This window comes from Chiloscyllium plagiosum, unplaced genomic scaffold (assembly GCF_037043375.1).
Source record: "Chiloscyllium plagiosum isolate Xiang-an unplaced genomic scaffold, Cpla_swu_hap1 HiC_scaffold_28, whole genome shotgun sequence".
In the NCBI taxonomy this organism is placed as follows: Eukaryota; Metazoa; Chordata; class Chondrichthyes; order Orectolobiformes; family Hemiscylliidae; genus Chiloscyllium; species Chiloscyllium plagiosum.
Genome location: NW_028270166.1, coordinates 3,788,539 through 4,038,536, shown reverse-complemented (window position 1 = coordinate 4,038,536; position 249,998 = coordinate 3,788,539). Strand labels below are relative to the sequence as shown.

Below are 249,998 nucleotides of genomic sequence, written 5' to 3'. Positions count from 1 at the left end.
TACCAAGCTCACAGGATGTGACCCTCATTGGTCGGGCCAGCCTTTTCTGCCTGCCCCTAATTGCCCTGGAGAAAGTGGTGGTGATTTGCCTTCTTGAACTGTTGCAGGTCATATGATGTGCACCCATAGTGCTGTTTGGGAAGGGAGTTCCAGGATTTTATCCTGTAACACTGAAGGAACAACGACATATTTCTAAGCCGGAACCATATGAGACTCAGTGGTAGTGGTTTGTGTATCATTTGCTCTCTCCCTCTAAGTGGAAGTGCTCATGGGTTTGTACAGTGCTAATAAATTTTGGTGAATTTCTGCAGAACATCTTGTGTGTTGCTGTAGAAGGAAGTGAAATTGAAAGTGATGGATGGGGTGCTAATCAAATGGCCTTGTGCCTTATCGATGATGGACAGGCTTTGGGGATTCAGGAGTTGAAGGAATAACTGCAGGATTCCTCGCTGTTGAGCCTTTGTTGTAGCCAAAGTCTTATATGACTAGTCCAGTTCAATTCCTGGTCAATTGACAGTGGGGAATTCAGTGATAGCAATGCCATTGAATGTCAAGAGGTGGTGTTTAGTTGGATATGATCACTGCCTTGCATTTGTGTGGTACAAATGTTGGTTGAAAGTTGTCACCCCAGCCTAGATATTGACCAGGATTTTCTGCATTTGAACACTGACTGCTTCAGTACCTGAGGAGTCGTGAATGGTGCTGAACATTGTGTAATCATCAGCGAATATCCCCACTTCTGACCTTATGATGGAGGGAAGGTCATTGATGAAGCAGCTGAAGATGGTTGATCCGCGGACACTGCTCTGAGGGACTCCTGCAGAGATGTTCTGGAGCTGAGAGATGACTGACTTTCACAACCACAGCCCTCTTCCTACAGACTGGAAATGACTCCAACTATTAGAGAATGTTCTCCAATTTCATTGACTCCAGTTTTGTTAGGGCTCCTTGATGTCCCAATTGGTTGAATGTGGACTCAATGCCAAAGGCTGTCCCTCTCCCCTCCCCTCTGGAATTCAGCTCCTTTGTCCATGTTTGAACCAAGGCTGTAATGAGGTCAGGAGCTGAGTGGTCCTGGCGGAACCCAAACTGGTCATAATTGGGCGGGTAGTGACTGAGAAAGATTTGTCTATATGAAGATAAACTGAATAAAATCAGCCAATCCAAATGGTTGTCCTGTAGCAGGCCATTCTCTGTAATTATAAACTGTGATGACTGGTCTGGGACGAGAGTATTCAGATCGTTGAGGGGGTTCAGAGCAGTGGTTGCTTGATTTATATAATCATCATTGGGCGAATGATAAGATTCTTGGTAGTATAAATGAGCAGAGAGATCTTGGTGTCCATGTACGTAGATCCTTCAAAGTTGCCACCCAGGTTGATAGGGCTGTTAAGAAGGCATACAGTGTGTTAGCTTTTATTGGTAGAGGAATTGGAACCATGAGGTCATGATGCAGTTATACAAAACTCTGGTGCGGCCGCACATGGAGTATTGCGTACAGTTCTGGTCACCGCATTATAGGAAGGATGTGGAAGCTTTGGAAAGGGTTCGAGGCAATTTATTAGGATGTTGCCTGGTATGGAGGAAAGATCTTAGGAGGAAAGGTTGAGGGACTTGAGGCTGTTTACGTTAGAGAGAAGGAGGTTGGGGGTGACTTAATTGAGACATAAAACATAATCAGAGGGTTAGATAGGGTGGACAGGGAGAGCCTTTTCCCTCAGATGATGATGGCTAACACGAGGGGACATAGCTTTATATTGAGGGGTGATAAATATAGGACAGATGTCAGAGGTAGGTTCTTTACTCGGAGAGTAGTAGGGACATGGAATGCCCTGCCTGCAACAGTAGTAGACTCGCCAACTTTAAGGGCATTTAAATGGTCATTGGATAAATATATGGAAGATAATGGAACAGTATGGTTTAGATGGGCTTCAGATTGATTCCATGGGTCACGCAACATCGAGGGCCGAAAAGCTTGTACTGCGCTGTAATGTTCTATGTCCCTATCGCATTTCTGGTTAATTGTTGGAGTTTGGTGATCTGTCTGTGTCAGCTGTTCATTAATTACATGCTGAGCAATGATAATCCTGCACATTTACATTTGTTTGCTTTCATAATTGAAAGCAGTTAAATCAAAGGTAAAACTAACCCCAAACTGGAACTAAAGGAACCAGCATCTGGTTCTGACACCTCCAGAACACCAAGCTCCCTAACTCCTGTTCCACTCTTCAATATCCTTACAGCATCAGACTCTAGTCAGCCACTGTTGGTGTCAAGTTTTGTTTTAAGAGCAATTTGGAAATAAAATCCTGACAACCTCATCAATCAAATCATGAACGGAAAAGCCCAGGAACACACTTTCCCCTCCACTGGGACATTAATAAACAAAACAAAAGAGGTGGCGATTAATTTCAAGAATCTGTGCAACTGAGAGTCTTACACTGACGGTCAGTGTGACAGAGAGAGAGTGAGAGAGAGAGAGAGAGAGAGAGAGAGGGTGTTATAATGGAGAGTCTCACACTGACGGTCAGTGAGACAGAGAGAGAGTGTGAGAGAGAGAGAGAGAGAGAGTGAGAGTGAGAGTGAGAGAGAGAGAGAGAGAGTGTTATAATGGAGAGTCTCATACTGACGGTCAGTGTGACAGAGAGAGAGTGAGAGAGAGAGAGAGAGAGAGTGTTATAATGGAGAGTCTCATACTGACGGTCAGTGTGACAGAGAGAGAGTGAGAGAGAGAGAGTGTTACAACTGAGAGTCTCACTAATGTCCTTCAGGGAAGAAAATCTGCCATCCTTACCCAGTCTGGTCTACATGTGACTCCAGACCCACAGCAATGTGATTGACTCTCAACTGCTCTCTGAAATGGCCTGGCAAGGGACTCAGTTGTATCAATTGTTATGACGTCTCAAGAAAGAAATGAAACGGGTGGATCGCATTGCATCAACAAAAGACAATGACAGAAACAGCCTTGTCGACCCTGCAAAGTCCTCCTTCCTAACATCTAGGGGTTAGTGCCAAAATTGGGAGAGCTGTCTGACAGACTAGTCAAGCAGCAGCCTGGCACAATCATGCTCACATACCTTACTGATAATGTCCCAGACACCACCATCATATCTCTGGATATCTTCTGTCCCACCAGCAGGACAGACCCAGCAGAGGTGGTGAAGCAATGGGATACAGTCAGGAGGGAGTTGCCCTGAGAGACCTCATGATGTCTCATGGCTTCAGGGTTAAATATGACCAATGAAACCTCCTGCTGATTACCATGTGCCATCCATGTTGACCAACACTTGGAGGAAACACTGAGGGTCAAGGGCACAGAATGTACTCTGGGTGGGGGATTTCACTGTCCACCACCAACAGTACCTCGGCAGCAGTACTACTGATCGAGCTGGTTGGGTCCGAAAGGACATAGGTCATGAGGGAACCAACAAGAGGGAAAAACATACTTAACCTCACCCTCACCAATCTGTTGGCAGCAGATGTATCTATCCATGACAGTATCGGAAAGAGTGACCACCACACAGTCCCTGTGGAGACAAAGTCCCACCTTCACATTGAGAATACTCTCCATTGTGTTGTGTAGCACCATCATTATGTTAAATGGGACAGATATCAAACAGATCTAACAGCTCAAGACTGGGCATCCATGAGGTGCTGTGGGCCATAACAGCAGCCGAATCGCTGCACAAATATCCCCATCCTCAATGATGGAAATGTCAGTGCAAAAGATAAGGCTGAAATTTCACAGCAATCTTCAGCCAGAAGCACCAAGTGGATGATCCACCTTTGCCTCCTCCACTGATCCTCAGCCTCACAGACACCAGCCTTCAGCCAATTTGATTTACTCCAAGTGATATCAAGAAATGGTTGGAGACCCTTGATGCTGCAAATGCTATGGGCCCTGACAATATTCCAGCAATTGTACTGAAGAGTTGTGCTCCAGAACTTGCTGCTCCCCCAACCAAGGTCTTCCAGTACAACATTGGCATCTACCCGACAATGTGGACAATTGCCCAGGTATGTCCTGTGAATAAAAAGCAGGACAAATCCAATCTAGTCAATTACCACAACATTAGTCTATTCACGATCCTCAGTAAAATGTTGGAAGGGGTCATCGACAGTGCTATCAAGCAACACCTGCTCAGCAATAACCTGCACTGTGACGCCCCGTTGGGTTTTGCCAGGGTCACTCAGATCCTGATCTCATTCCAGCCTTGGTTCAAACATGAACAAAAGAGCTGAATTCCAGAGGGGAGGGGAGAGTGACAGCTTTTGACGTCAAGGCAGCATTTGATCAATGCCGTGACATTAAGAAGCCCAAGAAAAACTGGAACCAAAGGGTATTGAGGCAAACTCTCCACTGGTTGGAGTCATACCTGACACACATCGGAAGATGGCTGTGGTTGTGGAGGGTCAGTCATCTCAGCTCCAGGACATCTCTGCAGGAATTCCTCACAGTAGTGTCCTTGGCCCAACAATCTTCAACTGCTTCATCAATGACCTTCCCTCCATCGTAAGGTCAGAAGTGGGGATGCTCATTGATGCTCACGGATGATTGGACAATGTTCAGCACCATTCACAACTCCTCAGATACTGAAGCAGTCCATGTTCAAATGCAACAAATGTATAATATCCAGCCTTGGGATGCAAGCCACATAAATGCCAGGCTATGACCATCATCAATAAGAGACAACTTAACCACTGCCGCTTGATATTCAATGGTGTTACCATCACTGAATTCCCCACTATCAACATCCAAGGGATTATTATTGACCAGAAACTCAACTGGACTCTCCACAGAAACACAGTGACCACAAGAGCAGATCAGAGGCTAGAAATACTGCAGCGAGTAACTCACCACCTGACTCCCCAAAGCCTGTCTACCATCTACTAGGCATAAGTCAGGAGTGGGATGGAATTCTCCCCACTTCTCTGGATGGGTTCAGCTCCAACAACACTCAAGAAGCTTGATACCGTCCAGGGCAAAGCAGCTGCTTGATTGATACCATATCCACAAGCATCCACTCCCTCCACCAGCAGTGCTCAGTAGCAGCAATGTGTACTATCTACAAGGTTCACTGCAGAAATTTACCAAACACCTTCCAAACCCACAACCACTTCTATCTAGAAGGACAAGGGCAGCAGATACATGGGAACACCACCCCACCTTCAAGTTCCCCTCCAAGCCACTCACTATCCGGAAAAATATCACCATTCCTTCACTGTCACTGGGTCAAAATCCTGGAATTTCCACCCTGGGGCATTGTGGGTCTACCACCCACAGCGCATGGACTGCAACGGTTCAAAAAGGCAGCTCACCCCCACCTTCTCAAGGGTCAACTAGGGACAGGCAGTAAATGCTGGCCCAGCCAGTGATGCCCATGTCCCACAAATGAATTTTAAACATCTATCACACTGAGGATCAGTGTGACAGAGGGAGTGGGCTTTTCTTTTTGTGTGGCATCTTGCTCTGCTCAAAATGGCTGGCCCATTTCCTGTATCACAACAGTGATTACACTTGAAGATATTTTTTGCAAGCTATCCCAGCTCTATTATAATGTATTGTAGGGTGTAATATCCAGAATTTGGATTGGTGGTGCTGCAAGAGCACAGCAGTTCAGGCAGCATCCGAGGAGCAGCAAAATCGATGTTTCGGGCAAAAGCCCTTCATCAGGCTTTATCTAATATCCAGAAGACCTGCACTGGGCTGGGTTATCAACACATTATCCCTCCGTCCCCAGTGATTACACTGCCCTCCTCTCTGTCTCAGGCTGCACCTCAGTGTCTCCTTTGTCCCTGACTTCTGACCCCATAACCTCCTTCGTACATCCATGAACATATACATCCACCTCCATAATATTGCCTCTCCGTCTCACTTCCTCAGCTTATCCACTGCAGAAACCCTCACCCTTACATTCCTGACCTTAGAATGTGACTGTGGCCTCTCATCCTCCACACTCTGCAGATGTGGGCTCATCTGAAATTCTGTTTCCCATTTCCTCAAGCACACCAGCCCATTCACCAGTGTCCACTCCACCCCTACACCACTCACCCCCTGCCCCAGCCACAGCCCTGCTCACTAACCTACAGTCACTCCCCCACTCCAGCACTGCTTCCATTTTTAAATTCTTATTATTGTTTTTAACCCTTCATGGCCTCACCCCTCCCTGTCTCTGTTACCTCCTCCAGCCCCTACACTCCCTCCCTATCTCTGTCACCTCCTCTACCCCCTCCCCATCTCTGTAACTCCCTCCAGCCCCTACACTTCCTCCCTATCTCTGTCACCTCCTCCAGCCTCCTATACCCCCTCTCTATCTCTGTCACCTCCTCCAGCCCCTACACCCCCTCTCTATCTCTGTCACCTCCTCCAGCCCCTACACCCCCTCCCTATCTCTGTCACCTCCTCCAGCACCTACACCCCCTCCCTATCTCTGTCCCCTCCTCCAGCCCCTACACCCTCTCCCTATCTCTATAACCCTCTCCAGCTCCCTACACCTCCTCCCTATCTCTGTCACCTCCTCCAGCACCTACAACCTCCTCCCTATCTCTGTAACCCCCTCCAGCCCCCTACACCTCCTCCCTATCTCTGTCACCTCCTCCAGCCCCTATATCTCTCCCTATGCTGTGGTTCTGTTCGCCGAGCTGGAAGTTTTTGTTGCAAACGTTTCGTCCCCTGTCTAGGTGACATCCTCAGTGCTTGGGAGCCTCCGTGAAGCGCTTCTGTGGTGTTTCCTCCGGCATTTATAGTGGTCTGTCCCTGCTGCTTCCGGTTGTCAGTTTCAGCTGTCCGCTGTAGTGGCCGGTATATTGGGTCCAGGTCGATGTGTTTGTTGATGGAGTTTGTGGATGAGTGCCATGCTTCTAGGAATTCCCTGGCTGTTCTTTGTTTGGCTTGCCCTATAATGGTAGTGTTGTCCCAGTCAAATTCATGTTGCTTGTCGTCTGCGTGTGTGTCTCTCCCTATCTCTGTCACCTCCTCCAGCCTCAATAACCCTCTGAGATTTCTCCCTCCTGTAGTTTGCCTGAAGCATCACCATTTCAATGACTGTACTCTGGGTGGCTGTAGCTGCCTGAAGTCTGACCTTGGGAATTCCCTTGGGAAGTCTGACCTTGGGAATTCCCTCCCTTTGACTCTGTTCCTCACTCATTTTTTAAGATGCTGCTGAAACCTGACCTCTGAGCCACTGGGAGATGGTGGCAACATTTGTCTGGGTCTTGCTGGGAAACCCCTGCCTGATAGCTCAGTGTGAATGGCCTGGCTGCATTAAAGGCACTACATAAATGCAAACTTAAGTCCATAACTTGTGCTTTATCAGTGTGTTGGTGGCTAGTGGATTGCTCAGCAGAAGGGACCATAAGAGAACTAACTCAGAGTTTAAACTGATCAATAACAGAATATCGATAACTTGGCCAACGCCATTCCACCACCAGAGTGACAGGTACTAAACCTGCTGGGCACCAACTTCCCCTTTATCAGGCGAGTGACAAATGTAGAATGCTCCCTGGACGGGGGCAGAATCTTCAAAGAAAGTCTCCAATTTACCGAAAGATTAAAGGCCCCAAATCCTCAGGCCACAATCCTCAGTCAAGGAGATAGAGTCACAGCTCGGCTCTGTGATACAGACGGATCTCAGTCACAGAAAGAAATGCAATGATACAGGGTGAGGGGTTGATGGGAGGGGGCAGTGAGGGGGAGGGGGCAGGATAGGAAGGGGGCAGTGAAAGGGAGGGGGTGTGAGATGGAGGGGCGGAGATGGGGAGGGGGCAGTGAGAGGGAGGGGGTGTGAGATGGAGGGGCGGAGATGGGGAGGGGGCAGTGAGAGGGAGGGGGCAGGATGGGGAGGGGGTGTGATGGAGAGGGGTCAGTGAGAGGGAGGGGGTGTGATGGGGAGGGTGCAGTGAGAGGGAGGGGGTGTGATGGGGGAGGGGTCAGTGAGAGGGAGGGGGCAGTGAGTGGGTGGGGGCGGTGATGGGGAGGGTGCAGTGAGTGAGTGGGGGCGGTGATGGGGAGGGTGCAGTGAGTGGGTGGGGGCGGTGATAGGGAGGGGATGTGAGACGGAGGGGGCGGTGAGACGGAGGGGGCGGTGTGAGAGTGGAGGGTGATGGGGAGGGGGCAGTGAGAGGGAGGGGTAGTGAGTGGGAGGGGGCAGTGAGAGGGAGGGGGCAATGCGTGGGAGGGGGCGATGATCGGGAGGGGGCAGTGCATGAGAGGGGGTGTGAGGGGGAGGGGGCAGTGAGAGGGAGAGGTCGGTGATGGTGTGGGGTCAGTGAGGGGGAGAGGGCAGTGAGTGGGAGGGGGCAGTGAGAGAGAGAGGGCGGTGATGGGGTGTGGTCAGTGAGGGGGAGGGGCAGTGAGTAGGAGGGGGCAGTGAGAGGGAGAGGGCGGTGATGGGGTGGGATCAGGGAGGGGGAGGGGGCAGTGAGTGGGAGGGGGCAGTGAGAGGGAGAGGGCGGTGATGGGGAGGGGACAGTGAGTGGGAGGGGGCAGTGAGAGGAAGAGGGCGGTGATGGGGAGGGGGCAGTGAGTGGGAGGGGGCAGTGATGGAGAGGGGGCAGTGAGAGGGTGGGAGTAGTGATGGGGAGGGGGCAGTGAGGGGGAGTGGGCAGTGATGGGGAGGGGGCAGTGATGGGGAGGGGACGGTGATTGGGAGGAGGTGTGAGAGGGAGGGGACAGTGATGGGGAGGGGCGGTCATGGGGAGGGGGCAGTGAGAGGGAGGGGACAGTGATGGGGAGGGGGCAGTGAGGGGGAGGGGCAGTGAGGGGGAGGGGGCAGTGAGGGGGAGGGGGTCTGAAAGGGAGGGGTGGAGATGGGAAGGGGGCAATGAGAGGGAGGGGGCAGTGAGTGGGAGGAGGCAATGAGGGGGAGGGGGCAGTGAGCCGGAGAGGGCAGTGAGTGGGAGGGGGCAGTGAGTGGGACGGGGCAGTGAGTGGGAGGGGGTGGTGATGGGGAGGGGGCAGTGAGTGGGTGGGGGCAGTGATGGGGAGGGGGCAGTGAGAGGGAGGGGATGTGAGACAGAGGGGGCGGTGAGACGGAGGGGGCGGTGTGAGAGTGGAGGGTGATGGTGAGGGGGCAGTGAGAGAGAGGGGACATTGAGTGGGAGGGTGTGTGAGAGGGAGGGGACAGTGATGGGGAGGGGGCAGTGAGAGGGAGGGGGCAGTGAGGGGGAGGAGGCAGTGAGGGGGAGGGGGTCTGAAAGGGAGGGGTGGAGATGGGGAGGGGGCAATGAGAGGGAGGGGGCAGTAGGTGGGAGGAGGCAATGAGGGGGAGGGGGCAGTGAGCCGGAGAGGGTAGTGAGTGGGAGAGGGCAGTGAGTGGGAGGAGGCAGTGAGTGGGTGGGGGCGGTGATGGGGAGGGGGCAGTGCATGGGAGGGGGTGTGAGAGGGAGGGGGCAGTGAGAGGGAGAGGGCGGTGATGGTGTGGGATAGGTGAGGATGAGGGGGCAGTGAGTGGGAGGGGGCAGTGAGTGGGAGGGGGCAGTGAGGGGGAGGGGGCAGTGAGTGGGAGGTGGTGGTGATGGGAAGGGGGCAGTGAGGGGGAGGGGGCGGTAATGGGGAGGGGGTGGTGATGGGGAGGGGGAAGTGAGAGGGAGGGGGCGGTCATGGGGAGGGGGCCGTGAGTGGGAGGGGGCGGAAATGGGGACGGGGGCAGTGAGGGGGAGGAGACTGTGAGTGGGAGGGGGCAGTGTGAGGGAGGGGGCAGTAATGGGGAGGGGGCATTGAGTGGGAGGGGTTAGTGATTGGGACGGGGCAGTGATTGGGACGGGGCAGTGAGAGGGAGGGGGCAGTGATGGCAAGAGGGCAATGAGTGGGCGGGGGCAGTGTGAGTGGGCAGTGAGAGGGAGGGTGCAGTGAGGGGGTGGGAGCAGTGATGGGGAGGGAGCGGTGATGGGGAGGGGGCAGTGAGGGGGGGCATTGAGGGGGGGCAGTGAGGGGTAAGGGGCAGTGATTGGGAGGTGGCAGAGATGGGGAGGGGCAGTGAGTGGGAGGGGGCGGTGATGGGGAGGGGGCAGTGAGAGGGAGGGAGTAGTGATGGGGAAGGGGCAGTGAGGGGGTGTGGGCAGTGAGAGGGAGGGGGCAGTGAGGGGGAGGGGTCGGTGATTGGGACGGGGCAGTGAGTGGGAGGGGGCAGTGTGAGGGAGATGACGGTGATGGGGAGAGGGCAGTGAGTGAGGGGGCAGTGACTGGGTGGGGGCAGTGAGAAGGAGAGAGCGGTGATGGGGAGGGGGCAGTGAGAGGAAGAGGGCAGTGAGAGGGAGGGTACAGTGAGGGGGAGAAGCAGTGAGGGGGAGTGTCAGTGAGGGGGAGGGACAATGAGAGGGAGGGGTCAGTGAGGGTGAGGGGTCAGTGAGGGGGTGAGGGTAGTGAGGGGGAGGGAGCAGTGATGGGAGGGAGCAGTGAGTGGGAGGGGGCAGTGAGAGAGAGGGGGCAGTGAGAGAGAGGGGGCAGTGAGAGAGAGGGGGCAGTGAGGGGGAGGGGGCAGTGAGAGAGAGGGGGCAGTGAGAGAGAGGGGGCAGTGAGAGAGAGGGGGCAGTGAGGGGGAGGGGGCAGTGAGAGAGAGGGGGCAGTGAGAGAGAGGGGGCAGTGAGAGAGAGGGGGCAGTGAGGGGGAGGGGGCAGTGAGAGAGAGGGGGCAGTGAGAGAGAGGGGGCAGTGAGAGAGAGGGGGCAGTGAGGGGGAGGGGGCAGTGAGAGAGAGGGGGCAGTGAGAGAGAGGGGGCAGTGAGGGGGAGGGGGCAGTGAGGGGGAGGGGGCAGTGAGAGAGAGGGGGCAGTGAGGGGGAGGGGGCAGTGAGAGGGAGGGGGCAGTGAGAGGGAGGGGGCAGTGAGAGGGAGGGGGCAGTGAGAGAGGGGGCAGTGAGAGGGAGGGGGCAGTGAGGGGGAGGGGGCAGTGAGAGGGAGGGGGCAGTGAGAGAGAGGGGGCAGTGAGAGAGAGGGGGCAGTGAGGGGGAGGGGGCAGTGAGAGGGAGGGGGCAGTGAGAGAGAGGGGGCAGTGAGAGAGAGGGGGCAGTGAGGGGGAGGGGGCAATGAGGGGGGGGCAGTGAGAGAGAGGGGGCAGTGAGGGGGAGGGGGCAGTGATGGGGAGGGGGTGGTGATGGGGAGGGGGCGGTGATGGGGAGGGGGCAGTGATGGGGAGGGGGCGGTGATGGGGAGGGGGCAGTGATGGGGAGGGAGCGGTGATGGGGAGGGGGTAGTGAGAGGGAGGGGCAGTGAGTGGGAGGGGCAGTGAGTGGGAGGGGGCAGTGAGGGGTGGAGTGAGTGGGATGGGGCAGTGAGAGGGAGGGGGCAGTGAGGGGGAGGGGGCAGTGAGTGGGAGGGGGCAGTGAGTGGGAGGGGGCGGTGAGTGGGAGGGGGCAGTGAGTGGGAGGTGGCGGTGACAGGGAGGGGGCAGTGAGAGGGAGGGGGTGCGAGGGGGAGCGAGTTCAAAGACGCTGAGGGAAATTGCTGATGGAGGAGAGGGTTGTACGTAGAGAGAGCTAACATCTAGGGACAGGGTGAGGAAATTTGTTAAAATGGCATCACTAACTATTTCCTGAGATTGAATGGAGTTGGAGTGACTGTCCAACAGCCCCATTCCCTCACACAATCCTCATCACTCCTTTTGTATTCCTCCATTCCTGTCGTTTTTAATTCCTCTGTGTTTCTTCTGCCATCACCTGATCACTTTTTCTGATTCACCTTTTCTGGTTTTACTCCTCTCCCTTTTCCCCCTTTCTCCAGCTATATTTCTTCAACTCCATATCCCTCACTCATTCTATTCCGATCTCTGCTTCCTTCCGTTTCTCTGTATTCCTTTCTCTGCCTCCTACTTTGCCAATCATTTTTTCAAATCTCCTTCTCTACATTTTTCTCTTCCTCTCAGGTTAGTTTACAACTAATGATTCTTAGCTCTTTCTGATTTATATCTTTATATCATGCATAATTTCCTCTCTCCATTACTCGAGCTGCTATCTCACCTCCCATCGCTTCAGCTTCTCTTTGCAATGGCTTAACGGTGTGTTTCTGCTCTCTCCTTCAGGCCTGTAAATTGACACCTCAGCACATTCAATCATTCCAGCTTTTGTCAAGGTGACTCCTTCAGTTTGTACCAAACAGCTTATAGTGCCAGCTATGCCTCTCCTCCCACATCACCCCAGCACTGTCTGTGCCATCATTAGTTAGTGCACACTGCCCTCTGGTGAGCACTACAGAGATGCCTGCCACATAATCCTAGGGCAACCCGCACTGAAGGGAGTGCAGCACTGTTGGAGGAGCCAATACGCATGGTTGAGATTTTAAACTGGGGCCATGCATGCCCTCTGATGTGACAGGGAAATATACCACAGCCACTATTTCAAAGAATAATCAGCGATTTCTCCACAATATCCTGGGCTAGTATTGATAGAGACTAGGAGAAAGTGAGGACTGCAGATGCTGGAGATCAGAGTCAAAATGTGTGGTGCTGGAAAAGCACAACAAGTCAGGCAGCATCCGAGGAGCAGGAGAATTGATGTTTCAGGCATAAGCCCTTCATCAGGAGTGCGGGGATGGGAGGGGGAAGGGGGCTGAGAGATAAATAGGAGGCGGGTGGGACTGGGGGGAAGGTAGCTGGGAAGACGATAGATAGATGCAGGTGGGGGGTGATGGGCCAGAGCAGAGGGTGGAGTGGATAGATGGGAAGGAAGATGAGTGGAAGGATATGTGGGTAGGACAGTTCGAGAGTGCAGTGCTGAGTTGGAGGATTGGGAAAAGGTGGGGGAAGGGGAGATGAGGAAACTGGTGAAACCGACATTGATTCCATGTGGTCAGAGTGTCTCAAGGCAGAAAATGAGGCATTCTTCCTGCAGGTGTTTGATGGCAGAGGAGGCCCAGGGCCTGCAGGTCCTTGGTGGAGTGGGAGGGGGAGTTGAAGCAGTTGACCACAGGACAGTGGGGTTGTCTAATGTGTCCCAGAGATGTTCCCGGAAACGTTCCGCAAGTTGGCATCCTATCTCCCCAAATGTAGAGGAGACCATATCGAGAGGTACAGATAGTGTAGATGAGGTGTTTGGATATGCAGGAAAATCTCTGCCGGATGTGGAAGGATTCTTTGGGGTCTTAGATGGAGGTGACAGGGGAATCGTGGGTGCAGGTTTTACACCTCTTGTGGTTATGAAGGGCTATGCCCGAAATGTCAACTCTGTTGTGGTTCTGTTCGCCGAGCTGGGAATTTGTGTTGCAGACGTTGCATCCTCAGTGCTTGGGAGCCTCCTGTGAAGCGCTTCTGTGTTGTTTCCTCCGGCATTTATATTCCTCCGGCATTTATAGTGGTTTGAATCTGCCGCTTCCGGTTGTCAGTTCCAGCTGTCCGCTGCAGTGGTCGGTATATTGGGTCCAGGTCGATGTGTTTGTTGATTGAATCTGTGTATGAGTGCCATGCCTCTAGGAATTCCCTGGCTGTTCTCTGATTGGCTTGTCCTATAATAGTAGTGTTGTCCCAGTCCAATTCATGTTGCTTCTCACAAACTTTGATGTCAACTCTCCTACTTCTCAGATGCTGCCTGACCTGCTGTGCTTTTCCAGCACCACATTTTTCAACACTAGTATTTATAGAGTCATAGAGATATACAGCATGGAAACAGCCCTTTTGGTCCAACTTATCCATGTCGATCAGATATCCTAAATTAATCTTGTCCTATTTGCCGGCATTTGGCCCATATCCTCAATCAATGTCATTGGGAGAGAAAAGATGACCTGGTAATGTCATATTGTTGTATTCCCTTCTTTACAACAATAGATGATGCAGTGAGAGAGTCTTTCACAGGATGTAACATACTCTGGAATGTTCTGAGGTGGAAATCAGGAATGCAAGTGCTTCTTTCCAGTTGTTGCTATTGTATTTATCTGTCATTGACCGATTTGTAAACCGTTTCTGATGGAATATCAGCCAAACACGTAGCAGCAAAATCACTATTATTTCACACCCTCTACATAAATACAAGTCTGAAAATTGCTAGTTTATTTTACTGGACTAATATTGCAGTTCAAGTTCCATCAACTGTTTCTCCTTTATCACTCAATAATTAGTTAGAAGCCAACCGACTGTTAATCAAGACATTGGAGTCAGTTTGTAATTATGCTAGCAAAGAGCTAGCACCAACAAAGGGGCTGAGGGGCCTCTTTTGGCAATGTCAATTTTATAGTTCTCTAACTCAGGGTTGCCCAATAAAGTTTTGACACTTGCCAAACCCAGGTCGCTATATTCACCACTGGGTATAAAATGTCTGGGATTTGAATAAACCAAAAGCACAATTTTTTGGTTGAATTTTAAGTTGTCAGCAATCAGGCTTCATTCTCATTTCCAGATCCAGGAAAACAACATCAATAGGGTTTTTACTATTGAACAGCTCTTGCTCTGCACCCTTTCTGGGTGGTGACAAACTACCTGAACTGCTTGATTTCCAACAGGTTAGGTATTTTCTAATCAACCTGCTGAGTTATCACACACTATGGGGGAGGTGAGACTTGAACGTAGACAGTGATGGGAAATAAAGGGCAACTGCATTGGGATAGCTCCCTGACATCAAAGGATTAGTACAAGGGGCATGTGGGACAGAGCTCCAGTTGGCCACATAACAGTGGCCAGGAACCAGTTACCATCAATGTGACTCCAAACAGAGGCTGTTTCACAGCTTCCTGGCATTTTATTCCACCCATCCCAGCTTAATGGAGCCAGGTTCCCGACAATAGTCTTGAGGGCACTTGTGTGTAGTGTCCCTACCTCTGATCCAGGAAACCTAGTTTCAGATGCCACCTGCTCCAGAGGTGTGCAGTAACATCTCTGATCAGGTTGATTGGGAAATATGTTTCTGTTTTAGCAAAAATACACCTTATTCCTAAAAAAATCCTTCCATACATTTACAGTAACTGAAGCTGTTCTGTACGGTCTTTGCACATGAAGCAAATGAACATTGGAATTTGGCACTATGCGCAGGTTCCACAAAAACCCCAGGCATTTCCTCCTGATATTGGACAACATTTACAAACATTGGGGGCACTGGGAGAGTCCAATAACTGAATGGACCCCCATTATACTTCGACAGGAAGACCTCAGACAGTGTCCCCGAGCAATAGCTGCCCCAGGCTTTACTGCATCCCTCAGCACGTAGTCCTGGACCTTGGAATGTGCCAGTCTGCAACACTCGGTTGAGGTCAACTCCTTGCTCTGGAAGACCAACAAGTTTCGGGAGGACCAAAGAGCATCTGTCACCAAGTTGATGGTTCTCCAGGTGCAGTCGAAGTTTGTCTCAGTGTGTGTCCCAGGGAACGGACCATAGAGCACAGAATCCCACGTCACGGAGCTGCTCAGGATGAACCTTGAACGACCCACTTCCAGACTCCCTTTGTAAAGGCACATTCCAGCAGGAGATGTCTAACAGTCTCTATATCCTCTTCACTGCTTCAAGAGCAGTGTCCAGTGGCGCAGACTGACCTGGTGTACATGAAGGATCTGACAGGTAGTGCCCTTCTCACCAACAGCCGAGCGATGTCTCGGAGCTTGTTGAAAAGTTCTGGTGATGGGGCATTCTGCCAAATGACTTGCTCAGGGACCCACGCAACAGGATTTGTCCTCTCCTTTCCCCGAAATTCTGCGTGTCAAATTTGGGAGATCAAACCAGAGCTGATCAAGCCTGAGTCATGTACTTGCAACGTACATTATCCCAGCTCCTTGTCAACCAAACTCTTTTCAAGTATTAAGGCTGGACAGCTGGTGAATTATAGTCACAATATTGGACATGTCAACTCCTCCAAATCCACTTAAAAGTGATTCACAAAGTATTCCCAATGTATTAGCCTCCAGCCTGACCCTGTATGAGGAACCACTGATTGAGCCATTAACATGAATCTGCTTGTTATTGAGATTAATCCACTTACTCGCCTTGCAGAGTGATACCTGGTCGATCAGGTGTCTGAATGGGTAGCTGGTGTACCTGGAGAAACCTCACCTGTTCCTCTTCACCTTGGCATACATGCTGTGTCACTGTGAGTGTGGCTGGGCATCTTGTCCACATCTCAACTGAAACCAGGAGCACTGCCACTCTGGGACAGTCAGCCTGGACAGGGTGGGCCTTTCATCCACTACTGAGGGGCTTTGAAAATAACCAGTGACAATGTTAATAATACTTTGGCCTCAGATTCCATCTGAATCCTTTCAATTCCCTTTGCTACTCTCGAACACTCTGAAACCCTACCTCTGTTTCCAAGCTTTGAAAAGCCTGACCTAATATCTCCTTATGAGACTCATGGTCAAAATTTCTTCATCAATCACTTCTTAGTGCAGTGGAGGAGGGGTGGGGGGGGGGGGGGGGTGTTAAAGGCACTACAAAAATGCATATCGTTCTTGTAGTTAATGTACCATCCCTCTTTCCTCCTCTCTATCATCTAACTCTCTTTATTTGATGTTGCTCTCTCTCTCTCTCTGGATAATAATCAGTTGGTTCTCGCCCTAGTTAATATCTAACTTGGTTTAACCGATGTTCCTGTGTCAGAGTTTCTCTCAGATTCCGCCGTCTGGAGTCAGAGCTGGGAGGAACAGACTCAAATCCCAACCAAGAGCCTTGAACCGGCCTGGGAAATCCAAACACTCCAGATTCACATGGAGGGTAAATATTTCTCTGTCACTCATTAATAGTTCTCTGGGCACTGCTGGGAGGGCAGCACTGATGGACTCAGTTTAGTTTGGTTCTGTATAATTCTCTTCTCTGAGTTTTCCTTATTTAAACTGGACGATCGGTTTAAATCCAGGTTTTTGTGGTTCCTAATTTTTCTCTGCCTTAACATTCTGTTTGGAAGCTGTGGATGTGAGACTGTCAGTGCATTCAGAACCACCCGGATTGGGAAGGAGGGGTAATAACAGACCCCGGGATGAAATCGGAACACCAGCACTTACTGCAGTTACAGCATTAAACTGGGTAGGACTGAGAGCTGGAAGGAAGGATGCAAGGAGGCTTCAAGGTGATTTAGACAGGCCGAGTGAGAGGATAAACACATGGCAGATGCAGTAGGTCATGGCTGGATGGGAAGTTCTACGTTTTGGTGTGAAAAACAGAAAGGCAGAATATGATTGAAATGGTGATCCATTGGGAACTGGGATGCACAAAGGGATCTTTTCACACCAGTCTATAAAAGTACAGGCAGGTGCAGCAAGCAATTAGCAAGGCAAATGGTACAATGGCCTTTATGGCAAGAGGATGAGAATTCAGGAGTAGGGAATTGGAGACACTAAGGACTGCAGATGCTGGAAGTCAGGGTCAATAGATGTGAAGCTGGAAAAACACAGCAGGTCAGACAGCATCCAAGGAGCAGGAAAGGCAATGCTTCAGGCCGATTCAGATGCTACCTGACCTTGCTGTGTCTTCCCAGCTTCACATCCATTGTCTGAGAAGTAGGGAGGTCTTGCTGCAGTTGCACAGGGCCTTGGTGAGACCACACCCGGAGTACTGTGTATAGCTTTGGGTTTCCCTACCTAAGAAAGGGTATATGTACCATAGAAGAAGCACAATGGAGGCTCACTCAGCTGATACCAGGCATGACAGGACTGTCCTGTGAAGGGAGATCGCTTTGACTGGGCTTGTATTCACTAGAATTTAGAAAGATGAGAGGGGAATCTGATTGAAAGCTGTAAAATTCAAACAGGTCTAGGCAGACGCAATGCAGGGAAGTTGTTTCTCCCTGGAGAGGGGAGTCTAGAACCAGGGGTCACAGTCTCAGGACTGAGATGAGGAAACCTTTTTTCACTCAAAGGGGAGTGTACCTGTGCAATTCTCTACCACAGAAGGCTGTTGTGATCAACTCACTGACTACATTCGAGAAAGACTCCGAGAACAGTGTTGCTGTTAAATGGGGAGGAAGCAGGAATAAGACACTGAGATGGAGGGTCAGCCCTCATCATATTGAATGGCTCAAAGGGAAAAATAGTCTACTCCTGTTCCTGGTTTCTATGTGCAGTCAGAGACCATTCTGCCCATTGGCGCTGTGCCAGAAGAATTTCCAACAGGGGGAAGAATTGTATGGGTCCAATGGGGTCTAAGACTGTATCCAACAAAACAATGGATTTGGACCAAGGTGGATTTGCGTCGAGATTTCAGTCATTGGATGGACTGACCCCAAAAGCCTCAAGGTTGCTAACCCTCTGGGATTGTCATCTTTGAGGCTTAACCTCCAGGGCACAGCTGTGTGTGACACAGAAGCAAACTCACAGGAGCGTGAACAAAACTGAGCTTTTTGCACTTTACTTGGCTATTGTTTGACTGGGTTGGGCAGTTCAAAGAGGGGATCATGTGATGGAGCTGGCAGAAATCTGTTCAACCAGTGATGGCTACAGGAACTGAGACTGTGATGCATTAAGGGAGAAGGCAAATGACTATCTGTAAACATTCCTGCAATGTGATTTAAATTGAGGCATCAGAAGTGGATTCACTGGGCGTTGGTGTAGGTATCCTAGGCTTGCTCAAAAGGCAAGCATTTATTGACCATTGTCAGTGACTCTTACCCAAGCTGGACCCAATTTGCACACAGCAACCTCCAACAAACAGTAATGTGATAATGGCTAGATCATCATCCATTTTTATGGATGTTATTGATGGATAAATATTGGTCCCAGGACACTGGAGAGAAATCCCTGACTCTTAATCTTCTACTGACTGTGGAGGGGTTTTTGCATTTATCCAACAGGGGAGAAATTACTCTTGGATACTCATGTGTGAAATTCTCAACAATAAATCCCTCCTTTCCAAAGTAGCCCTCACCATTCCAGTGTTCTCCATGTTCCCGCTCCATACCACTTCCACCGTGTTGAAAATTTTCATTAGGAGTCAGTGACTTATTCCTTATGGTCCCTACCAGTGACCCCACCAATGGCATATATAGCCTTGTCCCATAACCCCTTGTTTAGCAACTACTGTTTTCAGGCCCTGGGTAGTAGCAGTGCAGAGAGGTGTGTGTGTGTGCGTGTGTGTATGCGGGGGGAGGGGCGGGGATTGTGTGTGTGTGTGAGTGTATGTTGGTGGATGGATGGGTGTTTGTATGCGGGTCTGTGTGTGCGCGGGTGTGTGTGCGTGCGGTGTGTGTGTGTATGTGTGTGTGTGTGGGCGGGTGTGCGCGCGTTTTGGTGCAGGAGCTGTATGATAGGGGCTTGATGTGTGTAAACTATGTGAATGGGTATGTTGTGTATATGTTCAGGGCTGTGTGTGTATTTTTTATATAATGTATTGTTCACAGAATGAAGACATTACTGGCAAGATTAACATTACTTATCACTAATTGCCATTGAGATGGATGGTGTATTGTTTATAGGGGCTGTATGTGGCTGTGTTTGAAAGGGCCGTTTGTGTTTGGAGGGTATACAAGGATGTATAGTAGAATCCTCAAGTCCCTCGAGAAATACCAGCCATAATACCTCCCCACCATCTTGCAAATGCACCAGCAGGGTAGGTGTTTCAATATCAGTGTTCTCTTTCAGGTCAACATCCCCAGCATGGGTTCTTGTCCATCAGCTGCGATGGGTGGGCCTCATTATCCCAGTGCCTGACTCAGGAACATGGCAGGCAGTTATAAGGAGGGCAGAGGAAACATTCCTAGGATTTCCTCAAAGCCTCCCTTAAGAAATGCAACATCCCACTGACTCCTGGGAATGTCTACCAAACACCACCCAAACTGGAGACAAGTCTACAAAAGTGCTGACCATCTCCGACAGGCACAGATGGAAGCCTAGAGCAAACAGGAGCAAGCAATAACACGAGTGTCCCACCACTGTCTCTTCAAACACCACCTTCCAGCAGGGTTTGCAGAGCCAGCATCAAGCCAATCAGCTCAGAGCCCACCACTCTGCAGGAGAAAGAAGCTGCTCTTGGTGTCAAGAGACCAATCAAAGAAAGCAGGAGTTTGCTTGGTGTGTCTCTGTGTTTATTGAGGGGGGGTTCTTTATCTGGGGAGGGAGAAAGAGCTGTTTTTATTATTCAGACTGTATGTATGTGCAAGTGTTTATTGGAGAGAGAGTGTGTGTATGAGAAAGAAAGTGGGTATGTGTCTGTGAGAGTGTGTGGGTGTGTGTGTCTGTGAGAGTGTGTGAGAGTGTGTGTGGGGGTATCTGTGAGAGTGTGTGTGGGGGTGGGGGTGTGTCTGTGAAAGTGTCTGTGTGGGGGGTGGTGTGTGAGTGTGGGTGAGTGGGTGTGTGTGGGTGGGTGGATGTGTGTGAGTGGGTGTGTGTGAGTACGGGTGGGTGGATTTGTTAGGGGGGTTTGTGTAGTGCACAGGGGGAAAGGGAAGGGGGTTGTGACATGTGCCTGTCTATCCTGTGAGGGGGGTCAAGTGAAGAGAAAAATAATCTGAAAACTTTGAAAATGAAAGGAATGTTACCCTGCTTCTGTTTTGTTCAGGATTGTCGGTGGATTTCTGACACAGCACAATAGAACTGAAGTCATTGAGGGCATTGTGCCAACTTCAGTCTCAGACCCAGCGTCAACGAAGTGGCGATTTACTGAGGTGACGTACTGAAGTGATAGAAGCCCCAGGAGATTTGTAAAAGTCCAGGTGTTGAAGGGCGTATTTGAAGGTTTTATACTGAACGAACACTCACTGCCTTTAGGTGTGGCGTCTGTCCAATCTGGTTCAGCTGGAGCAGTCAAACAGGGAGGTGAGGAATGATGTCTTTGGACTGGAGAACTGTAACCAACGGTTACGGCAGGGGCTGGATGGCAGCCAATGACCAAGAGACTGAGCATTCTGACCCAGAGAGGCAGACACTGCCCATGCATTCCAAGTCCAGCTCAGGGATTGGGCCCAGTGAGGAGGAGGAGAATATATTCACAGTATTGGATGAGCCACCCCCATTGCCCCTGCAGCCACCAGTGGGTGAAGCAGAACTAGAGATGCCCGTGCCTGACATCAAACCAAAGAGAAAATTCATCCCTGACTCTTGGAAGAATTTCCTAAGGGGCCGCCGTGGGCGTACAAGACAGATATCCAACTTGTACCCAGTGTGCGGAGCAGAGCAGTGCTCAACTCCAGTGTCACCCCTTCTGAGCCGGCAGCGGACTGCATCGCTAGGCAGTGACAGCTCAGAGGAGGGCTCTCAGCAAACAGTCAAAGGTCCGCACCCAGGTATGGCAGATTGGGGAGCGAGACAGGGATCGGCAACCATATCTCAGAGTGATCCCACAGAGAAACAGCCCGAGTCAGCCCAGAGTTACACGGAGATGATCCACGTCTACCAACTCAAACACGCATACATGAAGTCTTGGCCAGGATTACTGCGAGTACTGGGGGTGATGGAGCTGCTCTTTGGAGCAATGGTGTTCGCTTGTGTATGTGCATACATTCAGAAAGATAACCAATGGTACAATGTCCTTGGGGGATCTTTCCCCAGCATTGGGCTTGGGGACAATTATTACTACAGTGGACCCAAAACTCCTTTTGTCCTGGTCATGGCTGGTCTCGCTTGGGTAGTGACAGTGGGCCTCCTCATCCTGGGACTCACACTGTATTACAGAACCATTCTCCTTGACTCCCATTGGTGGCCACTGACTGAATTCATTATAAACACTTGCCTTTTCTTTTTGTACATGGCAGCTGGCCTGGTCTACGTCACTGGTTTCAGTCTCGGGGGTCTGTGCTACACCATGATAGCCAACAGCCCCCTGTATTACCAGCTGTGCCGTGTGGAGAGCGGGCAAATTGCAGCGGCTGGCTTCCTGTTCATCAACATGCTCCTGTACCTGGTCAGCGCAGTCATATGTCTAAAGGTGTGGCGTCATGAACTGAGGAGAAAGGCAAGAGAAGTCTTTAGGAACAAGGTACACTCTGTAACATCAGCGGCCGAGTTGACACACAGTCCCCTAGTCATCGACAATATCGTAGAGGGACACTGTTAGATCTGAGCAGCTGGCTCTCATAAAATGAACCAAACCTTTACAATAGTTTATTGACAAAGTGAAGATAAATATAGATACATGTTTGAGACAGAAATGAAATCATTATTACCAAAGTCACAAATGAGTTTTTTAAAATATTGTAACTGTGGTAAATGCTTCTCCCTATCCTTCTCAACTTGTCTGTTACCCTGGACATGGTGACAACACCCCCCTCTCTAATTTCACCCAACGCCAACCTCCTCCAATACCACCTTTCTCTAACACCACACTGCTCCAATACTGACTGCCTCCAACACCACCCTCCTCCAATGGCAGCCTAGTCCAATGCCAGCTTCCTCCAAAACCACCGTCTTCCAACACCACCCTCCTCAGAGGTCTCTCCGCTGTCATCTAGCGGAGTATGACAGCTCTCTCCTTGTCCTGTTCTTATCCATCCAATGGTAGGCAGAGAATCACCTGCAACAGCTTCTATTCCTGCTCCCACACTATTACCTCTGGTGTCCCCAGTTTCCTTGTCCCTTGATATTTCTCACTATCCCTCAGATCCCTTATCTGAAAGCCCTGTTAGTTTTCATTGTAACCTGGTGTGGAGGAGCTCCCCTCATTTCCATCTCTCCAATCTGTCACATCAAAAATTATTGCATACAGCTATAATTTTCTCCAATTAAAATGTCATACATTAGTCCAAAATCCAAGTCTTCTGGTGTTTTACAGTAAAGCTCCTTGAAATACAACCTGTTTATGTATTCTGTCTGTTGGCAATGTTTCAGTTCCAACATGTGAAGATTCTCACAATGGTGAAAATCAGATAAAGGACGGGATCTTTTTCTGGAGTTGAGATTTTGAGTGGTTTCATTGACTTGAGAAAAAATGTTAATTTTAGTTCTGGACGTCTTTTGTTTAGTCTCATGGTGGTTTCACAAAACTTGGCCAAACTGTGTGGTCAGGTGATGTCTATGGTCATTTTAGTTCTGTCTTTTCGTCCATTTTAAAACCATTCAATTCATGAAGATCCCAGGTATTAAATTGGACAAAAAGTGTTTCTGGAACATTAGACAATATTTTATGTCATTATGACAATACTGATGACACCCAGCTCTAACTCAGCACCATCTCTCTCAGCTCCTCCAATGTTACTAAGTTATCAGACAATTTATCCAACAACCAATACTGGATCAGTAGAAACTTCCTTCAATTAAATATTGGGAAAGTGAAATTAGACATCACTACAAATTCCATTCCATACCAAATCTACCTCTCCCTGGAAACGGTCTCTGAAACATATTCTTCACAACCTTGCTATTTTATTTGACCCAGAGCTGAGATTTTTTTTATCCATTCATAGGATGTGGGTGTTGCTGTCTGGCCAGTGTTAGTAGCTGCATTACTGAACTGCTGCCAATTCACTTCCATATCTTCCAAGTCACCTTCACCACTGCAATGTGCCCCAGCTGAATCCTTCACCAAGGCTTGTGTTATGACCAGATTCAACCTCAGTGTTTATCCAGCCACTCCCCAAAACACCCTCTTCACCCCTTAACTCCACAACCCCAGCACTCTCCCCTGCAACACCCTTCCTACGACACCCTCGCCCCCACACCCTTCTCCCCAGCACCTTCTCCACCAACAGCCTCCCACAACCCTTCCCCATCACTCTTCCCCCACACACCCCCAACAGCCTTCCCCCTACACCCTTCCCCCCACATCCTTCCCCCAACACCCTCCCGCCCAATAACCCCCTCCCAACACCCTCACCCCCCAACACCCTTCCCCCACACACTTCTCCTCAGCACCCTTTCCCCAACACTCTTCCCCCATACACCCCCAAAACCCTCTCCCAAACACCGTCCCCCCCAACACCCACCCCCCAAACTGTTCGCACCAAGACCCACTCCCCAACACCCTGTCCACCAACACCCTAATTCGGACAAAACCTCATTTCCTCATCATCTCCTGTGCTGACCCCACTGTGCCTTAGCTCCCTTTCCAGTAGTACTCCTGTTTAAGATTCCTTACAGTCGTTTGGACATACAGAACTGGAGTACTGCTAAATGAAAAAGTACATTGCGTTGATATTTTCCATCTCATATTCATCAGGACAATTTACAAACATACCAATTCCAGGGAAAGATCAATATTTATGCTGCAAGAGAGGAAAGTGCAGATGGGTTGGCAGGTGGACTCTGATTGTTACGGGAGTTGCCATGGAGAATTATTGGCTTTCCCCTCGAATTGGTTTGCTTGCGAATTGTCGTGACAAGTGCAAGACAACAAGCTTTTCCAAAATGTATCTTTTATTCTTCAGAGCTCCTCTGATCCTTGTTCCCGACTCCCTGCGTGACATCACCACCTCCCTGTTGTATGTGTACCTCACCTTTAAGAGATCTCACTGTTAAGGGCTCCGTGTGCAGTGAGTATACAATGTTTTGACTCTGTCTGTGGGTCTGCAAGCATGCTCACAGGAATCAGCTGTCTGTGGTCAAGTCTGTTTGTAACTTGTAATGTGTTTCACTGTTTAAATCAACCAACCCATGATATGAATCAATCTGTGAGGAGGATTCAATTATTGGGCCATTAGTAAGACCATCCCCACATCCCTCCTCTAATTCTGACCTCGGTACATCCTTGATTTTCATCCTTGCATCATTGGTAACTTCATCTGCTTTGACCACATGCTGGAGAGTTTTCTCTCTAAACCTCTTGAACCCTGTCTGTTTCTGTAAAATTTTCCTTAAAAACTGTTTTTAGTTGTCTTATAATAGTCTACTTTTACCTGCTAGCTCTCCTATGAAGCACCTCAGAGTGCTTGTTCCATTAAAAGTGTTACATGAAGGCACACTGTGACTGTGTTTAAGGACAGTGAAGGATTTTGAGATAGAGTAGGTGAGGCAGTATGAGCCGAGCTTCCTGTTCCCAATCAATCAGTCTCCAGAGACATGATGTGAGGATGAAACTCGTCAACACGTTGTTCGAATGAAGTTTAGGTTTTAGGTTTATTCAGCCTATCCAGCCCCCGAATCTCCTGTCTGATGTAAAACACAGGCTCGGCACTGTCAGCAGTGACTTTCTGGTCCGTCTAATTTGATGTTTTCTCTTGTAGCGTAAGACAGCTGCAGTGATGATGGAACAGAAGCGGCCATTCTCATTCAAGCACATGCCTTTCAGGAGGAACACACCTCAGCCCCAGGAGGAGATGGCCATCAGAAATATCCAGCTCCGCTCCGATGGTCCAGGGACCCTCAACAAATCCATTCCAGCTGGACATGTCCCAAAGCCCCTCATCATTCCTGATTATGTAACGTAAGGATATTTATTTGCATTTGGTACAATAGAGTTTGACTGTTGCTGAAAAAAGACACTTTTCATCAGGACAATTCACAAGAATACCAATTCAAGGCAGCTGCCAAAATCATAGAGCATAGAACATTACAGCGCAGTACAGGCTCTTCAGCCCTCAATGCTGCACTGACCTGTGGAACCAATCTGAAGCCCATCTAATCTACACTATTCCATTCTCATCCATATGTTTATCCAATAACCATTTAAATGCCCTTAATGTTGGCGAGTTCACTACCATTGTAGGCAGTGCGTTCCATGCCCCTACTACTCTTTGAGTAATCAAACTACCTCTGACATCTGTCCCATATCTTTCATCCCTCAATTTATAGTTATGTCCCTTCATGTTAGTCATCACCATCCAAGGCTTTCACTGTCCACACTATCTAACTCCCTGGTTATCTTATATGCCTCAATTAAGTTACCTCTCAACCTTCTTCCCTCTAACAAAAACAGCCTCAGGTTCCTCAGCCTTTCCTCATAAGACCTTCCCTCCATACCAGGCAATATCTTGGTAAATCTCCTATCAACCCTTTCCGAAGCTTCTGCATCCTTCCTATAATGCAGTGACCAACCTGGGTGGCAACATGGACACCAAGATCTTTCTGCTCATCTACACTACCAAGAATCTTACCATTAGCCCAGAACTCTTTATTCCTATTACTCCTTCCAAAGTGAATCACCTCACTCTTTTCTGCATTAAACTCCATTTGCCATCTCTCAGCCCAGCTCTGCAGCTTATCCAGGTCCCTCTGTAACCTGCGACCTCCGTCAGCACTATCCACAACTCTACCAACCTTAGCGTAGTCTACAAATTTACTAACCCATCCTTCTACATCCTCATCCAGGTCATTTATAAAAATCACAAACAGCAGTGCCCCCAAAACAGATCCTTGCGGTACACCACTGGTAACTGAACTCCAGGATACAAAGTTAAAAATCACACAACACCAGGATATAGTCCAACAGGTTTAATTGGAAGCACACTAGCTTTCGGAGCGACGCTCCATCAGGTGAACTCCAAGATGAACATTTCCCATCAACCACTACCCTCTGTCTTCTTACAGCTAGCCAATTTCTGATCCAAACCGCTAAATCACCCTCAATCCCATGCCTCCATATTTTCTGCAAGTGCCTACCATAAGGAACCTTATCAAATGCTTTACTGAAATCCATATTCACCACATCAACCGCTTTACCCTCATCCACCTGTTTGGTCACCTTCTCAATGAACTCAATAAGGTTTGTGAGGCACGACCTACCCTTCACAAAACCGTGTTGGCTATCCCTAATGAACTTATTCCTCTCTAGATGATTATAAATCCTATCTCTTATAACCCTTTCCAGTAATTTACTCACAACCGCAGCAAGGCTCACTGGTCCATAATTAAATCGATTTTATATGAGAGGAGAATGCTGATTGGTTGGTAAGGGGACTCTGGTAGAGACAATGCTGTGGTGAATGGAACAGTTACTGATGGTTAACAGTTAACTGCCAGGTTTGAATTATATTTTAGCCTAAGCAGATTAATGCTGTTATATAAATACAAGTTGCTGTTGTTGATTATAACTGATCAATGCCTTCATCATTAATCATACAGAATCATTAATAATACAGTGAGATGTCACAGCACAATTGAGAGTGAGCTCACGCACTGATCATCAGCAAACTGCTCTTTGTTCTTGTGTAGCAAGTACCCAAAGATTGAGTCTGCAGAAGAACGGGAGCGATATAAAGGAGTGTTTAACGACCAATATGCAGAATACAGGGAACTACACACTGAGGTACACGTGACCAACAAGAAGTTTCAAGAGCTGAAGGCTCTCATTGAAAAACTGCCTCGCTACACCGAGAGTTCAGAGGTCAGTAAGTAACTGGGTCAGTGGTGGCACAGCAAAGTCACAGGTCAGCGGGTCAGTTCAAACACAAGCCACTTCCCTTTCCGGGTTCGGGTTACCAACCTTCCAGGATTATCCTGAAGTTTCTACAAATCAGGGATCAATCTCAAGGACACGACAATGATCAGTACGGGAGAAAAATCAGAGAGAGAGGTTACAATTGAATGTTTTCATTTCCTTTGATCACCTCTGCTTATTTGTTCTTTAAGAAAAAGATGTTTGATGAAACCTCCATAAAATGTGCTTAACCAGAGTTCAAATTCCAGGATGATTAAGCCACAGAGAAAGGCCATTCAGCCCATTCTAACTGTGCTAGCTTCATCAAGGCGCAATACACCGCATGCTACGCCCCAGTGTTCTCCTTAAGGCCCTGAACTCACAGCCACAGAGATATACAGCAGGGAAACAGACCGTTCAGTCAAACTCATTCATGTCGACCAGATAACCCAATCTAGTCTAGTCCCATTTGCCAGCACTTGGCCCATATCCCTCCAAACCCTTCCTCTTTATAGACCCATCCAGACGTCTTTTAAATGTTGTAATTGTGCCAGCCTCCACCACTTCCTCTGGCAGCTCATTCCATACACATACCACCATCTGCGTGAAAAGTTTGCCCCTTAGGTCTCTTTTATACCTTTCCCCTCTCACCCTAAACCTATGCCCTCTAGTTCTGGACTGCCCCACCACAGGGAAAAGACCTGTCTATTTATCCTATCCATGCCCCTCATGATTTTATAAACCTCTATAACGTTACCCCTCAGCCTCTGGCGCTCCAGGGAAAACAGCCCCAGCCTATTCAGCCTCTCCCTATAGCTCAAATCATCTAACCTGGCAACATCCTTGTAAATCTTTTCTGAACCCATTCAGGTTTCACAACATATTCCCTTTTATAATAATAATCCAATTCTCTCTTAAAAGCACTGATTGAATCTGCCTCAGGCGATACATTTCAGGCCCGAACCACTCACTTTCTGAAACAGTTCTTCCTCAGGTCTCCATTGTTTCTTTTGCCATTATCCTAATGCTGTGCCCTTTGTTTCCAACCTTCCAGCAGTAGGACTACTCTATCCACACTCCCTCATGAACACCTCAATCAAATCTCTTCTCAACCTTCTCTACTCCAGAATGTCCCAAATTCTTCAGTTGTCCATATAACTGAAGGTCAACCCTGGAAGTATTCCTGTGAATCTTTTCTGCACTGTCCCTAATGGCGTCACACCATTCTTAAAGTCTTGTCCCCAGTACTCTAGTTGCGACCAAATCAGTGGTTTATAAAATGTTAACATAACTCCCTTGTTATCGTATTTTATTTCCCAGAATGCCTAACACCACTATTCTGGAACAGAGCAAAAACAACTAATTTTGATAGTTTCAATGACATACATTGTCTCGTTTAAACGTCGATTTTACCTGTCCTCGGATGCTGCCTGAACTGCTGTGCTCTTCCAGCACCACTAATCCAGAATCTGGTTTCCAGCATCTGCAGTTATTGTTTTTACCTCGTTTGTTGCTTTGTCCATTGACTTACTTTTTCCTCTCCCTCCTCCTTTTTATTGCACTCTCCCTTTCTCTCTATCTTTCTCAGTTCCTTTCCCTTGTGCCGAGATCAGAGATCAATCAAATTCCAGTAAACGTGCTCTGACCAGACAGACTTGATCTTAAGATCAGAAAACAATAACTGCTATAGAGTCATAGAGTCATAGAGATGTACAGCACGGAAACAGACCCTTCGGTCCAACTCGTTCATGCTGACCAGATATCCCAACCCAATCTAGTCCCACCTGCCAGCACCTGGCCCATATCCCTCCAAACCCTTCCTATTCATATACCCATCCAAATGCCTCTTAAATGTTGCAATTGTACCAGCCTCCACCACTTCCTCTCGCAGCTCATTCCACACACGTACCACCCTCTTAGGGCTCTTTTATATCTTTCCCCTCTCACCATAAACCTATGCCCTCTAGTTCTGGACTCCACCACTCCAGTGAAAAGATTTTATCTATTTATCCTATCCATGCCCCTCATAACTTTGTAAACCTCTATAATGTCACCCCTCAGTCTCCAACGCTCCAGGGAAAACAGCCCTAGCCTTTTCAAACTCTCCCTATAGCTCAAATCCTCCAACCCTGGCAACTTCCTTGTAAATCTTTTCTGAACCCTTTCAAGTTTCACAACATCTTTCCAATAGGAAGGAGACCAGAATTGCACGCATTATTCCAACAGTGGCCTAACCATTGTCCTGTACAACTGCAACATGACCTCCCAACTCCTGTACTCAATACTCTGACCAATAAAGGAAAGCATACCAAACACCTTCTTCACTATCCTATCTACCTGCGACTCCACTTTCAAGGAGCTATGAACCTGCACTCCAAGGTCTCTTTGTTCAGCAACACTCCCTAGGACCTTACCATTAAGTGTACAAGTCCTGCTAACATTTGCTTTCCCAAAATGCAGCATCTCGCATTTATCTGAATTAATCTCCATCTGCCACTTCTCAGCCCATTGGCCCATCTGATCAAGATCCTGTTGTAATCTGAGGTAACATTCTTTGCTGTCCACTACACCTCCAATTTTGATGTCATCTGCAAACTTACTAACTATACCTCTGATATAAATTATTTGGATGTGAGCATAAATGATGAAAAGTAGTGGACCCAGCACTGATCCTTGTGGCACTCCACTGGTCACAGGCCTCCAGTCTGAAAAACAACCCTCCACCACCACCCTCTGTCTTCTACCTTTGAGCCAGTTTTGTATCCAAATGGCAAGTTATCACTATATTCCATGAGATCTAACCTTGCTCACCAGTGTCCCATGGGGAACATTGTCAAACACCTTACTGAAGTTCATATAGATCACATCTACTGTTCTGCCCTCATCAATCCTCTTAGTTACTTCTTCAAAAAACTCAGTCAAGTTTGTGAGACATGATTTCCCACGCATAAAGCCATGCTGACTATTACGAATCAGTCCTTGCCTTTCCAATACATGTACATCCTGTCCCTCAGAAATCCCCCCAACAACCTGCCCACCACCGACGTCAGGCTCACTGTTCTATAGTTCCCGGACTTGTCCTTACCACCCTTCTTAAACAGTGGCACCAGGTTAGCCAACCTCTAGTCTTCCGGCACCTCACCCGTGACTATTGATGATACAAATATCTCAGCAAGAAGCCCAGCAATCACTTCCCTAGCTTCCCACAGAGTTCTAGGGTACACCTGATCAGGTCCTGGGGATTTATCCACCTTTATGCGTTTCAAGACATCCAGCACTTCCTCCTCTGTTATATGGATATTTTTCAAGGTGCCACCATCTATTTCCCTCCATTCTATATTTTCCATGTCCTTTTCCATAGTAAATACTGATGCAAAATATTCGTTTAGTATCTGCCCCATCTCTTGCGGCTCCACACAAAGGCCGCCTTGCTGATCTTTGAGGGGCCCTATTCTCTCCCTAGTTACCCTTTAATCCTTAATGTATTTGTAAAAACCCTTTGGATTCTCCTTAACTCTATTTGCCAAAGCTATCTGATGTCCCCTTTTTGCCCTCCTGATTTCTCTCTTAAGATACCACACCGAGTTCAGTGAATCAATCGTAATTTTGATCCTGCCATTATGTTCAGTGCATGTGGGGAACAGGAGCAGCTCACCTGGTATCGATAGCCCTTCTCAACTCCCAGTGTCTGTGTATAGAATCTGTGCATAACACCAAATTGCTGCATCACGTAAGCCAGATTTGTTGCCCAGACACTTTCACTGAGCTGTAATCTCCAACAGGCTGTCTGGAATTCCTCGTCACTCACAGGATGGAGATATTGCAGGACCAACTGTTGAAAAGCCTGTGACTGTTTCAGATCATTTATTGTTGTTTTTAAACAACTAAGTGTTGGGTGTAACTCATCAGAAGCCAGCAGTCCTGGAAGTTGTAAGAATAGATTGACTACAACAGCCTAGCCCTTGGACCTGCATCCCATCCTGAGGGAAGCCTCCCATTCTAATCAGTTTCTTATTGTCTCATTAGTTTGAAAACGAGAAAGTCTACATTGGCCTCAGAATCGTGATATACAGAGGGAAAGAATAATCTGGGGTTCCTGCTCCCAAAGCCAGCCACTAACACTGTCTGGAAATTGTGGACAGTTGTTAGGAGAGAACAAAAAAGAAATTTGCATTTTGATCAATTTAGATTTAGGTTCTCTTGTCACGTGTCCTCAAATATAGGATGCAAAGGTACAGTGAAATGTATATAATGGCACCACATGCAGCGCCATCTTAGGTACATAGTACCCTGGTACAAAATCTTAGTTACTGAAGTGGAAAAATAAAAAATCAGTTTAAAAGTTCAGCACTACAGTCTTCTCAGTGTGAACATAGAAAAGTAAAGAAATAAAGTTAAAAAGTCAAACATGACAGTGCCTTTCATGACATTAGAGCATCCCAAAGCTCTTTACTACACATCAGGTCTAATCACCAGTGAACTCCAGGGAAATGCAGCAAGCAATTAGTGCACAGTGAACTCCCACAATCAGCAAAAAATAACCAGATAACCTGTTGGTCAAGGGGTAAATATTGATCAGGTCATTGGGGAAAATATTGATCAGTGCAGTGGGGAAAATATTGATCAGGGCAGTGAGGAAAATATTGATCAGTGCATTGGGGAAAATATTGATCAGGGCAGTGAGGAAAATATTGATCAGGGCAGTGGGGAAAATATTGATCAGGGCAGTGGGGAAAATATTGATCGGTGCAGTGGGGAAAATATTGATCAGGGCAGTGAGGAAAATATTGATCGGTGCAGTGGGGAAAATATTGATCGGTGCAGTGGGGAAAATATTGATCGGTGCAGTGAGGAAAATATTGATCGGTGCAGTGGGGAAACTATTGATCGGTGCAGTGAGGAAAATATTGATCGGTGCAGTGGGGAAAATATTGATCGGTGCAGTGGGGAAAATATTGATCAGGACAGTGAGGAAAATATTGATCGGTGCAGTGGGGAAAATATTGATCGGTGCAGTGAGGAAAATATTGATCAGGACAGTGAGGAAAATATTGATCGGTGCAGTGGGGAAAATATTGATCGGTGCAGTGAGGAAAATATTGATCGGTGCAGTGAGGAAAATATTGATCGGTGCAGTGGGGAAAATATTGATCGGTGCAGTGGGGAAAATATTGATCAGGGCAGTGAGGAAAATATTGATCGGTGCAGTGGGGAAAATATTGATCGGTGCAGTGAGGAAAATATTGATCGGTGCAGTGGGGAAAATATTGATCGGTGCAGTGGGGAAAATATTGATCGGTGCAGTGGGGAAAATATAGATCAGGGCGGTGGGATAAATATTGATCGGGATAGTGGGGAAAATATTGATCGGTGTAAATATTGATCGGGACAGTGGGGAAAATATTGATCAGTGCATTGGGGAAAATATTGTTTTGGGCAATGCTGAAAATATTGATCAGGGCAGTGGGGAATATATTTATCGGGGCAGTGGGGTAAATATTGATCGGGGCAGTGGGGAAAAGTATTGATCGGGGCAGTGGGGAAAGTATTGATCGATGCAGCGGGAAAGTATTGACCGATGCAGTGGGGAAAGTATTGATCGTGGCAGTGGGGAAAGTATTGATCGGGGCAGTGGGGAAAGTATTGATCAGGGTAGTGGGGAAAATATTGATCGAGGCAATGGGGAAAATATTGATCGGGGTAAATATTGATCGGGGCAGTGGGATAAATATTGATCGGTGCATTGGGGAAAGTATTGATCGGGGCAGTGGGATAAATATTGATCGGTGCATTGGGGAAAATATTGATCAGGGCATTGGGGAAAATATTGATCGGGCAGTGGGGAAAATATTGATCGGTGCAGTGAGGAAAATATTGATCGGTGCAGTGGGGAAAATATAGATCAGGGCGGTGGGATAAATATTGATCGGGATAGTGGGGAAAATATTGATCGGTGTAAATATTGATCGGGACAGTGGGGAAAATATTGATCAGTGCATTGGGGAAAATATTGATCGGGGCAGTGGGGAAAATATTGATCGGGGTAAATAATGATCAGGGCAGTGGGGTAAATATTGATCGGGGCTGTGGGGAACATATTGATCGGGGCAGTGGGGAACATATTGATCAGGGCAGTGGGGAAACCTCGCTACCCTTCTTCAAATAATGAACTTGGATTGTTCGCTTCCAAGATCCAGGTTGATACTTGAGGGCAGTCAGAGGTATTGAACGGAGGTGAGATGTTCAGGTGCGATGCTCAACGCAGTCTGTCTGCTTCAGGTAGATGTAAATGATCTGATGGGCTTTAGCTTTGTGGACAAGCAGAGAGTTTCCCTCAGTTGCTGGCCAGTGTTTATCCTTTGACCAGACGACATTATCTCTTGTCTATTCATGGGATTGGGTCTGTAATTAATTGGTTGTCATGTCTTTTGCTTAGTGTCAGTGGTGATATTTCCCAGGGTACCCCATTAGCTGTAAAGCACTTTGAGATTTTCCAAGGTTGTGTAATTCAGGATAGAAAACACAGGACTCCTCTCGCCTTTCTGCTGTGTGCGCCAGAGAAAGACCCATGATGAGTCAGGACCTAATGTTTGTGCATCGAGCATGGGACTCACCCACACCATCTGTTAGCAGCAAATATTTAACAACTCTCTGCTTCTGTTTCTTGGGCTCTAAACTGCTGATAAAGAGCTGATAAGGATTGAAAAATATTCCACTGGTTACCAAAAGCTCACAGTTGCTGTGAGTTTGAGAGTTTATTGAAGAATGCTGAGGAAGGGCTTTACTTAGCAGACTGCACAGTCCATGGCACAGCTGGTAGTGCCAATTCCTATTGAAGTGGAGTACCCAAACAGTGCCAACAATCACTTACAGCATCAGTTGAAACTGAGATTAATGGAACAATACTTGGTCTCAGATTTCTGCCAGATTTAGCATCTGACATTTTGTTTAAAAATCAGTCATGGGATAGGCTAAGCTAACTCTAATTGCCATTCTGAAATAGACAGAAGGCAGTTAAGAGTCAGTCACCATTACCATGGGCCTGGAGTCAGACCTGGTAAACATAGAACATAAAACATAGAACAATACAACACAGCAACAGGCCCCTCGGTCCACCATGTCTGTGCCAACCATGATGCCATTTTAAACTAATTCCCATCTGCCTGTATATGGTCTATGTCCATCTATTCCCTGCCTGTTCATGATTCTGTCTAAATGCTTCTTAAACATTGCTATTGTATCTGCCTCTCCCATGTCCCCTGGCAGCGTTCCAGGCACCTATCACCCTCTGTGTAAAATACTTTCCTCACACATCTCCTTTACACTCTACGCCTCTGACCTTAAATCTATATCCCCAGTAATTGATATTTCACCCTGGGAAACAGATTTCAGTATCTGCCCCTATCCATTATTTTATCCATTTCTATCAGGTAGCTCCTCAACCTCCAATGATTTAGTGAAACAATCCAGGTTGGTCTAACCTCTCCTTATATCTAATACATTCCAATCCAGGTAACATCTTGGTAAAACTCTTCTGCTCCCTCTCCAAAGCCTTCACATTCTTCCTAAGGTGTGGCGACCAGAACTATGCATAGTACTCCAAATGTGGCCTAGCTAAAGTCTTATACAGTTTTAACATGACTTACCAACTTTTATACTCAGTGTCCCATCTGATGAAGACAAGTAAGCTATATGCCTTCTCTACCACCTTAATCACTTGCATTGTCACTTTCAGGGAGCTATGGACTTACAAAGGATAGAAATTTCCTTCCCTAAAGGACATTGGTGAACTGGGTGTTTTTTTTATAACAGCGGTTATATGGTCACCATTAGGATATTACATTCCAATTTCACCATTTATCACATGGCCTGGGTAGATTTGAAACCCTGCCCCCTGAGAATTAATGCAAATTCTGGATCACCAATCAAGTGTCATTACCACTATGCCAGCACTTACCCCACAGCATCTGGAAAGGTTAACTGGATTAGAGCTCCTTGACTAACTCCTCTTCTGCTTCCTTGCTCCATCTCCAATCTGGGCCCTGAGGCCAAAGGCTGCTAACATCAATTATAACAGACTTACTAATATCCAGTCAGAGATCAACTGGCCTTCATCCCTAAATAACCTGTGAGGTACTGCATTTACCCACTGAACCCTCCCAGACAGCATTCTGATGGACAACAAAGAGAGAGAATACAATATCTGTGCTGGAGAGAGAGAGAGAGAAACGATAAAGGGGCCGAAAAAATGAGAAATCAAAAGGGCTTTCTCTCCAAATAAAAACTGCAAACGCTGCTGTTAGTCAGAAACAAAAACTGAAATTGCTGGAAAAGCTCAGCAGGTCTGGCAGCATCTGTGGAGAGAAATCAAAGTTAACATTTCGGATTGAGTGACCCTCAGGTTTTCTCCCTAAGTATCCCACAGTGACAGGAATTAACTAAGAGAGTTAATGTCACAGGGACACCCAGGCAGTTACACTCGGAGTACAGTTCAGGTTCACAAATGTGACTGAACCAAAGAATTATCCAGTGACACACCAGGCAGTGCTGTTAAAGGCCGATGCTGCCACCAATCTATGAACCTTCTCATATTCTAACCCTATCCTCTCTCTTTCCAGGAACACAAACGAATAATGAAGATCCTTAAAGATTACAAGGAGAAAATCAATGTAAGCATTCACCGTCACACCAGCATGTTCACAAGATGGACAGGGAGTAATAACAGTAACAAATAGGACTGAGAATCTAGCTCCTCAGCCTGTTCCACCATTCAGTTATCTCATGGCTGATCTGTATCTAAACTCATTTTAGAAAAACTCATTTTAGACTCAGCAGAAAATCAGATTCAAGAAGGTGATTTAAAAATGGAATGATGACGCCTTCTGTATTTGGATGTCTGGAATTGATTCTTCTTATCTGATTGGTCACTGCTGGCAGTGTAGGCAATGATGTCAGTGATTTTTTTACTTTCACTCATGGGGTGTGGGCATTGATGGATTGATTCTATTGTTGTCACATGCATCGAGATACAGTGAAAAGTGTTGTTTTGTGGGCTATACAGGCAGATCATATCGTACAAATTGCGTCAGTGTAGCAAAACAGTGCAGAATACAGTGTTAGAGAGAGAGAGAGAGAGTGAGAGAGATTAATATATGAGAGGTCTGTTCAAAAGTCTGATAACAATGGGAAAGAAGATGAATTTGTTTATATGTGCATTCAAACTTTTATATCTGTTGCCCAACAGAAGAGGCTGTAAAAGAGTATAACTGGGGTGGGAGGGGTCTTTGATGATATTGGCTACTTTCCTGAGACAGTGGGAAGGGTAGATGGAGTCAGTGGATGGAAGGCTGGTTTGTCTGATGGGCTGGGCTGTGTTCACAATTCTCTGTAGTTTCTTGTGGTCTTGGGTAGAGCAGTTGCCAAACCACGGTCTAATGCACCAGATAGGATGCTTTCAGTCGTGCATTGATATAAATCGGTAATATTCCATGTAGACGTGCTGAATTTCCTTAGCCTTCTGGAGGACGTTTAGACGTTGTTCTGCTTTCTTAACCATTGCATCGACGTCAGTGGGCCAGGACAGATTGTGGGTGATCATCACTCCCAGGAAATTGTTGCTCTCTACCATCCCCACCTCAGCTCCATTGATACAGACAGGGCTGTGCCCTCCACCTGGCTTCCTGACGTCAATGACCAGCTCTTTCCTTTTGCTGACATTATGGGAGAGATTGTTGTCTTTACACCACACCACCAGGCACTCACTTGCTTTCCTGTATTCTGTCTCACCTAATAAATGCTAGACAGTATTTCTTACCCATCCCTAATGGCCCAGAAGGCATTTGAAAGTCAACCACATTGCTGTGGATCTGGAGTCACATGTAGGCCAGACCAGGTAAAGATGGCAGCTTCCTTCCTTAAAGGACATTAATGAACCAGATGTTTTTTTGCAACAATCAACAATAGTTTCCTGATCATCATTAGGCCTTTCTTTGCAGATTTTTATTGAGTTCAAATTCCATCTGCCATGGTGAGATTCAAACCTGCACCTCCAGAACATTACCTGGGTCAGGGACTGATCAACCAGAAATTGTGCACTAGCTTTGTGCATTGGCCAGATCAAGGCTGAGAGAGACACATTATTAATCAGTAAGAGGAAGGCAGAGTTTTGGAGAAAAGGCAGGAAAGTGAGGTGAGAATGATCAGATCAGCTGTCAGCCTCAGTGAATGGTGGGCAGACTCAATGGGCTGAATGGTCTACTGCTGCTCCTAAGACCCAGCAGCCACTCTGCCCTTAGACAGAAGCTTTAAATGAATTGGAAAATACAAATGATTCAGGAACGTTTGAGAGCTCAGGTTGTCTGTTGACTCTATCAGACAGTGAGCTATCTCTATCCTCTGCATTTGGGTTCATCCAGTTTGTGTTGTATCAGAGTTTCTTGGAAACATTGAAAATTTATAGAAACATAGAAGATAGGAGCAGGAGGAGGCCATTTGGCCCTTTGAGCCTGTTCCACCATTCATCACTATCATGGCTGATCGTCCAACTCAATAGCCTCATCCTACATCCTCCCCATTATCTTCGATCCCATTCACACCAGGTCCTATATGTTGAATACATATGGCACAGAGGAGGCCATTCAACCCATCACACTTCTGTAGGTCCAATCCAATACTTGCTCAGGACTGTGCTGACAGTGTTGATGATGGATTGGGATCGGAGACTAGGCTGCCCTGACACTCAGGAGAAAGTGAGGACTGCAGATGCTGGAAATCAGAGTCCAGAGTGTGGTGCTGGAAAAGCACAGCAGGTCAGGCAGCATCCGAGGAGCAGGCGAATTGACATTTAGGCATAAGCCCTTCTTCAGGAATGAGGCTTGTGGGGCAAGGGGGCTGAGAGATAAATGGGAGGGGGTTGGAGCTGTGGGCCAAGGGGGCTGAGAGTGTGATAGGTAGATGAAGGTGGGGGTGAAGGTGATAAGTTGGAGAGGAGGGTGGAGTGGATAGATGGGAAGGAGTATGGACAGGTAGGACTGGTCAAGAAGGTGGTGCCAAGTTGGAAGATTGGACCTAGAATATGGTGGGGGGAGGTGAAATGAGGAAACTGGTGAAATCCACATTGATCCCGTGTGGTTGGAGGGTTCCAAGGCAGAAGATGAGGAGTTCCTCCTCCAGGTGTCAGGTATTAATGGTTTGCCGGTGGAAGAGGCCCAGGATCTGCATGTCCTTGGCGGATTGGGAGGGGGAGTTAAGGTGTTTAGCCATGGGGTGGTGGGGTTGTTTTGTGTGTGTCCCGAAGATGTTCTCTGAAACTTTCCACAGCAAGTGTCCTGTCTCCCCAATGTAGAGAAGACCTTACACAGAGGTGAGAAAGTGTTGGCTACAGCTGACTCCGTTTCTAATTCTAATTCCCTCTCTGAAAACGTTCACTGAGGCAGAAAGACTTATTTGAGCTGACTTCCCAATCCATGTGATAACTTTCCTTTCCTCTAACGAAAGTTTATTTTATTTTATGAAACAGGACCCTGCTTTTGTGGAGAAAAAAGACCGATGTACGTATTTGAAGAATAAACTCTCCTACATCAAACAGCGAATCCAAGAATATGATTCTGAATGGAGCTTCAAAGGCAATTACTGAAAGTCCAACTCAAAACCATACAGAGGAAAATGGGGACATTTGCATTTAGACATCAATTTTTAGAACCAAAAGCAATTATGAAGGGCTGAATGGCCTCTTCCTGCCCCATAACAATTCTGTGATTCCTGTGATTTTACTTTTAGTGGGTGTAATGTGTACAAACTCTGGGTTGCTACCAGAATCCCACTCAGTGGAGGCAGCTAGAGTGTTAATGAGCTGTCTCCGTAAGAAGGGAATGCGCTAGGTCCCACCCCACCCTCCACCCCACCGACTGCACTCCCATCCTCTCCAAAAACAACAAGGCCCATGTTCAGGAGTGTATCTTGCAATTTCTGGCTACATGTTTTGGTAATTCTCCCATGGGATATGAGCATCACTGACTGGACAAACATGTATTGCCCCTCTCTATTTTTCCTACAGAGGGTGGGCTCCTTCTTGATCTGCTGCAGTCCATGTGCTGGGTGGAGTCTACAATCCAGTTAGGGAGGGAATTCCAGGATTTTGACCCGGCCACACTGAAGGAACAGTGATATATTTCCAAGTCAGGATGGTGAATGACACTTTCAGCATCTAGTTTGCTGCTCCCAGTTATCCTGGAAACCTGAGCTGTAGTTTTTTTTCATTCATTCACTGGATGAGGGTGTCGCTGGCTAGGCCAGTATTTATTGCCCATCCCTAATTGCCCAGAGAGCAGTTGAGAGTCAACCACATTGCTGTGGGTCTGGAGTCACATGTAGGCCAGACCAGGTAAGGATGTGGCAGTTTCCTTCCCTAAAGGACATTAATGAACCAGATGGGTTTTTCCAACAATCAACAATGGGTTCATGGTTATCATTAGTCTCTTATTTCCAGATTTTATTGAATCCAAACTCCATGGCAGGATTCAAACCCGTGTTCCTAGAACATTACCTTGGTCTCTGGATTAAAAGTCCAGCAATAACACACAAGTAGGCCACCACGTGCTATTAGTTCAGTGCATTCTGGATAACGTAAATATGGTGCAAGCTTTGGTCCAACAGTATTGGCCCATAACTCTCACTGAGATTCCCAGCGGCAAAACTGAGAGAGTGCGACACTGGCTCCCAGCTGGGATATCAGGCTGGGGTCCAGTCTGCACTCTGTGGCATGACTTTGAAGAAGAATAGAGAGGCCCTCCTGGCACACCGGCCAACATTTTAATCCTTATCCATAGTCACAACAAAAAGATTATCTCCTCAGTGATGCCATTGCAGTCTATTGGATCTTGATGTGCAAAGAAAAGGTCGTCACATTCCCCCCACTCCCCCACCATGTTACTACAGTGTCTGCATTACAAACAGAACTTCATAATTACCATGAAACTCAGTGGGATGTCCTGTAATTATAAAAACTGTGATAGAAATGCAAGTTTTGCTTCTGTTTCTATAATATGCACATTGAAAATAAACTTTTTTGGAGATAATGTTTCTTTGGAAATGATCTGGAAAATACTTTCTAATAAAAATAATCAAGTAATGTTACAGCAAGTACAGCACAGGGTTAGATACAGAACTACCTCTACTCTCTTAACTGAAAGTAAAGCTCCCTCTACAGTGTCCCCACCAAACACTCCCAGGACAGCGACAGCATGGGGTTAGATACAGAGTAAAGCTTCCTCTACACTGTCCCCATCAAACCCTCCCAGGGACAGGGACAGCACGGGGTTAGATACAGAGTAAAGCTCCCTTAGCAAAGAAAACAACAGGAGCAGAAACAGCTCTGTCAAGTCCGCAAGATCCTCCTCACTAACATCTGGGGGCTAGTGCCAAAATTTGGAAAGCTAAATCACAGACTATTCAAGCAAAAAGCTGACACAGTCATGCTGTCAGAATCATACCTTATTGACAATGTCCCAGACACCATCATTACCATCTCTGGATATGTCCTGTACTAGCAGCATGACAGATCCAGCAGAGGGGTACAGTTTGGGGGAGGGAGTCTTCAACATTGACTCAGAGCTCCCTGATCCCTCATGGCACCAGGTTAAACATGGGCAAGGAAACCTCCTGCTGATTACCATGTACCGCATTCCCTTGGCTAATTAATTCATATATGCTCTGGTTGGGACATCAATGACCACCATCAAGATTGGCTTGGCAGCAGCACTACAGATCGAGCTGATCGGGTCCTAAAGGACATTGCTGCTAGACCAGGTCTGCGGCAGGTGGGGAGGGAATCAACAAGAGGGAAAAAACATCCAAAGATGTGCAGATTAGGTGAATTGGCCATACTAAATTGCCCATAGTGTTTGGGAATGTGTATGTTAGGTGTATTTGTCAGCGGCAAACGTAGTGTAATAAGGTAGGGGAATAGGTCTGGGTGGGTTACTCTTCGGAGGGTCGGTGTGGACCTGTTAGGCTGAATGGCCTGTTTCCACATTGTAGGGATTCTATGATACTTAACCTCATCCTCATCAATTTGCCGGCTGCAGATATATCTGACCATAACAGTATCGGTAAGAGTGACCATCACATAATCCTAGTGGAGACAAAGTCCCACCTTCACACTGAGCAAACCCTCCATCATGTTGTGTGGCACTATCACCATCACCGTGCTAAATGGGACAGACTTCAAACAGTCCAGCAACTCAGGGCTGAGCATCCATGAGGCACTGTGGGCCATCAACAGCAGCAGAATTGTACTCCAGCACAATCTGTAACCTCATGGCCCGGCATATGCCCCACTTAACCATTACCATACCTGGTCCAATGGAGAGTGCAGGAGGGCATGCCAGGAGCAGCACAAAGCATACCTGAAAATGAGGCGTTAACCTGGTGAAGCACCAAACAGGACCACTTGTGTCAAACAGTATAAACAAGTGATAGATAGAGGTAAGTGATCACCACAACCAATAGTTCAGATTTAAGCTCTGCAGTCCTGCCACTTCCAGTGAATGGTGGTGGATAATTAAGCAGCTCACAAGAGGAGGTGGTTCAATAAATATTTCCATCCTCAATGGTGGAACAGCCCCACCTCAGGATAAAAAGATAAGGCTGAAGCATTTGTAGTAATCTTCAGCCAAAAGTGCCAAGTGGTTGATCCATCTTGGTCTCCTCCAGTGGTATCCAACATCACAGATACCAATTTGATTCCATGTGATATCAAGAAATGATTTGAAGCACTGGATACTGCAAAGGCTATAGGCCCTGACAACATCCCAGCAATGGTATTGAAGACGTGTGCTCCAGAACTAGCCACACCCCTAGCCAAGCTGTTCCAGTACAGTTACAAAACGGGCATCTACCTGACAATGTGGAAAATTGCCCAGTTATGTCTTATACATAAAAAGCAGGACAAATCCAACCAGCCAGTTACCGCCCCATCAGTCTACTCTTCATCAGTAAAGTATTGGAAGGGCTCATTAACAGAGCCATCAAGCAGCATCTGCTCAGCAATAACCTGCTTTGTGAAGCCCAGTTTGGGTTCTGCCAAGGCCACTCACCTCATTACAGCCTTGTTTTAGACATTGATAAAAGAGCTGAATTCCAGAGGGGAGCGTGACAGCCCTTGCTGTGTTCTTCCAGCCTCCTGCTTGTCTACCTTGACATCAAAGCCACCTTTGAATGTGGCATGGAAGGAGCCCAAGCAAAACTGGAATCAATAGGTATCGGGGGTAAACTTTCCCCTGGTTGGAGTCATACCTGACTCATAGGAAGATGATTGTTGTTGTTGGAGGTCAGTCATCTCAATATCAGCAAAACAAATGAGCTGTTCATCGACTTCAGGAAGTGGAGTGGAGGATATGCCCCTGTCTGTATCAATGGAACTGATGGGGAGGTGGTCAAGAGCTTCAAAGTCTTGGGAGTTAATATCACCAACAATCTGCCCTGGTCTATCCCCATTGAAGAAACCACATCAATTCGTCTACTTCATCAGAAGGCTAGGGAAATTCGGCATTTCCACAATGACTCTCACTAATTTTCATAGATGCACCACATTTATCACAATGTCACAGCTCAGTATGGCAACTGCTCTGCCCAAAACCACAAGAAATTTCAGAAGGTTTTGAATACTGCCGTGTCCATCACATAAACCAGCCTTCCAAAGATATGAAGGTCAGGTGAATTGGCCATGCTGAATTGCCCATAGCGTTAGGTGCATTTGTCAGAGGGGAAATAGATCTGGGTGGGTTACTCTTCAGAGGGTCAGTGTGGACTTGTTAGGCTGAACAGCCTGTTTCCACACTGTAGGGAATCTGATCTCAATGTAATCAAAGACCTCTCCCATCTTCTTCCATCAGGCAGAACATATACAAGTTTGAAACGCCTGCCAACAGATTCAGGAACAGCTTCTTCTCTGCTGTTATCAGACTTTTGAACGAACCTCTCATATACTAGAGTTGATCTTTCTCTGTGTCTTCTCTGTAGCTGTGACACTATATTCTGCATTCTGTTCTATTACCCTGATATACTCATATAAAGTATGATTTGCCTGGTTAGCACACAAAACAATGCTTTTCACTGTTTTTGGTACACACAAACAATAATAAATCAAATCAAATCAAATCAGCTCCAGGACACTCTGCAAGAATTCCTTAGGGTCCTCAGCCCAATCCTTCAGCTGCTTCATCAATGGCCTTCCCTCCATCATAAGGCCTAATGTGGACACATTCACTGATGATTTTACAATGCTCAGACCAAATACTGAAATAATCCATGGCCAAATGTAGCAAAGTTTGGTCAAGGTTAAGCTGAGGTGACAAGTTCAAACAATATCCACACCATGTAATTATCAGGCAATGACCATCTCCAACAAGAGAAAATCTAACCATCACCCCTTAACATTCAATGACATTACTATCACTGAATCCCCCACTATCAATATCCTGTGGTTTACCATTGATCAAAAATTGAATGGACTCACCATGTATAGTAAATACAGTGACTACGAAAGCAGATAAAAGATGAGGAATACTGAAAGTAACTCACCTCTTGACTCCCCACAGCCTGCCCACCATCTACAAGACAAGTCAGGAGTGGAATGGAATACTTCCCACTTGCTTGGATGGGGGCAGCTCCAACAACACTCAAGAAGCTTGACAGCATCCTGACAAAATAGCCCACTTGATTAACATTGCATTCACAAGCATCTATTCCCTCTACCAACAATACTCAGTAGCAGCACACATGGGCAGCACGGTGGCTCAGTGGTTAGCACTGCTGCCTCACAGCACCAGGGTCCCAGCCTCGGCCGACTGTTTGTGTGGAGTTTGCATATTCTCCCCTTGTCTGTGTGGGTTTCCTCAGGTTTCTCTGGCTTCCTCCCACAGTCCAAAGATGTGCAAGTCAGGTAAATTGGCTATGCTAAATTGCCCATAGTGCTAGGTGCATTAGTCAGAGGGAAGTGGGTCTGGGTGGGTTACTCTTAGGAGGGTCAGTGTGGACTCATTGGGCCAAATGGCCTGTTTCCACACTGTAGGGAATCTAATCTAACCTAATGTTCTAACTACAAGATGCAATGCCAAAATTCGCTAATGCTCCCTAATCAGCGTGTTCCAAATCCATGGCCACTCCCATCCCGAAGGGCAAGGATAGCAGATAAGTGGGAACACCACCTCCTGCATGTTCCCCTCCAAGTCATTCACCATCCTGAATTGAAAATATATTGCCATTCCATCAGTATTACTGGGTCAAAACCCAGGAATTCACTCCTTAAGGGTGCTGTGGTCTAATAGTTCAAGAAGACATCTCATCCTTATCTTCTCAAGGGCACTTAGGGACAGGCAATAAATGCTGGAGTAGCCAGTGATGCCCTTGTTCCACAAGGGAACAAAAAAAAACAAAGAAAATTGCTTTCTTTCAAGGTTTCCTTTTCCATTGACATTCAAATTCACAAACTGGAAATTTGATGGAATACTGAACTCACATTTTTGATTCTTACTCCACAAATACTCTCCCGCCCTTGGAGACCGTTTCTGCAAATGCTTCCAATACAAATATGGTCAGATGCACTTTACTGGAACCAATTCTGAGCTGATTTAAATCTATCTGAGCAGGCAGAGGGTCTGTTATTGTACTCCACCCTGGAACCTTATGACCAGATTTATGAGATTGTCATTAAAGCAGTAATTACTTTAAAGGACAATTAAATAAACAATACAAAACATGTCTCTATTTGCACAAGGGCTTCATCAAACATATTGACAATGCTGTGTATTACCAGAGAAAATGGCCTTGGAAAGGTTCAGGAAAAGTCCTTGAAGTTCATTTTTTTTCAGTTAAAGGTCCTCAGCTATCAGGATTTGCCTAGCGCCGAGGCTTTTTAGAGAAGGGGTGAAATGGAGAAAGCTAAGTTAATGAAATTCAATGAGGAATTTGGACGCTGTCATAATACCCCAATAGCAGCTCTGGGACCATAGCAACTTTACACTTGACAGTACAGGAACTAAATTGCACACAGCAAGATTCCACAACAGGAAATGGTGGGGGAGTCAGTACCTGAAGGAGAACTCCTCCGATCTTTCTCAAAAACGTGCCATGGGAGTTTGTACATCCACCTGAGATGAAACTTTATTGCTGGAACAGCACAGCAGGTCAGGCAGCATCCAGGGAACAGGAGATTCGACGTTTCGGGCACAGGCCCTTCTTCAGGATTCCTGAAGAAGGGCCTGTGCCCGAAACGTCGAATCTCCTGTTCCCTGGATGCTGCCTGACCTGCTGTGCTGTTCCAGCAATAAAGTTTCAACTTTGATCTCCAGCATCTGCAGACCTCACTTTCTCCCATCCACCTGAGAGTCAGGCGGGACTTCACTTTTCCAGCACCAAACTCTCAGCTCTCACTTTAAGCACCTCAAAGAAAATCCCAGCAGCTCCCATTGCAGTGGGAACCCCTGGGTAGTATTGGGTTAAATAGCGATCAATAACTTCCTGCACCCGGGTGGAGACACATAGCTCACAACCGCACCCCCCCCCCCCCCCCCCAAATTCTGTCCGTTTGCAGGAGAACAGTTCGAAGTTTGCAAAATAATCATTTGATTTTGTTAGCTGTGGACATTAGTTGCAGTTCTGAGGAAGCGCCACTGGACCCCAAACGTTAACTGGTTTCTCTCCACAGATGCCGTTCCAGTCATTTCTGCTTAACGGTATATTTCGGATTGTCCTACAAAGCCACGTTGTCCTCAATAATCGAAACAGAAACTGCTGGAGAAACTCAGCAGGTCCGCCAGCATCTGTGGAGAGAGTGTGTTGAGGCTTTGAGTCAAATGACTTCTTCTGAACTGAATAACCAATGCGGCTTTCTCTAGTTTGGCTTCTGTGTTTACTTTTGAATGAGTGATTGAGTACTCCCTCCTCAGTGGGTCAGTAAAGCCTCCCTGAATGTAGCTGTGGGCGAGGCTGCTCGATCCCAGTGTTACAGGTGGAAGGATTTGGGTTTAAATTTCATTTCTGGCGGATTTACAGCACTTCACTCTGGATTCTTATCAATGAGTTACCGCTGGGAGGGGAAAGGAGTTCCGAATCCACCGATTCCCTGCAGGAAAGGCTCTGTTTGTAGCTGGGCGGCGGGGGGGTGATTAAGTGAACCTGAACTTTCGCCTCCTCTCTGGCTGCAGTGTGTTTTTCTCGGGTCAATGATTAATCTCTTGTCGCTGCCATTTTCCTTTGCAGTAACAGATTGAACCTTTCGGAGTCGGTACGAGCCCCAGAGAGAGAGAGACAGCCAGAGGTGTAAACTTCGGGTGCCGACAATAAACTTCAGTCTTAGCTACAGCGGGAGGAGATTTACGAATTCCTTTCCGACTCAGGGAGAGCAAAAAGCTCCCCCCCCCCTCCTTCTTCAGTGGGATCAAAGGATACCAGTGGATGCTTTCATCAACCCCCCTCCCCCATCTCCAGAGGGACACTGGCTGAGAGTGGACAAGGTAAGGGGTCGAGGGAAATTACAAGCCGGAACTTCTGATAGTTTCAGCTTTCTGTTTTTTTTTGTCGCATGTTTGTGAGTGAAGATACAGTGAGGCTAAAAGGAGGTGGCTGAACAGGTGAGTAACTGAGGGAGGAGGGAAAGTTGGGAACTGTAGTAATATGGGAATTTACAGAAACAGACTCAGTCCTATTCACTGGGAGATGGCTAACTGTGATTGTCCGGGTGCCAAGTGCGTGCTGAAAGGATTGGACATTGTACTGAGAACCCCGGGAGGAAAGTTTATTCCGGTTTCTGGCGATTTGTGTCAATCCTGAGTACAGAAATTGAATTCTATTTAGTTACAGGCTTTTGGAGATTTGCTGTAGATTTGTGTGGTTTAATTAAATATGTCAAATGTAGTCTTTAAGAATTGAAGTCAGCTTGTGCATCATTCTGGGAAGATTAGGATGAATAGTCCTGAGTAAGAGCCAAGCTTATGCCCGAAACGTCGATTCTCCTGTTCCCTGGATGCTGCCTGACCTGCTGCGCTTTTCCAGCAACACATTTCCAGCTCTGATCTCCAGCATCTGCAGACCTCACTTTCTCCTGTCTCAGTTATATGTTGGCTTTCCCTGCTTTCTCCCAGTTGCCCTGTAAACGGTTTCCATTTAAATCCATTTAGTTACCTCTTGAGAGACAACTGAACCATTAGTCCTCAGACAGTGCGTTCCAGCCCCTCCCCACTCACTGTGTGAAATGGTTCCTTCTCACATCACGCTTTGCTATTTTGTAGATCACTTTCAATCTGTGCCTTCCTGATCTAGATCCGAGAGTGTGTTCCTTTCAGTCCCGTTGTCTCCAGACCCCTCGGGAATTTGGAGGTCTTAGCTCCGAAGAGCTGGGACTATTCTCCTTGGAGAGATCTCCAAAGTTGACAATAACTCTCTGGGGGGGAAAAAAAGTTACTACCAGTGGTTTAGAGCAGTTTCCAGTCCAGAATCAGGAACTGTTCTGGAGTATATAGATTGTGCAGGAGAAAGTGAGGACTGCAGATGCTGGAGATTAGAGCTGAAAATGTGTTGCTGGAAAAGCGCAGCAGGTCAGGCAGCATCCAGGGAACAGGAGAATCGACGTTTCGGGCATAAGCCCTTCTTCAGGAACCTTTTCCAGCAACACATTTTCAGCTATATAGATTGTGCAGTCCAGATCCCCAGAGTGGTCCTAGAGTGAGGGATCAGTATATGATTGAACCATCTCCTGTGTCAATGCAGTCAAGAATTTAACAGATTGTTTTTACCTAATTAGTCAGATGCCAATGACTGCAGATGCTGGAAACCAGATTCTGGATCAGTGGTGCTGGAACAGCACAGCAATTCAGGCAGCATCCGACGAGCAGCTGACTAATTACCCTCACCAAGAGTTTTCCAAACTCATTCCCCAATCCCATCAGACAAACTGGGAATTCCTGTTTTTATTTGCTAACTGGATCTGGAGTCTCAGTCATTCTTGTTTCAGGTTAGGTTGGGGTGGGGTGTGGAATCAGCCCTGGCTTGGGGGATGCCACAGCCTTTCTCTCTGTGGGTCCTGGGTTCAAACTCCTATCCTGGAGACTTGAGCCGACTGACAGCTTTTTGAAATCGGTTATGGCTGGATTTATTGTCGAGAGAGTAGTGCTGGAAAAGCATAGCGGGTCAGGCAGCATCCGAGAAGCAGGAGAATCTACATTCCGGGCATAAGCCCTTCATCTCCTGCTCCTCAGATGCTGCCTGATGTTTCCAGCACCACACTCTGGACTCTGAACTCCAGTATCTGCACTCCCCACTTTCTCCTGGCTGGATTTATTGCCTGTCTCTAGTCACCTTGAGAAGCTGTCCTCTAGAATGACGTGCAGCAACTGAGGGACTTGCTGTGCTTCTCAGAGGAGATCACCTCTGTGTTGGTTTGTGACTAGAGGCACATCTAAGTCTGGACTGGTTAAGGGGTTCCTTATTTCAGCAAAATCATTGCAGGATAGATGAAAAAATATCACATTTTTCAACACCTTCAGCAGAAAGTAAAATTAACATAATGGATTCCAGTTTGATTATTCCCATACGTTTAAATGAAGATCCCAATGAATAATGTAGCTTTACTTTCAAATGGGGCTGCAGCATTAAAACTAAGGTTTAGGAAATAACTAACACATCTTTCTGCACAGATGCTGACTGATTGGGTGAGTATTTTCAGTGGAGGAGAAAGTGAGGTCTGCAGATGCTGGAGATCAGAGCTGGAAATGTGTTGCTGGAACAGCGCAGCAGGTCAAGCAGCATCCAGGGAACAGGAGAATCCTGTTGAAGGGCTTATGCCCGAAACGTCAATTCTCCTGTTCCCTGGATGCTGCTTGACTGCTGCGCTGTTCCAGCAACACATTTTCAGCTGAGTATTTTCAGCACTTTCTGATTCAACGCAGTTAGGCTTGTAAGTAAGTAACAAGACTTGCAGTGCACTCGATGTAGCTGCTACTCATTTAAATCAAAGAACAGTACAGCGCTGGAATAGGCCCTTTGGCCCATCATGGCTGTGCTGATGCATGATGCCTTTCTAAACTAAGCACCTCTTGCCTCTATGCAGTCTCCATCACTCTATTCCCTGTCTATTCATGTCTCTGTCAAGTTGCCTCTTAAACATTGTTATTGTATTTGCCTCCACCACCACCTCTGACTTGACTTGATTTATTGTCACATGTACCTAAGTACAGTGATAAGCTTTGTCTGCAAGCAGTACAGGCAGATCATAGTAGGCAAGATGTACAGATCATATGGTGAAAAAAAAACTTGGACAGAGTAAGGCATACAGGTTACATAGTGTAGTAGACAAGGTCACGTTAGCAAGATCAGTATTATTTGAACAAAAAGAGTCCATTTAGCAGTCTAATAACAGCAGGAAAGAAGCTGTTCCTGAACCTGCTGGAGTGTGTGTGTTTGTATGTGTCTGTTCAAGCTTTTGTATCTTCTGTCTGACAGGAGAGGTTGTAGGAGAGCTTTACCGGGGTATGAAGAGTGTTTGAGGTTGGCAGTCTTTCCGTGGCAACGAAATGTATAAATTGGGTCCACAGATGGAGGTTTGGCTTCTGTGTTGGTCTGAGCTGTGCTCAAAACCTTCTGTACTTTCTTATAGTCAGAGCAGTTGTCATACCAGGCCGTTGTGCACCTGAACAGTATGCTCTCAATAGTGCATCTGTAGAAGTTGGTGAGGTAGCATTCCAGGCACTTACAAACCTCTTTTTTTTTAAAAAAAAAAAAGCCTCTCACATTCTCCTTTAAACTCACTCCCTTTTACCTTAAACCTATGTGCCCCCTAATTGACATTTTTTACCTTGGGAGAGAGACTCTGACTATCCATTCTATCCACGCCTCTCATAATTTTGTAAACCTCTATCAGGTTGCCCCTCCTCCTCCATTCAAGTGAAAACAAACCAAGTTTGTCTAATCTCTCCTCAGAGCTAATACCCTCCAAACCAGGAAACATTTCTGGTAAACTGTTTCTGCACCCTTCTCCAAAGCATCCACATCCCTCTGGTAGTGTGGCAACCAGAACTGTACACAGTATTTCCTCATATGTGACCTAACTAAAGTTCTATACAGCTGCAACATGATGACAATTTTTTATAATTTACGCCCTGGACAACAAAGGCAAGGATTCTGCAAGGCTTCTTGATCACCTTTATCTACTTGTGTTACCACTTTCAGGGAACTGAGGGTCTGTACACACAGATTCATCTGTAAGTTAATGTTTCTAAGAGTTCTGCCATTTACAGTTGGGGGTGGGGAGTGCAGTGTGGGGTGGCTCAGTGGTTAGACCTGCTGCTTCACGGCACCAGGGACCCAGGATCGATTCCAACCGAGGCTGACTGTCCGTACAGAGTTTGCACATTCTGCCTGTGTCTGCATGTGTTCCAGTTTCCTCACATTGCCAATGCACCCAACCTGCACGTCTTTAGACAGTGCTAAATTGTCTAGGGATGTGTTGGTTGAGTGTACTAGCCTTGGGAAATGTGGGATGGGGCGGGGGAGAAATGCGGTGTGGATCTGTGTGGGGTTTATTTGAGGGTCTGTTTGGATGCAATTGGCTGAATGGCCTGCTTCCACACAATAGGAATTCTATGATTTATTTTATACTTCTCTCCTGCATTAGATTTTGCATTTGTCCAAATTAAACTCCATCTGCCATTTCTCTGCCCAACTCTCCAGTCTATCTATATCCTACTGTATCCTCTGGCAATCCTTCTCACCACAAACTTTGTCATCTGCAAACTTACTAATCAGGCCACCTACACTCTCCTCCAAATCATATATAAAATCATATACCTGTATATAACAAACAACATGGGCCCCTGCACTAAATCCTGTGGAACACCACTGGTCATAGATCTCCAGTCAGAAAAACACCCTTCCACCGCTATTCTGTCTTTTATGACCAAGCCAGTTCTGTATCCAGCTCACCATGAATCCCATCTGATTTCACCTTCACATCAACAACATCTCTGTCCTATTGGCAACTATCATCTTTGTCACTTTCTCAAAAAACTCAGTAAAGTTTGTGAGACACAACCTTCTCCACACAAAGCCATGCTGCCTATTAATAATAAGTCCATATTTTTCCAAGTGTGAACACATCCTATCTTTAAGAATCTTCTTCAATAATTTCCCCACCACAGACATAAGACTCATCAGCCTGAAATTTTCCAGATTGTCCTTATTGTCATCTTAAAGAAAGGAACAGTGTCAGCTATTCTCCAGTCCTCTGGGACCTTGCCTGTGACTGAAGAGGAGATAAAGATTTTAAACAAAGCCCAAGAATTTCCTCACCTGCCTCCCTCAGCATTCTGGGATAGATCAGATTAACTAATTCAAATAAACTGGAACTTTAATTTTGACAGGTAATTAATCAGGGCTAAATTAACAATTTATTTTGGAAGGCACATAACAATACTAAACTCACTAAATGAGGTGGATAACCAGCTAAGCTAATACTAAGTTAAATTTGAAGAATTTAGTCTTGATAAAATTTATTGTTACTCTATGACTAGTTTGTAAGGTGATGGAGGAAAAGTAGGTAAATGGAACTAATTTTGTAGTTTTATTTTTTCAAAGTGCGAGCACAGACCCAAATGAGTTGAATTACCTCCTTCACTGCAAATATTTCTATAATTCTCATCGGAAGCCAACTTACTCCTACCCAGTTTGAAAGTTCCTGATTGTTAATCGGTTAATTTTAAAGACATTTCACATTTGACTAATGTTGCTCTGGTCTGATCTCTTACCTCTTCGGTATTAGCACAAAGCTGTCTGCTAGTGTTCACTTGAGGCCATTCGCTCCCATTATTCGGGATAACTCCAAATCAAAATGTGGATCAAGTTGAAAGGGTGTGAGTGGCTGAAGAGTTTCAGTCCAAGCTGCTTGTTGAGTGTTTCGGTGTATGTTACACTGTCAATCATCTCTGAATGCAAGGAATCAGTCTCAGCCATTGCTCAAAACAGAGTTGTTAACTTGACTTACTGGTGAAGTTCCTCTTTTTTTTTGTTTGTTTGATTCCAGGTCTTATCAACCACTGTGAAGTATTTGCCTGGGACATTCCATCACCATGTATGAGAACCGGCCCCTTGGGAGCCCCCCTGCCTACAGCCCGAGTAATTTCACCCAACCTTTCCCACACAGAGCCTCCGTGGGGACTTATGAATATGACATGCGATCCCCTCCACCAGGCTCATATTACATTGAGGACAAGCCGCAACACTTCTACAAATGGAGCTCCCCACCAGGAATCATCCGTATTTTAGAGGGCATTGTCATAATCCTGTGTCTGGTTATCTTTGCCTGCGTGGCATCAACGTTGCAATGGCAATATGGCTATGGTTATGGTTATGGCATGGGTGGCATAGGAGGTGGGTACTACCCAGGAATGGGAGGAGGATATTACCCTGGCATGGGGGGGAGTAGCTATTACCCAGGAATGGGAGGGTATGGCACTGGAGGCCACACTGACCCCAGGGCTGCCACTGGCTTCATGATTGCAATGGCGGCCATTTCCTTTATCGCTGTCTTGGCCTTCTTCATCGCCAGTGTCAGCAAGTCCCAAAACTCCAGAACTCGTAAGTTTTATCTGTTGTTACTGATATTCAGCGCTATCCTGGGAGGCTTGGAGCTAATTGCCAGTGTTGTATACATCATGGGAGTTAATCCAACAGCCGGGAGTGGAGGATCCTTGTACTATACCCAGATGAGAATGTTATGTGCCCAGTTTTATTCATCTGGAGCTGGCATGATGTTGACGAACGAGTATCTATATCATTATTGTATTGTGGATCCTCAAGAGGTGAGTCATATTTTATTATTGCTGTGTTGTCTCAGGTTTTGGTAAAGTGGAGATTCATTCTACCTTTGTGCAAGTTTATTGCTAAAATGTGACAGATTTTATGATTTCACAATGGCTCAATGTTTAAAACAAATCCTATGTTGTAAACTTCATGAATTGTTTTGGGTTCACCCAACTTGAAAAGATTTACAACAACGCTGCCAGGCTTGGAGGGTTTGAGCTATAGAGAGAGGCTGAATAGGCTGGAGCTGTTTTCCCTGGGGCGTCTGAGGCTGAGGGGTGACCTCGGAGGTTTATAAAATCATGAGGGGCACTGGTAAATAGACAAGGTCTTTGCCCTGGGGTGGGGGAGTCCAGATCTAGAGGGCATAGGTTTAGGGTGAGAGAGGAAAAATTTAAAAGGGACCAAAGGGGCAACATTTTCATGCGGAGGGTGGTGTGTGTATGGAATGAGCTGCCAGAGAAGTGGTGGAGGCTGGTACAATTACAGCATTTAAAAGGTATCTGGGTGGGTATATGACTAGGAAGGGTTTAGAGGGATATGGGCCAAGTGGTGGCAAATGGGATTAGATTGGGTTAGGATATCTAGTCGGGATGGGCAAGTTGGACCGAAGGGTCTGTTTCCATGCTGTACACCTGAATCTATGCTCTACATTAGCCAACTCCATTCTAGGAACAGAATATAAGCCAATGGCTAGTTTCTAATCTGTCCTATTGTTCATTTTTGTCCTGGCTGACCTGTGCCCTATTTACCCACCCATGCTCCATATTGTTTCTACTCTTGCATAACAGTAGTCTATTGGACAGTCTACACACTTTTCAATCATCTCAGCTTTTTGTAGGTGAGAGTCTGAGATTGCCACTCCTCTCTGTGTCAGGAAATGTTTCTTGAGCTCACCCCTGACTCCTCTTGTTCGAGACATTTTCCCCCACTCTCCCTACCCACCAACAATATAAAAATATAAGAAATAGTCTCTCTTCATCTACTGTATTAAATGTAGGTAAAGTTGCTATTGTTCCAGACAACGATATGGCTGCTCTCTACTGGGGGGGAGAGAGAGATGACTAGTGATGGCTGAGGGTCACCATGCCTCAGGCAAAGGGAGAGATTGAGAAGGAGAGTCCTTCATAGTAACTGCAGCCAGTGTGACAATTGAACCAGCACTGCTGCTGATATTCTCCAGTGCAAACCAGGCATTTAGCCAACTGAGCTAACCAACTCCAATGATCATAAATATCCCAAGTACATCACTCCTCCTTGACCATGAATACTGCAGTCTACATAATTAGTCCCCATCATTTAACCCTTCTAACCCTGCTCTCACCAAGATGATCCTTGGGATGGAGGGATTGTCTTTTGAGCAAAGGCTGAACAGGTTGGGACCCAACTCATTGGAGTTTAGAGGAATGAGAGGTGATCTCATTGAAACATATCAGGTGTTTAAGGGGCTTGATAGGGTCAATGCTGAGAAGATGTTTATCTTCATGGGAGAGTCTAAGGCCAGAGGGTGCAGTCTGAGAATAAAAGGGCACCAATTTCAGGAGTTTCTTCCCAGAGGGTTGTGGGTCTTTGGAATTCCTTCTCACGGAGAGCCGTGAGAGACGGAAAAAACTGCAGACGCTGGAATCCAAAATAGACCGGCAGGAGGCTGGAAGAACACAGCGAGCCAGGCAGCAGCAGGAGGTGGAGAAGTCAATGGTTTGGATGTAACCCTTCAGGAGGGTTACACTAGAGAGCTGTGAGGGCAGAGACCTTGTGTATATTCAAGTCTGAGAGAGAGAGATCCTTGATCAGTTGAGAATCAAGGAGTTATGGGGAAAAGGCAGGAAAGTGAATGTGAGGAATATTTGATCAAATCATTATCCTATTGAGTGGCAGTGCAGGCTCAAGGGGCTGAATGCCTACTCTTGTTCCTATTTCTTCTGGTCTTATATTGGAGATGGGAAGAAATGCAGGTTGGCCAGTTCTGGACTCACCCTTTCCAATTGACTGAGGGAAGGTGGAGGATCATAGGCTAGCCTGTATCATGTGACCAATGGGTGGGGGCAGGGAATTTGGAGGCATGAGATCAAGTGATGAACCCAGCAGAAAACGACCAGCCTGAATTGGTAACCCCATGCTGGGCTAATCGACAATGAAAATTGTGAAGAGGTGCTAAGGTATTCATCTTCAACGGGGACAGAAGTACATGATTAAATTACCTACAGCATGGAAACAGGCCCTTCAGCCCAACCAGTCCACACCGACCCTCCAAAGATTAACCTACCCAGGCCCATTTCCCTCTGACTAAGGCACCTAACACTATGGGCAATTTAGCATGGCCAATTCACCTGACCTGCACACCTTTGGACTGTGCGAGGAGACCGGACCCGGAGGAAACCCACACAGACACGGGGAGAATGTGCAAACTCCACATATAGTCACCCAAGGCTGGAATTGAACCTGGGACCCTGGTGCTGTGAGGCAACAGTGCTAACCACTGGGCCACCGCACTGCTCCTGTGGCTTGTGGATGCTGTTTGGTGGAAATGTAACTGGTCAGCCTTAAACGGTACCAAATCAGGGCTGACCTTTGAACTCTTAGATCCTAATACAATCCAGCCCAGGGAGATGACCTCTGTGATCTCTGGAATGATTGTTGATAGTCATCAACCAATGAACGTTCATTGGCTGAAGAGAGTATGAGCAGAATGTTCAGACACTGGTCAATGTAATCCCCTGAGGTGCTTTTGCTCATGTTACGGAGCACTTCAAACTCTTTAAGATAACTGAGGAAAGCAGCGAAGGCCTTATTGATTTTTTTTTCCATGAACATACAAGGCGAAAGTGAGTACTGTAGATGCTGGAGGTTGGAAAAGTACACCAGGTAGAGGAGGAGAACTTCTTCAAGGTAGGCACTGACATACGTCTGGAGCAGGTGGGACTTGAGCCTGGACCTTCAGACCCAGGACCTTCTGACCCAGAGGTAGGGACACAACCCCTGCACTAAAAACACTTCAAGGTGACCACTTGACATACCTTGGTTTTCAGCCCAAATAGATAAAACTCAATTTTTAAAGTTCTGATCCTTAATTTCAAATCCCACCATGAACACATCATCCCCATTACTGTAAACATAGCCCTTTGAGGTCTCTGCCAATGTCTTCCTCAATTTTAATCACTTCATATCGGTGGCTTTCCTTTACCTGAGCTCAAAACTCTGGAGTTCCATCTGTAAACCTCTCTTTCCTCTTTAAACCCTTTCCACTTTAATTTACTCTGGGATGGTCAATGTGTTTCTATAGTGCTTTTCACCACCACCAGATGTGGACTTTTTAAAGTATAGTCACTGTCGTACAGTAGGAAATATGGCATCCAATTTGTACACAGCAACTCTCTATTCTATAGTGACAAGAAAATCTGTTTTTCTGTATGTGTTACGTACTGATTGTGGCATAACTATTGGCCAAAACATTCCTGGATAACTTGCCTGTTCTTTGAAGTAGCACCATGGGATGATTTTCTCCAACCAAGCAGCTTTACGACAGAGTCAAGGCTACTCGGAATGTTAACTGTTTATCTCTCCATGGTTCCTGCTGAGTTTCTCCAGCACTTTTTATTTTAGATAGATGAGGCCTTAGTTCAGAGTCTCACCTGAAAGGCTATACCTTTGCAGCACTGCATGTATTTCTGTGATCAAACTCTGGAGTGGGGCTTGAATCTGGAACTTAACTGTCCCCTGGGCAATTTAGGGATGAGCCTAGCCAGTGATGCCAATATGCTGTGGGGAAAAGTGTTTGATCAGCTGTGCTAATCTCTCCTTGTCACATTTGAATTAGGAGCCCCTTGTGAATAATTTTAAAATGCTTTGAAAGTGCCATATAAATGCAAGGTGTTGTTGTCTCCTATTCCTTTGTAAAAGTAATGAAAAAGAATGGTGGGGAAAATCTGAGAGGTAGAGCATAGAAAACAGGAATGGGAAAAGATAAAGACTGGGAACAGAGAGGTGCAGATAGAGAGAACCAGGGTAAGATAAAAACAGACACAAGCAAAACAAGGTGGAGAGATGCAGAGAAAGGAGCAAATAGAGAGCGATGGAGAGGAAGTAACAAATTAAGATGGACACACAACCACCAAACATACAGGCACCTAGAGAGAGAGAGGGAGAAACTGATTGAGGAAGAAGTAAAGATACCCAAAAATAAAGAGGACAGAGAGAGAGAGAGAGAGAAAAACCAAAAGGCACTGACCGACGGAGGATACGAGTGAAAAGAAGACAATGGTGCTTGACTACAAACAGCGAGAGGGAGATGGAGACAGAAAAATGGACAGATGTACAGGACATGGAGAGGTATTGACAGAAAGATAGAGTTGGATATAGATATTAAAGGGAAAGAACTTCCAACACGTTTTACAAGTCAGAAAGTGACATGGACATAATTAAACAGAGAATTACAGGAAGTGCAAAGCAGCTGCAGCAGTGTTGTTAACCCTGTTGTGTGCTGTGGAGTTGGTGCTTATCCCCCTGCTCTCTGCTGCTGCAGGCTGTGGCGATTGTCTGCGGATTCCTGGCGGCGCTGACGTTTTGTATCATTGCTTTCTTCGCTCAAAGAGTGCGGCAGAAAATCTGGAAATATGGGAAACCGAATATCCTGTGGGAAAAGGGCTTCGCTGATGAAGAGGTGGGGCCCAACGTGGAGGAATGGGTAAGTGGGTGTGTGGAGAGTTCCTGGTTCGATCCGCGGTCACTCCTGAGTTTCAGTGGAACCGTTTCAATTAACTCAGGGCAAACCCCATTTAAAAAAATTCACATGAGAACCAAGTCCGTTTGAACTGGGCGTGCTCTGGTCAGCGCAGTCACACACCAACACAGCACTGAATAAATATTCATGACAAACAAAAGAACTGCGGATGCTGGAAATCAGAAACAAGAACAGAAATCAGGTCTAGCAGCATCTATGGAGAGACAGACAGAGTTGTGTGTTGCGTCCCTTCTGCAGAACTCAAAATGGACCTGAAACGTGAACTCTGGTTTCTCTCTGCAGATGCTGCCAGACCTGCTGAGTGTTTTCCAGCAATTTCTGTTTTTGTCTCACATATTGAGGGTGGTTGGTGGAGACACAGATCAGCTGGTCTAAAGGATCACAATTTGAAGATTGTCAGCAAGAGAGATGAGGAGAAGCTTTATTCGGAGTTGTTAGGATTTGGAATGCAGAGAGAGTGATGAGGGTGGATTCCATTTGGAGGTTTCAAAGGAGAGCTGGATATTATTTGAAAGGGATGAAATAGAGGGATACTATTGGAAGCAAGGAGCAGAAAAGGGATGATCTTTGAGGGGAGGATTCAATATTACACAATTGGTAAATTTCTCCAGCCCCTCTTTAACCCTTTGAGAATCATAGATTACTTAGAATCATTGAAGTTTGCAGTATAGAAGGCCATTCGACCCATTGTGTATGTACTGGCTCCCACAAAGCTATCAGCTAGTCCCATTCTCGAGCCCGATCTCCATTGCCCTCTAACTTCATCCCTTTTGAATATATATCCAGCTCTCCTTTTGAAACCGCCAATGGAATCCGCCACCACTCGATGCATTCCAAATCCTAACAGCTCCGAATAAAGTTTCTCCTCATCTCATTCCTAGCTCTCCTGACAATCTTGAAGTTGTGACCCCCTAGTTACTGATGTACCAACTAGTGGAAATAAAATATCCTGCTTAACCCGGTCAAAATTGTTCATCACTTTGAACACCTCAATAAGGTCACCTCTTCATCTTCTCTGCTCCAAGAAGAATAAGCCCAATCTCTCTAATTTTTCCTTGTATCTAAAATCCTTCATTCCTGGCTACCTAGTATCATTCTAGTAAATCTTTCTTGAACTCTCTCCCAAGCTGTAACATCCTTTCTTAAGGTGCCCGGAACTGAAACCATGCTCTAAATGTGGTCTGACCAATGATTTGCAGAAGTGGAGCATCACTTCCTTGCTTTTAAACTGTATGCCTCTATTTATAAACCCAGAGATCCTATACACCACTTTTAACAACAGTTTCAACTTATCTGGCCACCTTCAAAGAATCATCCACATTAACCCCAAGGTCCCTCTGCTCCTGTACTCCCCTCAGAGTTGTCCCATTGAGCCTGGATTGTCTCTCTGTGGTACTCAGCCAAAATGTATTCACTCACATTTCTCTGCATTGAAATCCAACTGCCAGGTGTCTGTCCATTTGGCCAACCTGTCAAAGTCCCTCAGCATCATCTTCACATTCCCCTATTTTTTCTCCTTAGCTTAATGTCATCTGCAAATTTAGAGCTTTTGCCCTCCACATCCATCTCCAAATATCATATAAATTAGTAAAAGCAAGGGTCCCAACACCAATCCCTTTGGAATACCTCTTTCAACTCCCCTCCATTCTGAAAAATGCCCATCTGACCTCAAACATTGTCCACCCAGCCATCTCCCCTCTGAGACAGAGTGGATATGGGCTTTGGATAGAAGGGGATTGATTGATAAGCCAATTGGACCTTTCTCAGTCCATGCTTTCTAAAGGTTTGTGAGGATTTATTGCCAGGAATGGATTGAGACCAACTCGTTCATTATTTAGATACCACACAATGGACAGGAGGAGGCAAACTCCACCTTGACCTTGTGATAAATTCTGAGTCAGGTCCAACTGAAAGAAGTGGCCTGCCCTTCACAATGGAATCGACTATACACAAACAGAGACTCTTTATTGGTGCCCATGCCTTCCTTGTCTCATGAAGACCCAGCAGAAATTGTCACTTGAGAACGTGCAGGAAGGATAATAAACAAGATGATAGGAATCACTGACTGTACACACACACTGGTAAATTTAAATCTTACACAAGGACATGGTATCATTTAGATAAAGCTTCACCTGACAGATTCCATTGCCAATGGGTTACAAAATAGGTTTGCACTTTTGAAGGTGGCCCATCCCTGAAACTGTACCTTTCCTTAGTGTCTATATAAAACAATGACTCATCGAAGGTGGACTCATTCGCAACATTTCATTGCCTAATATTTCTAAAGTCACTGTGAGGGATTATTCCACAGTCTGCAGCTTAACTCTCTGTATTTCACCGAGACGTCCCAGTGTGAGCCTAGCACCTAAGAGTATCTAACCCCCAGCACAACTACAATCTACATCTCTATTAGCATGCTATGTTTTACACAGCAAAATCATATGAAGAGATGGAACAAAATTAGGCCATTCAGCCCATTGAGTCTGCTGTGCCATTCAATGTAAGCATGGCTGATCTGATCATCCTCAACTCCAATTTCCTGCCTTTTCTACAAACTCTTTGATTTCCCCTTACTGATTATAAATCTGTCCATCTCCGCCTTCAATATACTTAATGTTCCAGTCCAAACAGCCTTCTGCAGTAAAGAATTCCACAGATTCACTCTCCTTTTAAGAGAAGAAATTCCTCCTCATCTCGGACAGGAGACAACTTTTCCACATCTACCTTGTCAAACCTGATAAGAACCTTACGTGTTTCAATAAGATTGCCTGTCAATCTTCTAAACACCAATGAGTACAGGCTCAACCTCTCCTCATTAGACAGTCTTTCCATACCCAGGATCAGCTGAGTGGACTTTCTCAGGACCGCCTGCAATGTCGTCATGTTTTACAACCGCTTCAGTCACAGGTTCAGACATGAGGAAAAATAGAAAATATTGCAATTACTCAGCAGGTCAGTCAGACTCTGGGGGAGAGACACTGAGTTAATCTTTCAGGTCAATGATGACCCTTCAATGGAAGGATTGAGCTACTGAGCCACATAAATCGGTGTTAGGTCAGGTGACCAACATCTAGGTCAAAAAGACAGGTCTTAAGGAAGAGAGTGAGCCTGAGAGGTTTCAGGTGGGGAATTCTGCCTGTCACTGCTATCCATGTGCATATTGTCTTCAGGATCCAGCAGTGGGGGAAGTCCTAGACTGTTGAGATTAGTTGGAACAGTTAGAAGTGTCCATAATACCACCCAATCAAACTAGGGTCTTCCCAGTCTCTCAGAAAACACTCAGGATGTGTCACTATCTCCTTGGAGTAATTTTCCAAAATCTACCTCTCTATCCCCATCCCTGTTCACTGGGAAGAACCCAGTCAGAGCTAAACAGCACAATGCAGACGGGAATATTACCCACAAAAAGTGAAAAGTCGAGAGCAAGGGCTCCAACCCCACCACCACCATCGATACCAACTCCTTCCTGTTTACTGATTGATGCCAGAGATCTTGAACAAGACCCGTGTTGGTGGAGTTTGTTCTTAGCGCTCAGCCTTATCAGGTTGTGGTGGTATGCCTGATGATTGCCTCATTACAAAGCAGAATTCTCTTTGCTTTTTGATAAGTTTGGTTTCAGTTGAATTATTCATTAACTCGATTGTTCTTTGGTTTCACTCACTGGGACTGATTACATCAATGCCTGCTCAGAAACTGAGCTGAACGGCAACTGAGCTGCAAGGCTTGACGTGTGCTGCTGAAAAAGGTTGTGTCCAGGCCAGCTTTGACCACAGGAGCTGTCTTTGTTACAAATGGTTAAGGCACATGAGACATTCAAGGGGTTAAACGGCAGGAGATGAATTACCTCGGGAAGGACTGATTTGGTGAAAAGTTTTGAGATGGGAAAGATTCAAGAAAGTGAAGAATGCTAAAGTTGAGAGAATTGTTGATTGGTCATAGCAGAGGGGCCTGTTGTGTGTAACCAGCTCTCTGCTGAAGCCCAATGCCACTCCCCATCCAGTCATGTTGTAAAACTCATCGACAACAATTTGCATTTGTAGCACACCTGTCGCTTTGTAAAATGCTGTGAAGTACTTGACAGGACCCATTGCCAAACCGAATTTGAGATTGACTCCCCTGGGGAGCTATCAAGGCAAGTGACAAACAGCTTGGTCAAAGTGATTGGTTTTTAAGCAGTGTCATGAAGTAGGACAGAGGCAGAGAGGTTCAGGGAGGGAAATCCAGAGCCTGGAGTTCAGGCAGCTGAAGGTGCAGTGACCAATGGTGGAGAGATTAAAATCAGAGTTGCTCAAAAATCGAGTAGGAGAAGCACTGAGATCTCAGCTCTCGGCTAGGGGAAGTTACAATGAAAGTAATAGGTAGGGCCATGGACAGATATGAACTTTGGAAATATGAGAATTTTAAAATCAAACATTTTTGGACCAAGAGCCAGTGTAGGAGAAAGGTGTTTGGGGGTGGGGTGTGGCATGATGGGAGTTAGGACGCAGACAGCAGAGTTTTGGGTGATCTGGGAGTTAAAAAGCTGGAAGACGAGAGGCTGACCAGGAGAACATTGCACGAGTGGAGTTTAGCGAGAAGCGAAGCATGGATCAACATCCTGGTGGTTACTATTGACCAAGAACAGCATGGGACTCACCATGTGAATATAATGGTGACAGAAGCACATCTGTGGTTCAGAAGACCAGAGGAGGAGGCAGCAACAGTGAACTGCTAGTTGATGTTTTATTATATTAAAGTTGCTGTAATTATTGTTGTAGCATCCAATGGCCAATTAGGTGAAGAACTAGAAAGAGATTGGATCATGTCCATCAATTCCTGGGACAGGAGAAAACCAGCAGCAGATCTGAGATTTTCTTACTCCATTCAGTGTGTGTGAAGCTGTGAGCTCGGATAGTTCATGTTGAGATGTTCTATTTCAGTCTCTCTTCCTGTTTGGTTTGGATAGTCCAGCACCTCCCAGCTCATTTGGATCCCTCCAGCCCTTGCAAAAGCAAGCTAATGTTTTGAGGCCTAGATGGTTCTTCATCAGAGCTCCTATCTTTCTTGTAAACCTCTTCTGAACCCCTTCCAAGGCCAGCATGCACTTTCTTAAATACAGAGCCCAAAACTGCTCACAATATTCCAAATTCTGCCTGACCAGAGCCTTATACAGCCTCAGCTATAAATCTCTGCTCTTGTATTCTAGCCCTCTTGAAATGAATGCTATCATTGCATTTGCTTTTCTAGCTCCCAACTGAACCTGCATGTTAACCTTAAGAGAATCCTGAACTAGGATTCCCGAGTCCCTTGTGCTTTAGATTTCTAAAGCATTCTCCTTTTAGAAAATTGTCTATGCCTCTTCTTCCTACCAAAGTGCATAACTTCACACTTTTCCATTTTTTTTAGATTAGATTCCCTACAGTGTGGAAACAGGCGCTTCGGCCCAACAAATCCACATTGACCCTCTGAAGAGTAACCCACCCAGACCCATTCCCCTCTAACTAATGTATGTAACACTGTGGGCAATTTAGCATGGCCAATTCACCTCACGTTGTAGTCCATCTGCTGCGTCTTTGCTCAATTTCCTGTCCAACTCCTTCTGCTCCCTCCTTCCCATCTCCTCAACGCTGCCTGTCCCTCCACCTATGTTTCTCTCAGCTGCACAATTGTCAACCATGCCTCAGTTCCTTTGTCTACATTGTTAGTGAATAAAATGAATAGTTGACTCAACACTGACTCCTGCGGAACTCCACTAGTGATAGGCTGCCGTCCTGAAAAAGATCATTTTATCCTCACTCTGCTTTCTGCCAGTCAGCCAATCCTTTATCAAAGTGTCCTAAACTCTCCAAAGTTTCTGTCTTTCTATTCAGTTCTAATTCACTGCTCTCAATTATTTGTATTATCCACATTTTGTAACACAAGCATTTAAGGATTCAGTTGCTTAAGTTTAAGATTCTGACCATGACTTGGTGAGTAATACCCTTGCCTCAGATTTGAAGATTCTGGGTTCACTTCAAAGACTTGAACACTCTGCCCAGGCTAACACTCACAGTGTAGTACTGAGAGGAGGCTGCACTGTGGGAGATGTTGACTATCGGTATGAGATGTGAAATAAGACCTCACCCACACTGTTTGATAGTTGGTTGCATGGCTGGTTTGTAAATGCAGAGCAGCACCATCAGCGCAGATTCAGTTCTCTCACTACCTGAGGTTACCTTCTCAACCACTCCCCTTCCCCTCCCCCTTGCCTGAGACGTGATGATCCTCAGGTTTAACTCAACTTTACCTTTTTACCTCAGTAGTGTGTGTAAGCATCCCATAGCACAGTTTTGAAGTAGTCCAGGGGAGCTTTCTCCTGGCCTGGCCAAGATTTATGTCCCTCAACTGCCATCATGAAAACTGGATTATCTGGTCATTATCACATTGCTGCTTGTGGGATCTTGCTTTGTGTAAAATGGCTGACTACAGCAAAGACTACTCTCCAGAATGTACTTCATTCCCATGTTATGCCTTCAGAGGCAGTACAGAAATGAAACTCCCATCAATCAGGACAATCGTTCACAATTCAAATTTGCCATCTCGTAACCCCTTTAGTTCTAATCTAGCCCACACTGCTCAATTCTTTCTGAATTACTGTCACCCTATAAAACAACTAAATGTAATGACATTCAAGTTCACCTTGCTTTGAGCGACAGAGGCTGGCTAAGAGTTGGAAAGCTACTTTGTCTATCTTTCTAGCCACTCTCCGTGTGGTGGGGTGTTGACTTGGCTCTAGAATAACCATTTGCTTTGTTGAAGTGTGTCAACTCTTTGTATTGTTGAACACTACAGTGAAGAATTGGAATCTTGTGGCCACAGCTTCACATCTCAGACATTGAGGGCATAAAGGAGAAGCTTTCACATTAATTGTAGCTTAAACATGTGGAATTCACAAATTTAAAAGCTTGGAGCAGAAGGATATAAGGTTGTGGGATTTGGAGTGTTGTGGGAAGTAGGGTGATGTGGGGATTGCTGGGCTAGCGCAATATGAGGTGGGTGGATTGGTTTGTGTTAAGGGATATGGGGAACACTAATGCAAAATATTGCAGTTATCAAAATGAAAATAAAACCTGCTGGAAAAATTCAACAGGGCAGGCAAGAAGTGCAGAGAGAGAAACAAAGTTAACATTTCAGGTTGAGTTGGCCTTTCATTGGGTCATCGTAACCTGAAACATTAAGTCCACTTCTGTCCACAGATGCCGCTTGATGTGCTGAGGAGTTGGGTGGAGATTAAGGATGTGATCAGAAGCCAGCTGTGGGTTGATGGGATCAGAAGGTCAACATTGATCAAAATCTCAGAAAAAGCCAGTTTTGTTTTGACTCTCTCACAAAGTAAAAACAAGTTACAGAATTCACTGAGTAACAACCATTCACAGAATGGACCTACATCCACACACCAATAAATGACACTATTATTCTAAATGAAGACTGTGCAGTTCCTGTCAGCTCTGACTTTGATTAATGTTGGGACAGTCCCAGGTTAAACTGACTCATCTTGTATCAGCCATTGGGAGTTCATTATGAAACTGAGAAAGGACTGGCAGGTTTCCTGCTCCTGATTACCCACAGTGGCACTATGTCAACAGGTGCGTGACCAATCAATCAGAATGTGCTGTACGTAGTCGATTGCTGCTATCTCCCAGCGTCACTGTGATTAAAGTATTGTGGTTGACTGAGGGAAAAGACTTGAACTGATTGCAGGACAGAGTCAGAAAGAGAGGAGAAGGAATTTGGCTTGTGGAGGTTAATATCTTGCCTTCAAATCCCTCCATGGCCCATCCTTCCCCTTCTCTGTCACCCCTTCCAGTTCAATAACCATCTGCAATCTCCCATTACTCACCTCTTGTACAACCCCAATTCCCATATCTGCACCATTGACTGCTGTGCCTTTTGCTGCCTGAGGTCTGACATTCCCTCCCTAAACCTCTCTGCCCCTCTACCCCTCAATCCTTCTTTAAAACCTTCCTCATTAGCCAAGCATGATCCAAAATGATCTTTGTAGTTGGTGTGAAGGAATAATCTCCTAAAGGAGCTACTTTAATGCAAGGCAATGATTTCATTCAACATTTACTTTGCTCTGTTGACTGCAGTCCCCACTGTGAATTGGAAGGGTTTGGGGTTAAGCTTCAGTCCAGAGAATGGAGTCTATAATCCAGACCAACACTGAGTGCAATGCCCAGTGAGTGCTACACTGTCAGAGGTGCCATCTTTTTAATTAAGTACCAAATCAGAGCTCCCTCTGCCTTTTCCAATGTCACCATCATTAAGTGATTCAGAGATACAGGAGAGACAAACAGCAGCACGGTCTCCTAGAATCTGGTCAATATCTAACCTGGTCATGGCAACGCTCCCGCTGTGTAAATTCTGGGTGCGGTCTGTATTGAGATGTGATGAGTTACTCTTTAAATACAACAGACTTTCTGCAGATTAAAGGTTGCTTTGGATGAGAGAATGTTTCAGAATAACTAGAAACATGATGCTTCGCTCACCTAATGAGTGCTGCTGCTGTTCTTCACAACCCACCCAGTCTAAACTTGCTATCCCTGGTGGTCTCCCTCCGTAACTAGCCCGCACTCTCTCACAATCCTCTTCCCCACTCCCCTCGACCAAACCTACGGTGGGTCAATTCTAAAGGCGCCATCATGAGGAATCAGTCTGTGGTAAAATGCTTTCCCATGTCACTCATTCCTTGCATCTTTCTGGTCTTTCAGGTGAAGACTGTTCCTGAAGGGGATCATGATGAAATCGATACAGTTCAATACTTTGATAAACCAGCCAATGGCATCAATACAATGAATACTAATGAGTATAATTCGCAGCCAATTGCGTACAGTGTGGAGAGTCACAATCAGTAAGTGACAATGTGACGAAATGATACAATTGATAATCACAGAAGAAGGCCATTCATTCCATCAGGCCTGTGCTAGCTCTTTGCTCAAGCTGCTGAGTTAGTAACACTGCATTGCACTTTTCTTGTACGCGATCTCTCCTCGGGTATATCTATCCAACTCCTCTTTCAAAAATATTATTGAAAATATTTCCACCTTCTTTGAAAATTGTAGCATTCACTGCAGAAAGAAAATCCTCTGGTTCTGTCATTAGCTATTACAATTGAGTGGTATGGATGATGAGGGCAAGACTTTGGATAATTTGTTATAAGGATGGAATTTTAACCTTTGCCATAACTGAAGGGAGTTAGTCCTGTGCCTGCTGCATTTTACTCTCCTACTGGAACACCTCATCCATGTTCACTCAATTGAAATTCCTCTTAATTTTGAGTGTCTTGATTTAAATCTTCTTATCCTCATTGCTCTGGGAGCCATCCTAGTTTCTCCAGTCACCACTGAAGTCGCTTGTCTCTGAACTATTGTAAATCGCCACCCCACCTTCCTGGAGCCTTGGCATTCGTTTTTTAAGAATGTGGGATCCTGAATTGTCCACACTATTCCAGCTGAAGCCCAACACCTGTGTGTTATAAAGGTTTAGCACAACTTGCTGCCCTTTGTACTTTACTCCTCTTATTAATAAAGCCAAGGGTTCAGTGAGTTTGTTTTAACAGCCTTCTCAACCTTCTTTCCAGTTTCAAAGATCTATCAACGTACATGCCCAGGCTGTCTTTTAATTTTAAAAATATACTTTATTCATAACAAAAATCTTTTATGTAATAGTCACAACTGCAGTTTGATTCTGTAGCGTGGTGTGCTACAGAAGTTTGACTCGATCTGGAGTTTGACTCGATCCAAACAAACTGAAGGCATCTCTTGTATAAGACTATACTTACATGGTTTTGAGGGCTGGATGGGGTAGATGGGGAGGCATTCTGGATCAGTGGTGCTGGAAGAGCACAGCAATTCAGGCAGCATCAGAGGACAGGCAAAATCTACGTTTCGGGCAAAAGCCCTTCATCAGGAATAAAGGACCTCCCCCTCACTGAGGATGAACGATCAGTCCTCAGCAAAGGACTCATCTTCATCCCTCTCCGTCCATGCATCAATGAATTTAATACACACCGTGACATCGAACAATTCTTCCGTCGCCTCCGCCTCCGAGCTTACTTTCACAATCAGGACTCCCGCCCACCTTCCGAGGACCCCTTCGCCCACCTCCAACACACTGCATCCACCTGGACACCCCGCGCTGGCCTATTACCTGCCCTCGACCTCTTCATTTCCAACTGCCGCCGGGACATTAACCACCTCAACCTGTCGACCCCCCTCCCCCACTCCAACCTCTCATCCTCACAACGCGCAGCCCTCCAATCCCTCTGCTCCAATCCTGACCTCACCATCAAGCCAGCGGACAAAGGGGGCGCAGTGGTCGTCTAGCGCACTGACCTCTACATCGCTGAAGCCAAACGCCAACTCGAGGACACCTCTTCCTACCGCCCCCTTGACCATGACCCCACCCCCCATCACCAAACCATCATCTCCCAGACCATAAAGAACCTCATCACCTCAGGAGATCTCCCACCCACAGCTTCCAACCTCATAGTCCGGGAACCCCGCACTGCCCGGTTCTACCTCCTTCCCAAGATCCACAAGCCTGACCACCCTGGCCGACCCATTGTCTCAGCATGCTCCTGCCCCACTGAACTCATCTCTACCTACCTCGACACTGTCCTATCCCCCCTAGTCCAGGAACTCCCCACATACATTCGAGACACCACCCACGCCCTCCACCTCCTCCAAGACTTCCGTTTCCCCGGCCCCCAATGCCTCATCTTCACCATGGATATCCAATCCCTCTACACCTCCATCCGCCGTGACCAGGGACTCCAAGCCCTCCGTTTTTCCTCTCCAGACGTTCCCAACAGTACCCTTCCACCGACACTCTCATTCGTTTGACCGAACTGGTCCTCACCCTTAACAATTTCTCCTTTGAATCCTCCCACTTCCTCCAGACCAAAGGGGTAGCCATGGGCACACGTACGGGCCCCAGCTATGCCTGTCTCTTTGTTGGCTACGTAGAGCAGTTGATCTTCCGTAATTACGCCGGCACCACTCCCCACCTCTTCCTCCGCTACATTGATGACTGCATTGGCGCCACCTCGTGCTCCCGCAAGGAAGTTGAGCAATTCATCAACTTCACCAACACATTCCACCCTGACCTTAAATTTACCTGGACCATCTCTGACACCTCCCTCCCCTTCCTGGACCTCTCCATCTCCATCAGTGACGACCGACTTGACACTGACATCTTCTACAAACCCACCGACTCCCACAGCTACCTGGATTACACCTCTTCCCACCCTACCTCTTGCAAAAATGCCATCCCGTATTCCCAACTCCTCCGCCTCCACCGTATCTGCTCCCAGGAGGAGCAGTTCCACCATAGAACACACCAGATGGCCAAAGCTTTATTCCTGATGAAAGGCTTTTGCCCGAAACGTCGATTTTGCCTGTCCTCGGATGCTGCCTGAATTGCTGTGCTCTTCCAGCACCACTGATCCAGAATCTGGTTTCCAGCATCTGCAGTCATTGTTTTTACCTAGATGGGGAGGCATCTGACCAGCCTGCACACAGCCTCCCAAAGTCTGTTACTAGCTTCCACATTGTTTACTACAGTTCCCAGTTTTCTTAAAAGTTTGAACTGAAGTCATTTTTAACTTAGGTCCAAATCATCATTAAACATGAGCAGGGAGCACAACACTGCCCCCTTGGGGAAGGTGTGGGCAGTTCACCAGACCCAGTTACAACTGATTCAATGCCTGATATCTTCAAGTCTATGAATGATCAGAGATCTGAAATACAGGGCAAGATAGACATGCGGATCCATGGAAATCCAAGAATGCTGACCTCTATGGGAATCACCCGGGAAGTTTGAACCTCTGGACAATTCCCCTCCTCCCTGGCACCTTCTGTAAAATTCTAACTTTGAACTAGAGTTGAAAAATTTGAACAGTTCCAGTTTGCTTACCTGACTAATTACCCAAGGAATGTTAGACAGAAAAAAATCTAGTCTAACTCCCAGGGCACTACATAACTGACCTTTACACAAGTGTTATTGCCATGAAGGAGGCTATTTGTCCCATCATGCCTGCACTTACTCCTGAAATGAGCATTTTTACCCTAGTGGTTTTTCCCTGTATCCTCTCGCATTATTTCTATTCAAATAATCATGTGGTGCCCCTCTTGAATGCCTCGGTTGAACCTGCCCTCTACCATGTTTCCAGGCTGTGCTATTCCACACCGTGACCGTTCGTTTGTGAAAAAGGTTTTTCCTCACACTTGCTGCTTTTTGTGCCACAATTTAAATTTATCCCCCTCTCCCCATCTACTCCATTCACACTTTCTATCCAGCCCTCAAGATTACTCACTGATGTCCCTTTGAACCCCCCCATCTATTCCCCCTATTTGACCTAACTGGCCTCCCAATACAACCTGAATACCCTATGACTACAGGAATCCTACCACATGCCTACCCGCCCAAACCCATCTGACCAGCCCCCAATCTGATCTGATTACCTCACCCCCCGACCTGCTTAATTTCTCACTCCGTCACCTCACCCCATCCTAGCCACTGACCCAATCAGCTGACCCTCATTTACCCATTCAATAGCATCGACACTGGATATTTAAACTCTCTCTAACAGCAGCCAGCACTTTGTGAAAAGGGGATAAGTCTGTCTTCCCCATGAGACTGGGAGTTGTCTGATGAATGCCATGTATTTCTTGAGAGGTTGGGCTCAGGTGACTGGGCAAGAAATGTAGATGGCATTGAGGAGTTGAGTGGCAATTCAATGATGATTACCACTCTGTGGGAGACCAAGACCATTGGCATCCCATTTGAGTGACACAATTTTGGATACATTATAGACAGCAATTCCAAGATACATTTTCCCCACTAGCTTCACCTCTTGCTGACCACAACAGGATGCACAACGTAGAGGGAATGTTTTACATGTTTTGAGTTTGTGACTTAACATGAGGCAGACTTTCAGCTATGTTTAAATCAGAAAGAAACAAAAATGTGTGCTTGTACAACACCGAGATGTAAATGCAAACACGCACTAATAGTTTTCTCGAGATGAAACGTATACTTTGGTCATGAACACAAGAAGCACATCACCTGTTTGAATTTATACCTTTAGGATATACGTGTGCAGCCTGACTGGGTTTTCTCTAAAGGCTCTTTGCATGGAAGTTGGAAGTCTGTGGGTTTCCAATGTCATGGCTGAATTTCTATAAATTTCATCCACCTGCCACCCCTCCAATTTCAAAAGTCTGCATTCCATAAAATTTGTATCTTGAAAGTTGGAAACATGATATATTTACTGGATGTGGCAGATACAGAGGGATTCAAGTGGTTCCTGGCAACCTCTGATCTAGTCTTATTGAGGTTTGAGTAAGCAGTCGAAATGACACAGCTGTAACCTCTGGAAAGAGTCCTTGCTATGTTAGTTTATTGATGCCTCTTCCTATGATATATTTAATAGAAGAGTTTACATTTTGTTATCTCATTGACTTAATGAAAATGACTAGACAGATGTAAAGGAAAGAAGTCTTTTCACCTGAGCGAGTGGTGGGAATTTGTAACTGTCCGCCTGTCAGGGGGGTATAGGCAATACATTGGAGAAGTATCCAGATGCAATGCCAAGGCATACAAGACTATGGCGAACGTGAGGACTGCAGATGCTGGAGATCAGAGTAGAGAGTGTGGTATTGGAAAAGCAGGTGAGGCAGCATCAGAGGAGCAGGAAAATCAACATTTCGGGAAAAAGCCCTTCATCAGGAAGGGAATTGGATTAGAGTAGTTAGGTTTTTTTGACCAGAGCAGAATTGATGGGCCGAAGGGCCTTTTATCTGTGCTGTAGATATGTGATTCTACAAGATGTGACAATGTTTGACATAATCTAGTTACAGAATGTATAACAGTATCCCCTAATAACATCATCCAGGACAATGAGGATATAAGACAACTTTCGATACTTTCCTAACCAGCAATGGGACCCCACATTCAGGAGAGCAGAGCACTAGCAAGAGAATCTCTGTGATGGAATCTTTTCTGTAGAGTCTCAAAATGGGTATTATAGGATAGGACCAGCTAGGCAATGTTTCCACGTAAAGATTCTACATTAAGATGATCGATGCCCATACTTTGTGTTTATTGCCAGGTACCTTTCCTCCTCTTACCCCTCGAGGAACATCAACTCAACTCCATCTGAAGATACAGCAAGGAAGCCTTCAGCTGGTCGAAAGAAGAAGTGGAGGAGACGTGGCAGATCAGAGGTGGAGGAATCTCAATATGAGACTGATTATACAACTGGAGCCGAATCCGGTGATGACATGGATGATGAGGAATGGGACAGGTTGGTATTCTCTCCACCTTTCCACTTGTTTAGGTATCCAAAAAATGGGCTCTGAACCTGATCCATCACACAAATGCCAGGCAATGACTGTCCCCAGCAAGTGAGAATCTAACCATCACTCCTTGATGTTCAATGGTATTACCAACACTAAATCCCCCATCAACAGCCTGGAATTAGTATTGACCAGAATCCAAGTTGGTCTAGCTATATAAATGCTGTGGCTACAAGAACAGGTCAGAAGCTAGGAATCTTGCAATGAGAAACTCACCTCCTGACTCCCCAAAGTCATTTATGAGGCACTAGTCAGAAGTTGTTTGGAACAGTCCTCCATTGCATCTCCAATAACACTCAAGAAGCTTTACACCATCCTGGACAAAGCAGCCCACTTGATTGGCATCATATCCATTACCTTCTATAGTAACTTACTAAGGGTCCTTAGACAGCACCTTCCAAACTTGTTACCTCTACAAGAGCAGCAGATATGTGGGAACACCACCCCCTGCAAGTTCCCCTCCAAACCACTCACCATCCTGACTTGGAAATATGTCACCATTCCTTCACTGTCACTGGGTCAAAATCCTGGAATTCTCTCCCGAAGGGAATTGTGGGTCTACAGTGGTTCAAGAAGGCACCTCAATGCCATCTTGTCTACTGCAGTTGGGGGAATGGAGGGGTGGGATGTGGCAGAGGCAGTCTCAGCAATGTCTCGATGGAACATGCTCTAACCCCCATCTCTTGTCTTATCAGTTTGTACCCTCCCATAACCTCCGACCCCATTCGGCAGGAGTACAAGCGGGAGTTTGACAATGACCATCGGGAATATAAACAGCTTTGTGCTGAAATGGATGAAATTAACAATCAGATCAATTTCCTGAGCAAGCGGTTGGATGTCTTGACTGAGGATGACCCCAGCTATGAGGTAGGAACATTCCTGTCATTCTTGCATATCCAGAGCAAGTTGAGAGAAGGGAGCAGCAAGAACTCTAGTATTTTATTGATCAGTTGTACATCTCTGTAATTCAATCCCAATCCTGAAACAACCATCCCAATAGTATCCTGTGTTCCTTTCCTGGTGTTTCCTCCTTGTGGAATTTGTGGGTTTGGAAAAGGGATAATCTGAGGAGTTCTTTCAAAATGAGGTCATGGAGAAGTCCTCATTGTCAGCACCTGGGATCGAAGAATCACAGAATAATTACAGCACAGGAGGAGACCATTCAGCCCATTGTGTCTGCACTAGCTCTTCAAACAAGTACCATTACCTGATGCCAATCTCCTGCCTTTGCTCATACCTCTGCACATTATTTTTATTCAAGTAATCATTTGATGTCCCTCTTGAATGTCTGTCTCAACTGAATCTGCCTCCCCCACATTTCCAGCCAGTGCATTTCAGATTCTAACTACTCACTGTTTGAAAAAGTTATTTTCTCACATCAAGTTTGTTCCTTTTACACTCACTTTCGATCTGTTTCCTCTCATTTTTGTTTCTTTAATGAGCAGGAACAGCTTCTCTCTATCTACTCTATGCAATCTATTCATGATTTTGATTTCCAATCTCCTCTCAGCCTCCTTCTCTCCAAGGAGAACCGTACCAACTTCTTCAACCTCTCCCCACCATTGAAGTTTCTCATTCTGGTAAATCGCCTCAGCACTCTCTCTCCAGTTGATAAATACCGATCACTAGAGATTTCATCAGGCAATCCTCCAAGCCCATCACCTGATGGTCATCCCAGATCCCAGGCCTCTGGATCATTAGTGCATCAACAGATTAATTGCATCATCTGTGTGTAATTCAATAACAGTCATTTTTTGGGCATGTTTTAGGATTTGTTTTGCTTTGTTTTAGGGAGTTGCTGAGGAATACAACAGATTAAAAGACTACAAGAAGGTGAGTATGATTCCATTCAAGTCAGAACACACAACATCAGGAAGGGCAGTGCTTGGTAATGGTTTATCACTGGACTAGTAACCCAGGGAGTGGGTTTGAGTGCCACCGTGGTGAAATTTGAGCCAATGAAGATTTGGAATAAGAAGCTGGTCTAATTATGACCATTATTGTAAAAGCGCCTCTAGTTCACTAATATCTGCCATCCCTATCTGGTCTGGCCTACATGCGACTCCAACTGACTCTTAACTGCCCTCTGAAATGGCCAATTAAGACATTCTGTTCAAGGGCAATTATACAAAAGCAAAATATTACAGATGCTGAAAATCTGAACAAAAGTTGCTGAAAATACTCAGATCAGGCAGCATCTGTTGGGGGGAGAAACTGAATTAATTTTTCAGAAGGATTTAAATTTACCTGAAATGAGAATGGCTTTCTGAGGATAGGTTACTGATCTGAAATATTGAGCAGAATCTCATGGTGTCAGGGGTCTCACTGGCGGACAGAGAGCTGGTGTGAGACTGGTGCTGCCTCTTCTCAGGAGTCCCTGGGAACCAGTCAGCTGTGAGGCCTGGGGGGATGGCACACAGAAGGTGTTGGCTGCAGCTTGAAAAGGACCCCATAGCATACGAGGTTTAAAGTGCGCCACAAAAAATGTAGATGATGTGGGGTCAGTTCTCAGCATAGGGGTTACAGGCAGAAGGTAGCCAGTGGGGTCAGAGCAAGGGCAGACGTGTTGTCTCCCAGCACGCACCCCTGCTGCACCTGAACCTGTCCCCACCCCCCCACCCCCCCCAACTGATATATGGTTCCTCTGCCCTCCCCACTTCTTAATCACATTCTACCCATTCAGTAGAAATAATAGAAACTGGCATAAGGGTTCAAAGTGTCTTTGGTATCCAAACCAATGTAACTATCCCTGAAAGTTTGGGTTCAGTGTAGAGGATGCTTTACTCTGTACCTAATCCTGTTCTGTGCCTGTCCTGGGAGTGTTTGATTGGGATAGTGTAGAATAAGCTTTACTTTCAGTTTAAAAGAGTAGAGAAAGCTTCACTCTGTATCTAACCCTGTGCAATCCCCATTGTAGGAGTGTTTGATAAGGTCACTAGGAGCCACAAATAGAAAGATTCAATTTTCTGTCACTGACATTTCTTGAATGAATATTACACCTCCTGTGTTCTCAAGGAAAGAGAAATATCGATAAGGAAACGTAAAGCTTCACGCTTTTTGTTTGCTGTTTTCTCTGATTATTTCCAGACGTCCGAGTATCAGAGTAAACGACTGCAGAGCAAGCGCCTGAAGAGGAAGCTGTCCCACATTAAGAGGATGGTCAGCGAGTATGACCGCCAGCGAGATTGAGATTCAGAGAGGACACATCATTCTTCAACCCTTTCTGTCTTTTCTCCTTCTCCAATCTCCCAACCCCTATCCACAGCCTACAATGTGAAAACTCGGAAAATCCTGCACAGCTTGGTGTATATTCCAAACTCCCACCAGATACTGTTGGGGGAAAATGATCAGGACTGGGATGTGACAGTATTCACAGTGAGACAGAGCCAACACCAAACCTGCAGCAGGGGAAGGCTGATTAACACTGACTCCACTCCTACATCTTGTTTCTAGACAGCTTTGCTCTGAGTGGCTGAGAATCTATAATCTATATCCAATACCTGGTCAATCAAAGAACTGGCAGTTGACATAAGACTGAAAGGAAACATGAGAGGAGCCTCCGACAGCTTTAGCCAGAGTGTTCAATCCAATGGAAGAAACAGCACATGGGCCATTCAATCCTTGCTATGCAACAAGCATCAAAAGATTAATATGTTACATCTCTCCCCATCTGCACAACAACAGTATGCATTTATATAGTGCCTTTAACATCATAAACTGTCTTTGGTGGCTTCATGGTGGAGTTGCCAGACCACAGAAGGAGATATTTAAGAAGGGGGACGAAAAGCTCAGTCAAAGGGAGAGTTTTTATGAGTTTTGTTTTTAAAGGTGGAGAGAGAGAGAGAGAGCAGAAATTTTAGGACTGGCATTGCAGAGCATTGGCCCAGAGCAATGAATCCTGGCCATGGATGGGGAAGTGGTGGGATTTGGGGATTGTCAGGGAACCAGAATTAAAGCAGTGAGAAACCTCAAAGGATTGTTGTGTTGGTGAGGTCAGGACGGAATTCAGAAATTAGTGAGACGTTTCAATTCAAATCATTGTTGGAGAAGGAGTCAGTGAATGTCAGAGAGCATGTATAATGGGTGAACTGGACATGCTGTTAAAGGTTAAAGTCATGAGCTCAGGTTTATACAGGGTGGAAGATGGATATATAGGATAATAGGGTAGGGGGGGAATGGGTCAGGATAGGTTACCCTTCAGAAGATTGGTATGGATGAGTTGGGCCAAAGGGCCTGTTTCCACACTGTAGAGATTCTATGGGAGAATTGGAACAGTTATATCTAAAGGTGACAGGAGGTAGAAACAATTGCATCAGCAGGAGATGAGCTAAGAAATGTTGAATGTAAGCGATGTGGTGGAAGTTTTGACAATGGAGATTACCTGGAGAGGGGACAATGTGGATGGTCTCCTAGCAGGCGTCATTCAGATGTGGAAGTTCTGAACGTCCTGACTTAACCACAGACAGACAGTATGGAAAGGGATGGAATCAGAGGAGAGGGAATGAGTTTACGACGGGGACCAAGAACCATAGCTTTGGTTTTCCCAGTTGAATAGATGAGTGGTCCATTCCCCAGTGGTCAGGCCAAAGAGTTCCTGTAGAAGCTGAACCCAGATGAATCTATGTAGATTGTGGACAGAATGATACCTGACTTGCACTAGAGTATCATCATTGTCCATGTTGGAAGCTGTTCCCTGAATCTTTACAATCAGAATAATTCCATCGATCTCTCACCAGAACTTTACTGCCAATGATATGGGACAATTATGTTGCATAGTTTTTATTGATTCTCCAGCTTTTTTTTGCTCTTGTATTATTTGCATTGCAATAAGTAACAAAAGCTAGAATTTTAGAAATAATTATAAATTTAATTCAATAATTGAATTGCATTGAGCTAGAATAAGGCCACCTTAGAGCAAAGACAAGTCAGTCCTTTCTCTGTTTTTATATATACACTCACTGACTAATTCTGTATAAATCCCGTGGAGTCTAAGCGGTTGGAAAGGGCAGTTCTTAGATTGTCTTATTGGTAATAAATCCCAAATCGAAACACTCCGATCATTTTGTGTTAGCAGATGAACTAAGGAATTAATGGGAACAGGAGATTAAATTACATACATTTCTCCTAAAATTCCATGATATTAGTTTGGAAAATGTGGCCACTACCTAATGATTGATGGACATAAGCCATTCACTACATTTAGACTAAGTGACAGGCTTTCTGTGGGGTTTTGCATTGGGATATGTTACAGAACAGAAAGAATCCTGAGCTCTGTAAAGGCTTTTTTTTATGAACAGGGCTAGCAACAATATGTCTCCTTAATCAATCTGACTGAAGAATTGTTAATGAACTGAACAGAGATTGAACCAGGAAGTGTCTGGTAAATTATTAAAATCTAATGCCATCATCCGTTCTGGAAAGTGAAATAAATAGAGGAAAAGAAAAGTAGAACTAAGAGACTGAGGCAGAAAAAGATTTTATTTCAAAACATTTTCTTAAAATCACCAAACATGATCTAAATCTGAAGGAATGAGACTTCACATGTAAAAGTTAGATTTCTCTTTAACAGTAGACAGCTCAGATCCTCTTAACCGTTTCCCTGTACAGAATATGACCCAATTTTCAGATGTTAGCCCATTTTAATGCTCAGTTCCATATTTGCTGTGTTGTGAGTTTAAGACTCAAGAACACTCAAAGACATGTCCAATGATTTATTGCAATGCTTTGATTATCTACAACGTTTGTACAGCAAACACTCCCAATTATTGTAAAGTCATGTTTTAATCCATTTCTGCATATTATGAAATTCTTAAGTCTTTTGTATTTTTGAATGAATTGTATCATAAATGTTTTAACACTAATCTCACTCCAAAGCAGTAACTGTGTTTGATTGTGTTTGGAGGGTTCAGTCAATTTCTTTAATCAAAAACACAGGAGGGGGTACTTAGCCCATCAAGTCTGTCATAACTCTTTTCAAAAAGAAATTCAAATTTCCCATCCTCTTTTGCTTTGCTCATAGATCTGCAGTTTTCTCCTTTATGTATTTATATAAATTCCCCTTGGAAAGTTATTATTACACCTCCCTTTAAGGCAGCACACTCTGGATCCCAGCCCAGCATCACGCTGTGTAAAACACAATCCTCCATCATGTGGGCTTTTTTATTGCCACTTACATTAAATCTATGATCTTTGGTCATCAACCTTCTGCCAGTGGAAATATTTTCACTTTATTTATTATATCAAAGCACCTCTTAATTTTAGTAAATCTCTACTTCCACTAAAAAGCACCTTTAATCTTTTGAGCTGGATCAAACATCTAATGACATCAGGTTATAGTCCAACAGGTTTATTTGAAATTGCAAACTTTCAGAGTTCAGCTCCTTCCTCAGGCATGGTATGATAGAGAGGAATAAGACACAGTATTTACAAGCAAAAAGTTAACAAATTTAAAACTTGCTAACCTTGTTGAATTCTTTAATCAATTAGGAGGTAGACTGTTGATTTAAAATGCAAAATCCAGATTCCTTTCAAGTCATTTTATTTTTTTTTTTGACCTTGTCCATCCCAGTACAACTCTGGCATCTCCACATCATGGTCTTTTGAGCTGGACATACAACAATCTTAGTTTCTTAATTGTCTCCTTGTAACCGAGATCTCTCACCCCAGAAACCATTCCAGTAAATCTCCTCTCCATTGCAAAGGCCTTTACCTTCCGAAAGTGTTATGCTCAGCATTTGGCACAGTGTTCCAGCTGAGACCTAACCAGTGTTGTATAAAAACTAAACTTGAAATAAGTAAAGGACAGTCTCTATTTAGTTCCCAGGATGGACCAACATGCCCATGTACTGTCCTGAAGAGAGACACAGAGGAATCATATTACAGAATTCCCTAACTGTGCAGTCTAGAGGCAAATGGATAACGTCTGGTGGTCTGTACTCCGACACTCTGCATCTGACAACTACTCCATACAACTGGATGGCATTGTGGTCAGTCCAGAAGGAGGGTTGTATGATTCTAAGGTCTAACCTATTCTGGATGGCTTGATTTTGAATTAATGATAGCGGATAGGTATTTTAGTACCAAATTTATTACCTTGTAAAATAAAATATTACTGAAACTCAATTCCAGTGCTCAGAGCTGGAAATGTCTGATATAAAACAGAACTTAAAACTTTTTTTAAAAGATACACAAGGAAACAACGTGACCCATAGAGCTCACTTTGGCATACCATCATTGTCATATAGACAAGCACAAGGAGGGCTTCATGAACTGGTTGGTGTGTATATAGTGTTTGTGTGAGTATCTGTGTGTGTGGGTGTGTGGGGGGGGAACAGAATCCACCTTGTCAGCGAGTGAATCTTTTGAGAAAATCTCCCCCTTGCTCTCAGGAAGCTTCCTCTAGTGGTTGCCATCTTGAGTTTGGTGTATTCCTGGAGGTTCCATCTACAATCTCCCAATTCTCCCCCAGCAACCTCCGCTTTTAGCTGTCCAACATGCCAACCCTCAGTGCCATACTGTGCCTATAGCCAACTGAGAGTGAAAAGACTCCATGACTGATGGTGAAGAATCCTCTGATTGGTTCCCAAATAGCTTCCTCTGCGGTCCTTGCCCCATTGCCAATTTATTTCATGACTAATTAACAAAGATGATTAAAGAGAATGAAAAACATAACATTTTGATATGATTCCCCTCCTTGGTATTGCTCACTGCAATGTCCTGTGAATTAATTTTAAATCTGAAGAGCCCTGGGCATTTGTGGAGAGTTGGTAACCATATCCCACTGGAGTACAACTTTCACTGGTGATAGAGAACATCCACTACTTCATCCACATGTAAGTTCCAATCTTGACCACCAGTTGGCACTCTTCAATGAGTTGGTGCAGGCCCTTCACCTGCCTTGTCAAGGCCTCCACTGTTTGAATCTCATACATGATTTGGATGGATTGAGATGAAGAGCCAGATGTTTCTCTTCCTTCTCGGGCCTTGGTTCAGGGATACTGAGCCCACTACAGCAGCGTTGTTACTCTGCCATCTGAGCAAGGTCCTATTGACCACAATGATAAGTTTCAATGCTCTGGATTGAATCGGGATCCCATGCGATCTATAGCCAGAAGATAAACAGCTGGATATTTTGGGAATATGTCCATTCTTCATCCCATTACATCCTTAACTCCAAGAATCATAAACCAAATCAGCTCATCAGAAGCACAAAGACAGTCTCCCTTCATAGGAACAGGAGGAGGCCATTCATTCTCTTCAGGATGTCCCATCATTCAATTAGCTCTTAGCTGCTTTGTACCTTCATATCATCTAGTCATCTTCATTCTGCAATCCTTAAGTAGAATATAGAACACTACAGTACAGGCCCTTCAGCCCTCGATGTTGTGCCAACCTTTTATCCAACTTTAAGATCAAACTAATCGATATACCGTTCATTTTTACTATCATCCAAGTGCCAATCTAAGAATCGCTTAAATGTGCCTAATGTATCTGACTCTACTACCACTGTTGGCAGTGCATTCCACTTTGTGTAAAGAACCGACCTCTGACATCTCCCCTAAACCTTCCTCCATTCACCTTAAAATTATGCCCTCTTGTGATAGCCATTTCTGCCCTGGGAAAAAGTCTCTTGACTATTCACTCTATGCTTCTTATCATCGTGCACACTTCTATCAAGTCACAGGGACCCACAGAACCCACGACCAGTGACATGGAATATCCTAGGTGGGCAATCATACATGTTAGCAAATTATTGCCACTGACAACTGTTGGCCTGGAATTACAAATGGCTCAGACCAGGTAAAAGGAATTCAGATAACCTTCCCTCAAGAACAAGTGAAGTGGATGGTATCAATGATAGTTGAAATGGTCACCATTAATGTTCAAGCTTTTATGTTGCAAATTTATTAACTGAATTCAAATTCTATCAGCTACTGTAGCAAGATTTGATCCCATATCCTCAGAACATAAGCCTGGATCTCTACTAACTCATTTTTTGACACTGAGTTTAGGAGAAGGATCACTGGACTTGAAATGTTAACTCTTCTCTCCAAAGTTGTTGCCAAACCTGCTGAGCTTCTTCAGCAAGTTCTGTTTTGGCTTCAGATTTCTAACATCCACAGTTCCTTTTAGTCTAGGAACATTACCATTTATCCACTGTTTCCCAAAAACCTGTCCATTATCTACAAGGCACCGGTCAGGAGTGTGATGGAACACCACCATCTGCGCAATTCTCTCTGCGCAGCATTAATACACCAATCCAAACAAAACCTATCAAGCTCAGTCAGTTTTGAGATTTCCATCCTCTAGCTTTTTGGTCTCAGAGTTCAGATTTTCACTCCCTTCCATGTGATTTACCACTTTCTGACAACATTCCTGAATAGAATACCATACCTTTCAACATTGATTGGAAGTCTTGAGGATTATTCTCCAGAAAACAGTAGCATGCAACACCCAGACAAAATTCATAGTAGTGTTAAAAACATAGTGTTCTTTTTTTCAAATTGTTCTTTGAACAAATTCATTCATGAATTATAAAGTTGTTGGAGATGAGGAGCAAATCTGGTCTGACTGCATGCAGGCAATTTGGAGGATGGACAGTGATTTCTCCAAGAATGTCTGCAGCTGGAGCTGCTAACCCAACCCTGAATGGCCTCACTCTAATGTCAAGGTTGACACTCACTAATCTCTTGTACTGCCCTTCCAAGTCATTCAGGGTTCCATCCATCAGGGTGTCCAGCAGTTTATTATAGTACAACTCTATCATGAGGTCAAGCCAACAAGATGTCATAGATGTTTTATGAAAGGGATGGGTTTGGGGTTGGTGTTCAGAGAAATGAGAAGTTGTGCGAAATTCAACTTTGGAATACAAAGGCTAATTGAAGTGGGGGAAATTCATTGCACACACACATGAAACAGAATGGACAACTGGATGCAGTGCATAAAATAATCAGATGAAAGATTATCAGGGAATGTCAAGTTGAGGTTGAAATCGGGTCAACCATGGTCTTATTGAATGGCAGAGCAGGGTCAAAGGGCCGAGTGGCCTCCTCTTGTTTCCTGTTTGTATGTAAATGAAAGAACTTGCAATTATGTAGCACCTTGCATAACCACAGAATGTTCCAAAGTACTTCACAGTCAATTAATTTTGTTTTTGACGCATAATCATTGTTGTAATGTGGGAAATGTAACAGCAAATTTATACACAGCACAAAGAACAATGTGATACGACCAAAAACGGTTTTAGTGTTGTCAATTGAGGGATAACTATTAGTTAGGACACTAGGGATAACTCCCTCACCTTCCTTCAAAAGAGTAATCATGTAATCTTTTCTCTCCACTTGAGGGGGCAGATAGGGCCTTGGTTAAACAGCTCAACTCTCTCTGCATTGCACAGGAGGGTCTGTCTCCATTATGTGGGGTGTGTCTGCGGTGGGTTTTTGATGCATAACATTCTGGTTCAGAGATGAGGGTGCTCTCCAGCAAGTTATGGTTGACACCTCATTTAACATCACTTTAAAGGACCAACTATTACAGTTCACTGCCTCTGCATGCGACCCACTTGGCCTGTCCCTTTAGTTGATTTTCTTCTCCAGCTCGTTGATATTTCTGGGTATTTCCCTCCGGAAGAAGCTAGAGAAAGTGATACAGCGAAATGCCAAGAGCTGAGCGCCAACAGCGAAGAGGATGTTGGTGTAGAGGAAGGACGAGACCTCATTCTGGGGTACTCGGTAGGTAAGGGAAGTACGAGTGTGTAAGGAAGCGCCAATGTGAGAAAACTGAGCCTGGAGGAGAAGGAAGGAGAGAATGAGAAACAGATTAAAATATGTACAATGTGAGGGCTTTCCTCAGACTGATCAATACCCTGTCTTTCTATAATGGCTTCAACTTAGTTAAAAGTTGAAGTTAGTTCCACGGCATGTTCATGGGAGGTGAACAAAAATAATGGACATTGAGTCCCATCGGAAGATAGGATGAGAGTAAACCTAAAGCTTACTCAAAAAAGGTGGTTTTTAGGCATTGGAGGGAAAAGACATTAGGAGGTGGAGAGGTTTATGAAGGCTGTTCCAAAGCAGAACACACTTCCATCAATGGGAAGGCAAAACAAAATCAGGGATTCGCACAAAGTCCAGCATTAGAGGAATACAGAGATCGCAGAAACAGTAGCACTGTAGGGGGTGGCAGAGCAGGGGAGGGGGGGGGTGTAAGGACTGGAGGGGCTGACAGGGGGGGAGGGGGTGTAGGGACTGGAGGGGGTGACAGAGAGGGGAGGGGGTGTAGGGTGGAGGGGTGACAGAGAGGGAGGTATAGGGATTAGAGGAGGTGACAGAGAGAGGGGAGTGTGTAGGGACTGGAGGAGGTGACGAGGTGGTGTAGAGACTGGAGGAGGTGACAGAGAGAGGAGGTGGGTGTAGGGACTGGAGGATGTTACAGCGATATGGAGGGGTGTAGGGGCAGGAGAAGGTGACAGAGATAGGGAGGGGTGTGGGAGCTGGAAGAGGTAACAGAGGTAGGGAGGGATGTAGGGCTAGAGGAGGTGACAGAAATAGGGAGGAGGCCAAGCTGTGGAAAGATTTGAAAAAGGAATGGGGATTTTGGAATTGAGGCATTTCCAGATTAGGAGTCAGCGCTGATGAGCTAGCACAAGCTGAGAGATGCTGTGGGGGTGTGATTTATGGACACGGTCTCAGTGGACATTCAGAGCTTAGGTTTCTGTTAGCTGCAGAAGGGAGGCTGGGCAGATGTAGGTGAGTTTTGAGATAACAAAGGGATGAAAAAGGAGAGGATCTCAATAATGGGTTGAAAGCTCTGCTCAGAGACAATAGGAAATCCCAAGAACTGTTTCAGCAATTTATTAGAAAGGCCTATTTCATCCATTTTCATTGGCTTGTCTTCAAAATAACACATTGACTTTCACTTTCTAATTTTATCAGTCAGGGACTAGGTTTTTCTCTCCATTGTTTCTTTCCTAATCAGTCAGAACTAGGCCCTAGATTTCATCCTGTTCTGAAGCTTCACAATGGTGCTGATTAACAGACACAACTCCCGTGACTTACTTGGGCTATGGCTCCTGCAAACACCACGGTCAGATCAGGCATCCATTCACAGCCGGGTTCCAACAGGCCGTAAAGTGCCAGGCCAAAGAATGGCACAAGGTAGAACATGTTGACCAACATCTGAAACAGAGCAGTCAATGTCAATGCTAAATGTTAACTAACTCCCAGCTAACACGCACACACCACCCCACACCCTCCTCTCCGCATACACACACAAAACCATGCCCCACCCCACATACACACAAACACGCACACACACACACACACACACCACCCCCACACACGCACCCCACCCCACACACTCCTCCCCACACACACAATGAAGGTATCAGCAAGGTGTGAATGTGAAAGAGTGTGTTTGTGTTTGAGTTTGAGTGTGTGTATCTATCAGCATAGTTGTGCATGAGAGAGATTGAGAGTGTGAGAGAGGGCTGGAGCATGAATGTGTGTGTGTTCGTACATGTGAGAGAGGATATGATGTGTGTGTATGTATTTATGGATGTGTATTTGACTGTGTGACTGTGTGTGTGTACGTGCGCGAATGGCACACATGAGTGTGCAAGTGTTTGTGTGTAAGTGCATGAATGTGTGCAAGCGGTTTGTTTTGGTGTACGAGTATGAGTCTGTGAGTGTGCATGTGCTTGTGAGTGTGTGTGTATAATTGTGTAAAAGTGCAAATGGTGGAAGTGAGGACTGCAGATGCTGGAGATCAGAGCTGAAAATGTGTTGCCGGAAAAGCGCAGCAGGTCAGGCAGCATCCAAGGAGCAGGAGAATCGACGTTTCGGGCATGAGCCCTTCTTTAAGAAGGGCTGAAGAAGAGCTCATGCCTGAAACGTCGATTCTCCTGCTCCTTGGATGCTGCCTGACCTGCTGTGCTTTTCCGGCAACACATTTTCAGCAAATGGTGGAAGTGTCAAATGGACAGTAAGCACATAGGAGCAGGTATACAACTACAAATAGCATTTATATAACATTTTTAATGTAAGAAAATATCCTGAGGCACTTCACAGGAGGGATTACCAAAGCTCTGATGTGAAGGTGCCGGTCGGTGTTAGACTAGGGTGAACAAAGTTAAAAATCACAAAGGAGTAGTGCTCCAAAAGCTCATACTTCCAAATAAACCTGTTGGACTATAACTCAACCAAAGTTCACCATTGAGTCACATAAGGAGTTACTAGGACAGCTGACCAAAAGCCTCAGAGGTTTTAATGAGTGTCTTCAAAGGGGAGATAAAGGAGAAATGGGAGAGGTTTAAGGAGGGAATTAGGGTCCCAGACAGGAAAAGGCAAGGCACCAGCAGTAGAGGTGGGTAAAATCAGGGAAGCTCATGAAGACCTTGCTAACCATGGGGCTAAAGTTTAGGAGGGGTGAGGCCATGGAGGTATTTAAACATTAGAGAAGAAATGTTATAATCGTAGCATTTTTATACTATCAAGTCCACTCAGTTAAAGACTCTACCACCCATTCAGACTTCCCCCACATCCCATGTTCATTCTACCCTGTAGCCACTTACCTGGATCTTGGGATACATCACTGGGTCCAACAGGTAGGGCTCCTGATCATATGCATACCTTACACAGGTATCAAAGGGACACTCGAGGGCAATCTAGGTCAGACAATTACAGATCACAACCAAGTCCTGAATGCACTCAACATACTCGCGTGGTGGGGGAGCTTGAATTTGACTCACTCCTGGGAACACCCGTGAGGCAGGTTTTTCATTCTGCCCAATATTGTTCTCTGCTGCTTGCAATAGAATGACATATCACATGGGGCATAACACTAGTATTATCTGAATCTGTCAGTGTCCCATGATCATTTATGATTAAAACAGTTTCTGCAATTTGTCAGAAAATGGGGTGAAATAACTAATGTGTAATATTGTGATGGAAGGCATATGGTTTATATAAATATCATTTTTATTCAGAATTTGGATGTCAAACTAGTGGCAAATGGATTTTTTTTGTGAAGGGGTTTGGTATTTAACTAGGTCAGTCTTTGGACAGCCATAAATTTAACCCAGCATGCATCACACAGCAGATGACATCCGGTTTCCTGAAGTGTTAATGGACATTTGTTTGTGTCGTGGGGTTTCACAATAGGAGAGGGAAACAATTGAAACACATTGCTTTCGGGATTAGAACAATCAAGGATTTGTTTTAGAAACCCCAGGGATGGGAAAGCGTTTGGTCAGTTGAAATCAGATGTATGAGTAATTTCTTCGAGTAAAAGGAGTTTGTTTGGAGCAGTTGAGACCAGAAGACGTAGAACCAGAAGTAGCCATTCAGTCCATTCAGTCCATTCAGTCCTCTCCATCATTCAATGAGGTCATGGCTGTTCTGACAGTCCTAAACTCCATTTTCCCGCCTTCTCTCCATAACCATTTAGGGCAGCACAGTGGCTCAGTGGTTAGCACTGCAGCCTCACAGCACCAGGGTCCCAGGTTTGATTCCAGCCTCAGGCGACTGTCTGTGTGGAGTTTGCACATTCTCCCCGTGTCTGTGTGGGTTTCCTCCAGGTGCTCTGGTTTCCTCCCACAGTCCAAAGATGTTCAGATCAGGTGAATTGGCCACGCTAAATTGTCCAAAGTGTTAGGTGCTTTAGTCAGAGGGAAATGGGTCTGAGTGGGTTACTCTTCCGCGGGTCGGTGTGGACTTGTTGGGCCAAAGGGCCTGTTTCCACACTGTAGGAAATCTAATCTAATCTAAAAAAAAACCTTGAGTTCCCCCCCTTCCTGTTTACCAAAACTGTCTGTCTCAGCCTCGACTGCCCTCTTGTAGTAAAGAATTCTACAGATTCACTACCTTCAGAGAGAAGAAATGCATCATCCTTAAATGGGCGACCCCTTATCTTTCCTTAAAGAGGGAGACCAGAACTGTTCACTGTGGTCCAGCTGTATTCTGACTTTAGCAAAACTTCCCTACTTTTGTTCTCCATTCCCTCCAAAATAAAGACCAACGCTCCACTTGTCTTCCATATTACCCACTGAACTTGGATGCTCGCTTTTTATGATTCATACACGAGGACTCCCCAATCTCTCTGTTCTATAGCTTTCTAGCAATAAGTTACCTTAGTGTAAGGATATCAGTTGTGTGAGAGGAAAAAAAAGATTTCATAGCTCACAGGACAGGAAATGAGGAGGAAAAAACAAGTTAGGTCAAGCTTACAGGTTGTGCAGGGAAAAAACATCTCTTCTTTTTGAGAAATTAATTGTAAAGTGATGGTGTTAAAGGGTAAATGGGATTTTGTTTTGCTGTGTGTTTGAATATCTTTTAAACTGTGTTACATGTAAATTATTTGATTTATTTTATACTATTTTACTATCTTTTATATAATAAAGTTCTGTTTTATTGTTAAAACCAAATCTGCCACATTGTGGCGTTTATATTTCAGTGAAAGACTACTGCATTAAATTAGTTTAAAAAGATGATTCATCAAGTCAGACTTCTTTGTGGAATGTGACTTGTCCAGTAGTAGCATCAGCTGGATCACACTTTAACAAAAGGATAATTACTTCAAGAAGCACAAAATAAATTCTGTTTTTAACAATTCGGATGTTTGGGCTAATGCTGTGGGAACATGGGTGTAAATCTCATCACAGCAGCTGGTGGGATTTAAATTCAATTAAATAATCTGGAATGTAAAGATAATCTCAGTGACGGTGACGGCAAAACTGTCATCGATTGTCATAATAACCCACCTGGTTCACTAATGTCCCTTAATGAAGGAAATCTACTATCCTGGCCTGATCTGGCCTACACATGTCTGTAAGCTTAGAGTAATGTGGTTAACACTTAATGACTCTCTGAAATAGCCTGGAGACCTACTCAGCTCAAGGGGCAATGAGCAATGGATAACAGGAGCTTGCTTTGCCAGTGAATCCCACATCCCATCAAAGGTGGATTTAAAAAAATCAACCACAGACCCCTGAATCCCACTCCAAGATCCCAATTTTTCCCTTCCTTGCTGATGCTCCCACTTGTTTGAGCAATAATTTTCCACATGGCAGCCTGGAAAGTGAGAATGGCAAATCTGCTGCACGTTCACCAAAATTCATTTCCCAGGAATAGGCATTGGAGAGAGACGAGGAAGAGAAGCTTTCCCTGACTGAGGCTGACAGCTGAAGTCACTCTCAGTGCACTAGCAGTGAATCTGATTGGCTTTTTAAAACTATCATTGTCAAAGCCAAGGTAAGTATTTCATTGGAAAATAAATGAGATCACAGAACAATGCATCGAGCTAGTCTTAAAGAAAATTATAACATCTTCTCACAACATCAGGTCAGATTCATCATTCTTTGCTGCTAGTGGTTCAGAGAACAGTGTAATGGAGGCACAAGGAGATTCAGCACCTATTCTTTCCCCAATAAGATCATAAAACTTTTAAGATCTACCAGGAGGAGTAGACGTGCTTTGGCTGAATTTTGCATCCAAAATGATGATACCTCAGACAGTGCAGCACTCACTCAGTATTGACCCTCTGACAGTTCAGCGCATCCCCAGCACTGACCCTCCGACAGTGCGGCGCACCCTCAGCACTAACCCTCCGACAATGCGGCACTCCCTCAGCACTGACCCTCTGACAGTGCAGCACTACCTCAGCACTGACCCTCTGACATTGTGGCATTCTCTCATACTAATCTGGATTCACTAGTTTACAAATTATTCTCAAGTAACCTTAATGGGACTCGGATCCACCATCCTTTGAATGGATGTGAGGGTGAGAATTGGCCAAGTGAAGAGCTGGATGGCCAAAGTGTTCATTGCCTTTGAGGACACTTCCTGAGAAGCTGAAAACGTGAGATAGCTCTATGGGAGATTGCAATAGTAATGAGAAGGTGAGCTGTAAAGGGGTGAATTAAACAGTGTCCATCAAATCAGCCAAACATATCCACTCCCTGAGCTGTCAATGGTCAATACTTACAAAGCCCCGGAAGACTGTGTAAGCAGCAGCAAACAGCAGATATATTACAAAGCAGACATCGAGAGGCCTCCGATACAACCACTTTCCCTGTTCTGTGGCAACCTGTGGGAATGGCAGACGCACAGTCGGACAGAACCAAACAGTTCAGATTAACAACTGATCAATAACCAATCATTTATATTAGACCACAACAAACATTGATCATCAATGGCCAGAAAGGATGAACTGATATGTACCTAATAATCAAATAATAATTAAATTAATAATTAAACTATAACCCTGGCAAATAATAAGCTACAAATCCTCATTAATAGTTTATTATTATGGATTTTCAATATATTATAATTTTGATAGTATACAAAATAAAGCTTTCTCTACGCCGTCTCCATCGATCACTCCCGGAACAAGTACAGCACAGGATTAGATACAGAGTAAAAATCACTTTACTCTTTTAAACAGAAAGTAAAGCTCCTTCTATACTGTCCACCTCAAACACTCCCAGGATAGGGACAGCTCAGGATTAGATACAGAGTAAAGCTATTTCTCTGTAAATCGGGCGTTATTAACTGTCACAGCAATGACCACTAAGTTATGTCCAGGTTATTGCAAGTGCTTCTTACCTGATCTGCTGTCGCCTTTGGCAATGCTCTGGGAATCCCATAGATTTTCTTCCCAGCCCAAATTGGGATCAACATATACGGAATATTCAGCAGGAAAGCAGGACGGATTTCAGTTCCATATTTACCTTCATGAATTGAGACTAAAATTAGCAGTCGAGATATAGGAAAACACTAAATCTTCACATTTGATCTTTTTATAAATCATTGTCTAATGTTTTATCGATGAAATATATAGTGCAACATGATGTTACATGGAGATTTCCACTATTATAATCCACTTTGTGAACAAAACACCAGGACATGGAGAGCATGGAGTTAGATAGAGTAAAGCTTCCTCTACACTATCCTCATCAAACACTCCCAAGACAGGGACAGTACAGGGTTAGATACAGAGTAAAGCTCCCTCTACACTGTCCCCATCAAACACTCCCAGGACAAGTACAGCACGGGGTTAGCTACTGAGTAAAGCTCCACCTACTTTGTTTCAGTTAGTAATTTCTGATAGGAATATGCCTTTCAGGATGAAGATTATCATATATCTCTATCTTTTGCCTTTCCTTTAAGAAGCTCTTAAAAAATCTATCTTTTCGACTGAGATTTTCTATCTGTTGTAATATATTCCTATGTTCAAAGTTTGTGCGAAGATTTGTAGCTCGGGTGCTCGTTGTTGTGGTTCTGTTCGCCGAGCTGGAAGTTTTTGTTGCAAACGTTTCGTCCCCTGGCTAGGCGACATCATCAGTGCTTGAGAGCCTCCTGCGAAGCGCTTCTTTGATGTTTCCTCCGGTGTTTATAGTGGTCTGTCCCTGCCGCTTCCGGTTGTCAGTTTCAGCTGTCCGCTGTAGTGGTTGGTATATTGGGTCCAGGTCGATGTATTTGTTGATGGAGTTTGTGGATGAGTGCCATGCCTCTAGGAATTCCCTGGCTGTTCTCTGTCTGGCTTGCCCTATGATAGTAGTGTTGTCCCAGTCGAATTCATGTTGCTTGTTGTCTGCGTGTGTGGCTACTAAGGATAGCTGGTTGTGTCGTTTCGTGGCTAGTTGATGTTCATGTACGCGGATTGTTAACTGTCTTCCTGTTTGTCCTATATAGTGTTTTGTGCAGTCCTTGCATGGTATTTTGTACAAAATCCCATGCAAGGACTGCACAAAACACTATATAGGGCAAACAGGAAGACAGCTAACAATCCGCATACATGAACATCAACTAGCCACGAAACGACACAACCAGCTATCCTTAGTAGCCACACACGCAGACAACAAGCAACATGAATTCGACTGGGACAACACTACTATCATAGGGCAAGCCAGACAGAGAACAGCCAGGGAATTCCTAGAGGCATGGCATTCATCCACAAACTCCATCAACAAATACATCGACCTGGACCCAATATACCAACCACTACAGCGGACAGCTGAAACTGACAACCGGAAGCGGCAGGGACAGACCACTATAAACACCGGAGGAAACATCAAAGAAGCGCTTCGCAGGAGGCTCTCAAACACTGATGATGTCGCCTAGCCAGGGGACGAAACGTTTGCAACAAAAACTTCCAGCTCGGCGAACAGAACCACAACATATTCCTATGTAGCTCCATGTTAAGCCTTACTCCATAAAGTGGGCCTCCGTAAGGCATCTTATGGCATTGTATTTTGTTCAGAATGTTATATATATGCAAAATGTCATTATGATTGTTCCATTATCTCATGTAGCATTATCCTCCTTCCAGTTCAGTGTAACAGTTTACTGGGAACAACCTCAGTCAGGCCCAGTCACTCACCTAAGACGGTTCCAACTAGAAGGGTCACGAGACTCATGAGAATGGAGCCCAGCCAATAGAGGCCAACACAGCGGTAACTCCAGCTGTGGGGAGATCACAGGCTTTAGTGATTATGTGAGACTTATATCCTCACTACTTCCATTTTAGTACAAGTCTAGTTATTCCATCAGTTTAGCTTTGGGCAATCTGCTGAGGAGTCTGAGCTGCCCCCTCCCCAAGGTCAGTACCTCTTTTTAGGCATTTGGTGCCCACAATCGAATGCAAGTGCTTCATGTAGGATCAGTCAATATGAGCTACTGCTTGATGCCTTACCTCAATGAGATGGCTGTTATCATCAGCAAGTAGAGGGCGTAATGGACTGTTCCATCCCAGTAACAGATCAGTATTCCATAGGCACTGCGAAGATACGGCTCCCCCTGCCAAAGGAGCAGAGCATCAGTCCCAACTATTGAGCCCCATTCCAACCACCATCTCTACACTCCCATCATTACTATGAGTACAACTGCACTGCCAGATCTTTTCATGGGATGTGGACGTTATTGGCAAGTCCAGCATTTGTTATCCTACTCTCAGTGCTCCTTGGCTTGCTCAGCCATTTCAAAGGGCGGTCAAGACTCTACCATTGCTGTAGGTCTGAAGTTACATCTAGACCAGACCTGGTAAGGACAGGAAATTTCTTTCCCTAAAGGACCAGCTGGTTTACACATAATTGATGATGGCTTCATTGTCACCGTCACTGAGGTTAAATTTCAATTCTGGATTTTTAAGAGTTTTTGTTTTATTAATTGAATTAAATACAAGCAGGTGGTATGTTTGGATTTGAACCTGTGTCCCCAGAGCATTAGCCTGAACCTCCAGTGAAATCACCAGCACCTCCACAGGGGCACAAACTTGTTCAACAAAACTGATGAAACAATGGAATGCCATAAGAACACATTCTCAACTCTGGCTCATGGGGATAGCCACTCAGCAAACACACCGTTCAAATGGCAGAGAGCCAGGTAGCACCTCACCCCATCTCCACTGAGTGGCTGAAGGGAAATGAGAGCTCAACTTTCCTGGATTTGGGAAGAGGAGGTCAGCTGAGTTTCATATTCCCTGTCATTAATCAGTAACCTTATACCCAGCTCTGCAGGGTCAAACAGTCAGTTGCCCCCTCTCACTCTCCCCCCATTAAACAGGGTTAGGGAAACCTTCTCATCAAGAGTTTAGATTAGAGTGGTGCTGGAAAAGCAGAGCAGATCAGGCAGCATCCGAGGAGCAGGAAAATCGACCTTTCGGGATAACCTTCTCATCAAGTCAGGCTGCAGTACCCAGGGAAGTCTGCAGAGGCTTGTTTTGTGGTGGGGAGCTGAAATCACAAGAATCAAGGACAGTAAAAGAGGAAATTGCTTTTCTCTGCCTTTCAAAGCCACAGGACATCTCTAACTGTTTGATAGCTTTTATGAAATGTAGATGGTGTCACAGGGGACAGGTTGGCTCAGTTGAATAGATGGTTAGTGCATGATTTGGAATAATGCTAACCTGCTGGTTTGTTTGTCATTCTGGCATTCAGGACATGCCTCCTCACCCTGCCTCTGATAGTGGAAGGCTATGGTAAACACCATTGATAAAACCAGCCAAGAAAACAGCTCAGTGTGTTCAACAGACAATGGATAACTGTGCTGTCTTTAAGCAGAGCATACGAGTCAATGGGATAGGGTCATTATAACATGGAAAGAGGCTGTTGAGCCCAGCAAGTCCACTGTTACAATATGAGTAAAACAGTGGCCAATTTGTATACAGCAATGTTCCATAAACAGTAATGACCAAATGATCAGTTTTACTGATGCTGTTAGAGGTGTAGATGTTGGCCCAGAACTCCCATACTCTTTAAAGATTGCCTGTGGTCCCTGTTAGTTTCATGTGAGGTCAGACAGTTTAACATTTTTAGATTAGATTAGATTCCCTTCAGTGTGGAAACAGGCCCTTCGGCCCAACCAGTCCACACGGATCCTCTGAAGAGTAACCCACCCAGACCCATTTCCCTCTGACTAATGCACCTAATACTATGGGCAATTTAACATGGCCAATTCACTCAACCTGTATATCAGGAAACACATGCAGACACAGGGAGAATGTGCAAACTCCACACAGACAGTCCCCCGAAGCTGGAATTGAACCTGGGACCTTAGCACTGTGAGGCAGCAGTGCTAACCATTGTGCCACCGTGCCACCCCAACTGATTTCATCTGAAAGATGGCATCCCCAGCAGTACTGCACTGGTGTTAAGGTAGATTATAGTTGCAAATCTCAAGAGAATAGTGAGGTCTATATTATGCACAGGAGTTCATGGGAGATGGTGAAACCACCAAAGAAATGGACAGATCTCAGGTGCAGTTCGAGAGAACACAGGGAAATTCTTCCCACCATCAGCAGTGCAATTTTGAACCTACTTCCTTCAAGTAGAATCCCATGAAGCCTCTGATGTAGCCATCCTGTTCCAGGGAGATAATTAAATCGATGACACTTGTAAAGGAGAACACACTGAAAGCTGCAATAAGAGATAAGGGTTATTCAATTCTCCCTGTTACCTGATTCCAAAAGACAACAAGAAATAGGAACAGCAGTAGGCCATTCAGCCCCTCAAGCCTGCTCTGCCATTCAATGGAATCATGACTGATCCAACATTACTCACAATCACTTTCCTGCTCTTTCCCAATAATCCTTGATTTCTGGCCGACCAAGAATCTCTCTCTTTCAGCCTTAAATCTACACAAGGACTCCACCCTGACAGCTCTCTGCAGCAAGGAGTTCCAAAGACACTCAACCTTCTGAGAGAAGAAATTCCTCCTCATCTCAGTCTTAAATGGCACCTCTTTATTCTGAGACTATACCCTCTGCTCCTAATCTCTCTCCTGAGGTGAAACATCCTCTCAGCATTCACCCTGTCAAGCCCCTTAAGAATCCAATATGTTTCAACGGGATCACCTTTCATTCTTCCAAATTCCAAGCAATAGACTCCTAACCTGTTAAACCTTTGCTCATAAGATGTTCCCTCCATATTGGGGATCATCCTAGTATCCTTCTCTGGACTGCCCCCATCATGGTCCTCTGTGTCACATCACTGATGCTCCACTCTGCTTGTTTCTCATGCCACTCTTATTTAACCACCCCTTCCTGACAGGTTTCTCCTACTCACCGCTCACCCCTTCCCCAACATCAACATGAAATCGATGACCATGGAACAGTGGCACCATTACACTCACTAATCCCTATATCTATTACTCAATGGGAATAATATATTACTTAACATTTTTCTATGTTCACTGGTTCAGCGACCCCAGTTTAAATTCCATGTTTCATTGTTGATTTCACTGGTTCAAGTTTGGAATCAAGCAATTGTTCCAGATCTGACCTTGCAGCTCGTGATGCCCCTTCAGAAACCAGAGTGATGGATTTGAAAGCCCCATGAAGCTCTGCACTTACTAAAGCTGATTGAGTCAATGCCCTATCACTTACCATAGAACAGGGGGTCTGTGGGGGTTCTTCCGATGACGAGCAGGTACAACACCAACAACAGGCCAAGGAGGACTCCAACACCAGCATAAAACACTGTCATGGGACTTTAGAAGGAACAGGGAGAAAAGAATTAGTGACAGAAGGTCCTGAGGAGAGGGCAGTAATTATTGGGAAACACTGGACGGACCGATGATTGTCTTAATGAAGGTCTTTAAAATCATGAATAGGTTTGATAGGATAGTGTAGAGAAGATGTTTTAATGGTGGGCAAGATGAAAACAAGGGACCATAACACAATCACTAACAAATCCAATTGGGAATTCATGAGGGAGCGGTTTACACAGAGAGTGGGGAGAATGTGGAACATACTTCCGTAGGGAGTGAGTGAGGTGAATGATATTGATCTGTTTAAGAGGAAGTGAAATAAAAACATGATGGAAAAAGGAATAGAAGGACTGGAGGAAGGACGAGATAAGGAAGGATGGAAGGAGGCTTCTGTGGAGCAGAAACACCAGCCTGGATTTAGGCCAAATGCCTGTTTATGTAAACGACCCAAATGACAGTGACAACGAGCAAAAGATACAAATACAGAGAACTAAAACTCATCAATCTGGATTCATACTTGCACTTTAAACTGTAACTCCAGATTACAAACAAAACGTCATTTTTTTTATACATATATTAGTTTCAGACTGAGGCCAGTGCTAGTCTCAGTCCCGGCTGGGGTTAATCCACAGGCAGCTCAATGAGGAGAAGCACCAAAGCTGAGCTCAAGGTTCCAAACCAAGCCTGATCTCAGAGTGCAAGATTCGAGAGTGACCTTGCAGAACCTGCTGATCAATAGAGGTAAAAACAATGACTGCAGATGCTGGAAACCAGATTCTGGATCAGTGGTACTGGAACCCCAGCACCACTGATCCAGATCCTGCTGATCAACAGAACTGACTGAACATGTGTTGCTGGAAAAGCGCAGCAGGTCAGGCAGCATCCAAGGAACAGGAGCCCTCACTTTCTCCTTGAAGATTTTAACCTACTGCGAATCCTCTTACAAGGATGCCTTCCTTGAAGAAGCTCTCTTCCTCCCTCTACACTCCAGCATCTGCAGCCCTCACTTTCTCCAACTGTCTGAACATGGCAATGTACGGAAATAGCAGCCCATTTCTAAATGCTCATGCGATATCATTCTCTTTGCTTTCTCAACTAACAGATCAATTTTTTTGACAAAAGTATTTTCTTTGAGTTTCCCATGCCTGAAATCTGTTAGATTCACCAGAGTGATATCAAACAGTGGGCTCCCACAGACTCTGTAACTGCCTACATCAGCTCATTGCAGTAGGATCTCATCCAGATCAGAATTCTAAAGCTTCGAGCACAACTCAGCACAAAGAGGCTTTTACACTATTTTATGTTCTAAACTCCTCCTGAAGGGGCTGCCCCTCTCTGGGTTACGGGGACCCCTGCCCCTCATTGGGGTACAGGGCTGAGGGGGCTTAGTGGTTTAGGCCAGAGGGGTGCAGACCGGGAGCTGGGAGCTCTCTCACCTGTCCATGGCCGACAGGCCGTTGAGCAGGAAGGAGACCGGGATCGCGGTCAGGGATAGCAGGAAGGCTGCAACACCGGCGGACACGCGCATCCCGGATCTGGAACTGCGAGCCGGACCCCGCTGTCGCTCTGCGGTTAGTTAGAGAAACATTCCGACCCAGGGCAGGGAAGGGTCACGGATTATTAACACAGAGAAAGACAGAGAGGGAGGGAGAATGGGAGAGAGTCCCAGCAACCCGGAACAACACGATAGGAGGAACAACCACTCCCAACCCAAAGAAAACATAATACAACCCCACACCCAGACCCAGGGAACACAGCACCCAACCCCACACCCAATCCCAGGGAACACAGCACCGAGTCCCACACCCACTCCCAGGGAACATAGCACCCAACCCCACACCCACTCACAGGGAACACAGCACCCAGCCCCATACCCACTCCCAGGGAACACAGCACCCAGCCCCATACCCACTCCCAGGGAACACAGCACCGAGCCCCACACCCACTCACAGGGTACACAGCACCGAGCCCCACAGCACCGAGCCCCACACCCACTCACAGGGTACACAGCACCGAGCCCCACACCCACTCACAGGGTACACAGCACCGAGTCCCACACCCACTCCCAGGGAACATAGCACCCAACCCCACACCCACTCCCAGGGAACACAGCACCGAGTCCCACACCCACTCCCAGGGAACATAGCACCCAACCCCACACCCACTCACAGGGAACACAGCACCTAGCCCCACACCCACTCCCAGGGAACACAGCACCCAGCCCCATACCCACTCCCGGGGAACACAGCACCCAGCCCCATACCCACTCCCAGGGAACACAGCACCGAGCCCCACACCCACTCACAGGGTACACAGCACCGAGCCCCACACCCACTCACAGGGTACACAGCACCGAGCCCCACACCCACTCACAGGGAACACAGCACCCAGCCCCATATCCAGACCCAGGGAACACAGCACCGAGCCCCACACCTATTCCCAGGGAACACAGCACCGAGCCCCACACCCAGACCCAGGGAACACAGCACCCAGCCGCACACCCACTCCCAGGGAACGCAGCACCCAGACCCACGCCCACTCCCAGGGAATACAGCACCCAGCCCCACACCCACTCCCAAGGAACACAGCACCGAGCCTCACACCCACTCTCAGGGAACATAGCACCCAACCCCATACCCATTCACAGGAAACAAAGTAGCACCTTGCACCCATTTCCAATTAAGCACAGCACCCAACCCCCACACGGACTCCCAGAGAACACTACATCCACGAGGATCCCAGCATTAAGCGGGAACATAGCAGCCAACAAAGGGAACACAAACACAAACATCTCGGGAACACATTGTGCATTAGGGCACCACTCAGGGTGTGTTGAAAAGGGGGTTTGACTACAGATTCCTTCTGGCAGAGGACTGTCTTACTTTTGGGGTAGTGAACATTTTCAGCAAATCTAGATGTGAATGAGAGTCGTGAAGAGGATGCAAAGAGACTTCAGGGGATTTGGACAAGCTGTGTGAGTGGGCAAGAATATGGCAGTTAGAATACAATGCGGATAAGTGTAAAGTTACTTGAGAAATGATGTACTGGCACTGGAGGGGATGCAGGAGGTTCACTGATTAATTCTAGAGTTGAGACGGTTGACTTATGAGAAGAGATCGAGTAGACTGTACCTAAAATACTTTTGGAATTTAGAAGTATGGAGGGGGGATCTTATCGAAACATATAAAATTATGAAGGGAGTAGGTAAGATAGAAGCAGGGAGGTCAGGTGAAACTAAAGCTAGGGGCATAGCCTCAAAATAAAGGGAAGCAGAGTTAGGGCTGAGCTGAAGAGGAACCTCTTCCCCCAAAGGAATGTGAATCTGTGGAATTTCCTGCCCAGTGAAGATTTGGAGATGCCGGTGTTGGACTGGGGTCCACAAAGTTAAAAATCACACAACACCAGGTTATAGTCCAACAGGTTTAATTGGAAGGTGATGACCACCTGATGAAGGAGCAGCGCTCCAAAAGCTAGTGCTTCCGATTAAACCTGTTGGACTATGACCTGGTGTGCTGTGATTTTTAACTTTGTACACCCCAGTGAAGCAGTTGAGGCTACTTCATTGAATGTTATGACAAATCTGATAGATTTTTAACAGAAAAGGAATTAAGGGTTATAGTGAGTGGGTAGGTAAGTGGACTGAGTCCACAAAAAAAATGCTCAGCCATGATCTTATTGAATGGCAGAACATGCCCAAATATCCTACTCCTGCTCCTACAGACAATTCTGGGATAATGTGTGTTTTGGCAGCACAATTCGGTGATAACATCGCTGAAGAATTAGGGAACGGTATTTTGGAGAATGCCTACCGCCGTTGGCAATTGCGCGATTCCAGTGGGGATCTGTTCACATGCTTCATTCTGCATATGAGCTAGTGTCCATGCTGTTCTTCTTACTGTTTTGCGTACGCACTGATCTCAGCTGCCAATAGAGCAGCTTTGAGAGAGAGGTACTGGAGAGTAGCTTTCTTACATTTTTTAAATGTACTGTGTTAAATATATTTCTATTATTAAAGATGATTTCAACCTTCATTCAGGCTGTGCTACACGTTTGGGCAATTTTTGAGTGACTGAGAGTCATTTTATGCTGGTCTGCCCTAACCCCACTTTTCCCATTGGCCCCATTATTTCTATTAGGTCAGGCTTCACTGTAACACAACCACGGTGTTATAGGAGAACTACCTGTAATTCTGATGTTCTACTGTACAGGAATAAAGTCTTTCTGCTCCTATTGTATAAAACATTGGTTCGTCCACAGCTGGAGGAGTGTGTGTAGTTTTGGTCCCTTATCCAGAAATCACCAAATTCCTGGATGGCAGGACTGACCTATGAAAGTAATCAAATGCCTGCATTCCCTAGTTTAGAAAAATGAAGTGATTGCATTGAAAATTATAAAATTCTTTAAAGGCAAAACAGGGTTGATGCAGAAAGGAGATCTGAAATCATGAGGCAATCTCAAAATAGACAAAGTCAGAATTCACACAACACCAGGTTCGTCACTTCACCTGACGAAGGAGCAGAGCTCGGATGCTGCCTGAATTGCTGTGCTTTTTCAGCACCACTCTAATCTAGACTCAAGTTTCCAGCATCTGCAGTCATTGTTTTTACCTTTCTGACTTTGTCCAACCCGTTCCAACACTGGTACCTCCACATCATAAGAATGTACAGCCAAACTGTTTAGGACGGGGGTGAGAAGGAATTCCTACACACAGAGGATGGTGTGCGTTAACAAATTCTGTAAATTAGAGGGTTTTGGAGGCTGAGTCAGAGTATGTTCAAGACAGATCAATAAATTCCTGGATCATAATTACATCAAGAAATATGTCAACGTAGCAGTAAAATGGCAAAGACAGGTGATCAATCTAGAATAGTAGAACAGGAGCTGAATGGCTGAGTCCTTCTCCCTTATTTCCCTCTCCCCAAATACTGAGAAAAAGATTTCTACTATTCTAACATGTTCCTCAGTCTAGTTGTTGCTGAAGTTCATCTACTTTTGTTAAATCTGGACTATTCCTGCATGCCCACCTTTTAGCAGAAATTTATTTAAAACTCCTGTTGTGTCCAAGCTCAGACGTAGTTTACATTCACACATCATGGCAAAGCCAAGATGTTAAAATGTGTGTATTCTAATTGTTTTCGAATCTCTGTATTGCCTGGCCGAGCCTCAGCTCCCTAATCTCCATCACAGCCCTCATAGATACCTCCAGTCAGCCAATTCTGGCCTCTTAAAATTCCCTATTTTAATTGTTCCACCAGCACTGGCCTTGTACAGTACAGGCTCTTCGACCCTCGATGTTGTGCTGACCTCTTATCCTCTAAGCTCTGAATTTTCTCCCCCACTTCTCCATTACTCTTTACCCTTTAAACTGAACCTCAAAACTTAATCTTTGCCTATTGGCCATCTGCCCAATTAACTTGCTGCCTAGTTCAAAGCCAAATTTGCTGACCGTCCTATACATTTGACCTGTGATAATTTACTACGTTAGGGGCACACACAAAGGCATTGCTATTATTGAACTGGAAGACAGTTAAGGTTTCTGCCCCAGCTCACTTTGCCTGTACAAAGGGGGGATTTTCTTCCACCCAGAGGATTGCATATCTTTGGAGGTCCCTACCCCACAGATTTGTAGATGGTCCATTGTTGAGTATATACATAGTTGGGATAGATGGAGATTTGATCGCTCAGCGAATCAAGGGATTTGGGAGTGGGCAGGAAAGTAGAATTAAAGCCCAAGGTCAGCCACAGTTTGTGTTGAATGACAGATAGGCTGAATGGTCTACTCATTTTGCATGCTTTATTTGTCTCAGCTCTATGGCCACACTTGATCTGATAATCTGCTAATATTTTAATGTCTGTAGAAGTAACCAATGACTAAGCATTGATTGAGCCATATATGAAATTAGATGGTCAATTCCTGTGCCTCACTCTACTGCTGTCCCAGAAATGAGCTAACCCAATGTTGTCCAAGAATGCAATCTGGGACTTGCTCACCGGCAAGACTCAGTTACATCCATCCATGAGAGAAAATGTTTAAAAAAAGTAGGACTCCCGTGATGTTTAGAATGATAAAATTTATTTAAGCACAAACATGCAGCAGTTCTACATTTTGCAAGAAAATGTTTGACGATCTTTGAGAAATAAAATGTTACTGAGCGACTATCAGAGATGTCCAAAACAGTTGAGATTTCTCCTGCTGCATGTTGAGACCTCAGTAACACTTCCTCAGATTTCTCTCAGGGGGTTAAGCCATATTGATAGGAAAAGAATTCTTCCCTCATCCCCAAGGTCAAGAAGCACAAGAGCATAGCAAGATGCACTGCAGTCTCCTGTTGCACCTGAATCTCTGTAGAGGAGGTATATGTAAGAGATGATTGAACTGCACTCTCTGATGAACTCCATTGTTTTCAGCATTATGGCTTATTCAGAGATTCAGCATGATTACCATCGTATTGAGACCTGAAGGCGGTTTCCTTTTCTCTACATGGTCCACATTTTCTGTGGTGAAGTAAAGGGCTCCTTCGAGTACAGAAACGAAACTGGGAGGAATGTGACCCAACAACAACAGAAGATTCTGACGCTGTTTTTAAGGGAAATCCAACTCTTGAGTTCATCTCTCGCAAGCATGGCCGTCTGATTGTTGTGCCATTGAAGAACCAAACTAAACATCGCAGCAAAGTAGTGAATGGGAAAGCCTCCTTGCGGCTGTGTGTGGAAATTCAGGAGTCAGTAATAAGGTCTCCTAGGGTTATTCTGAAATAAAGAAAGTCCCATGTTAATTCATAAGGAAAAAGCTGACAGCACAGGAGCAAATGGCACAGTAAACCTGGCCAATAGACAGGAGAGGAGAAAGTGAGGTCTGCAGATGCTGGAGATCAGAGCTGAAAATGTGTTGCTGGAAAAGCGCAGCAGGTCAGGCAGCATCCAGGGAACAGGAGAATCGACGTTTCGGGCATAAGCCCTTCTTCAGGAAGAAGGGCTTATGCCTGAAACGTCGATTCTCCTGTTCCCTGGATGCTGCCTGACCTGCTGCGCTTTTCCAGAACACATTTTCAGCAACAGACAGGAGACTCTGTCGACCACATTAACACACCCCTGTCCTTTCCACGCTAACATCCGATCCACAGAGTCATGGAACCTCCTAGAAAAAGCAGAAATTAAAATGGTGAAAACCCTAGGGATAACAAGGGAAAATGAATACTCTAGAAGAAGCTCAAAATCACAGTGTAATGGGAAAGTCACACCCTGACAAGTGCAGGCCAATGGCCCAACAAACCCAATAACCACCCCAACTATTACCCATGTACAATGGTGAAAGTGTGAATGAACTGTGAGATTCACTGCAACAGCAATGCCTCCTGTGGCTTTCCCAATGGGATGGACAATACCAACAATATAGTGGGAACACCATCACCCCCTGCGCACACATCACAGCGCAAGCAATTTGTCCCATTGACCAATCCAACTAGTGACACATTAATAATCGGCCATTCGGCCCTCAAGCTTTCTATCATTCAATCAGACCATTCAGTCCCTCAGATGGGTTCCATTAGCCAACAGATAAACAGTACATTTTATTTACAAATTTGAGTTCCAAATTACAAAAATCAAGTCTTTATGCAGAACTAGTTCTCAGATGATCGAAATAAATTCCATACTCTCCACCATGTCTGCATGTTGTGATCACTTACCAGCGGGTTGGGTCTGAATCTATAGGCCAGCATCATCCGTTTACGGAATGCCTCATACTCGTCATCATCCTTATTGAGTTCTGCAGGCCGATCAATACCAAACCCAGCTCCATCGACTGCCGTGGTGCCTCTGTACAGGCAAAAGAGGAGGGGCATAAAGAGACTGTAGGAGCTGAGGTTGATCTTCTTAGAGAAAAGAGACAGTTAAAGAGAGATTTAATACCAAAATTACTAGGGGGCTTAAAGGGATAAACTCAGAGATGGTTTCCAGTGGCAGAAGTGTCAATAACCAGAGAGACACAGATTTCAGACATGTAACAGGAACTGAGGAAGACAGGAGGAGAATTTTTGTTTTTACTTTTAAATACATAAGTCATTAAGATTTGGAATTTGGCTGCGATTCAAAAAGAATGGGAACACGGACGTTTGGCAAGCATGAGTGTCTCTGGCTGATCCATTCCTCCAAGGAAGAACTCTGGCTGTAGAATCAGAATTGAGCTAGGGAAATAACCTGCAGCAGTGTGATTTCCCACTCCAGTCTGGTGGCTACCACAACATTCCCATTAGCTTCAGAACGTTCAATTTGGAAAATTAAAATGAGAACAGGGATTAAAATGACCATTACACTGTTAAAGACATCTGAGCAGCTTCTTCAGGTGAGCTCTTTCCCATACCATACTCTCACCCCAGTTAAAAACATGGCAAAGCCTAACTGCATGGCAAACTACTGAGAACCTGCTCTTAAGCATGTTAAGGTCTCAATGACAAAAAGAGATAATTGACAAAAATAAATCTTAAAACCAAACTAAAATGACAAAATGAAATTAAAAATGATAGGAAAATCAAACAGAAATTTACAGTGGTTCTACCACATGAGAAGACATCCAATTCACCTGTCCACTCCACAGCTGGGATTTTCCATCCAGTTTAAAAATGGAAAATCGTGCTGCTGGTGAAGGCAAATCGCACACATTCAGCAGTTATCGGAGCATTAACTAACCTTCAAAACCTGCAGTGGAGGAATCAAACTTGCTGTTCCTACACATGTTGGTCCTTTAGCTTTATAAACTCCTAAGCTTTGAATAAAACTGAGACATTAATTTCTCTGACTTTGGACCTCAGGCTATACTTCAAACATTGGCTTGAGCATCATCACTAGTTACACAAGTCATGAAGGCCAGGTTGACGAGTAGGTGAGTAGCTTTTTCTTATTCACTCGTGGGACATGGGCATCACTGACTGGTCAGCATTTATTACCCATCCCTAGTCACCCTTGAGAAGTTGGCAGTGAGCTACCTTTTTGAACTACTGCAGTCCACATGCTGCAGGTTTACTCACATTGCCAACAGGGAGGGAATTAATCATGTTCTACCAACTCCCGTTAACGAGCGTTGACATTTTGGGCAGTGGGGAGTTTAAAAAGTAAGATTGGAGATTGTTTGAAATGAGGGTCACCACAGCCAATTGATACTTACCATCCAAATGGACAAGTACCAAGATCAGCCTCTTAGGCTAGATACAGGAGGGGCACCCCTGTAGCTAGAGAACCAGAAGCTCAGGACAAATCAGTCTCTTTGCATGAAGGAGTGGGAGGGATTAAATAACCACCCACATGCTTCTCTTTCAAAATTTACTTCACTGGCACTTTTGGAACAAGGACAAAGATGACGAGGAATGCACTTCGCAGATTGGGGGTGCAGACTCCTTAAAGCTCTCTCCCTTTTCTTCAGTTTAGACAAAAGTATAAGAGTTGATTTCAGATACCAGGCCTGGGTCTACTTCTGTACCTGGGAACAGGAGCTTTGATGCCTTGACCTTCTGAGCCAAGCCCTTCACCTTCTTTCCAGCCCATTTTCATTAGCATCTGGTAACCAATGTTCTCCACTGTAATTTTGAAATCCTTGTAATCGGAGTAATCAGGCTCCCTACCTTCCTGTAAGAGATAGGCGAGAGTGCAAAAGCAGTCAGATATGGTATTGATGGGCGTGAAAGTGTGCATGTATTTACATATACTTCATCCTGGTGCTTAATGACTCTCATCCATTGCTGGTTCAGGAAACCAATGTACATCTCTATGACTCTACGTCTTCATTGCCTCTTTTCCACTTACAGTCATTATAATATATTCCAGCCCACTCCAAGATCTCTGTGCTCTGTCAATCCTAGGCTAGTGCAATGATGTAAATGATGTCAGCCATTGTAACTTGAAGACAGTGTCACATGACATCAGGTTATAGTCCAACTTGTTTATTTGAAATCACAAGCTTTCAGAGCGCTGCCCCTTAGTCAGGTGAACTTAAAGAGGCTAACCTGTGTGCAACTCCCTTAGGAACCTTTAGCTTGCTACTGGCAGCACAGTATTTAGATGCAATGCCAATGCTACGGGTCAAGTGCTGGAAAATGGGATTAGAATAGTTGGGGAGTTGCTTTGGACCAGTGCAGATTTAATGAGCTGAAGGGTCTTCTTCTATTATATAGACCTCTTGACTCTGTGCACAGCTTGGAGAAAACATTGACTGGTAGTGTAGCTTTCGAAATCAACCCTGAAGTGTTGGAATTTCCTCCATAAATCTCTCCATCACTATCTTCTCTTCCTAACCATTTTTTAAATACCAAATTCTTTGACCAAGCTTTTTACTGAACAGTCCTGATACAACTGTCGGTGACTCAGTGTTGGTTGTTGCTTGATGACATTCCCATTAAACACTTAAAAAGGAGATATATAAATGCAAGTTGCTGCTGTTGTAAATTTTATTATGGACCATAAACAGGTGGCACTTTACATGGATTACCATAATTGCAAGGTCTGCGACTTTCTGACATACACTAGCTATAGTTGAGGTACTACTGGTTGCACAGAACCTCGCAAAACTCACTTTTACAATGACTTTCATGAGTGCTACTGACACACTAAGATAGCAGCCTGGTTCCTTAATTAGGGATAGTTTGAGTGAACTAATGTGAGTCACTATCATAGAGTCATACAGCTTGGACACAGACCCTTTGGTGTAACGAGGCCACACCAACCACATTCCCCAACTGAACCAGTCCCACCTGCCTCGTTTGGCCCATGTCCCTCCAAACGTTTCCTATCCATGTACTTATCCAAATGCCTTTTAAATATTTCAATTGTACTTGCATCCACCACTTCCTCTGATAGTTCATCCCACATATGAACCACTCTCAGTGTAAAAATGTTGCCCATCATCCTTTTTAAAACCCTTTCCTCTCAATGCCCCTCCCTCGGGAAAAGACCCTTGCTATTCACCTTATCTATGTCCCTCATGATTTTATAAACCTCTAAGGTGACCCTTCAATCCCCTACGCTCCAGTGAAAAAAGAGCCAGTCTATCCAGCTTACTTATAATTCATTGTTACCTCCATTCCCGACAACATCCCAGAATTGGAAAAATGCAAGCAATGGACTCCTGCCTTATTTACGGAGTGCAATATTTAGTGAGCTGGAAAGTCTCAATCCAAATATAGCAGATATAAGCTGACAGCGTACTCCAACTCCTAACCTGTACTGTAAAGGAAGCTTCACTCTTCATCTAACCCCATCCTGCTCCTGCCTTGGCAGCATTTGATGGGAACAGTGTAGAAAGAGCTTTCCATTCAGTGTAAAAGAGTAGAGAGAGCTTCATGCTGTATCTAATCCTGTGCTCCACCTGTCCTGGCAGTGATTAATATGGACAGTGTAGATGAGACCTTACTCTCTATCTAACCCATGCTCAACCTGCCATGGGAGTGTTTGAGAAGGACAGTGTCAGGGGACATTAACTTCCAGTTTAAAAGATAGAGGGAGTTTTACTGTGTACCTAACTCAATGCTGTACCTGCCTTGATAAACATACAAAAGAGTCACCCAAAGTAGCAACAGCCATATTCCACTCTTTGTAATAGTTCTGGATAAGTTAATTTACCTTCAGAGCTTTGAACGTCTCCATGAATTTCTCCAGTTCATCAGGAGGTAGGAAATCTCCGATGAAATGTTTCCCTCGACCCATCTCAGTCAGTTGTTCCGCCCATTCTATCAAAGATCAGTAGAAATTGTAATAGAACACAAGAAAGAACTGTGTGAACATATTGTTACTGGTGCGCCCTTCCTAGTGCCAAAGGCATTAGACTTTAGAAGTGGAATAGTCCTCTTGGTTCCTTGAGCATGTTCTGGCGTTTAGTACAGTTAAGCATGACCTTCTCCCTCAAAGTCAAACTTCCCGTATTGTCTCCATAATCTTTGATAACATCAAATCCCCATAAATCCCTGGGTTGAATGTGTGCAGTGACAGACTGCACAGTTTGCTGGGGTATGGAATTCCAAAGATTAGTAGATTTGATTGGAGGCCATTTGGCCCAATGTATGTGCATTGTATCTCTGACCATTTCAACTTAGAGCCACTCTGAGGAAGAGTCATACCAAAACTTTAACTCTGTTTTTCTCTCCACAGATGCTGTCAGACCTGCTGAGTTTTCTCAGTATTTTCTGAATTTATGACAATTTCTTGCCCTTTCCCTGTAACCCTGTACATTGTATCTACTTAATCATCCAATGCCCTCTTGAATGGCTCAATTGAACATGTCTCCACCACACTTTCAAGTAGTATACCATCACATACCTTTCAGTTAGCATGCTTGCATTTTAGTTCTAAATGACCAACCCCATTCTGATTTGGTGACTTCTAGATTTGTCGACTTCTAGATTTGTCAACCAGGGGAAACTGACTCTCAGCACTGATCTTGTCAATTCCTTAAGACATACCGCAGATCATGACCAGGAATTTTCAAATGAGGAGGAACTCAGCCTCTGAATTCAGTCTTTAATGATTTTCCTCAATGTAGTACTGTTAAGGTCCTGAAGGTACACTGATGTCCTCAGGATGTTCTAGAGCACTTCAAGCCAATAACACACATTTGAAAATTTCAGGTAAGCTCAGACCATCAGAAGACATTGAGCACATCCTGACATCACCCACTGTGGATGCCAGCTTGCTGCTTAATGCTTTACAAGCTCCTTGAACTAGATCTACACCACACTCCCCTTACCCTGTGTTTACAGCTGATCTCCGCAGAACACTGTTACCCCACATTTACCTCTGGTCTTCTCCATCTCCATATGTCGCAGACGATGTTCCCATGTACCAGCATCGCCGTCAATCTCTTCATCGCTGTCATACTCATGCCTGTGAGCCTGAATGGCTTTTTCCCACATCATCTGCATCTCCTGCATGGCTTGCTTGTGCTTCATGATCATGTCATACATTTGCTGCATCTGCAAACAAGCCAGAGGTTACCTCAGATATTCTGCCAAATAGCGCCAGGAAAGTTTATGCTCCTCACACTTATTTAGAATCTCATCTCCTCCTTCCTTTTCCCACCTCAAATATGGGAATTTCCAACTCAGTCCTGCATTCTATAATACGCACAATTCTTTACAAGGCCTTTCGATTCCTCTATAACGATATTACACTCAGTTCTGCTATAACGCGTGTTACTTCAACACAAATTGGCTTTAACACGATTCCGGATCCATTACTTTAAATGGCGTGGCTATTGCTCGATTTTCTTATAACGTGTGAAAATACAAGATCGCACGTTATATCAGAACTGACTGTATTACCACCTCCGCACACTCTCGTTATGCGACAGCTAATCTGCACATACAAATTATCAAGCACAACCTGCCCAATCTGCCTTTAATGGCAATGTCTTTCTCTACGATGCTGCCTAGTTCTTCTCAGTTAATGCCCCTATACCGCTGCCTCTTGCACAATGTAAAACAACCTTTTCACTTCCTCTCCAACTCTCTCAACTCTATTGTGCCATTTCCCTATTCAGACGATACTGCTGCACACTCCCTCAGTAGCCCTCTGTAAGTGATTGTCTATGTATTTCCTTTATTCTTTCATGTTTACTGGTAAGGCCAGCATTTGTTGCCCATCCCTTAAATGGAGTGGCTTGCTAGGTCACTTCAAGGGGCAGGTCTGAGTCAATCACATCGCTGTGAATCTAGAGTGAATACAGGCCAGGCTAGGTAAGAATGACAGAACTCCTACTCTAAAGGATATCAGTTTGGATTTTCCAAAAATCAGCAATTGTCGTGATGTCACTGTTACAGAGATTGGCTTTATGTTCCAAAATCAGTGAATTTAATTCCACCAGATGCCATGGTGTGTTTTGAACCTGAGTGCCAGACCATTAGCCTGGGCCTCTGGATTACTGTTCTAATGATATTACTACCACTGCACCATCTTCTCTGATCCTTTACAAATGATACTGCTCGATTCCTCTTCTTTTGTACCTTCATGGTTCAGTGTTTAATTTTTCCTCCATCTTTACTGCTCCTAAATCTTACAGCAGCAGTTGCTGTTTCCCCTCTCTAGACAATTATCACTCACCAATAACCGTATCCGTTTTTAAAAATTCTTTCTTGCACTAAGTTCACTGCCTAAGAATGCTTCCTTCTCTCCCCTCTAAGTATCACAAGTCACAATCCCTATACAAGTTCATTTTTCTAATCTTACATTAAATCAGTGGTTTCACAATAACAAGTAGGAGATGGATAATAAATACTGGCATTGCTACTGACATATTTTATGAGCGAAGTTTTAAAAAGCTTTACTTTTCAACCGGTGTTTGAGAAGTTGCTATGAAAAGGGTGCATTTGGACAAGCAGAATAAGCTTCAGCTCTTTAAAGCACGATCAAAGGAGTGAGCATAGTGCAAAAGTCAGTGTTCGAGTACAAGAGATTAATCAAAGGTGAATGCCTATAGCTGGTCAGAAGCAAGGCAGGACACAGCATTAACGCCTAGAAACAGGCTGCCTCCAACCCCTGCTGCTGCAGAAATGGTGGTGTCCTTCGTCACTGCAGGGCTGCACTCCCCTTGGTCACACCCTGCCATTAAAGGTTGTCTTATAAGGATTTACCTCCTGCTGTTCCTTTAACTGTTTCTTCTGTGCATCACTGAGTTCGTTGACTCCCACCAATCCGACCGGCTTACCTTTCTGATAGCCAAGACCCTTCAAATCCTGAGCTGCAATCACACACACATACACACAATTGACATTACTTTCACATGAGTTAATAGGGTAGCATTTACAATTAGGCCCCAGGAACCCATGTATGCCTTTGGCTCCATTTAACTCTGGGCCTCCAGACACACAGCATCTAGCCCACAAATGTGATTTCCCTCTGCTCTCCACTCCCTCCAAAACAGGGAAGGAAGGAAATGTTGTTCAGAAACTGCGTGATCCCAGGTTTCACACCGCAAGTGAAATGGTTACATAATCATACAGTACAAATGGAAGCCATTCAGCTCCTTGTGCCTATGTCAATTCGTTTGAGAGATTAGACCCATTCTTTCTGCTCTTTGCCCACAGCCCTGTGATTGTTTCCCCTTCACAGATTTACAGTTTGCTCACGTGTTTGGTCTCAATATTTTGCTGTGTGGGAGAGGAAATCATCAATCTGGGAACTTTCTCACTGTGTGGGGTATCACTGGGGCCAGGTCCATCTCCCAGATCTGCTCACTGGTAAAAATTTTGCAAACTTTGAGCAATGATCTCTGATACAAACATTAGTGACAGTTCATCAATCTATCTATGCATCATGTGAGATATGGTTTGAATACAAAGTGCAAGAAAATGTACTTGCTACAAACAAATTGGGACTGGGTGGTGAGGGCTTCAGGCAACAGAGAGACAGCCAGTCAGGCTCCCAAGAAGCCTAGTGTTAAAAAGCACAAAGTCCCTACAATCCAATGCACAAAGAGAGTGATCAGCAATGAAGGCCATGTTCCTTTGTACCTCAGCCGAACGCAGAATGGACAGGAATTGTATCCTTGCTACAAGAGCTGAAACACCACAACCAATAGTAAGAAATTTTATGTTAGATAAAAATCATTTAGCGTAACAAGCCTAACCCTTTCCTGACAATCTCAAGTACTCAAGCTCCCACATCCCTCAAATGTTTACTTTCTCCCTCCAAAATTCACTTTCTCCATGTAGCCATTTATATTGTCCATCCTCCTTAGCAACTTACTCCACCAGTCCAGGTTGCACCCCTCTCCTGTTCTTATCCCCAACTTCCTGTGCCAAATACCCCACGAGACGTTACCTCCATTGCAGAACTCACTTGTTAAGCCGGGCACTTGCATCGAAAAAGCCAATTCAGGAGGAGGAAGCTCAATTTTATCGTCTTCTGGGCCCCAACGACTCTTCTTTTTCTTTTTAAGTGAGGATGAGGAAGAGGAAGGCGGAGGCGCTGGCACAGGTTCCTGGGGAGAGTCACTAGAAACAGGCTCAGGAGAGCTCTTCCGTTTCTGCGGGGCGGAAGAGGACATCGCCATTAAACTGGCTTGGACGGCCTTCTGCGCAATGGTCTTCACTTTACAGAAGACTTCAACAGTGTCCCTGTAGTATCGATATGCGTCACTATTTTGATCGTAGAGAAACCTACAGAGATGAAGACAAGTGTTCAGTACTTCTGTGCTAGAGAACTGCATACTTAGATTCACAGAGATTAATATTACAGAAGGAATAAGACAGTTTTGTCCATTCTGCTAATGCCTAACCTCAGAAAAAAAACTTTGTCCATAACATCTTTCAACTATTTATTGACCTCTGTTCCTGTGCTAAATGCCATTACAAATTCTTCTTTCAATCTGTTGATGCTAGGGACTCCTATCCCAGCAATCCTCTACAGAAAAGTAAAAATACTTCTACAGTTCCTGCTATTCTTGTAATTAATGAGACGACCAATGATTTATTGAATCACTGGCTGGCAGTTTTATTTTATTAATACCAGGAATTTTGACCCTCTCCATCAAGTCCATATGCCTTGTCTCTCCTCATAATTAACCACCCACACCACCACTTTCACTTATACCTGGTTTCCAGCATCTGCAGTCATTGTTTTTACCTTCCAGCACCACTAATCCAGCACCTTTCTAGGACAATCCTTTCTCCTAAGCCATTATTGAAAGCTCCTGTTACTCGTAAGTACCTAAGAACTAGGAAGCGTAAGCAATTCAGTCCCTCGAGCCTGTTTCACCATTTATCATTATTGATCTCAGCTCGGCCTAAATTGTACTTTCCTGCCAACTCTCCATAACCCTTTAATCCATTATTAAACAAACATCTGTCTATCACCTCCGTAAGTTAACTCAACGTCACAGCACCCTCCGCACTCTGGGGGAATGAATTCCATAGATTCAGAAGGAAACAGAAGGAAATCCTCATCTGTTTTTTAAATCTGCCACTCCTTATCCTAAAACTATGACCTCTCATTCTAGATTGCTCCACAAGGGACAAATATCTGCTTGACAACTACTTTATATATTTTAATTAAATCTCCTCTCACTCTTCTAAACTCTGGTGAGTATAGGCCTAAACTGCTAAATCTTTCCTCACATGTAAACTTTTCATTTCCGGAATGAATCCTCTCTGAATCACCTCCAATGCAATTATATCCCTCATCGGGGCCTATTAGTACACCTAATGCAGTCTCACCAATGTCTTTTCCAATCACGTACTTTTAAGCTCCATTCCTTTAGCAATAAATGACAACATTCCATTAGCCTTCCTACTACCTGCTGTACCTGCAAACTAAAACTTTGTGATTCATGTATGAAGACACCAAGATACCTCTGCACCAAAGCATTTTGATGTTTCCACTGTTTAGAAACTAAGTTGCAACTTCACACCCAAGGACATCAAACTTAGCAGCCCACTGCCCTTCAGTACCATTTCCATCCTCTTGCAAGTAACCAACTCCACACCAATTTAATTTAGATGTTAGAGGTTGGATCTAAAGGGTGCCTGCTGGCTGGAAGGCCAGTGAAAAACCCAAGTTATATATTTTTTAAACAGAGCCCTGCTCGCCAGGAGATGCCAGCAAATCAGAAGCCAATAACTCTACTAAACAGCAGCAGGGAGTGTGGTGTAAAATTATGTCCCAATACATGTGTGAATCATAATGTAACACATGTATTGGGCCAAGCAGTGGAATGTGGTGAAACGGTTAAAAATTATGTCCCAATACATGTGTGAATCTAACCGGAATGGAGGTGTTGCTTAGTCCCGTGTGAATCTTATTACACACCTCCCCGTGTGAATCTTCTTATCTGTATGTAACCAGAATGGAATGTGTTTTTTAGCCTTGCTCTGCTGCTCACATGAATGTTTATATCTGGAAAAGAGTATATCAGCTGGAAAAGTCTCCAGTTCGGTGAGTCTGCTCCGGGGTTACGTTTAACCGCCGAGCGTGGGTTGTTGGCAACCGCTCTACGAGAACTGACGGCTCCCAGTTCCGGTAACATGTAGAGTGAGTATAAGCCAGACCCGGGAGTCTGCTCCGGGGTTACGTTTAACCGCCGAGCGTGGGTTGTTGGCAACCGCTCTACGAGAACTGACGGCTCCCAGTTCCGGTAACATGTAGAGTGAGTATAAGCCAGACCCGGGAGTCTGCTCCGGGGTTACGTTTAACCGCCGAGCGTGGGTTGTTGGCAACCGCTCTACGAGAACTGACGGCTCCCAGTTCCGGTAACATGTAGAGTGAGTATAAGCCAGACCCGTTGTAAGTATGAGACCTGGTTGTGGCGACGCTGCGGGGAATAAAATGCTCATATTCTAGCAGACTCGCCTCTTGGTCGTTTGTTCTGTGTCAGACTACTCTCCTACGAACCTGACCTTGAGAATTTTTTAAAACAGGGAGGCAGTGCTTCCTGCCAAACATGTATCTGTCTGACACTCAAGATCACTACTGGATCCCAAGCCATTGGTGAGTGACGGCAGGAGGCAGGTTGCAGGTGGTGGTGAGGGTATTTGACAGCAAGGGTATGAGATGGTTTTTAGCAGGAACGCTGATGCCTGGTCTCCCCATCAGGTACCAGGTGTCTGTAATGATACACTCACCTGTGACCTTTACTCAGGTTTGCACATCATGTTCCTCACATGGCGAGTTGTCTGCCACTGTGGTAGTCCCAGCAGAGGAGGCTAAAGCCAATTATTGTGCATTAATTGACCACATAATGGCATCAGGTGGCAGTGGGAGTTTTCCTACCACAAACTTAACCAAGATGTATGCAGCAATGTTTCAATCACAACCTCTCTTGCCTATTTACGTCACCACCACCTAGCCCCCAGAACCCATAAACCCATCACATGAAAGGTATTACAAAAGTTTGACCCCAGGTGTCTAATGAATCGGTCTTAGTCTTAATCCAGCACTGCATGGAACGGTTTTATATTTTCAGAAGAGTGAGAGAAGACGTCATTGGTATATATATAAGCATGCAACTGTGGGTACACTGTCATAATAAGGGATCAGTCATTAAGGACCAAGAGGAGAAAGCAACATTTACCTCACTCAGGGAGTTGTGCAGCTTTGAAACTCTCTACAGAGAAGATGCTTTGTCAATGATAGTATTCAAGACTGATAAAGTTTTGGGAAGTAAGAGAATTAAAGAATATGGGGTTAGGGCAGGAAAGTGGAAGTGCGAGGGTAGATCAGCCATGATATCCAATGATATTGCATTTTGTGTTGGGGGGTGTGTCACATGACCTACACCAGCCCTTAATTTTTAAATTTCTTATGTTCTATTTGAAACAGTGGCTATGCTTCATAAGTACTTGCTGTTGTGAAATTTTTAGGATGCCCCTAAGCACAAGAGCTGCTATACAAATACAAGCCTCTCTTTTGTTTAATTGCCTGTGTTTTTCAAACCAGGCAGCATGATAAACTGGTGCTCACCAGAAGGCCGGATTGTCTCGATTGTCCTGGATGGCCATCTCTTCCACATCTGGACCCCCGTCAGCCACAAACTTTGCCAGCTTCTCAATCACACTCCGGACCTCTGGGTCGTCTGGGGGTGAAACTTTAAGCAGGCTATCAGTACTTGAGTTCAACTCACACACCCAACAGTCAACAGCCAATCAAGGTCTACAAGTTTGGATGGGTAAGAGTAGGATACAGGGAGAGCATCAATTAAATCACACTCAAGAGGTTAAATGGAGACAGTGTCCCATACAACTTCATCTAGCTCTCAAACGTTGAGTTTGAACTGGCCGTAGGACAGTTAAGCCTAATCCTAGCTCCCTCTACAAACAGTTTACTTTGCTCAGGGCACATCTCTTCTCCTCCAAAAGAGAAGTGGTGACAGATAACAGTCACTAATAAATCCAATCAGACATTCAGAAATCTCTTTGCCCAGTGAGGGGAACTCACTACAAGGAGTGGTTGAGGCAAGTAGCATTAATGCATTCAACAGTGAAGTCCATGAGGGAGATAGGACCAGGATATGCTGGCATGGTGAGGTGAAAAATTACGGCAGGAGTCAATTGAAGAGTATAAACACTGTTACAGATGTTAGCGGGTTTTGCGAACATTTGTAGCTCAGGTTGGGGTTCTGAATGTAAGTTTGCTCGTTGAGCTGGAAATTTCGTTTTCAGACTTTTCATCACCACACTAGGCCACACCTGCAGTGAGCCTCCGTATGAAGCGCTGGTGGCATGGCCCGCTTTCTATTTATATGTCTGGGTTTCCTTGGGTTGGTGATGTCATTTCCAGTGATGACGGCATTTCCTCCAGTGATGTCGTTTCCTGTTCTTTTTCTCAGAGGGCGGTAAATGGGATCCGAGTCAGTGTGTTTGTTGATAGAGTTCCGGTTGGAATGTCATGCTTCTAGGAATTCTCATGAGTGTCTCTGTTTGGCTTGTCCTAGGCTGGACATGTTGTCCCAGTCAAAGTGGTGTCCTTCCTCATCCGTATGAAAGGATATTAATGAGAGTGGATTATGTCTTTTTGTGGCTAGTTGATGTTTATGCATTCTGGTGGCTAGTTTTCTGCCTGTTTGTCCAATGTAGTGTTTGTTACAGTTCTTGCATGGTATTTTGTAAATGACACTAGTTTTGCTTGTTGTCTGTATAGAGTCTTTCAAGTTCATTAGCTGCTGTTTTAGTGTGTTGGTTGGTTTGTGGGCTACCACGATGCCAATAGGTCTGAGTAGTCTGGCAGTCATTTCTGAGATATCTTTGATGTAGGGGAGAGTGGCTAGGGTTTCTGGACCTGTTTTGCCTGCTTGTTGGGGTTTGTTGCTGAGAAATCGGCAGATTGGGTACCCGTTCTTTTTGAATACACTGTATTGGTGATTTTCCTCTGGTCTGTGTAGTTCCTCTGTGCTGCATGTGTGGTGCTCGTTGAAATAATGTTCTAATGCAGCTTCGTTTGTGGGTGTTGGGATGATTGCTTCTATAGTTCAGTATTTGGTCCGTATGTGGTGTATTCCTGTAGACGCGGGTTTGAAGTTCCCCATTGGCTGTTCGCTCTACTGCGACATCTAGGAATGGCAGTTTGTTGTTGTTTTCTTCCTCTTTATTGAATTTTATGCCAGTAAGGGTATTATTGATGGTCTTGTTTCCTCTAATTTGTTTCATTTAGTGATGTCACGCACATAGCAGACCCAAAATTTGGGTTGGATGGTTGGCAGAGCTGTTTGTCTGAGTCTCTGCATTACTGCCTATGCTAAGAAATCTGATATCAGAGATCTCTTGGGTGTTCCATTGGATTGTCTGTAGGTTTTGTTGTTGAAGTAAAGTGGGTGGTAAAGCTTCAACTGGGACAGCACATTCATCCTAGGACAAGCCAAACAGGGACATCCACGAGAATTCCAACCGGATGTCTATCAACAAACACATTGACTTGGACCCCATTTACCACCCCCTGAGAAAAAGAACAGGAAACGACATCCCCACAGGAAATTACACCACCAACCCAAGGAAACCTAAATACAAATAGAAAGCGGGTCATGCCACCAGTGCTTCATCTGGAGGCTCACGGATTATGTTACCCAGTATGGTGACACAACGTCTGAAAATGAACCTTCCAGCTCAGCGAGCAAACCTACATCCAGAATTGTCATAGATGTTGGGTTGACTGCCCTCCTTTGCTTCTTGTATTTGATTAACAGAAGAAAATATCAAAAATAAGAATGGTGAGAAGAATTCATCTCATTGATGGACCTGTCCTGTGTCCCTTCCATTTACTACCTATGACCCCACTATTAATTTTAAACAGCACGGTGGCACAATGGGCGGCACGGTGGCACAGTGGTTAGCACTGCTGCCTCACAGCGCCAGAGACCCGGGTTCAATTCCCACCTCAGGCGACTCTCTGTGTGGAGTTTGCACATTCTCCCAGTGTCTGCGTGGGTTTCCTCCAGGTGCTCCGGTTTCCTCCCACAGTCCAAAAATGTGCAGGTTAGGTGAATTGGCCATGCTAAATTGCTCATAGTGTTAGGTGAAGGGGTAAATGTAGGGCAATGGGTCTGGGTGGGTTGCGCTTCAGTGGGTCGGTATGGACTTGTTGGGTCGAAGGGCCTGTTTCCACACTTTAAGTAATCTAATCTAATCTGTGCATTACTACCAGTGTCACATTTTCAGACAACATTAATTATATCCAAATGTTAATAAACGATCTCACAGACCATTTTGCCCATTGTGTCAGTGCCAGCTCACCAAATAAAAATCCCACTTAGTGCCATTCTCCATGTAACCCTGCACTTTGTTCCTTTTCAAATAACCATTTAATTCCTTGTGGAAGTGTCAGTTGAACTTGCCTTCACCACTCTCAAGACAGTGCATTCCAGATCCTAAATACATATTGCATTAAAAACTTTTCCTCATATCACTTTTGCTACTTATACCAATTACTTTAAATCTGTGTCCTGTTCTTGATCTTTTCACAACTGGGGGCATGTTCTCACTTGCTCTGAATAGATTGCTCATGATTTTGAATAAGTCAATCAGACCATTTCCCGTCCTGCCTTCTCAAAGACAAAAAGGCCCAACTTTTCCAAATTTCATGATTGAATTTCTTCAATCCTAGAACCATTCTGCATTCACTCCAATGTAACTGCAAAATCTTTTACGTTGTTGTCGCTTAATCAGGTCAAAATAAAGAACTATTGTACAACCAGTAAATCAAAACTGGTATTATGCTTTCATGGATGTACTTGCACTTCCTTAATTTAAATGGTTGATCAGATTCTTTAATCAAGGTCTTCAAAGTAGTACAGACATTAGCGTCAATAGATGCAAATAAACTACTTCCTCTAGTAGCGAATCCAGGAAACTGGATCATGATCTGAAAATGAGGCTTTGCCCATTTCTATTTTAAAGTAGGATTTCTCCAACAGTGTCTTGGTACCAACTGACTAGGACCTTGAGTTAAAAACCTTCAGTTAGAAAGAACAGAATCTTTGAACGTGACAGAATGAATTTTAAAAAGCATTGCAAATCTTTGCCTTTAGAAACAGATGCGCGGAGAATTATTGTGCCAAATGACAACCTCTATAATTCTACAGAACACAAAAACAATAAAGTTATTTTAATTTTTTGTAATAACAGCTTATGCCTCGATTAGGAGTATCGTATCCAATCCTGGCCACCACACCAGGGGATCAAAGTCAATGCCTTGATAAAGGTTGCATAGGAAATTTGCTAGAATATTTCCAGGGTGATGGATTGTAGTTGAGTGGAGAAGCTGGGTTGTTCTCCAGAGTGTGTTAGGGGGAGAATTACTAGATGTGCTCTAAATGAAGAGAGGTTTTGATAAAAGTCTTCAATGTATTTAAGAGAATATGTATTTAAGATAATTGGCAGGAGAACCAGGGTCAACATGAGGAACCTTTCTCCAGAAAACGCAGAGAGTTATTATCTGGAATGCACTACCCGAAAGAGTGTTAGAAACAGATTCAACAAAACTTGCACTGTATAAGTTTAAAGGGCAATGGAAAAATCAGCAGAGAGTGGGATTAATTAGATAGAGTTGACGGAGAGTTGACATGGACATGATTTACCAAATAAGCCTCCTGGATAATTTAATAATCCGAGCACAGATTAAAGGCAAACGGATGTTTGATCCAGTTTAGCCTGTATGGTTTCTGCTGTTCCAGATAGGAAGTTAGTATAACTATCAAATTAATCAAAGTAACAAATTTCAATCTGTTGCCCAATTAAAGAGACAAAGTACATGTGTATGAATGTGAGAGAAGGGTGGCAGATGGACATGCAAGTGGCAAGGCAAGCATGGAAAGGGGGCACTATATTTCTTCACAGTTCAACAGATGTAACATTGAAATAACACAGGAATTAATCATTCTGAAATCCAAGAGCCAATATCTGTCTGGAGAACTGGACAGATATAGGATTTGGATGCTCTGCAGAGCTTCCTCTTACATTGCCACTGGGGATTCAATCTCAGAAAATACATGCTAGTCTGCATGCGTACTGCACCATCTCACAGCTTAGACTCTGTAGAAACTTTTTTCTTCTTGCTGAATTTTTTGAATTAAGATTAAGAACTAAATGCTTTGGCTAGATTTCAACCCATGATCAAGAAATGCAAGGTCAATAACAAAACCCACTTGCTGAGTGTTGGCATCTACCCCACCATCTGAACTGTGTGCATTCTTGAACCAACATACGACAGTCAAATCTTAAAGATTGATTGTCCCCATCCAATTCCCTACCTTTTGCCACTGAAGGGGTGGTGGTGGTGGTAGAGGTCGCTACAGGTGCTTTGGGTACTGACAGTCCAGACAGTTTCTCTCGTTTGATATCAGCCACCTTTTTCTTGTAATAAAGAAACGCTCGGCTGTTGCGATCATACAGAAACCTACAAAAAGTAGTGAAAATGATTCTTAGCGCCTTTCAGCTGGTAAACAAGTTGCACCAAGTGATCCCTGGATATTATATGGAAGATAAAAAGTTAGGTTCTTGGAGGAGTGTTATTGACCCACACTCGCAATGGACCACAGCCATCAAATCAAACAAATTTGATCCGTTAGTTTGCATTTTCCAACTGTATCTGTAACCAGTGGCAAGTAGGTGTAAATATTAGCAATGTCACAGATCCCAGAGGAATTATTCTAGCTCAAAAATAACACGAGATAGACAATACTCACGAGAAGGCAGGGTTATCCCTGTTGTTCTGAATGGCGAGCTTCTCAACCTCATGTCCGCCGTCCGCCACATATTTTGCCAACTTCTCGGCAACACTTCGGACTTCAGGCTCCTCTGGGGGTGAAACTTTAAGCAGGCTATCAGTACTTGAGTTCAACTCACACACCCAACAGTTAATAGCCAAACAAGGTCTACTAATATAATTGGAGGAAGAGCAGGATACAGGAAAAGGATGGGTTAAATGAAGAACAAAACCAATATTGAGAACATTTACAATGTAAAACATTCCACACTAACACTGGGCTTTATTAGCAATAGAAGAATTCAAATTATTTTCTCTCCTAACTTTCACAGCACAGAAATGCTCCCCCAGTGACAGTGTGATCTGATTAAAACAATGCCCCTTTGTATTTTAGACATATGCAGTTCAGAGGTTTTGGAATTGAACTGCAGACTATGTGGTTCACGAGCCTTAATCAGGTTAGTCGGTGGAGGTGTAAGAAGATGTTGTGGTTATGTTCGCCGAGCTGGAAGTTTTTGTTGCAAACGTTTCGTCCCCTGGCTAGGCGACATCATCAGTGCTTGGGAGCCTCCTGCAAAGCGCTTCGCAGGAGGCTCCCAAGCACTGATGATGTCGCCTAGCCAGGGGACGAAACGTTTGCAACAAAAACTTCCAGCTCGGCGAACAGAACCACAACAACGAGCACCCGAGCTACAAATCTTCGCACAAACTTTGGTGTAAGAAGATCTTCAGCAGGGGAAAGAACTCATAGAAACATAGGATTTACGAAGAGGAGTAGGCCTTTTGGACCTTTCAGCCTGGTCCACCATTTGATAAGATCATGGTTTTCAGTTGTGGTTTGAGCTCCATATTCCAATCTCATGCTCAATAACCCTACACTCCCTGATATTTAAACTTCTTCAGAGATAGATTTTTAATTAAGCAGCATCTACTAACTTCCGAGAAAAAAAATTCCACACTAACTTGCACATATAGAACTCAAAGTATGTAAACAGACCATTCGGCCCATTAAGTCCACATTAATCGTCTGAAGAGTATCCTACCTAGACCCATACCCCTACCCTATCCCTGAAATCCTGCATTTCCCATGGCTTTTCCACCTAGCTTGCACATCCTGGGACACTTTGGGCAATTTAGCATTGCCAATCCACCTAACCTATACGTCTTTGGACTGTGGGGGAGAAAGCAAAGCAACCATAGGAAACCCACGCAGACGCTGGTAGAATGTGCAAACTCCACACAGACAATCACCAGAGGCTGGAATCAAACTTGGGTCCCTGGCGCACTGCTAACCTGAGCCAAAACAAATTCTCATCACTGATTTAGAAGGAGATCCATTTTATTCCTAAACTTTGTCCCTAATTTTAGTTTCTGCCACAAGAGAAAACATAATTCCAGCTATTCAGCCTACCTAGTTGCTGAATATTTCATGTTTGATGAGGTTGTGTCTTATTCTTCTCAACTCTAATGGATAAAGGGCTTAACATATTCAATCTTCCTTCATTGCAAAAATGCTGCAATGTCCTCTCTGAGTCATTAACTGTGACCAATGTTAGAAAAAGTGCACTTGCTGTGTTCCTCCTAATGTCCTAATACCCTGCTGATACTCACTGGCTGGCATATCCACGTCACATGACCAATACACCGAGGAGCGCCTCCACAGAAAAAGTCTGGAGAAGAAACTGGGAGCCAAAACAAACACTTCAAGTGCCATGTCTTGGATTTCTCCTGTTCTTGTTGTCTGCCACTGTTGTCTACATGTTGGAAGGGTTAACTGGTCAATCCTCAACCTGTTTGGCTACGTTATGAGCCTATGCTCCCTGACGACCGAGTTCTGGAGTCAGTGCTCTGGCTCAGAGGCAGAGACATTATCCAACGCACCACAACAACCACCCTTCCATCACCAGAAACCACTGAAACCACCCATCCCACATGGAGGCAGCTGTTCCCTTGGCAATGTTCAACTCGCAATGTGCTGGCTGAGTCAGTGATTGGGGCACCCAGACCAAAATAATTCTGCCTTGGATTTCCAATGCTGCATGATCACGGTAAAATTTCCTAACTTCCTTTTGGCATTATATACACAACATCATCCACAACTTAAGGATGCCCCAAATCATTAACTGCAGCTAACTGAAAAATTCGGAAGTGTAGCTACTGCTGTAATCCAGGAAATGAGGAGCTGATTTGGACATAGCAAGGTCCCACGGTCAGCAATAAGACAGTGAGATCATCTGCTTCAAAGAAGTTGATTGAGATAAAGGTTTCAGGACATTATGGAGAACTGCTCTGCTCTTCTATGAATATTTAAATCTTAATCTGTAGGAACAATTCTTAGAATGAAGATTGGGGATACAGTTTGAAAATAAAGGGTTTCCCATTTTACATAAAGGTGAGAAGGATTTCCCCCCCCTTCCTATTAGTGGTCTTAACCTCCTCCCCAGGGAGCTGAAAAGGCTGGGTCTTTGAATACATTTAAGGCAGTGATGGATCACTCCCTTGTTGGTCAAGATACAAGGTTATCAGGTTCGGACAGTTAGAATTGAGACCACAATCAGATTAGCCATGATCTTACTAAATGGCAGTAGAGGTTAGACAGGCTGATTGGTCTATTAATGTTCTTGTAAGAGAATGCTAATCCGTTTTGAACCTGTGAAAAATTAGCTATTTTTAAAAAAAAAATTAATTCACAGGTTGTGAATGTCACTACGTAGACCAGAATGTATTGCCCAGAGGCTAGTGATGAGTCAAACACACTGCTGTGGGTCTGGAGTCACACAAGGGACAGACCAGGTAAAGATAACAAACTTCCTTCCCCAAAGGACTTTTCGTGAACCAGACGTTTTTTTTCCTGACAACCAACAATGGTTTATGTTCCTTATTCATTATAATGGATACAGGAGTCTCTTATGCCTTTACTCATCTTGGATTTAGCCATTTACAAGCTGAGCAGAAGATTGTGGGATTGTATAACATTCAAGTAACTCAAACTCATAGCGAGGTTTTCAGTGTCGTATTGTGGGCTGCAGCACTACTGGATGCGCTGTCTTCTTGGTCAACACGTGAAGCTGAGCCTACATCTACCCTCTCTGGTAGCGTAAAAAAGCTGGAGATGAAAAGAGAAGCTCCACTCATGTCCTAGTCATTTTTAAATCACTCAACCAACAGCTTAAAGCAAACGATCTAGTTATCACGTATCACTTTGAGAGAGCTCAGCGTGCATAGATTTTCTGCCACATTTCCTACAGTAGTGTCTATATTTAAAAAACATTAAGTGAAAAGCACTTGGGAGGTTGTGAAGGATGTTACATAAATGCAAGTCCTTTCAGTTCCATTTCAGTACCAACTTCATTCACTCAAGGAACCCTAAATAATTTTCTACAGAAAATGCTGCTGTTTCCAGACTAGTCACTAATGACAGACTAATCATTAACCGAGGAGAAAGTGAGGACTGCAGATGCTGGCGATCAGAGTTGAGAGTGTGGTGCTGGAAAAGCACAGCTGATGAAGGGCTTATGCCCGAAACGTCAATTCTCCTGCTCTTTGGATGCTGTCTGACCTGCTGTGCTTTTCCAGCACCACAATCTCAACTCTGATCTTCAGCATCTGCAGTCCTCACTTTCTCCTAATCACTTACAGTTCCCTCCCCTTCAGGATTTTCTCAGGTTACTAGGGAATGCTCATTCAAAAGTCTCCCAATGTCTTTCTCAAGTGACTGTTATTCAGTCAATTAAACATCTAGTTCACTATGTAATGTGAACAGCAGAGCATCCAATTTGTATGCTAGGGCACCAGAAGGAAAAACATAAGCCATGGAAAAGGAGACTGGATAGCAATCAGACAGGATTTTGACTGATTCTTTTTAATTCAATGCAGGGAGAATTGAGGAATTGAATTTGAGGGCAGTTAGCACCTTCAGAAGAAATGGAATTAAACAAATACCCCCTTTACAAATTTCCCATCACAGCAGCAGCTGTTAGTATGTAGACACAATATCAAAGATTAAGCAAGCAAGTTACCTTTCACTTCAGCCCACTGCTCAAGATCCTCCTCCTCCTCCTCCTCTTCATCATCTGGTGATTGGAAGACACTGGGGCGGGCTGCGATTGGTGTCTGTTTGGCATGAGTATAGTTCTTCATCTGACTTAACGTGCTTCCCAAAGACGCTACTCCCAGACCCGGTCGCTTCCCAATCAAAATTTGCCTCTTCTGTACCTGGGCCCCTGAGGGGCTGGTGGAATTACTGCTGTTGCTTGTTGGCGTTCCTTCAGAGGGACAGAAAAATGATCAGTGGTCTGAATGTGACAGTCAAAGTCAAACAAAAGTCAACAACACATATCAGGAAGTTGCATTAAAGTCCCACTCAGCACAACCCACCCAAACCCTCTGTTCAAGTTGAATGGTAGAGTTATTAATTTGCCTGAATAGGACAGGATACGACAGGATACTAATACAACTCATTTATTATTCATTGATCTTTTATGGTTTTCTACTTGCACTAGCAATGAAGACCAAATGCAGTCTTCAAACGAAGCAATTTGAATTAGATACACAGGCCTATTTCAATCTGTATTTACTTCAATAACATTTTTTATTATTTCGATTATACATTTTGTTTACATTTATAATATAAACTTATCTCATTCTAATGAGTCCTTCTACCAGCAGTGAAGCTGCAATACAGGAGCAGGATGGGGCCATTCAATCCCCCAAGCCTTTTCCAACATTCAACCTAGTTTAACCTATTTTCTTAATCCATCTGTTCAGAGATGTTATTATACACCTCGGGTGCAAATGGGACTTGAACACAGGCCTTGTGGTCCAGGGGTAGGGATACTACCATTGTGACACAAGAGAATATAGATTATGAAACATCTATATCTAATTTCTGTCTAGCTGCAATGGTTCTGTAACCATTAAAATCCTTGATAGAGGTGCCGGTGTTAGACTGGGGTGGACAAGGTAACCAGGTTATAGTCTAACAGGTTTATCTGAAATCACAAGCTTTTGGAGCGTTGCTTAACTTCACCTGATGAAGGGCCAGCACTCCGAAAGCTTGTGATTTCAGATAAACCTGTTGGACTACAAACTGGTGCCGTGTGACTTCCGACATTAATATCTTCCCCGAAAAGTTCAAGCACTGTTTTGAAGGTCCTGTGGCTCAGTGGGTAGTGTCCAAATTTGAGTCCTGAGGCAGGACTTGTTCACCATGCAAGGTACATTCATGACAGTGCAATAGTTTGATAATTAGTCTGCAAATTCTTCCAACACTTCCCGACAATACCCAAAGGAAAAAGGTATGTGTGAGAGAAACTATGAAACAAAACCTCTGTGTTGCAATTTTCAATTGACTCTCAGCCTCCAGTCATTTTTTTTGGTGAGGGGTGAAGGAAAGAGAGAGAGAGAATTCCAGATTTGCATTGTACTTTTGTGAAAAGGTCTTCCTGACATTACACCTGCACGGCTTGCCTCAAATTTTAAGTTTCTACACCCATTATTCTGAACTCCCTGCCAGAGGAATAGACTCGCTCATAGATCATCCCCTTAACCTTGAACATTCAAGGGACTACTAGTTTACTGGCAGAGGTGACAAGGTACTATAGGCAGATTCCATTCTAACTGCAAACAGAGGAATTAACTTAAATACAAACTGAAGGGCTCTGATATATCAATGGGCTGAATGGCATTCTCCTTCTCCTATCTAGTTTTCTGGTCACTTCATCTGAAGCCACTGATCCACAGGGAGTATATTTAAGATATCAGCTGTGCTCCATAAGATTTTGGGATTGTCTGAAGAAAACAGATGGAGGACACAATCTGTATTCTCTACTGTTTCAAGAAATGACAGCAAATGAAAGTAAATCTCAAACTTATAAAATTTTATTGGGTGGATGTAGATAGGACATTCTCCCTGGTTGGTGCATCTAGAGACAATCTCCGGAAAAAGGATTTAGGACTTTATTTAGCACTGAGATGAGGAAGAATTTTCTCAAAGGATGATAAATCATTGCAATTCTCTATCCCAGAGGACTGTGGAAGCTCAATTCTGGAACCAATAACACCAAGGATATGAGGATAGTGTGGAATGATCTAAATGAATGGTAGAACTGGCACAATGGACTGAATGGCCTCCTCCTGCTTTTATGTTTTCAAGTTCTAAACTCAAATGAACATTTAACAGAGCATTTGCTAAATGGATTAGGAAAGTTCAAACATGCACATACATATAGCCATCATATCACAACCAAGAGCAGAAGCAAAGTGGAGTATTCAAACTGTTGGACTTTTGGAGATCTGCTATGTAAGTTATCCTCCAAGTAAACCTGACGAGATCTGCATTCTCCTCACCTGTACTTGCCTTCTCCTTCTGCATCTTTAGGAACTGCTGCAGGAAGCTCCCATCATTGGCAAACTTGTTTGATGTATTCTTTTGGTCATCATCTCTGTAGATGAATTAGAATGATGGTGAATTCCGGCAAAAGCAGAGACAGTCACCATACTCATCACCAAATCCAATATGACATTTATGAAAATTGACTTTACACAACAAATAAAATGACCTTCCAAAAGCAACTCAACCCAGAAGAAACTTCATGGGAATTATGCCCATATAGGAGCAATATTTGTGTATCAAGACTTATGCTGCAGCTTAAAAATTGGCTTTGGATTCAAGCTGAATCCTGTCAATGAGTTGAAAGTGCCCTCTCAGGGCACATCAAGGGTCCTTTGTGAAATGAGTTTGGTCAGCCATGCCTCGATGTTTATTAGAAATGGGAGAACAGTAACAAATTAAGACATTTAACATCTATTCAACATTCAGGAGGTGGCCCCATACTGTACCTGTCCTGGAAGTGTTTGATGAAGACAGTGTAGCGGGAATTGTACTAGGTATCTAATCCAGTGCTGTACTCACTGTCACTATTGATGTTAATATTAGGAAATCTAACAAGAAATGCATTAATCCACAGTACTAGCCTCCCTCGCCTTAATAACTCTAATTAAAAGTGAAGCTCAAGCTACTTGGGTGACCTTACAAGAGATTTATAAAATCATGAGGGGCATGGATAGGGTAAATAGACAAAGTCTCTTCCCTGGGGTGGGGAGTCCAGAACTAGAGGGCATAGGTTTAGGGTTAGAGGGGAAAGATATAAAAGAGACCTACGGGGCAACGTTTTCACGTAGAGGCTGGTACGTGTATGGAATGAGCTGCCAGAGGAAGTGGTGGAGGCTAGTACAATTGCAACATTTAAAAGGCATTTGGATGGATATATGAATAGGAAGGGTTTGGAGAGATATGGGCCAGGTGCTGGCAAGTGGGACTAAATTGGGTTGGGATATCTGGACGGCATGGACTAGTTGGACTGAAGGGTCTGTTTCAATGCTGTACATCTTTATGACTCTATGACTACTTGTCGATAAAGAACAATAATCATCACATACTCAGCAGCATTCACTTGCAGTTTTGTGAAACTGTCTTTTTTAGCCTTCGCCATTTTTGCTTCAATTTCTTTCTTCTTCTGTGCTATCAGCTCCTCTTGTTTCATTAGATTCACGTACAATTTATTGGGTCTGTTGGAAGAGCCCAGACGCTCAAGACTGAAGGATCGCTCACTACTGGACTTGGTAGCACCACCAGCCTTACCTGCAATAAAGAAAAATTAAAACATACAGTGTCAACCAAGGGAAAATGAGTGCCAATTAGTGCTTGCAAAATATATAAAATGTACATTGAAATAACTGGATACATCTGTAATGTAAATGTAAAGGACCACTGAAACTTTTCAAATGCTTAGAGGTAATGAGATCATCCCTTATTATTCAAATCCCCAATAAATACAAAAACATTAAACTTAATTTCTACTCTTAGGATTATCCTTTCATCCTAGGAAACAATCTTATTAACTTTCGGTGCTTCATTCTCCATGGCAAGTCCAATGACTATGGATAGTCAGATGGGTGCATAATAAACTGAGACCAAGGTGGTTTTGGGGCACGAGAGGAATCATGAGATTTGGGGATTGGGCTGATGTAGAAATCAATTACTGAATAGCAGAGTTGGGTCAATGGGCTATGCAAACCACTTCTACTCTTATTTTTAATCATCAGAACTGTCAATGCTATTTTAAGTAACATTCAGGGTCACTGCAAGAATGCATATATCAAATCAATCAGGGGCCATAAAGAATAGGGGTGAGATTGGTCATGCATGGATGCAGAGGGAATTTGCTTGCAAATAAAGTACTACTCACCACTGAAGCAAATAACATTTATTCAATTTGGGAGGAGGCAGAAGGGTCAGCTTTAGATGTAGTTTGGCTGAGACGAGAACAGAATGAGAAGGGTGCAGCAACATTCATCGGTTTCTCACTTAAGAATGTGGGTTATGCACATAATGTAATTAATGAATACAGTCAAGATTAGAGTGGTGCTGGAAAAGTACAGCAGGTCAGGCAGTATCCAAGGAGCAGAAAAATCGATGTTTCGGGCAATTCATTCATTCCTGATGAAGGGCCTTCCCCGAAACATCGATTTTCCTGCTCCTTGGATACTGCCTGACCTGCTGTACTTTTCCAGCACCACTCTAATCTTGACTGTATTCATTAATTACATTATGTGCATAACCCACATTCTTAAGTGAGAAACCGATGAATGTTGCTGCACCCTTCTCATTCTGTTCTCGTCTCAGCCAAACTACATCTAAAGCTGACCCTTCTGCCTCCTCCCAAATTGAATAAATGTTATTTGACTCTTGACTCTAATAAATCTTGACTCTAATCCCCAGCATCTGCAGTACCCACTTGTGCATAATTAATGAACGGTTTTGCAATACAGACTGAATATTGGAGCATGTTACAAGGACATTGAGACATTACAGTCCAAAAATTAACTCCTGCAGATACAAAAAAGTACTCTGTTAAGGATAGTGAATCACACAATGACATTCACAGTCAATTTCGAACTGGTTTCTGAGAGTTACAAGAACATACAAAATATATATGAGTAAACCTTTTAACTTTTCACAGTCATCGATACATAGCTAAAACAAAGAGAAAACTAAGGTCTTGAATAGTGCTCTCTCTCTCTGCTCAACAAAAATGTAAAAATACCCATATGGATATTTATGAATATGTATAGGCATTGTCAAGTGAGATTTAAGGCTCTGGAACTGTCCAGATTATTGATATCCCTCTTCCACGTGGTCACAGCTTAGAAAACACCCTGACCTTTGCCACTGCATTGACAAACACCAAAACAAAATTGAAAGAAGCTAAAAAGATCAGCCACTGACATTTCAGGCATGTAACTCTTCATTAGAGCCTTACATCAATAGAATCATTGTATCACTCCATGTTGCAGCAAATGCCATATTAGCAGCATTCATAACCCTGGCCAATATGTAAACAACAACAAAAGTATTCCAAAAATGCATTACATGTGCAACTGACATCCAAATCAGTGAATAACAGGATGTAGAAATGAATACGTTTGCCAAGTACCTAAGACAGAGCAGAATGTGGGTGTACTTGGAGATACAAAAGCAAAGTGCTTACAGATCAAAAGTGACTTTCTTTTAAAAGATGAAATAAATTGATATCTCCTAAAACATGAACAAAATTACAAGTGAAAATCAGATGCCTCAAGAATGTTTTTGGTTAACGACAGGTTAACAGCTCAAATAATAAGTGCCACCACACCACCAGATAGTAGTTCCCCATCAGTTACATAACGCATAGTAAGAAGAGGTGTGAATAAACATTGAAGACCTCGGTCAAATGGAAAAAGTGAAGAACACACGCCACCATAAACAGCAGGGTATCTAAATTCCGAGCCCCGTGAATGGAGCAGGACCCACAACACTCCAAAACATGGGAACGATTCCTGCTCCCTCTTTTATTGATGCGGGATCCTGGAATAGAACGTGAGTTTGTTCTTTTGAGAGCATTTCCCTTAATTGTGAATATCTCTGATGGGACAGTACTAATGCCATCCCCCATTCTTCAAACACCCAAAACCAACCTGCATCTCCCTCCATCGCCATGGCTTCAATTCCTAATGCCGTCACTTCCGGATGTTGCGTCATAACCGCCACTCGACAGAAAGCAGTGTCCCGTCGCGCAAAGCCTTCTGGGGGTTGTAGTTCAATGCCCCTTTGATCTCAATGGCCGGCACCGATGAAAAACTACAAACCTGTTTTTTGTACCTGAAACTCGTCTCTCGTCCCATGGTATTGTAAACATAGATATGGGGACGTGGAATGTCGTGTTTTCTTTCAATTGAACGAAGCGTTCGACGGAATTCTTTGTTTTTCGTGGATGTGCGCACGATGCTTCCGGTGAGGGGAGGGGAAGTGACGCGCCGGCAGCAATGGAGGAGAGGTTTTGTCCAGGTTTGTGGGGCTCAAGCGGGGCAAGGGAGTGGAGTTGATGGGGTCCGGGGACAGACTGGGGATTGTCCACTGGGTCCGGGGACGTGGCCAGAGGCTGAAACTCGAAAGACCGCGCTCTCGGCGGATCAGAATAAAGTGGGTTCGATGACCTGGGCCCTGTATGCGGTAACCAGGGGCAACCGTGCCTGGGGTTAGAGACTTGGTCTGATCCTCACCCGGGGGGGGATGTAACAGGGATGGGGTGGTAAACAAGACCCTTGTTTGGGGGAGAAGGGGCGAGGAGATCCGATAACACTCCCATCCGTCATCCCGGGAATGCTTGCTGACTCTGGTTCCGATGCATTTCTGGAGATTTCACGATTTGATGCCACCCGACAGCATAGAAACTAGGAGCAGGAGGAGGCCATTTGGCTCATCGAGCCTACTCCACATCCTCTATGATATGATCAAAGCCAATCTACTACTTCTGCGCCATTCTCCCGGGCTCTCCCGCTATGCCTTTATTGTCCAGAAGTCTCTTTCTCGTAGCATATGAAGTGACTTCGCTTTCACAGATTTATGTGAGAGAGTTCCATCCAATTGAAGAAATTTCTCCTCATTTTAATCCTAAATGGCCTACACTTTATCCTCAGACTGCGACCCACCCAATCCTCGTTGATCCCTATTGTAGTCACTGCTTTCCACTCCAACAAAGACCTATTTGTTCCTACTCCGTTTTCTGTGTGTTAAACAATTCTAATCCATGCCAATCCTATGTGCTTTACATTTGCACATTACCCTCTTACGTTGCATTTTCACAAAAGTTTTTTGAAAATCCAAGTACAGCACCTCTATTGGTTCTCCCTTATTGGTTCTATTAGTTGCATCCTCAAAAAAAACTAGTTGTTTTGTCAAACGTAATTTCCCTTGCAGAAATCCATACTGACCTTGTCGAAACCCATTGATATTTTCTGTCTGCCCTATTATCACATCCTTTATAATAGGCTACAACATTTTAGTTATTACTGATGTCAGGCTAACTGGTCTGTGAATTCTTGTTTTCTCCCTCCCACCTTTGTTTTGAATGCGATTTTGCATTTGTCACCTTGCAATCTGGCGGGGCTGTTCCAAAATCTACAGACAGTCAGAGGATGACAACCAAAACAACAGCTTCCTTGGCTGCCACCTTTAGTACCATGGTTAGAGACAACAAAAAAACTGCAGATGCTGGAATCCAAGGTAGACCAGCAAGCCAAGCAGCATCAGGAGGCGGAGAAGTCGACTTCTTCACCTCCTGATACTGCCTGGCTTGCTGTGTTCTTCCAGCCTCCTGCTTGTCTACCTTTGATACTATGACACGTAAATAATCCGATCCAGCATTTTATCCAGTTGTGCTCAGTTTTCCTCATTTCCCATATTGTTATAATTAAAATAAAAGTTCAAATAATATAATCATAAATGTCAATATTTTAATCTCTTATTGTTTGACCTGGGATGCTTGCAAAAGTCTCTTGGAATTTAAGCTTACATTTCTAGAGACTCCAGGTTAATTCTGGAGTGCTATCACCAATGCTGTTTCTCCCTGCCCGAGGTAACTGGGACAAAAAGTTGTCCCTCTGTTAGGAAATGGCTTAATAACTCCACCTCAAAACAATAAGACATTGTTTTGCTGACAAGTCTGATGCTTTGTGCATCCAGCCCCAAAGGTAATGAGGTTCTTTGTGGGGAGGGGTTAATACACCCACCTGGAGTGATGAGGGATTATGGGCCATGCATGGGAAATTGGGAATGTATCTGAAATCCCAAAACTCAGTTAACCTTCTCAATGCAGCTGTGCTCTTGACATTTAAATATATCCTAACTCTCTTATATAGATTAAGGAAAAGCCACAAATGATGGAGATCAAAAACCAAATGCAAAAAACTCTGGGATCACAAAACTATCAGCATTTCATTGATTAACCTTTCAGCTGTGGCATCTCTCACTTTTTTTCTCATGCTGACAATTCTGTAGCGTATATTGAAAATGTTCTGTCACTGCTTCTTGATAAAATTTGTTGTGCATATATATGTGTGTGGGAGATGTCATTTCTTCTGTTCATGTTTGAGTCTTGCTATGGCTCTGTTTAAAAATTGTCTTACTGATGCAATCTTATTAATTTATACTGCAGTAGAGTTGAGTTATATTACATGTATAAAATCCACGTATTGTCAACTGCATGATCCCTATTGTTGTGAAAAATTTCTTCTGTTAAAATGGTTTCTGTCATACTCCTATCTATTGCTGGTAATAATACCCAGCCCCGTATAGCTGTTCTTCAAATTGGTAAACCACATTCCTAACAGGTTTATTTCTTTTGGAACCATTGTATGACATGCATTACTTATTTTAATCTCTTTGAATTACAATCCCTGCCTCGTGATTAACTTCAAAGCACAGATCTAAGGTGTGCATAAATTTCACATTTAAGTCTACTGTATAAATTGTAAGCCTTTTAAAGGCTGGTAGAGATGACAGACTTGTAGGTGTTGCCAGTGCTGTTGTTCTGTTCTTCACCACTGTGCTTATACAATTCTAAATTGATTTTCTAGGCACAAAACAAGTTGGAACAATAGAATAAATAACTATCCTGGTGAATATCTTTCACAGTTCAAGTAGACAAAGCATTACAATTAGACTGACATGCATTTGCTACCACAGATGAGCAGATGATGTTGCATTTAAGGGGACTCTGGGTGAATACACAGGAAAAAAAAAGAATAGGAGATGGTGAATAGGTGAGGGAAGGCTGCTATGGAACTTAAAGTGACATGAATCAGCGGCTGAATTATTTGTTTCTGTGTCATATTTGTTATGTAAAACTACATATTTAAAAAAACTGTCACTGATATATATGTATCACATAGATTAGACTTGGAAATAGAATATCTATAATTATGGCTTTAATCTCAACAAGTAGAAATTAGGAACAGGAATAGGTCATTCAGCCCCTTGAGCCTGTTCTAACATTCAGTGAGACCATAGCTGGACTGTGGCTATCCATCCAATGAAATACACCCAAGGCCAGCAGATATTTTCATGGTAGTGGATGTGGTAATGTGGGGACATATGGGAGCTGTTTGTTTGTTGGGTTTAACTGTATTCACATGTTAGCTACCCCAAATCTCAGTTTAATGAAATCATTGATGTCTGTTGAAGCAGGAATAGGCTACTCAGCTGCTTTGCCATTATGGCTGATTTAGTTAAGTGCTATTTTCCAGCCATAGTCATTAATTTTTTTTAAATGTTGAAATCTATCCATCTCAATTTTGAACATACTCAAAGATTCAGCCTCCTCGGCTCTCTGGGGTAGAGATTTCAATGATACACCATCCACCAAGTGACATGCACCAAGTTCCTCCTTATCTCAATCCTAATTAGTCTTCCTCGTGTATTGTCTTTTTGACCTAGTTTGAGACCCAAACGAGCCTCTCAGCCATCCTGAAAAACACCTTTCAGCATATACCCTGTCATGCTCTGTAAGAATTTTATGTGCTTTGATGAGATTGCCTTTCATTCTGTGAAACTCTAGAGAATATATACCTAGTCTCCTCAGTCTCTCCTCTTAAGGCAGCTGTCCAGAAATCAGTCTGGTGAATCTTCATTGCACTCCCTCTATTATAAGTATATCCTTGCTTAGATAAGAAAATCAAAAAATACATGATATTCCAAAGTTTTTGTAGGTTCCAAGGTTTTATAGAATTCAGCAAGACTGCTTTACTCCTCCAATGAAATTCTTTTGTAATAAATACTAATACACTGTTTGCCTTCCTAAATGCTGCTGCACCTGTAGTCCACCTAGGTGCCTTCTCGATACTTTCCAATTTCTCACCATAGAATCAGTTTGGATGGAACTAAGAAACTAAAAGGGGCAAGAAACATTGAATCATCAAATAGCCGTGATGATGTGAATCATGGAATTAGAAGTATGTGTAAGAATAATAATACAGCAACCATTTAGGATTTCAATGTTAATTTAAACTAGGTAAACCCAATTAATACTAATATTGTGGAGGAAGAATTCTTGAATTGTATGTGAGATGAATGGTTTTCCAGAGCAGCATGTTGAGGAAACAACTAGACTATTTGAAATCTAGTGTTGCACAATGAGAAAAAGTGCTCATTAATACTTTCATAGTAGAGGAGTCTTTAGAAAAAAATTATGATAATATAATTTTGCATTAAGTTTTAAATGAATAGTTTGATCAGAAACAAGGGTCTTCAATCTAAACAGAAACTACAAACACAGGCAAATTGGCTATGGTGAATTGAAAAACTAAATTAAAAAATACGTAGTAGATAAGCAATGGCTAAGATTTAAAATTAAACTAGTGCACAGTTTACAAGAAAAATATATCCCTTTACTATATGAAAATCCAGCAAGGAAAGTGTTCTGACTGTGGCTAACAAAATAAGTCATAGATTGTAACACATCAACAAGTGAGGCAGATAACGTTACTGAATAATATAGTAAACCTGAGACCAGGGAGGATTTTAGAATTCTGCAAAAAGAACACCAAGAAAAAAATTTGTGATAGAAAAAATAAAATGAGTATACATGAGTGAGAAACATAAAAATAAACCATGAAGTCTTCTATTGGTTCTAAAAAGGAAAAGATTAGCAAAACCAATTATGAATCAATTACAAGCGGAGTCCGTTTAATTTATAATGGGGAATAAGCAACGTGGCAGAGAAACTAACAACTACTTTGTATTTGGAATGGTTTCCATAGACTAAGATGTGGCAAATGTAACTCCACTGTTAAGAAAGGAGGGAGAGAAGGAACTTCAGACCTGTAAGCCTAATGTCAGACCCTTTGATAAGTGATGCTTAATCAACTCCCAATGTTTGCTGACTCACGCTGTTTCATAGATGCACTCAGACACTTGGGTGTCTTGATCTTTCTTTCTTAACATCCTTGCTGTTTCGTGAACTGGTCTCATTCTTTGTCGAAGAATGTGGTGCTGGAAAAGCACAGCCGGTCAGGCAGCATCTGAGGAGCAGGCAAATCGATGTTTCAGGCATAAGCCCACCTTCGTTTCTGATGCTTTTCCAGCGCCACACTCTTTGACTCTGATCTCCAGTATCTGCAGTGCTCACCTTCTCTCTGGTCTCATTCTTTATTAACAACTCTACCGATCTCCTTTTCCTTTTTTCTCCCTCTATCCTTCCTAAGAGTCAAATACCCTTGAACATACAATTCCCAGCCTTGATCACAATACCTTGTTCTGTATGCTCTATGCATTCGGATAGAATGCCTTTAATTTGTATTTTGTTTCCTTCTCCCTGTTTACATCTAGGGGAAGAAATGATTGTTTCAGGATAAAGCTGCTTAGTTCAGTGAAAGTTAAGAGGAGATTTGATAGAGGTGTTTAAATTATGAATGGTGAAGGGTTGATAACTGAAGGCCATAGACTTTAAGGCAATTCACAAAAAAAATCGGATTATCATGAGGAAAATTTTTTTGTGGACCGATTGGTTAGGATTTTAAAGACACAATTTGATACGGTGGAAACAGGTTCAATAATAACTGGATTACCTTTTGAAGAAGCCAAAACATATTTGATTAGCTGAATGGCCACCTGTGTTTCACTTCTATAATCTAAGGCTGACCACCACCTGCTGTTCTTAATCACTAAACGAAGAGATGGACCAAATAATTTCAATACTTGATTACTAGGGGAAAATGTGAAATTTGTGTCTCAAATACCATTTTTCCTTCTTTCTCCCATTCCCAGTTTAAGAATGTTTCAGGCTGTTTATACTGTTTCTCGAAGGGTTTATTCTTACTAAATCTTGAATAGAAATGTGACAATAGTATTTGCCTGAAAGCAAAAAAACAAATACTCACTACTGCTTGCATTTTCTGGTACACCCATTCACCACAGAACCTGACTAACTGCTCTTTAACTTTACCAGGTGAGTTGATATAAAGTGGGACAGTGAGGGATAAAGGGGGTAAACCTCACTGGCTCTTTGCTTGACATCAGGAGGTCAAGCCCAAACTTGAGATGTCCTGTTCTGATGCTCTCAACAAGGGTTTTTGGGTGAAGTGATGACAGAATGGAGCCTGCTGTCAATGAACTACAAAGAACTAAGATACCCCCACATTTGAGGTGACCCTGACACTTTTGAATATCTTGAATTTAAGATTTTTATTTTAAATTCAGAAAACTTGCTTTTCATTTTCAGTTCTGATCCTGGTTATATCCTTATGATCTTTAACAGTTTCACCCAGAGCACTCCTCTTCAGCCTCAGGAGGTGGGTCCGTTAGTGGTTTCATTTAATTTTTTTTTATTCCACAGGGATTTCACCACACATTCTTCCACCTCTCCTCCTGGCTTCTATTTCTTCTTCTTTCCAGACGTCACTGCTGATGCAGCAGACACAGTGGCTTTTGGACAGTTACCTCTGCATTGTAGTACACTTTCCTTCATGCCCATGTATTGGTAAAGGGATGTGACCTCTTCCTGACATGTAATGTCATACTGTTATTGCTGAACCAAAGTTAATTAGTACTTCCTAAAGTTGAAGTTGTTTTCCTTTCTGATTCAAACAGATTAAGAGGTACATTTGATGTGGTAATTCATTCTTCCTTTATCCTTAAGCATCATTCCTTTCCTCAGATGATCACAGCTTCTCCTTTTGGACATCTTTGAACAATCTTTTTTTCTTATTCATTCATGACTGGGGATATCACTGGCTGGGCCAGTATTAATGCCCATTCCATTTGTCTCGGAGAAGGTGGTGATGAGTTGCCACCTTGAACTGCAGAAGGGTGGAAGGGAAATTCGGAATTTTAATCCGGTGGTAGTGAAGGAGAACAATCTACCTCCAAGTCAGAATGGCATGTGGCTTGGAGGGGAGCTTGAAGGTGGTGGTGTTCCAATGTATCTGCTGCCATTATATTTCTGGTGGCAGAGGTGAAGTTGTTGGAGGAATTTCCTTTGTCAATTTCCTGCTCTTGTTCCAGGCACGTTGCTTGAGGCCTCTGCTTTCTTTCACAGGAAGGCTGAAATTGACTGTTCCCATTCTGGATCATCCAGTTTTCCATATCTAGGAAGGCTGTTCAGCTGCTAGTTCAAAAGATTTGCAGCTTCCAAGTTAGTAGTGTCCTGTGAAGCTAGTGGGATTTCTTGGGGTGACGTTAGGAATGTTTCGAACCAAGGAGCTTTATAATTGTGAGAACAATGCTTGGGATTGCACACAAATGGGGATGCAAACAGTAATAACAATAGAAGCCCTTGTGTCGATATCATCATGATAGAATTTCAAGGAGATCACGGTTGTCTGTGTGTGCTGTTGATGCTTTACACAAATTGACTGCCACATTTATCCACATTGCAATGACAGCTTATTAAAAATACTTAATTGACTCCATAGCTCTATGGGGCATCCTACGGTCATGAAAGGTACTATTGAAATTATCAGATAATGTGTGCAAAACACAACTCATCTTTCATGGTCATCTCTGAGCAGGATAAATTCACTTCTCCACAAATCCTCACTGAACGTTTTACCTGCACATCGCCAGTATATTTTTTTGAAGGACAACATTGACCACAGAACTATGCTATCAGCACAAATTTACCAGCATTAATTTGTGACTTTTAAATAGCAAAATATTATATTCAGATTTTTGTCTTGGTACCAATCAGAATGTGTTGCCAAAGTGATGAAAAGCATTAAAGAAATGCACTTTTCTTTCCTTAATTGGTACCTTGCACACAGGATACTTCCTCCGAATTCTTATGTTTCGGCTACTCTGCAAGTTCTTTATACTTGTATGTCACAATTGAAAGCATTATCTGACTTTTCTTAAGGAGTCAGCAGAGACTCCCAAGAAGACTGAAGACATCATTGGGAATGACAAGTTTTGGAATATCTCACAAGATCATTTCCTTGGTTGACCTGCAAGGACTGGTTTAGATGGCAGCCCTTTAGTCATCTACACATTCACCTTTTAGCCAAAGGATAAATTAAGCCACATGAGTGTGTTGGAGATGCTGCCACATGAACTTGCAACCCACCTTTGACCCTACACAACGCTGCCTTTTGTGAGTTACAAAGGAGAGAATTTGGAATTTGCAATGCTGAATTTGGTGCTGGGTGAGTGGATTGTAAATGGCCAGGGTATCTTGGCTAATATGATCCAGAATACCTTTGTCTAAAATTGGCCTTTTCCAAGCTGATACCCTCAACTCCAGCAAATGAGTTTGTGTCAGGGCATTTCATACCTCCATTCACCATACATCGTCAAGCCCAATGTACAAAAGATTTGAGAGTCTCTCATTGTTTAGTATCTTGAAAAGGACATGCATGTCCTTGTTGAAAGGACAAATAGTTCCTGTTTTTCTCACTTGCATTTCTTGGATTATGTTGGATTTCCCAAAAGCAGTTAGTCAGGTGCATTTTGTGGTTAAAAACCCATCATGTCTTTCTGATCTTTGTGGCGTTATCAGCATGCCCAAGTGATCTCTAATACATTAGCTTTTACATGAAATATAGATTACAACTATTTATAAAACATTGTTTCAATTTTAATAAAAGAGCTAAACACTTTTTTTCTTCCTTTCTTCCCCTCTCTGCCATTGAAGAAATGCTCAACTATGCACCCAGGCGATATCCCAGGGAATCTTATGAAGAAAATACACAATACGATGGCCTTCCCTATGGTGACTATGAATCTCCATCTCACAGATCGGAGAGATGGAGGAATATGTCCAGTCAGGCAGAAATGCCTTCTGAAGACCATAGAAGATATTATGATGATGCTTCCTATTCATCTTCATCAAGAGAAAATTTCTTGGATCACCATGAGAGAGATGATCGACGTTCACAGTATAACAATTTAAGGGGCCCTATTGAACCCAGTGGGGATCCAGGGCCGTTTGGAAGATCAGTAAATTCCAATGACAGTCCTTCCATGAGAGGATCTGGAATGTACAGAAGATCAGTGAGCCCCGTTGAGTCTAGAGATCGGTCAGGCTCATACAGAAGACAAACAAGCCCAAATAATTGGCAGTCTCAAAGTTCAGTTAATGACTCAAGAGATTACCAATTCTATAGGCGATCCCAAAGCCCCAGTGGCAGAGATGGTCTAAATGTATACAATAGATCCCAAAACCCTGTTGATACAGCGGGACATTCAGAAACACACAGGAGATCCTGGACCCCTGGTAATGAGACCAGAGATCAAGGATCAAACCCCAGATCCAGAAGTCCTGTTAAGGCACCAGATGCAGAGTTATACAAGTTATTAAGTAATGTTATTGATAATGCCCGGCGTATGGCAGCTAGTAAGAATGATCCCTCACACACATCCTGGAGAGACCCATCCAGGGATTGCTCTCAAATGGATTCTTCTATTTATCAGTCCACTACATCCACAGATGGGTTCCATGCAGCTGAGGATTATAACCCTCGTTTGAACCAACGGAGTTCTCTTCGTAAAAACATAGAAGCCTCCAGAAGAGGTCCTTCTTTTCCTAAAGTGCCTCCTAAAAATACAAAAGGACCTTTGCTTAAGCGTCCAAAGGTTCAAGGGCGTCATGGCCTTCTGGGGAGGGCTCCGGGCCTTCTAGGCAGAGCCCCTGGCCTTCTAGGTACAGCTCCTGGTCTTCTTGGGGCTGCCCCTGGTCTTCTAGGGGCTGCTCCTGGTCTTCTAGGAACAGCCCCTGGTCTTCTAGGGACGGCTCCTGGTCTTCTAGGGACAGCCCCAGCTGGTTTAGTGGGTTCTTCTGTGTCCAGCATGCCAGTGACCACTTATGAAAATGTTTCCTCAGACTCTTCAGTTCATTTGTATTCATTGGGAAATATGTCCGCTCTAGGTAGTCAAATGGAACTGGGACAGCAAATCATAAAATGGGCTGATTTTCACAGTGTTGCTGTTGACCATTCCACAAAAAAGAAGTTTGATCCCAATACAGATACCTATTCTAAGGTAGCAACAGCTTTCCAATGCTTGATGGCAAAGCAACATCATGATATCTGTGATTCAACATTAGTGGCACACTTAGGCCTCACATACCCTGTGATCGATAACTCTTTTGTATCTCTATTGATAAGGAAGAATGTCATTACAAGTAGGTTAGAGTTGGATGATATTGTTCATCAAGAAGAATCTCTTTTGCAAGAGATACAAAGCAAGCTGCTGGAATGTATAGGTCCGCTTCTTGTAGTAAGCAGTAACCATGAGCAGAGCTCTAAGTCGCAAAGTTCACAGGCCCCTAACGAAATTGCCAGTGAGCTAGAGCATGCAGTTACAGCTTGCCGGCAAGCAATGGTATTCATTGGGCAAATCTTTGCTTTTGTCAGCGAAGAAAGAAGGAAAAATCTGTTGCGCAAGACTGGGCTGATCTCAGTGGCTCCGAAGTATGATTATTTCGTGAACCTGGAAAGCAATCAGCTGTTTGGAAACAAATACACAAATGAGCTGAAGAACCGAGTGGAGCAAATCTACCTCCCCCCATTACATAGCCAGGTTTCTTGTTCCAGTAAATTTGTGTCAAAAGTGGATGAACAGTCAAAGAAAGATGCAGCAATCAAGCCTTCAAAAAGTAAGTACGCCAATTCATCTCTACCAGTTTGTAATATTTTATAATAGGTACACAGCTTGAATTAAATTTGTGAATACAATATATTGTTCATTTACTCGTTTACATGTGCTCTGCCCAAAGACAGGTCCTTGTATCATTGCTGATCCCAAGCCATTTTCTTAGCAGTTTTTGTCACCAGCTGTTTACCATTGCTTTCCCCTGCCGGGGCAAAGTGAGGAGGCTGATTCCTGAATATGAACCAAATCCCATGCTGTTGGTATTATTCTGAAATACATGCAAACCACTTGGGCAACTGGCCCTCACAATATATTGTCAAAAGTCATTGTTTTAAATGTGCCAAAATTACAAGGTTACAAATGAATTTAGTTGAATGCTATTGATCAGACAAGACTCTGGAACGATGAACGACAATGAATTAAGGTTTCACTCCTTCTCTGCCCGGTTGTTGGCCTGGCTGGTACCTACTGTCTCCACCAGTTGACTGTATGGACACTCTCTCAGTAAGTACCAGAGAGTGCACTTTGCACTAGCTGCTTTTGTCACAGAAGGCTGAATAACTGAGAAGTGAAATTTATGTTTCAATTTTGCTCCAATTGCAAGGAAAGCTGGAAAGTTGTTCTTCCAGTTTCTGCCCTCTTATTTTTTGCTGTTTTGAGATTCCAGTGTGGCCTCAAGTTAGCTCACCTTCTTCCACAGAAATGGTTTGAACTGTTGTGTTTTTTTAAGCTTCATCTTTGGCAGATGCCAAAGCCAGCAAGCAGCCAGAAACAGTTTCTTCAGCGCCAGATAACAGCAATGAACAGAAGACAACACCAACCGACGACATTGACCAGAGCATGGCAGAGAAAGGTGCACCATCAACAGCTGATGAGAGTGTCCACCCTCCAGAAGACTCACAGGTCAAGACCATTATTGATAAACTGGCGATGTTTGTAGCAGAGAAGGGTGAAGCAGCAGAGAAAGCAGTCATCCAGCACAAGAAAGAGGACTTCAAATATGGGTAAGGACAACTACAGAACATAAGCCAAAAGCAAAATTCCACAGTATTAAAATCTGAAATAAAAATAAAAGAAGTGTTGGAAATATTCAGCAGGTGAGGCAGCATCTGTGGAGAGTAAAACAAATTTAACTGATATGGATTTGCCTCCAATAGGATATCTTTTCCTGATGTGGCAATGTTCATATTAGTCCTCATAGCATAAAGAACTATGTGTGGATAACATGGTGTCAAAGGATCCAACAGACATTTATTCCATTTCACTTATACATAATATAATATGTATTATATTCGCAGACACATCAGTGTCCAGGCTAGCATTAAGCTACTCAACTACAACTGACCAGCACACTTCTATAAAGGTGCCGTACTTCAGGTAATGTCGAGTAAGATGCTGCCAGAGACTGTTAAACCTTCACGTCATATGCTGTGCTATAACGATAATACAATGAGCATGTCTCTTAACTGTGTACTGACAGTGAGACATAAGACAAAGACAAAATCTTTTTTCCAAAAGATAAAAGAATTGTGTCAAACACATATATGTGATGTACATAGACATTTGTTGTCAATTCAGTATTTATACAAAAGAGTAAAATAAAGTTCATAAGACTAGCATTTCAAAATTAGGTGTTCTGGTTTGGAGGTTTTATATCTCCCTCTGATATGGTGATTGTATACCAGTCTGGAGATACGTGTTCTCTGTTGCATTGGTTCGATGTCTTGGTTGTCTTGCTGCTCGTTGCTGTCACTCAGTATTGTTGTTGGAGTTTTCTTTCTTGCTGTCTTTGTGCATGAATGGTGTGTCATTCATTTGTCTCAACAGGCTTTTGTTCTTTTGCAATATAGCATCGTGATTAGTAAAACTTTGGACGAACTTGGCTGATTGCATATTTTAGAAACATTTGCTGGTATCAGGTATTGGTCTTTCGAATATGCATTCTGTCCAGAGGTCAGTTTTGACAGTTCTCAACCTACTCTTCCTCCATATATCTCATTCATTCTCCTCAGTCTATGAAGAAGAATGTGTATCGGAATAGTTAGACAGTTGGTTGTTAGTAAGGTTGCGTGCACTTGCCTTCCAAGCACAGTGCTGGGTTGGTGATTCCCTTCTCAACTGGTATTGCACAAAAATGCTGCAATATAATGCAAAAATCTTGTTTTGTTGCCCAATGTTTAATGATCATAGACTTGACGTATTTAGCATACATTCTGTTAAACCGGTTAATCATGTACAGTGGGGTGATAATGGAATAAGGGTCACTCTCATCTTGGTCTTTAAAGAATTTGCCAATTTATTGTGGTCAGTCGTTCAAAATTATTTACTTCAAGACACCGTGCACTATGTCAACAAAGATCATGCTTGTTATGTTGCTAAGTCACCAAAAGTTGGGAAATTTGGAGAAGTGATCAGTCACAAGGTTGCAATCCTCCCTATGCACTGAGAATAGGTCTGTTACTGCATTCATTCAAGGACTGGATGGAATATTGAATGGATGTAGCCGCTTTGTCCAGTGCTCAGGTCGGTATATTTTCATGCCTCATGCATTCATGAGGCATTGAATATCCTTTTTCATCCCTGTCCAGGACACAGATTCATGTGCCAGCTGTGAGTTCAATACCTGTGTGTCCCTGGTGTAATATGGACATGATATCTTGGCATAATGCTTTTGATATTAGGACTTGTTTGCCCCTGCCCGAAACGTCGATTCTCCTGTTCCTTGGATGCTGCCTGACCTGCTGCGCTTTTCCAGCAACACATTTTCAGCTCTGATCTCCAGCATCTGCAGCCCTCACTTTCTCCTGAAAATATCTTGCCATGATATACTAAGTTTGTGTCTGTTTTGTAAGAATGAACAAATCTTCTCAGCTACTTCTTTTAAAACTGTCAAGTCACCCTGTCTAGTAGTCTTTTGCATCTCTTGTAGTTGCTTATATTCACCATTTGCCAACTGCTGATACTGTCTCTGGCCGTTGGGGAAAAAATCACTCTTGAAAACGTCTTCAACTTCATAACCTAGAGCATCATCATCTAGATCAAAAAGAATATCTTGGATTGTGTGTATGTTGGATAATCTGCTCGATGTGTCAGACTTAATCCACCTGATCCCAGTCTTATCTCTGTCTTCAAAATCAAATGTCTGCATCTCTTCAACTGAAAACCGATGTGGTTGTGCATTCATTAGTGGTTTACAGCCAATTTCTGGTGGCCTATAATCTGTTTCAATTATGAATTTCTTGCTAAGTAAGTATCTCTGAAACCTTTATAATGCCAAACACTAGAACTAGTACCTCATGCTCCATATTGCAATAGTTGGCCGGTGCCAAAGACAAGGTTTTCAAATCAAAATAAATAGTTTTCTCACTCTACAGAGTACACACACCCAGGCCTTTTTGTAATGCATCCACTTCAAGAATTGTGACTTTCTTGGGGTTGAAGAACTGCAGTAGGCAAGATTTAGCTGAAAGAACCTGCTTGAGAGAATCAAAGATGTCTATGTGTCTTGTCTCATGGAGGGGAAGTCTGTCAGCAGAGATGTTTGTTCCACAAAGCTGAGAGGAAGCTGAAAAATCCTGAGGAAACATCATAGATCTTCTTTATCTTGTGGGGTCAGCCTTGGGGAAGCATTCTCAATCTTACCTGGATCAGGATGGATTCCGTGAGTGGAAGTCAATGAATCCAAAGAATCTCATCTGGCTGCTGATGGTGCTTTTCAATGTCAGTCGTGTCATTACACATTCATCAATGGGTGAAGGTTCTGGTTCTGCTATCCCATCTCTGCTATTATGACCATGATTTAAAAAGCAACACAAAGGCAACCAGCTGTATTTTCTGTAATCCTATCTAAGCGCTACTGGAATATGTCTTAACAAACCTAGAGCCCAACTAACCATCGGAACCAGTACTATCCAGATGGTGTGCTAAATGTAGTGAGCTCTTTAGATTTTTCTGCTAGATGGCATTGAATTGTGGAGGCAATGAGCTCCTGCAGTAGCTACGCACCCTTGTCTGCGCAAGGTTTGAGAAGATTTGTAGCTCGGGTCGGGGTTTTGGATGTAGGTTTGCTCGCTGAGCTGAAATGTTCATTTCCAGACGTTTCGTTACCTTATTAGGTAACATTTTCAGTGTACCTCATGTAAAGCAATGCTGAAAATTCCGGCTTTCTATTTATATGTTTGGGTTTCTTTGAGTTGGTGATGTCATTCCCTGTGGTGAAGTCACTTCCTGTTCCTTTTCTCAGGGGGTGGTAGATGGGGTCTAACTTGATGTGTTTGTTGATAGAGTTCTGTTTGGAATGCCATGCTTCTAGGAATTCTCGTGCATGTCTTTGGGCAGAATGGGCATCCAATGAACACAGTCTGCCGATTTCTCAGCAACAAACCCAAACAAGCAGACAAAACACGTCCAGAAACCCTAGCCACTCTCCCCTACATCAAAGACATGTTGGAAATGACTGCCAGACTACTCAGACCCCTTGGCATCATGGTAGCCCACAAACCCACCAACACACTAAAACAGCAGCTAATGAACTTGAAAGACCCTATACAGACAATGAGCAAAACTAATGTCATTTACAAAATACTGTGCAAGGACTGTAACAAACACTACATTGGACAAACAGGCAGAAAACTAGCCACCAGGATACATGAACACCAACTAACCACAAAAAGACATGACCCTCTCTCACTAATATCCTAACATATGAGGATGAGGATGGACACTACTTCGACTGGGACAATACATCCATCCTAGGACAAGCCAAACTAAGACACACACGAGAATTCCTAGAAGCACAGCATTCCAACTGGAACTCTATCAACAAACCCATCGAGTTAGGCTCCATCTATCACCCCCTGAGAAAAGGAACAGGAAGTGACTTCACCACCGGAAATGACATCACCAACCCAAAGAAACACAAACATATAAATAGAAAGCAGGAATTTTCAGCATTGCTTTGCATGAGGTACACTGAAGATGTTACCTAGTAAGGTAACGAAACGTCTAGAAATGAACCTTTCAGCTCAGCGAGCAAACCTACATCCAAAACCCTTGTCTGCCTTATCAGAAGGAAGGTGGCATCCAAGGAAAGCTCCAAGATGCCACAGATGTGAGCGTTTTCAAAAAAGGGAACAAATCCAACTGTGATAACTACAGGGGAATCTTCTTGCAGTCGACCGTTGGAAAAGTCATCGCCATGGTCTACTTCAACTGTCTCCTCCCTGTGGCTGAGGAATCACACTGCGGCTTCCAGCTATGGAGGGACACAACAGACATGATTTTCACTGCGTGATAGCTGTTCTCGATCTACCTCGCTGCAAAGCTTCACCTCATCACTGACCAGTTCATAACTGGAGTGGAGCTAACCTACAGAACCAGCAGGAAATTGTTCAACCTCCACTGTCTTCAAGCCAAAGTCAAAGTAACTTAAACCACTGTCACTGAGCTGCAGTACGTGGATGATGCTTGTGCATGTGCAAATTCAGAAGACAAATTCCAGACCATCATCAGCACCTTTAGGGAGGCATATAAGAGCATGGATCTCACCATGAACATCTGCAAGACAAAGATCCTCAACCAACCTGACCTGGCATTGCCGATCATCAAGGTCCACAGGGAGGTCTTAGAGAACGCTGGCCACTTCCAATTCCTTGGGCATGTCCTGCTGACTAAAGCAGTTATGGATGAAGAGATCCATAACTCTAGTGAGCTAGCGCAGCCTTCGCTTGTCTGAGGAAAAGGGTATTTGAAGATGACAACATCAGATCCAACACCAAAATCATGGTTTTACAGAGCTGTGGTAGTTCCTGCTCTTGTTTATTGGTCTGAGACGTGGTCTGTCTACAGCAGACATCTCAAGGTGTCGGAGCAGAATCACCAATGCTGCCTGCTGGGAGGACAGATGCAGCAACACCAGCGTCGTCGACTAGACCAACATCGACAGCATTGAGGTACTGACCACCCTTGATTGGCTAGGCACAATGGCTGCATGAACAACGTGAGACTCCCCAAGCAGTTGCTCTACTCCCAGCTCTGAAACAGCAGGTGAACTCTAGGGGAACAGAGGAAGCACTTCAGTGATACCCTCAAGACTTCATTGCGGGAATGCCACACTTCTCCAGACACCTGGGAATCACTGGCCAAAGGCCGTCCAACATGGAGGAGCATTTTAGGAAGGCGTCAAACACATTGAGACTTTGTCAGGAAAAAGCAGAAGCCAGGCCAAAGCGCTACCACACCTACCCCAAGTGCAGCAGAGTCTACAGAAGCCGCATTGGACTGTATAGCTACCTATGGACTCACCCAGCGAGTGGAAGAGAGTCATCTTCATCTCTAAGGGACTGCTAGTGATGATACTAAATATCCATGCTTCAAATCTTGTTTTGAAAAGGATATTACTCTAGCATACAATTAGGAGTAGAAGTAGGCCATTTAGCCCCTTGACCTTGCTCCAACACAATTTCCAATGAACTCTATAAGCAAGAGTGGAGCAACTAACTACGGAGCACTGATCAAGCACAAAAGTCTACAAAGTATAGTCCTCACCACGGTTCTGCATGGCACTGAATCACTGGTTCTGTACCACTGTTGTGTATACCTTCTCGATATTTCCATCAGGGCTGCCTCTGCACTGACCTTATATAACATTGAAGTTCAGCATTGAGACCATCGTATGAGAGAGTTAATTGCATTGAGAGGGTCACATTGCCTGGGTGGATGACCGTCATCTATGCAAGATGGTATGAGAGCTGTACCCTGGTATATATGTGGCAGATCAGCCATTGCCAGTGGCACGTATGGGTCATGTGTGGCAATCCCTGGAGATACTATGTAAGAAGTGCTAAGGAGGCCATTGAGACTGAGCAAAGAGCCAGCATGATAGCAAACAAGAGGAGAAGGGTAGATCTAATTGTCCCCAGTAGCTACTAAATCTTAAGAATGCGAGGCACATTATTGAAAGATACAAGATTCTTCTGTGGCTAGACAAGTTAGATGAGGAAAGATTGTTTCCTCTTGTGGTAGAATCTAGAACCAGAGGGCATAATCTCAAAGTACGGGGTCGTCCATTTGAAAAGACGAGGAATTTCTTCTCAGAGTAGTGAATCTGTGGAATTGTTTACCATGGAGGGTTGTCAAGGCTGGGTTCCTAATTGTATTCAAGAAATAGATTTTTAATTAGTAAGGGAATCAAGAGTTATGAGGAAAAGGCAAGAAAGTTGAATTGAGGATTATCAGATCAGCTGTGATCTCATTGAATGGCAGAGCATTCTCAATGGACCAAATGGCCTACTCTGCTCTTCTGGTTCACTTGTACCCACTGTCGGAGAGTTTGTTTGACTAACCACCAGCAGGCCTGCAACTAATGAGTTCAACCTTCCTAAAATCTTCAATCACTTAAAAATGCCAAGAGAAGAAGAGTAAATTCAGTGGTGGAGTCACTAGATACTTAGTCCACAAGTAAGTGTTTGCCTTCCATTCCTCTTTGGAGGCTTCTGCTTCTTTTCCCTAAGTTGAGTGCAGTGCAATTTTTGTTTGTTCCTTTTACTGGTTTTACTTCTCCCTCCTTTTAGTTTTCTACTTTGTGCTTCTGTTGCCTTTCTATTTTTCTAAAATTTTCTCCTTCACTGACCTTGGTCTCTTTAAGAACCACACTTGTGGTTTAAAAATTGTAAGCTTTTACTTTTATGTTCTGGTGATAAGTTATGTATGTGTGGAGAGATTATGTCAAGTGGTTTTTCTTCTATCTTTACACTGATTTCGAATGATTTCAAATGTTGGAATCAACCAAGAATCAACAGGTAAGTCTTCTCAGTGTAGAAAGTATTTTAGTAGTGTTTTTAAGTGATATTTCTTGTAAGAGGGTTGTGTGGCTGTACTTTCGGAGTCATTTCAATGCCACCTTTTAAAAATCAGAACTTCGAGCTCTTGATTTTATTTTCAAAGAAAGAGAACTCATTGATAAGGGTCTGTAGCATTTGATGTTGATTGTATTGGTAACTTCAGTCTTTTATGCTTTAAGGAAAAGGACTCCTGGAAACTTCTTGCATTCTGAAGGAACTATGATTTTATTTAAAATAAATTTGATCTGTTTTCTAGCTGATCAATGCCATATCTACAGACTTACAGAACTATCTGTCATCTCAGAACTGATGCTGCTTTTAGTCTGATTTCTCTGGTGTTTGGAACTGTTGCCTAGTTTGTTTTCAATCACTTACCAAATATCTGCACTGCTGATAACTAGGATGTGGGCTTTGCCTCCAGCAGGGTATCTTTACCTGATAGCAACATAGAAAGTAGGAGCAAGTGAAAGCTATTCAGCCCTTCAGACTTGCTTCACCATTCAACTGTTCATCCAACTCAGTACCTTGTTCCCACTTTCTCCCTATATACTTTGGTCCCTTTAGCCCGAAAGAAAAATATCTAACTCCTTCTCAAAAACATTCAATGTTTTGGCCTCAACCACTATCTGTGGCAGAGAATTCCAGAGACTCACTGCTCTCCGGAAGAAGAAATTTCTTCTCATCTTAATCCTAAAAGTCTCTATATCCTTATATTATGACCAATAGTTCTGGATTCCCTGGTCATTCTTCCTGCGATTACCTTGCCTAATCCTATTAGAATTTCATAGGTTTATGATGCAGCAATGCTTATGTTATTCCTTGTAACATGAGGAACCAGATGTGGGTTATACAGTTTGACAAATCCAATAGATGTTTAATACACCTCATTAATATCTACAAATGTTACTTTCACAGGCACATCAGTGTCTGGGCTAACAATAAACTGTTAGATTACAACTGAGGACCACAGTTCCAGTTCATGCTTCAAATGAAACCATAAGATACAAGATACAGCATCAGGATTAGGCTATCAAGTCTGCTCCGCTTGCTTCCAAGTAAGATGGAGCTTGCAATTTTTTTGCCCTTTGATCAAACCTTGATCCAGTGATAATATGATGATCATGGCTCGTAAAGGTATATTGGCATACTGACTGTGAGACATTACATAATGTTTCCGGTAAAGACATTTATCAGAGTCATGCTAATGTTCTGATGAGATTTCAGATCTTTTATCCATCAACTGTTTTTCTCTGTACTGACCTTGCTTCACCTGCTGGTTATTTCTAATGTTGCTATTTTAATTTAAGAACACAAAAAAAGCAGCAAGAATAACCACGTTCAGCCTGCTTCTGGAATTCAGTAAGATTATAGCTGAACTTTGACATTGGCTCTACATGTATTGAATCCCTTGGTGGTCGATGGTCTATTGATCTTAATCTTGAATGTACAGCACATAACAAAGCATCCACAGTTATCTTGGATAGAAAATTCAATTATTTAAAACTCTCTGAGCCAAGAGAATCTCACATCTAGAAAGGGTAACTTAACCAAACCATTTTGTTTTCTTTATTTTGTGGAATGTGAGCACTGCTGGTAAAGCCAGCATTGGTTGCTCATGTCTAATTGACTTTGAACCATGCAGCTTGCTTGGTTATTCCAGAGTGTAATTATGAATCAACCATATTATTGCAATTTTATTGCGATTAAATTGTAGGCCAATCTAAAAGGTAAGGGCAAAAGGTTTCCTTTTCTGAAGGGCATTATTGAACTAGATTTTGTGAATATGGCAATCAATGATAGTTTCATGGCACTATTATTCAGACAAGCTTTCAATTCCAATTTAGTCATTAATTGTAAGTCTGGCCCAGAGTGGGAAAAGTAGAAAAGGGAGATTTATTTGCTAACTTTTTTAAAAAAAAATTCTATTTTAAAGATTTTTACTTGACCCAAAAAGCAACGAGTACAAGTATTATAAGCAAAAAGTGGCACAGTTCTCTAAAGAAAACACCTGCCAGTCAGGCATACCTGCTGCTGTTGAGAATGAAGGGTCAGAATGCAACACATCCACGGACAACACATCCAGTGGTCTCCAAGCTGAGTTCCTGACAGAGGTTGAAAGTTCAGCAACTTGTTCGACTGCAGAAGAAGGTATGGATGACATAACTGTTGTAAGAGAGAGGCTAGTCTGATTGCTATAAAGAAAAACAAGACTTGCATTTACTTAGTGCCTTTCAGAGCATCCCAGAACACTTTACAGACACATAAGTACTTTTGAAGTGCAGTCACTGTTTTACTGTGGGAAACACAGCAACCAATTTGTTCACAGCAAATTACACAGATGACAATGTGATAATGACCAGATAATTTTTGTTCTTAATAATCTTGATTGAAGACTGGATGTCAGTCAGAATGCACCACAGGGAACATTCTGCTCTTCAAAATAGCACAGTGGGAGCTTTTAAATAATAATGTTTTATCTTCCTCAGTACAGCACTGAAGTTTCAGTGAAGGGTTTATGCTCAAGTCTCTGGAGGGAGACCCAAGTCATAGAGGTGCCAGAAGACTGGAGGTTGGCTAACGTGGTGCCACTGTTTAAGAAGGGTGGTAAGGACAAGCCAGGGAACTATAGACCAGTGAACCTGATGTCGGTGGTGGGCAAGTTGCTGGAGGGAATCCTGAGGGACAGGATGTTTATGTATTTGGAAAGCAAGGATAGTCAACATGGTTTTGTGTGTGGGAAATCATGTCACACAAACTTGATTGAGTGTTTTGAGGAAGTAACAAAGAGGATTGATGAGGGCAGAGCAGTAGATGTGATCTACATGGACTTCAGTAAGGCGTTGGACAAGGTTCCCCAAGGGAGACTGATTTGCAAGGTTAGATCTCATGGAATACAGGGAGAACTAGCCATTTGGATACAGAATTGGCTCAAAGGTAGAAGACAGAAGGTGGTGGTGGAGGGTTGTTTTTCAGACTGGAGGTCTGTGACCAGTGGAGTGCCACAAGGATCGGTGCTGGGTCCTCTACTTTTTTGTCATTTACATAAATGATTTGGATGTGAGCATAAAAGGTACAGTTAGTAAGTTTGCAGATGACACCAAAATTGGAGGTGTAGTGGACAGCGAAGAGGATTATCTCAGATTACAACAGGATCTTGACCAGATGGGCCAATGGGCTGAGAAGTGGCAGATGGAGTTTAATTCAGATAAATGCATGGTGCTGCATTTTGGGAAAGCAAATCTTAGCAGGACTTATTCACTTAATGGTAAGGTCCTAGGGAGTGTTGCTGAACAAAGATACCTTGGAGTGCAGGTTCATAGCTCCTTGAAAGTGGAGTCACAGGTAGATAGGATAGTGAAGGTGTTTGGTATGCTTTCCTTTATTGGTCAGAGTATAGAGTACAGGAGTTGGGAGGACATGTTGCAGCTGTACAGGACATTGGTTAGGCCACTGTTGGAATATTGCGTGCAATTCTGGTCTCCCTCCTATCGGAAAGATGTTGTGAAACTTGAAAGGGTTCAGAAAAGATTTACAAGGATGTTGCCAGTGTTGAAGGATCTGAGCTACAGGGAGAGGCTGAACAGGCTGGGGCTGTTTTCCCTGGAGCGTCGGAGGCTGAGGGGTGACCTTATAGAGGTTTACAAAATTATGAGGGGCATGGATAGGGTAAATAAGCAAAGTCTTTCTCTGGGGTTGAGGAGTCCAGAACTAGAGGGCATAGGTTTAGGGTGAGAGGGGAAAGATATAAAAGAGATCTATGGGGCCACCTTTTCACACAGAGAGTGGTACATGTATGGAATGAGCTGCCAGAGGAAGTGGTGGAGGCTGGTACAATTGCAACATTTAAGAGGCATTTGGATGGGTATATGAATAGGAAGGGTTTGGAGGGATATGGGCTGGGTGCTGGCAAATGGGACTAGATTGGGTTGGGATATTTGGTCGGCATGGATGGGTTGGACTGAAGGGTCTGTTTCCATGCTGTACATCTCTATGACTCTATGACTCTATAACTAGGAGCAGTAGTCGGCCATCCGAGCCTGGTCTGCCATTCAACAAGATCATGGCTGATTGTTTTGTGGCCTTAGCTCCTCTTACCCGGCCTCTCGCCCTAACCCTTAATTCCTTTACTGTTCAAAAAATTGTCTAAGCTTTAAAAACATTTACTGAGGAAGCCTCAACTACTTCTCTAGGCAGGAAATTCCATAGATTCACAACCCCCGGTTGAAGAAGTTCCTTCTCAGTTCAGTCCTAAATCTGCTACCCATAATCTTGAGGCTATGCCTGCTTGACCTAGTTTCACCCGCCACTGGAAACATCCTCTCTCCTTCTATCTTATCTATTCCCTTCATTATTTCATATGTTTCTATAAGATTCCCCCCTTCTAAATTCCAATGAATGTAATCCTATTCTGATCAGTCTCTCCTCATACGCCTACCCCCTTAACTCTGGATTCAACCTAGTGAACCTCCTCTAGTGTCAGTACATCCTTTCTCAAGTAAGACAGAAACTGCACACAGTACTCCAGGTGTGGCCTCACCAGCACCCTGTACAGCTGCAACATAACCTCTCTGCTCTTAAACTCAATCCCTTTAGCAATGAAGGACAAGTTTCCATTTTGCCTTCTTAATTACCTGTTGCACCTGCAGACCAACCTTCTGTGATTCATGCACACAGACACTCAGGTCAGTCTGCACAGCAGTGTGCTGCTATTTCTTACCATTCAATATTCCTTTTTACTGTTGTTCCTACCAAAATGGATGACTTCATATTTATTAACATTTGTACTCCATCTGCCAGACCTTTGCCCACTCACTTAAAACTATCTATGTCCCTTTGCAAAGTTTCACGGTCCTCTGCACACTTTGCTCTACTACTCATTTTAGTGTCATCTGCAAATTTTGACACTCCACACGCGATCCCCAACTCCAAATCCTCGATGTAAATTGTGAATAGTTGTGGTCCCAACACTGATCCCTGAGGCACACCACTAGTTACTGATTCCCAATCAGAATAGCACTCATTTATCCCCGCCCTTTGCTTCCTGTTGGTTCACCAATCCTCTATTCATTGCTAATACATTGCCCGTAACACTTTGCATCTTTGTCTTATGCAGCTGCCTTTTGTGTGGCATCTTGTTGAATCCCTTTTGGAAATCTAGGTACACCACATCCACTGGGTCCCCGTTGTCCACCGTGTTCATAATGTCTTCATAGAATTCCAAAAGATTTGTTAAGCATGACCTGCCCTTCATAAACCCACGCTGCATCTACCCAATGGGACAATTTCTATCTAGATGTCTTGCTGTTTTTTCCCTGATAATTGACTCGGGCATTTTCCCCACGACAGAAGTTAAGCTAACTGCTCTATAATTCCCCATCTTTTGTCTACCTTTCTTTTTAAACACTGGTGTACATTTGCTGTTTTCCAATCTGCTAGAATTACCCCAGAGTCCAGTGAATTTTGGAAAATTATCAGTGCATTTGCTATCTCGCCGCCATCTTTTTTAGCATTGTGCCATGCATTCCATCAAGGCCAGGAGACATGCCTACCCTCAACTCTGTTAGTTTGCCCAACATTACCTCTTTCGTGATAATGATTATTTCCTGGTCCTCACCTACCTTCGTCTCTTTGTCAATTACTGACATGTTATTCGTGTCCTCCAATGTGAAGACCGACACAAAATACCTATTCAGTGCCTCGGCCATTTCCTCATATCTCATGACTAAATCCACCTTCCCATCCTCTAAAGGACCAATGTTTACTTTAGCCACTTTTTTGTTTTGTATGTTTATAGGAACTTTGGCTATCTGTCTTTATATTCTTAGCTAGTTTTTTTTCTCATAATCTGTTATTTCTTATAGCTCTTCTTATGGCTTTCTGTTGACCTTTAAAGCTTTCCCAATCTTCTAGTTTCCAACTGATCTTGGCCACTTTGTATGCTTTCCCTTTCAATTTTGATAGCCTCCCTTATTTTCTTAGATATCCATGGCAGATTACTGCTTTTCCTACAGTCCTTCCTTTTCACTGGAATATACTTTTGCTGAGCACTTTGAAAAATTGCTTTGAATATCGTCCACTGTTCGTCAATTGTCCCACCATAAAGTCTTTACTTCCAGTCTACTTTAGCCAACTCTTCCCTCATCCTATTGTAGCCTCGCTTGTTTAAGCACAGGATCCTTGCATTATAAGTTATGAAATTTAATTATTCCTGTCGCATTACACAGGATCAGATCGAGGATAACATGCTCTCTCGTCGGTTGCATTACATACTGTTCAAGATAACTATCACGGATACATTGAATGAAGTCCTAGTCAAGTCTGTCCTTGAATCCTGACTGACCTGGTTCGACCAATCAACATGTAGATTAAAATCCCCCGTGATAATTGCCATACAGTTTTAACAGGCATTAGTTATTTCTTTTGTTTATTGCCTGTCCCAATGTGATATTTGGTGGCCTATAGACTACACTGACTTTATCTTCTTAGAATTTCTAATTTCCACCCAAATGGATTCAGCTTTATTCTCCATAGAACTTCTTATCATCACTCACTACCGCCCTGATGTCATCCTTAAATAGTAGAGCTACACCATCTCCCTTACCTCCCTGTCTGTCCATCTGAATAGTCTGGGTTCACAACCTTCTGAATCAGGCAAGAGTGCTAAGCATTGAGCCACAACCAACACAAAGTTATGTCACAGTACTGTTGATTTATATTGTGGCAGCATTTGATGTTAGATCCTTCTGAAGGTCTTTGGCTGCGTGATTACATGAAAGGTGTTATATAATGCCAGTTATGTTGACCTTTAGGTTTTGCCTGTTCAAAGAATTTTAAATTAATTTAAAATATCACTGATCTGTTGCACCAGATCTGACCTGCAACTTGAGTCATTTAGGCACTTAAGTAAATTTAGTTAAACTGCCTCTGCTTACTAATTCATCCATTTAATCAGCTGATTGCAAACCCAGGATAAACAACTAGTTATGCGATGGAGAACATCTGACTTGTATGTTATTCTTAATTAAGGTTTCTGTAGGAGCAGATTATTGACTGGTACTGAATTGAAACCAGACTCATTATTAATCTGTGATAAAAGTAAAGCTGTCTATTCAGATTACAAACTAGAGAGGTTTTACTGGGTCTGAGGCAAAAGAGTTCATGAAAGAAAGCTTAAATTCTTGTTTAGGAATAAACAATTCCAATTTATATGATGTAGTCAACAATTATATGTTAATATACCTGCATGGTGGCACAGTGGTTAGCACTGCTACCTCACAGCGCCAGAGAGCCGGGTTCAATTCCCGCCTCGGGCAACTGTCTGTGTGGAGTTTGCACATTCTCCCAGTGTCTGCGTGGGTTTCCTCCGGGTGCTCCGGTTTCCTCCCACAGTCCAAAGATATGCAGGTTAGGTGAATTGGCCATGCTAAATTGCCCATAGTGTTAGGTAAGGGGTAAATGTAAGGGAATGGGTCTGGGTGGGTTGCTCTTCGGAGGGTCAGTGTGGACTTGTTGGGCCGAAGGGCCTGTTTCCACACTGTAAGTAATCTAATCTTAAAAAAAAATTGTGTGCATTGTCATATAAAGGGAATAAGACAACTACTTATTCACAAGTATTTAGATTTGTAATTGTCTTAAGGTTCTGAGCTCAGATTTATAACACCTTTTGAGTCCATCATTTTGACCAGAAAAGTGATGTTGATGCAAGTAATGTCTGTAAAGCACTGCCAGATATGCTGTATGCTGAATACATGTCCATGTTTAAATATCATTGTTTTGGAAAATAAGTTATGGATCAAATCTCAATTCTCTAAAGTTATCCTGAAGAACACTAGGATATAAGATTTTGTTTTCCCAGTTGTCTACCATATCCAAAAGGTCTCACTTATCCAAACGTTTGTTCCTGAAAAAGCAGACCACCTCCACGGCCAGTCTTCCAAGTATGTGCCTTAACACAATGGGTGCTAAACTGAACAGAATTTCATCACCAAAGCTGATCTGTCTGCCTCTGCCAACATGCACATTTTACATTAAAATTACGAACTGCATAACTATTTATGATTCAGGGTACAACTAGTCTATGTCTTGGGGTCAGTTAGCTCTCCATGTTACATGTGAATGGTGTGAGGGAGTCCATGATGAATTAGGTGAGGAAGTGTAATTTTAAAAATTTACAGCAAGTCACTGTTGTTCTCACTGAGTGATTAGTGCTTTCTGAAACTAAACTTGCTTTCTCTGTAGGTGATTCTCTCAGTGACACCAAGACAAAAACCACTGCAGAAAAACTGGCCAAGTTTGTGGCTGAATGTGGCCCAGACCTTGAAGAGATTGCCATTGAAAACAACCGGGATAATCCAACCTTCTGGTAAGAGTACAGAGACTGATATGTCAGAGACCCAAGTGTGTATGACAAGGCTTGGCCCTAGCCATAGTGGGGAGGGGTAACCTTAAACTGACCAACCCAAGAGGGTCAGTGTAACTTGTATGCTGTTATCATCTAGCAAACAGAACAATGGGCCAATTAGTTCATCACAGCTGGTTTGCTTGCTGTTTTTATCTGTTTTTGAAAATGCTGAAGTTGTGAAGAATGATTTCTAATTGATAGATTTTTTTTAGACCAGAGTGAATGATTTTAGTACAGCTCCCCACAATATTTCAAGTGAAGTCCCTGTTGTAATGTAGGAAGTGAAGCAGCCACTATTGACATGGCAGGATCCAATAAATATCAAGGTGGTAAATGATCAAATAATCTGGTTGTAAGCAATTGCTTGAGAGAATGCTGCCCTGTTGTAGATGCCATCCTTCAGATGAAACATTAAACCAGGACCCTTTGTGGAAATAGCCAACTCTTAGAAGAAGAGAATGTTGGGTACCCTGGTCCAGTAATCACCCCCTTGGTCAGTATACAAAAATAGGATTACCTGGTAGTTAATGCATTGCAGTTGGAGAGATCTTGCAATGTGCAAAATGTCTGCTGAATTGACTACATTACAACAGTTAAGATAAAACTCTTCAAGGATAATTCACAGCCTGAGGTCAAGATAGACATGATAGGCTGCTGTCCCCCAACAATAGACATGAGAGTACATGATGTCTGCAGTTTTTCACCATCCTCTTGCTCAGAGCAGACATGCTGATTTGTTTTTTTGGAGATGAAGTGATCACAGTGGTTCCTTTTTCTTGTGTGTCTGCAGGTTTCTGTATGATGAAAATAGTTCTTACTACAAATACTATAAGGAGAAGGTGAAGGAATACAGTGGGATGATAGAGAAATCTGATACTTCCATGGATCCTGCACCAGAGGGAGCATCTTTGGGGCGTTCAGTTCTTCCCAGAAAACGGAAAGGCCTGACTTTGAAAGTGGGCATGCTGCCTCCGAAAAAAATCCGCCCAAAGGCTGCATCATCGCCAGGTACACATTGACAAAGTGAAGCCAAGTTGTTTTTGTTTCACAAAGAAGTATACATCATAGAGTCATTGATCAGAGATCAACGCAGTAGTTACTGCATCAGGGGAGGTGATTGCCTTGTGGTATAATTGCAAGACTATTCATCCAGAGACCCAGATAAAGTTCTGGGGATCTGGGTTCAGATCCCTCTGTGGTAGATATTGGAATTTGACTCCCAAAATCATCTGAAATTAACAGCCTCATGATAATAATGGGCGGCACGGTGGCACAGTGGTTAGCACTGCTGCCTCACAGTGCCAGAGACCCGGGTTCAATTCCCGCCTCAGGCGACCGACTGTGTGGAGTTTGCACGTTCTCCCCGTGTCTGCCTGGGTTTCCTCCGGGTGCTCCGGTTTCCTCCCACAGTCCAAAGATGTGCAGGTCAGGTGAATTGGCCATGCTATATTGCCCGTAGTGTTAGGTAAGGGGTACATGTAGGGGTATGGGTGGGTTGTGCTTCAGCGGGGCGGTGTGGACTTGTTGGGCCGAAGGGCCTGTTTCCACACTGTAAGTAATCTAATCTAATCTAATCTAAATAATGAAGCCATTAATGATTCCTGATGAAGGGCTAATGCTCAAAACATCAATTCTCCTGCTCCTCGGATGCTGCCTGACCTGCTGTGCTATTCCAGCACCACACTCTCGACTCTGATCTCCACCGTCTACAGTCCTCACTTTGTCCCACCATTACTGATTGTCAGAAAAACCTATCTGATTCACTAATGCACTCCAATGGAGGAAACTGCCTTCCTTACCTGGTCTGGCCTATATGTGACTCCAAACCCACCAAATTTTGTTTTAAATTGTTTATCCATGGTGGTTTGTAACTTGCAATTGATTTGGAATTAGTTTAATTTTTCTCAACAATTTGCTGCCTCAGATCCACAGCTTTTAATGTTAAAAAACAAATTCTGTGAAAGTTCCTGGCAGGTCACTTACTCATGTTCCAGACTCAAAACCACCTCAATACCATGCTGAAGTGTCAGCCTGCGTTATGTAAGCAAGTTGAGTGGTGTTCTTCTAGCCTAGATACAATTAAAGTACCTGAATGGAGCTTGACACAGTTGCTCAAATCTGTGTAGCAAATAGGTTTGACATTTCAATATACTTGTGACCCATTTGGGTCAGTCTTAGTTTAGCAACAGCGATTGCTCTCTAGGTTGAGTATCTTTATAGGATTCCACGCACACTGCCCTATATCAGATAGTGCAATAGTGGCACCCAGAGGTTAAACAAGCAACGTTCCTGAGACATGGACCACATTTTGTCCTTCAAACATCTATTTCCTTATATGCCCCACTAGACATTAGTTCCACACTGAATGAAGTTTCAACAATTTAAGAAGCTTAATTTCACAGTTTGGTGAACATATAGAGCAACAGATATGATTAGATTCGCTTAAGATCAATTAGCAAACCTTTGTTCACAGAATATTTGGAGGGATATGGGCCAGGTGCTGGCAGGTGGGACTAGATTGGGTTGGGAAATCTGGTCGGCATGGACAGGTTGGACCGAAGGGTCTGTTTCCATGCTGTACATCTCTATGACTATGACTCTATTGTAAAGGTAACAAATGTATGACACTGTCAACACCCAAATGATGTTATTTAAACAGTAAAGCTTCTCTGCATTCTGTCCTATATTCAAGAGCAGAATCTTCTCTCTCTCTCTCTCTCTCCCTCCACCCCCCCCCCCCCCCTTGATTTTTTTAAGAACTTGTGCTGTTTAGCAATGTTCTAATTTGGAAAAGTTTCTCTGTGCCCCAAAAGTAGAAGGAGGTACTTTGGGCCCTTGAGCCTACTCTGCCATTCATTACAATCATGACTGATCATCTATCTTAATATCCTGTTCCTGCTTTCCTCCCTGACCTTTGATTCCTTTTGACCCAAAGTCTAACTCCAACTCTTCCTTGAAATTGTACAATATGTTGGCCTTGACTGCTTTCGTTGGTAGCAAATTCCATAGATTCTTCAGTTTCTGGGTGAAAAAGTCCCTCTTCATCTCAATCCTAAATGGTTTACCCCTTATTGTCAGATGTGACTACTGGTTCTTGACTCCCCAGTCATTGGGAATATCCTTCGTGAATCTACACTGTGTGGGCCGATTAGAATTCTATATATTTGAGAAGTGCATACTGAAACCCGAGATAGGCTTATAAAAAGTTCTTGTTAAATAGTTGGAAGGATGAGCAGCGAGGATGACACCAAGAGACTACTGAAGGATATAAACAGGTTAAGTGAATGGGCAAAAACTTGGAATATAACGTGGGAAAATGTGAGGTTATACACTTTGGTAGGAAGAATAGAGCAGTAGACTATTATTTAAACAGAGAAAGACTGCAGAAAGTTGTGTGATTTGGTGGTCCATGTGAATAAATCACAAAAAGTTAGAATGCAAGTTTAGCAGGCAAGTGGAATGTTCATAACAAAAGGAAAGGAATATCAAAATAGGGAATCTGACTAAAACTATAATGGCACTAGTTAGATCACACCTTGAACAGAACAATTTGGTCACCCCATGTGTGGAAAGCTATATTGGCATTGGAGGCAATCCAGAAAAGGTTCACTAAATTGATCTCTGACATGGAGGTGAAGGTAAAGTTAAGTAAGTTGGGTCCAACATTCCCCGAAGCTACCTGGCTCCAATGTTCCATGCATTATTATTGTGGCATTGACTTGTGGTTCCAGAGTTCCCTGCTGTGTATGGACCTTGGAGGCCCACATAGCTAATTAAAACAAAATTAGAGGAACATTGATTGAGCCTGTACTCATTAGAAGGATGAGAGGCAATTTTATTGAACTTTTAAACTCCTGTGGGAGCTTCACCAGGTAGGAGCTGTGAGATTCTTTCTCCTTATTGGAGAGTTTAGGACCAGCAGGCATAATCTCAAGATGAGAGATTTCTTTACTGCACAGGGCTATCGGGCCTGGGTTGATTAAGTATGTTCAAAACTGAGACAGGCAGATCCTTAATCAGAAAGGGAATTAAGGGTTAGGGGGAAAAGGCAGGAAAGTAGAGTTGAGGATCAGATCTCACAATGGGCCACAAAAGGGTACCTCAGCCCTGAAATATTCGTGGTCTTAATGTGGCATCTGTTTGAAAAGTTGCTTCGGAAAAGTTTGTTAGTTTATCTCCATCCTCCTAACAGGGAACTGTTCTGAAAAATTATCCCCTTTGAAGCGAGCCCAAATTTAACATCTCTTAATTTTAAACAGCTATTATCTAAAGCAACAGTGAAAAATTATACAAAAGACATAATAATATAGAAAGCAAGCTTGTCATTCTGGCTGTGTGACTGTCATTCTCCTTTTATTTGTTGCTATAGTAACAAACGGCAATCACTAATGCGTTTGTGCTGTCATTTCAGTCCGAGAGTTAAAGAGAATTGGTTATGACAAGCCAACGTACAAACCGAAAAAAAAGACGGTAAGGTTGCAGACCATCAAGTATGGTCATCTCTATTACCATTTATCAATTCTAATGTCATGTTCCCAACCAAATATTCATCCTGCTATTTTTTAAGGCATCAATTCATTTATTAATTGTTTTATCCATGCTAGCTTAGATGTTGAAGTGCTTGCTATTCAAATACAGCAAATAGTTGAAAAAGAAATTACACTATTTTGTCCCACACTCCTGCAAATGTCAGACATGGATTGGTAGGCAGCATTCTCTTGCCTCTTCATGCCATGGTTTCCAGCCTCATTCTAGAAATTTGAGCCTCATAATTCAAGTAGGCACTTGCAGAGGTGCTATTCTTTGTGTGAGACATTACATTGAGGCCCTGCAGTTCTTCCGATGCATGCAAAAGATCCCACAGCATTACTTCTACAAAAGAGAAGGAGAGTTCTCCCCAGCATTCAGAGATGTAACAGTTTATAGAGTCATACAGTGCAGGAACAGACCCTTCGGTCCAATCAGTCTATGCTGACCATAATCCCAAACTGAACTAGTCCCATCTGACTGCGCTTGGCCCTTATCCCTCCAAAGATTTCTTATTCATGAACTTGTCCAAATGTCGTTTAAACATCATAACTGTACCTCCATCCACCACTTCCTCTGGAAGTTTATTCCACGCAACAAGCCACTTTCTGTGCAAAGAAAAATGCCCCTCGTGTCTTTCTCCTGTCACCTTAAAAATATGCCTTGTAGTCTTGAAATTCCCCATCCTATGGAAAAGCCACCTACCATTCACCTTATCTATACCTTTATTTTATAAACCTCTCAACTTCCTATGCTCCATTGAAAAATGTCACAGCCTATCCAACCTTTCCTTACAGTTCAAATCCTCTATTCCCAGCAACATCCTGGTAAATCTCTCCTGAAACTTCTCCAACTAATAATATCCTTCTTATTACTGGGTGACCAGAAGTGGACGCAGTGCTCCAGAAGAAGCCTCACCAATATCTTGTACAACCTCAATATAACTTCCCAACTCCTGCACTCAGAGAACTGAGAAGTGAAGACAAATGTGCTAAATGCCTTCTTAACCACCATATTTATATGTGATGCAAACTTCAAAGAATTATATACCTCAACCCCGAAGTTTCTCTGTTCTACAACATTACCCAGAGGCCCTACGTTTAATTGTATAAGTCCTGCCCTTGCTTGTTTTACCAAAATGAAATACCCTGCATTTATTCAAATTAAACGCAATCCCCCACTCCTCAGTTCACTGACCCAATTGATCTCTGTGTAATCTTAGATAACCTTTTTCACTGTCCACTGTACCAAAAATTTTAGTGTCATCCACAGACTTACTAACCATGCCTTCTATATTGTTATCTAAATCATTTATAAAAATCACAAACAAAAGTGGACCCAGCACCGATGCCTGTGGAACACAGCTGGTCACAGGCCACCAATCCGAAAAACAACCTCCCACCACCATTTTGTCTCCTGCCATTAAGCCAATTTTGTATCCAATTGGCAAGCCTGACTGAATCCCATGTGATCTAACTTTGCTAATTTCTACCATGTGGAATCTTGTCAACGGCGTTCCTAAAGTCCAAGTAAACAATGTCTCCCACTCTGCCCTTATCAATCTTCTTGGTTACTTTCTCAAAAAATTTCAATCAAGTTTGTGAGATAGTTTCCCTCTCATAAAACCATGCTAACTATCCCTAATCATTCCATGCCTCTCCAATGCATATAAATCCTATCTTTCAGAATCACCATTTGTTTGTTGATCTCATTGCTATTTGCGGGGTCTCACCTTTGAGTTAGAAGTTGTGGGTTCCAATTTCACTCGAGAGATTAGAGCACAGAATCCAAACTGACACTTCCAGTGCTTATACAGGGTGTACCTTCAGTCTCCTGGCCAGTATCTATTTGTAAACTAAATCAACTCCCAGTGGACACATCAATAGAGTCACCAAATGTTGATCAGAAGAAGATAGATTATCTGATTTCCAGCCAGACCTGGAAAGCTATGAGAAATTGTCCACCTATACAAAGATCAGCAAGTCCAGAGAACAAACCAGGAGCCTCCTGTCTGACTCCACTCTGCACTGGTTGGTTTATTTACCCTACTGGGCCTTTGAAGGTTGCTGACACTGGGTCAAATCGATTGACTATTCAGGATACAAAAGCATTATTCTAAACAAATACATTTATTTTTTCAGAAAAGTGAGGATCTAAATTACACTAAAAACAAGCTGGCAGTGGACAACGTTGGGTACAAGATGCTACAGAGAATGGGCTGGAAGGATGGTGAGGGACTCGGCTCAGAAAAGCAAGGAATTAGAGACCCTGTCAACAGGTATGAAACAGAATAGAGAGGGATTGGGCTGTATTGGATATTGCTGCCTATGTTTTATTATGGATTAGGCCAGACCACTCAAAACATTTTGCAAAACATTTTGCAAAATAAATTTCTGCAATTTATTTCAGTAAGTGTACAGTGAAAATTACCCAGAGTAAGATAGCTAGGTTGACTACTAGATTTTGAATCAGACAAAAATTTATTCACAAAGTCACACAATGAAACACAAAGAACCCCTACAGAACTCAACCTATCCAGCTAGACGTAATTATGCTGTTCCGAATATACACAACAGTCCCAATAAGCAAACTCCTTTTAAAATCCAGTATAAATGGAACACATGCTTACAGGTTGAAGTTGAAAGGCAGAAAGGAGAGAGAGTTTCCACACAGCTCCCTGCTGAACTTCCCAGTTCAAGACTCGACTAAAAACAACTCAGCTTAGCTTAGCTAGAGAGCTGACCACTCCCCTCTCTTTATACAGATCACTTCTAAAGCATGACCACTTTGGCCTGAAGTCTCATGTGTTTACATATAAACAAAAGGCCTCTCAAAATCTTTTTCATCTCTGTACCAAACCAGACTGATCGGAGCCTGGCCCGGTTTATTGCCCCTCTGAAAAAAATCAAAGACCAAGTCTCCTTGAGCCAAGGAACAGCTTTTAGGGAAAAAAAGGGACTAGCTTTGTAACAGTTTGCCAGGACACATTGGATGTAGTTTTGTCTCTCTGCTAAACCTAAGAATGAAAATATCATTCTTTTTGATGAGATCAGAGTATTTGTACTTCATTCAGTGAAATGGGAAATCAATATTGTTCACTTCAGTAAAGCATAATGGTAGGCAGGCCACGTACACTGGAGCACTTTGCATATTTGTAAAACATATACTGTATTTGTGGGACAGGTCAGTCACTGTATAACACTGAGGTACAGTACTGGTGGGGACAGGTCTGTCGCTGTATAACACTAGGGTACAGTACTGGTGGGGACAGGTCTGTCGCTGTATAACACTAGGGTACTGTACTGGTGGGGACAGGTCTGTCGCTGTATAACACTAGGGTACTGTACTGGTGGCGACAGGTCTGTCGCTGTATAACACTAGGGTACTGTACTGGTGGGGACAGGTCTGTCACTGTATAACACTGGGTACAGTCTTGGGGACAGGTCTGCACTGTATAACACTGAGGTACAGTACTGCTGGGGACAGGTCTGTTACTATAACACTCGGGTATAGTATTAGTGGATACAGATCTGCCTCCTGAGGTGGTTGAGATGGAAACAACTTAAAGAGATATATAATATCTTGCACAGCCTTAATCTATGTTAGCTTCAGCATTTTTTTACACTTGATAATGTATTAGCATCAATGCATTAAGTAAACTCTCTAATATTGCAAGCTTTACAAAGTAAACTTCTCTCCTTTGTAGAGGTGTGACATCGACAGACAGGTCTGGACTAGGAGTTGGCGGCACTGCAGAGAAGGATGAGGTGGATAATGAATTTGCTATTTTCCGTAAACGGATGATGGTGGCATTCAGATCCAAGCTGCTGTCTAAATCCTAGGTATGCATGTCATTGATTTGCAAGGCTGATCTACTGGGATCTCTATAGAAGCTGGAAAACAATCAAACGTTGTTAGTCGGGTGCTGAGAGTGTAAGAATGAATTGTATTTCTTAAACTTATCAAAAATCTTGGGAAAGTCCCAAAAGTGTTTTACAGGCATTCACCAGATTTACAGCACCGAAACATTAGGCAAGGTATCTCGGTAATGTTCTGGGGGTTGAAATTTACATTCAGTTAATTCTGGAATTAAAAGCTAGTCTAATGGTGAGAGTATGATCATTCTCCATTGTTGTAAAACCCTTCAAGTTCACTAACATCCTTCAGGGACAGAAATCTTCACTTGGTCTAGCCTACGTGCGACTGCAGACCCATAACAATGTGGTTGACCTTTAACTGCCCTCTGAAATGACCTCATGAGCCAAACAATTCCAAGGAAACTAAGGATGGGTAACAAACGCCAGCATCATACTTATTCCAGGCAAGAATTAACAAAAATATTCAGCACAATTGATCCATGGCAAGGTCCAATATAAGTCACCTTTCGCTGTTTCACATCTAGCCTTAACTGTTATCATTAAATATGGCCTAAGGTCTAATGGAATGTGGAAACAGGTGTAAATATATTAATTAAGAGTTAATTGGGTTTGAATTGGTTGTATAAATATGGGGAGCTAGTGATCAGTGTGGTGAGAGTTTAATGGAGCATGACTAATGGGAATAAAGCTCTCCCACGAACATATGGACTTGAATTCCGTTTAAATACAGTTCTTGTTTGGCGTATAATGCAAAAGCATAATCTATTAATATCTCTCTGTCCCGTATATATCCGCCTTTCCCCTAAATTAATTTCCTATATTGTTTGCCGAAAGTAGTGAGTTCCACGTTCTGACATTTTCTGAGTAAAGTTTCTCTTAAATTTACTGTTGGATTGATTAGAAATCATATTATATTGGCTATGTTAATGATGTAGTAGAGTGAAGACATCATCTGAATATTATAGCTGTTCAATGGGCTGAGGAAGGTGCAAACTAAAACAGTTTCCATTCCTAACCACCATCCAGCACTTCCCTGTATAAAACTCCATTTATGTTTAACTATCAGGTGTACACCAATGGAGCTTCACTGTGGTGTCCTCAGCCATCCAGCTGAGTGAGACACCAGCGACAGGTGGCTCTTCCCACATGGACCCTTACCCAAATCAGGGGCAGCCCCTTCAGAAGAGGAGGGGTCTCCATACCCCAGTCAGGGGCAACCCCTTCAGGCGATGAGGGGTCCCCATACCCCAGTCAGGGGGAATTCCTTCAGGCGATGAGGAGTCCCCATACCCCAGTCAGGGGCAACCCCTTCAGAAGAGGAGTGGTCCCAGTACCCCAGTAGGGAGCAGACCCTACAGGAGGGGGAAGGGGACACCGTACCCCAGGGAAGGGCAGCCTCTTCAGGACAGGGAAGAGGACCCTGTCCCCAGTGAGGGGCCATCCCTTCAGGAGCAGAAGGGGGATCCCATACCCTAGTGAGGGTCAGCCCCTTCAAGGGAGAAGGGGTCCCTGTACCCCAGTGAGGGTCAGCCCCTTCAGGAGTGGAGGGGGACCCAGTGAGGGTCAGCCCCTTCAGGAGTGGAGGGGGACTCTGTGAGGGGCAGCCCCTTTAGGAGGGGAAGGGGGGGCCCTGTACCCCAAAGAGAGTCAGCCCCTTCAGAAGAGGAGATGAAAGATAAGTTATTTTCAATAGAAAATTTGCTCAGTGCAACTCTGAGGTGACATCTTAATAGCTGAAGACTCATTACCACACTGTGTGGTTGATGAATGGCCACTGGCGACAAAATACTGGGAAAGCAAGTTTATATCTAAGCTTCAGTGAGGGTCAGCACTTTCAGGAGAGGAAGGAAACTAACTGAAACAGTGAGAAGGGTGTGGATTTCTCGAACTCCCAGGAAATAATGCCATCTATTTTATCTTTCAGGTTAATCTTGGGCATGTGATGCTGGGAGTTGCTGAAAGTGGAGAATGGTCTTTGTGGTACAAGCGTAGAGGGTTTGAGGCCATAAGAAGTGAAATGACCTGAAAATGCAGAATATTTAAAATGGAAGCTATCCAGAGGAGGAATGAATGGTGGAGCGCATTATACCTAGTAAACTAGTAATCTAGTAACTCGCTATACTTGGTAACTTACTGTACATGGTAACCTGACCGCACATAACAACAAAATCCAGACATCTGGATAATTTAGAATATCCAATCATTTAGCTGGATCCAAATGTTTGTGTATGTGGTTGGCCAACCCAGGTGTATACATTTGATCCCTTTCCTGTTGGAGGATGAACAGTTATAGGAAATCAGTAATACACTTGTTTCATTCTCATTTTTTTTACAATGTGTCTTAACGTATTCTCCATTTTAGGTGTCATTGTTTTCTATAGAAAATTGATGAACCTTTCCGCAGTGCTTGCTCTCTCTTTTTGCCACCCCCTCGACTCCCCAAGCTCACGCTTTCTCTCCTCTCTCTCTCCCTCCCTCCCCCCCCTCGTTCACCCACTCGCTCGCTCTCTCTCTCTCTCTCTCTCTCTCTCTCCCTCTCCCTCCCCTCTCTGTCTCTCTCTCTCTCTTTCTTTTATACAACCCAGCTTCATGGGTGATACCTTGAATGTTGCTGCACAGGCCTTGGTAATAGGTAAGTATCTGTCATAGTTGCCTCTTCAGTGATTTGCAAGTGGAAGATTTGTGTCTGCCTAAACCACATTCTTCCAGACTGCAAGTAGAAACTCTCCTTGCACCATGACATTTCATTAAATACAGTCAGCCATAACCAAACCAAGTATTAATCTAGGGACAGTTGACATCACTTATTTTTGTTTCTGGGGAAAAGTCTCAGAACATCACTGGCTGAAAAATACAATATGGAGCACAAGGACAGAGAACTATTCATTTGTTCCAACAGCTGGGAGAAGCTGTGTTGAATGAGAGTTTTGACAAGAGATGATTGAGTGTTAGTATTGACATTGCTGGGTGAGATTCATAGGGAAACTATTAACACATTGCTCGAATACACATTTGCAGCATCACCACAGATTGCAGTCGTGCCCTTCCCAATGCCAACAATTCCCCAAGATTGTATTGACCTTCAAATTGCACTGGCCCTATCACTATAAGGTGTGCCCAGATCCCTTTGGGCAATGGTACAGGCATGCGAGGACAATCCTACTGAGGGTACACAGTCAGGATATGGAGGGATTCTCATTTAACCAACTGTGTGGGTCTTGATAAGATGTGTGTGGATGAGATGACAGCACTAGACTGAATATGCATCGAGAACCTGGTAGGGAGACACACAACCCTAATGAAACCCGAATTGTAAAAAGTATTGTAGCAAAAGTGCTTGTTCAAATTCCTGTGTTTCTGTGCCGTTCTCTTGACTTAGCTGTCGTGTTTGTCGTGTTATTTATATCAGTAGTCAAACCTTGTGAGATTTTGCTGAATTATTTCACGTTGCTTCACTTAATTCAGTCACTGTTCTCGCTGTGGTGGTGTTATTCACTGCTGAGTTAACCTACTCTGCACAGCTGTATTGAAGATGTCACCAGAATATTGTCAACTTTTGGATAGTGAATGAGTTTAAGAAAGTGACCGTTTCTTACAGATGCAAATTTATAATCTGGATATACTGAAAAAAAATAAAGCAAGCGTGCTAAAAGCTTCTCTCACCCAAACACTCTGATAATTGCATGCCCTTCCTGTATGTGTACTGCCATTTTTTGTATGACAAAATCATGTCCCCCACACACAAGCACACCGACAAATACATTATACATACGGTGCCCACATTCATACATATCATTCATATAGCAGGTAGAAGAATGATCAACTGTTTGGTGTTATGTAAGAATAGAATGTTGATCTGGCCATCGAGTTTATTCTCTGCATCTCTTCCATCTATGTTTATAATTTGAGAGTCTGTGCAATAGGGTTTCAGGTCAACATGACTTGAACAGAAGGTCCCCCTGTGATGGTGCAGCACTCAGAGCACTGGGAACGTTAGCCAGGATTACGTCCAGGGTCTCTGAAGTGGGCCCTCAGTACACAAACAGGACAGAGCTTTGAATGAGAGTTGGGGAGAGGGATGGGCAGCTGAGAGGCTTGGAATCAGAGATTGGGCAACTTCGTGCCCAGAAGAAAGCATTCTAGCAATGAATCGAGGAGCTGCCAGAGGTACCTGGTGGAGCTCAGCAACCAGAACTCAGGAGAGGCTTGGAATTGCCTCAAGTGTTCCTATTTTTCTTTATTCTTTCCTTGCTGTTTCTAAATTCCTCCCACCCCCATCTTTTTGTCTGTTTGGGTGTTTTTCATGCTCTTTATTTTCTCCCCTTGTTTTGTGCTTTTTTTATTTCTTTGGAAACATTTACCTTAGAATCTTACCATGAAGATGTTGATTTTACACAGATGTTTTGTGTTTTAATTACATTGAACACACGTTGAAAAAAAGCAGCTTATTGGAGACACTTCATCCTTAAATGACTTCCTTCTGCCACAGCAGAGAGCTGCACAGGTACACACACGAGTCTAATTTCCTAGAACAGGTAAATTTCTTAGTCCCTATATCTAGATTGTTTATGGTTACTGATAAGTCATTGGATGAGCTGAGCTGTAACTGCAGTACTGTTGGACGCCAGAGAGTGGTGTTATTGTATAATAGACCGACCTACCAAATGAGAAATATTTGCCTTTCCCAGCCTCAGCCCGACAAGTTGTATTTTGATGCTATTTAGAATTATAAAACAAAATTAGAAACAAAACTTTGAGGAAATATTAGGCAGGTGACCAAAAGCTTGTTACACAAGGGAGGAACCTCTTGATGCGGTGTATATGGATTTCAGTAACATGTTTGATGAGGTGCCCCACGTTAGGGTATCATACAAAGTCCGGAGGCATGGGATTGAGGGTGATTTGGCAATTTGGATCAGAAATTGGCTAGCTGAAAGAAGATCGAGGGTGATGGCTGATGGGAACTGTTCAGCCTGGAATTCAGTTACTAGTGTTGTATTACAAGGGTCTGTTTTGGAGCCACTGCTGTTTGTCATTTTTATAAATGACCTGGATGAGGGTGTAGAAGGATGAGTTAGTAAATTTGCGGATGACACTAAGGTCAGTGGAGTTGTGGATAGTGCTGAAGGATGTTGCAGGTTACAGAGGGACGTGGATAAGCTACACAGCTGACCTGAGAGGTGGCAAATGGAGTTTAATGTGGGAAAGTGTGAGGTGATTCACTTTGGAAGGAGCAACAGGAATATAGAGTACTGGACTAATGGTAAGATTCTTAGTAGTGTGGATGAGCAGAGGGATCTCAGTGTCCATGTGCATAGATCCCTGAAAATTGCCACCCGGGTTGATAGGGTTGTTAAGAAGGCATACAGTGTGTTAGCTTTTTATGGTAGAGTGATTGAGTTTCAGAGCCATGAGGTCATGCAGCAGCTGTAAAAAAAAAACTCTAGTGCGGCCACACTCAGAGTATTGTGTGCAGTTCTGGTCACCACATTATAGGAAGGATGTGGAAGCTTTGGAAAAGGTTCAAAGGAGATTTACGAGAATATTGCCTGGTATGGAGGGAAGGTCTTATAAGGAAAGGCTGAGGAACCTGAGGCTATTTTCATTAGAGAGAAGGTTGAGAGGTGACACAGTTGAGACATATAAGATAATCAGAGGGTTAGATTGGGTGGACAGTGAGAGCCTTTTTCCTCGGATGGTGATGACTAACAAGAGGGGACATACCTTTAAATTGAGGGGTGATAGATTTAGGACAGATGTTAGAGGTAGTTTCTTTACTCAGAGTAGTAAGGGCGTGGAATGACCTGCCTGCAACAGTAGTAGATTCGCCAACTTTAAAGGCATTTAAATGGTCATTCGATAGACATATGGATGAAAATGGAATGGTGTAGGACAGATGGGCTTCAGATTGGTTCCACAGGTCGGCGCAGCATCGAGGGCTGAAGGGCCTGTACTGCACTGTAATGTTCTATGAACCTCTTAAAGGAGGAGATCTGGAGCAGGAATTCTGGAGTTTAGGGCTCAGGCACCTGAAGACACAGCGACCAATGGTGGAACAATTACATTTGTTTGCTAAATAGTCTTGAATTAAATGAGTGTAGAGATCATGCAGGGTTGTGGTGTTGGAGGATGTCATTCCTGATGAAGGGCTTATACCTGAAATGTCGACTCTCCTGCTCCTCGGATGCTGCCTGACCTGCTGTGCTTCTCGACAACAATGTTACAGAGCTAGCAAGAAGTAAAGCCGTGGAGAGATTTGAAAAGAAGGATGAGAGATTTATTATACAGGAATTACTTAATCAGCCATTGTTGATCTGTGAGCAAAGAGGGGTGATCAGTGAACAATATTTGGCATGAGCTGAGATACAGAAGTTTTGAATAACCTTGGGTTTAGAGAGACTGAGTTGGAATGGTCAAGTCTGGATGTAACAAAGGCAAGGATGAAAGTGTCAGCAGTTGATGAGCTGAGATAGACAAGATTTTGGAGGTGTTAGTGATGGTGGGGATCTATAACCAGAAGTTCATTCTCGGAGCAAATACCCCCCCCCCCCAAAGTTTTAAACAGAGCCAGGCAGTTGTCAGGGTCAGGGAATGAACACAATGGTAAGGGAACAGAGTTTCTGATAGGCACTGATCACAATGGCTTCAGCCTTCCTAAATTTTAATCAGAGGAACTTTCTACCCTTCCAGTACAGGAGATCACGCAGCTCATTACCATTAATCAAGAACATTTCATAGTGTGATCACTGTTGAAATGGAGCAACCATTCTGCACACAGAAAGATCTCAGGGCAGCAATGTGATTACAACCGGGCCATCAGTGTCTTTTTTTTTAGTAATGTTTGTGGAGGTTGTACAGGAACTCCCTTCTGACCATCTCCCCTGACCAGATCCTACTGGGAGTTGGCTCTTTTACATCTTCCTGAGAGGGCAAAACGTCAGTCCTCAAATTATCATCTTGTCCAAAAGATAGTACATGCAACAGTACAGCACTCCTTCAGGAATCGCACTGCAGTGGGTCACAGACCACATGAACGAGTCTCTCTGAGAGGACTGTTGAGTATATTTTGTAATTGTGGATCATGGTAAACTAACACTGGTCATATCAAGTCACTCATCAGTTACAATACTCCAGCAGACCATTCAGCCCACTGTTTGCCTTTTCTCTGTAGTCCTGCAAATGCTAATGCTCATTTTGCCAGTGAGAACAGTTCTCTTGGTCAGCCCTTTGTAATCAGAGAAACCTCCTTCAAGTCTTTTCTCAAACTTCTCTGACAGGAGCTGCCTGGACTCTCCAATCGAGCCATGTAATTTTATCACAGCAACCATTCTTGGAAATCTTCTCTCCACCTAGAACTAGTCACAACGCTGCAACTGAGGGCAGTTTGTACAGATTCCACTTTCGCTGCCATTTATAAAGCCCAAGATCCTGTTTGAAACATTAACCGGTTTGTCAATCAATCCTGCCACTTTCATTAATTTAGATCCCTCTGCTCCTGCACTCACTTTGTATCCTTTACACTGCTTCTCCTTACTCTTTGCACCACAATCAATCACTTTACATTCTCTGCACTGAACTTTATTGTAGGCAAAAGTGAGGACTGCAGATGCTGGAAATCAGAGTTTACATTAGAGTGGTGCTGGAAAAGCACAGCAGATCAGGCAGCATCCGAGAAGCAGGAAAATCGACGTTTTGGGCAAAAGCCCTTCATCGGAAATTCCTGATGAAGGGCTTTTGCCCGAAACTTCGGTTTTCCTGCTCCTCAGATGCTGCCTGACCTGCTGTGCTTTTCAAGCACCACTCTAATCTGAACTTTATTGTACTCATGTTATAATGAACAGTTACAGATGCAATACCTTTACAAAAACTGAGTTGGAAACAATGCTGTGTTTACAGATTTCAGTGGCAGCAATACTTTGGTTAGCAAGTGGCAATGCAGCCTGACTCCTCCCTTGCTCTCTTCTGGTATCTACAGCTTGGAAAGTGGCTGTGCGGGAGACTCATTTGTAATTAGATCTCCTCTGACACTCTCCGGGCAGAGCTGGAGCTGGTACAGGCCCCATCCTGGCTTTCATCCTCACTTATATCCTCGCTGTAACAGTAGTGATTCGTTTTTCTGATTAATGGAAGAGCCAGGCGTTGGCACACAGCTATCCTCCAGTAAATTCAAAAACTGCAAGCTCCAGGGAAATGGGACTGTTGGACATAGTAACACGCCCCCTCACAGATCCCACTGTCACTATTCCTGACCCCCAGAACCCTGAGGGGAACATCACCCCTGCTCATTACTCCACCCCCACTCCCCCTAACACCACGCCCACTCCAGTTACAGGCTCCTCCCCAGTTCCACACCCACACCGGGTCCCAGTTCCCAGCCCTGCCGAGTTTTCACCATCCCTCCAGACCTCCCCTCACTGAGGATGAACGATCAGTCCTCAGCAAAGGACTCACTTGCATCCCCCTCCGCCCACGCATCAATGAATTTAATACACGCTGTGACGTTGAACACGTCTTCCGCCTCCGAGCTTACTTTTACAATCAGGACTCCCACCCACCTTTCGAGGACTCCTTCGCCCGCCTTCAGCACACTCCATCTGGACACCCCGCGCTGGCCTATTACCCGCCCTCGATCTCTTCATTTCCAACTGCCGTCGGGACATTAACCGCCTCAACCTGTCTACCCCCCTCCCCCACTCCAACCTCTCACCCTCACAACACAGCCCTCCATTCCCTCTGCTCCAATCCCGACCTCACCATCAAACCAGCAGATAAATAGGGTGTAGTGGTAGTCTGGCACACTGATCTCTACACCGCTGAAGCCAGATGCTAACTTGAAGACACCTCCTCCTACCACCCCCTCGACCATGACCCCACCCCCCATCACCAAACCATCATCTCACAGACCATACAGAACCTCATCACCTCAGGACATCTCCCACCCACAACTTCCAACCTCATAGTCCGGGAACCCTGCACTGCCCGGTTCTACCTCCTTCCCAAGATCCACAAGCCTGACCACCCTGGCTGACCCAGCTTCTGCCCCACTGAACTCATTTCTACCTACCTCGACACTGTCCTATCCCCCCAGTCCAGGAACTCACCACATACGTTCGAAACATCACCCATGCCCTTCACCTCTTCCAAGACTTCCGTTTCCCCGGCCCCCAACGCCTCATCTTCACCATGGATATCCAATCCCTCTACACCTCCATCCGCCATGACCAGGGTGTCCAAGCCCTCCGTTTCCTCCTCTCCCCACATCCCCAACAGTAACCTTCCACTGACACTCTCATTCGTTTGGCTGAACTGGTCCTCACCCTTAACAATTTCTCCTTTGAATCCTCCCACTTCCTCCAGACCAAAGGGGTAGCCATGGGCACCTGTATGGGCCCCAGCTATGCCTGTCTCTTTGTCGGCTACGTAGAACAGTCCATCTTCCATAGTTACACCGGCACCACTCCCCACCTCTTCCTCCGCTACATTGATGACTGCATTGGCACCACCTCGTGCTCCAGCGAGGAGGTTGAGCAATTCATCAACTTCACCAACATTCCACCCCGACCTTAAATTTACCTGGACCATCTCTGATACCTCCCTCCCCTTCCTGGACCTCTCCATCTCCATTAATGATGACTGACTTGACACTGACATTTTTTACAAACCCACCAACTCCCACAGCTACCTGGATTACACCTCTTCCCACCCTACCTCCTGCAAAAATACCATCCCGTATTCCCAATTCCTCCACCTCCGCCGTATTTGCTCCCAGGAGGACCAGTTCCACCACAGAACACACCAGAGACCGCAATTTCCCTTCCCACGTGGTTAAAGATGCCCTCCAACACATCTCGGCCACATCCCGCTCCTCCGCCCTCAAACCCCACCCCTCCAACTGTAACAAGGACAGAACCTCCTGGTGTTCATCTTCCACCCTTTGCATAAACCACATTTCCGCCACCTCCAAACGGACCCCACCACTAGGGATATATTTCCCTCCCCACCCACTTCCGCTTTCCACAGACCATTCCCTCCGTGACTACCTGGTCAGGTCCACACCCCCAACAACCCACCCTCCCATCCTGGCACCCTCTCCTGCCACCGCAGAAATTGCAAAATCTGCGCCCACACCTCCTCCCTCACCTCTATCCAAGGCCCTAAAGGAGCCTTCCACATCCATCAAAGATTTATCTGCACATATACCAATATCATTTATTGTATCTGTTGCTCCTGATGCGGTCTCCTCTACATTGGGGAGACTGGACGCCTCCTAGCAGAGCACTTTAGGGAACATCTCCGGGACACCCGCACCAATCAACCAAACCGCCCTGTGGCCCAACATTTCAACTCCCCCTCCCACTCTGCCGAGGACATGGAGGTCCTGGGCCTCCTTCATCGCCGCTCCCTCACCACCTGATGCCTGGAGGAAGAACGCCTCATCTTCTGCCTCGGAACACTTCAATCCCGGGGCATCAATATGGATTTCACCAGTTTCCTCATTTCCCCTTCCCCCACCTCACCTCAGCTCCAACCTTCCAGCTCAGCACCGTCTCCATGACCTGTCCTACCTGTATATCTTCCTTTCCACCTATCCACTCCACCCTCCTTTCTGACCTATCACCTCCATCCCCACACCCATTCACCTACTGTACTCTATGCTACATTCTCCCCACCCCCACCTCCCTCTCATTTATCTCTCCACTCTGCAGGCACTCTGCCTCTATTCCTGATGAAGGGCTTTTGCCCGAAACATCGATTTTCCTGCTCCTCGGATGCTGCCTGACCTGCTGTGCTTTTCCAGCACCACTGTGATATAGGCCTATAGTTAACACTTGGTGTCTGTCATCGACGCTGCTGCGATTTACTGATTCGCCAGGAGGTGGCGGTGCTGTAACGATAATGTTAAATGTTCAGTGGCACTATCTGCAGGAGGTGGTTGGTATTGCAGCCACATTGAGCGAGCCAGTCAGCACTTCGCACTGTAAAACCCCAAGGCTAGATGGTTAGGAGATATTCATAAAATTTCTTAGCACTCCTCATAACCTTCTCTATTTACTGAAGATTGTATATTTCACAGCTTGAGAATGCTTTGTTTGCATTCAAAGTGTCATAGAGGTTTACAGCATGGAAACAAGCTCTTCACTCAATTTGTTCATGCAGCCCAGTTTTCACAATTTAATCTAGTTCCATTTGGTCCATATTCCTCCATACATATCCCATCTGTTTACTAGTCCAAATATTTCTTAAATGACAACATTGTATTCACCTCCACCACAACCTCTGGCAGCCTGTTTCAGACACTCACTACTCTTTGTGTGGAAAAAGTTGCTCATATCTCTCCCCTCTCACCTTAAACCTATGCCCTTTAGTTTTAGAATGCTATTGCCTATCTACCTTATCTCTGCCTCTCATGATTTTATGGACTTCTTTTAGGTCACCCCTCAGTCTCCTATGCTCCAGGAAGAAAAGTCCCAGTCTATCCAGCCTCTCCTTATAACTCAAACCTTCCAGTCCAGATAGCATGCTAGTAAATCTTTTCTGCATGCTTTCTAGTTTAACAATACTGCACATAGTACTGCAAATGTGGCCTCAACAACATCTTGTACAGCTGCAACAAGACATCCCAAATTCTATACTCAGTGCTCTGACCGATGAAAGCATGCAAGCTGAAAGCCTTCTTCACCACCCTGTCTACCTGAGACTTCACTTTCAAGAAGCTATGAACCTGTACCCCTGTATCTCTTTGTTCTATACACCCCCCAGGATACTACCATTGACTGTGTAGGTCCTGCTCTTTTTTTGACCTTCCATTTATCTAAATACCTTCCATTTATCTAAATTAAACTCCATCTCCCATTCCTCAGACTACTGGCTCAGTTGATCAAGATCTCTCTGTATTTCCAGATAACCTCCTTCACTGTCCACTATATCACTAGTCTTGGTGCCGTCAGCAAACTTACTTACAATGCCTCCTAAATCTCATCCAAATCATTTATATAAATGATGAACAACAGTGGACCCAGCATCGATCCCTGTGGCATACCTCTGGTCAGAGACCTCCAGTTTGAAAAACAAACCTACATCACCACTCTCTGTCTTCTACCTTCAAGCCACTTCTTTTCATCGTTTCTATCAATGATTTAGATGCGAGTATAAGAAATTAGTAAGTTTGCAGATGACACCAAAATTGGAGGTGTAGTGGACAGCAAAGAAGGTTACCTCAGATTACAACGGGATTTTGATCAGATGGGCCAATGACCTGAGAAGTGGCAGATGGAGTTTAATTTAGATAAATGTGTGGTGCTGCATTTTGGGAAAGCATATCTTAGCAGGACTTATATACTTGATGGTAAGGTCCTGGGGAGTGTTGCTGAACAAAAAGACCTTGGAGTGTAGGTTCATAGCTCCTTGAAAGTGGAGTCGCAGGTAGATAGGATAGTGAAGAAGGCATTTGGTATGCTTTCCTTTATTGGTCAGAGTATTGAGTACAGGAGTTGGGAGGTCATACTGTGGCTGTACAGGACATTGGTTAGGCCATTGTTGGAATATCACGTGCAATTCTGGTCTCCTTCCTGTCGAAAGGATATTGTGAAACTTGAAAGGGTTCAGATAAGATTTACAAGTATTAGTGAGTTTTGAGAAGATTTGTAGCTCAGGTTGAGGTTCTGGATGGAGGTTTGCTCACTGAGCTGGAAGGTTGATTTTCAGACGTTTTGTCACCATATTAGGTAGCATTGTCAGTGAGCCTCCAGACAAAGCTTCAGCTGGAGGCTCACTGAAAATGTTACCTAGTATGGTGACAAAACATCTGAAAATGAACCTTTCTGCTCAGCGAGCAAACCTGCATCCATTTACAAGAATGTTGCCAGGGTTGGAGGTTTTGAGCTATCGGGAGAGGCTGAATAGGCTGAGGGCTGTTTTCCCTGGAGCGTTGGAGGCTGAGAGGTGACCTTATAGAGGTTTACAAAATCATGAGGGGCATGGATGGGATAAATAGACAAAGTCTTTTTTCGGGGGTCGGGGAGTCCAGAACTAGAGGGCATAGATTTAGGGTGAGCCGTGACCTTGCCCCGTCTAGTACTGGGATTACAAACACCACCTTTACTCTTTAATTTGCTCTCATTAATGTCCTAAACCTTTTCTTTTGTCTCACTACTGCTTTGGATCCAACACCCCTCCCCTGCCATCCCCCCAACCCCAGACTAGTTTAATATTTACAGTTTATAAATTATTTATTAAAAGTAGACATTTTAGTACCTGAGGAGATCAGGGAATCCCAATTCAAAATTAAAAGTGCCACAAACCTGAAGTGGGATGCCCGTTCAGTGAATCTGAATTTGTTTGTTGATTCATGAAGTAAGTGCGGCACAGAAATAACAATCGGTGCTGGAGGGATATTGATACCAGGACACTTTCAAATCGAGCTCGAGGAATCCTCAACTTCAGGAACAGGCAAGTTCAGGTTCAAGCATCATCCGAAAAATGACACATGTATCCTTGAAGCACACCCTGTGCTGCACTAAAATACCCCTTTCAATTCTGGACTCCAGTCCTGAGTGGAGCTGTAACTCCCAGAACGATATTCATGAGCCAAGCTGCTGTTTTAATCCAGGGTATCGGCTGAAGCTAGGAAACACTTTGATCTTGTCGAATTGATACTGGACTTGTGTCTATAACCTGCAGTTGTTACAAAGACCAAGTTACAGTCAGCAAAGAGGAAAGGACATGGGGTAAATTAAGAAGCTTTGCTTTCAGAAACTTGCAAATTAAGGCAGAAGTTAAATATGTGTCACCGTTCAAAAGCTCAGGGTGTCACCAACTACTTGTTTTGCTGCTGTGATGTGGGAACCAGCACTCTGAGAAAAAGCTGCGAGATTTCTTCATTCCAAATGGACCTGATCCTCCTGCAGCGTTCGGCTGCTCACCTTGATAGAAATTGCTGGAACAATAAAAGCTGAAAATGTGTTGCTGGAAAAGCGCAGCAGGTCAGGCAGCATCCAAGGAATAGGAGAATCGACGTTTCGGGCATAAGCCCTTCTTCAGGAACCGAAACGTCGATTCTCCTGTTCCTTGGATGCTGCCTGACCTGCTGCGCTTTTCCAGCAACACATTTCCAGCTCTGATCTCCAGCATCTGCAGTCCTCACTTTCTCCTGGAACAATAAAAGACCAAGGTCTATCAAATTCACCTTCTACCACCCAGATATATACTGGAATAAGAAAACAATTATTGAGTAACCTCCAGCACTGAGTCTACAACAAGTTCAAAGAGGACATGAGAATAATCCAAGTCAGAGAGAACTTGGTCTAAAATCACTTGCTCCTTCCAAGCGAGTTACATTCCAACACATCTCATCTCTTAAATTACATTAACTACTAATGAAAATTTTATTTTAATTACTATTTTCTTCCACAATAAGATACATCAAAAATCAGGAAAGTTAATGATCTGCCAACAAACATTGGCAGTGATTTCAAGGAGTCAATGGCTCAGAAGTGAAGCTCCTGTAGAACCTGTATATGCGATAGTGAGGACTGCAGATGCTGGGGATTAGAGTCAAGATTAGAGCGGTGCTGGAAAAGCACAGCAGGTCCGGCAGCATCCGAGGAGCAGGGAAATTGACGTTTCAGGCAAAAGCCCTTCCTCATTCCTGGAATGTTTCTGGTGGAGAACTGGTTTGAATCTGCCTAACGGAGTGGGTGAAGTGAGGGGGATACTGTATTTCAAAATTTAAGACAAGATGACGGAGTGATGTCAGGGAGCACTTACTCACAGAGAGGGGGAGCAGAAATCTAACTGTCTCCCACAAACGGCTGGGGCTCAATGGGAATTTCAGAGATTGGCAGTGTTTTGATCACAAAGGGCTACTGACAAAACTGGCAGAAAGGGGAGTGAAAGGGAATGAGGTACAGATCAACCATGATCTTGTTGAGTGCCAGAGCAGGGTCAAAGGCTGAATGGCCTCCTGCTGTTCCTGACACCAATAGATGCTCAGGATGATGAAGGTGCAGGAAATAGATAGGCTGCACATCAGTGAATGACAGACATGTTCAAAAAGCTACTCCTCTGATGGAAAACAATTAGAACATTTTAAAATTCATTCCTGAGATGTGGATGTTTCTGGCTGGGCCCAGCATTTATTCCCCGTCCCTAGTTGCCCCTTGAGAAGGTGGGAGTGAGCTGCCTTCTTGAACTGTTTTAAGTTGATCCACAATGCCCTTAGGGAGGGAATTCCAGAATTTTGACCCAGTGACAATGAAGGAACAGTGACATATTTCCAAGTCAGGATGGTGAGTGGATTGGAGGGGAACTTGCAGGGAACTATTCACAAGGTCAATTCCTGGAATGGCGGGACTACCTTACACTGAAAGACTGGAGTGACTGGGCTTGTATACCCTTGAGTTTAGAAGACTGAGAGGGGAACTGATTGAGACATATAAGATTATTAAAGGATTGGACACTCTGGAGGCAGGAAACATGTTTCCGCTGATGGGTGAGTGCCGAACCAGAGGACACAGTTTAAAAATATGGGGTAGACCATTTAGGACAGAGATGAGGAGAAACTTCTTCACTCAGAGAGTGGTGGCTGTGTGGAATGCTCTGCCCCAGAGGGCAGTAGAGGCCCAGTCTCTGGATTGATTTAAGAAAGCGTTGGATAGAGCTCTCAAGGATAGTGGAATCAAGGGTTATGGAGATAAGACAGGAACAGGATACTGATTAAGGATGATCAGCCATGATCATATTGAACGGTGGTGCAGGCTCGAAGGGCAGAATGGCCTACTCCTGCACCTATTGTCTATTGTCTATTGGGTGGTGTTCCCATGTATCTGCTGCCCTTGTCCTCCTAGTTGGTGGAGATCATGGGTTTGGAAGGAGCTGTATGAGTTTCTGCAGTGCATTCTGTACACAGTACACACTGCTGCTACTGAGTGTCAGTGCTAAAGGGAAGGAATATTTGTGGAAGTTGTGCCATTGAGCAGGCTGCTTTGGGTCCTGGATGCTGTCATGCTTTGTTCGAGCTGCACCATCCAGGCAAATGAGGAATATTCCATCACACTCCTCATTTATGCCTTGTAGATGATGGACAGGCTTTGAGGAATCAAAGGGTGAATTACTTGCTGCAGAATTCCCAGCCTCTGACTTCTTGTAGCCACTGCCTTTCATAGAGTCATAGAGATGTACAGCACAGAAACAGACCCTTCAGTCCAACTCATCCAGATATCCCAATCTAACCTAGTCCCACTTGCCAGCACCCAAAGCAGATCCCCCCCCAAGCCCTTCCTATTCAGATTCTGGATTAGTGGTGCTGGAAGAGCACAGCAGTTCAGGCAGCATCCAAGGAGCTTCGAAATCGACGTTTCGGGCAAAAGCCCTTCATCAGGAAAGCCCTTTTGCCTGAAACATTGATTTCAAAGCTCCTTGGATGCTGCCTGAACTGCTGTGCTCTTCCAGCACCACTAATCCAGAATCTGGTTTCCAGCATCTGCAGTCATTGTTTTTACCTTCCTATTCATATGCCCATCCAGATGCCTTTTAAATGTCGTGATTGTATCAGCCTCCACCACTTCCTTTGGCAGCTCATTCCAAACACATACCACCTTCTGCATAAAAATATTACTCCTTAGGTCCCTTTTCTATCTTTCCAGTCTCACCCTAAACCTATGCCCTCTAGTTCTGGACTCCCTCACCCCAGGGAAAAGACCTTGTATATTTACCCTATTCATGCCACTCATGGTTTTATAGGTCACCCCTCAGCCTCTGATGCTCCAGGGAAAACAGCCCTAGCCTATTCAACCTTCCCTGTAGCTCAAATCCTCCAACCCTGGCAACATACTTGTATATCTTTTCTGAACCCTTTCAAGTTTCACAACATCCAATAGGAAAGAGACCAGAATTGCACACAATATTCCAAAAATAGCCTTACCAATGTCCTGTACAGCTGAAACAAGACCACCCAACTCTTATACTCAATATTCTGACCAATAAAGGAAAGCATACCAAACGCCTTCTTCACTATCCTATCTTCCTGTGACTCTACTTTCAAGGAGCTATGAACATCCACTCCAAGATCTCTTTGTTCAGCAACACTCCCGAGGTCCTTACCATTAAGTGTATCAGTCCTGCTAAGGTTTGCTTTCCCAAAATGCAACACCTCACATTTTTTGAAATTAAACTCCATCTGCCACTCCTCAGCCCATTGGCCATCTAATCAAGATCTCGCTGTAATCTGAGGTAACCTTCTTCGCTGTCCACTATGCTTCCAATTTTGGTGTCATCTGCAAAATAACTAAGTTTACCTCCTGCGCTCATATCCAAATCATTTATATAAATGATGAAAAGTAGAGGGCCCAGCACCAATCCTTGTGGCACTCCACTGGTCACAGGCCTCCAGTCTGAAAAACAACCCTCCACCATCACCCTCTGTCTTCTATCTTTGAGCCAGTTCTGTATCCAAATAGCTAGTTCTCCCTCTATTCCATGAGATGTAACCTTGCTAATCAGTCTCCCATGAGGAACCTTGTTGAACGCCTTACTGAAGTCCATATAGATCACATCTACTGCTCTGCCCTCATCAATCCTCTTTCTTGCTTCTTCAAAAAACTCAGTCAAGTTTGTGAGACATGATTTCCCACGCACAAAGCCATGTTGTCTATCCCTAATCAGTCCTTGCCTTTCCAAATACATGCAAATCCTATCCCTCAGGATTCCCTTCAACAACTTGCCCATCACCAACATCAGACTCACCGGTCTGTAGTTCCCTGGCTTGTCTTTACCACCCTTCTTAAACAGTGGCACCACGTTAGCCAACCTCCAGTCTTCCGGCACCTCACCTGTGACTATCGATGATACAAATATCTCAGTAAGAGGCCCAGCAATCACTTCTCTATCTTCCCACAGAGTTCTAGGGTACACCTGATCAGGTCCTGGGGATTTATCCACCTTTATGCAGTTAAACACATCCAGCACTTCCTCCTTTGTAATATGGACATTTTTCAAGATGTCACTGCAAGCGGGCATCAGATCCGCCCCGCATTTGCCACGGGACTATGCCTACATCGGTAAAACTATAGGAATTCATTTTGTGTTTTAAACGGCAGCCACAGCTTAAACCCACAGAACTCAGCAGCTGCCGGTCCGCCCACGTGTCCGGGAGATGGGAGCCAGAGGACAGATCAAATCCACACTAGGCCAGACACTAACCATGACTCATAGACCGAAACTCCGGGGCTAATTAATATGGAAACCCATCTCCCAATCAAATCAAGAGACTGACTGAAACACACCCATATTCATCAATACAGAACCATCCTGACACAAACGACAGGCATCCACCAGACAGGAACGAACAGACTAATACACACCAGCACCCCAAGGGAACAAAGGGGGGTGCTAGCCCCCAGCCCTCACAGAGAGAGACAAGCAGATAGTACCCGGACCCGTTTACATAATCCAATTAGCACCCGATTGTGTGTACACCGCAACTCTCCTGGGACGGCAGGAAACCCACCATTTGCACCTACTCCAGCGATGATGGGGAACTATCATCCCATTCATACTCAAAATCCTCACATCCTGACAAAGAAAGGTATATAATGTGTAGCAGCGCGCGGGAACAGCAGAACAGCCAAGATTCGGACCTCGGTTGGTCTCCGCCGGTGTTACTGTATCAATAAATGTTACCGATTGTTGAACCGCACTCTGGGCTTGGACTGATATCATTTCATCCGCGCTAACAATTGGGGGCTCGTCCGGGATATGACGGATGCTGGATCCCTGCGACGGCACTGGGTGAGTATCTTTACTCTTTTACTTCTCGCGTAAAAGTCTCCCAGTGCCCCGCAAGGGACTTCACTGCCAGCCGTTATCTGAACCTGTGAACAGACTGAGTCCGGCAGTCATGTAACGGTAGAGTACTCTTTAAAAGTGTGTGTGTGTGAGTGATCCTTCGCGGGTGGGCGATTGGGGTCACGGAACACCAGTAAATGTGTGCGTGATTATTATCATTGTCGTTTATTGTTAATGTGCTACTGTGACTGACGGACTATCCTTGGACCGACGACTTTAGGTACGAGACCCCGACAGATTGACCCCCCCCATTTAAAAACCGACCAAACGAACCTACCTGGTTGACCTCTGCAGTAGGAGATAGGGGACCCCATTGTACGTTGAGCCCGGTTTTAGCGCCTTCCTTGCGTACGCGGTAGAGGCTGGGAGGTCTACGCGCGCTACAAGAAGGGAAGTCCTCCAAACCAGCCAGAGACGCGGAGCCTCTGGGCCAAGCGACGGTTACGTGCTCTGCCCATTGACTTCGCGGTCCCGAGGTGTTGGCCTCTGCAGGATCAGGCACGGTTAGGTCTGAGTTCACGCCCCCTCCCCCCTCTTGCACTCGGGCCCCTGGTTCACGCCCAGTGTTCGTAGGATACACACGGCCGCTGAACGTCAGGCGGTGAGAGAGAGACTCACGGAAACCCGGGGTTGCGCGCTCAGGAATCGACACGCGCCCCATCTGTAACTATCCCCACCCCTGCCCAGGTTGAGCCGCGGGGCTAGGGTTCGACTTACAGGGAGTGGGCTCCCCGACTGGGAGATTAATAAGCTACTGCCAGCAACATCCCTTAGCACGCCTGCTAGCTTTACTTTAGTTTAGTTTCTGTCAAGTTACACCCGCTGCACCCCTACCATGGGTGGAAGTGCGGCTGAAGACCTAGATTGGGGGCTGGAGGGTTCCCTTACCCGTTTTATAGCCGACGAGAATAAAAAAGTTATTAAGGCTATGCTTCGCTCAGGCTGGCGACCCGCTGACCCGCTGGATGTACAGCGCGAGTGGTGGGCCCACCAGAAGAACGATAGGTACGAGAAAGCTTGCGTCCTAGTGCTACAGGCACATGTTAGGCTTGCTGGCAAGGTTCAGCTTTATGTCCAAGACAGGAAAAAGCAGGCCACAGAGCATCTAGAAGCCCAGGCGCTTGCTGCCCGTACAGTTTTACCGACCTTATCCGATGCGCCCAGCGCCCCGCCGTCCCCCACCTGGAACTGGGAGGGGCTCACGGACAATCCGGACACCCGGGAATCGCACACGGGCTATGCCCGTGCAGCCCCGGTGAAAGTTGAATATACCCCCAGGGGAGGGGAGAGGGGACGGGCCACGACCCTTGCCCATAACCCCCGCCTTAAGATGACCTACGTCTCCCTGACCCCAGGCGACACCATGAAACTTCTGGACAGTCTCCCCGCCCTTAAGCCTCGGCACAATAATGCTGAATTTTGGCAGAGGCTTCGGGAGATGCAGATCTGCCACAACCTTCACAATAGGGACGTGGCCGGCCTGGTCCGGACCAAACTCCCGGAGAACCTGTGGTCCAGGCTCCAGCCCGCGCACCAGGCCGGGTCCTGGTGCGCTGACCTCAGCGACAGCCGTCGCAAACAGGAGGTTGCCATCGCCAACTTCAAGGCTGATGTTAGCGAGGTGCTCGGCCATACACCGATCGACTGGAACGCCATTGTGGGTATCACTCAGAAACCTGGAGAGGGCGCCCAGGAATATGGGATCCGCAAGTTTGAGGCGTTCCGAGCACACAGCGGGGTTCCCGACACTGATAGGCAGAACCCCACATTCGTCCAATTATACAAAGATGGCCTGAGCCTATGGACGGGCCTGGTGCCCTATGTCACCTTTGCGGAGCTTGAGAACTGGGCCATGTCCCTGGTCAACCGAGCGGCGCCCGCCGTTGCGGCAGTTTCGACGGACGAACCGGACATTTGCTTCCGCTGCAAACGGACAGGGCACCGCAAAGCCCAATGCCCGCTCTCTTCCCGACGCCCCTGGGGTCCGGGTCCGAAGGGGGGCCAGCCACCTTCACAGCCGCACTCCTCGCGCCCCCACGACCAGGATCGCCCCAGACAAGGGGTCAACAGCGATCCCAGCCCCCACAAACCCCGCAGCCCAAGCCCGAAACCTACCACCCCCGACTGGGATCAACTCAGTTGGGGCCATCTGCTTGAGCTTTTACAGCTGCTCGCCCGACGCAAAGACTGAGTAGCGTCGGGCCGCATCCCGGGAGCCGACCCCCCTATCTGGGTTTCCGCATCGCTAGGGGGCCGCCGATGCAAGATTTTGATTGATACGGGGGCGTCGGTCTCCCTCACTGACCTCGACCTTCCATCAACCCACCACTCCATTTCCATTAAAGGGGTTGGGGGAAGCTCGGTTATTTCACGCCGAAGCGAGGCTGTCCTCCTAGAGGTAGACAACATTTTACTCCCCGTACATTTCTGGGTTTGCCCAAACTCGGAGGGGACGATTATGGGTATCGACCTTCTGGGCACACTGGGGGCGATGGTGGATGCGTTTCACCGCCGCCTCCTGTGGACATCCCGCAAATTTCACAAGAGCGCCCACGAGGGTAGATGGGTGCCCACTAAATCCGTCGCTGCGCTTGCCCCCACTGTGCCCATCGCCCGGGACTGGGCCAAGGACGGTGCCTTCGGGGCCATCTGCCAACTAGTCCCGGAGGTGTGGGCCGCGAGCAAGCAGGACTGCGGCCTTGTCCGCTCCCCTCCTGAGCGGATACCCGGGCCCGTACACGCCCCGCACCGACAATACCTGATTAAACCTGAGGCGCTGCACGCCACTGAGGCAATCGTTGCCGAGCTCACCCAACACGGCGTCCTGCGCCCCACAGTGTCCACCACCAACTCCCCTATATGGCCAGTCCGGAAGCCGGATGGGAGCTACAGGGCTCACCATTGACTACACGGCACTCAATAGGGTCACCCCCCAGAGAGCACCCTATCGTAGCCAGCCCGACCACCATCTTCAACGGACTCGAACCCTCACACCGGATATTTACGGTCCTGGACATGGCGAATGGCTTTTGGTCCATTCCCCTGCACCGTGACTCACAGGACAAGTTTGCCTTCACGCTGCGGGACAGACAGTATACATGGACCCGCCTGCCGCAGGGCTTCCACAACAGCCCTAACATTTTCCACAGGGTCATGAGCCAGACCCAGGAGGGGTGCGAGCTCTCCCCCTTCTCGAACACCCTCCTACAGTATGTAGACGACCTTTTGATCGCGTCCACGGACGTGCGCCAACACCTGGGAGCCCTGGCTGCCGTCCTGCGGACCCTCGGCCGGGCAGGATTCAAAATAAGCCCCACGAAGGCCCAGGCCGGACTGGCTAAAGTCCGTTACCTGGGACACGACATCAGTCAGGGGAGCAAGACCTTACCCCCCGACTGCAAGTCGGCCATCGCTGACATGCCGCGGCCGGACACAGTCAGGGGAATCCGCCGCGTCTTGGGGCTTTTTAACAACTGCTGCTCTTTCATTGCACATTTCGCCATTATCGCCGAACCCATTCAGAGCCTAGTGAAGGGGGGGCAGGCCAGGAGCGGAGAGGGTGGTATGGGGACCCGAACAGGACGACGCTTATTCTAAGTTAAAGTCCCATCTCCTCAGCGCCCCGGCCCTGCGCCTCCCTGACCTATCAAAGCCCTTCCACATCTTTTACGGCCTCGAAGGGGGGTTTTACAGCGCTGTTATCACGCAAACCTCAGGCGACCACATGAGACCAGTAGGTTACTACTCCACAAAGGAGTCCCCGGTTGTGAAGGGCATGCACCTCTGCGTGGCAGCGCTGGATTGCGCCGCATGGGCGGTCCGGGTGTGTGAGCCGGTCACCATGTCCGGCCAGATAATTTTACACACTAGACACACGATAGTCGAGCTCCTGAATACGGGCCACCTCCGGACGGTCTCGGATGCCCGCAGGGCAACTTGGGAGGCAGTTGTTCTCCCCCCGGGACCAGTCCATTCAGATCGTTAGGGACACAGGGTCAAACCCCGCCGACGGGATTATCGCGGTGGGGGAACCCCACCATTGCCAGGCTGCCATCAACTCGGCGGTGGGGGACCGTGGCCGACAGCCCGGTCCCTGATCCCGACCTGACCTTGTATGTGGACGGCTCACGTAGGCTTGTCGAGGGGTCCTACCAAACAGGATGGGCGGTGGTTGACCATACCGGGACCACCCGAGCACAGGGAACGATGGGGGGGCGACACCTCCTCCCAGGTCGCGGAGCCGGTTGCCCTCACCGCCGCACTCCACCTGGGAAAAGGCAAGCGGGTAAACATCTTTACCGACAGCCAGTACGCTTTCGGGGTAGTCCATGATTACATGGCAGCGTGGAGCCGCCGGGGCTTTATTACGGCCGGCTGTGGCCAGATTAAACACGAAAATACGGTCCGCGACCTGGTGGCGGCTGCACGCCTCCCTCTGCTCACCGCGGTGGTGAAAATCAAAACACACCAGCGGGCCACCACCACTGAACAGCTAGGGAATCATTGGGCCGACCTGGCCGCCAAGGCCGTCCCGGGCGCGGCGCTACCGCCCGCCTATGCAGCACCGGCTACTGAGGTCCGGGACGTGAACGTCCTGGACGTCCAGAATTGCGCACAGCCCGGAGAGGTAGAGGACTGGCTGGCAAAGGGCGCAGCCCGCGGCCCCGATGGAGTATGGCGGCACGGCGGCAGGGTCGTGGCCCCCGATGCCGATATCTTGATGCAACTACACCACGAGCCAGACCACGCGGGCCGTGACGAAACGCTTGCTAGGCTCCAGACCGACTGGTGGTGGTCCGGCCTCGGCCGCGACGTGGCCAAACACTGCCGCCGATGCGTTGTCTGCGCCCAGCACAACCTGGGGCGGCCCCTGCGCATTTCTCTGGCACACCAGCCACGGCCCAAGGGGCCCTGGGAGAACCTCCAGGTTGATTTCACAGGCCCCCTACCCTCCAGACGTGGCAAGAAGTATTGCCTGGTGATCGTTGACCATTTCATGTGCTGGGTAGAAGCCTTCCCTACACGGGACTGTACATCCGCCACCGTGGCCAGAGTGCTGGCCAGAGTCCGGCATCTTCCCGCGCTGGGGGGGGGTCCCCCTCCAGATTGACTCGGACCAGGGCACGGACTTCACCGGGCGCGCAATGAAACTGGCCTGCCGCCTCCTAGGCATCAGACAGCGCTTCCACGTCCCGTTCCATCCCCAGAGCTCCGGGATGGTCGAGTGCATGAACTGGACTCTCAAAGCGGTGATCGCGAAGGCGATCGACGAGACAGGGCAGGGCTGGGTGGATGTTCTGCCCTGCATACTGATGCGCTTAAGGGCCACCCCAGGACGCTCCACTGGCCTCACAGGGCCATGTGACTACCAGAGAACGTCATGGTCGGGGGGGAAGACATGGCCGCCCTGAGGGACAGGGTGACGCGCTATATCAGGCAGCTGGACATGCAGCTGCGGGCCCTTAGACAAACTGCGACGACCAGCAGGACATTAGGGACCAGACAAAACTGCATCTGCCGGCCCAACCCCTTCGCACCGTTGGGGACAAAGTCCTGGTCAGGGCCGCCCCCGACCGGCCCGGCTTCGCCCCCCCCCCCGGTGGCTGGGACCGCACAAAATCATCCTCACCAGCGACACTTGCGCCTGTGTCGACATGAAAGGAAAGGGCAGATGGAAAGACTGGTCCCAGCTTAAACCCTTCCCTTAAGCCCCGACCAGGCAGACACCCCCCCCCCCCTTTGACTTGACTCTAACCACCTCCTTTTTCTCCTTACAGCGCGACGGGCGGGGCGGGGCGGACCGGTCCGGGGGGGGGCCTGCTCCTACACACACTAACCCTACACCCTTGGTAAGGGTGCCTCTCTCCCTCTCTTCCCACAGATCATGCTTCACCGGTGCACCGCTCTCCTCCCTGCTCTCCTCTTCGCCCTACGACTGATGCCTTCTTCCCCGAGATACATGACAACTTCTACCGCCATGGTGTTGCCTTCAACGCGTCCGACGCCATCTGTATTCCTGCAAGGGACAAGCCCAACGAGATCGACGCGTTCTACAACGCCTGGCTGGAGGTCCTCCCGGGCGTACAGACACTCTGTTTATTCTGCACGTCGGAGCACGACCCGCGGCCGACCTGCCTCCGGCGTGCTGAGGCGATGGACTTGGGGGGTGGCATGTTCGGGACAATGTGTGCCATGCCGGAGGACCTCTCCTCTGTCCCGGCCTTTGAGGCTTTTACCTTACGGGATCTGTCTGTTTGTGGGTATTATGAGCCCACCAATGCCGCGGTAATCTCCTTGTATTTGTGCTTTCCACCCGCCCCAACCTCACCACCCCCGACCACGACTCCCGAGATATTGCCGTGCCCCTCTCTGGGACCGGGGCCCGCGGGGGGACTGGTATTGTGGGATGAGGGAGACGCCCTTTGTGACAACGTCCGACACGAGGTCGTGCCTGTGCTGGTCAATATATCGGGCATCCGGGTACCGGACTATTGCACAGCACAGGTATGCAACCTATACGCCATGATGGGGGAGGTTGTTATAGAGAGGGCCATAGACGCCATGGGGGAAACCCACTACCGAAATGACCATACATAACACGCACACACAACGACACAGACGGGACATAGTCAACGATGCTCTCACAGGACTCAACACGGGGACATCTGTAGTAAACTCCCTAGACATCCAGGGCCTTAACGAAAAGATCGAGCAACTAAAAGGGGTAATGAGGGACCTGCTACAGAGATCTCTCACAAATCAGGCAGACCAGGCACTCCTGGGGGAAGAGGGAGCATACATCCAGCTCGACGGCATTGCAGTCCTAGAGACACACGCCCACACCATTAACCGCCTTATAGACCGGGAAAGAGAAAACACGGCCCATATCAACGAGGGGCAGCTGTGCCATGCGTATGGCCTGTGGATGGTAGCCCAGATCCGGCATAATCTTGACCAGGTCCAAAGGGGGGAGGTGCCCGACTGGATCAACAGCGCCAAACTGGCCTCACTCGCGAGGCGCTCAGGGCCGCTCGACAGCCGGACTCTGAAGGTTATGACCAGAGTATACCCAGTGATTCCCGACTGTGAGGTCAGTGAGGCGACAGGAGTCGGGATTGTCCTCCTGATCCTCGTGGTCACCCGAGGGTCTGGGCCATTTCCCCTGTTTCACATTGAGAACATCGGAGTCATATGGGAAAACGCTTCCCTCAAATATCGTTTAGCTCACCACACAGCCATATCTCAAAAAGGCGCTGTGTACGGGGTGCCGCTTACAGGCTGCAAGCAGCGGGGGGGCAATTACCATCTGCCCTCACCCCTTACAAAGGAGTGAAACAGCGGACTGCGGGTTCAACCGGACACAGGGCTGCACCCTTGAAATCGAACCCACGGGCCCCCACTTCACTAGGGCGGGGTATGGTGGAAGGGAACAGTATTGTGTTTCCACTCTTGAAACCTCATTTTGGTATAATGGACTGCAGTGCCCGATTCCCCAGCACGAGTTCTGCTTCACCCCAGGCGCCCAGTCACGATTGGGCAAACTCACATCTCAGAGGTCTGACAACAGAACCCCGAGTCCATACAAACTACCGACAAATTCAGTGACACCCTCAGGGAATATCAGGAGCCCGAACAAGCCCCCATCCCACATTTGGCCGAGGTCTTACAGGAGCTTAGGACCCGGGTAGGACACTCAGTGAAACTGTACCACCAGTTGCAATCACATATAAAGGACCTAGAGGAGGACACAGAGACAGCTCTGCAGTCCCAGGGCTGGGCACAGAGGGTGTGGGATTGGGGCCTAAACGTAAACATACATCCCTGGATCCGAATGATCTCGCACACCATTGTAGGCATACAGTTACTGCTGGCTCTGGCCTGGCTCCTGCTGGCGTGTCATTCATGCCGTCAGCACAAGAAACGAAAGGCCAGAAAGACCATGCTCCACGCCATAGACTCCTGGCAGGCGATCAGGCACCGTGAGCTCACAGGGTTCGAGTTAATGTGACCATCTCCCAGGACTATCCAAAGGCCCCATGACTGCAGCATGACGGCCGGCGGAATGTACCGGGCGAGGAACCGACTTTCAAGATATCGGCATCGGGGGTGTGGACGTGTCCAACCCCTTGCTGAAAGGGGGGACTGCAAGCGGGCAGAGCCGCCCCGTATTTGCCACGGGACTATGCCTACATCGGTAAAACTATAGGAATTCATTTTGTGTTTTAAACGGCAGCCGCAGCTTAAACCCACAGAACTCAGCAGCTGCTGGTCCGCCCACGTGTCCGGGAGATGGGAGCCAGAGGACAGATCAAATCCACACTAGGCCAGACACTAACCATGACTCATAGACCGAAACTCCGGAGCTAATTAATATGGAAACCCATCTCCCAATCAAATCAAGAGACTGACTGAAACACACCCATATTCATCAATACAGAACCATCCTGACACAAAGGACAGGCATCCACCAGACAGGAACGAACAGACTAATACACACCAGCACCCCAAGGGAACAAAGGGGGGTGCTAGCCCCCAGCCCTCACAGAGAGAGACAAGCAGATAGTACCCGGACCCGTTTACATAATCCAATTAGCACCCGATTGTGTGTACACCGCAACTCTCCTGGGACGGCAGGAAACCCACCATTTGCACCTACTCCAGCGATGATGGGGAACTATCATCCCATTCATACTCAAAATCCTCACATCCTGACAAAGAAAGGTATATAATGTGTAGCAGCGCGCGGGAACAGCAGAACAGCTGAGGTTCGGACCTCGGTTGGTCTCCGCCGGTGTTACTGTATCAATAAACGTTACCGATTGTTGAACCGCACTCTGGGCTCGGACTGATATCATTTCATCCGTGCTAACATCACCATCTATTTCTCCACATTCTACATCATCCATGTCCTTCTCCACAGTAAATACTGATGCAAAATACTCATTTAGTATTCCCATCTCCCATCTCCTGTGGCCCCACACAAAGGCTGCCTTGCTGATCTTTGAGGGGCCCTATTCTCTCCCTAGTTACTTTTTTTGTCCTTAATGTATTTGTAAAAACTCTTTGGATTCTCCTTAACTCTATTTGCCAAACTATCTAATATCCCCTTTTTGCCCTCCTGATTTTCTTCTTAAGTATACTCCTACTGCCTTTATACTCTTTTAAGGATTTGCTCGATCTATCCTGTCTATACTTATGTTTCCTTCTTTTTCTTAACCAAACCCTCAATTTCTTGAGTCATCCAGCATTCCCTATACTTACCAGCCTTTCCTTTCACCCTAACAGGAATATACTTTCTCTGGACTCTCATTATCTCATTTCTGAAGGCTTCCTATTTTCCAGCCATCCCTTTTACCTGCGAACATCTGCCCCCACTCAGCTTTTGAAAGTTCTTGCCTAATACGGTCAAAATTGGCCTTTCTCCAATTTAGAACTTCAACTTTTAGATCTGGTCTATCCTTTTCCATCACTATTTCAAGACTAATAGAATTATGGTCGCTGGCCCCAAAGTGCTCCTCTACTGACACCTCAGACATCTACCCTGCCTTATTTCCCAAGAGTAGGTCAATTTTTCCACCTTCTCTAGTAGATACATCGACATACTGAATCAGAAAATCTTCTTGTACATGCCTAACAAATTCCTCTCCATATAAACCCTTAACATTATGGCAGTCCCAGTCTATGTTTGGAAAGTTAAAATCCCCTACCATAACCACCCTATTATTCTTATAGGTAACTGAAATGTCTCTACATATTTGTTTCTCAATTTCCCTCTGACTATTGGGGGGTCTATAATAGAATCCCAATAAGGTGATCATCCCTTTCTGATTTCTCAGTTCCACCCAAATAACTTCCCTGGATGTTTTTCCGGGAACATCCTCCCTAAGTAAAGCTGTAACACTATCCCTTATCAAAAGTGCTACTCCCACTCCTCTCTTGCCTCCCTTTCTGTCCTTCCTGTAGCATTTATATCCTGGAACATTAAGCTGCCAGTCCTGCCCATCCCTGAGCCATGTTTCCGTAATTGCTATGATATCCCAGTCCCATGTTCCTAACCATGCCCTGAGTTCATCTGCTTTCCCTGTTAGTCCTCTTGTATTGAAATAAATGCAGTTTAATTTATCAGTCCTAATTCTCTGCTTTGTCCCTGCCTGCCCTGACTGTTTGACTCGCTTCTTTTCTCAACTGTACCAGTTTCAGATTCATCTCTTTCCTCACTATCTCCCTGGGTCCTACCCCACCTTACTAGTTTAAATCCTCCTGAGCAGCTCTAGCAAATCTCCCTGCCAGTATATTAGCTCCCTTCCAATTCAGGTGCAATCTGTCCTTCTTGTACAGGTCACTTCTACCCCAGAAGAAATTCCAATGGTCCAAAAATGTGAATCCTTCTCCCATACACCAGCTCCTGAGCCATGCATTCATCTGCTCTATCCTCCTATTCCTGCCCTCACTTGCTCGTAGCACCGGGAGTAATCCAGATATTACTACCCTCGAGGACCTCCTTTTTAAATTCCTGCCTAACTCTCTATTTTGTTCCTTCAGAATCTCATCCTTTCCCCTTCCTATGCTGCTGGTTCCAATGTGTACAATGACCTCCTGCTGGGCCCTCTCCCCTTTGAGAACATTCTGCATCCTCTCTGAGACATCCTTGATCCTGGCACCAGGAAGGCAACACACCATTCTGATTTTTCACCGCCTGGCCGCAGAAATGTCTGTCTGTGCCCCTGACTAGAGAGTCTCCTAAGACAATCAATTGCTTGGAGCCTGACGTACCCCTCATTATATTAGAGCCTGTCTTGATAGCAGAAACTTGGCTGTTTATGCTACATTCCCCTGAGAATCCATCACTGCCTACATTTTCAAAAACAGCATACTTGTTTGAAATGGGAATAGCCACCAAAGACTCCTGTACTACCTGCCTACCTCTCTTATCTTCCTGGAGTTAACCCATCCATGTAACTATATCTGTAGCTTTTCTCCCTTCCTATAACTGCCATCCATCAGACCCCCTTGCCCTTGTAAATCCCTTATTGCCTCTAACTGTCGCTCCAACTGATCCATTCGATTTGATAGGATTTGCAACCAATGGCATTTATTGCAGATATAATCCTCAGTAACACATAAGTTCAGTTTCTAGTCAATGGTAACCCCCAGGATGTTGACAGTGAGGGATTCAGTGATGGTAGCAGCATTGAATGTCAAGGGATGATGGTTAGATTGTGTCTTGTTAAAGATGGTCATTGCCTGGCACTTGTGTGGCATGAACATTACTTGCCACTAGAACAGGAAGCCACTATTGTGATGAGCAGATGAGTTCATTCCAAGGACTAATAAGCAGCAGAGAATATTAAACTGTAATTTAATCATTGGAGTTTGGGGATGTTCAATTAAGTAATCAGAAGTTTCCAATGAAGTTAATCTAATGGGGTAACTAATGATTAAAATTGTATTCATTTGGACAGTAATTGGTTTAATCTCTGTAGGTGAAAATGTGTTGCTGGAAAAGCGCAGCAGGTCAGGCAGCATCCAAGGAACAGGAGAATCGACGTTTCGTGCAAAAGCCCTTGTCTGTAGGGGTTGGGGCAGTGATTGGGTTAATCTCTGGTGGAATGAGTCCTTATCCCCCTTCATATCCATTATCCATTGTCTTACCCCCACCTTCTTAGGAAACTCAGGAGCAGCAGTGAATTCTAGCTTTGTTACTGATGCCCACACCCTGCACATGATTCCTTTCAAAGAAAACTGAACACTCACAGAATGAGTGACACCCACTCCCGTGACTGAATCACACAGTTGCCCACTAATCCAGTTGTTCATCACACTTAAATCACAAATATTTTACAAGCCAAACATTCTGGTCTGTTTGCTCTGAATTTCTCCATCTTGAAACCCAATGCAATTCTACTGAGGGCCTAATATTTCTGTTTAGGGGACTAGTAAATAATAACACTGCAGAAGTTTTTGTAAGAAGAATTACCTAAACAGAGCTTTAATGTTACCACAATGGCTCCAGATACTGTCTTCAGAGCTCAGTCTGAAATAATATTACCTTTGGCTTCCAAAATGAAACCTTTCACATTGGAATGTTTGGCTTGTATGGCAATGTTCAGTTAATAACCAGTTGGAGTCAAGGAACATCTGTATGTTCAGCTGCTGTGTGGGTGTTTTCTGAAAATGGGACAAAATTCAAAATCGAGGGAAAAATGTTAGTACCAAGAATAGCTCCTCCTATACCCTTTACAGTATTAGCGGGATCCAACAACAACTCATTTTCATAAAATGATTTTACATAGTAAATCACAAAAACATTTCAAAGGAGCGATGATCAGATAGAATTTAACACTGAGCTCCATACAGAGATATCAGGACAGGTGACCAACAGCTTGGCCAAAGAGGGGGATCTTAAGGAACAGGATCTTAAAAGTGGAGACAGAGAGATGCAGATGATTAGGGAGGAGTTCCAGAATGCTTGCAGGATCCCAGGCAGCTGAAGTCAGTGCTCTCAATGGTGCGATGTTCAACAAGCCTGACTGAAGGAGTACAGAAGTGAAACAAGGAGGGATTTGAACACAACAATTTGAATTTTACAAAGAAGCATTACCAGACCATGAGGCAGGATGGGTAGACTATAGGAGCAAGAGTTAGCCATTCAGCCCATCAAAACTGCTCCACCATTCAGTACAATCATTGCCGATCATCTACTTCAATGCCTTTTCCCTTTCCATCAGTGGGAATTAGAAATCTATCATATGGGCTGAGAAGTGGCAGATGGAGTTTAATTCAGATAAATGTGAGGTGCTGCATTTTGGGAAAGCAAATCTTAGCAGGACTTACACACTTAATGGTAAGGTCCTTGGGAGTGTTGCTGAACAAAGAGACCTTAGAGTGTAGGTTCATAGCTCCTTGAAAGTGGAGTAGCAGGTAGGTAGGATAGTGAAGAAGGCATTTCGTATGCTTTCCTTTATTGGTCAGAGTATGAGTACAGGAGTTGGGAGGTCATGTTGCGGCTGTACAGGACATTGGTTAGGCCACTGTTGGAATATTGCGTGCTGTTCTAGTCTCCTTCCTAGCAGAAAGATGTTGTGAAACTTGAAAGGGTTCAGAAAAGATTTACAAGGATGTTGCCAGGGTTGGAGGATCTGAGCTACAGGGAGAGGCTGAACAGGCTGGGGTTGTTTTCCCTGGAGTGTCAAAGGCTGAGGGGTGACCTTATAGAGGTTTACAGAACTATGAGGAGCATGGATAGGGTAAATAGACAAAATCTTTTCCATGGGGTCAGGGAGTCCAGAACTAGAGGGCATAGGTTTAGGGTGAGAGGGGAAAGATATAAAAGAGACCCAAGGGTAACTTTTTCACACGGAGGGTAGTTCGTGTATGGAATGAGCTGCCAGAGGAAGTGGTGGAGGCTGGTACAATTGCAACATTTAAGAGGCATTTGGATGGGTATATGAATAGGAAGGGTTTGGAGGGATATGGGTCGGGTGCTGGCAGGTGGGACTAAATTGGGTTGGGATATCTGGTCGGCATGGACGGGTTGGACCAAAGGGTCTGTTTCCATGCTGTACATCTCTATGACTCTACTTCAAAGAACTTCCACAGACCAAAGATTCACAAACCTCTGAGTTAAAAAAAGTTCTCCATTTTGTAGACAGAAGTGGCTTCCTCCTTAATTTTGTACTCCCTGGTTCCAGACTCCCCAACCAGGGGAATCTTAGCTGCATTTAGCCTAGCTAACACTTTCAATATTTTGTAAGTTTCAGTGAGATCACCTTTCATTCTTTGAAATTCTAGTGAATACAGGCCCAGTTTACTTAATCTCTCTCCAAAGGACTGTCCCACTGTCCCAGGAACAAGTCTGGTGAAACTTCACTGTTCTCCCTCTATGACAATATTATTCCTGAGATAAGGAGACAAAACTGCACACAGTACTCCAGGTGTGGTCTCAGCAAACTCCTGTATGACTGAAACAAGACTTCACTCCTCCTGTACCCAAATCCTACTGTAAAAAAGGTGAACGTTTAATCAAAAAAAGAGAAAGAACTGCAGATGCTATAAATCAAAAACGAAAACAGAAAATTGCTGGAAAAGCTCAGCAGGTCTGGCAGGCTCTATAAAATCAGAGTTAATGTTTCAGGTCCAGTTACTGGAGTCTTCCCCAACCTCCAAACAGCACTGGATTTCAAATCCTGGGAGATTTCTTATATTTTTCTTACTGAAGACTGACACAAAATAATCATTTAGTTGCTCAGCTATTTTCCATTACAAATTCTCCTGATTCTGCCTGTAATAGACTCACAATTGTCTTAGCCAAATGTTTCCTTTTTTCAGATCTGTTAAAGCATTTAGGGTTATTTTAAGTTTTTTGCTAGCGTACATTCATATTCTATTCACCCTTGCATTACAAATTTCTCAGTCCTCCTTTGCTGTATTATAAAATTATCCTGATCTTCAGGTTTACCAGTATTGCTAGCAACATTTATAGGCGTGTCTTTTCACAATCCTTAACTTGGAGAAAGTGAGGACTGCAGCTGCTGGAGAGTCAGAGTCAAAAAGTATGGCACGAGAAAAGTACAGCAAGCTAGGCAGCTCCACTTCATTCCTGATGAAATATTTATGTCTGAAATGTTGACTCTTCTACTCCTCAGATACTGCCTGACCTGATGTGCTTTTCGAACTCAATCTTTAATTTGCTGTGTTTGCCACAGTTGACTGACATTTTGGATGTATTTGTGACTTGAAGAAATGGATATTATGTCATAATTATTTAAGACGTTTTTGCCTATGGACCATCATATCATTAATCTGTTTTCACAATCCACCTCAACCAATTTGCTCTTATCCTCATAGTTTCTTTCATCTTTGAACTACCTCACTTTTACAGGTAAAATTCTATTGTGTTCTGGTCATTCATCCTGAAAAAAATTACTTTACAACAAGATTATTAATGGCCCCTTTCTTGTTACATAATACTAGATAGAAGATAGTTTGTTTGAGTTGGATTTTCAATATACAGAAAACCATCTCTACCAACTCCAGAAGCTCATTAGGTTTACATAGTCAAGATGCAGATTGAAATTACCCCCCCACCACCTCGCTTGCTCCCCCTCTCGTTTGCCATCCCTCCATCCTCCCTCTCCCTTCCTTCCTTTTACTCCCGTCCCTCTTCCTCCCAGTCTCTCTCTCTCTCTTCCTTCCTTTTCTCTCTCCTATCCTATCTCCCTCCACAACCAGCCCCCACCTCTCTCTCTCCCCCCTCCCCCAGGAACCTGGAGCTGCCCGGGTGGAGTGGGGTTAGGAGGGGAGGGGAAGGGAGGGGAGGGGACAGGCCGCTGATTGGTTGCTGCTCCGCTCCTGCTGCGGATTTACTGACGGCGGGGGAAGGGGCGGTGGCGCCTCCGGGAGTGGGGATGGCGGCGGCGGTGTTGTTAGCGGCCTCCGGGAGCGGGCAGTGCAAAGCCTCGGCCCTGGTGGTACTCGGAGAGGCCGGGAGGCCCGAGCTGTTGCTGCTGCCGGATGTGATCGCGCAGATTCGGCGAGGTGAGAGAGCCAGCGTCGGGGCCCCGGGGGGGGCAGGGAGACCACCCTCATCGCCAACACCGGCTCGTGTGGTATCGCAGCCGGTCAGCCCCCACCCCTGGGGAGAGTGTAGATGTTCACTCCCCTCCCTGGGGTACCCGCTCCCGGTGGTGGTCCGGATGTGCTTTAACGTGGAACCCCTTTCCCTGGGGAATTGGGGCAATGGGCGTCTAAATGCCCCGGGACCGCACTTTGGGCGGGGTGGAGGGATCGCTCGGGACTCTGCCTCTAACCAGGGTAAATGGTGCCCCTTTTTTGAAGGGGGCTGTTGGTGTGGAGTGTAAAAGGCAGCGGCTCGGTGTCGGATCCCAGTGGATACCGGGGCCAGTGTCTGGGGGAGAGGAGCTGTGGTACGGTAGTTCTCAGGCACCGCTTTAACAATCCGCCAGCCTCTGTCATCGTTTAAAATCAAAACCCCAACAGAACAAAGGGTGGTGTGAGGTTATTTTTTTTTCGGGGTGTGGGGTAGGGATATATTAATCTCTCTCCGCGTCCCCCAGACGGTTTGTAACACGAGTTTGAATCTTTGGATGCATTCCCACAGGAACGCCTCCTTGCGCGGGGTTAGCGGGATATATCCCAGTCCCACACAAAAAAAATGGAAGGCCGGGGAGAGATTACCATCTCCATCCGGATTTCTGTGTGATCAACCCCGCTGCTGATGAGTCACCGAACTCGATACCTTAACTCTATTCTCCAGCAGTTTTGTTATAAACCCTGGTCGGGGCCTGTTTAATATCCGAGAGCTCGGATACAATGTGTCAGTTTTATGTTGGATTTCGAGTCGGGCGGGTACAATGTATCCATTTCCGTATGTGACCGATACAATGTATCAGCCTACAAAGAAACCCACACAATGTCTCCATTTCCTTATGTGGCCAATACAAAGCGTCAGTTTCACCTTCTACCTCGTCTGTATCTGGTCTCCATTTCCTGCTCCTACTGTAATTACTGTCCTTGGGGCTACAGACCTGCTCTAAAGTAAAACAAAGAACCGCGGATGGTAGAAATCTGACAAAACCGAAATTGCTGGAGAAACTCAGCAGGTCTAGCAGCACCTGTGCAGAGAAAGCAGTTAACATTCAAAACAGTTCTGAAGAGTCACTAAACTCAACGTTAGCTGCTTTCTCTGAACAAATGTCAGACCTGCACAGTTTGTCCAGCAAATTGTTCTTATCAAACTCAATCTTGTTTACAACAACTCTTTCCTCCCTCCCCCCTCCCCCCCCCCCCCCCCCCCCCAATCCTGCTGTCACTCTTTCCTTGGAACCCCTGCAGAAGAAAACACAATTTTTCCCGTTTACTTTTTAGTCAATTGATCTCTGACATCAGGGCAGCACTGTGTCTGTGGTTAGCACCACTGCCTCATCCCATCAGGGACCTTGGTTTGATTCCAGCCTCAGGTGACTATGTGGAATTTGTATGTTCTCTCTCTGTGTCTGCATGGGTTTACTCCCACAGTCCAAGCATTTGCAGGTTAGGGTGGATTGGCCTTGCTAAATTGTCCATTGTGTCCAGAGATGTGCAGGCTAGGTGGGTTAGCTATGGGAAATGCAAGGTTACAGGGGTATAGTAGAGGGGTGAGCCTGGGTGGGATGCTGTTAGGAGGGTCATTGTGGGCTCGATGGGCTGAATGGCCTGCTTCCACACTATAGAATTTTCATAGAATCCCTATGAGTGTGTATTTGGTGCAGATCAGTCATGGCATTTCCTCAGTGATGGCAGCAGATACTCCACTTGTAACTGAAATCAGTGCCCAGTGAATTTGTGGAATTGTAGGCATCGTTCTGCATTTGTGCCGATAGAATCTTACAAGTTAACATTTCAGGACTGAACAGTACATGTGTCAGGTCAGTCAGTTCTATCATTAGGAATCTGAAGTGGGCAAAATGCAATAGAGGGTGTTTGAAATGTGAAATAGAGGTGAGCCAATTGTGAATTGCTCATGCTGCTGAGGCTGTGCAGCAGCATTGGGATTGAACTGTGCAGGTGCACCAACAAACTGGAGGCAGGCTGGAGATAATCCAAGGCACATGGGATGTTGGTTTGTTTTTAACTGGAGTTCGAATGCAGGCAAATGGGATGTTGTCAGAATGCTGAGGGGAGGAAGTGATCCTATGAGTCTGGAGGCTATGATGAGTCTTGCCCAAGTAAGTCAGCTGAAGTGGTGACATAAGTTTGTGCTGGATGGGGTTTGATCAACAGAAGCAGTACTTCCTCATCCCTGAAGCCCAACCTCTCCGGCACTAAAGGCTGACAGTGCCTGAGCTTTCTCATTACTTTCAGCTCTCTGTCCATTAGCTTTGAGGTTTTTCTATATTGAGCATGCAGAACTGCCACACCCTCATTGCTGGTGTCTTTTTTTTCTCTCCAGGGATCCTCTCCTGGGACATCGATGCTTCTGCCTACAGCCTGGATGAGCAGCTCAAGCTCTTTGTGTCCCGACATTCTGCGACATTTCCCACAGAAGCAAAAGGTAAAACTTGAATGTTTTTGTTGCTGTGGTTATGTGATGTGTGCAAACCTATCAACTAGGTTTTTCCCAATTCTGTTCGAAGGTTCTTTCCAATTCTTGGTTGCATGGATTTTCTCTAAATTTCGAACACTGGGTGTTTTGTTGTTGGGGGGTGGGGGTGTTGGTTTCCTCTGGCAATGTTTTTATTCCACCGTCTGAATGCATGAGATTCTTTTTCTCTACTAGTGGCTCTGGGCTGGGCCTCTGTTTAATGACTTCATCTGTAAGCTGGTTCCTTTGACAGTACAGCACTTTCTCAGTGCCATGTTTTGGAGCATGTGTTGTGTCACGAACAGGAATTATTACAGTCTGTTTTAATCACAGCTCACTGAACTCATCTCCTTCATGAGGGAGGTATAAAGATTTCTACAAATAGGTTTGTGAACCCTTGGGGCATTGAGGTGAGGAAATGCGGGGGTGTTGATTTGCAGGGTCAGCTGTGATCTTCTTGAGGGGTTGGCTCCAGCCCCTGAACCTTCTAATCTGAGCTCCATTTTCTTTATCTCCCTGGTTGTGCACAGAATGTGCTGTCTGGGAATGTGATGGACGTAGGTTCAACTGAAGCATTCAAGAAGGGTATTGGTAGCTCAGTGGTTAGCACTGCTGCCTCACAGCGCCAGGGACCCGGGTTCAATTCCAGCCTCTGGCAACTGTGTAAATTCCACACAGACATTCTCCCCGTGTCTGCGTGGGTTTCCTCCGGGTACTCCAGTTTCCTCCTACAATCCAAAGATGTCCAGAACTAGAGGGCATAGGTTTAGGGTGAGAGGGGAAAGATATAAAAGAGACCTAAGGGGCAACTTTTTCCACACAGAGGGTGGTACGTGTATGGAATGAGCTGCCAGAGGAAGTGGTGGAGGCTGGTACAATTGCAACATTTAAGAGGCATTTGGATGGGTATATGAATAGGAAGGGTTTGGAGGGATATGGGTCGGGTGCTGGCAGGTGGGACTAAATTGGGTTGGGATATCTGGTCGGCATGGACGGGTTGGACCAAAGGGTCTGTTTCCATGCTGTACATCTCTGACTCTATGACTCTGGGTAGGTTAGATGAATTGGCCGTGCTAAATTCCCATAGTGTTCAGGGATGTGCATTAGTCACAGGTATGTGTAGAGTAATAGGTTAGGCGAATGGGTCTGGGTGGTTGCTCTTTGGAGGGTCAGTGTAGATTTTCTGGGCCGAATGGCCTGTTTCCACATTGTAGGGATTCTTTAAACAAAGCCGAAAAATGTGTTGCTGGGAAAGTGCAGCAGGTAAGGCAGCATCCAAGGAGGAGGAGAATTGACGTTTCAGGCATAAGCCCTTCTTCAGGAATGTTGGGGGAGGAAATTGGCACGAGGTAATAGAACCAGTACAGGCATAATGGAGAGAATGGCCTCCTCCTATCCTATAAAAATTGAGTCTACTCTGTGCTTTTGTTGATGAGTGTGGGCAGAGTGGTAGAGTTTGTGTGCAGCTGGACTCGGTTAGTATTTGCCTGGATTACAATCCATTTTGGATTGTTCCTCCTCTCTCTAGTTTCTAAGATTTTTTTTTTTCCCTTGGCCTTGAGTTCAGAGGAATTTGTGTTAAATGCTGCCTGACTGTTGGAAGCAGGTGTGGGGAGCATTTGTGTTGGAATCTCTGCCATCTGTATCCATGTGTTTTTGTCTGGTTTCTGGCCCAGCCCCCTCTCTGCTTGATTACCAAACCAGTCTCTCAGAGCGAAGGGACCCATGTGAGGGCTGGACCAACAACTGCACATTGCTCTTTGGCATTTTATAGACACCAGGAGGTTTTGGAAAAGTTAGTGCCTTGTAAACAGTTAAAGATGTTAAATATATACCCTACGTAAAAAATCATGGCTGATAGTTAGACCAAATTTAGCAGTAAAAGATATTTTGAATAAACTGTTTGTTTCAGTGCATCAATCATTGAAGTGCATGTGAGTCAATCATGCTTTAATCCACCCTAGCACCTCTCCTTGATATTCAATGACATTATCATCACTGAATCCCACACTATCAATATCCAGAGGGTTTCCATGGCCCAGAAACTGATCTTGGCCAGTCATACCAATACAGAACAAGTTGGGAATCCTGCAGCAATTAACTCCCTTCCTGACTTCCCAAAACCTGTCCACCATCTGCAAGGCGCAGGTCAGGTCTGTAATGGAATGCTTCCTATTTGTCTGGATGGGTGCAGCTCCAATACAACTCAGGAAATTTGACATTATCCAAGACATGAGATTTCAGTTGATATCCACCCCATCCTCCACCATTTTAATCATTGACTCCACTCCCTCTGTTCCTTCCAGCACCCCCCATACAGGCAGCAGTTTGCTAAGGCTCCTTCGAAAGCATCCTCCTGAGCCACAACCTTCATCAATCCTGGTTCCTTATTCTAATGTGGTCAGAGTCCTCAAACTCCCTCTGCATTAGCAGTGAAAGTGCCTCCTCCAATTGAACTGCAGAACCCCAGGACAACAGCACCCCATCACCTAGGGGTGATCTCAACATGCTGAGAAATACTTTAAAGGGAGAGAGATTGTCACAGTCAATTAAATGTGACCCAGCATCAAGGAAAGCAGCTGCTGGGACAATGGGACTAAATATACTCCCCAGTGAAGTGTTGATTTACACTAACACCAGCAGATGATTTGGGGAGCTTGCTCATTGAGCTGTTGAATATTTATTGCTTAAACAGCAAAACAAAAGCAGCTGCCACACTTGCCATCACAATAGATTAGACTCCCTACAGTGTGGAAGCAGGTCCTTCAGCCTAACCAGTCCGCACCGACCCTCCGAAGAGTAACCCAGCCAGACCCATTTCCCCTCTGACTAATGCACCTAACACTACGGGCAATTTAGCATGGCCAATTCACCTGACTTGCACATTTTTGGACTGTGGGAGGAAACCGGAGCACCCGGAGGAAACCCATGCAGACGCTAGGAGAATGTGCAAACTCCACACACAGTTACCCGAGGCTGGAATTGAACCTGGGACCCTGGTGCTGTGAGGCAGCAGTGCTAACCACTAAGCCACCATGCTGTGACGTGTTTTTTTACTGAAGCTTCACTGTGCTCATCAGGATAAAGGCAAGAATACCAAATATCAAACAATCACCTCAATTTTTACTCCAGGACAGAAGGACAAACAGATATTGGCTGATCTATTGCCATTGTGAAAGCAGCAGAGATCTACTGGCTTCCCCTGTATCCAGGTCATACAGTCTTACAGCCTGGAAACAGCCTTTGGTCCAATCAGTCATAGAGAGATACAGCATAGAAACAGACCCTTTGGTCCAACCCGTCCATGCCGACCAGATATGCCAACCCAATCTAGTCCCACCTGCCAGCACCCGACCCATATCCCTCAACCCTTTCTATTCATATACCCATCCAGGTGCCTCTTAAATGTTGCAATTGTACCAGCCTCCACCACTTCCTCTGGCAGCTCATTCCATACACATACCACCTTCTGTATGGAAAAAGTTGCCCTTTTGACCTCTTTTATATCTTTCTCCTCTCACCCTAAACCTATGCCCTCTATTTCTGGATGCCTCAACCCCAGGCAAAATACTTTGTCTACCTATCCTATCTATGCCCGTTGTGATTTTGTAAACCTCTATAAGGTCACCCCTCAACCTCCGATGCTCCAGGGAAAACAGCCTGTTCAGCCTCTCCCTATAGCTCAAATCCTCCAACCCTGGCAACGTCCTTGTAAATCTTTTCTGAACCCTTTCAAGTTTCACAACATCTTTCCAATAGGAAGGAGACCAGAATTGCATGTAATATTCCAAAAATGGCCTAACCAATATCCTGTACAGCCGCAGCATGATCTCCCAACTCCTATACTCGATACTCTGACCAATAAAGGAAAGCATACCAAATGCCGCCTTCACGATTCTATCTACCTGTGATTCCATTTTCTAGGAGCTATGAACCTGCACTCCAAGGTCTCTTTGTTCAGCAACACTCCCTAGGACCTTACCATTGTGTATAAGTCCTGCTAAGATTTTCTTTTGCAAAATGCAGCACCTCACATTTATCTGAATTAAACTCCATCTGCCACTTCTCAGCCCATTGGCCCATCTGGTCCAGATCCTGTTGTAATCTGAGGTAACATTCTTTGCCTCCAATTCATGACACCTCCAATTTTGGTGTCATCTGCAAACTTACTAACTGTACCTCTTGTGCTCACATCCAAATCATTTACGTAAATGACAAAAAGTAGAGGACCCAGCACCGATCCTCGTGGCACTCCACTGGTCACAGGCCTCCAGTCTGAAAAACAACCCTCCACCACCACCCTCTGTCTTCTACCTTTGAGCCAAATGATGAGCTCTCCCTGTATTCCATGAGATCTAACTTTGCTAATCAGTCTCCCATGGGGAACCTTGTCGAACGCCTTACTGAAGTCCATATAGATCACATCTACCGCTCTGCCCTCATCAATCTTCTTTGTTACTACTTCAAAAAAACTCAATCAAGTTTGTGAGACATGATTTCCCACTCACAAAGCCATGCTGACTATCCCAAATCAGTCCTTGCCTTCCCAAATACGTGTACATCCTGTCCCTCAGGATTCCCTCCCACCACCGACGTCAGGCTCACTGGTCTATAGTTCCCTGCTGACCATGTCCCCAAACTAAACTAGTCCTGCTTGCCTGGTCCTGTCCCATATCCTTCCAAACCTTTCCTATTCATGTAATTATCCAAATGTGTCTCAAATGTTGAAACTGTACCTGCATCAACCACTTCCTAACAAAACCACTCTTGCTACTTTTAAAAAGCTGCCATTCTGTGTGATAAATCTTTCTCCTCACCTTTTCTTAAAAAAAAAAAAATTCCCCTACTTTTGAACTCCCCCTCCTCTCCTTGCGGAATTGGCCCTTGGTATTCAACTTATCTATGCCCCTCATGATTTTCTAAATCTATATAAGGTCACCCCTCAATGTCTAACACTCCAGTGGGAAAAAAAAAGTTCCAGCCTTTTTTTGTAATTCAGACTCTCTATGTCTGGCGGCAACATGGTAAATATTTTCTGAACCTTCTCCAATTTAATAATATCTTTCCTGTAACAGGTAATTTAATTTTCAAAGTTTTAAAGAGTGCAATGTTTGATCAAAATCCTTTCATTGCAGTGAATGCCCTGCCCCCTAAAGATGTGCAGCTTCTAGCAATTGTCACTGCAGCACATTGCAAGTTCGGCTGATCATTGTTAGGTGTTAAGGCTGTAGGTGCATTTGGGATAGTTCAAGTGTTGCCCAATCTCATCTATCCATTGACAGAGTATTCAGGGGTGGCGTGTCCCCATCCAGGTACAAATGACCAGAGCAATGCGTTTATTTTTTTCATGCACATTTTGAGGATGTGCAGTCTGCATACCTGATATCATACCAACACTGAGATTTGTGCATGGCATTGTTCAATTGTGTGGTAGGTAGGTGGCAACATCCTTTTTAACAGAAATTACCTTGCACATCTGCCTGAAATAATTCCTTAATCTGTTTCCAATGTTTGAGATATTTTACTTTGCAGGGTATTTGGAGTTGACAGGACTTTTTTTTTGCCAAATTTAACCGTTGTGGCCTTAGATTTATTTGGCATTTGAGATGGTGTGCATTGGTTACCCGCATGTTTCCTCCCCCAAATATCACCATTCCTTCAATGTCACTAGGTCAAAATCCTGGAATTCCCTCCCTGACAGCATTGTAATACACCCCCAATGACTGCAGTGATTCAAGAAAATAATGCACCTCCACCATCTCCTGGGCAATTGGGCTTGGGCAATAAATACCCCCACAACCCATGGAAGTGTACGTTTCTAAGAAAAATCAGGATTGTGTTGTACTGCACGATCACTTGGAGCTCTGTTTTGCTCTCTGCTTTCTCATTTGGAAGGCATCATGTGAAGATTGTTCACTTTCAGTTGCTGCTGTATCAAATACCACGGAGCAGCAGCTGATTGAGAGCTGGTGAGTGTTATCCCATACAGTGACATTGTCATGACCTGGTTGGGGAGTGGTGAGGGAATCGAGCTGTACTGAAACATAATGCTATTGTAAAGACTTTTAATAGAAAAATACATCGATTTGTGGTGAATTGTAGAACACTTTCTGATCTCAGTTGCAATCTGACAGAGCCTGCAGTTTGCACCATATGTTTCTGTTTGGTTTTCTTTTCTGCATTAGTTAAACTGTCTGGTTGCTGCCAGGTTGGTTCCCCTGGTGGGATGATCCTCTGATCTTTCCTGATCTGTTTCCGTGCTGTACATCTCTATGACTCTGTGGAGTCTCAATATGGGCCAGTATGGTGGGATGAGAATCTCGAGGCTGTACCAACTTTGCCCCCTTGTTGCTCAGGAAGGGCCTGTGCTTGATTCCAGAATGTGAGCCCCAGCCCCCTCCTACCACCTCCCTCCTGTGAAACTGGATTGTGGGAAGGGGACTTTCCTACTTCCCTTCAGTGTGTGGCTGTTTACTGACATTGGGTCTAGAGGCTTGGAAATGAAGGCTGGTATCCTATCAACCAAGTCACCCTTTATTTATATGTGCACGTACACAACACTGAATAGACACTCCAGTTTATGTCAGCCAGGACTCCCTGATTGGAGTTGTTAACCTGATGCAATCAGGGAAATTGTATTCAATGGGATCCATCTGGCTGACCTCAATCCAATCACTACAGCTTTATTCCATCCGCATACAAGTCCATTCCCTTCAACCTGGTGCCTCTTAAGGGCTTAGTGTTTGCAAATCCAGGAAATCGGGTTTCCCAGTGGGATCAGCATTCCTTTACAAACTCGATTTGTCTTGTGTGGTGTGCTGAAGGGTTTGCTGTTCTCAGTTGGTACTGTTTTCGGCTGGAGCCAGTGTTGGATCACTGTAAACTTGTCAGAGGATCTGCAGCCCAGTGAGGGTGGCCTGGAGAAGGGGCAAAGTTGATTGGTGTCTGAAAACTGGCTGAATAGATTTTATTTTACTGGGTTTGAATAACCCAGGCAAGTGGGTGGTCTCCCCCTCAGTTGGACCCTCTCCCACCTATTGTTGATTTACTGTTTGCTCGTTTAGTAAATTTGCATGAGTTGGGCCTGTCTTTGGTTGTTTTACAATCTACAATCTCTCTATGATCTAGGACATTTTTCAACTTCTCTAATTGTGACCTTGTAGCATCGTGGTTTTGATCGCACTGTTAGCTCATCTTTGCTGTTGGACCAATGTTCTGGAACTCCCTCTTATTAAATTTCCCCCTCCCCTCCCCTGCTGCTTTAAGACCAAGCTTCGTTCACTGATTTGTTGCCTCCCAGTGTGACTGGCTCAGTGTTGAATTTCTCTCACTCCTGTTAAGAGCTTTGAGACTTCTTAAAATTGAGTTAAAGATACTATATAAATGCAACCAGAGTGTTTTTGTTTTGACATCAACCACAGTCAGAGCCCCTGCTCTCTCCTTGTTGATATTATTTTAATTGGTGAGCACCCAATTCCAGTCACCTTCGACATTGAGACTTGTGGGAATGTTTGTTTGTCTCTGAATCAGAAGGTTATTGGTCTGAGTGCTACACCAGAGACTGCTGAGTGAAATCCGGACTCTTTCTCGCAGTGGGAGAAAGTGAGGACTGCAGATGCTGAAGATCGGAGTCGAGAGTCTAGTGCTGGAAAAGCGCAGCAGGTCAGGCAGCATCCAAGGATCAGGAGAATTGACGTTATGGGCATAAATCCTTCATCAGGAATGAGGCTTGTGAGCCGTGGGGAGCTGACCAATAAATGGGCTAGGGGTAGGCTGGTGGGAAGGTAGCTGGGAATGTGATAGGTAGATGAAGGTGATAGGTTGGAGAGAGGGTTGGAGCGGATAGATGGGAAAGACGATAGACAGGTCAAGAGGGTGGTGCCAAGTTGGAGGCTTGGGACTGGGATAAGGTGGGAGAGGGGAAACCTTAACCACACGATGCCTGGAGGAAGACTGCTTCATCTTCTGCCTTGGAACCCTGCCACCACATAGGATTAATGTGGATTTCACCAGTTTCCTCATTTCTGCCACCCCACCCCCCCAACGTCCCAGTCCCCTCTGATTTATCACTCAGCCTTCTGGCCCACAAGCCTCATTCTTGATGAAGGGCTATACCCAAAACATTGATTCTCCTGCTCATCAGGTGTTGCCTGACCTGTGCTTTACTCTACTCTCACTCCCAGTGCCTGTACTGAGCAAGTGTTACACTGTTGGATAGCTCCTCTTTTAGATAATTGGTTATGATGAAGGTTTTGTCTGACTTCAGTTTGTTGCACAAGATCCTGTGACCAGCATTGTCAGGCAGAGCAGGGGTCTCTACACAAGGCTCAAGACCATTAAAGACAGAGACTCTCTCAAGGCTATTGCGTAGCAGTTTGTGGGATCTTGCTATGCTGTCATATTTCCAAACCTGTTCCCCTCTATTTTGCCCACACTAATGGTCTGGGTATGAAGTTGTGCTGGTCTGTGATTCCATTTCATTGCTCTCTAGAGGGATGATGTATGTCGGGGCTGTTGATGTGACCACTTGTCTAAGGGGAAGGATCTCTGAACTGACAGGCCCACTCTGAGATATCATTGTTATGGACAGAGCAGAGCTGGAGGTCCTAGCCATGATATAATCAAGTGGATCCTGAATGGAATCCAGGCAAAGGGTGAGAATGTGACATTTGTTGCCACAGTATGCTTCAGGCGAATAGCATGCAGCAATTAACTGGAATATGGAGCAACAGCGGATGAAGGATGGATGAACATGTGAGACATGAGCTCTGGTGTAAACCAGCCAGGCTGAGTTGGGAAATAGTGAGATTTGGTTCCACTTAAGTTGAAGGAGCTGGGTGCCTGGAGTTTGCACATACCTCTGCTCAACATCTGTTACTGTCGAGATTAAGGACTCTCCCTCGGTTAAATGACCCATTCTCCAGAGGTGTTTTGAGCTCTACCAAGATTCATTTATTTTTCATGATGTGGAGGAGCTGCTGTTGGACTGGTATGAACAAAATTTAAAAATCACACACCACCAGGTTATAGTCCAACAGGTTTATTTGGAAGCACTAGCTTTCGGAGTGATGCTCCTTCATCAGGTTGTAATAAAGGAGCGTCGCTCCGAAAGCTAGTGCTTCCAAATAAACCTGTTGGACTATAATCTGGTGGTGTGTGATTTTGAACTTTATTTTCCCTGCCTGTGATTGTTGGTCAGATTTGAGATGTAGCTGCTTGATGTGTATTTACATTCTGATTTTGATACAATTAAACAGTCCCAGAGCAGGGATAGCATGGGTTAGATGCAGAGTAAAGCTCTCTCTACAGTGTCTCCCATCGAACACTTGCAGTAGTAAACAAGTGCTTTTTTTTTTTGGCTTATCCACACAATTTGTCCTGTGAAGTCTTTTATTTTTAAGGACAGTTGTGTGCTGTGGGGTCCATCATCTTTCTGTTGGATCCTGACCACAGCCAGACACTGGTCAGTATTTCAGGTCAGGGTGAACCCAGGGCACAAGTGAAAAGATATTGCTTCTCTCACTGCATCTCTGGCTGGGGAGTCTTTTTGTTTTTATTTTTGAGTTGGATATTGATCACTGATATTTGTCACTATCTCTCCTCCTAACCATGAGCCTTTTGAAGTCTCTGCCTTTCCAACTCTGGCATTTTGCATGTTGAGTTTCATCACATTGGCTATGCCTTCAGCTGTTTTGGTGCTGAGATCCAAATTTCTTTCCTAAACCCTTTGCCTGCTATTCAACAGGCTGATTGATAATGTTTCAATGAAACGTAAGACCATAAGAAATAGTAACGGGAATAAGCCATTCGGTCCCTTGACCTTACTCTGTAACTCAACAGGGTTGTGGCTAATCTGATATTTCCCACGTCCACTTTCCAAAGATTTCCCTGTAACACTTGATTCCCTGACAAATCAGGACTTGACCTACCTCCATCTTAAATGTACACAGGTCTCTGCCCCAATTCTGTCTGGAGCAAGGAGTTGCAAAGACACCACTCTGAGAGAAGATATTCCTCACTATTGCAAATTAACTTGGTGACCCTTTTATTCTGAGACTGTGCCATTTGATCCTAGACTCTCACACGAAGGGAAACATTCTCACGGCATTGACCCTGTCAAACCCCCTAAGGATCCTGAATGTCATAATGAGAGTCCTCTGTTTCATCTGTGCATTACGTTAATGCTGCTATATAAATGCAGTTTGTATTTTGTCAGAGCGGCTTGTCCAATATTTTAATAGTTTACTTTTGCTGTTTCATGCACACTGACCATGACTAACTGAGTGCAGAGGGTAGATCGGAGACTCTGCCAAGTTGCGCATGAGGAAGGAAGTGCTATCCTTGTGTGACTTGGTAATCTGTTCCTCATTCAGGCGGATCAATTAGCCCGTGATGTTTGTGCTGACAGATGACCTGAAGGTTCTGGATAAATGGAAGCTTTTCTGAGTGTTCTCCTCAGCTTGCCCGAGTAGATAGAGAGCACTGAGGGGTTCACGTTCCAACCAGAGAACATTTGAGAGTGGGCTGGGCCACACAGTTAATGCTGTCACTCATTCTGGTCAGTGACTTCTGAGAGAATCTGGGCAGGTCACATGAGCTAGGAGGCTTACTTTGCCAGATCAATTGTTCAGAGCTTCCCACTTAACTCAGTGTCTCACTCTTAATGCAGTTCCTGAAATACATTCTGACTGTGATTAACCTTACAGTTGTGTTCTACAAGGATATATCCATCCACCAGTACTGACCCCCAGTGTTATACAGTGACAGACCAATCTGGTCTGCGGAAGTGCAGTCTGGAATCGGTGGGATTGGTCTTTTATTCAATTTGTCCTTGTTATTTCTGTCTTAGACCAAAAGATTCTCCATCACTGTGGTGAGGCATTGGAAACATTGGTGCTGATAAACCCTTCCGTTGAGTCTCTGTGTGCTGAGGTGAGACATCAAATGTTTCTCTTTAACTTTGAAACCTTTTGATTAAAACCCCCCACTGCTCCCTCCTCTTTTCTCACTATCCCAGGCTTTGCCCTTGTTCTCTGCTCAGCTAAATGCTGTGCTTTGTGCCTGCCTCAGTTGAATAGGCCAACTCAAGGTGAAGCCTTGCTCTGGCTGCACCCCCCTCCCCTAATGGGCGTGATGCAATCTGTGGCCAGTGGGTACTGTTGGCAGGTGCTGGTAATAGTCCATTTTAGGGATAAGGTTCATTTTATTGAATTTTCAATGTCTCTAGATTGATCAGCTGTGGCTGAGTGGCTAGCTCTGTGGTCTGAGTCAGGTGGTGTGTGTGCTCATAGCCTTTATCTCGGCTGACCCTCCAGTGCGGTAGTGAGGGAGTGCTACACAGTCCAAGGTTCCACCTTTCTGATCAGGTTTAGATTGAGGTCCTGAGGTGCTGTTTTGATGTCAAAGCCAGGGAGTTCTCCCCTGTGTAATGGACAATATTTATTTGAACCCATGTCCCTGTAACAGTTTATCTGATCATTTTACTTTGTTATTTGTGGGATCTTGCAATGCTGAATTGGCAGCAAATTTTCCAGCTTTTACACTCAGGACCAACTTTACAATCAACTCCCAGAAATGTTGGAAGATGTTCTTGCTAATGCCAAGTAAGAAAGACTAAACTGTTTTCCTGTTTTCTTTTTATCTTCTCTGGTTGTAATAAAGGCTTGTGTTCTTTTTAACTAGGGCCCATAACTTTCTCCAGTTTAAAAAGATATAGCTAACTTTTTTTGCTTTGAGCACTAAAGAACCAATCAAAAGATTTTTTTGTTAGAGTTTATAAACTGCTAATCCAGAAAAGAAGAATAAAAACAACATCTAGCACATGACCTTCATGCAGTTACTTGCATCATCTCTCGCACAAAGGGTGTCCTTGAGCTATAAAGGTTTAACTTGAGACTACTTGGTTCATAAATGTTGCAGTTATCACAGGTTCTTTGTTCTCTTCCTTTCCCATCAGTGCTGTCACCAAATGCATTTTCTTCAGTCGAGCCTTCTCCACCCATGTTTGCTTCTACAGTTTTAAATCCCCCACCCTGGTCTGCCAAAACAACACACTTTCAGAGTGTTTGGGGCCCATCTCAAAGCATTTCAGTCCCTGAAAGTCCTGTGTGTTAATTTAGTTGAAGGAATTGTAAGATCAATAACCTGTAATTTAAGTCTTTCAGTCTTTATTAGTGGATGCCATTAAAGTGGTACCTGTGGTGCCAGTTGACACTGGGGTAGTTTGGTCCCACCCCAATAGTCTGTTTTAAACTCCGTGCAGTGCAGCAGCTGAGGTCAGGAGGCTGCAATAATCCAGCATCTTTTTCTAAACTTTAACAAGATCGGCTTCTCTGATCTGTGTCTGACTCTGTTGCTGTTTCCATTCTAGGTACGGACTCTGATCGCTGCACCATCACGACACAAGCTCCTGGTGTTGGCTGGGCCATGTCTGGAAGAATCTGGTGAACTACTTTTACAGAAAGGATCATTCACACTCCAGGATTTTATCCAGATCTTCACAGACAAGGAGGTTGTCTCTGGCAGTGCTGGGTCTCCTTTTTCACTTAACTGTTCCTGCTTCACTGTCTAGAAATCATCTGGTTTCAAAACTGAATTGCATCTTGGTTTGTGTGGGTTTCTGATCTCCCTAGCCATGTCCAGCTATAGACTATAACCTCATGCTGCACCTGTCCTGGTGTAATATCTCTCTGGATATTAATGTAATATTAAAGGGTTAAACTGCACTGTCTTTGGGTGGGCGTGACCATCCATTGTAATTTGCACTTCATTTAGACAGTCATTTGCTATTACTCCTATTGTCAAGTTAAGCTATCAGTCAAACTCTTCCATTCAGAAATACTTTCTGGCCATCCCTTGAAGCTAGGTATGCAGCACCTGTATAGTTTTGGGGAATCATGGAGTGAGGAAATCATCTGCATAATGATTCCCCAGGATTAGGGCATTAGTCTTTATGTTATCTGTAAGGATGATCTCATCCTACCATTGCACCTGGGGTCACATGTGACTGGGGGTTGTCTTGAATGGCATGTGACTGTGGGGGAGTGGCCAGAACATCAGAGGCATGGCCAACTGACCTGCATAAAGGGAATGTGTTTTATTTGTTCAGGGCCTCACTTTGACTCAACCTCTCATGCCTGTGAGGGGGAGGGGGGGTGTCACCTAGCCTGTACAAGTTTTAATAAACTTTAACTGCTTGCAGAAGTTGTGTGCGAATTGCACCTCGTGTGTGAAACCTCGGGAAAAGAACCTAACACTGGGGTGTTTGATAGGACAGTCATGGGGGAAGTTCACTTTCTGTTTACTGTTTGAGTAGAGAGAGATTTCTTCTGCATCTAACCCCGCGCTCCCTGGGACAGTGTTCAATTGTGACAGTGTAGAAAGAGTTTTCCATTCAAATTTTTTTTTAAAAAAAAGCTTTAATTTCAGTCTAAAAGAATAGAGTTTTGCTGTATCTAAACTCATTCTATTTCTGTTCTTGGGGTGTTGATGGGGACAGTGTAAATTGAGGAACAGAAATTTGAAATTTGTCTGCAATCAGGTGATGGGTTAACGGAGGTTTCTGCGAGCTGGCAGGGTTTTTGGATAAGCTGAAGTTTGTGGAAGCAAGAATAAGGTGGTGTATTAATGTGATGGCATTTTGCTTTCCTCTTAGATTGGAGAGCTGTTGAGCTTCACGCCTCCTGCTGACAAGGCCAGCCTTACTCTGGCCTGCCCAGACTTGGGAGAATGGAAGAAGTCGAGCCTGGAAAACCACAGTCTCCAGGAGTTCATCAAAATCAGGCTGAACCCTCCAGTCGCGCTGTCAGAGATGGAAGGCCTGCAGGAATTCCTGGAGTACCTTTCAGAGACGATGGAGGCATCTTCCCCCTTTGACCTGCTGGAGCCCCCAGTCACTGTGGGCTTCCTGAAGCTCTCTAAACCCTGCTGCTATATCTTTCCAGGAGGCCGAGGGGACTCCGCATTCTTTGCAGTCAATGGCTTCAATATTCTGGTGGACGGAGGATCGGATCAGAAATCTTCATTCTGGAAACTGGTTCGTCACCTCGACAGGATTGACTCTGTCCTGCTAACTCACATTGGGACCGACAATCTGCCTGGCATCAACAGTCTACTGCACAGGAAACTGGCAGAACTGGATGACGATCAGTCGCTAGGCTCTGAAATGAACAATGACTGGACGAAACATCTTATTTCTCCTGAGATTGGAGTCATGTTTCTCAATGCGCCCAAGAAGTTACAACATATTGAGAGAAGTAATGTGAGGCGAAGTGTTAATGAGGTTAGTGTGATGCTTCAGTATTTGGATCAGTTACATATTAACCCGGTGCCACTCTGTAGAACTGGTGGCAATTCTTTAGAACCTCTAATTCTCTTTCAAAAGATGGGAGTTGGACGACTGGAGATGTACGTCCTGAATCCAGTTGAAGGGAGTAAGGACCTGAGCAACTTGATGCAACAGTGGGCAGGCAATGGTTGGCCAAAAGGAGGGAATGTTCCACTTCAGTGCCTGGTGTCCGTCTGTGCCCTCATTGTCTGGCACCCAGCAAGTCGGGTGGAAAAGATAATCCGGGTGTTGTTTCCTGGTTGCACTCCTCAGAACAAGATCCTGGAGGGACTGGAGAAGGTGAAGCACTTGGATTTCCTGAAGCAACCCCTGGCCACTCAGAGCGAGCTGGAGACTTTGCAGAAGGACAAAGGCCCGAAGCCCAAACGGACAGAAAGTCGGGAGAGTCTCCACAGCCTCAGCAAGGGGTCGAGTGGCAGGGGAGGCCGGGACCCAGAGGCCGGGTCGCGGCTGGGGTCAGCCAAATCCCGGGTGGAGAGGAAGGACAAGTCTGGGAAAACGAAAGCTGACACAGCAACACTAAGTGAGGGAATGAAAGGATCTCACCCCAATATGTCAGCGGAGCTGAAGGCTAGAGAACAAGGTGGGGACAAACTGAAAACCAACACCCAGCTGAAACCATCCAAGGAAAAACTGCAAAAGAAAGAGGCAAAGCCAGTGAAACTGGAAGAGAATAAGGATGTGAAAGTCTCTAAAAGGGAAGAGAGAAAGGATGCAGAGGAAAAGAAACAGGTGAGAAAAGAGGTGCCAAAACAAGTTAAAAAGATCGAACCTAAAAAGGATGAAAGGACAGGAGCTAAGGTCCCCACTAAAGTGTCCTCTGTTTCTTCTGAGAGCAGAAGGCCTTCAGCAAAAAGCAACATGCCGAGCAAAGAGATCAAAAAAGATCTAGTTACTTCTGGGAAAGGATCTGTCAAAACCAAACCAAAGCTTCAGAGTAAGGAAACTGCAGATTGCAAACAGACTGCAGGCAGTGTGTCCCTCACTGAGAAGGGCCCTCAGCCAGCTGCTTCCAAGATGTCCACTCCTGAAGACATGACAGCTGATTTTGAACATCTCCAACAAGCTGAGCAGGAGGTACAGGCACAAGGTGCAGCGACTGGGTCAGCGGGTTATGGGGGGGAGGTGGTCATCCCAGATGAAACCTCACCTGATGAGGGCTTCACTACAATGGAGAATGAAAGTGAGCTGGAGTCTTCTCCCCAGGATGATGGCCAGCTTGTCGATGTTACCATCCCTGAAAATGAGGACCCGGTCATCTTGGAGTTGGAGCCACACAAGGGAGGCAAGAGTACAGAAGAGAAACAGGAAGCCAGAGGTGAAGCAGAGGCTGAATCTGATCAAGGTATGATTAGAATTAATCATATTAATGGTCTGATCTGTGATACTGAAAATGAAGATGGTTTTGAGATGGAAAGTCCTGATAAATTCAGGTATTTTGATGAAAAGTTGAGCCCTAGTAGGAATATGGCAGCCCTGTCACCACTTGCTAAAACCCCACGGAGTGATCGTAGTGTTAACTTTGATCTAACACCAACTGAACTTGGGCCACTAGAGGAAATTAAAGGGCAGATGTCAGTCAACAACCAGGAGACTCTGGAGGACCAGTGTGCAAGCTCTGAGGAGAAGACCCTGGAGATGGTCTCTCCTCCAGGATCCGGTCTGGCCAGTGCTGGCCACACTCCATTCCATCAATCACCCATTGATGAGATCATTCCCAGGGGTGAAAATGGTTTAATTGAGAGAGTTTCCAGCCTTCTCGGTGAGGAGACCCAGTTGAACAATGCTTTTAATAAGCCTTTAGATGGTGGACCCCAGTCAAATGCAAGACCACCTTTTGAAAACACCAGTGCTCCACTGGACAGACATACTGGCTTCCTGACCTTAAGTCCATTCAAGGAAGTAGTCCCTGATGTCTCGCCGACCCTGACCACCCCGTCGTTGCCAGCTGAGGTTGGCTCTCCTCATTCCACAGAAGTTGATGAGTCTCTGTCAGTCTCCTTTGAACAGGTTCTGCCACCCCTGAGTGAAGCTCTGGCCTCTCCAAGAGAGCATAATCAGAGGGGACCTCTCAATGGTCTTTCTCCTGAACATGAAACCTTCTCGGCGAAGGGTGACCCTCCCAGCATGAGCCTGCCCCTGAAGTCATTGCAAGATCCATTCCGGACTCCGCAGGTGGCCCTGGGCAGTGTCTCAGATGGCGATGGTGCGTTAACTCACGGCGATGGAATTGATGGGCGTTTGCCACATGTGATGGCTTTGCCCTCTGACTCTCCTCATGATGTTGACTTGTGCCTTGTATCACCCTGTGAATTTAAGCACCCAAAGACTGAACTCTCGCCCTCCTTCATCAACCCCAGCCCACGGGAGTTGTCAGACGAGAGTGACCTTTCCCAGGAATTTGCCAAGCCGGTTGGCCAAAGGAGAGGTCACAAGTCTCCCTCCAATCGAAAGGCAGCTCTGGATGAAAGGACCCCAACTTCTGCTAGTGAGTCCCTTCCAACCCTTTCAGGTTCTGATGCCCAGCCTGGGACTGAGGACTGCCCATCCATCACTGCAGATGGTGGCATTGACTCTGAGGAAGACTCTGAGATCATTCCCGCTGACAGGTCTCGTTCACCCGTGTCTTCAATACCATGTGACCCTTTGCCTGCCCCAATGAAAGACCCTCACCCACCCCCGCCCCAACCTGGTATCTGCATGGTAGACCCTGAGGTACTGACACACAACTCTACCAAAGATGCCAGAGAAAAGGCGAAAGGGAAAAAATTAGGTTCAAAGCCAGCTTTGAGCTCTACAGCAAGGAAAACTGAAAACACTAAACAATCAACTCTCTCCAAACCAAAAGGTCACCAACTGATGCCTAAAGAGGTGGATAAGATGGTCACGGGCAGTAAGAGCAACCAATCGGCGAAGGTTTTCCGAGCAAATTCCAACCAGTCAATAAATTCTGAGGACAAGAAGGGAAGGAATCTTCAAACTACAAGTTCCAAACCGCCTCGCAGTGCAGTGACAGGTCAGTTACGTAAAGCGGGTGAGATTGGCCCCTTCCATCTTCCATCTTTGGGGCGGCACGGTGGCACAGTGGTTAGCACTGCTGCCTCACAGCGCCTGAGACCTGGGTTCAATTCCTGCCTCAGGCGACTGACTGTGTGGAGTTTGCACGTTCTCCCCGTGTCTGCGTGGGTTTCCTTCGGGTGCTCCGCTTTCCTCCCACAGTCCAAAGATGTGCAGGGTCAGGTGAATTGCCCGTAGTGTTAGGTAAGGGGTAAATGTAGGGGTATGGGTGGGTTTCGCTTCGGCGGGTCGGTGTGGACTTGTTGGGCCGAAGGGCCTGTTTCCACACTGTAATCTAATCTAATCTAAAAAAAGTATACAGAAAGAGAAAGTTAGTACTTTGGAAGAACTCCTTGTAAAATATTACCATGGGATTGAGTTGGTCATAGATTACTAAAATGTCATGGTTTCATACAAAAAACGCCAATATGATTCTTTTCAGCAAAAAGGTTAACACAAGAAAAGTTTGGAGCTTCTGCCTCTGTTGTTAGGGTGGCATGGTGGCTCAGTGGTTAGCACTGCTGCCTCACAGCACCAGGTCCCGGGTTCGATACCAGCCTCGGGCAACTGTCTGTGGGGAGTTTGCACGTTCTTCCCATGTTTGCGTGAGTTTCCTCCGGGTGCTCTGGTTTCCTACCACAGATGTGCATGTCTGGTGAATTGGCCATGCAAAATTGCCCATCGTGTTAGGTGCATTAATCAAAGGAAAATGGATCTGGTGGGTTACTCTTCAGAGGGTCAGCATGGACTGGTTGGGCTGAAGGTCCTGTTTTGACACTGTAGTGAATCTAATCTAATCTATCCAGGCTCCTAGTTCGATGAGCCCATAGCCAGAGTTGGCATCAGTTCAGGGTGTCCCCTCATTTGAAAGCTTCCTTTTGGAAGACCTGCTATGCAGAGACACTACAATGGTAAAAACATTAAAGGGTTAGTTTACAAAGAAAGACCACATTCAAAAAGACTGGGGGTAATATTTGCTGAAGATTTTCCAAGCATCCTGAAAAGGATAAGTTTAACTCGACAAGGAGCATTTTTCTACTGGCATGGGAGTCCAGGATAAAGAGGCAATCTTTTAAGGTCTGAACCACACCATTCCTGAAGGAAATTACAAAACATTTCAAAGGAAAGGGTAATAGAATTGTGGGCTTATCTTAAACCGGAAATGCTAGCTCAAATAATCGTTTAAACAAGAATCTATTTCTGCTCAATTTAGGGCATAAAGGGAAATAGGATTGTTTTGGTTGAATGGAAGTGGTTTAACCAACGCAAAAAGCCAAATGTCTGCCTACTGTCAGTGCCCTGGGAGTCCCAATGTTTTTTTTGATCTCTGCTTGCCTCAAGGGTATCCATCTGGGTCTGAAGTGTCACATTGCGAGGTTTGGAGTGTTTGAGCTATAGAGAGAGGCTGAATAGGCTGGAGCCATTTTCCCTGGAGCGTCGGGGGCTGAGAATTGACTGAGAGGTTTATAAAATCATGAAGGACATGGCTAGGATAAAGAGACAAAGTCTTTTCCCTGGGGTGAAGGAGTCCAGAACTAGAGGGCATAGGTTTAAGGTGAGAGGGTAACTGTGTGTGTGTGTGTGTGTGTGTGTGTGTGTGTGTGTGTCATGAGCTGGCAGACGAAGTGGTGAGGCTGGTACAATTACAACATTTAAAAGGCATCTGGATGGGTTTATGAATAGGAAGGGTTTAGAAGGATGTGGGCCAAGTTCTGGCTAATGGGACTAGATTAGTTTGGGATACTGGTCAGCATGAACAAGTTGGACTGAAGAGTCTGTTTCCGTGCTGTATGTCTGACTTTCTCTGACATGAACTCATCGACCTCACTGCGAGTCTAGCTGTGGCTCTGGTGGCTGTCACTCTGCCTTATTATAAGGTTTTGAAAGTTGACACGCCATCACCTGGTGCTTGTTTGGAAGTGATGTGGTTGAGATTCAAGCACTTGTTTGTTTGCAGGTGAGAAGGTGCCTCTGTCCACCTCAGGGCTACCCCAGGAGTAGAGAGGTACAAGTGTCATTTTCCCAAAATAACCAACCAATCTAGGTTCGTCCACAGGAGTGAGTTTCTATTCCACAATTTTATAGTTGGTCATGGTACTTCCTAAATGATCTGATCAGGGCTCTTGTTGATGGCATCTCCCAGCTCAAGGAGTGAGAGGCCCTACTCATTATCCAAGTTGTTGCTATTGCAGGTGCAGTGAGCAAGGGTCCTCCGGTGGGGCCCCCTGTGTATGTGGATCTTGCCTACGTTCCCAACAACCACAGCGCTAGAACAATCGACGCAGACTTTTTTAAACGACTGAGATCTTCAATCTACGTCATCAGTGGAGATGATCCCCAGAAGGAGGGGGCAATGAGGAACATTCTGGATGCTCTCCTGGAAGGCAAAACTGTGTGGGGGGATAATATCCAGGTGAGGGGGTTTTCCTTTGTGCAGTGATCACCAGTTCTGCCAGCACCTCTGTTTCCATTACCTCACTCCTCCAGACCCTGCAACCCGCAGGGATATCTGTCCTCATTTAAATTGGTTGTCGGTGTGTTACTGATTTACTCTTCCATCATCAGCCCAAGGTTCTCGAATTCTTCCCCCTCAACCTCTCCCCTCTTTCCATGAATCTCCTTAGAATCTACCTCTAACCAAACCTTTGTCACTTATCCCTGACGTAATATCTCCTCCTTACTTGGGAAGATGGTAATTGGGTAATGGTTGTTGTGTAGTGATAATGCCATTAGGCTAGTAATCCGAACCTCAGTAATCAGGAGGTTCCAATCCCAGCATAGCAATTGGTGGGATTTAAATTCAAAACTAGATCTGACATCTACAGTTAGTCTTAGTAATGATGACAGTATCATTGTTGTAAAACCCATCCAGTTCACTGCTGTGTCTCAGGAAAGGAAGTGTGCTGTCCTTGTCCAGTCTGACCTACATGACTCCAGAGCCATAGTAATGTGGGTGACTCATAACTACCCTCAAAAATGGCCGAGAGAGACAATCAGTTCAAGGGCAGCTAGGGATAAGTAACAAATACTGTTTGTGCCATCAATGCCCATACCCCATGGAGAATTAAAGGAGAGAAATATTGATACTGGTTTGTTTTTCACCTCGACTTCAGTCATGTCATGAAAAAAAAAAGAATTTTCAGTGGGATGTGGGTAGTTACAGGCAGGATTGACATTTCTGGGCTGTCCCTAATTGTCCATGTGAAGGTGATAGTGGTGAGCTGCTGTCTGGCTTTAGCAGGTTGAGGGAGTAGCTCTGATTGAATGAAGCATTAAACCCACTTCCAGAATAAATGTAAAATAAAATCCCAGGCTGCTTTTAAGAAGAACGAGAGGTCTTTGCAGATCTGTGGCCAACGTTTATTTCTCTGCATCATTAAAAGACAGATGATCTGATCATTATGTCGCTGTTTGTGGCTTACTCACTACTTAAGCACAGACAACCCTTCCAAAATACTTCACTGGCCGTAAAGGTTCTTTGGGTCATTCTGAGGTCACGATGTGCTATACAAATACATGTTCTCTGTTTATGAGGGAGCTTGATAAGAGTTCGAAGGAAGGGTCATTCAACCCGAAATGTTAACTCGATTTCTCTCCTCAGATGCTGCCAGACCTGCTGAACTTTTCCAACAATTCTGGTTTTGTGGTTGTTGGTAACCTCCCACCTTGGCACTTTGAGCACGGTGTGTTTCTTCCTACTGTGACTTTCTTCTGCTTTTTCCACACGGCTGAGGTTAAGTAACAGGAAGAATTTTTTTAAGCTATCTAGAAGTGGCCATGAAGCCAGACAGACACGTTCCCTTTTCGTAGAATGAGCAGAGTATCCTGTGAGCTGTTTTGACTCTCAAAGTAACCTGCCCATCCTCCCCAACACCCGCCCCCGCCCCCAGGCAGCACTTCGTGGTCTTGAGCCTCACTTTCGTGTCCTTCCCCGAAAACTCCACAGGGTTCTCTGAAATTCTGGACCGTTCCTTGCTGGCTGTCTTAAGTCATGTGATCATGTCCTATTTCTTTTTGCAGGTCACCATAATCCCGACCTTTGACTCTCCAATCATGCATGAGTGGTACCAGGAGACCCACGAGAAACAGCAGTCACTAAACATTACGGTGCTGGGGAGCAACAGCACTGTTGTCATGCAAGAGGAGACCTTTCCTGCCTGCAAAGTTGAATTCTGATCGGGTGTTTGTTCAACACACAGAACATTTTTGAGCGCTTTTGTGCGCAGGGAGTTGTAACCCATGTTGGATTAATCCCACCCTCTAATAGGCAAAATATCAATCCTTCTATGGAGTGTTTCTAGTGATATGTCAAGTAATGCACGTTGAACCCCTCCCTCCCACATTTCTCCCAGTTCACGTGATGCTTCAAAAAATGTTGCACAACCATCTTAGGCCCAGGATTCCCTCGAGCACCAGTGAACTGGGTGAAGGGCTGAGCTGTGCCAATGGGTTTATGATGAGGGGACAGTAAGAGCCCACTGGGGCCAAGAGGTTAGAATGGTATCTGCTGACCACCCCAATATTTTGCAATGAGGGCCACTTGTTTTCCTTTTGTATGCAAATAATAGGGTATTTAATCTTGTTCACTGTGCAAATCAGTTGGTTCAAAGGAGAGCAACGCTCTGGGGTTAAACTGTCATTGTTTGCTCTGAAGCTGGTTTGACTTTCACCATAGTGTTTAGACTGACAGCTTGGTTCAAGAGCTTTTTAATTCCAGCCTGTGCTCATGGCTAATCTGTCACAAATTATAATGGTGAATGAAATCTCTGCTGTAGGGTGGGTTTTCTTATGACCAGTCACCATTTCAATTAAAATTATAATATAGGGGGTAAATAAACTCCTCCCCTAGGTATCCAGGGCCTTTCAGTTGGAGTCTGGGAGATTAATGTTCACACCCGCCCCATACTGCTCCCACTGGAACTCTAACCTGCTGGCATATGGGCTCCATCAGCACTGACCTCCGTCTAGCATTTGAACTAAATGATCCATTCTTGCAAGTATAATGAGTGTCAGTGGCCAAGCTGACCTGGATGACTCCATAATTAGGCTGGTTTAGACTCCTGCCCAGTTATTGTCTCCAGGACTGGGCTCTGTAAAACTCTTCCAGTGATTAGACTCCTCTCCATCAGGCTTGTGAGATTGACAAATTAAACCAGATGCTGGCTACATTCACAAACGAGTTGGTAAGAGCCAAACTGCTTTGCTAATTGTTTTACTCTGCTCTCTTTCATTTCAAGGAAGAGTGGTGGCTGAAGGTGGGGTTAATCTTGTCGCCTGGTTCTGATATAGTTGTGCAACTATAAAGATCCTGCTCTGGCTGTGCATATCTTGATTTCAGATTTCTTTGATCCAATGTTAAACATTCACCAATGTGCTCGGACAAATAACCAATCAACTGAGACCAGCCAAGGACTTAGTCTCATTTAGTGAAAGTTCACAGCGAGTGAGTTCAGTTGAAATCCACATTGAAGAGAGAAGCTACAATGAAGAGTTGCTTATTGCTGGGCAGGTTCAGTCTGGTTTTTGAGCGACTATATACCACATCGCTTCGACTTGGAGTAAACAAAAAGCAATTCACTGCTTCAACAACCTTCCACTATAAACATGAGGAGCTCTGATACCTCAATATAAAATATATACTGCATGTTAATCAACTTCAGTTGTATTGTGGGTGAGGATAATCTATTTTATTTCTGGGAGGTAAGCATTGTTGGCCCAGCCAACATTTGCTCATCCCTAATTGCCCCTTAGGAGGTGGAGGTCATCAGTGAAGGTGGCTAGTATTATATTTTCTCCCTCCTGAATAACTGAAGAGGACGAGGGCAAACACAGGTTTTGCAAACTGCAATGATGTGGGAGTGGAAGAGTTGAGATTGATGTTTCAATCAGTAGGATTTGAATTGGTAACAATTATCACCTAGATTTTCTTGGAATCTATGCTTCAAACCCATCCTTAGTATGATAGGAAGCACAAGAGAGAATTGAATTAATGGCAAGTTGTGGTCTTAGTTATTGCTGTTGAAACTCTTGATTTCTGTCCTTGCAACACCAGTCACCTTTCCCCAGTTGACACGGCTACTGTGACCTGCAAATGTCCCGAATGTCAAATTGAAAATAACTATTGGCAGACAATTGAATTACTGCCTTGGTGAATAGTTCTGATCAGTAAAAGTTTTATTTATCAGTGGTGAGGCAATGAGAATGAGAGAACAGTTGGCTGGTGAAGCTTTGTTCAGTGTGGATCTCGGCTGTGAGGCTTATTTGGAAAGGGTAGGTGGTGTAGCTGCAGAGTGCAGTGTCTTCATGTTGACTGTCAGAGGGCCATCCCGTTGCTGGCTGGAGATAATATCACTGGCTTAATGTCTCCATCAACCTAATCCTGGTAATGGCAGCTTGGCCATTTAGCCAGACACCTGACAGTCAACAGACACCTACTTGTGACTTTAGTGAATGATGGTTTGGGAAAGTAGATAAAAGAACAGACGGATGTATTTAGATGCGTGAGTGCAGAGTGCTATACTGGGAAGGGTTAGAATGATGACTATATTCTAATGCTGAGGGGGCACAAACTCCACTTAGAAGATCAGGTTGAGGTGTTCAGTGCTTTGGAATTGTCTGAACTGCAGATTTGGTAAAAGGTCATTTTCTGGTCCAGAAAAAGCAAACAACCTTTAGCTGTTGAGAGGAGGGTGGGTGGAGGGACAAGTGAAATCAGAACCAGGAACCATCAATTCTCCCAAGTTTAACATAGATGTGCCATAAAGAGTATCTTCTCCTTTTTCGCCGCTGCTCCCCCCGCCCCCACTATCTCCTTGGAGTGTGGGTTACAAGGCCAGACCTGTCCTTGACTCTCCCTATAGGGGCTGCCTTTCACTGAGGTGGAGGGGGAACCTGGGATGTGCTCTCTTTTTGTTTACATGGAGAGCAATAGTAGCTGAAAGTTTAATTATCTTGTGCCCTGAATTTGGCTAATTTAATCCTACACACTCCACTGAGAAGCATAAAGAGCTCATGACACATAAGCATGCAACTGAAAAGGCTGCAATTTCAATCCAGTTATTTATTCTCAAAATTAATATATAAGCTTTTGGTTATGGTTTACACTTTTTTTAAAATTGCTGTCTTATCTGAGCAGCACTGTTTTGTCAAACTTTTCATTAAGGTTTTTTAAATGTGAGGTTTAATCAGTATTAAACACTAATTGGTGAATTATTTTAAGGTTAATGCGATGGAGGATGCAAATGTTTGTCCTGATTTATGCATTTCATTGAGAATTGTACTGTAGTCCTGAACATGTATGTGAAACTTTCCATAACTGCTGTCTGTGCCATACATCAACAGGATATTGTGAATTTTAAAGGGTAGTGTGTTTACACATCAGTAGGTGGGGATAATGCCTATCTCCGAATCAATACAAGGAACTCTCAACCAACCTGGTTAAAAGTGTGGGAGTTTGGTGGATTTTAGCCTAAAATAATCAAGCAATGTTTCTACCCCTGCAGCAGGTTGATTGACTTGATCTTCTATTGGAGATGCTGGGGGAGTTCATCTAGTTTAACTCTAGAGACCCCCCCCCCCCCCCCCCCACCCAATTCCATTTGTAAACACCCATGTTTATACTGTTAATCTGGTTCACTGGTAAGAGGAGGGCTTGCAGGGGCTGGGTGTACTGTGTTTGGGGAGGGAGTCTCTCTCCAGTGTTTTACTTTAAATGGGGAGGTGTCTGCATGGAATTGCTTACGTCCCTCCCTGTTACTGTGCAGAGGTCCATGCTGCTAATTGTTCCCACTTGCTTCTAAGGATTGTCTGTGTATGTGCACAGACTGATCTATCTGTTGGCACTACTATTTTAAAAAATGATGTCTGGCTTTATGATGAAATTGAACAATAAAGTTTAATTAAAGGAACTGATTTTCCGCATTGTGCACTTTCTTTTTCCTGATCCCACTCATCCAAACTATTGACCATTGTGACTTCTCAGGAATCGGCTGCTCTGTCCGTAATCACATTCTTCCAAAGTCCTCTGACCTTGTGCAGATACACAACTGTTTTCTCCATCCATGGAATGTGGTGTTACCAGTCGGGCTAGCATTTATCCCCTGGAGAAGATGGTGGTGAGCTGCCATCTTGAGCCACTGTAATTTGCAGATGAACAATTTTTGGGAGTTCCTGGATTTTGACCCAGTGACACTGAGGGAGAGCAATGTATTTCCAAGTCAGGATAGTGAGTGGCTTGGAGGGGAACTATCCATGTATCTGCTGCCCTTGCCTTCTAGATAGTAGAGTTTGGAAGGTGCCTTGGTGAGTTTCTGCAGTGCATCTTGTAGATGGTATACGCTGCTGCTACTATGTGGATGGGATGCCAATCAAATGGGATTCTTTCTGCCCTGGAAGCTTTCTGTTTTCTGTCGGAGCTGTACCCATTGAGGCAGGAGGAGAGTAGGGGGATGCCTGGAAGCTGGTGCATTTGGGGACAGGAGACTATTCAGCCCCTTGAGCCTTGCCTCCCATCTAACAGCAAACTAGTTTAATTTTAACTAACCTAAGACCGCATCCTCTGTATTAGTGGTGCTGGAAGAGCACAGCAGTTCAGGCAGCATCCAAGGAGCAGCAAAATCAACGTTGCGGGCAAAAGCCCTTAATGAAGGGCTTTTGCCCGAAATGTCGATTTCGCTGCTCCTTGGATGCTGCCTGAACTGCTGTGCTCTTCCAACACCACTAATCCAGAATCTGGTTTCCAGCATCTGCAGTCATTGTTTTTACCTCTAAGACAGCATCCACTGCTTTTCAGACTTCCACTCTTTTTTTTTCCCCAAGAGGGCATCGTTCCTGACCAGCCCTGCAAATGGGCTGTCTCAAATCCTAAAGTTTGTGTTTGCACTGTCACTGTACACGTTTTGCTCTTGCTTTCTTTTCACTTCACTTGTTCCTGCTTCTCCCTTAATCCCACCCACAGGAAATGGCTTCTCCCCATGCACCTATAAAATCCTTTTAATCCTAACCACCAAAGAGACCACCACCCTCTATTATTGTAAGCTCAATAGAACCCTAGCCTAGAGCATGTCCCTGTGTGCTTTCTGATGGAATGTGTTTGACTCTGGGCTCTCCATGTCAGTTCCTAAGGTTGATACCCTACTCCTGGAGTCCAGTGCCGCGCCCCACCAATCTCTGCAGGATCAGGAGCAGTGAGACTGTACTGGCTGCTGTGTTTGGATCTCTTTCCTGAAGTTGGCAAGAGCAGGATTGGGCTGAAGCTCCAATCCCAGAGGGTGTCAGCTAACTGACAGTGCCTCTGATTTGTGAGTTGGTTTTCTCTTGCTGTATTGAGAATAGGGTGAGCTGTTGCTATGGTAATGTGCAGATGATATCTCTTCCTTATGTTGCATTAAGAATTGCAGTGAAAACACCCTCTGTTAGACTCTACACTTTAATCAGAGCTGATATGAGGGTGGGTTTAATCTCTCAATATGAACAGAAGAGGAGCAGGAGGAGTAGGCCATTATGCCCCTCAGACTTCCTCTGCCGGTTGACAAGATCGTGGCTGGTCTGACTGTGGCCTCAACTCTTTTTTTGTCTCTTTTTTTTTTGTCCCCCCCCTCTTTTCTTCTTTCTCCCCCCCCATAACCTTGGGTTCCCTCATCAATAGTTGTACAGATTCTCTGACGATCTGACCCAGCTGCTGTCTGAAGAGAATTGCTCAGCATAATAGGTGGTGGGGCAAAGGGGCAATTCTCATTTCCATCTTACCTGACAAATAAGGTGGTTTTCTTCAGTTTCCTTGCTCCAGACCCCTCATTAGGCCAAATGTTGACAGCCATTCAGTTATGTAATGAATAAAATCACATCACCTCCTCAACTCTAATGGGTCCAGGTCAAATCTTTCCAACCTGTCCTTTTTAGGATAAAGCCTTTCTTCTGGGAATCATTCACCTGTGCAATCTTTGAACTGGTTCCAATGCAATTGTATCTTTAAATAAGGAGACCAAAAGTGTAGATCACACCAGAGGATGGTTCTGACACACGCTCATGTGGGGTCTCTCGCCTGACACCTCCCCCCGCCCCAACTCTTTGGGTATGGGTTTTGTGCTATCACTGGTAAGGGGGAGTGTCAGAGCTGAGCAGAGTAACTGATGGAGGTGACTATCATTAATGAAGGCAAATATTTCAATAAAGCAGCCATTTAACATTGTTTCTTTTCATTGTTTGCTGTGGTATAGTTTCTACTAGGTTGTTCATTTTCAGAGCAATTTGTAGTTGAGAAAACTAGTTGAAGGCATTCTGGATCATTCTGATGCATTCTGTTGGATTAAATCAAGTTGCTGTTTCCCATAAAGCTTAGAGACACAGAGATGTACAACATGGAAACAGACCCTTCGGTCCAACCCGTCCATGCTGACCAGATATCCCAACCCAAGCTGTTTAAAGAAGAATTGGCTGCAACCACAAAACTGGTGTTTCCTCTCTGGTAAATGTATCCACACTGGAAGTTTAATCACTTGTTCCAGTTTTGAGTCATGAAGGAGTGACGCAAGCTATAGCTAAACAGGAGAAAGGCTGCTGTTGGTCTGGGGTGACTAATGTAGCAGGATAATTTAATGATCTCATCATAAAGGAGCTTCTCAGTGAGTGGTCATATGATCAATCTTTACTTTTTCTACAGTATGAGGGGGAGAGATATGGACTGCAACTAAAGTCTTAAATGCGTATCACTGATATGATGACAAATTTGACTAAAGTGGAGTTCTTGAGAAGACTTGTAGCTTGGGTAGTGAATGAGGTCATGAATTCACTTGCCAGGCTGGCGTGTTTTTCTGCAAACGTTTAGTCACCTCGCTAGGTGACATCATCAGTGCTTCCTCTGTTCCTCCTGGTATTTATTTGGCTTTGTTTGTTGGTGTACCGGTTCTGTATCTGCGGGGTTTGGATGCAGGGTCCAGTTCAATGTGTTTATTGATTGAGTTCTGATTGGAGTTCCAGGCTTCAAAGCATTCTCTGGCGTGTCTCTGTTTTGCCTGGGCCAGGATCCCAGTTGAATTTGTCTTTTGTTGTCTGTGGTTGGAAATGAGAAAGTGATGGTGGGGTCTGGCAGAGTCAAGCTGATGTTTGTGCACTTATATGGTCAGTTTTCTTCCTGTTTGTCCTATGTGGTGTTTCTCACAGTCTTTGCAGGGTATCTTGTCGATAACGTTCATCCTATTGGATGTGGATGTTGGGTCTTTAACCTTTGTGAGGAGCTGGTGGAAGGTGTTTACAGGTTTGTGGGCCATTAGGATTCCTGGGGTCTGAGTAGTCAGGTGGTTATCACTGATCTGTCTTTGATGTACAGTATGGTCACTATCGTGTCAGGTTGTGTAGTGTTCTTTTTGGGTTTGTCCCGTGAGTATGGGAGGATGGTGCTCTTGGGGCAGTTGTTTCCTTAAAATAGTGTTTCTGTTCTGCCTTCTGGAGTTCTGGGTTGCTGCAGTGTGTCTTTGCCCGTTTAAATAATATCCCAATGTAGCTCCGTTTGTGGGTGCTGGGGTGGTAGCTGTTATTGTTCAGGATCTGGTCAGTGTGGGTATTGTGTGGTCAGGAAGAATGACCAGATGCTGAATTCTAGTTTGCTATGAGTGATGGTCTGTTTAAGGTTTGGCAGTTGTTTGAAGGCTAGTATTGGAGGTATAGGGATGATCTTGGCGAGATGTTCATCATTGATGACATGCTGAAGGCCGCAAAGAACATGGCGTAATCTCTCCACTCCAGGAAAGTACTGAACAACAAAGGGTGCTCTGTCAGTGGTACTCAGAATGGGACGTACTTGGATTGGAAGCAGTTCAGAAGTGTTCATTCATCTGATTCCTGAGATGGGAGGTTTGTCTTATCGGGAAAGAGTGAGCAGGTTGGGCCTGTATTCCTTGAGTTTAGAAGAATACAGCAGTGTAACCATGACATCCAATGAGTTTCAGTAACTTGCTTCAAAAAAGTGCAGTAATTCCTTCCACAATCCATAGCTTTTAAAATAGTCTCTTTTTTTCTCATTTTAGATACCGTCTTTAAACCAGAATCTTATTGAATGATTGATTGTGCAGGTTTGTGGGGCCACACATCGGTTGTAATCTTTCAAAAATCACGAGTCAAGGAAAGTCCCAGATGATTGGAAAATCGCTGTTGTAACCCCCTTGTTCAAGAAAGGATCAAGACAAAAGATGGAAAATTATAGGCCGATTAGCCCAACCTCGCTTGTAGTTAAAATTATAGAATCTATCGTTAAGGATGAATTTCTAAATTCTTGGAAGTGCAGGGTCAGATTAGAACAAGTCAACATGGATTTATTAAGGGGAAGTCGTGCCTGACAAACCTGTTAGAATTCTTTGAAGAGGTAACAAGTAGGTTAGATCAGGGAAACCCAGTGGATGTTATCTATTCAGACTTCCAAAAGGCCTTTGATAAGGTGTCTCACAGGAGGCTGCTGAGTAAGGTGAGGGCCCATGGTGTTTGAGGTGAACTACTGGCATGGATTGAGGATTGGCTGTCTGACAGAAGGCAGAGAGTTGGGATAAAAGATTCTTTTTCAGAATGGCAGCCAGTCACCAGTGGTGTCCCATAGGGTTCAGTGTTGGGGCCGCAGCTGTTCACTCTATAAATGATCAAGATGAAGAGACTGGAGGCATTCTGGCAAAGTTCACCAATTATACAAAGTTAGGTGGATAGGCAGGTAGTGGTGGGGAGGCTGCAGAAAGATTTGGACAGTTTAGGAGAGTGGTCCAGGAAATGGCTGATGAAATTCAATGTGAGCAAATGTGATGTCTTGCACTTCGGAAAAAAGAACACAGGCATGGACTATTTTATAAATGGTGAGAAAATATAAAGCCAAAGTACAAAGGGATCTGGGAGTGCTAGTCCAGATTTCTCTAAAGATTAATTTGCAGGTTTGAATCCATGATTAAGAAAGCAAATGTAATGTTGTCGTTTATCTTAAGAGGGTTGGAATATAAAAGCAGCGACATGCTTCTGAGACTTTATAAAGCTCTAATTAGGCCCCATTTAGAATACTGCGTCCAGTTTTGGGCCCCACACCTCAGGAAGGACGTACTGGCACTGGAGCATGTCCAGCGGCGATTCACACAAATGATCTCTGGAATGGGAGGCCTAACTTACGATGAATGGCTGAGGATCCTGGGATTGTATTCATTAGAGTTTAGAAGGTTGAGGGGAGATCTAATAGAAACTTCCAAGACAAGGATGTTGCCAGGGTTGGAGGATTGAGCTACAGGGAGAGGCTGAACAGGCTGGGGTTGTTTTCCCTGGAGTGTCGGAGACTGAGGGGTGACCTTATAGAGGTTTACAAAATTATGAGGGGCATAGATAGGATAAATAGACAAAGTCTTTTTCCCTGGGGTCAGGGAGTCCAGAACTAGATGGCATAGGTTTAGGGTGAGAGGGGAAAGATATAAAAGAGACCTAAGGGGCACCTTTTTCACACCGAGGGTGGTACGTGTATGGAATGAGCTGCCAGAGGATGTGGTGGAGGCTGGTACAATTGCAACATTTAAGAGGATGGGTATATGAATAGGAAGGGTTTGGAGGGATATGGGCCGGGTGCTGGCAGGTGGGACTAGATTGGGTTGGGATATCTGATCGGCATGGATGGGTTGGACCGAAGGGTTTGTTTCCATGCTGTACATCTCTATGACTCTATAATGCATGGCTTAGAAAGGGTGGACACTGGGAAGTTGTTTCCATCAGGCAGGGATACTAAGTCTGGGGGGCTTGGCCTTAGAATTAGAGGGGGTCAATTTGGAATGGAAATGAGGAGACATTTCTTCAGCCAGAGAGTGGTGGGCCTGTGGAATTCATTGCCGCGGAGTGCAGTGGAGGCCGGGGTATTAAGTGTCTTCAAGGCAGAGATTGATAAATTCTTGATCTCACAAGGAATTAAGGGCTACGGGGAGAGTGCAGGTAAGTGGAGTTGAAATGCCCATCAGCCATGATTGAATGGCAGAGTGGTCTCAATGGGCCGAATGGCTTTACTTCCACTCCTATGTCTTATGGTCTTATGTTCTACTCCTGTTCCTAACTTTTATGATTTTATAGGCTGGACCATTTGCCTACATGAACACAGAAATTTTAAAAAACTTTAAACTTTGAAAATTTTGAACTGTGAAAAAATTACTCAGGAACTAATGACTCTACCCCTAGTGTAACTGGGACAATGCTTCTGTGGATTTTAAGTAATTTCTGTAATTGAGGACTGGGACACCAAGCACAAATGTTTATTTTTGTGATAATCCAATTCCCAGCTATAAATAAACTAAAATGTACTGTTACCACACTTAAATATAGAACAAAGAAAATTTACAGCCCAGGAACAGGTCCTTTGGCACTCCAAGCCTGAGCTGATCCAAAGGTACTGTCTCAACTTATCGCCCAACTCCTAAGCATCTGTATCCCTCTGCCCCCCCAACTATCATGCATTGATCCAGACGCATCTTAAATGAATCTACCGTGCTTGCCTCTACCACCTCTGCTGGCAACGTGTTCCAAATGCCCACCACCCTCTGTGTGAAGTACTTACTATGTGTATCCCCCTTAAACTTTCCACCTCTCACCTTGAAAGCATGACCTCTCATTGAATCCTTCACCCTGGGAAAAAGCTTGTCTCTATCCACCCTGTCTATACCCTTCATGATTTTGTAAACCTCAATCAGGTTCCCCCCTCAATCTCTTCTTTTCTAGTGAAAACAATCCTAACCTACTCAACCTCTCTTCATAGCTAGCACCTTCCATACCAGGCAACATCCTCGTAAACCTTCTCTGCTCCCCCTCCAAAGCATCCACATCCTTTTGGTAATGTGGCGACCAGAACTGTACACGGTATTCTAAATGCAGCCGAACCAATGTTTTGTACAATTTTAACATGACTTGCCAGCTCTTATACTCAATACCCCGTCCACTAAAGGCAAGCATACCATATGCCTTCTTGACCACTCTATCCACCTGTGCAGCAACCTTCAGGGTACAATGGACTTGCGCTCCCAGATCTCTCTGCTCATCAACTTTTCCCAAGGCTCTTCCATTCAGTGTATAATTCGCTCTAGAATTAGACTTCCCAAAATGCATCACCTCATACTTGCCTGGATTGAAAGCCATCTGCCACTTTTCCACCCAACTCTCCAGTCTATCTATATCCTCCTGTATTCTCTGACAGTCCCTTATGCTTTCTGCCACTCCACCAATCTTTGTGTCATCTGCAAACTTGCTGATCATACCGACAGTGCCCTCTTCCAGATCATTTATGTATATTACAAACAACAGTGGCCCCAACACTGACCCCTGTGGAACACCACTGGTCACCTTTCTCCATTTTGAGAAACTCCCTTCAACTACTACTCTCTGTCTCCTGTTGCTCAACCAGTTCTTTATCCACCTCGCTAGAACACCCTGCACACCATGTGACTTCACGTTCTCCATTAGTCTACAATGGGGAACCTTATCAAACGCCTTACTAAAGTCCATGTATATGACATCAATAGCCCTTCCTTCATCTATCAACTTGGTCACTTCCTTGAAGAACTCTACTAAGTTGGTGAGGCACGATCTCCCCCACACAAAACCATGTTGTCTCTCACTGATAAGCTCATTCTTTTCTAAATATAAATAGATCCTATCTCTCAGTACCCTCTCCAGCAACTTCCCCACCACTGACGTCAGGCTCACTGGTCTGTAGTTACCAGGAATATCCCTACTACCCTTCTTGTACAGGGGGACAACATGAGCAACCTTCCAGTCCTTCAGCACCTCACCTGTATTTAAGGATGCTACAAAGATATCTGTCAGGGCCCCAGCTATTTCCTCTCTCGCCTCCCTCAGCAACCTGGGATAGATCCCATCTGGTCCTGGGGATTTGTCCACCTTAATAACCTCTAGCCTACCCAACACATTTTCCCTACTTATGCCAACATGATCCGGACTAATCAAACTTCTATCTCTAATCTCAACATTCATCATGTTCCTCTCCTCAGTGAACACTGATGCAAAGTAATCATTCAGAATCTCACCCATTCTCTCAGGTTCAACACACAGCCTTCCTTCGTTATCTTTTAGTGGACCAATCCTTTCTCTAGTTACCCGTTTGTTTCTTATATAAGAATAAAATGCTTTGGGATTTTCCTTAATTCTGCTCGCTAAAGCTATTTCATGACACCTTTAAGCCCAATTGATTCCTTGTTTAAGACTTGTCCTACTCTTCCGATATTCCTCCAGGGCCCATTCTGTTCTTAGCTGCTTAGACCTTATGTACGCTTCCCTTTTCCTCTTGGCTAGTCATACAATTTCTCCTGTCATCCACAGTTTACGTATCTTGCCCTTCCTATCCTTTGCCTTCAACGGGACATGCCTATCCTGCACTATCTTTAACCTATCTTTGAAAGTCTTCCACATTTCAAATGTGGACTTTCCTTCAAATAGCTGTGTCCAATCCACAATTCCGAGCTCCTGCCTAATTTTGATATAATTGGCCTTGGCCCACTTTAGTACTCGTCCATTAGGACCACTCTCTTCTTTATCTATGAGTATTCTAAAACTTACAGAATTGTAGTCACTGTTCCCAAAGAAATCCCCCACCGCAATATGTCAAGGATTTTTATTTAGATCAACATTTTCCAAATGACCTTTTCAACAAATGCCAAATCACAGTGTTGTATGACAAGTTTTCCATTTGATGGTATGCAAATGAGTTTGAGTGTACATGCAAAACAAAATTCTTCTGAAAAGGAGGACAATTTGAAGGCTGATTTACCACAAATGAAGCTTTCCTCCTGTTCACACATAGCTGTCTTTGTTTGCTGGATGTTGTAGTGCAAGTTCGCCACCTGCTGTCAGTTTGGGTGAGTGTCAGGCAGCTGCTGTGGACGTGAACTGACACTGAGACCTCCTCTGGCCTCCTGCAAACAGCAACCTTACCTCCGGTCAGCAAGAAAAGAGCTTAATTTAGACCAGCAAATTATTACCGTCTTTGCCCTCACCTCATCTGCTGTTGAAAAGCTACTCCATCTTTGTTAGCCCCAGATTTGTTTATTCCAACACACTCCTTGCCCTTTTACCCATCCTCAGTCCTCCATAAACTTCAGCTCATCCAAACCTCTGCTGTTTCTATGTTAAGTTGCCCATTCCATTCACAGCTGAAAAGTGTGGCACTGGAAAAGCACAGCAATTCAGGCAGCATCCGAGGAGCAGGAGAATCTATGTTTCCCCTTTCACAGGACAGGAGGGAAATGGTCTAGAAACCATACAATTGCTATGTGTCTGTTTTTACAAAGAAAGATACAGAAAATCTCCCAGAAATATTGGGAAGATAAGGAACTAATATAAATTTGTATTAATAAACAGTTCTTACTCAAAAAAAAGCCTGCATTGAATAGATTACCTACAGTGTGGAAACAGGCCCTTCGGCCCAACAAGTCCACACCAACCATCCGAAGAGTAACCCACCCAGACCCATTTCCTTCTGCCTAATGCAACTGACACTTTGGGCAATTTAGCATAGCCAATTCACCTGGCCTGCATTTCTTTGTGACTGTGGAAGGAAACACAGACACTGGGAGAATATGCAAACTCCACACAGACAGTTGCCTGAGGCTGGAACCAAACCTGGGACCCTGGTGCTGTGAGGCAGCAGTGCTAGCCACCATGCCACTCCATGTGGGCAAAGCTCCAGGACAGGGGAGCCCTATGTCCCAGAGAGTTAAGGGTGTAGCTGTAGAGATAGCTGATACATTGGTGATTATCTTTCAACACTCTATCGATGCTGGAAAGGGTTCTGCAGACTGCAAAGTAGCAAATGTAATTGGACTATTTAAGAGAGGGAGAGTGGAAATGGAAGTTTACAGACTTGTTAGATAGCATTAATAGTCAGTTAAATTCTAGAATTTATTAGTAGGGATGTGGTACAAAATATAGGGGATAGTTGAAAAATGAGCATCTGACTGGATATTTATGAAGGGAAATCATGTCTGACAAACCTATTGGGAATTCCGAGGATATCAATTGTAGCACAGATAAAGAAGAATTAGTCACTGTAGTTCATTTGGATTTTCAGAAAGCATTTGTCCCACACAGAAGGATAGTTTAAAAAAAAAGGCTGCACAGAATTGCGGTAATGTACAGTAATGGATTGAGAATTGGTTAATGGACAGAAAGCAGATTGAAGGATTAAATAAAATTATCCTCCAGCTGGAAGGGGGACCACGAGGCTCAGCATCAAACATATTCACAAAATACGTTGTGAATTTAAATATTGGTATGAAAAATAATATTCCCAAATTTACTAATGACAGAAAAGTGGTGAGACAGGTAAATATATAAAGGATATGTCAGAATATACAGATTAGATACATTCCATTGAGAAACAACGATTCCGGCAGGTGGGGGAACACCTCAGTACTTAACTAAGAAAGTTAAAGACAGCATGAAACTTATGGAAAGTGCATATAATTGTGTAAATATAATTGGTGGATCAGAAGATTGGAAAGAATATAAAAAGAAGCAAAGAATAACTAAAAGATTAATAAGAGAAAAATTAGAGTATAAGGGCATTACAGTAGGTCAAATCAGAGCAGGATTTACACACTTAAAGGTTGGGCTTGGGGAGTGTTGCAAAACAAAGAGATCTTGGAGTGCAGGTTCATAATTCCTTGAAAGTGGAGTCGCAGGACATAGGATAGTAAAGAAGGTGTTTGGTACGTTTGCCTTTATTAGATAGAGCACTGAGTATAGGAGTTGGGAGGTCATGTTACAGCTGTTCAGGACATTGGTTAGGTCACTTTCGAAATATTACATTCAGTTTTGGTCTCCATGCTAAAGGAAGGATGTTGTTAAATTTGAATGGGTTCAGAAAAGATTTACAAGAAAGGGACTGGAACTATAGGGAGAGGCTGAATAGGCTGTTTTCCCTGGAGCATCGGAGGCTGAGGGGTGATCTTTTGAGGTGTATAAAATCATTAGGGGCATGGATAGGGTTAATAGCCAAGGTCTTTTCCCCAGAGTACGAGAGTTCAAAACTAGAGGCCATAGGTTTAAGTTGAGAGGGAAAAGATTTAAAAGGAACCTAAGGGGCAACGTTTTCATCAGAAGGTGGTTCGTATATGGAATGAGCTGCCAGAGGAAATGATTGAGGCAGCAATAATTGCAACATTTAAAAGGCATCTGGATGGGTATATGGATAGGAAGGGTTTGGAGGGACATAGGCCAAATGCTGGCAAATGGGACTAGATTAAGATGAGGACAAGGAGAATTTAGGCAGTTAGGACCCAAGTTTAAAAGTAGGACCTCAAAGGTAATAATCTCAGGATTGCTACCAGTGCCATATGCTAGTCAGAGTAGGAATATAGAATAATCACGATGAATGAGTGGCTTGAGAGATGGTGCAGGAAGGAGACATTCAGATTTTTGGGACATTGGGACCAGTTCTGGGGAGGTGGGACTTTTACAAATCAGATGGTTGACACCTGGGCAGGACTGGAACCAGTGTCCTGGGGGTGCTTTTGCTAACCCTGTTGGGGAGGGTTTAAACTAATGCGGCAGGGGAATGGGAACCAAATGAGGAGGTTAGTGGACAGTAAGGAGGTAGTAACTAAAGCCTGTAAGGAACTGGATAATGAAGTCAGCATGACTAATGGGAAGAGTAGGCAGGAAGCGGAGGATGAACGCAGAGGAACTGGCAGTCTGAGGTGCATTTGTTTTAATGTGAGAAGTGTAGTAGGTAAGGCAGGTGAACTTAGGGCTTGGATTAGTACCTGGGAGTATGATATTATTGCTATTACTGAGACTTGGTTGAGGGAAGGGCACGATTAGCATCTCTAATATCCATCTCTAATATGGATGCTTCCAGTGGATAGAGATGGGGGTAAAAGAGACGCAGGAGTTGCATTACTGGACAGCGGATATAGCAGCTGTGTTGAAAGAGGGCACTATGGAGGACTTGAGCAGTGAGGCAATATAGGCAAAGCTCAGAAATAGGAAGGGTGTGGTAACAATGTTGGAGCTGTACTACAGGCCTCCCAACAGAGAGCATGAGATAGCGGTACAAATAGGAGATAGATTATGGAAAGATCTAAGAGCAACAGGGTAGTGGTGATAGGAGATCTTAATTTTCCCAACATTGATTGGAATTCATTTAGTGTTAGAGGTTTAGGTGGAGCAGAATTTGTAAGGAGCATTCAGGAGGGTTTTACAGAGCTGTATGTAAATAGTCCAACTCGGGAAGGGGCCACACTGGACCTGGTGTTGGGGAATGTGCCCGGCCAGGTGGTTGAAGTTTCAGGAGGGGATTACTTTGGGAACAGTGATCACAATTCCGTAAGTTTAGAATATTCCTGGACAAAGACTAGAGTGATCCTAAAGGAAGAGTGCTAAGTTGGGGGAAAGGCCAACTATAGCAAAATTCAGAAGGAGCTGGGGAATGTGGATTGGGAGCAGCTGTTTAAAGGGAAATCCACATTTGATGTCTGGGAGGCTTTTAAAGAGAGGTCGATTAGAGTTCAGGAGAGACATGTCCTAGTGAAAATGAGGGATAGAAATTGTAAGATTAGGGAACCATAGACGACAGGTGAAATTGTGAGACTAGCTAAGAGGAAGAAGGATGCATACATAAGGTCGAAGCTACTGAAGACAGACGAAGCTTTGGACAAATATCAGGAATGCAGGACCAATCTGAAACAAGGAATGAAGAGGGCTAAAAGGGGTCATGAGATATCCTTAGCGAGCAGGGCTAAGGAAAACACCAAAGCCTTTTATTCATATATAAGGAGCAAGAGGGTAAGGAAGGAAAGGGTTGGCCCACTCAAGGACAAAGGAGGAAAAATATGTGTGGAGTCAGAAAAGATGGGTGAGATTCTTAATGAGTACTGTGCATTCACTGAGGAGAGGGACATGGCAGATGTTGAGGTTAGGGATAGATGTTTGAGTACTTTTGGTCAATTCAGCATAAGGAGGGAGGATGTGTTGTGTATTCTAAAAGGCATTAAGGTGGACAAGTCCCCAGGTCCAGATGAGATCTCTCCCAGGTTACTGAGGGAAGCAAGAGAGGAAATAGCTGGGGCTTTGACAGATATCTTTGCAGCATTCTTGAACATGGGTGAGGTCCCAATGGATTGGAGAATTGCTAATGTTGTCCCCTTGTTTTAAGGAGGGTAGCAGGGATAATCCAGGTAATTACAGACCTGTGAGCCTGATGTCAGTGGTAGGAAAGCTACTGGAGAAGATACTAAGGGATAGGATATATACCCATTTGGAAGAAAATGGGCTTATCAGTGATAGGCAGCATGGTTTTGTGCAGGGAACGTCATGTCTTACAAACCTAGGAGGAGGAGGAGGAACTCAGAAGAATTTTGATCACCAGAGGGAGTGGGGCTGAGCAAATTGTTGGACCTGTTGTCAGACACATCTTCATTTTCTGATGGACGTCACCCAAGAGTCTTAAAAGGAGTGTCTGGTGAGATGGTTATTGCATGATGGGTGAGTTCAATTTACATATAAACTGGATAAATCAGATTGGCAATGGTCGCGCAGATGAGAGGTCTGTAGAATGTTTTTGAGAGAGTATCTGAAAGCAGCATGTTCTGGAACCATCCAGAGAATGCTTCATATGGACCTGATACTATGTGATGAGACAGGATTCATTAATGAGTAAAGGAACCTCTAGGTCTTTTCTATCCAATTCAAAAGGGAGAAGAGAGGGTCTGTCTTGAACTTAATAAGGAGCATCTATGTGACCATGAAAGCTGAGCTAGCTGAAGTGATCTGGCAGACCAGGCTAAGGACTGTTTGAGTTTTTATTAATTTGAATGAATTTGTTTTTTGTTTTTGCCAAAAGTGTATTTAAATGAAAAGACCTTTCTCATACGTCTTTCTTTCCATTCACTCACAGGATGAGGGCATCATTGGCCAGGCCAGCATTTACTACCCACCCCTAATTGCCCAGAGGGCAGTTAAGAGTCAACCACACAGCTGTGGGTCTGGAGTCACATGTAGTCAAGACCAGGTAAGGATGGCAGTTTTCTCCCCTGAAGGACATTAGTGAGTTTTTCTGACAATTGACAACAAATTCATGGTCATATTAGAGTCTTCATTCCAGACTTTTTTACTCCAACCTTATCATCTCCCAACCCAAGACAGCCCATTTCTACCTCCTTTCTGGTAGGCCCATCATATCAGCCTATTCCTGTCCCACTGAGCTCATTTCCTCCTACCTTGACACCATCCTCTGTCACTTTGTCCAGACCTTGTTCACCTACATCCTCTGAAGCCCTCCCCCATAGTGACAATTCCCAGCTCCCTGGTCCAAACTGCCTCCTGTTCACCATGGCTGTCCAATCCTCCATACCTCCATCCCCCACCAGGACGGTCTGAGAGCTCTCGGCTTCTTCCTCGACCAGAGACTGAACAATCTCCATCCACCACCCTCCTCCACCTGTCTGAACTTGTTCTCTCACTGAATAATTTCTCCTCTAATTTATCTCACTTCTGCCAAGTCAGACGGGAGGCTGTGGACACCTGTACAGGCCCCGGTTATGCCTGCCTCATTATGGGGTATGTAGAACAATCCTTGCTTCAGTCCTACACTGGCCCCTCCCACACCTCCTTTCTCAGTACATCAACCACTGTTTCTGTGTTACTTCATGCTTCTGCCTGGACCTTGAAAATGTGTTCATTTTGCCTCCAATTCCTACCCCTCAATAACTTTCACTTGGTCCATTTCTGACTCTTCCCTTCCTTTCCTTGATCTCTTTGTCTCCATCTCAGGGAATAAGCTGTAAACTGCAATCCACTACAAAGCCACGGACTCCCATAGCTACCTTCACTACAGCTCTTCACACCCCACATCCTGCAAGGACTCCATCCCATTCTCCCAGTTCCTTCATCTATGTCATATCTGTTTGGATGATGCCACCTTCCAAAACACCGCTGCTGATGTGGCTTGCTTCTTCCATAACCGTGAGTTTCCCAACCACTGTGGTTGACAGGGGCCTCAACTGCATCCGACCTATCACCCATGCTTCCACCCTTGCCCCTTCCCATCACTCACAACGGTGTGATCAGGTTCCCCTTCTCCCACTTTCACTCCCACCAGCCTCCGCATTCAAATGATCATTTTCCGTCATTTCAGACAACTCCAACAGGACACTACCACCAAACGCATCTTTCCCTCATTCCCCCGTTTGCATTTTGCAGGGATTGTTTCCTTGGGATACCCTAGTCCATTCCACGACCACCAACACCACCCTCCATTCCCACAGCACCTTCCCACGTAACCGCTGAAGGTGCAACACCCGCCCCTTCCCCTGCTCCCTGCTCCCTGCTCACCATCCAAGGGCCGAAACAGTCTTTCCAGGTGAAGCAGCGTGTCACCTGTACCTCCTCCAATCTTGTGTTTCGCATACGCTGCACTCAATGTGGCCTACTCTACAATAGAGAAACCAAATGCAGACTGGGTGATTGCTTTGCCTTCACAAGTAGGACCCTTCCATAGCTGACCATTTTAACACAGCGTCCTGCTCACATACCCATCTGTCCTCGGCATGCTGAAGTGTTCCAGTGAATCCCAGCACAAACTGGAGGAACAACATCCCATCATCAGACTGGGCACTTTATAGCTTTCTGGACTTAATATTAAGTACGACACCTTCAGACTGTGAACCCAGTCCCATTCCTTCCCTTTCCTTTAGCTTTACTTGTTACATTCTGTCTCCCTCTCTCCCCTCCTCTCTCTCCACCCCAGCGGGACTGTGTCCTTTCCAGTCTGACTGTTAGACACACCATTGTTCTGTCTTTCTCACATTCCAATCACTTAATCTGAACTCAATCCCCCAGCCGTCCCTGAGCCCCAGAATAGCATAAATGCTGCCCTCTCCACACTTCACTTCAGCTCTGATGAAGAGTCATCTAGACTCGAAACATGAGCTTGCTCTCTCTCTCCATGGATACTGCCTGACCCACTGTGATCTCCAGCATTTGTTGCTTTCAAGAAAGATTCCAGCATCTGCAGTAATTTGGTCCTCCCAAAATATTGCTTGGATCTCTGGCCAATATGAACAGTTCAACAATAATGTCACTAGGCTATCACCTCCTCTGGTCCTGGCTAAAGTAGCCGTTAATAAATCCAGACACGGAGTGATGGAGGGGACTGACTGCTCCTTCTCTAAGATTAAATACATATCCAGGTGTCCTCAGAGACAGGTGTCCTCAGAGACTGGTCATTAACACATGCAGAGGTTTTAGAGGTTGCTGCCAGGGTGGGGTGAGGAGGTGCTAAGTGTCCTATTTTACCCGACCTTTTAATATTAAAAATGATTTCCCGGGTTGTTTAATGCCCTGTTGAGCTGCTTGTTTACCCTCTAAGTGGCCTTTGCAATGTATGTCAGGAAGCGTCAGTTTGCAGGAGGCTGCAGGGTTTGATGGTGTGGCTTGGTTGAAGTAAAACTCCAACAGGAAAGTGTGTGCCTGGATTTTGTCTAAAAGCATTTTGCTTCAAGTCAACAAAAATCATTAACCAGAAACTGAACTGGATGCACAATATGAATATAAAGAGCAGGTCAGAAGCTAGGAGCCCTGCAGTGAGTAACTCCCCTCCTGACCGCCCAAAGCCTGTCCACCATCGACAAGGCACAAGGAGGAGTGTGATGGAATATTCTCCATTTGTCTGGATAGATGCACCACCAACAACCCTCAAGAACTTGACACCATCCAGGACAAAGCAGCCACTTGATTGGCACCACATCCCCAAACATCCACTCCCTCCACCATTGACACTCAGTAGCAGCCGTGTGTACCATGTACAAGATGCACTGCAGAAATTCACCAAAGATCCTCAGACTGTACCTTCCAAACCTACAACCACTTCCATCTAAAAGGTCAAGGGCAGCAGATACATGAAAACACAACCCCTGGCAAGTTCCCTCTAAGTCATCCTGACTCGGAAAAATATCACCATTCCTTCAGTGTCACTGGGTTAAAATCCTGGAATTCCCTCTCTAACGATATTGTAAGTATCCTTATCTCAAGTGGGATTGCAGATGTTCAAAACAGCAGCTCACTCCCAACCTCTCCAGGGAAATTAGGGAATGGCAACAAACCTTGGCCCAACCAGTAAAATCCACATCCCAAGGAAGAATAGAAATGAAAGTCTTAAGAAGTAAGAATGAACCCATTCAGAGTTATTATGACACACCTTGGAAGCAGGTGATATTTGAACCCAGGCCTCCTGGCGCAGAGGTAGGGACATTACCACAGTACAACGCAGACCCCTGAGATATCAGTGCAATTAAATAGCCTCCTTCACTTTGTTACCTTTACCTCCCAAATATTTAGCATCTCATTAACAGATTTGTCCCTTTAAATTTGTCCCTTTGTCCCATCAAATTTGTCCCTTTAAAAACAAAAATATTGCTTAAAAGATATACAAATATACAAATATGTTATATTCTTATAGAATCTCCAACAAATTATGTTACATTCCATCTTGAACAAAATTCAATAACTTTACAACATGAATATTTCTTTGTTCTCAATTCGTTATAACAACACAAAACAACATAATTGTTAGAACAAGGTTCTAAAGAGAGCAATCCTCAATCTCTTTTCCGCAACACTTTTCATCGAGTGGATAGTGTCCCACAACGATCAAGGCAGTGGCAGAGTGGTAATGACTGCAGGCTGCTGTTCTGTGGATGTGCATTCAAATCCCATTGTGGCAGATGATGAAGTTTGAAGTCAAGTGTTAGAAGTTTGGAATTAAAGCTAACCTAATAGCAAATAAGTAAGGATGGAAGGAAATCTGCCATCTTTATCTGGTCTGGTCTACATGGCACTCTAGACCAGTAACAATGTGTTGACAGTTAACTGCCCTCTAGGCAATAAAAGCTAGCTAAGTCCACAATGGCCAGATAGAGTCATAGAGTCATAGAGATGTACAGCACAGAAACAGATCCTTCAGTCCAACTCATCCATGCCGACCAGATATCCCAACCCAATCTAGTCCCACCTGCCAGCACCCGGCCCATATCCCTCCAAACCCTTCCTATTTATATACCCATCCAGATGCCTTTTAAATGTTGCAATTGTACCAGCCTCCACCACTTCCTCTGGCAGCTCATTCCATACACACACCACCCTCTGCGTGAAAAAGTTGTCCCTTAGGTCTCTTTTATATCTTTCCCCTCTCACCCTAAACCTATGCCCTCTAGTTCTGGACTCCCTGACCCCTACGAAAAGACTTTGTCTATTTACCCTATCCATGCCCCTCATGATTTTATAAATCTCTGTAAGATCACCCCACAGCTTCCGGCGCTCCAGGGAAAACAGCCCCAGCCTGTTCAACCTCTCCCTGTAGCTCAAATCCTCCAACCCAGGCAACATCCTTGAAAACCTTTTCTGAACCTACATGACATACAACAGATTTTCTAAACTACATAATTTCAATACTTGCTCCATAATGTTAAAAATCACACAACATCTCCAAATCATGCTCCATAATGGATTACCATTTACAAAAAAACCTTGTCCAGTCTTTAAAATGTACGGTTGCTTCAACTAAAGGACCAAGCATTTACACACTGCAGTGAATTAGAAACAGAATCTCATGAACAAATGAAATAAACCATTTCATAGGCGTATTTTTCATGATTGGTCCTTACTTAGGAGTTACTTTCAAATTTAAGATAAATAAATATTTGTTCCTTTTACCAATGCTTGTGTCTCTGCTGATAAAGTGCTTTAGCTGATTTTTTTTCAATTCCTCAGCTAATGGGCTATATTTATCATTTCTTCTGATGAATGAATTGTGCTGAAAAATCATCAGGAAGATTAGCATGTGAGATGGTCAATAAAAATGACTAATTCCATTCCCTTTGGGTGACCCAGAACTGGAAATCGGAGAGCACACTTTTCTAAACTGTGTTTGTTTTGCAGCCTCTTTCAGAGGATAATGAAACACTTGCGTCTTGAGCTGGTCCCTCTGCAGAAAGACAGCTTTCATATCACTTGATCTACATTCCCAAGCATTTGTTGGTAATGAAGTCAAAACTAAATCAGAATTGCTTTTCCTGCCATTGGTGAATCTACCCTTATATTTTGATTGCCAGGTTTTATTTCAGAATATTGTGCACCAGCCTTGCTTTAATGATCAAAGTCCCACCAGGGACACCTTCTTGGTCCCAATCCACCTCCTGTGGGAGGTCTGGCACCTCCCTGTAAAAACAAGGACTGCAGATGCCTCTATTCCTGATGAAGGGCTTTTGCCCAAAACATCAATTTTCCCGCTCCTCGGATGCTGCCTGACCTGCTGTGCTTTTCCAGCACCACTCTAATCTAGACTCTCCCTGTACACCCCAAGTTGTCTTCTGCTTTGCAATTCTTGTTCTTTGGTATCACCACGAGTTTGTTCATGGCCACCAAGAGTTTCTGTTCATTTGAGTTTCAGCTTCTGATGGTATTCCTGATTTATACTATATTTCTTGTCCTCGTTAAACCATACTCCGTCCCCTGTCTTCCGTCTCTACCTAGAGTGTTACCGTTTGACCTCCTCCTCCTATTAATAAGATTTAATCCAAAGGTTTGTGATCTCTTTTCTCAGGGCACGTTCACTCCCTGACCCGCTATCTGAGCTTATACTGCATTTTCTTTCTTTCCATCTTTGTATTTCCAATCTATGAGCCTAACCATTCAATCTGTACATTCTTTGCTAATATATTTTCCAGTGTCTTTCCCCATTCTACTTACTTTTGACGCATTTCTCTATTGACCAGCTCCTTATGGTAAAGATACAGCTTTCATATCTACTTTTGGTGGTTGTTCTGTGGAATCAATGGTCTCATTTTGATTGTTAGAACTTATATGTCCTTTATATTGGCCTAAGGATACTTAGGACTGAAGTGACGAGAAATGTTTTCACCCAGAGAGGTATGAGCCTGTGGAATGCAGTTGAGGCAAAAACCCTGTATAATTTCAAGAAAGAGTTGGATGTAACACTTGGGGCGAAAGGGGCGAAAAGATATAGAGGCAAAGCAGGAACAGGCCATTCAGTTGGATGATTAACCATGATCATGGTGACTGGCAGAACAGGCCTGAAGGGCTAAATGGCCTACTCCTGCTTTTATTTTCTGTATTTCCCTCTCTCCCTGATTGAAGCTGGTTTCTCATTACCTTAAATTATATGTGAAGGGGCAATGAATTCTTTTGAAGATTTGATTTTAACAAAAGCCTTTCTGCCTGCATGCAGTGCATTCAAATTTCCTGATAAAATAGAATGAATTGTCATTTCTACCCAAGCTGAGGACTGAAAACTTCTTACTACAGAACTTTAGGATTTCTACCAAAGTCTAATTGATACAGACTACAACGCCAATAATCTACAGCAAATGTTTTTGCATGGACAGTCCATGTTAGCACAGACAATAAATTATAGTTTGGCTGATCGGAAAACAGTGATGAACCATTTTATCTGTTATTGCATGGTTCCTTACACACAACCCATTGATAAGAGGGTTTTCTGCTGCCATATGCACAACTACTATGCTCATATTTGCACACACATCTCTAAATACATCATTTGCAAACCACAACCCCAGAGCGCGAGACCATGCTGCCTCCATGTGCCAGACACTCTGCCGCCACTCTGGGAATCCCATTCACTCCCCTCCTCTGTGGGACATGGTATACTACTGCCAATTGGAAAAATATATTTGCTAGATGGACAAACTTTAAAATAACAATGTTATTCTCTTTATCCCACACCTTTAAATCTATAGCCAACACTTCCTTGAAATCCCTTGCTGTAATACTGTAATGGTGTCCTTCAATATTTCTTGCAAAACACACATCTATCTCTTTCCTTTTCTATAAGATTATCATACTCTGCATCCTTGCTAAATGTGTACCAAATTATTTTTAAAAATTGGAGAATGGGAAGCAAATTGCTGATACAGTTTTGACACAATTGATTTTAGTCTTCTAAATTTCTGTTCCCTGATGTTAATAACAACTCATTAATTAGTAGAGAAATTATGTTTCATTACACCTCACAGCGCCAGGGACCCGGATTCAATTCCAGCCTCAAGCAACTGTCTGTGTGGATTTGGAACATTCTCCCCATGTCTGCATTTCCTCTGGGTGCTCCGGTTTTCTCCCACAATACAAAGATATGCAGGTTAAGGTGACTTTGCCATGCTGAATTGCCCTGTAGTGTTCAGGGATGTATGGGCTAGGTGGATTAGCCATGGAAGATGTGTAGTTACAGGGATATGATATAAGGCAGGGGCTGGGTGGTGCAGTCTCAATGAGCCAAAAGGCTTTGTTCTGTACTGTCGGGATTCTATGATTCTAAAAGAATACAGTAGTGTGTCCCAATTATGTAAACTGCAAAGTCAAAGATTTTCCAAATACAATTGCTTTGTCATTTTCTGTATGCAGTTTTATCTGTGCTTTCTTCATTGATAAATTACTTTATAATACTTTATAATACCAGTCCTTCACTGGATACCACATCCGAGCTGCCAACATGATTGATTTGGGCTATTTTACACAGAATGACTACTCAATGTCCCCAAATCTGAAATTGGTGTAACTTGCGAATTCTTTAACTATGTTCTGATTTTTATTACTTAGCATCAAGCTAGCATTTTAGCCAGTCTATTCCGCAGACAGATCCACAGTCCGATACTGCACAATTGAAAGATTCTGCCGCCAATACCTTCATCACTGGACTGAAGCTTCTTGTGAACAATGCAATGCCCTTTCTTTGATCCATATCATCATGCTCTTTCTTGGTTTCATATTTAGTTTCAAATATATTATTACAGCATTTGGGAGAATTTATGGCATCATGTGTTATGGACCAGGCCAAACCCCCTCAAAACATTTCAAGAAGGTAGCCCAGACCCTAACCTTTTGCGTTGTTTTAAGCAGGTGGAAAGCAGATATTCCAGGAGTGATACAACCACTCAGTTTTAAACAAAACAATTCATTTACGGACTACTGAATGAAACACAAACAAAAGAAAACAGAATATAGAAAACCTTAACCTATCTGAAAACCCGAGTGACTCTATCACAATCTAATGATGCTGTTCCAATTTCCAATTTCCTGCAACATCTCATAAACACCCCTTTTTATTTATTCATTTATGGGATTTGGGTATTGTTCGCTGGGCCAGCGTTGATAGCCCATCCCCATTTGCCCTTGAGAAGGTGGTGGTGAGCTGCCTTCTTGAATCACTGCAGTCCACTTACTGTGGGTTGACCCACAATGCCAGTAGGGAGGGAATTCCAGGATTTTGACCCAACGACTGTGA

General features: G+C 44.8%; 6 protein-coding genes across 11 annotated transcripts; 4 read left to right on the top strand and 2 right to left on the bottom strand.

Moving 5' to 3' along the window:
• Positions 1 to 16,532: 16,532 nt before the first annotated feature.
• On the top strand, positions 16,533 to 40,193 carry LOC122565063 (MARVEL domain-containing protein 2-like). Of its 4 annotated transcripts, XM_087975907.1 has the most exons (7): positions 16,548 to 16,617; positions 19,476 to 19,904; positions 20,392 to 21,807; positions 24,986 to 25,185; positions 26,913 to 27,084; positions 35,736 to 35,786; positions 38,636 to 40,193. In XM_087975907.1, the coding sequence occupies exons 3-7, from the start codon at positions 20,656 to 20,658 to the stop codon at positions 38,750 to 38,752; spliced, it is 1,692 nt and encodes a 563-aa protein (XP_087832033.1). In that variant the 5' UTR covers positions 16,548 to 16,617; positions 19,476 to 19,904; positions 20,392 to 20,655; the 3' UTR covers positions 38,753 to 40,193. The 4 variants fall into 4 exon arrangements, with proteins under 4 accessions (XP_087832034.1, XP_087832032.1, XP_087832035.1 ...); XM_087975908.1 differs by lacking the exon at positions 19,476 to 19,904 and having other exon boundaries at positions 16,533 to 16,617; positions 26,913 to 27,006; XM_087975906.1 differs by lacking the exon at positions 19,476 to 19,904 and having other exon boundaries at positions 16,533 to 16,617.
• Positions 40,194 to 45,973: 5,780 nt separating this feature from the next.
• On the top strand, positions 45,974 to 77,953 carry LOC122546550 (occludin). Of its 2 annotated transcripts, XM_087975903.1 has the most exons (8): positions 45,983 to 46,631; positions 52,190 to 52,967; positions 57,491 to 57,652; positions 66,439 to 66,578; positions 71,841 to 72,035; positions 72,783 to 72,954; positions 73,879 to 73,920; positions 75,175 to 77,953. In XM_087975903.1, the coding sequence occupies exons 2-8, from the start codon at positions 52,236 to 52,238 to the stop codon at positions 75,274 to 75,276; spliced, it is 1,545 nt and encodes a 514-aa protein (XP_087832029.1). In that variant the 5' UTR covers positions 45,983 to 46,631; positions 52,190 to 52,235; the 3' UTR covers positions 75,277 to 77,953. The 2 variants fall into 2 exon arrangements, with proteins under 2 accessions (XP_087832030.1, XP_087832029.1); XM_087975904.1 differs by lacking the exon at positions 57,491 to 57,652 and having other exon boundaries at positions 45,974 to 46,631.
• A 1,201-nt stretch (positions 77,954 to 79,154) lies between these two features.
• On the bottom strand, positions 79,155 to 96,743 carry tm6sf2b (transmembrane 6 superfamily member 2b). The gene is made up of 10 exons (XM_087975905.1): positions 96,506 to 96,743; positions 94,966 to 95,069; positions 93,900 to 93,997; positions 91,777 to 91,880; positions 91,465 to 91,547; positions 89,688 to 89,812; positions 89,068 to 89,169; positions 85,658 to 85,750; positions 84,144 to 84,263; positions 79,155 to 82,871 (listed from the first exon to the last, which is right to left on the bottom strand). The coding sequence occupies exons 1-10, from the start codon at positions 96,595 to 96,597 to the stop codon at positions 82,662 to 82,664; spliced, it is 1,131 nt and encodes a 376-aa protein (XP_087832031.1). The 5' UTR covers positions 96,598 to 96,743; the 3' UTR covers positions 79,155 to 82,661.
• A 4,380-nt stretch (positions 96,744 to 101,123) lies between these two features.
• On the bottom strand, positions 101,124 to 129,869 carry sugp1 (SURP and G patch domain containing 1). The gene is made up of 14 exons (XM_043721538.2): positions 129,756 to 129,869; positions 127,179 to 127,380; positions 126,087 to 126,181; positions 123,758 to 124,003; positions 119,719 to 119,842; positions 119,284 to 119,429; positions 114,507 to 114,630; positions 110,889 to 111,208; positions 109,682 to 109,788; positions 107,848 to 108,025; positions 106,680 to 106,786; positions 104,545 to 104,690; positions 102,758 to 102,887; positions 101,124 to 101,819 (listed from the first exon to the last, which is right to left on the bottom strand). Exons 1-14 carry the CDS (start codon positions 129,817 to 129,819, stop codon positions 101,793 to 101,795), a joined length of 2,016 nt encoding a protein of 671 aa, XP_043577473.1. The 5' UTR covers positions 129,820 to 129,869; the 3' UTR covers positions 101,124 to 101,792.
• A 129-nt stretch (positions 129,870 to 129,998) lies between these two features.
• On the top strand, positions 129,999 to 169,015 carry LOC122565500 (SURP and G-patch domain-containing protein 2-like). The gene is made up of 10 exons (XM_043721537.2): positions 129,999 to 130,125; positions 138,743 to 140,704; positions 141,431 to 141,704; positions 150,475 to 150,689; positions 156,780 to 156,903; positions 157,733 to 157,950; positions 161,354 to 161,412; positions 163,611 to 163,747; positions 165,176 to 165,311; positions 167,272 to 169,015. Exons 1-9 carry the CDS (start codon positions 130,104 to 130,106, stop codon positions 165,309 to 165,311), a joined length of 3,147 nt encoding a protein of 1,048 aa, XP_043577472.1. The 5' UTR covers positions 129,999 to 130,103; the 3' UTR covers positions 167,272 to 169,015.
• A 30,558-nt stretch (positions 169,016 to 199,573) lies between these two features.
• On the top strand, positions 199,574 to 227,583 carry map1sa (microtubule-associated protein 1Sa). 2 transcript variants are annotated; one of them, XM_043721535.2, is made up of 8 exons: positions 199,574 to 199,727; positions 202,141 to 202,242; positions 213,122 to 213,204; positions 214,643 to 214,783; positions 215,927 to 217,964; positions 219,468 to 219,635; positions 221,869 to 222,089; positions 223,697 to 227,583. In XM_043721535.2, the coding sequence occupies exons 1-8, from the start codon at positions 199,598 to 199,600 to the stop codon at positions 223,850 to 223,852; spliced, it is 3,039 nt and encodes a 1,012-aa protein (XP_043577470.2). In that variant the 5' UTR covers positions 199,574 to 199,597; the 3' UTR covers positions 223,853 to 227,583. The 2 variants fall into 2 exon arrangements, with proteins under 2 accessions (XP_043577470.2, XP_043577469.2); XM_043721534.2 differs by having other exon boundaries at positions 215,927 to 219,635.
• Positions 227,584 to 249,998: the final 22,415 nt, after the last annotated feature.

Bases quoted from the DNA above. Each gene is read 5' to 3' on its own strand.
- LOC122565500 (XM_043721537.2), top strand. From the start codon at position 130,104: ATGGAGGAGAGGTTTTGTCCAG. The intron at 140,705-141,430 runs GTAAGTACGCCA...TGTTTTTTTAAG, and splicing joins AGCAATCAAGCCTTCAAAAA to CTTCATCTTTGGCAGATGCC. The intron at 163,748-165,175 runs GTATGAAACAGA...TCTCCTTTGTAG, and splicing joins ATTAGAGACCCTGTCAACAG to AGGTGTGACATCGACAGACA.
- sugp1 (XM_043721538.2), bottom strand. From the start codon at position 129,819: ATGACGCAACATCCGGAAGTGACGGCATTAGGAATTGAAGCCATGGCG. The intron at 127,381-129,755 runs GTTGGTTTTGGG...TCTTTATTGCAG, and splicing joins GGCGATGGAGGGAGATGCAG to GTAAGGCTGGTGGTGCTACC. The intron at 126,182-127,178 runs GTATGTGATGAT...ATTCATCTACAG, and splicing joins CTGCAAGTGAATGCTGCTGA to AGATGATGACCAAAAGAATA.
- LOC122565063 (XM_087975906.1), top strand. From the start codon at position 20,656: ATGATGTCTTTGGACTGGAGAACTGTAACCAACGGTTACGGCAGGGGC. The intron at 21,808-24,985 runs GTACACTCTGTA...TTTCTCTTGTAG, and splicing joins GAGAAGTCTTTAGGAACAAG to CGTAAGACAGCTGCAGTGAT. The intron at 35,787-38,635 runs GTAAGCATTCAC...TTTATGAAACAG, and splicing joins ATTACAAGGAGAAAATCAAT to GACCCTGCTTTTGTGGAGAA.
- tm6sf2b (XM_087975905.1), bottom strand. From the start codon at position 96,597: ATGCGCGTGTCCGCCGGTGTTGCAGCCTTCCTGCTATCCCTGACCGCG. The intron at 93,998-94,965 runs GTAAGTGATAGG...CTCTTATTGCAG, and splicing joins CACAGACCCCCTGTTCTATG to CTTTCAGTGTGTTCTCCTTT. The intron at 91,548-91,776 runs GTAAGGCATCAA...ATCTCCCCACAG, and splicing joins ATAACAGCCATCTCATTGAG to CTGGAGTTACCGCTGTGTTG.
- map1sa (XM_043721534.2), top strand. From the start codon at position 199,598: ATGGCGGCGGCGGTGTTGTTAGCGGCCTCCGGGAGCGGGCAGTGCAAA. The intron at 213,205-214,642 runs GTGAGACATCAA...TTTCCATTCTAG, and splicing joins TTGAGTCTCTGTGTGCTGAG to GTACGGACTCTGATCGCTGC. The intron at 214,784-215,926 runs GTTGTCTCTGGC...CTTTCCTCTTAG, and splicing joins AGATCTTCACAGACAAGGAG to ATTGGAGAGCTGTTGAGCTT.
- LOC122546550 (XM_087975903.1), top strand. From the start codon at position 52,236: ATGTATGAGAACCGGCCCCTTGGGAGCCCCCCTGCCTACAGCCCGAGT. The intron at 66,579-71,840 runs GTAAGTGACAAT...GTTTATTGCCAG, and splicing joins AGTGTGGAGAGTCACAATCA to GTACCTTTCCTCCTCTTACC. The intron at 72,036-72,782 runs GTTGGTATTCTC...TTGTCTTATCAG, and splicing joins GATGATGAGGAATGGGACAG to TTTGTACCCTCCCATAACCT.